We start from the raw sequence: 217,038 nt of genomic DNA, 5'->3' as shown, positions 1-217,038 counted from the left end.
GATTTTTTTTTTCTTGTTTGTTTGTTTTGGGGGTTTTTTTGGATTTTTTCCCTTTTCTTTTTCTCTCTCTCTTTTTTTTTTCGTTATTGTTTTTGTGGTTTTGGTTATTGTTTTTGGTTTTTTGCTGGCAGGAAAGATACTGTAAAACTTACTTTTGTTCTGAAGCAGTTCCCACTCTTGGCTGCAGGAGCAGAAGGTGCATCTTTGACACCCTCATCCCAAACAGCACCCGCTGCTGCAAGGGACAGCAGGGAAAGCCCCATCCCAGGGGACACCCAGGATCTCTCTCCGAGGGCACCACCGCATTCCAGCGCCCGGCAAAAATCGGGATTAGGACCATCAAACACCAACCTGCCTGATGGATGAGCTGCCTCCCCCTCTCTGCTCCCCGCTGGGCACAACAGTGGCATTTTAGGGACAACCAGCCCGTTTCAGCACTCTCAAATGTGGCTTTTACACGTGACCTTGTATCAGTAATGGAAACTTCACTTCTGCCTCTCACTGCGCATCAGCATCTTTAGGATCATCCCAGTCAGCCACACGTGTTTCTCAGGACTTCAGGGAGAGCAACACCCACATAATTTTCCCCATTAAAACAAAAAACAACGGTTTTCTCCATTAAAAAAAAAAAAAAAAAATCAGTTCCCCCCGCCCAATGCCCCCCCCCGCACACACATTTTTCCGCAATTAAAAAAACCATAAATAACTTTCCACCTTTAAAAATAAAGCCAAGCACTTCCAAGGGTCTGGAGACACCAGTGAGGAGATGTGCTTCAGCACCACAACAGGGTCTCCAGATCGAGTGTCTCCAGCACAGCCCTCACCCACCCCAGCTGGTGAGAAATGCCACAGCACCCGGAAAAGGGATGGGATTATTTAACAGATGGTTCCTTTAATCCACACAAGGAGCTCCTGTGACCTGCCTGCACTGCCTGTGCTTCCAGCACAGGGAAGGGTGCCCAGTGCTTTTAGGAATTCCAGTTGTAATCTCAGGGCAAGCAAAAAGCACTGACTGTCACCCTGCTGTCCCCTGAGCCCAACCCCAAAGCTCCCCAAGGAGCCAGGCTGGCACACATGGCAGGATGCCCCAGTGATGAGCACACACCTCCAGTGTCCAAACCCCTCCTGGACACACTAAAATAACTTATCTTCCAAAACTTCATACAGCTGCTGCACAGCAGGGCACAGTCCCTGTATCCCCATCCCTGGAAGTGTCCAAGGCCAGGTTGGATGGGGCTTGGAGCAACCTGGTCTAGTGGAAGTGTTCCTGCCCATGGCAGAGGGTGGAAAAAGAGGAGCTTTAAGGTCCCTTCCAGCCCAAACCAGTCTGGGATTCTATGATCCCACATCCCAGTGGCTCCACTGCCAGCCAGGACAGACCCACAGCTCCACAGCATCACAGCTCCTGTGATGCTCCACAGGGCTGATATTCCTTAACCAAGTAAGAAGAACCAAGATACCCCCCTACAAATGCCCTCCCAGGTTGGACAGTGGGTCAATAAGTTTTTTTTACCAAACTGCCCCACTCAGTGCTGGGTTTGGGCAGGTTTGCCACTGGCACCTGCTGCCTGAGCACAGCTGAGATCCCTCGGCTACTGCTCATCCCAGTGCAGCTCCAGCTTTCCTTGCCTCTGCAGGATGTTCTTGGCCTTATGAGAACCTTCCTGTCATGTGGCAAGACCGAAACTCACCTTCCTCAGGGCAAAATTAACCCCAAACTAAGGACACCACAAACCTGCTCCTGGCACGGGCTCTTCCCAAAGGCAGGTGGCACAGGGAGAGCCAGGTCCCTGGCAGAGCACACCCATGTCCCCAGGGAGGGCAGCATGCCAGCAAGACCCTCTCTGCTCAAGGTAAAACTGATATTTACAGATTTCCAAATTATTTCCAACCCTTCTAACTGACACAAGGACAATTCTCAGCAAAAACACTGGAAATCTCGGGCAGCTCCTGAAGGAGACACGTCAGGAAACTGCCAGCAAACAGCAACAGATGAAGCCAAGGGCCTTAAGATTAAAAAAAAATAAAAAATAAAGAGGCAGCAAGTGAGTCACCGGAGTGTATTACTCATATCCCAGCACAGTCATGCTGGAGGTCCATGTGACAGTGGAGCGGAGGAGCCCGGCTTGGCCCCCGGCCGCAGGGACACGGTGGCCCCGGGGCGGGCGAGCAGCGTGGAGGGGGATTTGCTAAATAAAACCCCAATCCTCCAGCCTCATCCTCACCCAGGATCTGGCCTTGGCAAATCCCCTGGCATTAAGGACAGCCAGGGGGTTGTTTACATCTCCCCATACATGGCCCCACAACCCTTTCGCTAACCCGTAATTAAACCTTTACTAAGAATAAGCTCATCCTTTGTCTGCTCCTGGTGGGAATGCTGGGGACAGACCCCCAGTCCCTCCTTACTGAGAGCTCCCATCACCACAGTGTTGAGGACTGCTCCACTCTCACCTGCAAAATAGGCTTTCCAGAAAAGGTCAGCCATTTGCTTCTTTTCCTATAAAACTGAGTTTATAGGAGCCATGGGCAGGGACACCTTACACTAGACCAGGTTGCTCCAAGCCCCACCTAACCTGACCTTGAACACTTCCAGGCATGGGGCAGCCACAGCTTCTCTGGGAAACCTGTACCAGGGCCTCCCCATCCTCACAAGGAAGAATTTCTTCCCAATATCCCATCTATCCCTGTCCTCTGGCAGTGGGAAGCCATTCCCCCTTGTCCTGTCCCTGCAGGCCCTTGTCCCAAGTCCCTCTCCAGCTCTCTTGGAGCCCCTTTAGGCAGTGGAAGGGGCTTTAAGGTCTCCCTGTAGCCTATTTACAGGATTCCTTACTCAAAACATATCTCCCCACAAAGAAGAAGGCTGTGAGACATAAGGCATCACCAGGAGCACCTCACCCAAGTCTCCAGGAGCTCAGGAGGTCATGGAGGTGGATCATCCCATCGCTCAGGTCCTGAGCACCCAATGCCCCTACACACCCCTCAGATGCCACTGCCTGTGAAGCAGAACCCAAAGAAGCTCCATCTGGAGATGCTCCTGGGACCACCCCACACTTGTTTTGCAGAGCCAGAGCTCTGCATGTGCATCCCATATCTCCTGACAGGAGCAGGGCTGGACCAGTCTGAGGAGCTCATGGGAACAAGCCCTGCCAGCCCCCATCTCATCCTACCCTGCTCATCCCGGGGGGAACAGGAAGGACCATGGGTGCCCAGTGCTGGAAGGAGGAGTGAAGCAGATCCCGTGTTCCCTGCCCAGTCACAAAGCCCTCTCAGGATGCAGCTGCTCCTAGTTCCACTGTTACCTTCTGCTGTAGTAGTTTTTTGCTCTATTCACCCTCAGTTTTCCCACTGAGCCCTTCCCACCTCAGTGAGCTGCTCCGAGGAGGGATGCAAGGGATGAAGGAGCCCTCACCCCTAGGACATATGAGGGAGAGGAGGAGACCTACATGGGGTTCCTGCTTTCCCAACAGCACTGGGAAAAATGTATTTATCACGCATTTGAAGGGAGTGCACCAGGCTGTTCTCTGAATACAGAGAGCACCAAAATTCCATCATGGAATGAGCTCCCCAGGGAAGCAACACAGACCGAGCACAGAATAGGCACATGCCTCCTTCCCCCCAACACCTGCCCCCATGAAACAGCCTCATGGGGCACCCTACAAGGTGCTTTTCACCCCCAAAATGCTCTAGACCTCACCAAGCACCCCTGAAGAGCCCAGCCCACGTTGAGACCCAGCACAGCAGCATCCCACAGGACCCCAAACCATACCTGGCATGAGGAAACCCCTAATGAAGGCCATGGCACAGTCACAACAGGGTTGGAGAAGGGCAGTAGTTCCCCCAAACCCAAGTACAGCATCTTGTGGGACCAACAGTATCCACCATTGGCCAGGCAGGACATGGGGCAGGAAGGGTCACACCCACCCCTGTGCCAACAGCCCTGCTAAGTGCCCCCCAAAACTCACATTTTGGCAAGCAGGGCTCCTCTGCCAGGTGGCAGCCATGTGCCCCCCTGGCACAGAGTTGCTGGTGGAGTGGAGACACAATGGGCACACTCAGGAGGGGTTTAACACCACCAGAGCCAGCTCTACCTTATCTGCCAGCTTTCATGGAAGTGGAGGTAATGGGGCTGTGCCCCAGGGTGCAAAGACAGGGTGGGAACCCTCCACACATGCTGGGAGCTGCTCCTGCCAGCACTACCAAATTCCTGCTCCCCATCACCACAAATCTCATGGCAACAAGGCACCACATCCAGAAACACACATCTACCAGCAGCCACCAAAACCCACCTCCAGCAGCTCAGCAGGACATCCCTCCAGGCTCCACACAAACACCCACCTTCCTCTGCTCTTCCTCACAACAGTGCCTCCTACACCAGGACCTTCTCCTGTCCCTCCCTGGATAACTGGGGGCTAATTAGGTAAATCACCAGCACCTCAGCACCACACCCTGATGGGGACAAGGTGCAGCTGCCCTGGGATGCTCCAGGGTATTGTTAATTGATTACTTTTTTTTTCCACAAAGAAGGAATTCAGGAACAATGACAAAGTCCCCATATGCCCCACAGGCATGGGGGGTTGCAGCCAGCACCCCCCTTTCCACACCACATGTCTCATCCTAAATATTATTTATCCAGTTTGGGATCGGATCGCTGAGGGCATCAATGTTTTCAGGATGGGAATGGCCCCTCCATGTGCTCCCAAGTCCAGGTGGGGGGTCACCACTGCACCCTGGCTCCTGGCACCTCACCTGGCTGTGGGAACCCCACTGTGAATCCAGTGTCCCCATCCCACTGGAGAACAGGGACCCAATATATCCCCTGAGCATTCACGGACAGAGGAACCCCAAAAATGCCATTTCATTCAATTCAGCCCCAAACAGCATTAATTTCATTGGAAAGGCTGCACCCCAAGCAGGAAAGTGGGGGTTGGTGGCACACAAGGGCCAAGCTGGTGCCAGCTTCCGAATGGAAAATAAATTCTGGAGGAACAGTGTTGGCTGTGGGGATTTCAAGGAAAATTCAGTCTTGGGGGGCTTCTCCCTGGAGTGCTGGTGGAGGGGGTGAACCCAGCCCTGGGTGCCCCTGGGTGCCCTTCCCATTATGATGGGAAGCCCTACTGGAAGATAAACTGGGAATTTTTGCCCTGGTCCGAATCCAACCCTATTCCAAATATGTTTTTCCCTCGAGGTGTGATGGCTGATTAACTACAAACAGTTTAAAAACCCGACTGCTCTGACCATGCGGGAGCACATATGTTCCTGTCCTGGAGAGTACCAGGGCTCGGCTGCATCCTCATGGGAATGAAATCAGCCCAATTCAGGTCCAACACAGCCCAGGACAGGCGAGAGCCCCGTTTTGCACATGGGTGGGTGCAGTTTCCCCAGGATTTCGTTGGCACAGGCCCCCTCGAGGTGCACACCCCACTCCCCTCCTCAGCCAGCACCCGTCACGCTGCCTCTTGCTGACAGTTCCCCACCTCAGACTGACTTTTTTTTGGAAAATGGGGAGATTTCAACCCAAATAGCGGAGAATAAAGTTATGGAGAAAAATATATAATTTTAACAGTGAAAATATTCTTCCTACTCTTCTGCTGTCAAAAACTCTCCCACCTCTGTCGCCCCTCCCAACCCTACAAGTAGACTTTGGTGTGGTACAAGGATTTACTTGTATTTTGCTGTGGAAGGGCCATTTCTCAAGCATTCAGGGGCTCTTACGGGTGATCCCCCAGGTGCTCCACTGGCACAATGCCAACCTTGCCCAAAAGCCTGACACAGGGTCTACAGGGGCACAGGTCACCCTGAGGCAGAGGAGGCTTTAGCAAAGACAGGCAGGAGGAAAAGAGTTTGCCCCCAGTGGTCCCCAAACCCCAAGAAGATGCTCTCCAACTCCCTGTGAAGGGCACAGTCCTTGCTGGGGTCTCCTTTGCCCTTCCAGGGTGGGAAGACACTTCGTGGAGAGCTGATTTTCAAGGCAGATGGAAATCAAACCTTTGCTGTAGCTGCAATGTGTGACCTCAAGCCTTGTGACTCCTCACATGTGATGTGGTGGCAACACTACATTTGGTCAAGCACCTTAGATGCCCTTCATGTGTTTGGTCCGCCACCCTGCCCCACATTGCCAGGGAAAACCATTTATCCCTCCTATGTAAATAAAAGGATTTTCTGCAAGTCCCAGATGGTAAAATTCCATAAAAAATGCGTGGGAGCTGGAGGTGGTGTTGGATGTAATGGGGAACAAAGGAGTTGGGCTGAGGCTGAGGGTGGGCCAGGCAGGGCAGGTGGGACCCCACCAGCTGCACATCATCCAGGTGAAGGTGAATCCATGATCTCCCAGGGAGCTGGAGGGAGCGATGCCTGAGTGCGTCGGAGTGGGGAGAGGGCGAGGGGCTGTGCGGGGAAGCATCTACTCAATGAGGCAGTGAAGGCAGAGGGATTCTCAAAGGTGAGCACCCCAACACAGTCCTGGAGCCACTGCCTCCAGCTGCGTAGGGTTCCAGTTGTGCAGGAATCCAGCCATGAATGGTTATAATATGCAAGAATCCAGCTCTGCACGGCTCCAGTTGTGCAGGCACCCACTTATGTGGAGATCCAGCTGTGCACAAGCACCATCTGTGCTCAGCACCCAGCTGTGCAGAAGTCCAGCTGTGCACCATTCCAGCTGTGCACAACCCTGGCTGTGTGGGACTGCAACTGGACACATCTCCAGCTCTTCGGGGCCCCGCCACAAACTGTTCCAGCTGTCTGGGGGCTCCAGTTGTGCATGGCGCCAGGTGAGCCGCACCCCGACTGTGTGCGTGTCCCTGCAGAGCATGTCCCTGCTCTGCGTGTCCTTGCAGGGCATGTCCCTACGGCAGACACTCCCATTCCCGCCATGCATATCCCGGCGGTGGAGTTTCCCGGTGCTCTGCGCTGTGCAGCGGTCGGGAGCTCAGCAGATGGAGCTGTGCAGCTGTGCATGGACAGGATGGGGCCGTACAGATGTGCACGGGCAGGACGGGGCTGTACAGATGTGCGGGCAGTACATACACAGCTGGTCCTGCTGTTCCCCATGTGTCGTCCCTGCCCCAGCACCCCTGCAGCCCCCAAAACAGTGCCAAACCACAGCTGCACCAGCGGTCGGGAGCAAGGAGAGCGTTTGGCCCCTCTTGCATGACTGTGCCACCAAGAAAAGTTCTGCCCAGTTCCCAGCATGTGAATCCCAGTGCTCCCAGCAGTAAATCACAGCATGGGCAACCCCATAAAACCAAGGAGTGTCCCAGGAGACCCCACTCTGGACTGATATGGAGGCTGCAGAGCCCATCCTGCCCCCGCAAGAGGGGGGTCATCCCACAGTCCCTTGTGAGCCAGAGCTCTGTGATCCCAAATGTCCCCAGCACTGCAGTGAGAGAATCGATGACAGCATCAGACAGGGATGACAGAAATACCCCCCCCCGAGCAAAAACCATGCAGCAAGAGCAGGGCTTAGGGTGCCTCTGGGGAAGGGAGCACCTGAGGACAGGAAGCCCTTGGGGACAGGGAGACCCTGGGGACAGGGAGCCCTTGGGAATGGGGAGACCTTGGGATTGGGCTCCTTGTGTCACCCTAAAAGGGATATTTGGGAGAGGTAAAACACCTAAACACATCTCGAACCATATCAGCTGAACCACAACCTGCCCTGTCCTTCGTGGCCAGCCCCGGATCCCACTACTCTCCCCGTACCAGTCCCAGCTCCCAGCTTCACACGAAGGTGCCGGTGCTGGGAGAACTTGGCTCCGTTCCAGCGCCTCAGACCCGATAAAATCTGCTCTTTGTGCACCAGCCTCCAGCTCCTTCCTGTTTTTGACTGCAAAACTGTCAGTGCTTTGCATTTTCATTTCTCTTTTTTCATCTGTAGGACCTTTAGGTGAACTCTGCACCAGTGGTACCCAAATATCCTCCGTGAGCAAACCACTTCCGGCACTTTGCAAATCCTTATGGTTGGATTTATAACCTGGGAAATGCTCTGTCCTGCTGGCTGGCACACAGAGGGACATTGGTCTGTGGACCACGGGCAGAGAATCATAGAATCACTGAATTGTTTAGGTAGGAAAAGCCCTCTGAGCCCATCAAATCCAATCGTTCCCCCCCAGCACTGCCAAGGCCATCACTACCCCATGTCCCGAAGTGCCGCATCCACACGGCTTTTAAAGCTATCCAGGGATGGGGGACTCCATGACTGCTCTGGACGGTCCTTTTCATGGAGAAATTTTCCCTATTATCCAAACTAAACCTCCCCGGTGCAACTTGAGGCCATTTCCTCTTGTCTTGTCACTTGTCCTTTGTTCCAGCTCTGTCTTACATCACTGGGCAGGTGGGAACACCCACACTCATCCCTAATTCCTATGGACTGGGGGGAAAAAGCCCATGGAAATCCAGCCCCACCTCCAGTAGTGCAGCCTGTGCTCCATGGGAAACAGCAACAAGGCTGGTTTATTATTTTATTTCTCTGCATCATGGTTTCCATGAACAACTCTGACCTCCAGGTCAGAAGTTTCCTGGCAGCGGTGGGGGCTCTGCGGGACCCTTGTCCCCGCGCCCTGGGCAGCTGGAAAGGGCCAGCTCTGCTCCCAGTGCTCATCCCCAGGATTGACGCCTGTGGGTGGTGGAAATCCCCCTGAAATCCCAGCTCCATGGCCTCAGCAGGAAACTATGTCCTTGGGGACAAGGACAGCTGCCACTCGGGGGCTGTGGGGAACATCCATCATTGACACTGGCAGCATGGAGGGGACAGGGTATGCATCTGTGTTCCGGGAGGCTGGAGGTCCTGAGCCCCTCCACACCATCTACCCCGCGCACCTCAGCCCCTCCAGGACCTGCTGGGGGACTGCTGGAAGTGACTGGGGGGACCACCAGGGAGGGGGAGCAGGATCCATCAGCCCTGTCTATCCAGGCCACTCTGGAGCAAGGAGGGAGCAGAGCATTGCTGCCTCCACACCGACGTGCTTCCCATGCTGAGCAAAACCATGCAAACCCCACAGGAGCTCTGGATGTGAGGATGGGGAAGCAGAGCCAAGGCATCATCATCATCCCCCCAGGAACTGAGGAAACTGAGCCAGCAAACCACCTCCTACCTGAACTGGGATTTCCCACCCCAAAAATGGAAGGGAAACAGAAGGAATCTGGGTTGGTTTTGCAGCATAAAGGCCACTGGAGCATTTTTCTGCTGCTGCTGGGAAGGAGCAGGGAAAGGCGTCTGCTCACAGCACCAGAACTGCGCTGCTGCGTTCCCCTGTTCACGAGGAAGCTACTGCCTGGCAGAACTAGGTCATGGAAAAAGGACAGGAATAAAGTAAGGGGAGGCTGGAGGGGAGGGGGTGTGGGCAGAGGGGAGTGGGCCAGGGCAGAACCCCCGTGCTGGCCCTGCAGCCATGGACACCACCGGCCACATCATCTCCCCTAACACACCTCTGGATGCGGGGCGGGTGCTTCACCTGCAGCCCCAGCTCTGCTGTCTATCCTGCTTAGGCACCTTCCCCATCCAGAACTGCCAATGTTTTTCCAGCCCAATAACCCGTTTCCCATCTCTGCACATTGCTGGGAGCTGTGGGCACAGTGCTGGCCGCAGCAGGACACAGCCAGCACAGCAAAGGAACGTGGAAAGGATGTGAAGAGGGGAATGGTTTTAAACTAAAAGAGGAGAGATTTGAATTAGAGATTAGGAGGAAATTCTTCCCTGTGAGAGTGGGGAGGCCCTGGCACAGGTTGCCCAGAGAAGCTGTGGGTGCCTCATCCCTGGAAGTGTCCAAGGTCAGGCTGGACAGGGCTTGGAGCAACCTGGGATAGTGGGAGGTGTCCCTGCCCATGGCAGGAGGTGAAACTGATGAGTTTTGAGGTCCCTTCCAACCCAAACCATTCTGGGATTCCATGAATTCATTGAGAGAGAAAGTACTATTAACCTCCTGGCATGGTGCTGGGAGAATCCCCCGAGAGGTGCTGGCATCGGCTGCCAAGCCCAGGGTGAGCTGAGGCTGAAGCCCCTTCCGCTGGGATAGGAGGGATTTGCAGGAAGGTGGGTTGGCAGTTGCTGCTGCCATGGAGTGCTGGGTGGGAAAACAGATGTGGGATGAGGGATCCACACTTGCTTTCACGCGGCTTCACTTTGGAGCCAGTGAATCCAGGACAAGCTTGTGGAGGCTCACACAGTGCCACAGTGGGAGCACCGCTGGCATTGCCACAGCAAGGGCAGCACAGAGTCCCCGTGTCCCCTCAAGCGCCTGTCAGCAGGATGTTTTTTACTGGAAAGTTGGTTGTTTTGGGTCAGGCCGGGACATGAAAGTGGCCTGGGGGCCGTCCCGGTGCGCAGCCATGGCTTCCTGTCTGCGCGCGACTTCCTGTCGCCGCCACACCGGCCCCGCCAGGAAGGCCACGGGCTCCAGCCCACCATGGAGGGTGGCCGTGCCCTCCGGACACAGGAACCCTCCTCTTCCCGTGCGTAAGGCAAGGGCTCCTCCGTGTCCACTGGGTTTGGGCTGTGGGAGGTTCTGGGTTTTGGCCATGTGAGGGTTCTAGCTTTGGCTGTGGGAGGATCCTGTGTTTGAGCCACAGGATGGTTCTGGGTTTTGGCTGTAGGAGGGTTCTGGGTTTTGGGCATAGGACAGTTCTGGGTTTCAGCTGTGGGAAGTTCTGGTTTTAGCTATGGGACAGTTTTGGGTTTGCCTGTGGGAAGGTCCTGAGTTTTGGCTGTAGGAGGTTCTGGGTTTCAGCTGTGGGAGGTCCTGGGTTTTGGCTATGGGATGATTTTGGGTTTTGGCCAAGAAAAGGTTCTGGGTTTCAGACACAGGCATGTTCTGGATTTGGGGCATGGGCATGTTCTGGGCTTGGAGGGTTCCATTTTGCTGTCCCCCAAGTGGTGGTGACACAGCTCGCGCTGACTCGTTGACAAAAGCATCATGAAGAGCCACAGGAAGGGTCATGCTTTCATTTATTCACTTCATATAAAAATCTCTTAAGAATGCATCTGAACACAATATATAATACTATAACATACATTGTGTGAAACTTTTGGAAACAATAAAATAACCACCTGGAACAATGCAGTGTTCAACAGACAAACAAACCCATTGATCATGCACAACTGTGCTATTGTCATTAACTAGTTAGTCACAAGTTGGACCAAAAAGCTTGAAACATATTTTACAAACTGAGATTGACACCGCTCACGATGCCGGACAAGCTTTGTCAGAGGAAGTTTCACAGCACAATTATTACATCAGTTCACATTTTTGTCATAGAAATTCACATTGGGTTGTTCAGAAATTGGAACGTGACATTTAAAAGCCAGCCCGTTCTCGGGGGGTTTCTTTGTTCGCTTCCCCGTCTCTCTGTTCACTCCCAACTGCCCTGGGGTCTGGTGCCACCCCTCCCACGGGCGGCTGCCACCCGAATGCCCTTCCTGGGTTGCGTCTGTCTCTCCAGCTATGTTCAGGTTCTTGTACTTTATGCAATACAAAAGGTTACAAGAAAAAAAGGCAACTCTTATTCCGAGTTTTCTACACCGTTAACATCGCCGCCGACAGGCAATGCTAATTCATATAAATTAATAACTTACAAAACATTACAGTATATACATTACGTAATAAATACACTGTTATAAACAGTAATGGAGGTGTTAGAGCTCGAGGCAGTGCAGGAGGAGGATGGTGGGCCTAAACCTAGGAAACGTGGACGAGAGGCGAAACACAAATATCCGAGCGTGCAAATTCCAAGGAGCTGCCGAGGGGGAACATGTGTCACACACTGCCTTACTCATGTTTGTACTGCACTGTGCCATGGAAACAACCTGTCCTCTGTCCTGCTCACCACAAAACCAAACCCTGTGAGGAAAAAATACTGTTGTTCCAAGCAAGAGAACAGAGACGGTGCATGATGGTATGAAGTGACTTAAAACAGGTCACAAGGGGTATTAAGAAGACGATTAAAGGTGCAGTAATGCAAACCAGAGGGTTTCCCCTTCTGTTTAGTCTGTCAAAGTGATTAACTGCAATAAAGTGACAGGTATTGCCCATGAAAAAAAGGAAGACTGCTTCTTGTAACAGGAAGAATCAAAAAAGTATCCGTCAATTCTGAAACACTTTGTGTTGCTTTTGAATACTAAACTCTGTGTATTTAATTAAGAGACTCTTGAAAAGACATGAAAGTGTTTACAAAGAAGGCACACAGGTCTGCAGACAGGTGGTTGGGTGGACAGGTTTTATATGGAGAGTTATTAATCAGTAGTTTCTATCAGTCTAACTGGTATAAATTCCAAAACTAACAGTATAAAATCTCTCAGTTGTGTGTCATTGACGCCTCAGTCCCGACCCAAGCCAGCTCCAGGACAACATGATGCTCTTGGCTGACAAGGCTCAAACCACAACGTAAATCACCTGGTAATTTCCTGAGCAATCATTCACTACACGATCTTTAACCCTGACTCCAATCTCAAGTAGCTGGGAGGGTCTTTAAGCCACTGTGGGACAGAGGCCTCAGACCCCGCTGCAGGCTGTCCGTGAGACTGCTTGCATGCTCCTTAAGTGTTAAAATCCACTCACATGGGTCCAGGACATTATGTGTCGACAGGAGATGTGTCTTCTGTCACAATCTCTATGTTTGCTTCCCTCTGGGGCTCCTCCTCCCCCGGCTCGGCCACGCAGAGTGTCTGTGTATTGCTGAAGTAGCCGATGCTCTCGCCGTCCTTCTCTGGCCCATCCGAGTCCTCCTCCTCCAGTGTCAGTTCAAACTGGAACTTCTCCATGAGGCCCTGGCAGTCCTGGCCCCGCTCCTCCAGGGGAGGGGATGGGCTCTGAGGTATCATGCTCTGGTACCAGTTCCTGTTGTCCTCCAGCGTGTCCAGGATGTCCTGGGCATCAGGCTGCACCAGGTCAGCCCATGTCTCCCAGAGTGGATGGACGATGTAGTCAATGAATCCCACCTGGGAACACAGGAACACTCACACTTAGGGGAAGGGAATGACTAGGAGAAGGTGGGTGTCTAAAAAGTTCAATTTATGGCAATACCTGATTTTTACAAGCAAAATACCCACCCCAGAGCAAGTCTCCAAACCAGCACAGCATAATCACGGACAAAATCATCTGATACCCAGAACTCCACCTACAACCTTGGGTTAGGTTGCTGTCCAAAATCAAGCCTTAGATTGAAGTTTAACTAAAATCAGGAGCCAACAGGAAATTCAACAGATAGAACTGCCAATTCCATCCCTAGCAGCATGTGGGGTTTTAAACATCCCTGCTCCTCTCAGAATTCCCCAGTAACAAGGCTGGTGCATTTATGGCCACTGTGCCCTTACCCCAGGGTACACACTTGGCTGAGAGCTGGGAATACACCAGTGCTCCCAAGGCAAGCAGCCATCCTAAGACCGAATGTCCCTGCCTTATGGACTGCAGTTCAAGCTTTAGGTGTATTTTACTACAGTGTGTAGTTTGTGCCTATTCTGAACTGTTTAGTGCTCCTGCAGCTTCAAACATTTCAGTTTTTCTCCTCCACTCTGCCAAAGCAGCTACTGTGTTTCTCTGAGGAGCTGGCCCAGCTAGAGACTCTCTTTCCTTTCATTTTGTTTTGGAAAGAACCCAGAAAGCAGGTCAGCTCATCCCAAGAATCCTCCTCCTGCATGAAGAGGACAGGCCACTGCTGTCCGACCCCCCTGGAGTGACGTGTCGGCGATGGAAAGAGTGAGGGCTGTGGCTGAGTCCGTCAGTCCTTCCGCCGGCGTAAGCTCTGAGCTAAATCATCCTTCAATTGTCTGACTAAGAGAGGACGTACGTCCAGGATGGAGAAAACTGAATGGCCATAAAGAGGATTGAAATTCTTCCCTCTTGGCAGAATGTGTCACTTCTCCTCGCTCTGCTGGACAAGGTTTCTGTGCAGCAGGAAAATGGCTCTCCGAGGAGCCAGCCCCAACATGCAGATGTTTGCTTTGGAAATCACACATGGCTCCTTCAGACACAACAGGATGTCAATAGAACCATTAACATTCAATTGTAACATACAGTTGAGGCAGCTCAAACAAAAAGGTGATGAAAATTTCCTGCAGCACATGTTCCGGAGCACTTTTAAAGGGAAAAAAAAAAAGGATTCTCTATGGTTAGCTCATGGCTTTGCTGCCACCCAAAATGCTCAAGGGCTCTACAGCAGCAATGGGTAAAGATCAGCACTCATTAATAGGGTCATTGTTTCTTTATAAACATCCCAGATCATGGAAAAACTGGAATAACATGGCATAACCACACGGCTCAGCATTGATCCTAAAATATTTTGATGTAAAGAGGTGACATCTCAAGCTTTGCAATACTTGCATACTCTTTTCCAATCAACTCCTTCTTTCCCTCCAGCATGGACATGCCACCTCCCTTTCTCCTTTGGGATTCCTATGAGGGCCATTTTGTGCAATTCCTGTCCCTTTTGCATAGCAAAAATGCCATTTTGAAGCCTCTGTCAAGTGCATATGTGAAACAAATAATGAATTGGAGCTCACATGTGGAGCACATGGGCATTTTCTGGCTGAGCCTGGCTGAAGGATTCATTTCTTGTTAGGTTAACAAATAAGACAGATTTTTCCAACAAAATCACCATGCGGGTGAGTGAATAATTTTGAAACCACTTGGCTTAGCCTGAGAGGACATTTGGAAATAATTATCATCAATTTTGTTACTTATTCAAGCTGAAAAACCTCAATGATGACTTGCTCTAGTCATTCAAAAACAACAACCAAGACACCATTATATAAAAGTTGGAATATGTTTAGGCAAACATAAATTACTGGTTTCATTACAGACTATCTGGGTGAAATTTTATGGCCTGTACTACAAAGGTCAGAACAAAATCTGAGCTTGAAACCATTTAATTTATGAATCAGAACAAGGGATGAGCCAGTTCATCTCAAAAAATGGGGTAAATCCAGCTCCTTTTAAGGTTTGTATTGACATAAATGACTATTTCTGTGCCTTCATCCTGCACACAGCAGTTCCAGCAGTCCTCTAACTTCACCAGATGGATCATGCACTACAAAACTGTCCTGAATATTGTCCAGTGTCCTGAAGTGGATCTCAGCCGGGAGAAGCTCCTAACCCTGCAGTTCAATGGGGCTGGTACTGCTATAAATGTCTAACCCAGGGTACAATGTCAGTACGTTTAGGAGGTGCTAATTAACAGAGGCTGTGAAAGCAGGAAAGACCGGGCAGGAGGATGTGGAGAGTAGAATTGCACTTTTCAAGACTGGGGAACAAAAGGAAACCAACTCCTCCTGGAAACTGGGACACGAACAGGGCAAGATGAACACGCGTTTGGAAATGAGGAGACGCCGAGGGGCACAGAGAGGAGCCTGAGCAGCCTCATCAGTCTGTGTGAGCTCCAGGCACAGCTGGATGTCAGGGTCGATCAGAACCAACCCTCTGAACAGTTGGCTCATTGCCTAATTGTGCTGGAGAGAGCAGATGAATTTTGTCTCTGCTTTAAAACTACAAGCTCAGGCAGTAAGAACTGCAGCTTAGGGCCAATCACCTGTGATTTCTCCACCGAAGCGGTGTGTTTGTCACACATCGGGCTGATTTCCATTCCTCTTTCTCTCTCCTTGTCTCCCTGCTGGAAGAACTCCTCCATGATCCTGTCTGTCCACTGCCGGTACAGCTCCAGAGACTTTGTGGGATTACTCAGGTCTGCACAATGTACCATATTTCGGAGAACCTGCAATTACATTAATCAGAAAACGCATAAAATCAAATGGAAAAAGGAGATGGTTTCAAGCTGTATCTGCTCACTTATTGCAGAACATTTGACCACAAGACTCCTTGATTATGAAACAGCCCATAAAAATATTAACATTGTTCCATCATACCATGTTAAAGATGTGGACCTGTTAGAGCAGGTCCAGAGGAGGCCACAGAGGTGCTCCAAGGGCTGGAGCCCCTCTGCTCTGGAGACAGGCTGGGAGAGCTGGGGGTGTTCACCTGGGGAAGAGAAGGCTCCAGGACACCTTAGAGCCCCTTCCAGTGCCCAAAGGGGCTCCAAGAGAGCTGGAGAGGGACTTGGGGCAAAGGCCTGGAGGGACAGGATAAGGGGGAATGGCTTCCCACTGCCAGAGGACAGGGTTAGATGGAACAGTGGGAAGGATTTCTTCCCTGTGAGGGTGGTGAGGCCCTGGCACAGGTTGCCCAGAGAAACTGTGGCTGCCTCATCCTGGGAAGTGTCTAAGGCCAGGTTGGACAGGGCTTGGAGCAACCTGGGATAGTGGAAGGTGTCCCTGCCCATGGCAGGGGTTGGACTAAATAAGCTTTAAAGTCACACCCAACCCAAACCAGACTGTGATTCTCTGATTGTATATATCCACAGATGAGCCCAGCTGCCACAGTCCCTTCAGAGGCAACACATGCTCTCTGGTGTTCAGACAACTCAAGACTTACAGGGGGTGCAGTTGTAACAATGTTAATGACATCACACAGGTTTGTTTTTGAATGCAGGTGCTTCCCACCATTCAAAATTCATTTCCATGCTCTCATGGAAGTAGGTTAAATGCTCCTACTATTAAGTGAGTAATATCCCTTCCAGACACACACAAGATGTGCCTGACTAACTGCCCAGAAGGACTGAGACAGCAGCAAAGTGACCTGTCTTAACATCATCAATCTTAAATAAAAACTGAAGGAGTTTTCCCATGAGCCTGTTCTTAAGAAGTTGGTCATCAAAGTGCAGAGCAGATCGGAATGTATCTTGTCCTGCTCACTATGTAACCCTGTTCCAGCACTGCTTTGTCATTTCTGTAAATCAAGAATTTATATAGGAGACAGACTGCACATCACTAATTTCAGCTCACTGGGAGTTGCTTCTAGGTATGGAGCCATAAATTAAAATTCTTGCAATGCTATAGCAGAAGAAACAAATGGGAGAAAGCAGCACAGAAATTTGAGGGCCCTCATAAACTCAGCCTTATGGACTAACCTCAGAAGGATGTGCATGTTTGAACTTAGATACTCTTAGTGTTACAAAAACCATACTCCTCTTCACCTAAAATATATGGGACCACCTTGCACCCATTCTTATTACAGAAGAAAATGACTGCTGAAAATTTAGGTCAGTAGCTTCTATGTATGTTCAATTTAACAGCCACAATAAAAACAGGAATGTGGTTTCTTCATCCTGAACAAAATACACAAAATCCAGGAAATTTGGCTGCCATACCTGTATTCTGTCTGTGTAGTTGTCCAGAAGGAGAACTCCTGAACTGGTCACCTTCTTAGTTTCCACCATAGTCTTCAGATCAGCTAACAGACTCATATGCTTGGACATATCAGTGGCCAACACCTTGACAGAGGTGGAAAAAACAGGATGTCAGCAGGGGCAGCCACACAAGTAAGCCAGTTTTTGGGTTAGGAAGAGGAGCAGAGTGCGCACAGCTCATACCATGTCAATCACCATCTTCCTGAGCGTCTGACGCTGCTTCTTGGTCAGGTTCTGGAAGATGTCACAGTGCTCCTCCTGAAGCAGTTTGAAACCCACAGCAAGGTGGTGGTTCTCCAGGACGGACTCGTCATTGTACATCAGGGCCAGCTCAGAATCTAGCAAAGGAACACAGATATGTGATTCCAGCATGTGAAATGGGTGACTTCAAACAGCAAACACTTGTCCTAGGCACTGCAATGTTTCATCTGTGTGCAGTAAATCAGGGAGGGTTTCCTTGCCCAGGGAGGTTGTGGATGTCCCACTCCTGGAAGTGTTCAAGGCCAGGTTGGACGGGGGTTGGAGCAACTTGGGGTAGTGGGAGGTGTCCCTGCCCATGGCAGGCAGTGAAAGGAAATAATTCCAGGATTCTGTGATTGTTTTTTGCTCCATGAGTGACAAGAGCCTGTGGTTTGATAATCCCAGAATTTATGTTTATAATACAAACAGCCTTTGCTCAGTCTTAGTGAACAAAATAATACTCAGTTGACTTAGTTACGGCTTCAGAGTCACTGACAACAGAATCCTGCAAACACTCTTTCCAAAACAGAACAATACCCATATTTTGGAATCAAGATACATGCTCAGCCTGTTGCAGAACACAATATGAGCCACAATATTTAGCTTTATGGTTGTCAATAGCAATAGCATTATTTCTCTTATAGTAATGGTAAAATTTGCACTCGGGACTGGAAGAATTATTACATGTTAGCGAGTAGTAATATTCACAAGGCTACTTTACAAATTGTACTACAATAGCTCCCTTTGTTAGGAATTTCATTTTAATTATTGCTTTATTTCCAAATGTCTCCCTCATTTACTGCACAATATTTTGAGAAGGCAATTCAGTCTGCAAGTCATCATTTATGTAATGGAAAAAGCATTTCCACAAGTTTCCAAATTTGTGGATGAAGTTATGATTGTATTCCAAACAAAACTCACTTGTATTAATAAGAAATTGATTGGAGACCCCAGGGTGATCCACATCATGAATTGCAGCTGCAAAAATTGCAGCAAGGATTTCCAAATCCGTGAAGACAGCCTATAAAGGAAAGAAGGAATTTGTCAGAGAGGTCCTTAAGTTTTATCCCTCAACAGTTTGGGAGGTTGATTTAGAGAAACAAATTGTGCTTTTTAAAATTAGTTTTCTGAGGACAAGCCACTGACTCATAAGATAGGTCTGCAAGCAGATTGTGCTCCTGAAGATGAAACAGCGATTTCAGGCAGGGCTGCTGCTGAGATTTCTTAATCACAGAACCATAGCATATACTGAGTTGGAAGGGACCCACAAGGATCATCCAGTCCAACCCTCAGCCCTGCACAGACCCATTCCCAAGAGTCACACCGTGTGCCCCAGAGTATCATCCAAACACTCCTTGAGCTCTGGCAGCCTTGGTGCTGTGACCACTGCCCTGGGGAGCCTGTTCAGTGCCCAACCACCCTCTGGGGGAAGAACCTTTTTCTAAGACCCAACCTAAACCTGCCCTGATACAACTTCAGGCCATTCCCTGGGATCCTGTCACTGGTCCCCACAGAGCAGAGATCAGTGTCTGAAGGAGTGCAAACTGAGCCCCCGGAAGATCAGGAAGTGCCCCTCCCACCTTCAAACACAACCCTGCCCACCACAACTCAGCTGAAACAAGGTAACTCACATCCAGGGCAGGGGTAGAGAGCAGAACATGGGTGGACTGGGCAACATCAGCAGCGTGGAGGCTGTTGTGGTAGGCCACGTCCGAGTGGTAGTGATCTTCCAGTGTCATCATGTACGTCACGAACGTGTCCGAGGAGATCTTGAATGTTTTCAGGAGATCTCGCTCCTGTGTAATAAAAGATACAAACATACAGGCATGTATCAAGTAAGAAGGTCGTGCTGGAGAAGACAACAAATCTGAAAGCAATAAGAAATTAAAGTAGTGCCATAAAAGAATAGCAAATTTGGGCAGGAAGTGACAAACCTGGAATATGGCGTACATGATGCAGGTGAGGGGCCTGTTGTGGGAATATCTGGCCACGTTAAATATGTTCAGACCCCATTTATTCAGATCTTCCAGTTCCTTTTGAGAGGACAAAAAGAGAATAATTACATTATTTTTCCAGACAATTCTGCATTTCTCACTTGCACCACGTCTTCTGGTGTGAAGAAGTTCTATCTTTGAACTTTCCCAAAAGTTCCAAAATATGCAAATTTAATAATTATTGTAATTATGTAAGTGCATGAATATGTGTACTTAATAAACTACAGGAACACAGAGTAACTGTGAAGGGCTGATTTTGTGTTTGATAATTGCTCTCCTCAGCCTTCATCACTTTTCTTCTTATTATTTTAGGGATAATTATAAGCATTTATAAACATAGAATATGCTGTTAGGGCCTGCTACCATTAATTACAACATTTTTAATGGTCACATCACTTCAGGATTACTGATTACAGTTTTACAAGGGGGGCAATCATTCATCCAGTCCTTTCCCAGCTTCCAGCTTTCCCCAGAATGGCAAGAATCTGTCATACCTTGGCCAGATGATCTTCCTTTTCAGTTTTCACGCCAAATCGTGAAATGCTGGTGTTATTTAAGCTTGAACTATGCATTAATTTTTTCACTCCGCTGATCTGTGTCATGAGCTGCTGTTTTTTCTTCTTCTCTCTGTCCTTTTGGGTGGGAGAAGGAATCTCCACATCATTCTGCTTGTCTGTAACAAATCAAGGTGAAATGAGCCAACACCGTTTGCAGCACAAGCACTGGTCACACCTCCAAAATCAACCCTTGGCTTTGCTCACTAAGTGGCTCCACACGCCAGTTCAAACCCAGGTGTTCCTGCCAGGGGTCTTGTATTTTGGGACCCAAAAGCCAAAGCAAAACAGTGACACAACCTCTGGTTCCTCTCTGAAAGACTGAACCTGCCACTGAGCCCTGCTGGGACACTTGGTGTGATTTTTGGGGTGTCCTGTGCCGGGCCAGGAGTTGGGTGCAATGATCCTGATGGGTCCCTTCTATCTCAGCATATTCTATGATTGTTTAAGACCAGGCTGCTTTCCTTGTAGTCATTTTCATGGTGCATGGTGCATGGGACACAGCACATGCCCAGGAATGTGTCTCTATGTGTGGATGTGGCACTTGGGCACATGGGTCAGTGCTGGGGATGGCTGGATTTACTAGTCTAAGAAGGCTTTCCAACCTAAATGCTTCTGTGATTCTCCATGCCTGAAGGGCACCAGGTTCTGTTCGTGGCTAAATCCCAATTAATTTTTATTACCTATTTTAAGGGAAATATACATATCCCAACAACACATTTTTCCTCATTAAAGCTTAAAAAGTTTGTATTTTCCCATTCCCTATGTTGGTAATTATTAGTGTCAACATCCCCTGCTCTTAGAGCACCAACCCAGTAACAAATCTGTGACACTGATTTATTAAAGGTTTGTCCTTTACAAATATGTAGAGAATAACATACAAAGCACAGGCCACATTCTTCTTGCCATTCTCAGAGATAATAACAATATTAGTCCACACGAAATAGGTACAAACTTGGCTGTGGAGATGTGTTTAATAAACAAATAAATCAATAAATATCTCCACATATGTTATTTACTGCCCTTAGAGCTGATTTATTTGCTGAATTAAAGTGGAGATACACTTGCTCATTACTTCCATAGAAATAATTTTTCATGGACTCGTAGAAAAAGCTATAATAATCTCTTTGCACCTTTGCATTCCTGAGGACCTTCAGAGGGACAAGGCCTGTAGGCATTAGTTACTTTTGCCTTGGCTTAATTAAAATCCTCTGAAATCAGAACTACCAGTGTATCTGCAGCACTGCAATTAAGAAAGAAGCCATTATTCACAGCAACAGCCTGGCTGACATCAGTGGGTGTTTCCCTTGCGTGTTTTTGCTGAACCACTGAAGGACTTTCCTCTACATAATCTCCTTAGCAATGACTAACATTAAGGCAGTGTAAAATGGACATTCTTGGACAGAAATCTCTGATTTGTTAAATCAAGTGTCCCTGGTGGTGGCAGCAACACCCCTCAGCCCTTAGACAGAACTTGTCCCAAAAGGGCACCATGATCTTCCCTGTTTATGTGATGGGGCCAATAATAAAACCACTGTTTGTCATCTTTGACCTTCACATGGATCTAAAGGTGTGCCCAGTGACTGCAGGACTGGACCTTCTGCAGAGGACATCACTTCTTGGTGCCTTCTCAGCTCATTTAATCATGGAATCACAGAATGGTTTGAGTTGGGAGGGACCTTCAAGGTCACCCAGATCCATCCCCTGCCATGACAGGCAGGGACACCTTCCACTAGACCAGGTTGCTCCAAATCCCATCCAACCTGGTCTTGGACACTTCCAAGGATGGGGCAGCCACAGCTTCTCTGGGAAACCTGTGCCAGGGCCTCACCACCTTCACAGGGAAGAATTTCTTCCCAATATCCCATCTAACCCTGCCCTCTGGCAGTGGGAAGCCATTCCCCCTTGTCCTGTCACTGCGGGCTCTAATAAAATTAAGAGACTGAACGAGATCACATTATCTGGTTTTAATATCTGTAAATTATCCCAATCTAACAAGTGCTGCTTAGAGATAAATGAATGTCCTACCCACATATTTCTTTTTTTGTTTGTTTGTTCAACCTCCTCAGCTGTAGGCTCCTGTTATTTTGTGTGTTCATTTAATTTTAAACCAAATTTTAGGGGGGAAAAAGTAATTCATAAAAAATGTAACAGCATGACTTCCCAAAATAGCTTGATGATCCTTTTAAAAGCTTTACTCATTTTTTTTTTTTTTAATGGGAGCAATCAGGCTGCAATCTGGCCCAGTCTGGAGAGCCTGCACCACTCAGCACCACCACGGCCCTCACACTGCCACAAAACACAGGCTGAGTGGCTGAGTGGCCTCACACTGCCACAGAACACAGGGACGTCACTGTCACAGAGGATGGGAGGAGCAGCAGAACAGGAATGAACAGACCATTGTCCAGACCTGTAAAGGGAAATGCAGTTGCCTGACCCAGTCTGAGTAAGGGAATAGAAAGAATTGAAAGACATGGACCTGTTAGAGCAGGTCCAGAGGAGGCCATGACGCTGCTCCCGGGGCTGGAGCCCCTCTGCTCTGGAGCCAGGCTGGGAGAGCTGAGGGTGTTCACCTGGAGAAGAAAAGGCTCCAGGGAGACCTTAGAGCCCTTCCAGTGCCCAAAGGGGCTCCAAGAGAGCTGGAGAGGGACTTGGGACAAGGGCCTGGAGGGACAGGACAAGGGGGAATGGCTTCCCACTGCCAGAGGACAGGGATAGATGGGATATTCTTCCTATGAGGGTGGTGAGGCCCTGGCACAGGTTGCCCAGAGAAGCTGTGGCTGCCCCATTCCTGGAAGTGTCCACGGCCAGGCTGGACAGGGCTTGGAGCAACCTGGTCTAGTGGAAGGTGTCCCTGCCCATGGCAGAGGTGGAACTGAATGGTCTTTGAAGTCACCCCCAAGCCAAACCAGTCTGGGATTCCAGGATTCCATGAATAACACAAACCCATTAGTACCAGCAGCAGCTCCAGCTAATCAGCCCCTGCTGAATTACAGACTCCACTGACTTTAGTGTATGTGTGGTTTATTTTTGGTGGCCACATAAGCAATTCCAGCTGAGGCCCATCCTGCTCCACAGACTTGCACCTAATGGGAAGAGCTGATGACCAACCAGCTCCCTGAACATGCCACTGTGGCCGTGCTGTGTATCCCAGGCTCTCCAAGCAGTGGCTGCTGGCTGGCAGCTGGACAGCCTTGCTCCTAATTACTTGTTTTAATTCATATTCTGGATGTCACAGTAAAGCTGAAGACTAAGACAGGGTCATTGGATCCCACAAAGCAGCTCCAGACTTCCATGGATTATTAATGATGTGATGTGTCCTAAATGCAGACAGCAGTTGCAGTTGCAACTGGCCACTGGAATCACTTTAAAATCCCTTAATGGAAATAATTGTGTGTCATGCGGTGAATGCACCCAGGATCATCTTAACCCCAGGGCACAATTCTCCACGAGCTCCAATATCCCATATCTCTCATTGTTTGGAGCTGCTGGACTCAGAGATATGTATGAGGGTACTTTGCTACATATCATTTTATATGCAAATGATCACAAATTCTAAAGCTGCTTCCACAGAAGATTCTATTTCTCATAATAAATATATTTGTTGACACAGAGGATTCATTCATGTCAGTAGTGCTGTGGGCTCCGGCAAAACTAATGAAATGTAAAATATTCTCTTTAGTCTTTATTCTGACTTTTGGTGCAAAATGAGCAAATTCACACAAAGTAATATATAAAATGTCTGGGCTGAGTCTAATCTGAACCCTGTCTCTGAAGGGGAAGATGCAGCTGAATGAGGCAGTAGTTGTAAGTTGAGCTTGTGTGACTTTGTCCTTTACATAAGGTCAACACAAAAATCAAGTACTGCATAAAGCAGCTACCAACTGCCTCATTCAATCTGCACAGCAAAATCCATTGGTTTAGAGAAGGAATTCCTCTGTGCATAGACTTACTCAAACACCATCATTTTCCTCCCCATATCTATTTGAAAGTGAAAACCCCAGCATATTTCAGTAATGCTCTGCCCCAAAGGAAAGCTGGGCACAAGCAGTGATTAGGCTGCCATTAATCTTTCTCTGAGTCACCCGAAAGCTTGGGATGTGATTCCTTACCCAGGAAAGTGTTGGAAATGTACTCAGACACCTGGTTGCCGGAGCGGCTCATCTCGGAGAGGTGTGTCAGCTCCCGGTTCAGCATCCTCTTGAACTGGGAGGGGAAGAGCACAGACAAAGATGGCATTTTTCTGAATCCTTTCCCAAATCAACCCAATGTTAGCACAGGTGAGTCCACAAACAAGATGTTAAAAGAAAAATTCTGGGAATATTTGGAATGGAGTCAGAGCCATGGTTTGGTTTCATTTAGATACTGTTCAGCATCACCATGACTGGATATTTCTTTTCAATCCACTAAACTACACCATTCATTTCCTCCAAAGACGCACATTAGTTGTTACTGTCACAAATGAGGAAATAACGTTTCAGGTAATTGCTCTGAAAGCTCAAATTCTTGTCAGGGTTAGAATTCTCCATCCTATAACCTTCTCCTGTTCTGGATTTTGTAAGTTTTCTCCATTTTGTATTATGCAAGGAAAAGACAACTGCATATCCAGAGGAGAAATATGACATAAATCTGAAGATCTGCTCAGCTCATTACAGTAAAATGTAGGATTCAGACATTATTCCCCCACATATACATGCTATAATCCTCCTGATTTTATAATCAAACATTTTCATCGCTGCATCATTTTATCCTGCAACACTGAATTCCCAAAGGGATAAAAAAATTCCATACATGTACTCTGCATGCACACTACACACATGTCGAGTTCTTGCCAAAATACACATAAATAACCATTTAAAAAGCATTTTTTTCCTGATAGAGGTTTTATCCAAGCAACACAGCACAAAACGAACTAGCCATTAATAGTCCTTTAGGAATTAAACCCACCTTAATATAACCCCAAGATACAGATAACAAATAGTTTGCTTCAGGCATTTTGGAAAACTCCTCGCTACCGTCCACAAATCCTCCTGGAGAAATCACCGGTCAGACAGGAGAGCTCCTTAGGAACACGGACACCCCCTTCCCCAGTCCAGGAAAAAAATCAGCGTTCAGCAAAGCCAGCGATCCCCCAAAGCCCAGCAGCTGCTAATCCCAGACAAAGCCAAGCCTGGCATCGCATCCTTGCCGAGCCTGCCCGTGGGTGGATGTGCTCGCAGGAGAGAGGAATGAAATCAGGGATTGCACAAAGGAGCGAGGACAGATCCGAGTGGATTCAGCCGGATGGCTGGAAGCACTGGGGAATTGGGAATCATCCCGGTTGCTCAGTTGGCTGAAGGGGGTCCCCACTCCACATTAGGCTCGCTCAGCTGAACATCACGCCAGAAAAATGATGCTGCTTTCGGAGGGGCTGCCAGCTTTAGTAACAGCCATCTTTTTAAGGGAGATTAAAATGGAGGAAGCTCGGGGAATATTTAAATAAGGCAAAAGTAGGCAGCAATCTCTTCTCCATTCCTGCTTTGTTTAATCCTCATCCTTACAGAGACTGATTTTCAAAGCAGGTAGTCCTATATGGATTTTTAAAAGCATCATTTTCACATTTTCAGTGGGATCATTTTTTTTCTCCTTTGAGGTAAAGGGTAAAATGTAGCAACATAGCAAAATGTACCCTTACAAACTGGAAATATCTTCCAGGTAAGAGGTATAAACTAATAATAAGCTTAAATCTGTAACAAATGCAATTCATAAATTCTTTCTCACAAGAATATATTCTTGTAAGTGTCCCTGCCCATGGCAGGGGGGTGGAACGAGATGAGCTTTAAAGCCTCCTCCAACCCTAACCATTCTGTGATTCACAATCTAAACTTCAAGATTTAATGATTTCTACAATTTTCATTTCAAACTGAAAAGCAATCCCTTTATTAGGAAGCTGGAGCTGTTCTTTTAGCATGGAATCAAAAGAAAAGCCCATTGTGCTGTGCGTGTGACACAGCCCCCAGCATGGAATCACTTGGGATGTGCAGCTCTCCTGCTGCTCCAGGACGTCCTTGGTGATTGCTGCCTGGAACACCCCGCACAACAGTGCCCAGGATTCCCAAAATAAAAGGGCCATCTTTGCTCTGAGATGTTTTTCTGTCTCTAGCCACCTTCACTGCTACCAGTCTGGCTTGGCAGGATGGCACGAGGCTTCCTCATGTGCTGTGGGACATGTGGGGCATGGGGGCAGCCTGTGCCCCTGCTCCCTGCTCCCTCTTTGCCCAGGCTGGAGAAGGCATGGCTCCAGAACATCCAGATGGGACTCCAGCTCAGCCTTCAGCTACAAGAAGCACATGGAGCAAAGGAAGCTGTGACCCACCTTCTTCTCTCCTTAAATTCATTATTATCAGAAGTGGGAAGCTGATGGTACCTCCCTTTTACCCTGTGGCTGTCTGTGCAGACCAAAGATGGGGTTCTACCTGCTGGGGACACTGCCATCATCATCCCTGCTCTCTCCTCTCAGGAAATTTTAACTGTTTTCCCATCAGGAAAAATTCTTCCCTGTGAGAGTGGGGAGGCCGTAGCACAAGTTGTCTGGAAGAGCTGTGGCTGCCCCATCCCTGGGAGTCTCCAAGGTGAGGTTGGACAGGGCCTGGAGCAACCTGGGATAGTGGAAAGTGTCCCTGCCCACAGCAAGGGGGTTGAAACTGGATGATCTTCAAGGTCTCCTTCCAACCCAAACCATTCTATGATTCCATGATTCTCTTGCAGCATTCTCTGCCTTGCCCTGCCAGTGTCGTAGAATTATGGAATGATTTGGATTGGGAAGGATCTTAAAGCTCATCTCATTCCACCCCCTGCCATGGACAGGGACATCTTCCACTACACCAAGTTGCTCCACGCCCTATCCAACCTGGCCTTGAACTCTCCCAGGGAAGGGGCAGCCACAGCTTCTCTGGGTAACCTGTGCCAGGGCCTCCCCACCCTCACAGCCCAGAATTCCCTCCCAATCTCTAATCCAAACCTATTCTCAATGTCACACAGTGAGGCTTCACTTTCCAGGTTACTCAAACAGCTTAAATATTGTCTCGTGATACAAGAAGGAACAGGATGTCAAGGTGGATATCTCATGGGATACGGGCAGGAGGAGGATGTGAAGGATGCTGGCTGCTCAGGAGGACATTCCAGAGCACTGGGCCATGGGCTTTTGCTCACAGGGTCTCCTCTACACTCCATGCCAACCAAGAGGGACAAAAGCATTTTTGAAACTCCCAAGAGGAGCCTTAGTGTTGGAGGATGAGTGGCAGCAAGGATGAAAACCAAGGCAGAGAAAGGCCGTGGGAGGGGAGGAGGGCTCTGACCCCATCACTCCTCACCGTGACGTATTTTCACTGGTCACAAGCACCAGCCAGTGACACGTGAGCACTCCTACAGCCTGACAGCCAAGCATGTGCTGAAACGCTCTCTGGATCGAGGCCTTTATCTTTACAAGGAAAACACCATCATCAGATGATCACACAAATGACTTTTAAGCACTGCTGAATCAGTCGGGTTTTCTATACAATCGCCCCTTTCAGTTAAATGATCCCAAGTGATGGACAAACATCTGATAAAAATGCCTTTACCTCACAACTGGCTCCATAAAGCACAAAGGGCAGCTGCTCCCTTTTCACAGCAGCACAGAGCAATTAAATGGTCTGCGCAAGGTCACCCAAGCCATCTGCAGCAGAGATGAGGACAGATAAACAACCTCAGGATCCCCATATCCGATCTGTAACAGGGAATCTGTCCCCCACAGCTCCTCCAACAGCCTTAATCTCCTTCACTTTTCCAGACTTTTAATCAGCAACCTTTTATAAACACAGGCAGCAGAATCAAAGCACTGCTAGAAGAACTATCAGGGCCAAACCCAGCTGAGACACCCACGGAGCTGTCGGAATTCTCACAGGATTTGCAAAGTTTATTATGATTTGCCATCTGAACGATGCTGGCACCTAAACAAGATTTACTTAATAACATGATGCCCTTTCAAAAACATACGGTCCAGCATGGACCAAGGCATGCCGGCTGTCTTCACTGCTCATGGGGTGTATTTGGGATTTTTCCTGAGCTACCCTTGATGTCAGGATGCCCTGGCAAGTGCTCTGCCACTTGCCTGCAGGGAGCAAGCAGTTTGCTGCCTCTGCAGGGATCAATGGCTGATGTCACGAGTAAACCTCTGTAATGATCAGGTCCTTAAATCGATGCGACAGCAAAGGGTAAAACAAACAGATTGTGGGTTGTGATGAGAAAATGCCAACTGCTCCATGCCAGGCAAACACAGGGATGGGGCTTCAGAGAGCTTGTGCTCTCCCCTCGTAATTATGGTAATGCCCATCAGCAACATGGGCAATTACGGTAATGCCCATCAGGAGCATGTGGACCTGTGCTGCAATTTTCATTATTAATAATCATCTCAGTGCCTTTTCCAAAGGAATTTAGCACTGATAGCCTTGCTGCACAGATGGGAACTGAGGCACGTGCATGCACAAGGGTGGACACAGGAGGGAATGACTTTTAAGGGTGCTTCCCTTAAAAAGAATTAAAATCAGGAAAAGGGCTCAGTGCTCCCTTCCCTCTACCCGAAACTCCAACCACAGGACCATGCAAGTAACACAATCAGCTGATGAGAAGAGTGCAGATAATGGAAATAAGATGAAGCCCAACTGCAATTTTCCATATCCAAAGACACATGGTGGTACAGCTGACCTTCCCAGCAAGTCACCACACTCTGGAACCATCTGGAGGGTTGTGTGAGAAACAGCCACAGCATTGCTTGGAGCTTTCCTGTTTTGCATGCTCTGAAGTCACTGCAGAAGTCATCTGCACCAAATTAAGTCTACAAGAATTGAATCACTCTTTGATTACCAGCAGTGACCCTATCCCAGGCATCCTCTGGTTGAGGGAATCCGCAGTTTCTTTCCAGCTTTCCAGTCATGCGTGCGGGCGGTAATTTCCTTGATTACCATTGGGAAAGTTCACTCACAGTTCCCCTCTTGCCTGCCCACACCAAACCCTCACTGCTTAGGATTTTTCTCCACCAGAAGTTGCAATATTTGTATTTACTCCTTCACTGGAGTGTGGGGCAGAAGAAGAAACTTTGGCCTAATTTAAGATAGAATTTGCCAGATGTAGGAGCCCAACTGCACTGTGAGGGCTCTGGCTCTGGGCTCACTGTGTGTGATACAGAGTGACCTTCCTGTGGCCTTCCACTGCCTAAAGGGGCTCCAAGAGAGATGGAGAGGGACTCTGGACAAGGGTCTGGAGAGACAGGACAAGGGAGAATGGCTTCCCACTGCCAGAGGGCAGGGTTAGATGGCATATTGGGAAGGAATTGTTGACTGTGAGGGTGGTGAGGCCCTGGCACAGGTTGCCCAGAGAAGCTGTGGCTTGCCCCATCCCTGGAAGTGTCCAAGGCCAGGTTGGATAGGGCTTGGAGCAACCTGGGATAGTGGAAGATGTCCCTGCCCATGGCAGGGGGTGGAACAGGATGAGCTTTAAGGTGCCTTCCAACCCAAACTATTCCATGATTCTATGGTATGACTCAGATGGGAACAGGAAACATCCCCAGTGCTTCAGTATGGAAATTCCCACTCTTCTGGCTCTTTATGGAAGGAGCAACTCTATTTCTCTCTTAGGGAAAGCCATGAAGAAGGACAGACAGTTCTTGGCCTTTTCAGTCCCACACAGGCTCCAGTGATAAATCCTGCTGTTATTCCTGTTCCTATTCCCCTTTGGAGTACAGCAGCAGAGGTGTTCCTGGTGCATCACAGGCAGAATAAAGACAGGAGGATGTATCTGCTGCTGATGTAAATCCTTTGAAGTCAATTTACACCAGCTGGGGTTCCCTGAGGCCAAGAGTCCTTATGCAAAGAGGCTGCTTAAAAAAGTTTTAGTCATTTGCAGGAGCTGAGGGCAATTCCAAGATAAAAGAGCTGCTCAGATGCTGTGGGGCTCCGTCCTGGAGTACCTATGGAGAGAGGGGTCCCACCCCACACTTTGATGGAGGAATCTCGGTGCAGATCTCCAGTGTGTTAAAGTGTTTATAAACTCCCTTCCCGGTGACCCACCCTTCTGACGCAAACGTTACATCCCTCGCTCCTCCACCGCTCCTAGAAATCCCCAGAACAAAAGGATTTGTGGTACAAGGGTTACTTTCGCCTTTGATTCCGCACAGAAGCAGCTGGGCTGAATCCTCCTCACTTAATTACTCAGGTAAATCACTGCAGGTCCAGAGGCGCAATTAAACTTTGGTGCAACTCCATTTAACAGCTCTACTCCTGGGAATAGTTGGATGCCCAGCTCTGGGAGCTGGGAGGAGCTGACGCTCACCTGCCCGTGTGACGGAGCGGGAACGATAGTCCCATCGGAAATTATTTACACACAGGAGGGAAATTACTCATTCGTGTGTACGGCAACCGGGTCAGACAGCCAGTGTGTAATGCTTCTGTCTGGACCTCTGGGTGCTCAGAAAGGATGGATGGGGCAGTCTACTGCAGATTTAAAAAAATATGGGATTAATATTATCCCCGTGCTTGAGAAGCTTGAAGCTTGTTTTACCCAGCCCTCTCATCCTGACAGACCTCATTCCTGTATTGCACAGAGACCGAATCCTTAAGCAGACCAAACTCCTGGATTTTTGAAGTATGGACCACTTCTTTTGTTGTTTCTTGGCAAGTTTGCAAGTCAAGAGTTAAAATTCTTTAATTTGTAGGAGCAGTAACCCTGCTTATCTGTGTTTTCTTGCTCTTACATCACTTACAGAAAGGACTGTGTCAAATGAATTTGCAGCAGTCCTTGTTACTTCATAATTCCTACTGATTTTCCTTTCTAGGCACTCCCATGGAGGGTGATGGGAAGGTGCATTTAAATGCTTAAATAAAAAAAACAAGCCTGTTTCACCCTAATCAGCACTAAAGGAAAAAGTTTTCAGCTGTATTTCAGTGCCTGAAGAAAAGTGGAATGGTTGCAGTCAACTATCAGTCATTAAAAAAATCAAATGTTTTTGCAACTCTCTCTAGTTCTTGTTTCCTAAAACAATATCATGTTTAATGTGTTAGAAACTATTTTTAATGAGATACAAAGTACTATTTGTTTTTTGGGGTTTTTTTGTTTTCCCTTCAGCTTATTTTTTAAACCAAAAAGTAAACACACGGTTATGAAATCTCCAATTTCACATCAAAGCAGAGTTGATTTATATATATGTTCAAAGGAAGACTTTAAAGGAGCAACATCATGACCAACTTGTTGGCCTGATGTTATTAGAATAATTTAAAAATCCACAATGTAAATGTTGATAAATAAATAGCATGTTGCCATAAATCAGCATGTGGCTGCTCATGAAAGCAATAACATATATCTGATGTAGACAGAACAATATTCAGATTTTACCCGTGAAGTTTAGCATTTCTGAGAGCAGCAGAACCTCCCTTGGGTGGGACGGATTTACGCAACACGGGGCTTAAAAAAGTGATGAATTGGAACCTGAAGCGGAGTGTGCCTTTCCAGCTCATTTCCAGCCAAATGAGACTTGAAATATGCAAATTGCATTCGAATGCCGGAAAGAAAAAACTCCCTATAGGATCCTGCCCAAGGAAAGCACTGTGGATTAGCGCTGCTTCGAAACCATACTGAATTTCTTCATTTCAAAGCAGGCTCGGGGCATGTTACTCACTTGCTGGGAACGGGTAAGGCAGAGGAAAAACCCCTCCACCCGCTGCGGGGGAATGGGTAAGGTCATGGAGAAACCACCCCCTTTGCTTTCCTGAAAATGAATGTGTCATGTGTTTATAAGGTGTGCCTGCCTGGGTTTGTGTTGGCACACGGAGAAATGCCTGCAGGGCCAAATCTGCTTGCCGCCTCCTCCGGCGGGCAGTCCTGCAGCAGCTCCGGCCCAGGAATGCCAGCCTCGGTGTATCCAACACCATGGATGCACCTGGGATCCAACAGACCTTGGCTTAGGTTTACATTTGGGATCCAACAGACCCTGGGTTAGTTTTACATTTGGATTGATATGAAATACTAGGACTGGGAGAGTTTAAGATTTCACAGAATCCTAGAATGGTTTGGATTGGCAGGGGACCTCGAAGAATATCTCATTCCAGCCCCCTGCCATGGGTAGGGACACCTTCCACTAGACCAGCTTGCTCTGAGCCCCATCCAACACTTATTTCTCCCCATGTGATGTGACAAAGCACACACTGTGTGTCTCCTTGGGTGGAAAAACCACCAGTCAGTGGGGTTTGGTCCAGCCTGAAGCTTGAACTGAAGCTTTGGGTTTCTTTGGAAGAAGCTTGGGTTGATTTCTGCGTCATCCAAAATGCTCTTCCTACATGAAGACTAGGCCTCTTCTAGCCAATTAATACAGACTTAATTAATATCTGGAGTCTACATCTCATCTTACTGGATTTTCTATGGATTTCCTCCCCATTAATACCAAACTACACAGGGCAAGAACCACCCAGAAGCTCAGCAATGATCTCCATGGAATGGCACTCTCTGTCCATCATTGAAAGGTTCATTTTATAAAATAAATTGCGCTGTTGGGAGGAAGAACCACACAAGTGGCACATCACAGCCAAGGGGTAACTGCTGAGAGCAGTATCACCTTTCCTGAGAAAGGTGGTACCCATCACCAGCTGAATGTAGTGGGGTGAGTGTTCATACCAGTTTCTCATCCTAGCACTGCCTTTATTCTTTACTCAAATAAGAGGTGAGAAAATAAAAGCAGAAACAAGCAAAAACACTCATTCTGCAAAATCGTTTTTAGAGTTTTACCAGGTGGAAAAGTGTTTGTTGTGTTAACTGCAAAAGGAGAATCGGGAAGGAGAGGTGATGAGAACCAGCCCATGCTGAAGGCAAGGAAGCACCAGCAAAATTAAAACCTACAGCAGCTTGTTTGTTGACACAAAGTTGATTAAAGAAAGACCTGATGCAGCTGACAACATCTGTGGCCTGGAGAGCAGATAGTGCTGCAGGAGGCTGCAGATCTCAGACCAAAATCTTGTGTCAGTCACACCCATACAAACCACACTGCTGAGGCCTTCAGTGCCAGAGGAAGCCAAACAACTACGTAAGGAGAGCCCACAAACCACCCAGCCACTTGCAGGGAGCAGGCAGAGCCATCCCTGCTCCTCCGTGGAATCGGGAGATGCTGGACATTTGGATTAAATAACCTGGATTAGAGTCTCAATCTTCAGAAAAAAACCCAACCCAAATCAAACAAACAACAAACAACTGAGAGGGAAGAGCATTTGTCATTTAACAAGAGAGCAATGCAATTAAACACAGGATTTTGTTAATCGTATGAAGTAGCAATTTAAATTTAATTTAAATTTGAATCAAGCTCTGCAGTCATCATTTAGGCAAATTCAGCTGGGGTTTTACCTGAGTAGGAGAACAGGCTCTGGAAAATTCAAATAACTTTGTGCCCTGAGATGACTTTTCAAAGATGCCCACGATGAAAAAAACTCTGGCAATTTTTAATTGACAGAAGTCTGTTTGCTTCAGAAAACACGGGACAAAAGAGTGAGTCCTGGGAAGAAGTCAGTTTAAGTCCTGGCAAGAAGTCAGGATAGCTCTACAATACAGTATCCCCCCCCAAATGTGGTAGCTGGTCCTGCCAAAATGAAAATGAGCCTAATCCAAGCATCAAAACCATACAGAAGGCACTAATTAATGTAAATACATTTAAATGAAAAATCCTTCTCACATAGAGATAGGCAAATGCACTGCAGAATCATTTTTCTGTGCTAAACCAGCAGATCATTTAGCTATGCTAAACCAGCAGCAAGGTGAGGCACTTCTGGTTTGTTGGCTTTAAACACTGAGCAAAGGCTTTAATCGGAGGAATCTCTCCCTCTAAAGAGCTCTGATGATGAGTCTTCAACGCGCTAAATCTCCACAACATGTCCTGCCTTTGATAACACACCATCTTTCAATTAGGTTTCACTTAGTGCAAATATTTGGATCACCAAGTGCCCCAGTGAATGCAGTTGCTCTGCAACTGGGTGAAAAATTAGGACTTGGAGTCAGATTATGGAAACTGGCCTGGTCCACAAAATGAAGATCAAAAGTAGGACTGCTCCAAGTATTAAGCCCTGCTTTGAAACCCTTCATAGCTCACCTTCATTTTAAGTGATGCTTCTCTTCTGGGATGTCACATGTCTCCAGTATCCTTGCTTCACTCCAGAGAGGTCCCTGCTCTGAACAGTTAGTCACTCTCCAGTCCTGCCCTCAGATCATGATTCATTTAGAACCTGCCTTTGAGCTATTATTTATTTAAGCCCCACCCTAATATGTTATAACGTAGAAGTCTGAGAATGCAGAACTCTTAAAACCCATCATGTCCTACTAAAAGCAGGATTGTTTAAAGGACATGCCAGAAGGTCCTGGGCACCGTTGTGTCTGGGAGGAGGGATGACAGGTCCCCACAAAGGCTCCTGGGAAGAGAGATTTGAACCAAATTTCTACCCCCAAAGTCTTCATCTCTGCATCAGCAGCACATATGCTGTGCGTGGCTGTGGGATCTCCCTCAGATGGGCTTTTCCCACACATTTACCACATCAATCCCAGAAGATGAGAAAGCATCCACCACTCAGAGTCCCTCTGCTCTAGGAAGATATCTGAAACAGTGGCACTGACTCCTAATCCTGTACCCACACTTCCCACAGCCAACACTGCAGATTTCCAATATTTCATTTTTTAAATATTTGAATCAGTTTAACTAGGATATCTGACAGCCCAGAGAGCTGGCAAGAGCAAAATATTAGACTGTTAAATGCATATGGCCCCAACTATCCGCACCCCACTTTTATGGCATATTTCATAGAATCATAGAATATGCTGAGTTGGAAGGGACCCATCAGGATCATTGAGTCCAACTCCTGATTTTTATGCACCTATAAGCTAACTGATACAACCAGAATGATATATATTTTAGAGGCCAAAGAGCAAAGGAGGAAGAATATGATGGATACAGAGACGGCTACTCTAGAAGTCCATATATCATGATGATGAGAACTGATACAGAGGAGCTGACTCAGACCAAGCTTTCCTGAACATCCATGAGGAGCTTTGAGGGGTTTCACAGTCTGGGTCAGAGCCAGTTCCCTCCTCACCCAGCAGCCTTCTCTGGAACCTCTTGTTCATCACTCCTGAGTGTCTCAGTGACAAACCCTGGCTTCCGCATCACTGTAGAAACGCAGTCCCCTGTCCTCTAGGACAAGGACATCCTCACCACGAATGAAACCCCATCAAACAGCACAAAGATGGAGATAACATTCCCATCCTCAGCCCTAAAGAGCTCCTACCTCCTGGAGCATCCCGCTGGTGTGGTGTCCCGCTCCGCCGCCCGCAGCTGGACGTGAACGAAACAGTTAACGGAGCGCCGACGTCAAAGCGGCACGACGTGCGCGGGGCTCTGCGGGGACCGGCTCTGCGGGACCGCAGGGAGCAGTGCCAGGGGCTGCTCCGGGAGCACAGCTCTCCCAGCTTTCCAGCCCCCGCTTCCGTACCGCCAGTGTCCCCGGGCGAGGGGAATACCGGCGTGCGGCCGGGGAACCGCGCGCGGAGCTCAGTGATTCATCCCGGCTTGTGAAAACAGGAGACGTGGAAGTCTCTTTGTTTCTCCGGCTGCTGCACCAGCGAACAGACCCCTCTTTGTGCAGCGCTCGGCTATTTTAAAGCTTATTAAACAAAGGAAGTTACAGCGAAAAGCAAGGGAAAGACTAAACAGCTCGGCACCACTTAAGGGAAACATCACGTAGGAAGGGGACGATATTGGGGGCTGACAGACTGGCAGGAGGGAGGAGGACGAGCGGGGACGTTGTGCAGCCCGGCACATACACCGCTGGCACTTGGCCCCGCGCCGCCCTCGACCTCCACCGCGGACCTCAGCAGTTTACATTAGTGCCCAGATGTTTATTTAGCTACTCTCTCCTGAAAGCGAGGTGCGGCCCTTGCTCCTCTTTTCTGACCGAAATGCCCTTAGAAACACAAGCAAAATGAAGTCAGTTCTGTTTATCTTAGTGGCTTCTGGCTCACGAGCTACCAAGATACAAGCATGGAGCCCCGTTGTGATGCTGCTCCGACCTGCTGGCTGGACACAGCCCTCGGTGGCAAGATTTGAGTTGTGCTATCCAGCACTTGGGAGTAACAGAGATGTCTTTAAAGACAAAATAAGATAATTTAAGGATTTACTCTGCAGTGGGTGTAGCTGCACGAACAGCCTGGGAAGAGAAGTGGGTTTTTGAAGTCGGAGAGCACACAGCAGGAACTCTCATTACACCATCTCTGTCCACCTAAACTTTGAATATTCCCACAGACCACAAATGACATTATCTGGACTTGATGGACTGCAAAAAGCTCTAAATGAGACTGATCTAATTTAAGGAGGTGGAAAGGTGCTGCTTAGCACCTTTTGGGTGTATCCTGCACAGACAGGGAGGTAGCTCCTGAGAATCAATATATTTACTTCATCCCTCAATTTTATCACATTATGGCTCCATAAAAATTTGGAGCTGGCAAGACCGGCACTTCATCTGGGAAAGATACTTGTTCCTTCTTATGAATCAGGGGATGCACTGAGCACATCCTCCCTCAGATCCCAAATGCTATATTAGGGAACAGAGCTGACCAGGTCCTGCATTTCTGTCTGCAGGACAAGTGAGGCTGGGGACAGCTGCCCAATGCCAAACACAACGTTACAGGGTGGCCACCAAGAGAGAAAATACCCCCTTCCTCATCATCAGGATCTTGAGTCACAAACCCTTCTGAGAAATAGCAGTTGCTTGAGCTGGGAGCTGGAGAGGGTGATAAATGCAGGAATAAAAGAATATATATGTTACAATAACGTAAATAAGTGTGGTCTGCTTCCTCAGGCAGCACTGAGTGCCTGCAGAGCTTCTTATAGGTAATTTTGTTTCACTGCAAAGCTGCAGGGCCATATCAGCTCACAGTAAACGATCAGTATAGCGTTAGGAAAATAAATTCCCTTCATGTCAGCTGCAACCAGGTAATTTTGGAAGCAATTTTTTTTTCTCTACTTTAGAAAGGTAAGGGCACTGTGCACAGTCAGTCCTGCAGCTGGAGCCACGAGGGCTTGGGCTGGTTTGCAGATCAAGCACTGCTCGGATAATGCGTCAGGACTCAGGAACACTGACAGCACTCCAGGGCACAGAGTTCCCTCTTTGCCAGTTTTCTGTCGGATTCCAGCTCGTGGGACTGCAGGTCCCGCTGTGCAAGCGGCAGTGCTCCCTCTGCTCGCACTGATGTCAGCGCAATCGGCTCGTTAGCTCACTGGAAGATTGGCTGCTCATTTCCTCACTCCTCCTGTCATTAACTCACAGCTTAAAAAAGTATACGCACATGTTTTAACCGCTGCTTTCCGAAACCCATCAGCTCAAAGCCAGGATGCCGTCCTGCATGGCGCTTCCCCCCAGCCACCGATTCCTTTCTTGTGCAGGGCTTCTGAGAATCACCCTGCGAACACGTATGCTGAGATCCTCCCTCTCTCTCTGCTGTTGTTGCAACTCTGGATTTTCTAAACTACGTCTGTCAGGAAGGAGACAGGAAATTCGAGTCACACTTGCAACAGCTGTGCCATGCCTACTATCAGTCTCAAATGACGTAGTTTGGCTTGGGTGGCGCAGGGCCAGGAACTGGTGAGAGCGGAGGTCAGGAAGATAGGTCACTGTTTATACTGCTCCTGCACTTGGGAGCATGCCGAGGCTATTTGCTTTCTTCCTATCTATACTGTTTCTCCTTCCGTTTTTCTTTAATAATGTGGAGCCCAAGCATCCTGTTTTCAAAACATCTGACTGTTTTGCTATTTACCGGTGACAAATTGAAATGCCTTTGAGTGAAGCTGGCAGTGGGATACTTGGCATAGGGAAAGACCCGCCTGATGGAGGACAGTTGCAGCCTTCTCATGAAGATGCAGGTTTCCAACCTTGCACTGTCAGACTGTCAGACTGCAGAGTCTGCCACCAAACCCCAAAAACCACAAACCCCCCAAATTATGGGGGGTTGAAACGAGATGATCTTTGTGGTCCCTTCCAACCCAAACCATACTATGAATTGTGTCAATATTTACTGCTGCTGAGGAAAGGGAAGCAAGGTGTGAGGCCATTTTATGCTTCTCTTTCACAGATGAAAACTGTGAAACTGGAAGTTGACCAAAAAGTGCAAACATTTCAGAAATGGGTTACGAAAGAACAAAGTTTCAGGAACCTTTAGCTTGAACTAGCTGTAAGTCATCTGCACACAGAGAGACCACAACTTTTAATTGCTACATAAGCAATTTAGTTAAATCTTTCACCTTCACAACTCCAGATTTGTCACTCAGCAAAAATAAGTAACCTCAAACTGAAGGGCATCAGTGTCCATACTGGAGGTGCAGCCTAAACCCTTCTCAACTTTCATCCAGCCTTCCTTCAACACAAACTCAAACAAAAAAATAATATTCCTTTCTTGAAAGCTCGACCTATAAAACTTTTACTGCTTCCTTTGCCCCTGTACATCGTGGTGATCACTACCAGAGGAGGAAGCTGAAACAACATGGGATTTATTTGCTTAACTATTTTCCAAAAACTCAGTTTATGATTCAGCATTTCTGATTTCAGTAATTTCCAATTAAGAAAAAAAGTAATAATAACATGGGGTTCGTGCAGAACTGGGTTTAAAATCACGGCAGTTGGGCAAAGACGTGGAGGTGGCTGGCATAAACCGCATCCTGAATCCCGCAGCCAGAGTGGGATCGGGTTGGGAATGTGACCGCTTTAGCGGATAACGCGGGGCTGGAACCGCTGTCTTGGATCCTTGGAAGAGGCAGGCACAGGGCTGGGAGCTGCCAGCCCGTCCCGCGGGTGTGCCGGCTCTGCTGGCAGCCCCGGGCAGCGACGGGGAGGCGGCCGGGCCCCGGGGCAGGGAGAGCAGTCTGCCTGCGGCGGCTGCCCCACGAGGGACAGGCGGGCTCGGGGAGATGCGGGAGCGAAGCTGGGCTGATGTGGGGGAGTCCAGATCCAGCGGGGAGCGGGGCTGGAACACCAGCTCCCAGAAGTTGCACACAGGCGCTCAGACCTTGCGTTTTGCTTTCCTCCCTCTCTGCTGCTTCTCAGGATACTCCTGGGACTCTGCTCTCCTCCTGACTTTAAACACACTTCAGCACTTTACTCCTCACAAAAAAACTCACAACTCCCCTTTCGCTCACATTAGAAACCCCGAAAGAGCTGCTGCCCTCAGAGATCATTCCTTGTGCACCATCCTTCCCTTCGCACCCTCAACATGTCCTGCCAAGTGATGCCGAGCCAGCCCAGCGCATTAAAAACCAAATTAAAACGCTACCGAAAGCCAAAACAGCCATAAAATCCCAGACCACAATGTTGACAGTTCGCCGTTATTACGGACAGACAACAATGAAGTTAATTGACTTTTGGAGTGGTAAGCTGGTTTGCACAGTGTTCCTGGTCATGTCGGCTCCAAGGGACCAGCGATAACTGAAACCTCTTTAATTCTCAGAAATGAGCCTGCGGCAGCGATCACTCTACTCTCTCCACGCCACCCCGTACTGCCCTCCCCATGCCACCCCGGACCGCTCTCCCCTCACCGCCCCGGATCGCTCTCTCCACACCGCCCGCTGCAAGTTTTTCCTGGCCGTGCCTCCACGCGCCCCCTTTCCCAACACTAACTTGGAGTTGCCGTCCTGGACAGACGCGCAGACTGGTTGGGCATCGGGCTGCCGTGCCCCGCATCGCATCCCTGTCCTGCATGCCCACTGCGCATCCCCGTCCCGCATATGGGCTCACCTTGTTGGATGCCATCTCGCTGACGGAGCGGTAGGTCTGGATGGTCTCCAGCTGATCCAGGCACCAGTCGAGCTCCTCCAGCGTCTCCATGGCCAGCTTCTGGTAGGGCTCCTCTGCGAAGAGGCACACGGACATGTATTCGGGTTGGCGCTGCGGCCGCCTGTCCATGGCGGGGCCGCCCGAGCCGCCGCCAGCGCCGCCGGAGGTGCCGCTCCGCTCCCTCATCACGCGGCCGCCGCTGCGCTGTCCCGGCCGCCGGCAGCGAGTCCCCGCCCGCCGCTGGCACCGGCCCGGCCCCGGCCCCGGCCCCCGCCCCGGCCCGCCCCGGCCCTGCCCCCGCGGCACGGGGGGAACCGCGCACCCCCCGGGCAGGGCCGGGCAGGGCTCGGGGAGCGTCAGTCCCGGCCCCCCCGTCCCGGCTGCTACGGGGCTGGGGCCGCCCCCGCCGCTCCGCGCTGCCCGCGCCCGGGATGATGGTTCTGAGCCAGCCCCCCTCCCCGCCCGGCCGGGACCCGCAGCTGCCAGAGCCTGCACCCCAACAGCACTGAGCCTCAACGACAGCACTGCTCCCCAGGAGTCCTGCTCCTGAACAGCCCTGCTCCCCAACAACAGCCCCGAACCCCAACAGTCCTGCTCCTGAACAGCTCTGCTCTCCAACAGTCTTGCTCTCCAATAAGTCCGGCTTCCCAACAGCCCTGCACCTCAATAGTCCTGCTCCCTAACCCTGCCTGATTCTGCTCTCCATCAGCCCTGCTTCCCAATCCCAACTAGTCCCATTCCCCAACCTCTCCAGCCCTGCCTGGTCCCACTCCCCAGTCCCAGCAGCCCTGCTTCCCAACCCTGCCCGGCCCTGTTCCCTGTCAGCGCTGGCTCCCCAGCTCTGCTGGCCTTGTTCCCTCCCAGCTTTGCCCATCAGCCCCACACCCTACTGGTCCCACTTTCTGCTGTGCTCCCCAGCAGGCCCCGCACCCTGACCCTACTCCTGCTCCCTGCTCCCACCGAGCTGTGCTCCCTGACCCTGCCAGCAGGACAACACGCTCCCGAGCGGCTCTCGGCGTAAAAGTTAAGGTTTACATAAGCGGATACAGTGAATCATAAAATCTCCCCATGAATGTAACTGCTTCTCATAATGCTGGTGACATATGCTTACCCCATAAATCTGTCAAAGTTAATGGATTCAGCATTTCTAATGGCACTGGCTGAGCAGGTAACAGTGACATCAGAGGTCAGAATTGTTAAGATACACACTCAGTGAAGGATCTGCTCTATAGCACACACACTGTAGCTCCAGACATGTGCACCCCTGCCTTCCCTACCAAACCCTCGTGTTACTGGGAGAAGGAATCACACTTTGTGCTGGTATCTGCCTTCCTAAGGACACATCCCCTCCATCATTCACCATAAAGCAATGGACATCACTGGGTAGAGACTATATATTAAATATTGAAAATAAATGCTGCCAAAGGATAATTCAGCAATAAACTTGGCACAGACATGTTTTAAAGGTTCTGTAAATCCAAATCTTTTTAGCACTGAAAGTTAATGGGTTTTTTTTCTGTGCTCACAGAGCTCCAAACACGACAAGTCATCTCATTCCTGCATACTTCTGTGCTGCATGTATTAAAAAGCAAGTGGAAATGGCCAAAACACACAGAACTCGGTGTGTTTTCTTTTCTAACAGGTATATTTTCTATCAGCTACTTTATCATGTAAATTAGTTGACCTGGAAGGACTCAAATTCCTTGTTACAGAAAATGTTTAGATCGATAAAACTAAACAGGCTACATCATGAGTTTGGGAATAGGAAAAAAAAACATCTCCTCAGACAAACTATAGACCATATGTTTAAATACTGAACCATACTGTGTTATCTTCCTGTGTTCTCCTGCTCTGAGACTCCTCAGGAAGAAGAACCACAGCATTTGTGCGTTCCTGAGGAGGAGAAGAAACAGGTTCACAGAGACTGTGGCACAAGACCCTAATATTAGTCTTTTGGGGGATTTCCAGCCTTGCCAAGGGCTGTGGTTGCAGTACCCACTGCCCTTGTCACTTTGCTTCAAATCTTCACCTCCAAAAGAACCATCAGGACAAAGCAAGACCAGGAATAATAATTTACACTTGATATTGAAGGATCTGTGCTCCCCAGAGCTGACAAACGGTTCAGAGATTCCCTTACTTTTTAATATGAGTTTTTTGTAATAAAAGAAAAAAAAAACAACCAAGGAAAGCTATTACATACTAAGGAGATCAATATGAATTAGGAAACTTCGAGGCTTAGGTATAGAGCAAGAGGGTTTGACTCTAAACACTTTGTATATGTTTTTGGCTTTCGGAAGATGAAACAAATATAGAGTGAATACTGTATACATTTGCAATGTTTTTCAGAATTTTTAGCAGAGTGTATCAGGACACTTGTGCAGAAGGACCCTCCTTCCTTCTGTTTCTGCCTTTCTGCTTCATTCCAGTGAGGCTCCTGTGAACAGTGGGGGTCCCTTGAGGCTGCAGCCTGGTTTAGTAATGTAAAACATGAGCATTATCATTTGCCTGGGCCTTTTCTTCAAAAACATTTAGAGGCCAATAGATTAACGATTTAAATGCAGACAAAAACTTCCACTTAAAATATCTCATTTCAATAGCAAAGTCACACTAAAGTGAGAACAAACAGTTGTTACGAAATATCATTTTAAGGGGAAAAAAGGGTGAGTTCTGCTGCTGTCCCAGTCTAGAAGTGGATTTCCACATAAAAGCAGAGTGAACATTTTATTTCAGAACTTGCTTTTTTTTCTGACACTGGCCAGCCTGCCCACAGCTCCCTCTGGGTCTTGGGACCCAGCAGAAATGCACCACCTGCATCCCTGGGTAGCCCTTCTTAGGTGTCTTTTGGTTTCGACTTATCCAAATATTTATTTATTTTCACTCATTTTCTTGAGCAAACAAGACCGGTGAAATGGTGCTCTGAAGATGTGCAAGTGCCTTCCAGCCTCTCCTCCCTCCCTGCCCTCCGTGGTCATCAGTCAGTCATTTCTAAACCTGCTGCTGATTTTGGCTCCAGTTGCTTGGTCAGTAAGTACGTCACAGATACCACATTCCCACCCATTTCAAGAAATTAGACAAGCAGGCAGAAGAAGAGACACTATCCTCCTTGACAGCAGGAAGAGAGCCCAAGTTCACTCCTTCTTAGAAACTCTGTAACTGTCCCCCAAAGTCACCAAGTGACGCAGTTTGAGACAATCAACCCGGAAACCCAAACCCCAATTCTTATCAAGCCAGCCCTCCCTGGCTAGTGCAGCTCCACTAACTCTCTGTTAACTTGTTGTGACTGTTTACAAATAAACCGTGAAAGCACACACTAGGATTCCACTCATAAGGCTAAGCAGTAGATGCTTTTTCCAAAACAGGACGTAAAATTAAAATACGTATTCCAAATCCCTGGGAAATGTAGTAAGATACACAGCTACCCAAAAATAACAGGCAGGTATAAGGCTAGTTAGAAGTTGTTCTTCTGCAAATGTAAAAATTTTGTGTGGAAATGATCTTAAAAGGGAATAATGAATATTTTCTAGCTTTCTTAATATTTCATATTCATGGATATCATAAAATTGTTTGGGTTGGAAGGTACTTTAAAGCTCATCTTGTTCCAACTCCCTGCCATGGGCAGGGACACCTTCCAGTAGACCAGGTTGCTCCAAGCCCTGTCCAACCTTGCTAAGAATTCCTTCCCACTATCCCATCTAACACTGCCCTCTGGCAGTGGGAAGCCATTCCCCCTTGTACTGTCCCTCCAGGCCCTTGTCCAAAGTCCCTCTCCAGCTCTCTTGGAGCCCATTTAGGCACTCGAAGGGACTCTAAGGTCTCCCTGGATCCTTCTCTTCTCCAGGCTGAACACTCCCAGCTCTCCCAGCCTGGCTCCAGAGAAGAGGACAAAGATGAAATGCCCTGGGATTCTCTCACCGAGTGGCATCTGTGTTGCTACAGTGATTCACATAAACAGTAAACAGAAGTTTAGATGCTACATGACATGTTCTTTCCCTGAATCCAATGTGAGCATCACACTGACATCAGCAGTGCAACGGCCTCTGCCAGAAACACTCCTAAACCTTCTTCACTCAGACTTTGATAACCTTCCTGGTACAGCTGAGGCACACGGTCACTCACAGAAACAGTCCTGCAATTTCTGGATATGGTCTCCTGGAATCCTACATGATGCCTCTTCAAGTGTATCATGTTTCAGTTTATATTTGGGTGTTGCATAACCAAGCCCTAACCCCTAAAGTTATAACCGTTGTTTTGTCATTTTTTTCTAGGGCCTTACCATGAAATCATTTCTGAGACAGAATAGGGAACTAAGTAATGAAAGGAGGTAGTTTCAGTTTTTAAATGGTGTTTGTGCAGGCCTTTTGATCATGGTGGCAATCTAGCAGGAACTGAGATGACATTTCATCACAAGACCTGACTTTCTGCCAGTCCCTCTGAGGACAGACTGGCTGATCCTTCAGAAGCAGCACACCATTTCATGTTCTCCACTGGCACTTGGAACACTCTGATGTACTGAAATGCGACTCAGTTATGTGCCAGTATTTTGCAACAACTGCATTTTTGGTATTTTTTGCCATCTATTTCTTTTTCAGCTCTGTAAGGTGATGGAAGACACAGTATCTCTCACTAGAGAAGTGACTTAGCAGACCGTTTTTAGAAGCTTTTTCTCATTTACTGACTTGTCCGTTCTCTCATTTTTCTCTCACAATCATTTAGGTTGTAAAAGCCTTTAAGATCATTGAGTCCAACCCTTCTCCCAGCACTCCCAAGGCCATCATTAATCCATGTCCCTAAGTGCCACATACACATGGCTTTTAAATCCCTGAAGGGATGGGGACTCCACCACCTCCCTGGGCAGCTGTGCCAGGGCTGGACAACCCTTTCCATGAAGAAATTCCTCCTGATGTCCAACCTGAACCTCCCCTGGCACAGCTTAAGGCCATTTTCTCTTGTCCTGTCCCTTGTTCCCTGGGAGCAGAGCCCAACCCCTACTTGGTTCCACCCTCCTGTCAGGGAGTTGGAGAGAGCAAGAAGGTCCCCCCTGAGCCTCCTTTTCTCCAGGCTGAGCCCCCCCAGCTCCCTCAGCCACTCGTGGTGCTCCAGACCCTTTCCCAGCTCTGTTCCCTTCTCTGGATATGCTCCAGCCCCCCAGTGTCTTTCTTATTGTGAGGGGCCCAACACTGAGCCCAGGATTTGAGGAGTGGCCTCATCATTGCTCAGTAAAAATAGAAAGAGTGAGAGCTGTTAATAAAAATGAACTTGAGGCTTTTTCTTCTTGAATATTGGGAAAGTGAAAGGAATTGGAGATCATTCTCTTTTCTGGGAGTAGTTCAGTACAAGAGCAAACACACACTTCATCAGGAGGCTCATGAAGTGTTGCAGATGAGAAGGGGGGTTAATATGACAAACTCTTGCCCAACACTCTCCCACCAACCCTGTCTGTGCCATCCTTCTCCCAGCTCAGAGCTGGCCAGGAAATCTCTGAGCACGAGGGCAGTGTTATCTGCAGCTGCAGCCTGGTTCCTCTCTTATCCCACAAACCACCGTCCCCATCCGGTGACCAAATGCCACATGGCCACGTGGCAGCACGGTGAGATGGTGGGGCAGACTCCAGCCCCCAAGCTGTGGGAGGGAATGATGGCTTTGCCCTCAACTGATACAGGAGCTGACCCAAGTTAGGAAATGTTTTGAAACTAGATCCAAATGCCCAAATTTAAAGTGGAGTTTGTTTTCTCTCTCCTGATTCCCTTATGATTGTCTCTTGCCATCCCAGTCCCTTTAAGTAAAGACTTTAAGACGTGCCATGTCTTGCTTCTGGCAGAAAGTATAAAGGCTAAAAAGTTTTAAAAGCTTTAAGAGTTGTCAAAATACCACATCCCAAACAGGTAAGTTAAAAAAACTGGAGAGGAGTTGCAATTCTTTTTGCTCAACAGAATACTGCAAGTGACAAAATATGTAAGCTTTCCATGATCTAGAGGTTATTTTTCCCAAGAGGATTCAATATTGGGGACAGATTGTCCAATTTGGTGGATGAGAAATGTTGAATACAAATATTTGCCAATATCTTTACAAACGCAGCTCTTCTCAATTCTTAAAGATCAAATTATGGACTGACTGTGCTGGTAAAAGACTTAATTTCTAATTCTGCAAAGAAAAGGAACAGTTACTTCTAATGGATCACAACTTTCCTTGTAAACCTTAGGCACGTGGAGTTGAAGACTTAAAAATACCTCTAACAGTCTCTGTCAAAAAGGGCTGATGAAAAATTCCAAGAGAAACTTTTACAAGGAAGACTAAAAGGAAGGCACTGCAGCTTCCAGCAGTGTTCCAAACTTTAGCAGTGTTCCAAACTTTAGCACAGTATATCCATGCTATTCCACATGCACAGCCACTTGTTTAAAACCTGAAGCAGATTAACACTCATAAGAAACAAAAGATGAAAATATAAGTATTACAGGAGAAAATGCTTCCTATCTCTCACTAGTGCCAGGGAATTAGGTCAATAATGAGCAGATTTGGTGACGGAGCTCCATCACCACTCTTAGGAGAGCTGGGGCTTTTGGGGTCCTTATGTCCTTGTATGGGAACATGTAAATGTTTATCCTGATGCATGAAACCACTTATAGGCACTGAAAACTATGCTTTAGGAAATGTCTAGCAAGAAGCTCCCACACTCCCAAGTGGAAAATACATTAAGAGTGCAATTTTAAAATGTACCTAATTCTCAGGTGAAACCAGAAGACTCAGCATTAAGGACTATAGAGGACTAAGCCCAGAATTAGCATTTATCAGAAGACCTGAAGACAACCCATTTCTAATGATAATATATTTATTCTAGATTATCATAACTGTTGTCGTTATTAGAGAAAAAAGATTGAGAAGGCAGATTCTCTAGTTAATCATGGGAATGGCAGATTATTATTTGGTGAGTGGATAGATATTATTAATGTTACTGAAGGCTTCATTTATGTTTCTTACTCCTTGACTACTCCTGACTAGAGCTCCTGTCTAAGGAGGGTGGCAGAAGCCCTCTCTGTGGGAGCCTCACATCCCAGCTTATCCATCAGTTGAACCCACCTGTGCTTCAGCTGAGACTTGAACTTAAATCCTGATGAAGGTTAGAGGACAGAAAAAGAAAGGAGAAAGAAGGAGAAGAGATGGGGAAGGAGAAGGAGAAGAAATGGTGGTCTGCATGATTTAACAAGGCACCCATGTGGTCCTGACTTAGATAAAAGGACCACAGATCCAGATGGCCAAAGGTGCTCCCTGCCTTTCAACAACAGAAAATGGCTATTTTAACCTCAGAAGGCAAGATTCATTATAACTAATATTGCCCTGCAATAATTATCAGCCAGTGTGTAGCATCACTCCAAAACCCAGGAGCATGTTCAGTAAAACAGGTTTATCAACACAGGACATGCCACAACTTGATAGAATAGGGCCTTGTGCAGGCTGTCAGCCATTTACCCTTTGCCTTCCCTAATGGATCTGCGGTTGCTTACAGATCGTGTGGACATGTTTACATATTTATCCTTGACAATGCCAAGGGAATAACTGACACCAAGTGATTTATTTGTTTCATGTATCCTGTTAGTGCATTCATGACTACCCGTGAGCAGAGAGCTACTTCCTTGAGTTAAACCATTGTTCTAACAGATCCAGCAAAGAGATCTGAGAAAATTGTTCTATAGATAGGTTTGAAAATGCACAAGAAACAAAGTCGAAGGCACAGAGCACAACTGCCAGGATTCACTTAAAATCTGTAATGAAAAGGTCTAAGTCTGATAGTACCAACTCACAAACTACAAGCACTGAAAAAACCCTGTATCCTGTAATTACAGGTTTCTTTTATAGATCTCCTGTGAATCTTCCAATATTCAGGGAGTCTATGGAACAGATTTCCAATTTCTTTTTCAAGCACAAAAGCTACACATGCACCTAAAACAAGGTGTTATTTGAAAGCAAGATGTGTGCAGCAGAACCACCCAATGCCACACATGCCGGCAATGCTGCCAGAGCCCGAACATGTTCCCTCTTGTAGGTCTGCGGACACTTGCGCACTCCCAGTCCGCTGGACCGCGGGGCTGGAATTAGGAGTAATCTAAAATCATGGGAACACCAGAGCATTTAGATGCACTTCCCCTCCTCCCCACCACTTCATTGTGTGCAATGAAACTAATTATATCTTTTGCAAAGATAAGTGCAGATGTGCTAAGAAAGGCACAAAGCCCCAGCACCCACAGAACAGGTGGAGCCAGTCCGTTCTTGAGCAATTCCCGAACAAATGGACGAGCCTGCCCTTCTCCCCTTGCCCCATCGTATTTTTGGGACTCTGGTCCAACCAGTAACTCTAGCTGCCCCCTCTCACATTTCTCACACCTGCAGCTTTCATCTGGCCTGCAGGGGAGGTAGGAGTAAGAGCAAAGGGGTCTTGTTGGGTGCCCGGCACAGTGGGCACAGGGAGAGCTGGGGAGCGGGGCTGGCGGGAGCCAGAGCGTGGCAGGAGACAGGCTGGCTGCAGCCGGAATGGGCACGGGCACTGCATGCAAATGAACAGGCAGCTGGCTCAAAGTAACACTTTGAACAAAAAAAATACTTTAGAAACCTAGAGTTTTTTTGTTACCCAGCGCTGATACATGAGATGTGGTCAGAAAGGCCTGCGAATGAAATCCCTGTAGAGGGAGGTGACAGGATTAACTGGCAAAGCCACTGGTAGGGGTACGCTGAGGAGGTGGCACTGGAGAAGATCCAGCTGTGGGGAAACGCGGACAAAATCCTAATAGGGGCTGAAAAGCAGCAGAAACAATGAAGCCTGTATTCAGGCTGCATTCAGAGATGACAGAGGAAGATAGAGACAAAAAACTGAAGTGAAAGCTTTCTACTGCTAATTGCGAAAAATGCCAGGAAATGAGTGAGATGGTGCTGCCAGGAATGTGTGAGACTGAAATCGGTGATGAGAGTGTTTGACAGGCGCTACAGCCTTTGGCAAAATACGGCCAAGATTTGGTGGGCATTTTTAATTTCTGCTTTTATTTTCAAAACAAGGAGCAGGAGAAATAAACTCTTGTGTTGCACCGCTGAGAAGCCTGGCATTCTAAGTTCCCTAATTAAAGACAGGTCCTTTCTGGGACACACCATTTCAGCTGCCCAGAAAGGCTGCTGGGAAAACTTAGTCCCAAGTAAAATGGCTCCAAAACTACTGAAGACGTCAAGGCAGTGATTAAGCCAGCACTTGCCAAGAACACCGAGGACACATCCAGGTTCAAACTGGAAGACTCTGGGGAGAAAGCAGAGATGCCTTACCAAGTGAAGGCACAGGGACTATGGAAAGCAGGATGAAAGGGAGAAAGGAAAACCTCCTGTCTGCAGGGAATGACACAAAACCAAAGGACTTCACGCCGTCCCAAGAAGGAAGAAAGCACAGCTCATGCCTCTGCCGAGGCAGAGGCTGCTTGTGACGGGAGGAATGCCTGCAGCGTGACTCGGCTGCGACGTGAAGAGCGGCAGACGTCTGCGAGTCACCCCACTGCCATAGTAGCAGTGATGTTTCTGAGTCAACACCAACCAGCCCCAAGCCAGCTGCAGTGTAACCTGAGCACCCCCAATTGCAGCCTGGAGAAATGTCACTGCGGTGGGGGGGCCCATTGCAGCTATCTTTAGCCATCTCAAAGTTAATCACCTAAGCTCCCCGCACAGTCAGTGGAAAGTGGCTGGGACCTCCAAGGGGTGATCCTGGTCTATTCTCAGCACACTGCTGTGACGGGCTGAATTACCCCCTGGAGGTGCCTGTCACTCTCCACTAACTGTAGAAGGCACCTCTCTACCCTAGTCACAGGAACTGGCTGGTAGGGACCTCCAGAGGTCACATGCTCTCCCACCCTCTGCAGGATGATCTCCAGCTAATCATCAGCACCACCAGTGCTCAAGTAGCTGTAGGGCACTGTTAGATACCCCACACCCTCCCTGTCATCAGCCACCAACTGGACACGCAACCTTCATCAACATCCTTGGAGCCTGGTGGTCCAGCAATATCCAGCCCTGTCAACAGCCCGTCTGTCTGGCAATGCCACTTCACTGCCATGTGGGAATGCTGAGAGAAATGGTGCCAAAGTGCTCACTGCAGCAGGTACACCCACCCACAGCTGATCATGTCCCCACAGCCAGGCCATCCCCACAGCCCTTGGAGGAGGAGGTCGGAGTTTTCAGGCCCAATTTGCCCTTGGAAAATCTGCGTCTACCATTCCTAATTGACTTTCTTGTCCTCTCTGTGTTTGGAAACAGACTCAAGTGGACACCCCCAGTGACCTCTCCAGTGATGAGAAGAGTCTGAGTAGTCCATAGTTCCCCAGATTCCTTTCACCTTTCTCAAAGATGGACCTTTTTCCTGTTGACACAGATCTTCCCAAGCACCACAATTTTCCTGAATGACACACATTGACCTTACAGTCACATGACGCAGCTCTTCCAGGCTGAATCTTGTCTAGTGCTATAGACTTGAACACATCCACCTCCTCTAGGCTGCCCCTAACCCGCTGCTCTCTCATTGCCCTCCATCCCTCTCCTTCCCAAGCAGGCTGGAGGGTCACCAGGGCCTGGGTGAGGACTCAGTGAAGACTGAGACAAAAAAGACACTGAGTACTTCGGCCTTTCATGTATGACTTGTCACAAGGCTGTTTCATCCACAGATCAACACTTTTACTGATGTTTCTTTCCCTACTCCATACCCATGTTGGAGTCCTCTCACTAGTCACAGCTCCATCAGCCCCTGGTCAGTCCAACTCACTCCACATGCCCAAACACTCTCCCATGCCTCCCTTGCTCCCAGTCTTTCTCACTCTTTGCCTGATCTTTTTTGCACTTCAACTCGCTAAGAAGCTCCTCACTTCACCAAGTTGGCTTCTGCTGAAATTCCTGATCTTCCTGCACAACAGGATAGTTTGCTCCCGAGCTCGCAATTTGTTTTCTTCAAAAAGCAGCCATCACTTAAGATTGGTCTATAATTTTTAGGTGGTTGAAGTGGGGTGAAATTAATCTTATGACAATGACAGAGTCTTGAGACCAAGCAGTAACGGAAGCCCTCAGCAGCAGATGAGTTTGTGCAGAGCCCTGGTGCTGGCCAGTTTGCCCCCTCCCAGTTTGCTTTCATCCCAGTTCCTGTAACACACCCCAAGGTGAGCGGTAGGAGATCAGTCATGGGGGCCCAGCCACTGTTTTGAAGCAAAAATGAAGCATTTCAAGGAAGCTCATACCAAGAGGTCAGCCTGGAGCATGAGCCAAGCCCTGATGAAGCCAGTTAAGGCAGAACTGGACAAACCTGCAGAAGTCCTGATTGTACCCACCAGCACAGGTTGGGGCGAATCACCACCCAGGTCATGAGAATCAGGTCACCAAGGACTGCCATGGGCTGGCAACTCACTGAGCAGCCCACTGACTGTTACCAGGAACCAGGCAATTGCTCAGCAATTAGTGCAGGGCAGGGTGATTGTGGTTGATTACCGCCAGAGCTGGACAAGGCGCTCATTTTTGCCAGGCTTTGTGGGAATGGCTGCGGCTGCCCACAGGCAGCACTTCCCAGCACAGTCAGGCTTCCAAGGGCAGCGGTCAGTGTTCCCTGGTATCAGGAGTGCCAACAGCACAGCTCCTTCTATGAGAGGATAGTGACATGGGATGCTCCATCTAGGAGAGGAGTATGACATGGCAGAGGCAACCAACAGTCAGATGTCCACCTGGGATAACCCCAGCTAAGCACTACCCCCACAGACACCTTAAAAACAGACTGAAAAAGAGCAAAGAAAACAGAGAGATGATGCTACTCAAGTATTGCCTTGCAAAGAACTGGATTTCCCAAATGTTGCTCGGACGAGAGCTTCAGTGGGCATTGCAGTGGAGTACAGATATTGCAGCATGAATCTTTGTTTCCACGGAATAAATAATACTAATATCTCTCTTCAACTGAGATAGAGCATCAAAAACACTTCGAAAGGACTAGCTAATAAAAAGTCAACTAATAAAAACTAAAAAAGCACTCTTACATCTATATTTTGTGAGTTTTCATGTGTCTGATTACATTCTACATCAGCTTTGAAGACTCTACATTACAGAGATGAAAGATGCAGATTCCCAAAGCAAAGTTAACACTGCACCTTTTGCATGACAATGAAGTGCAAAAATGAGGTGTAAACACTAAGAACACCTTAAGGTGGCTGATAGAATCTTATGAAGCTTCCCAGAAAGGTAATTTCTGATCTGGAGATAAGCCTAAAGGTTTAATCTGAAATGCTAACGAGGAGGAAAACTGGAGAAGTTCTGAGGAAGGATTTAGATTGGAGATACCATCTCCTGTAGGGTGGGATGGAGTTTTTTACCACAAGGCAGTCCCTGTTTCCCAGTGTTTCCCAGTGTCCTTCCCCCCACAGCAGCCACGTGCAGGGAACAATGCAGCAGAGCTGCCACAAATCAGAAGGGTAAGTGACAGTGTTTTTATGGTGCCAAATGGAAGTAACAAAATGCAGGAAGCATCCTGTCAGATGTCACTTAGCAGCGATATCACCAGGGAATCTGGGAACGGGATTTGCCTGCATAGTAGGAATTCCTCGGTCCACAAAGAGGGAGAAACAGAAATGGCAAGAAGGGCAGAATCTAATCTTGGCCTGTCAAATGAACGGGAAAGATTCCTCAGTTCCATCGTTCTCTCAGGGAGCAAACATAAGGTTTGGCACATTATTGTTTTACTGACCAGGCTTGATTCCTTGTTGTCCTGTAGGATTCTCGCCTTAATCACAAGACAGGAGGAAAAATACAATGCAAGAGACTTCCTCTCCTACAGAGTCTGACAAAGAGTGTAGAAGATGGACAGTGCACGCAAATGAGAGATCTGCAAGGAGAACACTGAAAATGATTTGTCAGATGATATTTTGTGAGGAAATAAACACATGCTTTGAACACATTTCTGAAGACAGATCACAGTTTTCAAGGTCATGGTGAATTTTTAACTTAAATGAATTCCCATCATGCCTTTACTCAACATGGTCCTCAAAGTGCAGTGAAAGCAGCCCAGAGAGCTGGGACGGTGATGCCCATTCACTTGGACAGGCTGCAGAAGGAAGTAAGAGCTGAGCCTAAGGATTGTAAATCCCAATCCCAATTTCCTGCAAATCACGGGGTGCCTGGACTGTGTTTTTGTTTCTCTAGCTAAACAAGGCCAGGCTGGGTCACAGCAAGAACATTTTATTGTGTGAGTAGAAGTGTTTTCTTCCCGAGCGCATGTGAATGCACGAGTGTGAGAAAGACACAGAAAAAGCAGGATATGATTACGAAATGACCCAGCTATCCACCTAGGATTTACCTGTGCCACGCCACGCATTATCTCCCTTCATACATGGGGCCTGGCTCCGAGAGGGCTGGGGAGCTTCCACGTGCAGGGAAACCAACTTGAATCCTGGAAGCAACATCCTTGTGCTAACAAGGCACTCCACCTAAACTAATTAGCCCTGCCTTTCAACAGGCTTAATTAGGTGGGGCACCATGCTGTGCTGCTGTGGCTAGACAGCTTCCGGTTCTGGAGCTGGCTCATCCACAGCCCATCCAAGGACTCGCTCCTGCACAGTGCTACTGGTGCTAGGCTGCGATGCCAGCGCAGGGGCTCTGCCAGCATCAGCCCCCAGAGCCACTCAGTGCCCATCCCGAGCTCTCTCTGTGGACAAAGCTCTGCAAAACCACGTGCCTGCACCTCTGCTACTGCACAGAAAACTCCTCCTTCCGAAACCGTGAGCTGACTTTCACAACAGGCATGCGACAGGGGAGGAACTCTCCAGACAGACCACAGCAATGATTTTAGTTCAACAAGAGGAAAAAACAACCCCAAAGCATGAAAGGTGCAAAGCACTAACCGTACTCTGTGTTACTGCTTCACAAGAGCTTTGCAAACCAAAAGCAAGAAGGTCTGTGCTTGGATCTGCCCCGGAATCCAGGTGTTACTTTCATCCACACGCCTATCTGGAGCCATGAAATCAGGTTTTTAACAGGGTTACCTTGGAGATAATAAAACTTATGGCCTAAATAGCCAGTCAAGAGTGAAAGTCCCCTGTGGTGAAGCAAATACTGGAGTAGGAAATGGAAGAGGAACCTCAGGGATGAATCCTGGAAGTTCAAAGCATGATGCCGATCTACCTGAAAAGCTCCACTTGGCCACTGGCATTAGATGTAAAGACAAAGTTTATTAACAATCCTTAGCTCTTCATGAGGAAAATTATTCAAAAATGTTAAACAAGGGTAACAACAAGGCCACCCATGTCACCACAGCCATGTAGAACAGGACACTGGTAGAATGTCAGACCTGTTTAAATCAGCTTCCTTGGCTCCTGGGAAGGTTAAAAGGTCACAACTTAACAAAAAATTGTCCTACATTTCCTCTCAATTTAATTTCCTGAAGTTCTTCAAAATGAAAGTTAAAAATGTGGTTCCTGGAAGCATCCCAACCATAATCCATAGGAATTCTTTAAGATACATTATTACCCTCTGTGTCTGCAGACATGGAGAGACAGGACATAGAGTCATCCCTTATGTTTTGAGCCACCATGCCAGCCATTTAAATTATATTAATTATAAAATATAATTAAATGGTGGTTTTTTCATGGCTAAATGTAATTACTTGAAAGCATTATCCTTTAGGATGGAAGCTTAAAAAACTGATTTAGTTTGGAATTTTAATCTGTTTTCCTACAATAGATATTTTACGTACCCAAGGGGTAAATGTCAACCTCACTAATTTACCTCATTTGAACTTTCTGCCCTTATTTTGCCTCTCAAAGAAATGACTGGGACTGTCATCCCACAGCTGAAACCTAGAGACATTTGCACTGAGCAGAGTCACTCAAGAATGCAGCATGTTGCAAAAAATGGCCTGTTTTGACATATTTCATTGTGCAGTGGTACTGTGAGTAAGCCCTATCGACTGATCTGCGATTGCACCGCAGGACACTGTGGGAAGTCAGAGTGTTGCTCACTGCGGATCAGAGAGCAGAACCAGCAGAAAAAGCCTGAATTATCTCAGAGCACAGGCAATTAAAAAAGCTGTTTCTTAATTCATGATCCTCTTTTGAAAATGCAGAATGTTTCACATGTGAAGCCAGTGACCAGAGAGCTCTGTGGTAGCACCTCAAGACACGTGGATTCACTTTTTGTATGTCCACATGCTCTGGGCACTCACAGTGAGCCTCGAGTCACAGAACTCCAACTCCTGAGGCCTGCAGTAGCTGACAGCAGAGCTAAAACATCCCCTGTGCTAATCATCTGTATTAATCTCCCTCAGCACAACTTCAGCTGTTCGCGCTGTGACTCACTGTGCTTTATGTTTACCAAAGTGCACGTACAGCCCTCTAGAATAATCTGTTTAAAATCACACAGTGAGTCCCACGGGGAACAGGGTGGGGAGGAAGAGGGAGATGTCAGGATCCTACAAACCAGCATCATTTGTTTTGACAGCTTTTAATATTCCATATTAATCCTTCCACGTGCTGATCTCCACTGCGTCTCTGTGTCACCTGCAAGCTCAGGCCATCACATCCTGCTTACCAGCTTTTTAAAAGGTGTATTTGGGACATGGGGTAGAACTGGACCATAATTTCCTCAATATTGCCAGAGGGACAACATCAGATTAATTTCCTGATTATCCATAATCAGAAATTGATTATTATAGAACACCAGATAATAATGTATTTGTGGGGTTCTTTTTGTATCCGAATCATTTTAGCCAAAAGGTGATTAAAGCTGGAGGTCTAGGTCATATATGACTTCCTGTACTTTCCTTAACCTGGGCTCTTAGTCCTGAATCAGGCTGTTCACACTGGAGAGGTGTCTTGAAGAGGCAAATGGGGATAAACTTGACCCCAGCAATGATAGGCAGACTTGGAGGTGTAATCACTCCTGAAATGGTTACAGCCAGCAGAGGTAAGAACAGCCTTTCACTCTCAAAATACATTTAATTAAAGCCCTCAAAACACATTTATTTAAGCACCTCAATCCGAGTTCAAGGAAATCAAAATGTCAGCATTAAGGCACCCCTTCTTAACAATCTCAGTTCAAATATCAGATTAAATGGACATGGAAATGGAAATGGAAATGTTCCCCACTGAAGGTCAGCTATGGGTTGGCCTGCAGTGGATTATTCCAGGGGTTGCTTTTTGTGCTCTAAGTTTTACGCTTTGTGGCACCTTTCAGAATTTCTTACATTTAGCAGCACAGCAGAGGCAACTCATGTCAACCTTGGCCAAGGTCTCTGCACTGTCATTCACACTGTCATTCGTTATGTGCAGTCAATTCAATGCAATTCAGACAATTTCTGTGAAACATCTGATTTCAGGCAGCACACGACTTGCCACTTGAGGCAACGTGCTCTAAAAGCCATTCTAGCAGCGAGCTGAGCCGACCACATTTGGAAGGGTTACAAAGGGTGGCTTGGAGGGAGCAGCTGCTGCTGACAAATGTGGTGTGAGCAGCATCTCTGCTTGGGTTCCACTTTCTTCTTCCTGATCTATAGAGTGTGAGTAACAGCTCCTTGGCTTTTACCTGGACAGTATGTTCCCACTGGAAGGGGGTGGAAATATTTCAAAGTTTCACGCAATACAGTGAAACTCAGGAAGCTGCAAACTGTTCGTGACATTTCAGTAACAGGAATTTTGGGAAATACCCTGCCCAAAGAACTGGAATTCAGATGAAGGCCCAGCACACGTATTTGACTAGGAGCTGGATGGAGACCATGTCCCATAAAGTATTACTGCTAAAGCAGAAAACACTCCAGTTACACTGGAAACTTGTATCTGGATTTCTCTTCTTCAAGAGTATCTCTGGGAAGAAAGGGAGGAAAACATTTCACAGCTGTCAGATGCCAGTAAGGCTGATTTCCAGCAAATCCTGCACTTGTGTATGTTTACTTCTTGGAATTTTTTCTGGCAGGACTGACCCCACGCTGTGCTCAGTGCAGTGGGTGACAGTCCCCACAGAGCAGACACATATCTCACATCCTTTCAGGCTGTCCCAGTGTGCATCCAAACGTCCTGTACTTCAGTCAGTAACAGCAGGGCCACGATTTCAGTCAATTCTCTGAAACTCAGAGAGGGAAGGAGGCAGGGAGGGAGGGAAGGGGAGCAGGAAGACAGGCTGGCTTTTTCACTTCTCAGAAAACACCGGTTTTTCAGAGAACACAGTGATTGCTCTGCCCATCTCCTGCTTTTGTCAACCTAATATATGGTATTTAAAGTAAAATACATTGCTTGCAAAATGTGACATTTTAGAGCCATTTTGGTATTAAGTGCTAAGCTTAACACATGCTGGTGGCATGAAAGGTCTAACTGGATCCAACTCACTTTAAATGAAAACATTGGGGTGTCTGGAACATGCTCCAAGGGACCTGGAAAGCTGGATTCAAAGCCTTGCTCCGAACACCTGGAACTTGAAGTCTTTCAGGTAAAAGGCAAAAACGTCTTTTAAGAAAGTTTTTGAAGAGTGTGAAAGTGTGGTAGAGGAGTTTAGTATGCACAGATGATTAATTTCCTCTTGGAAAGGTATATTTATGACAGCAGGATATTTATATTGAAATGTCTACATTAAAAAGCAGGATATTTATATTAGAATATCTACATTAAAATGCATAGTTCCTTCAAAATGAAATTTGACTGTGTAATTCCTTAGTACTGAATAATGGCCACTGATCCTGGTTCACTAGAACCCAGTGTCTGATCCTGCTCCTGGCTGAGGTTTATCACTATTCTTCCACAGGCAGAGAACTGAATATAAAATCAAAAGACATTAATTGTCAAAGCAACATCCTGTGAGATTTTGGAGGGTTTTCCCTTTTGTTTTTAAATTCTGAATTCCTAAAATGATTAAGTGCCTTAAATGCACACCAAAGCCAATCGATGATACCTTTAGATGTGAAAATATATCTCACAGGGACAGGCATATTTAGATGTTTTTTAAAGGCTACTGCTTAAAAAATTTAAATCTTTATAATCATATATATTTCCAGTGAACTGAATGAACTTTAAATAAACTGGTATGTCTGATTAATAATCACCAATAATTAACAGTTGTCTCTCCCTTCTGCCAAAAAAACTATTGCAATTATACCATCCTTAAGGCTGTCACTCACAGCCACTTCTTAGAGAAAACAATATTACAATAAAATGATTCGGTAACTCTTAGTGCAACATTCTCCACCAGTTGCACAGTGACCTGATAGTTGCATTAATTAGCACACCATGCTTGACTACAGAAATCATTTTTAGCTAATCAGGAGATGACAAGATCATGATAATAAAACCAGAGCATTTCTGGGTGATTTGAACATCAAAACAATCAATATTTCACTGTTTAGTATCATTGTTTAGCAATTGGTGAGTCTGAACCACATCAGGATGGATGCAATTCGATATGGAATAGAGGGAAAAGTGCATGAGCCCCTCTTTTAATTCTACCAAATTACATATTGATTTTGAAAGCTCTTAAAGTTTTAATCTTTATAATTGTAGAGTCAAGTTTGGTGGGCAAAATGTCCCTACAGAGGGCAGAGAATTCCAGTTCTGTCTTTCAGGATCAGTGCTTTATCCTCTATATATGACCCTCCAAACTATGACCAAACCCTGCTCCCACCAAGACTCATAAATACAAAAAAAGTATTTGGGAATTCCTGCCCACTTACAAACCAAATGATTTGGCTGCTGAGAACCAAAACACAACCTTATGAATACTTCTTACAACAAGAAAGCAACCTACACTTGGAATCAGATCCTGCAGGAGGACAAAGTTTTGGATATTGGGACTACTCAAGGACAGGCTGATGGCTCTGGGATTTGTGCGGTGCATTACCCTGGGAATGTCTCCGCACGGATACGTGGACGCAGCCTCTCACACTCCCATGGCCAGCTGTGTCTGGGACACAGTGCTGGTGCACTGAGCTCAACCTCGGGGGAGGAAGGAGAAACTTATATATAGCTGCTGTGGGGACAAGCTGGTGGGTGCTTTTGAGAGTCTGTTTCAGCTCCCCCTGGCTGGAAAGTGCTGATGACATGGAAGTTGAAGGGGCTCAAAGCAGTGGGACAATGAAGAACCCTGTTCATCACTAAGGCATGCACAGACCGTGCCCCGCGACCTAAAAAACTAACTCTGCCTGCCAGAAGTTTGGTTTGGGTGGTTTTGTTTGTTTTGGGTTGTTTTTTCGCTCCGATTGAGTACACATTTCTCATTCTCATATGGAACTGATTCAGGGCACTGAAGACTGCGCTGTCAAAATCTCACCCACAGCAATTATTCTCATTCTGTGCAGAAAACAAAGGAAACACAGATTGTATCGACTCTGATATTAGCAAGGGCAAAGCCTCATTGTCTCCGCAGAGGCCTGACGCAATCCAACGGGATGGGAGTGAGCAAAGCAACACAGAGCTGCCAGGGCCTGACCTGTGTTAAAGAGCAGAGTGGATTTGGGGTCACAATGGGATGGTGCCACTCTGAAGGTCTCTTCATTGCCACCTTGGGTCTGCAGCTGCCTGGGTCATTCCAAAGGAACCCACCCATCAGACAGAGCCCTGTTAATAACTAATGACTGTTTTTATGGCTTTATCCTGTGGGATCATCAGTGAAGTGACAACCTCAACAAAAAACCCAGAGGTTTGGCTCCTCGGCTGTTCTTCCAAAACGTGTTGCTGCTGCTGTTACAACATACCCGCTCCTCTTGTCAAAAGAAAGGTGCCCCCTCCACCTGGGTGAGGAAGCCATCTATGTGTGTCCTCAGGTTCTCAGCTCGCAGCTCCTTTGGAACCTCTGTCCAGAGCCGTTCCTGACACCGGGAAACGAGAACTGCACAGCTCAGAGCTGCCTCCAGCACTGGGCAGGCTGGCAGCTCCAGGAGGCAGGTATCTCTCCCGGGGGATGAATGGTTGTCCTGGTCAGCCCAGGAGAGCCCAGCCTGCCTCAGGAATACAGCAGGACAGTGGAAGCACACACAGGGAGTCCCGCTGGCACCCGCTGGCCCCACCACAGATGGCAGCTGGGCCCCAGGGAGTGACAGGCTCTTGATGGCAGCAGCACGTGTAGCATCTTCATGTGACATCCACAGGTGGGGTGGAGGGGAAAACAGTTTTTATCCGTTGCTATGGAGTCATGATTAGCTTGTATGTCTTCAGAGCCTGCCGAGGAGAAATGAAGGCTATTTTCTTATATAGATGTCATGAAATCAATCCTTGCAGAATTTCGGGAGTCAAAGGCTAAGCAGGTTTGCCTGAATACCTTCTGTCACTCAATACACAAATAAATCTAGCCGGGAGACCTAAAACCAGTGTCATTTTTCAGCCACAGCTGATCACAAAAATTACTCTTTAGTCTCATTTGGAGCCGTTTCTGTGCACAGTAACGTACCAAATGTGTGTTCAATAAAACACAGTAATTATCTTCGCAGAAAATGAGCCTTAGAAAATTAAGGAAAAAAACACCCTTATTGCAAAGTACAGTGACTTCAAAAGAAACTTCTCTTATTCTCTCCAAACGCTAAAAGAAAACCTGATGTTCCTCTTTTAAAATGTGTCTGCCTCTAGGTCTTTGGCACAGGTTTGCTGATGGGAGGGCCGGCAATCTATTTAATGACTGCATTGACGTCAATAGCATAACTGAAATACTTACTAAGATGCATGAGTCCAACTTTCAGGGGGTGTGTGTTTGCAGGCAGGCGCAACACGCGAAACGGACTCTCGGCAGGAATGAACTCCCCCTGGAGAGCCGGGAAGGGCCTCGGGACTCCCCCCGCTGGCTCAGCTCCGCTTGCTTTTCCTGCAGGTAACTTGGAAAGTTCACTTGGAAATGCACTTTTAATCTCCCAAGCAGCAAGAATCACTTCATCATTCAACAGCCCTCATTTCACTCAGTCACGTCATTAATCTGATTATCTATCTGATTTCTTTCACAGTTTTGTTTAGTTTGTGAATAATCTGCATCATCCTAGCACTGCATCCTTTAAAAATAATATTTGTGGGTGATAATATTTGTGGGAGGGCTACAGCACCACCAAATTTGTTGCGCACACAACCAGTTACTCTTTAGCTCAGCTGTTTGGTAACATGTGGTTCCTCTGCACTCTTGTAAAAGCGCAAAGCACCACATCTACTTGACTTTTACAATCGCTCTCAAAATCAAAAGGTCAATTCTTCAGCCAAACTCACAGCAGAACAACAGAATTTCAAAATGAATCCTCTATTTTGTGTGCCCAGAGCATTCTCTGCACGCCAAGCAGAGGGAGGATGGTGCAAGAGCACCAGCTCCATACTAATTCCCTGGGATTTATAGATATTTGTAACCTAGAGCTGACTTTGATGCATGGGGCTTGCTAACTCCTACAAAAAGCTGGGGGTCTCATTAGCACAAGCACCAGCATTATCCAGTCTTTGTTTATGCTTTATACAAATGTTCGTGCACGAGTCTGTGTACATCTTACACCCACAGGAAAAATGAAAGAGTACAAGTTTTGAGGTCGTGTAAAGGCATGTGAGAAGTGCAGACAAACGTGCAGATGTACAGGAAAGCAGAGGCTAAGGCACAAGCAAGAAAAACACCAATCCTTTACTCCCATCCCCAGAGAGGAATTTTAACAAAGCTTTAATCCTGTGAGCCCTGGAAAGACCATGTGTGACATATCCCAAAAATGCTACACCCCCCAAGCCTCGGACTGCACAGAGGGTGCAGGGTTTATTATATTGTTGGGTATATAATTAATTGTGAGGACAGACCATAATTACTCTGTGCTGAGAGTGTCCAAGGGGCACTGCCTGCTGCTGAGAAGAGTCTCTGCCAACCCCTCATTTATGTGCCACCTCTCCCTCGTGTGCCTGGTCATCCAAGAGGCTTCTCAGCCCCAGTGGTATCATGACTAGGACAGTGCTTTCTCCACAACCTCTGTGACAGGGAGGAGGGGGCTCAGGTACCTCAGTGGCCAAGGTGAGGTATGAGGAGCATGAGCTCATGATGAGCATGAGGAGCCTGTACTAGTCCAGGTGAAAACCAGCTACACAATCACTGTCAAGCCAAGGAAACAGCACCCTGATCCTGTGCTGAGCTGAGAGAAAGAACAGGGTAAAATATGAAAAAGACCTGGGAATAAAACAAAGGGAAAAAAACAGATGGGGAAAAGTTTGTACCAAAAAGGCTGGAAAAATGGGAGTCTTAGACTGAAGGTGACAGTCAGTGAAAGATGATTTAATTCAGAGGGAAGACTGGTCAGTGACGTAAATAAATGTGGAAGAAAGAACAAAATTAAGTAGGAATGGCCAGACTTGTGCTGGTTAAAGATGTTATTAGTTGAATCCGTTGGATGGGAACTGCAGACCTCTCAGGGAGAGCTGAACCAAGAAGAGAAGGTGCTGATGGATTTGCTGAGCCCAAGGTAGCACAGAATCACAGAATCACAGAATATGCTGAGTTAGAAAGGACACACAAGGATCACGGAGTCCAACCCTCAGCCCTGCACAGGACCATCCCCAAGAGTCACACCGTGTGCTCCAGAGGATCATCCAAACACTGCTTGAGCTCTGGAAGCCTTGGTGCTGTGTCCACTGCCCTGGGGAGCCTGTTCAGTGCCCAACCACCCTCTGGGGGAAGAACCTTTTTCTAAGCTGCCCTGACACAACTTCAGGCTATTCCCTTGGGCTCTGTTACTGGTCCCCACAGAGCAGAGATCAGTGCCTGCCCCTCCTGTTCTCCTCCCAAGGAAGTTGTAAATGCAGTGAGGTCTCCCCTCAAGGTCAATGAACATAACTGTGGCAGAGGTGGCATTTAAAAGAAACAAAGGGGGAATAGGAGAAAGAAATTGTCACAGCCACTTCTGTGACGATGTGTTTGCACGATTGCTTCTGTAGTACTTGAGGGGAGGTGCTGGGCAGCACTCCTTCATGACCCTGGCCCTGCACAGCTACACTCCATGATGTTACACCCCACAGCATTCCCATTATCCTCTTGTGTGGAGTTCACCAGCTAATTAAGGATTTAGCTACAGTTCCATATTTCCGTGTTATGGATTCTCGGTTAATTCATAAAAGCCATTTTGCTCATTCCTGTGATCTGCACTTATAACAAAATAACAGGAAAAATCTGCCAGATTTACTTCAGCTGATACCAAGGACAAAACACAGGATGTTCAATATATATTCCTCTTCCTTCTCTGGCTGTGGTTACAAGGTTAAGAAAGTGCTGAAATTCACAGTGACACCAGTAGTGATTTTCAAGGCACTTTGTCCCATGAAAGACCTGGCCAGAAGTTTTCACACTTTCAAGAAAATGAAAGCATAAAAGAAAAAGAATTTCCTCATTTCTCCACAGCTCATTTATTTCACCAGGGGCCTGGGTCCTCAGTGATGTAACACCAGCAACATATTTGGCTGCTCTTGGTTTGAAACAACGGACAAATCCTGAAATATTCCAGCGGGAGTAAACAGCTGGCATGTATTCCTTGCAGTGCAAATGCTGGATGTAATTTGTCTCCCTCCAGGGTAATTTTATTAATGCAGGCTTGTTCGCTTTAAACCCCAAGTTCTGCTCTTCTCAGAACAGGATATAAATCACTCCACTAATGACAAATAAAAGGAGACATACACGAGGTGCTCATAGTGATGTCAATGCATTGTGGTAAATCCATGAATCAATGGGGGACATGAGAGAGCTAAAATAAAATTCCAAGCTTTGCCGACTAACTGACCTAGTGAATACAAACCCATTTCTTTCCAAAACACATTCTTTTATCTAGAGGGATGTAACGCAGCCTGGTCCCAATCAAAACACGACTGCTTCCTTCTGCAAAACTTTCAGGAAAAACTCTGCATCCTTTCAGCCACAGGAGCCACTGGCACTGAACTGGAAGTGTTCAGATAGGAAAATCTCTTCTTCTGTTCATAATTTCCAAATCAGAAGCCATCAAGGGAAAAAAAAGCTGAAAACACTGAAAAAAAAAATCTCTAAAAATCTCTGTTCTTGCTGCATTTAAATGGAAACTTCCTTCGAAAGTAAAGTGTTATGATTGCTAATAATGTCAATATTGACTGCTTTCATGTAGGAAATAACACAATTTCCCATCAATCTCAAAAATGTTTCTTCTTCCTACCTACGAAGTGCCACAATTTAATTAGTTTGTAATGATACAACTGATCTTTTTTTTTTTCTTTCATGGGAAGACTTCATCTAAAAGCAGCTAAGATTGATGGTTAAGAACCCACTTAATTGAGGGCCCAGGAATCCAGCCTTTGCAGGGTAACAGAAAACTTGCTCTAAAATTATGTGTACCAAACCTTTCAGTCCCAAAGGAACTTTCATGTGTTCTCAGTATTAGAAGCTTGGGTTAGCTAAGAAGTAACAAGTATCATACTCATGTTGGAAATACTGTAGAAAAATGTCCCAAAAGTGTTAAAAAATTTGAAAGCAATTTTTTCCACAGAAAGTGCTAAGAAAATTAACCTAAAAATTCCTGGAAGGGCATTCTCTCCCTTTTATTATATTCTGTAACTTATATAAACAGAGCTGTGGAAAGCTTATGAAATTTTCCATTATTTTTTTTTCACATGTGCACAAAATCAAAGTCTTGCTAAAACCAACTTTAAATAAGGTGATGAATTGCATTCCTGCTAGTTCTGACTCCACACTGTTCACAGACAGGGAGTGAAAGAGAAGTTTAAGATCATGTTGTCCAGTTCTGTTTCTGCATCAGAGGTTTCCACATCCCATTAACAAGTTTGGTGGAACCTAATCTGGAAGTCTCCAGGACTCTACATGTCCCTTGAGAATAAATAATACACAGCATGAGAGGAAATGATAGTTATCCAGGCTTCACGCGCTGTAAAAATTAAGGTTTATTAGTCCCTCCAAGCACATAATTATTGGAAAGGCTGAGATTAAACCTTACAGATGGGCACTGGTCCAAATCTTATCTCCTCCTTTGTGGGAACAACCTTTGAATTAGCACAAGAAGGGCCAGCTCCGATCCTGAGTGGGGTCCCTCAGACCCTCAGCACTGCATGGCTAAACCAGGTGTTAAAATAAAGAAGCCTGTCCTAAGTCATCAGCAGCTACTTCTGCTCCTTGTTCTCAGTACTCCACCCTGCCTGAGCAGCCCTCACACCGCTGCCCACCCCACCCTGCCTTGGTGCTGAGCCCCTTCGGGAGTCCTGTGGTCATCCAGAAGGAAGCAGAGGAAGTTTCCCCTCAGAAAGGTTTTTGGGGATTGCCATTTTTACACAGATCACATGGAAACAAACTGAAATAAACAGGATAAAAAAAAAACCAAACCAAAAACCAGCTGTGTCTGAGCCTGTTCAAGGCTTGTAGGCTGGGGCTTGTCCAGGCTTGTGCACACAGGGACTCAGAACAGCAGTCACTGTGTCCATGACTATCAAACCAAAATCATGTTCATCTCCTAAGCTAATATACAAGGATAAACCCCAAACCAAACTATTAAACTAACAGTATTTTGAACCTGATGGGTCTCTCATATTGGTTTTGCAGGATTAACCCAGAAGAAGCTCTGTGAGCCCAGAATTGCACCAGGGGAGGGGGCAGAGAAGCAGCTGGGAGTAAAACTGTGCAATATGTGTAGTCTGCATTTGGCAGGTGATTTGCAGGTGATTCCTGAAGTCCCACACGTACCTTGCAGGTTAACCCTGGACACAGGTGGCTGACTGGTGGCTGGAGATCTCCTGTGAGGGATAGAGAATACTCTGTCAATAGGTATTATTTTATCGTTCCAAACGCTGCTGGCAGTTCTGTCTACTCCCCCTGTTAAAAATCCTTTTTTCACTCTCACAAAGAAGCCCAAAACACTTTGCAATGACTTGTTGAGCACTATGGGCAGACCTGTTAGGAAAACCCAAAGATGTATGTCCCCTGGCTAGGCACATACACATGCTGGAAACGTGCCATCATCCCATGCTGCCTTTGCCACTTTCTGCTCAAAATACACCTGGAAGTCAGCAAGGGCCTGTCTCTGTGGCTGAAAGGCTCAGTGGCTTCCCCAGGGTCAAGGCCTTCTCCCAGAAAGCTTTTCCCTAGAGACTGTAACGGACCCTGAAGTAATATCAAATTGTTGCAAGGCAATGCCATAGGTAAGGTCAGAAGTGTGTCTTTAAACCCTGCAGGTAACGTTTGAATTGCTCCTGAAGTAAAAGGATGCTGCAGTCACCAGTGTTAAGCTCTGAAACAGCTGAAGGACATTTTTTTCACTGGGAGCAAAAGTGTTATCAGCAAAGCCTGGATTTCAGAAGGACCAAAATCTATTTGAAAAACTGGTTCAAGTCAAGCCAAGAGGGTCTGAGTGGAAAAAGGTGCAGTATCTCTCCAAATGTCAACATAGTTCCCTGTGAGATTTGCCAAATAAAGCTGTTACTTTTTCAAGTTGAAACCATCATCAGAGACTTCTTTCTTAAAGGAGTTAAAAAGAGTTGACACCAAAATCAAGATACTTCAGTTTAGACTGAAGGCAGTACTTCAGGCTGACCAAAAATGAAACTTTGGGCTTCTGCTTCCCTAAGAAGTTTCAGATACATTTTAACTGCAGCCAGATTTCCCCACACTCTCTTTGCCAGCCTCCTAACCCCAATTTTTTGAGTCAGCCACTGAACTGAACATCCATTATTCGCCAGCTCTCCTTTGAAGCTAAAATCAAAGGAGGCAAGCGGCTCAATTCTGCTGCAATTGTAGCTCCGGGGGGTTCTTCAGAAGTGCTCCAGGAAGGCCTTGCTGTCCAGGTGAGATCTCTGGTTCCACCCTTGATCCCAGCCTCTGGACCCACCAGCAGCGTGGGGCTGGCCGGCCTCCACAGCCTGCTCCCACCAGCAGGCTCCCTGGGATTTCAAAGGCTTGGCTGTTCTGGAGGGATGTGCAGGACCTAGATTCTTCGAAGGGTTCAGCACAGGGCACACAATTCTCTGAAAATCTGCCCTGACCTGCCTCTGCTGAGCCTTTGAAAAGGCAAATCTTGAAATCTCTCAAAAACAGAAACTCCCCAATAGGGACACGATGCCGCGGCTGCAGCGCTTCCAGTATCGGGGGAGATGTGCTCCAGGTATCTCCAAACCCTGAGCTGCACAGACATGCCTTTGGGGGGGCGGGGAGGCATGAACTGCTAGTCAGGAGGGTATTCCCCGCTCCAAAGCCTGGAAAGGGAACAACTGCTCCCGGCATCCTCCAATTTATGGCCGTGCCCATCCTGTTTTTGTGGCAACCAGGGCGCAGGCAACGGAGATCCAGAGATGTGGCTTTCGACAGCAACATCTCTTCTTGGCCATCACTCCGCTCAAGTGTTCACAGCTCCCCCTTCCCGCTCCTTCCCTCTTGCCGGTGGGCATGAAGAAGAGCAGGCACTGGATGCTTTCTGACCATGTCCTGGGCCACAACTGCCAAACTCCAGCACTCCAAACCCATTAATCATACTCTCCTCTTTTCCAATCAGGAAACTGCCTTAAGAATCCTGACGTTAAAGTCCAAAAAATACGACTGCTGGTTGTTTTTTTTTCCTCCTGCCCTTAACATTCATATTTTCCAGCAAATATGTGGGACAGCATCCTCTTTTTTCTTTCTCAGGCCAGAATGGGTGGAGGAGGAGGAAAAAAGAGGGGAGAGGAAGGGTTAAAGAAAAGCTGAGATTCTCATGATCCTCAGTGCAGAAGTTTAAGTAAAATATCACATATCATGAGACATATGATAAAATCATGAGCTGGCAGCACGGCTGTGACCCAGCAGAGCTGTTTGGAAACTGTGCGGGAAGCTCCTCAGTGCCTGGAAGCACATTCTGCCACAGATTTGGATGTTTGGCATATAATGGTTTAAACATTTAGCGACTTTTACTTTGGCTGGGCAAACGACTTTATACCTCAATCAAATCTGGGAATGTTTTCAAAAGGACACTGTAAGATGCCTGTGTGTCCTACAGGTTACGCCCTCGCTTCCTTCCGGCCCCGTCCGATTTCAGATTCCTCATTAGGAACTGCTGAAATGCTCGAGCTGTTCAAAAAAGCAAAGCTTAAAAAAAAAAAAAAGGAATCTATTTCAGCCATCTGTTTTTCTATTAACCTCCATCTCGGAATGCGGTGGTTCCTTCCCATCAAAATTTGCAAACAGAAATCAACAGGAGGAAAGCCTGGATAAAATGCTGGGCTTTATAAAAAATACAATACTGAGTTGGAAGGGAGAATGCAAAGCTCGTGGAGGGCATCCAGGTGATGCCACTCACACCTGCAGCAGTGAAGCAAGACTGTGGTGTCCCCCTGGAATGGATTTTTGCACCTCATCCTTTGCTTCTGGAGCCAGCAGGATGCTTGGAGTGAGCAGCGCCTGCCAGTCTCAGGGTGGGATAAATGGGATGGGTGGGTGCGCAGGCAACATCGCCAGGAATGAATGATGTTGGTTTCATGCAAAACAGCTCTCTTGGGGCAAAACAGGCCAGAAGATGATGATGGCTGGCTCAGTATAAATAGGCAAGGGGAAACAGTGGTTCCGGACAAAGGCATAAAAAAGGGTTTGTTTGGTTTCTCCTGTTCAGCAGGTACAAAACCCAACATTCTTCTCTGAGAGCATCACCTTCCCCACTCAGAGCAAAGGAAGTGATGTGGGATCCCTGGCTGTAGGTGGCACAGGCCAGTTCCCTGGGCAGCCCCCGTGGAGCCGAGCTGCAGGACACTGTTGCCTGCCCTGCCAGAAAATTCTTGCTGTCCCCAGAGCCTTATGCATGGGGTCTTCATCCTTGGCATCTGCCATGAACAACTCCCTTGTGAATCAGTGGTGGAAATGCAGGGCAGGACCATGGCTTGACTGAACAGTGATGATGTCTCTGCTCTTAGCTGGGCACCTGTGGAACACTTGGGACAGCCAAGGCGGCAAAGTGAGGAAGATCATGGAATTGTTTAGGTTGGAAGAGACCTCTAAGATCACCAGGTCCCACCCATCACTGCCAAGGCCACCATTAAACCATGTCCCCAAGAGCCACATCCACACGTCTTTTAAATTCCCCGAGGGACAGGGACTCCACCACTGCCGTGGGCAGCTGTGCCAGGGCTGGACAAAAATTTATGTGAAGAAATTCTTCATGATATTAAAATAAACCTCTCCTGGCATACCTTGAGGCCGTTTCCCCCGTCCTGTCCCTTGTTCCCTGGGAGCAGAGCCCAACCCCCACCTGGCTTCACCCTCCTGTCAGGGAGTTGCAGAGAGTGAGAAGGCCTGTGCCTCCTTTCCTCCAGACTGAGCCCCTCCAGCTCTCTCAGCCACTTCTGTTGCTCCAGACCCTTCCTCAGCTCCTTTCCCTTCTCTGGACATACTCCAGCCCCTCATTGTCTTTTTTTGCGGTGAGGAGGGGCCTAAAAATGAACCCAAGATTGGAGGTGCACATCAGACACAGCACACAAGCCGAAACACTTCGCTCCCTGCTCGGGGAGGAGGTGAAGACTGTGAGGGGCTGAGGGACTGACGCCATCAGGGGCTGAGGGGATGGACGCCACCAGGGGAGAGGACATGGCGCCCCCTGGCGTCCCGTGCAAACTGCGGCGGGCGAGCCGGGCGGGGGCGATGGAGGAGCCCTCAGGCACAGCGCTCCCCGGCCTCCGCCGCCCCTGCCCGGCCCCCCCGACTCCTCCTCCGGGCGAACTTAAGGGAACTTAAAAAGGGAACTTAAAAAGCCAGGCTTACTTGTTGGAGGTGCCGTGTAAATTGGTGAGGAGCGTGAAGTTGTTCCTCACGCTTCTTAGGCTGGCCAGCACCTGAGGGAGACAAAACCACAGGAGTCACCTTCTTCACTTTAGTGCTTTAAAAACAGTTTTAGAGGCCAATACGCCACCAACTCACCTGGGCGAAAGGTGTGACAATCAGGTCGTCGCCGTGCCTAATAAAAAATGGAGAAATTGTATAAATTGATGTATAAATTTACCCTTTAAAAGAGCAAAATTCACCTCTGGGAATGAGTGTTTTCCTCATGCCACAAAAACACACGAACCCATGCAGCGTTTATTCAACACCACATAAAACGTTGCTCCTAATGGAAAGGTCACAGTGTATATCCAAAACAACCCAGCTAGAGCGAGTGTTCGGATTGGGAACACCAGGCAATAAAAGCCAGGAAATTCAAAAGTTAAGGCTCTCGCTTGCACTGTGGTGGAAAAAAAAACATAATGGTGCGGGGAAAGGTCACCTTTGAATTTCCTGGCTTTTGTTGATCTCTGTCGCAGTCTTTAATGTTATTCAGACGCCGGGTTTTGTCCGACTGTTTTCATCATGGAAGATTTGAGCAGAAGTTCTGAGCAAAATATATCATCACCATCGATAAGAGGGAATTTTTTTTGGTGATATTACATATAGTAATTGTGTGTGTATGGAAAATCCAGTATGATTTACCTATCTGAGTGATGGTGGGGTATAGAATAACCAAATCATGGAATGGTTTGTGTTGGAAGGGATTTTAAAGCCCATCCAGTCCCACCCCTTGCCATGGGCAGGGACATCTTCCACTAGACCAGGTTACTCCAAGCTGGCCTTAGACACTTCCAGGAATGGGGCATCCAGAGCTTCTCTGGGTAACCTGTGCCAGGGCCTCCCCACCCTCACAGGGAAGAATTCCTTCCCACTGTTCCATCTAACCCTGCCCTCTGGCAGTGGGAAGCCATTCCCCCTTGTCCTGTCACTCCTTGTCAGGCAATGCTGGGTGGGACCTGGTGCCCTTAGAGGTCTCTTCCAACCTAAACAAGGGGCTCTCTTGGAGCCCCTTTAGGCATTGGAAGGGGCTCTGAGGTCTTCCTGAAGCAATGTTGTAACCAATTATGTGATTAATCCCGTAAGGAACAACAGGATCCCCCCCGAACAAGGGCAGAACAGCCTGCAGGCTGCCATGGGCACCTCTGGAGATGTGTCCACCACTGCTTGACTCCTCCAAAGGAGTATTGTCCCTGCCTGTGCTGCCACAGAGCTCATCCCTTGTCAGTATCAGTGCTGCTAAGTCTACATTTTAATTAAAATTGTCTCAACACTGATGTCAAAATCAAGTTGGTGTGGGGGTGCTGGTTTCCCCAAGTGCTGCTGGAGCCTCGATGCCTGCAGGGAATGGACAACTCGACTAAAGGGAGCCATGAGTTTGGGGGAAATGATGGGATTCCCCCACCCCAACACACTGCTGGGAACACGGGGCAATTGTTTAAATCCACCGTTTACACCAAACATGGCATTTGCATAATCTGGAGTGGTTACTTTGGTAAACATTTACTACATGTTAACTCACAGCAGGGATATTCTCTTTCAGGAGAATTCTCATGGATCTTGCTAATATTTAATTCTCCATTTTGTGACAGAACTTGTAGGGCTTTTGCAACAGCTCAACTTTTTTTACGAGCACCTTTTTTATAGCTTAATGGTCACTTTAAAACTTTAAACTGGGCCTTTCAAAATAAAGGGCTGCAAATCCAGGGCACTCATTTAAGCTCCAGGCTCTGTGTGTATTGATCCTCTTGAGCTCAGCCATCTGTCTTGGCTCATTTTGCGCTCAGTTCTAGCAAGCAGCTGCTAACACTAAACAGGATGGGGAAGAGCTATACTGTAAATATAAGTACAGTACAACTTCTCTGTTGTTTCAGGATATGGATTTGAAAGCTCTTCTGCTAAATAATGGAGAAAATGGGAATGTTTTAAGGATGGGATGGGGGGAGGGTGTTGGATCTGCCTTGGCAGACTGTAAAACCACCCGTCTTGGGTGCTCCAGCTGTGAAATATGAGTGTACCACCCATAAGTCCTCTTAACAGAGCTCTGAGGATTATAGCAGCCATGTAAAGTTCTTAGTGAGCCGAATTTCTGCTTACTGTTCACTTGGGAGAGAAGAGTTCCTGGACATGGTCTTTGGTGATAAGTCGTAGTCGCTGTCGGATCTGTACAGGAACGACTCCCGGCGCTGGCTGTGGCCTGGGAATGTCGTGTGCAATACGAGTCCTGACGAGGAGCTGGCCTGCGGGTCCAGTGGGCTGCGACCTGGGGACGGGCCATTTTCCACATCGAAGCTGTGAACAAAGCACATACTGTGTGTCACACGTCTGCCAAAACAGGTGTTTCAGTGCCTGTGTTACATTTGCATTGCTCACACCATGTCATTTGCTCAGTACAGGAGATGCAGGGCTGCATTTACTGCAGCCTCTTGCTGGCATGTTTCTATTGTATCAAGCAGGACTCTGCGTGACAATAAAACATTTACACCGGAGGGCTCTTTCCTGGCTGCATCTGCTCAGGCTTCCTTTGGCCTGAATTTCTCTCGGCTCAGCACAGCTTCTGTGGCTCTCAGCATGAACACACAGCAGCTGAAGAGGGCAGGGTTAGGTTAGAGATTAGGGAGAAATTCCTCCCTGGGAGGGTGGCGAGGCCCTGGGACAGGTTGCCCAGAGAAGCTGTGGCTGCCCCATCCCTGGAAGTGTCCAAGGCCAGGCTGGACGAGGCTTGGAGCAACCTGGTCTAGTGTAAGGTGTTCCTGCCCATGGCAGGGGGGTGTAACGAGATGAGCTTCCAACCAAACCATTCCAGAATTCCATTATTCTAAACAACATCACCAATCTCTGGAGCTCTCCGTACTCCACCCTCATGGATGTTTGCACAAGTCAGGGGGTTCCATCTGCCAAATCTCACTCCAAGCCTTACAAGCATAACAGGCACTAAAGATGCTACAACATGACACCCCCCCCCTCCAGCCCAGCCCTGTCCCCATCCACTCTGGGACAAACTTTTGAAATCTTGCAAAGTTGGCAAGAACTTGGCAGTTATGTGAGATGGATGCCCAAGTCTCTTCCCAGCCACAGCTCACGTTTTAGCCATTCAAGGTATTAGTTCAGTGAATTTTAAACAGCTGGGATTAAAAATAAATTAAAAATAAAAACTCCAAACCTCCCGTCACCGTTTCCATTATACACCCACTTTCTTAAGGTTTCGTAACTTGGCTGCTGTAATCTGTGGCTGAAATCACCCTGGACACTTTAACAAGTGACACCCCTCGTAAACCCTGAAAATAAGCAGGTTGGCCTCCTTTGCTTGGGCATTTGGACCTAATATAAATACCAGATGTGTGACCATGCCCCAGTGAAGCCAAATGAAATAAGGCTGCATTCAGGATGAATTTTCTTGCCTTTGGAACTTTGAGGCTTCACCTCACTTACAGTGAGAGCTCAGTTCTCGCTTCTCAGTGCCACATACCACTCCCCATTCCTAATGTTCTCCCAATTTATTGCTCCTGCTGGGCCCTGGCTATGATACCAAGCTGTGGTCCCTGCCATGAATTTCTCCATCCCTCCCCACTGCTGCCTCCTCCAGTGCTTTAATCCAGAAGATCTCCTCAGCACAGTGGCAGGGAAGGCCCTGGCTCTCCCTCTGCTCTGCAGCTCTGCTTTAACTGCTGCAGGAGGAGCAGATAAAGTATTAGCTTAAAAAAATTATTAGTATTAAAAAATAACAACTGGCGACAGCAATGACAGACCAGCTCTGCTGGAGGTTACTCTGCTCCTTGTGGTTGCAGACAGATGGTGACTACTTTGGTCTCATGCTATTTGGTCCCACATGTGGTTCCTCCAGAATTAAGAAATGCATGAGAACAAGCATTTAAGTAATGCAATTAAAAAATGCATGAGCACGCCTGCAAGGATTTTTAGGTCCTTTGGAAATGCAAAGGTAGGACACCAGTGTAACACAGTACACACTGAAGAGATTCCTACATCCACCACCCCTCACTGGAGTGTTTACTTACCCAGCTGCTGAAGTGCATCTTGAAACTGGTAATGGCTCAATTAATGTTCTTTGCTTTTACTCTTTGTTATCTGCCCTTTTACCAAAGGCAGGCTAAGTACACTTTATTTGTACCCACAGAATACTCAACAGAAGAAACTCAGCCCTGTAACTATGGTATCTACAAACAACAGCCAGATAATAATTATTCCATACCTATTCAGAAAATTAACTCTGATTACTCAAAAGATTGTTGCAAAACCATCAGTTGGGAACATTCAGTTTACTGACACAAATGGAAATTCAGATCTGAACTAAATGTGAGAATTTAGCCAAGCAGAGCTTCTACTGAATGTTTGATACCTGCTGCTCACTGGTGGGCATCAGCAACTGGTTTGGGAGAAAAAGTCCACACTTTAGAGGTTTAAAAAGTGTGTAAGAGGTGAAGACAGGAGGCAGGAGCAAGGCTGATGAGGGATCTTTGGAAAGACAACTACTCTGCAGCAAAGTAAGTTTAGGAAGAGGGGAGCACGGCCTCTGTGCCTTGAGATAGGTGGAAGATACTCAAAACCTCTTCTCTTTCCCTCCATTAACATAAAAACAAGCTCTTTGCTAGTCTAGGCCTATCCTGAGTCACACTTGCAGAAAGTCCCACCTAAGTCATGGGGATTTTCAATATCTTTGGAGGGCATGAACACTTTAGTAGCTGGAGGCATAGGAAGGACCCTGTTGCTCTGTGACCTGGGTCAAAGGCACAGCTCCATCTCCTTTTTCCTTCTGCATTTTTAAATAAACCAGGATGTTAATGAGTTGAAGAGGAAAGGAGGTGACAGCAGGTGGCAGGAGTTAGCTGCAGCTGGCTCCGACAGGCAGCGAGGGGACACTGGCCTTGGACCTGGGGAAAGCTGTGACTGAGACACAGTGACAAACAGTGAACACGGTAATGAACGGTAATGAACAGACACACAATGGCGAGCCAGGAGAAATCACTGCAAAACACAGCGAGGTTTTCCTGAGTCACTCTGCAAAACAAAGGAAATTAATAAAAGCAACCCCCAACTGTCCAAATTCTGCAGTTTTACTGTAACAGTTACAATGTCATAGAATCATGGAATATCCTGAGCTTGAAGGAACCCACGGGGATCATCCAGTCCAACTCCTGGCCCTGCACAGGACACCCCAACAATCCCAGCCTGTCCCTGAGAGTGGTGTCCAAACACTCCTTGAGCTCTGTCAGCCTTGGTGCCACAACCACTGCCCTGGGGAGCCTGTTCAGTGCCCAACCACCCTCTGGGGGAAGAACCTTTTCCTAAGATCCAGCCTAACCCTCTCTTGACTCAACTTCAGGCCATTCCCTCTGGTCCTGTCATTGGTCACTAGAGAGAATAAATCAGTGCTGCCCCTTTACTTCCCCTTGACAGGAACCTGCAGCTCCTCATGAAGTCTCCCCTCACTCTCCTCCAGGATGAACAAGCCAAGTGCCCTCAGCTGTTCCTCTCATGGCTTCCCCTCCAGACCCTTCACCAGCATCGGGAACATACTGTCTTTGGATTACCATTGCCCACGAGTAGTCTTGGAATGTGGCAAAATTTGGCAAAAAGACTGCAAAATAGGATTGTGCTGTGATTTGGATGTAATTCAGAGTCATTTGAATAATCATTGCAAGTCAAATGGTTTCCACGAGAGCTGTGCAGCCCCACAGTTTGCTCTGTAGTATGAAACACAAACACATTTCAGCCCATCAGACAAGGCAGGCTTGTGGTTTTCTTGTTTATGTTGGGAATTGACACTTTTCCTGCAGATGACAGCGCTGACTCTCCAAGAGGGCTCACCATCTGCTTTGCCTTCCCAGACTCATTCCTGAGGACATTACTCCCAATCTTCTAACTACAGTACCACCCTTACGATGGTCTCAAATATGTTTCCAAAATACAGAGGTTTGGACAGACTCTGATAATTATAAAGATCCTCTCACAATCATTGGAGCCTTGTATGTCACCAAGACATCCACCAGGATTCTTATCACCATTAGCAATGAAAAATGCTGTTCCTTACACCTCGGACTTATGCAGGCATGACTGCTTGGCCCTGCTATGTAATGCTGTGCCCCTGTTCCCCATTATGAGAACAGCTTGCTGCTTTTTCTAAATAATCTTCCACGTGGAAAGGCCTTGAAACCATCGGCACTTAATAAAGTAGGGTTGGACACATCATTGGCATGCCAGAGCCTGGCACAGGTAAAAGGGCTCCCCAGGTAGCAGTGACCTGCTTCCCCTCCTGAGCTTCTCACAGCGAGGGGAAAACCTTGTTGCTCTCAAAAGCCACTCTAAAGTGTTCAAATCCCTCTGCTAGGTTTGTCCATCATGTTGTTCCTAACTTTTTTATCCAGGTGAGACCCAACCTGCAGTGCTGCCTCCAGCTCTGAGGAACAACACCAGAAAGATGTGGAGCTGCTGGAGCAAGTCCAGAGGAAGCCACAGAGATGCTCCAAGGGCTGGAGCCCCTCTATTCTGGGGACAGGTTGGGAGAGCTGGGGGTGTTCACCTGGAGAGGAGAAGGCTCCAGGGAGACCTTAGACCCTCTTCCAGTGCCTAAAGGGACTCCAAGAGAGCTGGAGAGGGACTTTATACAAGGGCCTGGAGGGACAGGACAAGGGGGAATGGCTTCCCACTGACAGAGGACAGGGTTAAGTGGGATATTGGGAAGGAATCCTTCCCTGTGAGGGTGGTGAGGCCCTGGCACAGGTTGCCCAGAGAAGCTGTGTCTGCCCCATCCCTGGAGTGTCCAAGGCCAGGTTGGACAGGGTTTGGAGCAACTTGCCCATAGCAGGGGGTGGAATGAGTTGATCTTTAAGGGCCCTTCCAACCCAAACCACTCTGGGATTCTGTGATCTCCAGAGCATGAACCCCTGAGCCGCCCAATGTAGAGCCACCAGCCCCCTGCAGCCCCTCCCCAACACTGTATCACAGCTTCCTGGCACAGAACACAGCAGAGCTTCTGAAGTGTTTGTAACATAAACTGTCATCTGCTGCTAAACATGTAATTAAGCCTCTGCATGTATCAAAAAGCAAAACTATATGTTTACTTGACTTTGTAATCTCCAAATATAAAAGTTCAAGGCCAGGTTGGACAGGGCTTGGAGCAATCCAGTTAGTGGAAGTGTCCCTGCCCATGGCAGGGGGGTGGAACGAGGTGGTTTTTAAGGTCTCTTCCAAATCAAACCATTCTGTGATTCTATGGTCCACTTTTTCTAGCAGCTCCCCTGTTCAGTGCATATAAAGGAGGCAGAATAATCATGGCCACAATCATTACCTTGCCCTTGGCTTTGAATGCCAGTTTGACTGATTTCAACGCTCAGAGCCCAAAACAGACCTGAGAGCTGCTGGTGCTCCCTTCGCAACCCCAGATCCATCCTCAGCATAGCTCAAAGACAACAATGAGTATCCAGAGCCAGAGCCCTCCCAGCTCTCTAGCAGAACTCATCAGCAGCACCCTGGGGAGGCTCACGGTTTGCACAGCAGCAAATGTCAAGGACAGCATCCAGCACTGTGCTGTGCCAGCTGCACCTCGTGCCATGTCGGAACAGCCTCCGGGAGATGGTTGGAAAAGTGCAGAGGGAGGTAAAAATTAGTTGGGATTTTCTTTTAGCATGAAAGGTTCCAACAAATTTAATCCTTTTCATGTTTACTACAGATAAGTAGCTTGACGTTATCCTGCAACAAGCTAACATTGTGGGGTTGTTTAAGTCCCCCAGAGAAGAATTCCTGAATTCTATAAACCAGTTGTTAATTTTCCAAATGTACATCCTGGGCTAGTTTGTCCTCTTCCTATGGTTCACTGCCATTAATCTCTGGAAAATGCAAGGCATAGTCAAACACAGCAGACACCCCACTCTATTTTTTCTTCCAGAGCTTGGGAACACAGATGGGTGTGCGAGTGATCACTCCCAGAACAGAGAGCAATGCCACTTCCTAAGGGCTTTTTCCTTCTGAAAAGATTCCAGCTAACAATTGCTGGAGTAGCTGCTTTCCTTCCTACCACTGCTGCCCCAGCCAAGGTATTAACAAGCTATTACTGGCACAGGTTACCCAGAGAAGCTATGGCTGCCCCATCCCTGGAAGTGTCCAAGGCCAGGTTGGACAGGGCTTGGAGCAACCTGGAATAGTGGAAGGTGTTCCTGCCCATGGCAGCGGGTGGAATGAGTTGAACTTTAAGGTCCCTTCCAATCCAGCCCATTCCAGGATTCCATGATAACCCTCCCTGTGAAGCACTTACGCAGCTCTTCTCCTCACCTTCCAGGTGTTCCTGCCCAGCATCCTCTACCTGCCCACAGCTCACCAGGACCAAACGTCTGGCACATGGGTTGTGGTTCTGCTGTGCTGAAGGGCCCGGCTGGGTCTTGCCAAGGGGAAAACTACCACTTTTTCCCTGCTGAGAAGGTGCTGGCCAGTCACATGCTTGTGGCCAGTGGTAGAGGTGGCACAGGGACAGCACGGTGCTCCAGACAGTCACTGGATTTTGGCATCACCTGCTCTGTGAAACACAGAGCTTTACATTCAAGTTTACATGCAGATGTTTACATTTAAGTTATGGGACAGTGTTTATTCCAGTCTGGCCCAGCTGTTCTGCTCTGTTCAGCATCAGTTCAGCTTTTACAGCTCCATCCAAGCCCCATAACATTCTACAGACTCTCTTTTCCAATGCACAGCACATGGATGTTGCCTCCCATGGAGGAGGCTGCCCTCAGCAGCCTGGCTCAAGTGATGGAGACCCCAATGCAGGGTTGCAGGTGATCCCAGTGCCTCTGGTGGGGGCCCAGGACACCCTACAGCACTTGTGCCTACAGACAAGCCCTGCTCCCTGCCCCAAATCATCTTGGGGTGGGCAATTCCACCCAGCAAGTGGGGACACAGGGTCCAGCCTTGCCCATTCTCCACCAGGATATTACTGGTAACAAAAGGGGAATTACAGTCCTACATTGCATCTTTTATCAATGTGTCTTCAAGTATCTCATATACCTTTTAAGTGTAATTTGCACTTAACTCTCTTCCCAAAGCACACAGTGCCCTGATGGCAAAGGCAGACCATCAGCACGGCTCTCAAGGGTGTGGTCCAGCAAATGACCTCTGCTTCCAGCACGCAGGAAAGCATTTCCGTATCTGTATGGAACCAGAGCATCAGAAACCTGTCAGCCAGAGTCATGCTTTACTTCAGCCTGCCCTTAAAGAGAGGATCTCCTAGCATGATGCCAAGAGGCACTTTTGCCTTTTCAAACAGGCTGGGAAGCTCAGAGTGAGTTGCTTTGCTCTGCCACAGCTCTGCCACAGCTCCATCCAGCACCAAACAGGCACCAGCTGCACATCACAGAGCTGTTCTCACCTGCTGTCACACAAGCTGGGGACAGGGATAAAGTGATAACCATTTTAACCACTTATACAGACCACAGAGTTTTCCATTTTACCTGAGCTGAACGGAGAGCACAGACAGCCTTTGAGTTGGAAGACTCACAGTTTTTCTGCACTAATGTTTTAAACTCCCCTCAGCCCATCCACAGCACCCAACGGTGGGCATGTGGAAAGCTGCTGTGCTCAGAAATGCACCCAGTCTTCCCACTTGAATAATTATTTGACCTGGTTTTTGGATTTATATCCATAATTGAGATCTGTGTGGCCTGTCAGCAAAAAGACAGTGAAATGTCCTAAGATGATACTGAGATCATTAAATCCTTTGGAGACTCAGGCCTCCTAAAATAATTAATCCAGCTGAGTACATTTCAGCAAAATTTTACTTGCTTCACATCTTTCAAATGTCTGCACTCTCCATCTTTTATATCCATAGGAAAGGACACTGCAATAGCAAATGTCAGAGCACACTGATGTGATTCCAAGGGCAATCTTTTTTATAGCTCTTATTGATCATTTGAGGCCCAGCAAAAGCTCAATGCAAAAGTTGCCTCATCCAAATCATGAGCATCTGCCAACTGATACTATTTGAGGGAAAAATATCAAGGATGGAAAAACCTGGCCCTTTGACAGAAAGTCCTGTGTTTGCTCTGTCTGAGAGGTTTGGCACATGGACCAGAAAGGGGATCAGGAACCTGCTGCTCCCCCTGTGGAGGGGTGATGCCCTGCCCACATGTGAGCCAAAAGCAAAGGCCAGAGGAGAAGAAGGGATCTTCAAGCTGGCGTAAGAACAAATGGGCATAAAATGGACATAAATAAACTGAGGCTGGATATCAGAGAAAAATTTTTTGCCTCGAGAGCAGACAGATCACTAAACAGCTTTCCTGTGGGAGTGCTGGGGGGTAAACACTGACTTGATGTTATTGCTGGTGGAACTAATGGAGTAATTCACTAAACATTTCTCTTGGGGAGACCTTAGAGCCCCTTCCAGTGGTCTAGTAGAAGGTTTCCCTGCCCATGGCAGGGGGCAGAACTGGATGACTTTAAGGTCCCTTCCAACCCAAACCAGTCCGGGGTTCTGTGGTCTAAATAAAATCCAAGGAAGGGATTGGTTTTTAAAATCGTGTTGCACCACCCCAGTAGAGAACCCTCCGGCCTGGCCTCTGCCCCCACTGCCATTCCCATAACGTTGATGACCCTGTGGCTCAGCTGAGGCACAGGCAGAGGCAGTGAATACAAAGCCTGCCATCCCTGGGCATGCACTACACAGCGTTTCCATAAATTTGCATTTTTACCAATGACAGTGAGCTGGAAGGGACCCCTGTGCACCTCAGCAGGGACCGGCAGGGACACGCTCTGCCTGCCCACACTCCCTCCCTTCCTCCTCTGGCTGTTTGACAACAGGGGGAAGAAGAGGGTGAAGTTAAGCCACAGATTTATATTTTCTGCCATTAAGTCACATGCTCTGCAATAAGCTTTAATCATTCAGGACAGCAAACTGGATTTAGCAGAAGGGAAACCTTCCACAACATGAAGAGAAGATAGAGATGGTGGGCAGCAAGAATAAAACCTTCTAAAGTGGTGACTACAAGCCTAAAAAGCCAGGCAGGGCAAAAGTCCTGCAGCATCTCACGTAGCTTATGCCAAATGGTGAGGTCATGCAGCAGACACAAGGCTTCAGCTTTTCCAGGTGTGGTGGAGTCCTTGCAGGACTGCCAGCTACTGAGCACAGGATACTTCAGGAAGGAGGGAAACACTATCACTCAGCACATATGATATCCATTATCTGTTTTTATTTCCCCTGAACTTTTCCAGCATCCTTCCAGCTTGCTTCTCCATCCAAAACAAGTCTTCCAAACCCTGGTGTGTCCACACAGGTCATCCCTTGTTGGGAGCCTGGATCAACACCATCCCAGTTTTTCCACTCTCACCAACACAGTGCAGGAATCTCTGCTCCATCCCTGGTTCCCAACGTGCAGCTGAAACACCCAGTTTGCCACTTCCTCTACACACAGTTTCACAACCAGCATGTGACTCCTCTAGAGCGTGTTTGTGCTTGTAACAGTCTGTGTCTTCTCATTGCTAAATTATCTCCCCGCTCAAGCCCTACCTCAGGTGATCATCGCACTGTGAAGCCCTTTGGAAAGGCTCCTGCACCTCAACCAGCTGCTCTGTGCTATGCTTCTAAAAGTCTCTTGGGAATGAATGATTTCTCTGATGTGAAAGCAGATAGTGCACTGTTGGCACCCAAAATATCATTTAATAACTGTTATGTTCCCTAAATCTGCAAATCTTCTCAAGACCTGCTTCAGGGCTCATTTTGATTAAGGATCCCTTAGAAACTGTCTCATGTTGAAAATCACTTGCTGGAAACACTGGAGTCACTACAAACCATAAAGCTGCACTGTTCAAAAGAAATAGAGACATGGGGGCACTGAGCAAACTTCAGCTCAAAACTATCAATATCTGAAATGCAGCTATAAGTCAACAAGTCCAGGAGCATCAAACAACGCAGCCACAGTGACTGGGAGATTTGGAAGAAATACGAGCAGAGCACTTGCCACAATTGATTACCATTTAATAACAGAGAAGGTGAAGTTTTCAGTGTGAATAAGCACAAATGTGTAGGCCTGGCACAAAATCATTACATCTGATAGTAAAGATTTGCGTCATCACAGTAAAAGCTCCATTCTTGAGCTAATAGAATTGAGACATCCTGGGTATTTCAGGGTATTGATAAAGGTTTGGCCTGAGCTAACAAAGTATGAGTGGGCAGAGGTGATCAATGGGCAAAATGGATCCATTTAAAAATATTGACTCATTGTGTGAAAACATTCACTGTGGCAAAACCTGGGAAGAGTATACAGTGATGGGTTACTCCAAGGGGAAGGAAGAAATGTTTGATTTCATGGATGAAACAGGGGAGAGAAAACACCTGAAACTAGAGAGGAGTTGCTGAAAACAACTGAAATTAGTGAGGAGCTGCTGAAAGTACCTGGAACTAGTGAGGAGCTGCTGAGAACACCTGAAGCCAGTAAGGAGCTGCTGAAAGAGATGGTGCCAGGCTCTGTTCAGTGGTGCCCAATGACAGGACAAGAAGCAATGGCCATAAACTAAAACACAAGCAGTATCACCTCAACAGAAGTAAGAACTTCTTTCCATAAAGGGTGGCAGAGCACAGGAACAGCTGCCCAGGTAGGGCGTGGAGCCTCCCTCTCTGGAGACATTCCAATCCCACCTGGACATGTTCCTGTGTCACCTTTTCCAGGTGACTCTGCCTGGGCAGGGAGGCTGGATCGGATGATCTCCAGAGGTCCCTTCCAACCCTAATGATTCTATGTTTCTGTGAAAACACCCACAACTATTGAGGAGCTGCTGAAAGCCCTGATGAGGGGCTGGATGGGGGGACACTGGGGTGGCAGGAGGGGCAGGCAGGGCAGGCAGGGCTGCAGCACCCCAGGCCCCAGCGATGCCAGGGCTCTGAACAAACACCCTGTGCACACCAACACCTCCTGCGGGGCTGAGCCCAGCAGTGTGTGCTCGATACAGCTTTTCAGGTCAATAACTCTACAAGCTGCAGAAGGAAGCCTTTTTCCTGCAACTCAGCACCCAACAAGGTGTTAACCCTTTGTCTGCTTGCAGCAAAGCTTCCCATGCTAAATCGCTGCCAACCATATCATTTCGGTTGGAAAGATGAATTTAAATTAGCCTGTTCGAGCTGAGATTAAATCCCAGCAGGAACCTAGAAGGAGACTTAGGTCCAGTGCACCCCCTCCCACCCCATCTCAGGCCTCTTGTCTTCTCTAGCCCAAGCCAAGATGTGGCTCTTGAAACTTTTCCCCATCTAGGCTTTTACTGAACTCCAGCAGAAATCCGTCTCCTTCCGTCCTTCACGGAAGAGCTCAGGCCAGCCCTGAGTTTTCGGGTTAGGAAAATCTTTCTGCAAATGTGTTGATGTGCTTGGAACTGGATGATGGCCAAGAAACCAATCAGTCCCAGAGCGAGGTCCTGTGTGCCACCCGTCTGCCAGCCTCCGGCAGCGTCTGGGAACGATCAAGATCACAGAGCCAGAGTGGGAGGCAAACAACGGGTATTCTCTGGATATGGCTCAGCCAGGATAAAATGTGACACCCTATAATAGTGCCCTGGCGTCACCCAGCACAACATCTGACCGAGGGGACATCAAATGCCACACAGATATCAAGGGCCTGATGGCCAGTCATGTGAAGAGCAAACAAGATAGCAGGGTGGCAGGGGAGGCAACAGGGAACAAAACCCTAGTGTCAAGCCCTTCTGTGCTGAGCACTCAGCCCTAAATGGTTGGTGATTTTTGCTTTCTGCCAAGGTTCTGCTTTAATTGGGCAAGACTGTGCAGCATGTTCAGTGACACGGAGCAGAGGAGAAAACAGCCTGTGCCAGGCTGTGAGGCCGTGCAGGAGTCACCCTGCTGAGGTGCAAAGAGTTATTATGGGTCAGAACATCTTATCCACGACGGCTTTTTACTTTACTGTTTTAAGAAATGTTCTGTGATTTAAGCTAAAAACATCAACGTTTCTATGCGAGCTGTTAACTCGCCACACACAAATCCCAAATTCTGCCTAAACTTATACTTGTGGGTTCCACTTGTCTCAGTGAGCAAAGCTAGAATGAACTCCCAGCCCTTTTCATTGCCTTGGGTGAGGTGGAAGCAAAAAGTCAGTGACCACCGAGACAGCCTGAGAACTGAGAACACAACTATGGACACGTTGGTGAGCCTCATCCCCCCATGACTCTCCCACACTCTGGCCCAGTGGTGGCTTCACTGCACAGTGCTCTGACCTGCACAGTGAGGGCAGCTCTTTGAGGGTTGATGGAGTAAAATTCTCCCTGGGAGCAGGGGCTGAAACCTCCTGGGTGCCAAGACATCAAGAGTTGGCCTAACTTCTAAATTACAGAGGCCACCCATACAGCTTCTCCAGCAAATCTGTAGTGTAGAAGATGCAAGCACAACCAAGTTCCTTATTGACTTGAGTGTAATAGATCGGTTAACACACCCCAGCACTTCATCAGAGAAGCAGCATCCTGCAGTGCTCCTTCCCTAACTCCTGCACCAGCTCCATAATCATCTGAATAGCGTCTCTGGTACTTGAACCTCTTGCCAGCACAAAGCTGGTTCAATAGTGCCATTCAAGCCCAGAGTAGCTGCACTGGCTGCACTCTGTCTCCAGAAGAGTAGGAGATTCTTGCTGCAGTCTAAGAAAGAAAAATCACTTAGCACAAATAAGGTCTTTTAAAACCACTGATTAAATAGATATTCACAAGACAGAGCACAATGGCTTTGATGGAGCCATTGCAACCTATTACATAAATCCTCATTCATGCCCAGGAGAGCTTTTCCTTTTCTTTTTTTAATATCAGAAGAGAAAATGAAGCCACGGAAAAGATATTAAATTACATAAAAATGTGCGACTGGAAGTTCACAACTTAAACTCAGAGAAGCAAAGACATACAGAATTTGGTGTGGAAATCTTGGCTGCTGTGCAGTCCCCAACTGTGAGCTTGCAGGAGCTGTGCCATGGCCTTGGCTCCCTGGCACGGGAGCTTGCTACCTTGGACTCAGCTCTGCAGCACCAGTCCTGACAAATTACACCTCTTCTGAGGAGGAGGATGGAATTGCAGAGTTATTGATGGATGAATGGGAGTGCTGACAAGGACAGGAAAGTGTTATGTGAGGGGGCTGGTCGATACTCACAAACTCCATCCCGTATTCTATAAAGGGCCATGGAGATGCTCCGAGGGCTGGAGCTCCTCTGCTCTGGAGACAGGCTGGGAGAGCTGGGGGTGTTCACCTGGAGAAGAGAAGGCTTCAGGGACAACTTAGAGCCCCTTCCAGTGCCTAAAAAGGCTCCAGGAGAGCTGGAGAGGGACTTTGGACAAGGGCCTGGAGGAACAGGACAAGGGAGATTGGCTTCCCATTGCCAGGGGGCAGGGTTAGATGGGATATTGGGAAGGAATTCTCATCTGTAAGGGTGGAGATGCCCTGGCACAGATTGCCCAGAGAAGCTGTGGCTGCCCCATCCCTGGAAGTGTCCAAGACCAGGTTGGATGGGGCTTGGAGCAACTTGGTCTAGTGGAAGGGTCCCTGCTCGTGGCACGGTGATGGGACAAGATGGTCTTTTAAGGTCCCTTCCAACCCAAAACCATTCCACAACTCTATGAAACGTTCCCCCTCTGCCTGTGCATCCCTGCAGCCCCAGCACCTTCCAGCCTGCATTAGGAATGTTCTGACATACATTAGCTGCACACTATTCATCCTTCCACACACTGTTGTACTGACAGGTGGAAGGTGATATCTTCGCTAGGGCTTTCACAGTTTTCTGCATTTCCTCATGAAAACAGTCTTTTTCCTAGAATCTAGTTCCTAATACTTTTCATATGAAATAAATGTATAATATTGCATGAGTTATTAGATTTACTGGAGCTAAAAGTGGGCTGGGAGAGCAGCTGTGAGTGTAGAGTTTAATAGAATAGTTCTTAAAACACTGTATAATTTTAATGTAGTAAAGCAAAAGAGGGTCAGCTTGTTCTTCCAGATTCCACTCCAAACAATTTACTATCTTTATGGATGAAAAAATGTAGGGAGCCTTTTGTGATGTGAGTGAAACTAGGACATTCAATATAGACCCACTTCAAACCTTCACTCACAGATGTCTATTCCTTCAGCCAATATTTATTCTCTTCCCAGAAAGTCCTTTTATGCACTTTACATGGTGAGCTACAGCATCTCCTTCACTGCTGTTTTCCCCAGTAAATCTCTGTTCTCATAAGTGTCTCTAACTGCAAACAGATGGAATCAAGCTGCTCTCCCCAGTTATGGTCTTGTATAACACTGGGAGCTCGATGGCCCTATCAAGGTGATCACAGGGGACTGGACAACTTGGCCCAACACCAAGACTGGTGTGGACAGTGCACAAAACCAGCACCTTCCCTTCTGCTCTTCATCCTCAGAAAGGGTTAACAGGAAACATTTGTTTAGGACACCAGGAAGCTCTTGGCCCCAAAACAGGACTCAGATCACAACTAAGACACTTATCAAACCTCTCCTGGTGCTCTGCCTTTCCCTGCTCCGCTTTGCCAGGCACAACTCAGCTGGCAAACCCAGGAATTTAGTTCCCTGGCGTCACCCTCCGTGTGAATTCATTCCTTCTCCTTGTGATGTCACCCAGCTCCAACGCCCCCGGGGCTCTCGCCAGAGTCGGGAACAGCTGACGTGTGCGGGAATTCTCCTTTTAGCAGACACAAAGATGATTTATAAGAAATCCCTGCCTGCACTTCCTCCAGCTGCTTCAGTATCTTTCCCTGGGTGTTTTTACGGTAAAGTTTTTCCAGGGCTCAGCCCTCCCGTGGATGGGCCCTCTCCCCCTCCCTGCTCTCACCCAGCACAATGTTCATCCGAGGCCAAGCAAGGCAGGTTTTCCAGGGATTTATGGAGCTGAGCTGGCCCCACTGCAGGGACATAGGTGGGCAGGGGACACTGAGCCATTGATCCCAAGGCCAGACTCTGCATGCTGCATAAGGGGCTTGTGGATGGAACGGTTCCCGAAAGAACAAGAGCCAGGATCAGGGATTCTGAGACCATCAGGACTGGGAGAGCTCATTCCTTATTCACCCTATAGATACTGCTGCAATCCAGACCTTCAGCTTACACCTTACTGTGGCACCACACTGAAGGCTTTGATCCAGAAATCTGCTGCATTAACTTTCCAGAGAAGGGAATGGAGCTGGGGAAGGGTCTGGAGCACCAGGAGTGGCTGAGGGAGCTGGGGAGGCTCAGCCTGGAGGAAAGGAGGCTCAGGGGGGACCTTCTCACTCTCTGCAACTCCTTGACAGGAGGGTAGAGCCAGGTGGCGGTCGGGCTCTGCTCCCAGGGAACAAGGGACAGGACAAGAGGAAACAGCCTTATGTCATGCCAGGGGAGGTTCAGGTTGGACATCAGGAGGAATTTCTTCAGAGAAAGGGTGGTCAGGCATTGGAAGAGGTTGCCCAGGGAGGTGGTGGAGTCCCCATCCCTGGAGGGATTTAAAAGCCATGTGGATGTGGCACTTGAGAACATAGGGCAGTGGAGGCCTTGGCAGTGCTGGGGAGTGGCTGGACTTGATGGTCTCACAGGGCTTTTCCAATCTTAATGATTTCGTGATTCTTCTTGATCTTGGGAAAAAAAAATGTTGTCTAATTTCTAATATCCAATAGGAGCTTGAATGATGTACCTAAGAAACAGACCTGTTTCACCACCACCTTTGTATTTTAATTAATCTCTCCTTTCAAACTTACTGCTAAATCATCTTTAAATGTCTATTCCTAAAGGAGAGCTAAAAACTGAACAGAAATTTCATATAATTAAAATTAAAACAAAATTATATAAGATCAGTGTAAATACAATAGACTTACATAAGATAACTGGACAGTAAAGTGTGGTTTAGAATTTTTTAAGAGCCTTGCTAGCTCACCTTCTGTATAACTTTTGAAATGTTCAGGCTATGATGAGTTTATGGTACAGTTCTAAGGAAAAGATTATAAATAGAAGGGCATGGCTTTTTTCTCTTTTAAATAGTGATTAAATCTAAGACATATTTATCTAACCCCTCAGAAAACCAAGAGTGTGGAGCCTCTGATTAGCAGAGTGCTGCACCATTGCTCCTTCCTCCAATCTCAGGAGAATTTTGGGGCCAAATTCTCCAGCCTCATTGACTAGGTGCCCTGTTTGCACCCAGCTGCCTCTGCCTCCCCTCAGCATCTGTGCAAGACATAACAGGTTTATTTCTTTAGTTTTCTTTTTAATCTACAGCCTTTGAATCACTGCAAAATATATTCTGTACTAAAGACACTAATCTACAGGGAAACTACTTCCTGCTCCACCTTGTATGCAGTCAGATTACGCCAAAACACCCCAGACCTGCTCCCTGTGGATGACAAAACTGCCAATAAAATTTTAGTTGGGAAGGTCCCTGTCTACACCTCAAAATGTACTTCTTGGATATGCTGTGGCTCAGCTCACAGGGGGATTTCAGGTGGGGCAGCATGAAAGCATCTCCTGTTCCCAGAGGTACCAACAGGAACATGGGCTGCTTTGAAGTCTAGTGTGAGGCTTTTTTTTTCACTTTTCAGCTCTAGGCAAAGACAAAAAAATCCATCTCAGTGCTATGGCAGCTTTGCATGGACAAGGCTGTCTCTCAGCTACCAATTAACAAGTGCACCTCAACATTTCAGGCGGGCAGAGACAGTGGGGGGAATATGACCAGGCTGGATGGGGCTTAGAGCAACCTGGTCTAGTGGAAGGTGACCCTGACCACGGCAGGGGGTTGGAATGACATGAGCTTGAAGTCCCTCCCAACCCACACCAGTCTGTGATTCTGAGATAGACTGTGCAGGGATCAAGACCTTTTGCCTTTGTGTACCCAATGTATGACAATGTCAAAACAAATTCCCTGGTGTTCCAAAGACACACAGAAAGCACAAGGATTGAGTCTTAGAAACGTGGCAGGGAATCAAACCATTACCCAAGTGAATTCGGATGCCTTGTTCTCCTTTCACCTGAAGTCATCACTAACAAGCTCTGGCTGATGTGACCAGAAACAAGCCAGGTACTACAAGGAAATAAGTCCTGCTCCAGGATATGGCACATGGCTTGCTCATTCAGAAAGTGAAGAAAGCTGTTCTCTCCAGGTTTGTAAAAAATTCCAGATATCACTGAATCACAGAATCCCAGAATGATCTGGGTTGGAAGGGACCTTAAAGCCCATCTTGATCCAGCTGTTCTCCCACCCAAGAAACAATCTGTGAAACTCCTACATGGAATTCCCCTCCTGCCAGTTTCCAAGACCAGATGATTTTACCCCAAACACTTGTTTATAAATGTACAAACCAGTAAATGATGCACTAAACAGTTTCACAAAGAAAAGTGAACTTAGTGCAACAACAGTAGAAAACTGTATCACTGATAAGTCAAATAAAACAAACATAAACAAGGTGAGATATAATCTCTCAGTTCTTCTCTCATTAAGTCATTCTGAGGACTTAATTTTAAAATACAAAAGTGTTCTGAGAATATATTGTAATTACAAACCAATAAGAGAAATCATCCAGGAGGAATAATTACATAATTTCTACATGAACTCACTGCTTAGAAGACTTCACAGCTTAGAGAGGCCGTAATAAATAGCTCCTCATATCATTGCTGCTGCTGCAGCTGATGACTCACCACTGTTACTGGGATCATATCCCAGAATAGTCATGCTCCTCTGTGTACTGCATGCAAAATTAGCCATCAGGGGCTTACTATTAAACAAAACAGATTTGGGGGGTCAGGGTTTATGTGGTCATATCATAAAAACAAAAGCTGCTCAGTGTTTTACTGGAATGCAATGAATGTGACACACCCAACCTGAAGGCCTCTGATCCCCATCCCACAGAATCAGAATTAGAATCAGCATATTCCAAACCTGGGGTTTTTCAGTTAACAATTCCCTATCACACACTTCTGGTCCTGACAGCACAGAACAGTCCTCCTGCAGACAGCAGCTAAAATCACTGAGAGAGAGAAATACAGCTGGAATCACAGAAACATAAGGGAACAAGTCCAGGGATCAGATACAGGTAACCAAAAAGAAAGAGATTGTTTAGGCTAGGAGAGCTGAGGGTGTTCACCTGGAGAAGAGAAGGCTCCAGGGACAACTTAGAGCCCCTTCCACTGCCTGAAGAGGCTCCAGAAGAGGTGGACAAGGACTTTGGACAAGAGCCTGGATAGAACACAGGGAATGGCTTCCCACTGCCAGAGGTCAGTGTTAGGTGGGATACTGGAAAAGAATTCTTCCCTGTGAAGGTAGAGAGGCCCTGGCACAGATTGCCCAGAGAAGCTGTGGCTGCCCCATCCCTGGAAGTGTCCAAGGTCAGGTTGGATGGGGCTTCGAGCAACCTGGTCTAGTGTAAGGTGTCCCTGCCCATGGCAGGGAGTGGAATGGGGTGGGCTTTAAAGTCCTTTTCAAGCCAAATCAGTCTGTGATTCTATGAGTTAATTAAAATATACATCCCTTACCAGCTGGAGCAGAATGGTGCATAAGTTTGATAGAATTTAATCCAAAAAGCACAAAAAAGTAGTATGAAACAATAGAAATGCCCTGCTATTACTCCATTAGCTTCCAAGAAACACCAACAGTTTCCTCCAAAAAATAGTGAATCACTATAGGTGTTGTCTGTGCTTATGTGTCACACCAAAGTGGTGTTTGCCATTTTCAGTGAATACCCAAAATCTTTGGAATTGTAGGGCAGAGCCCCACGTAAGACATGGAGGTGACTGACAGAATGACAAGACTAAGAAAGGACTTTCCCCATCTGACTTCACAACCTCATTTCCAAAAGTGTTCTGTTCTTTCATCTTCTGGTATTTATGCACATCTCAAAGTACATCTGCAGCCTTTACCTTCACAACATTTTCACTGAAAGAATATTAACAACATCAAAAGTTTACTTTTTGGCTGAATAAAAACCGTCTCCTTATGCATTATCATAGAATCCCAGAATGGTTTGGGTTGGAAGAGACCTTTAAAAGTCATCCAGTCCCACCTCCTGCCATGGACAGGGACACCTTCCACTATCCCAGGTTGTTCCAAGCCCCGTCCAACCTGGCCTTGGACACTTCCAGGGATGGGGCAGACACAGCTTCTCTGGGTAACCTGTGCCAGGGCCTCACCACCCTCACAGGGGAGAATTCCTTCCCAATGTCCCATGTAACCCTGTGCTCTGGCAGTGGGAAAACATTCCCTGTGTCCTGCCTTTCCAGGCCCTTGCCCAAAGTCCCTCTCCAACTCTCTTGGAGCCCCTTTAGGCACTGGAAGGGGGTCTAAGGTCTCCCTGGAGCCTTCTCTTCTTCAGGCTGAACATCCCCAGCTCTCCCAGCCTGTCTCCAGAGCAGAGAGGCTCCAGCCCTCAGAGCATCTCCATGATCTCCTCTGGACTCGCTCCAGAAGCTCCATGTCCTTCTACTGTTGTTCTCCAGGGCTGGAGGCAGCTCTGCAGGTGGGGTCTCACCTGAGTGGGGCAGTGGAACAGAATTCCCCCCATGCCTGCCACCCATGCTGGGGGTCAGCCCAGGGCACAAGGTGTTTCTGGGTGCCAGTAGACAGGGCCAGGGCATGTTGAGCTCATGAGCAATTCCCTCCCCAGTCAGGATGTGTCCCGGGGCTCCCCTCTGACTCCCCCAAGGCTCTGCCTGCTCCATGTCCAGCACTTCCACACTCATCTCACAGCACAATCTCCTTCCCAAAAACTCACAGGTAAAGCCATGTGCTCGAGTCCCTGGAGCTGGGCTGGAAATCACAATCACTGAATATACATGTATGGAATTTCAGACTTGGTTCCAGGTTCTCTGAGGCCAAGAACTGGTGGAATCTGTGGGCAGTTAACAGGGAGCACTGTGTCCATCCTGCTCCTGCAGGTCCCCCCCAGCCCTCTCCACTGTGTCAAGCTGAATCTGCCTTGTCTGCTGCTTCAGACCCTGAACTCCTGAAAACTGCTGTGACTTCCTTGGAAATACGTCAGTGCTGCCCTAGATACCGAGGCTGCTCCACCAAACAGTCCTTTCCACACTGCACAGTGACTACCAGACTATTTCTCCTGTTATTCTCAGCATCTCTGGGTTCATCCTCATTCCCCCTTTCCTGCCAGCCCACCCAGAGCACCTCCACGCTCTGTCTGCCCTTCCCAGCTCCCTCTCCTTCTCTGAGAATAACATGCAGGAAACCAAGGATTTATTTGTCATTTTTCCAGCCTTTAGACATCAAGAGTTGTGCTCATCTCTCTGCAGATATTAATTCCTCCAGGCTAAGTAATAATAGGCTCCCTGGAGCAGCCTGTCCTTGTCGGATTCTACGGATGCTTCTGGACCGCCCACTCTCCTCCTCAGCTCCCAGCCAGTTTGTGGCCACATTAGAGTTCCCCCATCATGAGAGTCAACTGGAATACTCCAAGTTGTATTTCTCCTAAAAGCCAAATATATACTGTCTATCAAATCCAGTTCCTCTCCTAATTCTCTGACTCCTATAAACAAACCCACCAATCACATCTGCTGTGTTTTGCTCATGCTGGTGCTTTTGAGAGTGGGCCAAACCTCTGAAATCCAAATGCTCCCGAGCCAGGAGAGAGAACATGGAATCTGCTGCTTTAAATGGGACAAATCTGCTTTTAATTGGCTGCTGTCCATGACAGATTTTAATCCTGTGGAGGCAATAGTCCACACTACTATCTGAGCATTTTTACCAGCACATATCGATTGGCTTTTTCCAGTCCTCTGCTTTGTCTATATTCCTACCTCAAAACCGCATTACTTAAACCATCAAACGATACATTAATTCCAGGAGTTTTTATTATTGAGCTACTATGCTTTATCTATGGTTTCAAAAAACATTTTCTAAAGAAATCAAGCCTTTTGGATCAATTCACACTTATTCCACCAACAGCCCTACACCTATTGCTTTCATCTAAGAAAACATATGGACAAATGTGAGGTTGGAATATCCTTGAGCCTTCAGGGATTAGGGAACACCTGAGTATCACTTTTTCACAGCAAACATGGGGGCACAGCATGGGGCATTAAACAGAGCCCCCCCAACCCCTGTTGGAGATGCTGTGAGTGGTCCAGCAGCTCCCTGGAAAGCTAAGTGAGAGGTGGAAGGGAATCATCTCAATACCAAAGTCCACATCTGATGCTTGCATTACAAACACAAGTTTCATGCTCATGTTTAATCCAGGCAAACACATAAATAGACAGAGAAAGGAAATATAGGGAGTCTTCAATTATAAAAGAGAAATTGTGGGAGTTTTTATAAAGTTTCAGAATTATGTTAAACATTACAGAATTAGCCAAGTTAAATTTTGTTGTTGTAAATACTTGCATTAATTGCTAAAGTTTATTTGGGGTTAACACAGAGGTATAAACACCTTGGAGGGAGACACACAGCAAAAATTCGTTAAAATTTCCCATTGAAAAACCAGGGACCAGATTTGGCTGCAGCTGGGCCAAGCTCACCTTGCTCAGGATGGAATCTGTTCTTGCAAAAACTACTGAGCTGATTTCAAGAATAAAACTGTGGAAAAGCTGTTGTGCCCACAGTAACACCTGCTCTGTCTCTGGCTGCAGGGGGCTGTGTTTGATTTTCACTTTTGTTTTCTGTTTCAGGCTCTTGCTTTAAAGGTTTCATTTTAAACTTGGCAGGAGTGCCTAGGCAGTGTTAGTCAGGGATCAGCCTTTTCCCGAGACAAACACTCACAATTGACTCACTGATGGTCTTTTGAAAGCAAATCCAAGCACATGGGGCACTAACTGGAGCCTTTTTAGTGCTGGGCTGTTCCCAGTCCCAGAGGAATCCAACAAGGAGCCCCAGGGGAAAGCCAGGAGCAACCTGGTCTAGTGGAAGGTGTTCCTGCCCATGGAAGAGGGGGGAATGAGATGGCCTTTGAGGTCATTCACAACCCAAACCATTCCAGGATTCCATGATTCCCCTTGAATGCTTTCAGAGGGGAAGGCAGTGGTGTCCATCCTAAGGAGGGGGAATCCACTGGGTACTCCCCTGGCTTGCAGAGGTCTCCTGATGCTGTTCCCTGCACTCCGACCTCTGAGCACAGTTCTGTGTCTCTGCTTTTTGTACTTCCCCCATCACCAATGTGTAGAAGCTTGAGAGTTTAGTTTTTAATAGTGCTACAGAGAGTTAAGATTATTTTATTTTTTCCTACATAAATCCTCCCCTTCCCTGCCATGCCCTGAGACCTCACCCTGGCCATCACCACATTTCCACCCCGATTCCTGTTTCTCCCAGTGTCTGCCCCTCCTGTGCTCCACGGGGGCTGAGGAGATGCTGTCCTGTGCTCTCACAGCCAGATTTAACATCTGGAACAAGAAGGGCTGGATGAACTGGGACAATCCCTGTAAACCAAAGGTGCTGTGGCATGAGGACATGTGGCTTCCCAGCACACAGCAGGAATTCGTCGGCTCAGTGTCATGAGTTGATTTCCTACTGTTTTCAGCTTTAACAGTTGGACTGATACAATTAACACGTTTTCGTATGCTTTCCTTAAAAAAAAAAAAAGCTAAAAAAAGATAAACTGCTATTAAAGCTCGCAGGCATTTTATGTCCTAGAATTTATACTGAGAGCTACATAAAAAAAGCAACAAAACCATACAAGTAATCGGGGGGGGGGGGGGAACAGACCCTGTAAAATGATTGATAAATCCCTTTATAAGCCAAACAACAATCGTGTTACTTTGCAATTTGATTTTGAAACTTCCAGAATTTAGCGAAGAGCTTCAGCTCTTTAATACATTTGCCAGCTGCAGGTTTTAATCTCACTATTTGTTAATTGTAACGAAGGAAAATAATTATTCCCCGAGTCCTGAGGAGGTGCTGGCACTGGAAGTGGCGGGGTTGGAGCGGTGCCAGGGTGGGGATGGATGGCTGTGCCGGAGCTGTCGCCCTGTGCCGGGTGCTGCTCTCATTTCACTGCTCCATTGACGTCACTGTGAGCTTTCAAACCAGCCCCGCACGTCTGGTGAACTCCACAGAACTGGGAGAATGAAAAACCCGCAGCTCATTCACCAGAATGAAAATGAGGGTTGGTTTTTTTTTCTCTCTCTCATAAAACCTTTGCTGTTTTATTCCTTTTTTCGTGCCCTTTATCGAGTTTGTGTTTAAATCAATAAACTGTGATTATAATATGTATCAGGGATCAGCCCTGCCCATGGCAGGGGGGGGAATGAGGAGATCTTTAAGGTCCTTTCCAACCCAAACCAGTCTGTGATTCTATGATCTGTGATAAATTGAAAAAAGACAATAAAAATACTGAGGAAGGACACTCTTTTTGCTTCCAAAGGTAACAGAATGGCTCGTTTTGCTCTAATTCAGACAGTTTAGGGCTTAATTTTCCAATCTTTATAAAAACCCCCATGTTATCAACATTGTCATATTCCGTGGAATGGGATGTTCTGTGTTACAAGCTGGACTTAGTGATCCTGTGGGTCACTTCCAACTCAGGATATTCTGTGATTTCATGACTCTATGATTCTATTATTCCGTGATTCTGTGATTCTATTATACCATGGCTCTATGACTGTGATTCTGTTATTCCATGATTCTATGATTCCACAATTCTGTGATTCTATTATTCCATGATTCTATGATGGAAGGCTTCAGAATCTTTCTTTTTTACGTGGCTGTCCTGAAAATGAGCAGCAAAGATGCTCCCTGAGCAGTGTCTGGTTTGAGACAGCTCTGCTCTGGTGGCAGCCAAGCACTGACATCCATCTGCCATAATCCAGAGCTCCCAGGACAGAGCCACTGGGAACAGGAGGTGGATAATGGTTATAGATTTGTTTCTGCAGTTTGTGGAGAAAGATTTTTAATCTTTGAAAAGTCCTTCTGAGGAGTCTTGTCTACATAAGGAGTAAACACCACGGCTGCTGGTGACAATCCTGTGTCACCCAGGGCTGAGCAGGATGTCAGCAAGGACAGGGAAACCTACAGGAAAAGCCTTTGTTTAGTTCTCAGGGTTAAATTCCAGCTGAGCTTTGGACCTGGGGAGCAGAGGACAGTGCTCAACATTCATCTGTCCTCCTCTGTGTTGGGAAGGGAGCTCCAACACAAGGTGCACCTGGGTTTATTCTGTGCAGAAGCAACTTGGGCAGAGTAACTCAATGGGAATGTTGCATGGCCCCTGTAATAGCTCTTTCATTGTTCTCATCAGCAAAGGGGATAAATTGTGGGGGACTGGCTCAGGGGAATGGGGAGCTGTTCTCAGGATGGCAGAACTGTAAATCACAAGCTGTGGAGGCTGTAAAAAAAAAAAAATCACTCAACTTTTGGAATTCTTTGTCTGTAACAAATTCCAGGTCACTAGGAACCCGAAATTTCACTTATTAAATTTCACTTATTTCTTCTGTAGAGAAGAAACCCCTTTTCCACTGTGTTGTTCCCTGTACCAGCTGACTGTCTGAGATTGCCTAATCTGCCAGTGAGTTTGGAGCTAAACGAAATCTGTATCCCAGTTATTAGCCTCTGGAGAAGAGGTTTATGAAGGAAATCCTGATAAAGCTTTAGAAACAGGAATCTGCATTTCTAAGCCTGCTAAGATGCAAGAGTGGAAAAAGCCCCAGAACTTCTTAGAAAATGCTGAGACCTCTTTTTGCATTCAGAGAATCTCAGAATGGTTTAGGCTGGAAAGGACCTCAAAGCTCATCTACTTCCAACTGCCTGCCCTGGGCACAGACACCTCTCACTAGACCAGGTTGCTCCAAGCCCCGTCCAACCTGACCTTGGGACAGTTCCAGGGATGGGGCAGACACAGCTGCTCTGGGTAACCTGTGCCAGGGCCTCACCACCCTCACAGCCAAGAATTCCTTCCCAATATCCCATGTAAGCCTGACCTCTGGCAGTGGGAAGCCATTCCCTGTGTCCTGTCCCTCCAGGCCCTTGTCCAAAGTCCCTCTCCAGCTCTTGGAGCTCCTTTAGGCACTGGAGGGGGCTCTAGGCTGTCCCTGGAGCCTCCTTTTCTCCAGGTGAACATCCCCAGCTCTCCCAGCCTGCCTTCAGAGCGGAGGGCTCAGGCCCTTGGAGCATCTCCGTGGCCCCTCTGGACTCGCTCCAGCAACTCCACATCCTTCTGGACTCATATGAACTCAGAGAAAGTCAGCACATGGCTTCCTGGTTATCCCTGGATGACCTACCCCAAAGGGTGTTCACAGACACCACCAAAGCCAGACTGGGAAGCATTAGCTTCTGACCCACCAGGGCAGCTCCTCCACCCGGGCTCATCCCGACGGGACCGGCACATGGAGGGGTGTCTGCAGCCAGGAAGGACTCAGACTGCTGGGACTTGGACAAGCTAGGGAGGAGGAGGACAAGTAATAGACTGGAAAAACAACTTCATGTGTGTGACAGATAGAGATGCACGTGAACTTGGCTAAAAAGAGTCTCCTATCCAAGTGAAGTTACACAGATTATTTCCCTGGAAGTTAAGATAATGAATGGAAATATGGTAATGTAAATACGTCAAGAGCGGCCTCAAACACTCTAACTCTTATCTTCTGCCTTGCAAGACCAGCATGAAAATCCAGCCAGGAACAACTTGAAAAGATACAGCATGAAGAGAAGGGAAAGGTCACTAAATACCAACCCCATTCCTCCACCAGAATCCCTCTGTAACCAGTTTTCCAAACAGCCAAAGTAAACACTGCACTGCTCAGAGCCAATTAAATTCCCATTATTTTATTGTTAAAAATGCTGTTTCAGCCAGGCATTGTCTCTGCTGCAGACACATCTCAACAGTGGGTTCTTTGTGCTTCCTACAGGCATTTGTGAGCACAGAAGAAATATTTGGCCTTCTCTTTCTGAATTGTGCCTACAGATTTCTGAGTTACGTCTCTCAAATCTACCTTCTGCATATAAATCATTTCTTTGTTGGAAATTCTGCCTATTTATAGAAGGCTATGAAATTAATACATGAAGACAACCAAAATGTTTGAAGTACATCTGAAGTTACAACTAAAACCCAGGAAAATCAGGTAACTTGAAGGTAGAGCGGATTTTAACCCACGTCATTGGAGAGTGTTAAATAATTGCAGACCAAACCTTGAGTATTTTGAAACTCAGTATCAAAATCAAAGTCAGTTCATGTCAGTGAAGTGAGGTGAGGGTCAGTCTCTTCTTGCAGGTAACAAGGGACAGGACAAGAGGAAACAGCTTCAAGTTGCACCAGGGGAGGTTTAGCTTGGATATTTGGGAATATTTCGCCCTGGACAGGGCTGTCCAGCCCTGGCACAGCCCCCCAGGGAGGTGGTGGAGTCTCCATCCCTGGAGGGATTTAAAAGCCGTGTGTATGTGGCACTTGGGGACATGGGGCAGTCATGGCCTTGGCAGTGCTGGGGGAACAGTCTCAGTGGGCTTTTCCAACCTAAATGATTCCATGATTCTGTATGATACCACACTATGAAAAACACCTCCAGCCTCACATCCAACTACAAACATCTCAGCTTGAATCAAGTGAGCTGAAAGAATTAAGGTCAGGGTGGCTGTTCTGCGTCCTGTGATTATCACCCCTCTGATAAACATGTTTCTATTCCAGCACAAAGATATGCCAAGAGGACCTGTCACTCTGGCTGCACTTAGCTGGGGGCTGTGGAGCACCTCTGAGATCCCCCTGTTGGCAGCTGGAAGCAGAGTCCTGGGTTTTTGTTCCACCACTTTCATACCATGACAGTTTCTGCTCCCCCACCAACACAACGTTCAGTCTGTATTCAAGAGTTTGAAATCATCCCTACAAACAAGTACCAACCATGAATTCCTGTATTTCCCCACCAGGCATTTACAGGAACTGATCTGCTGGTGCAATCCCAACTGCACATAACCATTTTCCATTGCCCCAAAACACGTTCCATACCAGGCAGAGCACAAGCACAGAGCTCTCCTCTCTGCCCCCAAAAATCAACAGTGATCAAAGTCCCACATTGTCCAGGTGTGGATAGGAACCAACAGCTCCTCTGTTGAACTTGGAGGAGAACATGGTGCTCTGAAGCAAAAGGCCATCCACGGAATCATGGAATGGTTTGATCTGGAAGGGACCCTTCATGGGGTTCATCATGTCTCTCCATCCCCTGTCATGGGCAGGGACACCTTCCACTAGATCAGGGTGAAGCTCTAGTTAAAAGAGTTTGCTTATGCATGATGGGACAGCAGAAGGAGAAGCTCAGAGGAAGCCCAAAAGTTTATCCGAGAGGAAAAAAATGCCTGAAGATGCAGTGCAAATGTGTAACAGTAACTAATGAGCCTCAGCCACGGTGTGTGCTCTGAACAAGCAATCAAGAGGTTACACAGGTCAGGATTAGCAAGACTCAGTCTAACACTAGCTAGGCCAGCACGGGGTGAGAAATATGCTTTATTTCCACCTGTGCACAGGTGAAGTGAATTTTACAGGATAATCCCTATCCCCTCCTTCATAAATCCATATTCTGACAAGGCTCCCTTTGAGCTGTCCGCTTTTAATGACCTAAAACTTCACTGATTGGTCAGATGGCACTGACCTGTCCCCAGGGCCCATCCCTAATAACCCTCCCTCTTAGGATTAGGGTGCAGTTCAGTTCATTTCAGTTCATTTCTAGAGTTGAAATTATTTATATTGCTCTTGTAACCACAGAATGTATTTCTCCTTTCTCCAAACGAAACACATATTTCCATAACTCCCTCTGCTCTGCACAGACGTTCACACTGTCCATACCAAATGTGCACAGTCTCTCCTCTTCCTTTCATTTGTAAGTCTGGCAAATCGATTAACACTTCCCACCCCTTCCCTCCTGGTCCCCTATTCCTCTGTCTCAGCTTACTAGAGCTTCTCCTCAAGATGAACTTTCTAAATCAAACCAACTCCCCCTGCAAAACATTAAGGGAAAGCCATGGTGAAAATTCCAAGACAGGTTGGTTTAGATTAGAGATTAGGGAGAAATTCTTCCCTGTGAGGGTGGTGAGGCCCTGGCACAGGTTACCCAGAGAAGTTGTGGCTGCCCCATCCCTAGAAGTGTCCAAGGCCATGTTGGACAGGGCTTGGAGTAACCTGGTCTAGTGGAAGGTGTCCCTGCCCATGGCAGAGGGTGGAACGAGATGAGCTTTGAGGTCCCTTCAACACAAACCATCCCAGGATTCCATGATTCTGATACAGGCTCTGCTAAAGTGCAGCAACACCTGCTGCTGTGTCAGGCACAGCCATGTGCGTCCTCATTTATCTCTGTCCTTCAGACCTGGCACGTGTGGGACCTCTTTGGCTGGGGAGGAACCGGTGCTGTCAACACTCTGCCAAGCACAGAGCAGCCACACGAGCCAGTGAGGGGGCACATGCCACCAGGTCTGTCCTGCAGAAGGACAGGGGGTGTCTGGGCAGTGGCACTGCCGTGGCTCCATGGGCTGGCACCACCAGCAGAAGGAAGAAGGACCCTGCCGTCCACCCCAGCCCACGGCACGGCGGAGGAAGAGCGATCCTTCACCACAGCTATCCAACCATCCATCAGCAAGACACAGCCCTCATTTTATGCAGGGTAATGACAGACACTGTTAGGGTTTCAACCAAGAAAAGCTCACACCACCGCGAAGGGCCCTTGGGAAGGGAGGACACCCAGCACCACGCACAGAGAACTCAAGCAACCAGTGGGACCTTCCATCCTTCCTCTTCCTGCCGCCTCCTTGTCTCCAGGGGCCTCCCGTGGCTTCCTTTCTGAACATTTGCTGTCACCAGAGGTCTTCCAACAATATCATAAGGCATTTTTGCTCTTCTCTAAATATTTACCTTTCCATTCTCCTGTCCCTGAAACACCACAGAAGGCTCTCCTCAAGGAGCAGGCTGTGCTCTGGAGAAGGGAATCTCACCCTGTCACTCCACAGCGCCTTTAAAGGCTCAGAGCCTCGATATTTTCATTAATATATACAAATACTCAGCTATAGGTTCATCCTAGAGCCTAAAGCAGAGGTTAAATGATTATAAGCAATAATGAGATTACGAAGAATAAATTCTATGTAAGAGCAGAATATTTCTGTGTATAGGTACGATTACAGAATCAGCATTTGAATATCTAGGATATAAAGTTATCTCTATATTCTGTATCCTTAAGGACAACATAGATTATCCACACTAGAAGACCATGTATATCACACTACCCAATGGCTTCACCCCTGAACTCAAACAGCAGGTCTTTACCTATAAAATTAAACCCGTTTTGGTGTCATCTATCAAAGCCAATCCTGTGCCATCCGTGGTGGGACATGACTCTGGAGTTTCCCTCTCCCCTCCCTCTGCCCTACCATGGCCAGATCAGAGCAGAGGCAGCAGCAGCTCCATCTGCTTATTAAAATGCAACAGTAGTTGACAACAGACTGGAGAAGGTGCAGAGGTAGCACCATGAAATCACTCAAGCGAAAGAACGTTTTAGGGACTCATCAATTTTTAAATGAAAATTTCAGTTCATGCACACCTTAGAATGAAAACAATCAAGCACAATACCAAATTTTCCATTCTTTCCCCTCCCTTTCCCCAGAGCCCCAATTACCAAGTGTCGTGAGGGTGCGTTGTCAGATCGAAATCTGACCAGGAAAGATCAGAAAAGAAAATATTCACTAAACAACCTGACAATGCCACAGCTCCAGGAACATGCATCCCCTTAATGCTCCCATTCAGCAGCTGCTTTTGACCAAGGTAAAATCACCACTTTCAAGCTCTTCTGCCCACCAGAACTGCTCTGATCCAGACAAACCCATGGAATACTCACCAAATCCACGAATGACGGCGATTAGGTAAAATATTAATATTTAACATCTTCCAAGATGAGACTTCTCTTCTACTTGTCCGAAAATATTCAGTACATTTCCTGCTTATTCCAAACTTGTATCTTTCTGAAGTTGTATCAGTGGCACGGAGATGTTTCCAGGAGTTTTTATTCTTTGTGATTACATGTCAACTCCCATTGCAGGGTGGATGTCACTTTATATACGAATGCAAATGACTTGGCAATCAAAATGTGAGGGTGCATGTGGAACAGCCTCTACGGACTCCCATATTTCTTCATTTCTAGCAGAAGAAAGAAAAAATAAATCTATTTCTGGCAAAACCCTGACTGCAGTTTCCTGCTCTCATTTGTATAATCCCTTCCAGTGATCCTGAGACGGGGAGGGAGGGGGGAAAGGCAAGGCTTTTCAAAGCTGGAGAAACATCCTCTTTTTCCTGTTTATCCTTTCCAGGTCATATCCCTCGTTCATTCAGCACCTTCACAGCTGAATCAAAGTTTTCTGATGCTGCAGAAACTCCGCTCCCGGGTCCCTCCTGTGTAACCCAGGGATGGTATTCCTGGGGTGACAGGGGTGCAGGCAGCTACGTGGGGACGCAGGTCCCCATCCAGCTGAGGGGTTACAGGCAGGAGGGAACAGGTCACTGTGGAAAAAGGCCTGGTTTATCCATCCCACCAAACCAGAAGCAGCAGCAAAGCTCTCCGAGGGTTTCCAGCTCCCTGCCAGGGGTCATTCTGCACGGAGAGGGGAGTGCTCTGCGCTACTCCCGCCACTCCAGACTGGGGCTGTGTCCCTGGGTGGAATCCCTACTGCCTATCCAGCCCTCCCTAGCCCGGCTCGAGGTGCTGTGCCTGCAGGAGAATCCTCGGAGCAGGTACCTCCGCAGCTGCGACCTCGCCCCGATGAGCGACAGCAGATTTGTGAATCTCTGCATAAAATGGAATTTTACAAGATTTACATCTAAATCCCGCCGCTAAACATCAAACCCGGCACAGCTCCCTGGTGCATCCCGACGTCAGGGGGTGGGTGGTGGGAAGACGGGGAGCAGCTCCCAAAATCCTGCCCCCACCACGCACCTCCGCCGGAGCCTGAGCTGGGGACGCGCAGCCGGGGAGGGGATCCAGGGATAAAGGGAGGGCTGGAGAAACAGAGGAGAATGAAAGCGCTTCCAGCGGCGACAGTGCCATGGATTGGGAAGGCTGGAAGGGATCTGCCCACGCGTCCCTGCCCAGGCTGCACCTCCGCCCACCCGCACCTTGCGGGGGCGAGGGAGGGGGACGCTAATGGGGCCGGGCTGGATGCGGCACTTCCTTCTGCTTGGGAAACAAAAAGTTCAATGTCAAGGAATGCGCAGGAGGGACCGGCAAATTTTGCCTTCACTGGATTTTTTTTCCTGCCGCTGAAGTCTCCAGACATTTCACCTTGACAACCAAGGGAAGGGATTTTATCATCAGCTGAAATCAAAGGCATCGGCAAACCTACAAATGGGATTTCTATAGGTGAGGTATAAGTGGGATTTCTATAGGTGTAAAATGGGCTTTACATTTCATCAGAGCCATAAGTGATGCATAACATTCCCTACCCACGGGGAGAGGGTGCCCAAAGCAGCAGGAGGGGCCAGCACAGGACCAGCAGCCCAGGGCACAGAGCAGGGAATTGCATCCCACAGCTCTCTGAGGATCCACAGACCTGAAACCTGCCAGCCCACCCCGCCCTGCAGTTAACCCCCAACTGGAAAGGGGAATGAGGAACTGTTTTAGTAATTAAGATGTCAAATCCAATTTCAAAATACATGGAAAGGGGGAGACTGGCAGCATCATTCCATCCGAACTCAAACTCCTGTCGCCTGCACCAACACAGTCAGAGCTGAGAAAAGTCTTCCAGACTGAAAGAACTATGAGCTTCTCTTCTGTAATTGTAGATGAAACATGAAACCATATTTGTATTCTACTGACATAAATTAAAAAAAAAAGAATAAAAAAAGGGGCAACTTAGAAGTATAAGAACAAAGTGAAGCCAGAGTACAGATAACCAATACACTGACAGTTTGCACCTCTCATTTGCTTTGCTGCACCTCCACTTGTGGTAATTTGGTTTGAAAGGACCCAGTTTTATACAGAGTGGCAAATGATTTTGTGTAGACCATAGAATGATGCATCTTATATAAGAAAAAGGTCCCCAAACATACATGGATGGACATAAATATATACATACACAGACATGCAAATCATAGAAACCCAAACTGGTTTGGGTTGGAAGGGACCCTAAAGCTCATCTCGTTCCACCCCCTGCCACAGGCAGGGACACCTTCCACTATCCCAAGTTGCTCCAAGCCCCGTCCAACCTGGCCTTGGACACTTCCAGAGATGGGGCAGCCACAGCTTCTCTGGGTAACCTGTGCGAGGGCCTCACCACCCTCACAGGGAAGAATCTCTTCCCAATATCCCATCTAACCCTGCCCTCTGGCAGTGGGAAGCCATTCCCCGTTGTCCTGGCACTCCCCTCTCCATGACTGGGATAAAAAAAACCCCAGGATGTCCCTCTGGAATGAATATCTGCCATGTTGGCCACAAACATTATCTGCATTCTTCTTGGTGAAAAAATCAAAATTAATTCCCTGCTAATTTGGTAACAGACAGTTCTGGGCACTGTTGCTTCTTTTCTATCCCACCACACTGAGACTGTGCATTTTCCCTCCCCGTTCCCATTTTTATGGCATCTCCCTTCACGAGTGTGACCTTTCCCTTCATCCAGCATCCTGAACTTGATGTGGTTAATTGCAGGGAACAAGGTAGTAATCAAACAGTGGCTGGGTGGGAAGGATAATAACTCATTCTCTTGGTTTTTTCTCCTAGAGCTTCTCAGACAGTTGAATAATTATCCTCCACTAAAGACCCAACTGAAAAACCAGCAATTGCAGTATCAACATGACATAAATGAATGTAACTCTCAGGGCTGTGATCAGAACCCACTGCTCACTCACTTCTGGGCCTGTGCACCACTGAGCACCCTCCCTCCTACTCCCACACACTTCAAAAAACCATCAAATTGTTCATTTTGATCTTCAGCCACATCTACATATTTAATGTATTTATTAATTAGCGGCTAAAATGGCTTTGCAAGCCCTAGTAATGATTAGCCCTACTCCCACCGGGCCCTCCTGGCAGCCCCAGTACTAATGCTCCTCCAGGGAAACTTCAACTGTTTTGTGAAAGATTGCACAGACTCTTCAAAAAACTGGAAAACCAGCCCAGAACATTTATTTTTTTCCACATCTTTCAGCAAAGTTACATAATGCAGCTCCTGCGCAGCCGACCCTGCTCTCCTGCTGCCTTGAAACACTCCAGGCCCTTCAGCACCTCGGTACCTTTATTCCCTCAATCAACAGCAGGTTGCTGTGAAGGCTCAGGAATGTTCCCTGCCCTTGGAAGGCACAGCCTGAAAAATATCAGCTGATATTTTGGATATTTTGAGACAAACCAGAAGTGTGGTGTATAAAAATAATCATGCTGGATGCTCCCTCTTTCCAGTTTTAAGAATCTACACTTATGCAAGAGTATTTTGGGGGTTTCACCCCAAATAAATAAGCACTAAGTGTTTAGAGGCATAATTTGTCTCTCTCCTCCTTGCTACTAGTGAAATAATCAGGATAACCTGCAAACATCCCAGCTGATAATCAAAAAGCATGAAAACCACCCCAAAAAGGACTTCCCCCATGCTGCTCATGGGATCTTATTGTCTGTTTCGTAGAGCAGCATCGACCCTTTCCCCAGTATTTAAATTGTTGGGTTTTTTGTCACATGCCACAGCCACAGGCTGCTCTGCGGAGCACAAAGGTATTTATTGATTTGGGAAGGATGCATTGCTTATGCTCCAAAGCAGCTCCTCAGCCATGCAGCAGCTTTTCATTCATTCCTTCTCTCTGGCCACACTGATTCAGAATGATCAAATACTAATTTGCAATTCTAATTTCCTTCCCCCTCCCAAACAAGCTGCCCAAGAGCTCCAGGAGCATTAAATTGCCAACCTTTACATTAAACAACACTATTTTCCATCTAATACTGAAAAATGTACTTAATTAAGAAATGAGATCATAAAACATAGACCCACTCGACATAATTAGCTCTTCAAACATAATTTTCAGATAATCTATTTTTCCTGAATTCTGGAATTCTATTCAGCAAATAATAAGTTGTCCTTGCTCTAAGGTGACTTGAAACCTGCAGGTAATTTGGGGTGCCAGGAAATTACCAGCTCCAAAACCTGGGTCTCCTGCAGGCTCTTCTGCAAAATGTATGTGCCAGAGACCTCTCAGGGATACCGGGATAGGATGAGCCAGGTGTTGGACTGCAGAAGGTACATGTTCATTTGGGACAGGATCACAGAACCTCCTGCCAATGCAGATGAGGCTGTTTCATTGTCAACTCAACTATTTGGGCCTCATTTTCCCCCTGGTGCAGTCTCTGCCCCTCTGCCAGGGGTGTTTTAGAGATGCTGAAAGTGAGTCATTGAATCATTGAATCCCAGAAGGGTTTGGGTTGGAAAGGACCCTAAAGCTCATCTCGTTCCACCCCTTGCCATGGACAGGGACACCTTCCACTATCCCAGGTTGCTCCAAGCCCCGTCCAACCTGGCCTTGGACACTTCCAGGGATGGGGCAGACACAGCTTCTCTGGGTAACCTGTGCCAGGGCCTCACCACCCTCACAGGGAAGAATTTCTTCCCAATATCCCACCTAACTCTGCCCTCTGGCAGTGGGAAGCCTTTCCCTGTGTCCTGTCCCTCCAGGCACTTGTCAAAGTCCCTCTCCAGCTCTCCTGGAGCCTCTTTAGGCACTGGAAGGGCTCTAAATTGTCCCTGGAGCCTTCTCCAGGTGAACACCCGCAGCTCTCCCAGCCTATCTCCAGAGCAGAGGGGCTCCAGCCCTCAGAGCATCCCCGTGGCCCCTCTGGACTCGCTCCAGAACGATGGGCTTCCTTGTGTTGTCTTACAGTCACACTGGTCTCAGTTTACAGAGCTCTGGGTAAGTACTGCATGGAGATGGCACAAACACTTGATGTTTTCCAAAAATGGCATCACTAAAAGTCATTTGGCAGCAGGAAACTGCAGTTTCTGGAGCGATGCTCTCAATTTACCCTCAGTCTGTCCTCCACGAACACAAACCTGAAGCGCTCCCCAGGACGATTCATCTTTTCAAAGTAGACACTTCACCTCCATCTTTCTCACCAACACTTTCCTTATCCTCTTCCCATAAATAAAACCATGTTTTCAGACGTGTACCACTCAAGCCAAAGAACTTAATGTGGAAGAGGAGGCGTTTCAAAGCAAACAGTTCACACAAAGGGGCTAAATCCGAGAGACAGAGCCCAGAGAGCCACCAGCGATGTGCCAGACTGGGGTGGGTAAGTGGGAGAGAGTCAGAGAGAGCCTGTACAAGAAGCAGAGGAAACTAAAACAAGGAAAAAAAAAGAAGGAAAATCATCTTGCTGGTCCTTCATCCACCCTGCAACTTTCCAGCGAACGCTCCTGACAAGTTTCCAACAGAACACAGAACATAACAAAATGAATCAACAACAGCAGCTGGTTTGAGCAAACCGAGCGCCGCCTTCTCCACAACCATCTCCAAGGGATCTCAGCACTCACTTAGTTGGCAATTAATTAGTGGGAGAGTTTTTATCTATTTTATATCAACAGCATATATATGATGACATCTTTACAATACACATTTATGGGGAGCACACCAAAACCTCAGCGCTGGAAAGGAGCCGCACACAGAAGTGCCTGCACTGAGCAGGTTTCCATCTGGATTAGATTTTGATCTCCCATTTTATTGCATCTTTAGGGAGGTTTAATTTTATGTTCCACTTTGGCTACTTCCAACCTCTAAAGCTTTTGCAAAGCAATTTGTGCAGAAGCTGCTGCAGGGGATGTGAGTTCCCACAGCAAGTGACTACAGCAAACCTCAGTACCATTTATCTGATGGAAACACAAACTACCAGAAACTTTATCCCTGAAAGGAAATTTATTTACTCTTGATGCTCCACATTTTTGGAAAGCAGCTGCTGTATTACCTCAGTTAGGGAAGGAGCACTGATGGCTCCTCTCTGGATGAAACTAAATGAAGTAACAGGGGAAAAGTGCTGTAATTCATAGAATCACAGAATCATTCAGGTTGGAAAAGGCTTCCAAGATCATCAACCTGTGCCTGATCCCCACCTTGTCACCCAGCCCAGAGCACTGAGTGCCACGTCCAGTCGTTCCTTGGACACCTCCAGGGATGGAGAGTCCACCATCTCCCTGGGCGGCCCCTTCCAATGTCTAACCACCCCTTCTGTGAAGAAATTCCTCCTGATGTCCAACCTGAACCTCCCTTGGCACCGCCTGAGGCTACTTCCACTTGTCCTGTCCCTTTTTCCCTGGGAGCAGAGCCTGACCCCCACCTGGATCCACCCTCCTGTCAGAGAGTTGGAGAGAGCAAGAAGGTCCCCCCTGAGCCTCCTATTCCCCGGGTTACAAATTCCTTGTGGATCAGAATACCATCACCTGTAAGCAGACTAATTATTAGGGATGAGACATCTCAGAGTAACACATGGAGCATCGTGAGGCTTCTCAAGCTTTCCAAGCTGTGACTCTGGGTCCCCCCTCCATCAGTGCAGCCATCTGGAAAAGCAGATGTCGAACAAACGCCCAACGCCGGCACGCTCTTCCATCTTCCCACTCCCTGCTGCAGGCCAGGAGAAAATCTGAGCCCCACACCAGGCTTGGTGTTTCCTGGATGACTAATAAACCCCCACAAACACAGCCCTGGGCTCTGACGTGGTGCTTTTAGCTGTCAGCATCTAAAGCTGGACTCAAATCCATAAAGAAACGGATCTCCAGACGTGATCCAAGGATCAGAGTGATGGGTGGGAAGGCACTCAACAGCCATGAGCCTTCCTGCTTCCCTAGACTTCATCCACAGCACTGGTTTATAAGGAATGAAATAACTGCCTCTGTGACATAGGTTATAATATCCCGACTCAACATTTTTTCCGTGTCTCCAACCCTTGAAACCGTAGTTCTCAAGAGCTTTCACATCTCCTTGAGTGAAGAAGGGGTATTTTTACATGATGGTATTTTGTGTTAAAACAAGCAGATGACAATTTCAGCACAGTACTTAAGGAGCTATTTCCTGACAGGAGACAGGGGAAGCAGCAGTTTCCTCAGGCACTCAGATTGCTCCTTTCTGCTCTCTCCCCTAATGTTAACTCCCATCATGCTCTCAAGTTCCTTTGAGTACAAATCCATCTGCATGAAAATATTTTAAAATATTTCCTATTACATCTGATTTCGTGACAGGGAGGAAGACCCAGAACAAGCAGGAAAATTTAATCACATTCTCCACAGGCTTCCTCACTTAAGCAAGTGCTCTACATCCACCATGACCGTGACAATCCCAAGTGAACCCCATCAGGAGAAGCTTCCAAATCTTTGCAAATGTACCACTGAGCACTTGTTTGGAGGTGAAATGGCCACTGTCAGCTCCTGAAAGCTGGCTGGTCCCAGCACAACCTCTCACCCGTCTCCAGGTGTCACATTCTTGGAGCAGCCAAACAGAGGGAACACAAGGACACAACCACCTGGGGCAGGACAGAGGGAAGGGTCTACAAATCTAAGGACAAAGCTCTTCATCTACCCAGCAAATACTACAATCCCTGATTTTCACTCTAAAGATGATAATACAATGTCTTGAACCATGAAAGGTTGAGAATCTTCAGTTTCTCCAACCCCTTCTGAAAACTAAGACATCTAAAACAATACTGAAAACTGACCAATGTTGAGATTTTGTTTAATACATCATTTGGATGATGAGATTAGATGAGGCTTGGAGCAACTTGTCTAGTGGGAGGTGTCTCTGCCCATGGCATGGGGTAGGACAAGATGAGCTGTAAGGTCATTCCCAACCCAAACCAGTCTGTGATTCTATTTCTTTGGAATACTGAAACTCCCCTCTCAATTATGTATTACATTTCTGTAACAAAAAGTAACTTATATTGACAGTAGTTATTTTTTCATATTGATATAACTCTCATTTCAACTTCCAGCAGTAGACTAACACACATCTCTATGCACCCATGCAAGCCAGGAGATGTTGGCCTGCTCAAAATTGTGAATTCAGAACTGCAAAAATTCAGAACTGCTCTAATTTTTAAATAATTTGAAAACAGCAAATGTGCCAGAATGTTTCCCAAAGTCAGCTGTCCACAGTAAGCCCGGCTTTGCCATTAAAAGCCTGTGACAGAGAACAGCTCACAGAAATACAGGTAGCAGCACAGGGCAATAGTTTGCTCTGAGCCAGGACCAGGGCAAGCTCCAGGAGGGCTCAGGTGTGCTGTGGGTACTTCTTCCTCTTCTCAGGACGGACATGGACGTGTTGGAGTGAGTCCAGAGGAAGCAATAAGATGATCAGAGGGATGGAGAAGCTCTGCTCTGAGGAAAGGATGTGAGAGTTGGAATTGTTCAGCCTGGAGAAGAGAAGCTTTGGGTCACCTAATTGTGGCCTTCCAGGACCTGAAGGGGCCAACAAGAAAGATGGAGAGAGACTATTTACAAGGTCCTGGAGAGACAGAACAAGGGAGAATGGCTTCCCACTGCCAGAGGGCAGGGTTAGGTGGGATATTGGGAAGGAATTCTTCCCTGTGACGATGGTGAAGCCCTGGCACAGGTTTCCCAGAGAAGCTGTGGCTGCCCCATCCCTGGAAGTGTCCAAAGCCAGGTTGGACAGGGCTGTGGTGCAACCTGGTCTAGTGGAAGGTGTCCCTGCCCATGGCAGGGGGTGGAATTAGAGGATTTTGAAGGTCCCTTCCAATCCCACTATGGGATTCTATGCGTCTATGAAATGGATATGTATATATTAAACTATGTGCAATGTCATTTTTTTCAAAGTGTTGTCATAATGCCAAATTTCAGTAGCATAAATGCATGTTTTCTGTGGGGCTTTGGCAGAGCTCACACTCTTGGATAGCGAGATTCCCTGGTTGTCTGCAAAGCCTTTACTGGAAAAACTCACAAATTTCACCTTGTTCAGAGAGAGTGATGCTTTGGGGATTGTTAAATCCTGAGCCCAACCCCCTGGGAGAAGCAGCGAGGTGGGTGAGGTGTGTTGGTGCTGTAACACACACTGGCATCCCCCAAGGCTGGCCTACCCTGGGAATTCAGTGCTTTTCCACTGCTGGAAATAATGGCAGGGAAATGAGCATTACCTGGGCAAACACCTTGTGTACTGTACATGATGGAAAAGCCTTCAGGGCTCCTCTAAATGGCAGGTGGGGGCACCTGCTCACCTGAAGCTGATCCTCATTTTGTCTTTGAAACTGCTCTGTTGGGAATAAAAGTAGATATTCCTTCAAATACTGTCGGGTTATACCTGTTTTCCAAGTAGGTTCAATCCAGACAATAAACTTAAAAAATCAAAAATAATAATGACTTTACAAAGTCCCTCTCCAGGTCTTATGGAGCCCCTTCAGGGCTTCCTGGATGACCTGTGGTATATGATGAAAAAGAACAGTTTGAAGTCCTTTGAGAGACTTACTCATGTATCTCAGAATAGTCCCCATCACAGCTCGGCATCGTGAGTGGATATATTTAACTGTTACTCCTTATCACTTACGTTCCCTACCCTCTAAATATCATCTCAGGAACAGGGAGAAGACAAGCTCTTTCTAAAGGTTTCCAAAACCCCCTCCAGTCACACAAAAAACTTTTGGACTTTGGCATCTGGACTCTTTCCAATTTTCTTGCCCATTAGTACAGTTTTCAAGCCAACTTTTATTGTTCCCATTTCTCTGACAAAACTAATTTTCAGAGAAATGGGCAAGGAATTAGGAAACATTTCCGTTGGCACGGCTCTGCCCTTCTTCATATCTCATCTGCTAAAGGTAGACTTGTTACACCTGACAGCAGAGACCCATAAAAATATGTCTACCCAAAATCATGAAATCCTGGACTGGTTTGGCTTCGAAGGGACCCTAAAGCTCATCTTTTTCCACCCTTTGTCATGGGCAGGAACACTTTCCATTAGACCAGTTTGCTCCAAGCCCCATCCAACCTGGCTTTGGACACTTCCAGGGATGGGGCAGCCACAGCTTCTCTGGGCAACCTGTGCCAGGGCCTCACCACCCTCACAGCCAAGAATTCCCAATATCCCATCTAAACCTTCTCTCTTTCAGTTTAAAATCACTACCCTTGCCGTCTCATCATCTGCCCATTTAAAAAGTGTAAAACCACACTGACTTTCTTTATCTAACTTGGAAACAAAAGCTCCATGTAAAAGTAGAGCTGCAATATGAATTAGCAGGTGTATGATTATACCTGCAGATGCTGCTGCTGCAGCACCACATCTTCTTCCAGGAGCACTTGTGACACCTGCACCAAAGTGTCCCCACTGAGCCAGGGTGATAACACCTGAGACACCACAACTGGTACACTGACACTACAAATTCCATGAACCCCAACAACAATTTGAGAAAAACACAAGTTTTTCCCAGTTTCAGGAATATGCAAACCCAGGTGCTGTTAGAAAAAGGTTCCACCTCCCAACACTTCTCTCTCCCAGGAGCCTGGTGATGGCATTCTCTCACAGAAAACATTGGATGCAAGAGAAGTGCAGTGCATTTGTTTCCTTGGAAACAAACCCTTTCAACCTCCATCGTGCACACAATCTTAAGCAAAAGAAAACTCTGTAATTAGGTCCAAGGTCTGGTTATTTTTAGCCAGTAAGATGTTAAATCACAACTATTTTATTAGTAATAGAACCCAATGAAAACACATTTGTCTCAATTATCGGAGCAGTAAGTCTTTGTATCAACCCAAACAATAAACCCACTGAATTGTGCTAAGATATGTAATTGCTTGCCCATTTAAAAAGAATATAAATTGGTAGATTTGGATGCAGTTATGCTCTGCATCAGGGTTAAAAGAAAACCTCTAAGTGTCAAACAAATCTGAAACAATCAGGAGGTAACATTTATTCATTCACTGATGGTTGGACTTGATCTTGGAGGTCTTTCCTAACCTTAATGATTCTATAATTTAGGAGAGTTTAAAGCCTTGAATAACCATTAACATACTGTTGGCACCTCTTGTAAACAACATTTGGCTTCAGAGGCTGAAGCACCTGCAAGACTTTACTCCAGCTCCATAATTAGCACCAACTTTTGGCCAAATACCATTTGCTCTTCAATAAATCCTTGCATTAAACTCCACATAACATTTCTTGATTGATATACCTTTCCCTGGAGGGATTTTAAAGTCATGTGGATGTGGCACGTGTGGACATGGGTCAGTGGTGGCCTTGGCAGTGCTGGGGAATGGTTGGATTCCATGGTCCCAGAGGGATTTTCCAACCTAAGTGATTCCATGATTCCATCCACAATGTGAAAAGTTTGAGAATCAAAACCCCACAGTCAGAGAAAGTAGCTAGATTCTTTCACCAGAAATATAAATATGGCCTGAGGAACTGAGATAAAAGAAATTGGATAGTTTCACTGAAAACACATTGGCCAGATCTATTCTTCTTATGATTCCTTGGTGGTTTTAACTATAGAAAATCTCTATATCCTTTCAGTTAAAAAGAAGCCAATTGAATTCTACAGAAAAAAAATTTGAAAATATAAATGGAAAATAGTTATTGATTAAATCTTACTGTAAAACCGCAATTTTTTTTCCTAAGAAATATTTTAAAGAATTATGGAATTATTTCTTCCATAAATCTGTAATTTTACATCATTCTCTAACTCTATTGCTAAGTTTTATACTTTTATAAATTATGGGGTATTTTTGCTGTGCACTCAACATAAAAATATTATTTCTGTAAATTCTACTACTGGGCTATTGGGGAAATAAATCTTTAAAAACAAGATTTCCAAAATAAAAAACAAGATTGAAAACAAAATTAAAAAGAAGATTAAAAAAATCCTTAAAAACAAGACTTACAAAATCCTAACCTCGCGTTTCAAACAGCAAAACTGAACCCAGGAGTGAAACTGCTTCACAGCCCTTAACTCATATTTGTTCTCTGGATATTCTCTCACTGGCTTAGGATAGATTTTCCTTTTCCTTGTATAAATGTTTCCAAATGAGAAAGATTTATTCTCTGACCACCACATCTTTTGGATTAAACATTACAATGCAGGGGTTTTTTTTCCACCATAAATAGAGTGATTTTCAAGAAAAGGAAGTGTGACAACACTTGTGAGTTGAACCAGTTGAGCAAACAGAAGTATATCACAGAAAAGGGAATGTTAAGGCTTTTATGGATAAAGATAATTGTGTTTAATGTTGAATATGCACTTAAACTTCTTGCTGAAACAGAGTTTTAATCTCTTCATGACCAATGCACTGCTTTGAGAAGAATCATAGCTATGGAGAGGAGTCAGTGGATAAATCTGGAATGACCATTTGAGAATGCAAAGTTCTGTACTGAAACATTACATTTTCTTATGTGTCCAGACTGTACTTTAAAAGGAAGTAACTGTGCTGTAATTGGAACATGTGCTCTTGAATTATTCACATAAAATAAGAAGCAGATCATCTATTAGACTGGAGTGGGCAACCACCCTCTGGGGGAAGAACCTTTTCCTAAGATGCAACCTAAACCTGCCCTGACACAACTTCAGGCCATTCCCTGGGGTCCTGTCCCTGGTCCCCACAGAGCAGAGATCAGTGCCTGTCCCTCCTTTTCCCCTCCCAAGGAAGCTGTAAGTGCAATGAGGTCTCCCCTCAACCTCCTCCAGCTGAACAGACCAAGTGCCCTCAGCTGCGCTTCACACGGCTTCCCCTCAGAGCCATCCCCATCTTCATCTTACAGTCCTGCTTTAAGTACACTGTGCTGGGATCCCACTGCTTGAAGCAAGAAGTGGCAGGTAACCCAAAGTGATGACCTTCCCAAATGCCCAGATGTCACATACAGGTGTCACCCACACACACGCAGCCCAGCTGAAACCCCAATTATTGCTGCACTGTGGGATATATCACTACTTTCCCCCAAAGACAAGCTTTGATATTAAATTCTCTTTCCATTCTGAAAGCAACTGGCACAACAACAGAAAATTCAGAGATGGTTCTAGTCCCCTAAAGGAGACAATTCAGGGCTGATAGATGACACTCCTTTGGCTGCCTAAGGAATGCTTCATTAGATGTGCAGCTCAGCTCCCACTGTTCACAGAGAAAAGATCCTCTTATTTAGAGTGGAGTTGGATCCTAATATCCTGTCTCCTCTCTCCATCTCCTCCTAAACAACGGCTGTACACAGCTCTGCACACTGCACAGGCACAATCTACCTGCTGAGACAGAAAATTGCCCCAGTTGTCACCGAATTACATAGGCTGGGAAGCAGCTGGTGTGAAAACCATCTTGTTGTGAATGATGGGATGCTGAGCTGCTTAATATTTGTCATTCCTCCAGTCTCTAGGGAATATCTGATTCTTTGCTGCCACAGCTGATTTCACATTACGGATGAAAAAGAAGGGAGGTCATGTTGGAAGTCAAAGTCATGTATTTGTAGTGGAGGGCAATGTGGACCATAGAACCATTCGTTGTGGGAGCACAAGGAGCAAAACCAGTCTGTCTCACAATGATTTAGCAACTGGAGTTGCCTCTCTTCCAGATATCAGGAAAAGGTTCTTCCCCCAGAGGGTGGTTGGGCACTGAACAGGCTCCCCAGGGCAGTGGTCACACCATCAAGGCTGCCAGAGCTCAGGGAGCGTTTGGACAACATTCTCAGAGACATGGTGGCATTGCTGGGGTGTCCTGGGCAGGGACAGGAGTTGGACTCCATAATCCTTGTGGGTCCCTTCCAACTTAGCATATTACATGACTCTTGCACATATGGATACTGGCCAATTTTTCTGTGGAGATCCAAAAGCTCCACTAAAATCTCAAACATGAAGATCTGAAAATTTGGAGGTTTCTCTACTCAAAAGAGCATTTCCAGGGGTGACAAGACTCAGTTGCAAGATTGTCCCTGAACCTGGCAGAACAGAAACTTGGACTGAACGTGATTTTCTCTGAGCCTCCCACATAAGAAGCACATCTGGAAGAATGTTCTTCCAATTCTGGAAGAATTGGACAAAATGGTTTCTAGGCCAGTGAACGTACATTTTTTTTAATTTAAAGAGCAACCAGCAATGTTCTGTCTGCTATTAGCTGGAAATTGTATCGCGTTAATAGAATCAGCAACAAACAAGTTGAATGTCATTTCTGCTCAAGAAAACAGTAACATATAGATTAATGTTCAGCTAATTGTACATGACAGTAATTCTACTGAGGGGGCTTCGAGTGACATTAGCAAGGCTGAGTGGGTTATTAATCTCACAGTAGCCCCTCCATGGGATTTCAGCTTCCCATGAATAATTCGGCTTTTTTTAAAAAAAAAAAGCTTAATATGGATTTTATTCCAATTTTTTATTATGAATTTTCTCCTCCCTGAGTTCAAAACTGAGCCAGGTAATTTATTGTGCTTCCAATTATATTATTCTCATGGCACACTAATTTTTAAATCTTCCTTTATCTGAGGGAAGCTAGTGCATCAAGTTGCCTTTGACTTCAATGAGATCTTGTTAGAATATCAAGGAATCCTGGAATGGTTTGAGTTGGAAGGGACCTCAAAGCCCATCTCATTCCACCCCACAGCTTCTCTGGGCAACCTGTGCCAAGGCTTCACCACCTTCACAGGGAAGGATTTCTTCTCAATATCCTATCTAACCCTACCGTCTTTTAGTGTAAGTATCTGGAAATCTATTCCAGAAAAACTGATCCATCAGCAATAGCTGAAGATCTGGCTGAAGGCAATTCCTGGGATAAACTCATATTTTTCTAAAATATAATGAAACTGAACTGGATCCTTGTCTCCAGCACCCCAGCCAGCAGAAGTAGGACACACTGGAGCATTGAAACACTTGGTAATAAAAGCCTAGTTCTACTTTTGAAAATTTAACTCACCAAGACCAACTTTCCCACCCACACACATGAAATCCATCTTCCCAGAGACACAAATCATTTTAAAGCCCTGTTTTTGTTAATTGCCCTGGTAGCTCATTAAGAAGTTCATTAGGAATTTCACGAAGCTAAAAATTTAGCATCCATAAAATGTTACTGTTCTTTAATACATAAAACGAGATATGAATATTAAAATTGTTACTAAGAACAGGTCCTAAAAAGGATGTAAATTCAGAAGACTCAACTCCAAGCAACTGATCCACACAAATCTGCCAGTTTGCAATTTCTCTTTCACTGGGAATGTTTTCATCTGCCTCTTGTTCTATTTTTGCATCCATCCAAGAACACTGGACATAGTTCCCACCCTGCTGGGGTCCACAAATTGGGCTTCCCCAGTCTGGCAGCTCCTCTCAAGAAAGCTGAACACATGGATCCCACTGAATGTGACAGTCACCCACACCTAACAAGGAAACCCCAGCCTGGAGCTGGAGACCCACTGTGTGGGCCAGTGTGTCCAAACTGTCCCCCCTATGGAAGGAGGTCCATAAAGAACTGGAAGCCTGGAGGGACAGGACAAGGGGGAATGGCTTCCAACTGCCAGAGGGCAGAGTTAGATGGGATATTAGAGAGAAATTGTTCCCTGTGAGGGTGGTGAGGCCCTGGCACAGGTTGCCCAGAGAAGCTGTGGCTGCCCCATCCCTGGAAGTATCCAAGGCCAGGTTGGGTGGGGTTTGGAGCAACCTGGGATAGTGTAAGGTGTCCCTGACCATGGCAGGGATGGAATAAGATGGTCCTTAAGGTCCCTCCCAGCCCAAACTAATCTTGGATTCCATGATTCCAAGATGTATTTTCCTCGTGGAATTCCTGCACCTCTCCCCTCCACATGGGGGAACCACAGAGATCAACTTGCCCAAAGCCACAAGACCCATGAACAGGGATCAGCTCCCTGCATCCTAATAAGATAATCCTTGAAAACTAGAAAGCAATTTGCTATAGCTACACTTTAACAACATTAACAGGTATTTTCAGTAAAATCTTGAATAAAATCTTCAATCAAACAAACATGATAATGAACCATAACCTCTTCTATTTTTTGTTTGTGGCAATTTACTGGTATTAACATTCATTATTTCAAACATGAGTAATACACGAATATTAGAATCACATTAGGAAAGCATCAAAATGACAGCAGCAGCAAAGGCATAACTCCTAAAACTAGACCCTGTTCTTTTATCATGAAGCAAAGCTTTTACTCTTTTCCATTGCAGCAAATGATATGTAAACTAGCATTTAATGTGAACTGGAAGGTGTGAGGTAAAACAAGAATTAAACAACACTTTAATCCTTAAAATAAACTCTATATGTTATGGGAAAGCATAAATATTAATAAAACAGCTGGAAATGCACAAAGATGTGAGTTGATGTAAGGTGAGGAATTGGTTTATTGCAACAAAAATTAACTATCCTAATGTGTGCTGCATTTAAAATTCATTAATACCTATGAATGAACACAGCCAGAACTTCAGGCAATCCTATTTAATAAGTGCCAAGCAATATTGAAGAGTTCCTAAAATGTTGGTGTGAGTTAAGGCAGTTGAATAACAAGTGGTGGGAATTCATTTGACGTGTCACAAAAGTGCTCCTCAAGTTGACAGAGTACAAAGCTGCCTTTTCTCTGTTGAGTAGTTTCCCCTATAGTAACAAAATATTTTCCAAATCAGCACCTAATCAGAGTTATGAAATGAAAAACTAAAGACTTCATCAGTGTATGGTGAAACCAGGCAATCCAGTGATTTTCTGGAGAAACCTGAACACCCAACTTCAGTGGGAATGAACAGCCATTTCCTGCATATTAAAGGAAGATGCATCAACTTCCTTAAACTTTTCCAAGCATCCCTGCTGCTCTTGAATTCATGGCACTACACTGTTATTCCAAGCAAGACAAACTTTGTAAGATAAACATTCAGATTCTTTTACAGTTCATATTTACTTTCCATGAGCACAGGTCATGGAAGAAGAAAGAGTGGACTTGACTTGAGCAAGGATTCAGCACATTGAGCCAGCTCAAAAGTGAATCAAATTAAAGCTTCCAGACCTCTGAAATGATTTCTTCAAGGTTTGACTGCTTTCTCTGATGCCTAAACAGTAAATTCTGAGGTTGGAACATTGTGGGGTTGTACAAAAGAAAGATTTTCTCTGCAGAACAACATATTTTCATCTCTGTTACCGCAGCAAAAATAAGGCAGTAGGAAATAACGTTAAGGATTGTGAGGACAGAGCGGTGCCTGGACATCCCCAGGTTGAGGAAAATGCAAACTTTTATTTATATACTCCACTGCTCTTTGAAAGGAAACAGGGATCAGTGACCTTTGAAGCTTTAATTTTAAAGAGAGTAATACTGCTGAGAATGTTAAGCAATGTCTGGTGGTGGTTTGGCATTAAAAAAATACCAACCCTGGTCTTCAACTTGGCCTTCAACAGAGATAAATCAAAGAAAGCTTTTGGGAAGAGCCTGGGGGACATAGGCAGTTGTCACATACGGTGCTCCAAGGGAACACCAGCAGTGCCTGGGAGAAGCAAGAGGCAAAGCAGTTTTTGGAAAATCTATCCCTCCCAAGTGACAGGAGACCCAGCAGTCAGTTTTCCAAGAAGAGAGGTTAGAATGAGGTGGGGGTCAGTCTCCTTTGCCAGGTACAAGTGACAGGACAAGAGAAAAGGGCTTCAAGTTGCACCAGGAGGGGTTTACGTTGGATATTACGGAAAATTTCTTCATAGAAAGGGTTGCTCAGCCCACAGGTTGCCCAGGGCAGTGGTGGAGTCCCCACCCCTGGAGGGATTTAAAAGCTGTGCAGACATGGCACTTGGGGACATGGGTCAGTGGTGGCTTTGGTAGTGCTGGGGGAACAGTTGGAATTAATGATCATAAACATCTTTTCCAATCTGAACAGTTCTGTGATTCCATGAATACCCACAGCTTTCTTCTCCCTTTTGTCACACACCTCCAAGAACTTCATTTGCTTAGGAAAACATATCTGACATTACCAGTCTCAAGTCCAGAAAGAAGAGTATGTTCAAGAGGGGGGAAGTGTCTTAGGAGGGGAGTTTTGCTGAGGAAGTCCAGCCTGTGGGTGAGTTAACATTCCCTTTCAAAAGAAATTTTATTTTATCAATTAGTGCAATTTGAAGTAGATTCATAATTACTCATCGTTAAGGCCCAGCACTAGGCCCATTCCATTCAGAACATCTGATAGCACCAGGCACTGGTTCATCCCAACCCCAACACAGCCACCCAGCAGAGAGGGCAGGTCCATCCTATGGAAACCATTCCATAAAATCTTTGTATCTTTGTTTACTGCCTCTAAAGCTTTAAAAGAGTGACTGGTACAGTCTAAGCAGCAGCAACAATGGCTGAAAATGAGCCATTTGCGCCCAGGCAGCCAAGTAACACCCAGTCTGAACATTCTAAATATGGCGTTCACTGAGAAACCCGCAGTGACATCTGTGTGGGTGTCCTCACACACTTGGTAAATAAAATCCCTTCCAAAGATCTCTCCACATGCCTTCAACAGAGACTGTTGAACAGGGAATTTGCTGTTGGGAAGTGAGTTCTGAGATTTGGTGGGATTCCACCAGGAAGCCATAAAACCTGTATTACTGCGCCTACCCCCCACAGGTACCTGCAGAGACAGAGCTCTCGGATAAAAATACACTGTTGAGCAGCAGTGGTGGTTAGATTTACCCAGTGAAAATCTAAATTGGGGTTTTATGGGTTATTTTTAAAGAAATTCTTTAGAGCTGGTGCCTGGCTTCCCCTCGTTCAAATCAAAAAAAATGCAAAACAAAACAAGCAACTGGGATGTATTGGAATTAACACCATGGTGATAAAACCACAAGAAACTCAACTGCCAAAATGAGGCTTCAAAGCACAACAAGGAGCTTCCAGAAGAGATGGAAAAATACATCTTAATTTTTGTACATAGGTGCTGTAATTATTTTTCCATGGAATTACTGCATTGGCCATAGGATTGCATTAGACAATCAGAATTCTCAACACAATCAAGGTATAGTCATGGAACTTTCTGCTGGCCCAAAGCTCAATGTGCACAACAGATACCAAAACTGTAATTAAAACAAAATATGAAAATGAAAAAGAAACTCCACTTTCTGCAGTTTCCTGCTATGTGCAGCTCAGAAACATATTCCCATGGATAACAGGAATGAAATATTTCAAAAACTGGAATTCTACTACATTTCCATTGATTGAAAGAAAATGTAAGACCCAAGGAGAGAGGAAGAAGATAAATCCCTGGTTTGATCCAGGGCTGAGCTTGTGGGACCTTTTTCGTCCTGGGATTGGGGAACTTGACAGAACTTTTCCTTACATCCATGACAACAACTCCAGGTGAGGAAGACTCTGGAATTTCCATCTATTGCTGCACAGACAAGGGGTCCCTCCTTTGCTAGATTTGCATATTTTATTCACAACTGTCCAGGTCTCCTCTGCACAAATGCAATGGGTGCCATCACAAAACTGTCCTCTTTGGGTACAAAAATGCAGAGGGTTTCAGCTCTCTCCCTCCGCTGTTCTCTGAGCTTTTCACCTTGTGGCGCTGCACAGAAACAGGGATTTTTGTTTGTTTTGCCAGTTAATTTTCTCCTGGATCCGCTGTGGTGTGGCTGACCATGAGGTGGCACTGGGAACACGTGACTGTCCCCTCTGGTGAGAACTCGGTCCAGCTCATCATGACCACAAACCTGCATCATCACTGACATGGAGCACCCCACAGCTGTGAAAGGAGATGTGATACACTCTGTTCCTTTTATTCAAAGAGGAACAACACCCAGGCCGGACTTGTGACACTTTTAGACCCTCAAACATCCTCACTCAAGCCCTTTTTCTGGGGAAGAGGTGTGAACTAGACTGAAACAATTCTGTCCACGGTCATAGCTGTGACATTTATTAAATAGATGGAGAGCTTTTACAAACAGCAGGGTGATGGAATATTCCACAGCAATACTCCCTCATTTTTTGTATGCAGCAGGATTTGACAGCAGCCATTTAATACTCCCTCTAGGATTTTATTTTTTCTACTTGACTGCAAATTTTCCAAACCAAGAATTAAATGCATTCAGGGTTCCCCCTCCCCCCCAAATGCATGATAATGTCATGCTAAAAATCTATGAGTTCTTGTATTTAATTTTTAAACCGCATTTCAGGAAGAATTTCTTCCTGGAAAGGGTAGTCAGGCATTGAAAGGGGCTGCCCAGGGAGGTGGTGGAGTCCCCATCCCTGGAGGTGTCCAAGGAACGACTGGATGTGGCACTCAGTGCTCTGGGCTGGGTGACAAGCTGGGGATTGGGTACAGGCTGGACTCGATGGTCTGGGAGGGCTTTTTCAACCTCAAGGATTCTGTGATGGCAGGGGAGTGGAACAAGATGAGCTTTGAGATCCCTCCCAAACCAGTCTGTGATTCCATGAAAATACAGATGCCACTTCTGCCCTTTACAGCACATTATGTTTGTTAAAGGGAGCTGAAGATGGGTTTGGGCACTTTTGGACAGTCTGTGCAAAGCACTGAATCTGATGGTTCTTCTTGCTGTCCTACATTAGCCAAGGTCATGGCTGGGATGGGATTCCTACTTGGCTCTTTGCTCCAGTGGATAATGGAAGAAGGAAAACTACTTCCTTCCAACTACTCCATCATGTCCTCCTTGATGCAGCTCCAGCTTGAGGTCACTGAAGGACACCCTCAGAACACTGAGTCACTCTCCCCACCCTGATTGCCAAACATGCTCAAGAGCAAGAGTTGCCACCAGCCAAACAAAAAGTCAACCCTGAATTCTAAGTTGTTGGGCAAACTCCAGGCTGGGAACCATTAGAATGCTGTTGCTATGAGCTACACAAGTTATTTTCACATCAACTGCAGCCCAGGTGGCAGAAAGAGGCTTTAAAAGATATATTAATTTCTAGGAACCAACATATAAAATTTATTTATATCCTCTTACTGGAGGTAAATCTAATCCAAAAGTCAAAAGACAGTGGAAGACATTCTGATACCCTCGCTGGCAACTCAGATAACAGCATTAGGTCCCAAGCAAAACAAAATGTCTCATTTTTTTTATTACAGTCTGATTTGCTCCAGGTTACACATTAACCTGCTGCATTTGGGAGGCAATAGCATTGTGCTATGTGTGGGAGGCAGCAAATTAAATTGTAAAGCTCCTCTGAAAACAGTCTTCTCACAAAGAACACAAAGAAATTAAAATAACATCAAGATTAAAGTGGATGAGATTTTTTTCTGGCTTCTGTATTTTTCCAAGGAGGTATCAGTTACTATCTGAATAAAGGTCTCTTTGATGGCATTTTTCATTTGGAAAGATCCTCTAAATAATTACATATTCTTACAATAGATGGTAATTTTATATAACATTTAGTTTCATGTAGAATAGTATGAGTATATTATTTATCTTGCTTTTTATGTGTAAATTAAAACGATTGGGATCTACTGTGCTTTTCCTCCCGGATTGAAGGTGGAAACCAGAGTAGGGATGAGCTATCCCATAGCCAGGGATTCTCCAGGACACCATGAAATACCTGGGATAAAGGAAACCCCAATACTAATGTGGAAATTAATCAACTTTTTGCCTAGTTTTTACCAAGATTCCCTCCTTCATCACCTGCTGAAAATCTTGCATTTGACACATACCCAACTGAAACCTTTGCTAAACAGAATTATGTTGGTTACAGCAGAGCTACAGAGTATTTAACACATGTTCACCATTTCCACCTGCTTTCTGCTTCATCCCAGTTCTTTTCCCTTTTCTCCTCTATTTTCTCCTCCTTTTTCCATGGTGGTGCCCTAAGAAGATCTTCCCCTGCAGCAATAGGCAGGAACCTGCAAGTGTTCCAGCTGGTGTTGAGCGAGAAATCAGGTTATTCCACAGCTGCAAGGTCTCTACATTTTTTCCTGAGATATCTGAGCTGTCTAATATGCAGGAAAGTGCTCAAATCCTTCTGGACCACAGAAATTACTTAGTTTGGATTAGAAGGGACCTCTGGAAGAGTCTCATCTAAAGCGATTCCAAGTAGACCAGATTGCTCAAGGTTTTGGCCAGTTCTGTGCATCCCTAAGGATGGTGATCCCACAGATCTTCTGGCCCCTGTCCTAGGCTTTGACACCCTCCCAGTCAAATCTTATCTTCCTTATAGCAAATCAGAATTTCCACATTCTAAGAAGGACAAACCCAGTTTTCTCAGTCTCTGCTGATGCACCATGTCAACCTGATGACAACATTAGTTCATTCCAGAAATCATTGCTGTTTTAAAAGTATTCTCATCATTCCCATCAGCTGTTTATGGACAAACAACAGACTTTTTAAATATTCACTGCATCATCAGAACTGATTTTCATTCCAACTGAAGCTTAAGGATAATTTATGCTATCAAAACACATGCATTTTTCATAAGGTAAATGTGCATCTGGAGAAACACTGACTTTCAAAAATACCAATGGCTTAGTGACCATTCACATTAGTCTTATTAAAATTCCATACCCTTCAAAAACACAATATGGAGATTTGGTTTTCAAAAAGAAATTGATTCTTCCAGTGTTGCCACCAGGTAATTCCAAGAAGGATCTATGAATAATGGATTGGTATACAGGGAAGAGGTTATTTGCCCCTTGAATGTATTAAATAATCAGTTTTAGCTGAAACATTAAATTTCCAAGGCTCAGCATGAATAACATCACTGAGAGACCTACACTCTGTGGGAATCTCCTACAAACAGGCAATACTTGCCCTTTGCTCCACACCCTCCATAGGAGGAATTTCTTCCTGGAAAGGGTGGTCAGGCATTGGAAGGGGCTGCCCAGGGAGGTGGTGGAGTCCCCATCCCTGGAGGTGTCTAAGGAATGACTGGACATGGCACTCAGTGCTCTGGGCTGGATGACAAAGTGGGCATCGGGCACACATTGGACTTAATGGTCTGGGAGGGCTTTTCCAGCCTCAATGATTCCATGACTCTGTGACAGTCTTTGTTCCCTCACTTTCTGACTATCAGATTAGATCCTGAAATGGCAAAATCCAAGGAATGAACGTGTCTCAGTGCCCTGACTTGGCCCATGACCCATGGTCAATAATGTCAGATTTGGGCAAGAGGCATTTGTGTAGCCTTCATTTATTTTTGTAAAGGATCCTGGAATCCCACACTGGTTTGGGTTGGGAGGGATCTTAAAGCCCATCTCGTTCCATCCTCTGCCATGGGCAGGGACACCTTCCACTAGATCAGGTTGCTCCAACCTGGCCTTGCACATTTCTAGGGATGGGGCAGCCACAGCTGCCACAAACACAACAGGTTGCTCAGGGCAACCTGTGCCAGGGCCTCACCACTCTCACAGGGAGGAATTTCTTCCCAATATCCTGTCTAAATCTTCCCTCTTTTAGTGTAAAACCATCCCCCTTTGTCCTATCACTCCATGTCCCTTTTTTCTTTAGATAAAAGTTCCATTTTTAAAACTACGTTGTATTTAAACCCCACTGCATTTAAACTCCAGCTGAAAGAGATGGATGGAAAAATCAGGAAGTATTTCACAGGAATAAACTCTCATTTTATGAAATTTATTCCCTGTAGCCGCAATAAAACAAATTAAAACCTGAAATTCACCGCTCTAATATTACTTCTAAAAGGATGCCATGCATTTCTTCAGGAAAGAGGTATTTTGCTTGGAATAATAAATTAGAATAATACTTTTATAACTCAAAGTTAATGTGTTTTTATTTATAAGAACTGAACTAAGCAGGGCAGGAGAAAATAAAACCTTCAAAGAGGTATTACTGAAACACAACCCTGATTTATATGATAACAAGTATCAGGCACAAACACTTGTCAATATGATTTCTCCCTCACACTTCAAGGCTCAATAATTCTTATTCCTGGGTCCTGGTGTTTCCACCTACAAATCTGCCCCATCCACCTCTCACTTCTTGACAAGACCCTCAGAATGCAGCACATCCAAAAAGAACAGGAATTTCTGCATAAATAGGTTTTTTCTGCTGAACATTCTATGGAACAGATTATGAAGTGTCCCCTGAAAAACTCTGGAAAATTAACATCAGACTTATCCCTGAGGAACATCATCCATTTTTTTTGTCACATAACCCACGTCATTCTCCACTTGCTGCAAGATCTTACCGCTGCCTGTTGGTACTGTGGATGTACCAATGGTTTCCTCTGGGCCATTTATTCAACCAGATTTATAAATTTCTTTAAAACTCATGTAAACTATCCAATGTTAACAATAATTTATACAATAACTGAAAAGTTTGGAGAGATTTACAGGTTATGATGTTTTGGGGGGGGTTATATTCTTTTAAATTTGGGGGCTTCAGAGGTGAATATAAAATTGGAAGGAGGAAATATATAATGGGAAAGAGGAGAAGTTCTTTACTCTAAGGGTGCTGAGGCCCTGGCACAGGTTGCCCAGAGCAGCTGTGGCTGCCCCATCTCTGGAAGTGTCCAAGGCCAGGCTGGATGGAGCTTGGGGCAACCTGGGATAATGGAGGGGGTTGGGACTGGATGAGCTTTAAGGTCTCTCCCAAGCAGAGATGGCAAGCCTGAGGTTTGCTCTGCAGCTTTGAATATATTCAGATATAAAAAACATATTTAATAAAATCTTTTTCATAAAAGATGAAACTGTTTCAGCAGGAGATTAAAGACCTCACTGAAGGCCTCAATTGAAAAAAAAAAAGGGCATCTTTTTCTCCAAACATTTCTAATTGCAGAATTCTGCTGAACCTCATAATGGATGAATTTTCCTTTCAAATATAAAGTGGGTTGAATATTGCAATATTCAACCCAGAGCTTTTTTGTAATGGACAACAAGAATGTTTTAACATTGTAAAAACTGATTTACCAGGGCAGTGCAGTTGCCATGAGAAATCCAGTTCTGCTGTACCTTGATTTGATTTAGATAGAACCAAAATTATGTTTATAACAGAGAAAGCCCAGAAATGACAACTCAGCTGCAATGCATTGACTTGCTCCTGTGGTAAAGCTGGTCCACACCTGCCAAGGGCAGGACATGGGGAAAGCAGCCTCCTCCCACCAGGAGCAGTGGTCCCACAGGGGCTGTTCAAGGCATCCCAGCCTTCTGGAACCTCCCAGTGCCTAAAGGGGCTCCCAGAGAGCTGGAGAGGGACTTGGGACAAGGGCCTGGAGGGACAGGACAAGGGGGAATGGCTTCCCACTGCCAGAGGGCAGGGTTAGATGGCATAGTGGGTAAGAAATTCTTCCCTGTGCCCAGAATAGCTGTAGCTGCTCCATTCCTGGAAGTGTCCAAGGCCAGGTTGGATGGGGCTTGGAGCAACCTGGTCTAGTGAAAGGTGTCCCTGCCCATGGCAGGGGGTGGGAGAAGATGAGCTTTAAGGTCCCTCCAAACCCAAACCACTGTGTGATAGAAAGGCTCTGACTGTACCAAGTGCCAGAGGGGAGTCAGAGAAGATACTTCCCAAGGCCACCAAGAATTGCATAAAAATTAGAAAGCATTGGGCAGAAAACTCACCCTAAATTAGGGGTACAATTCATGGTATTGAACAGGTTCCCATCAAAAATAACAACATAATCAATTCTTTATGCTTCTTTCACTTTCAAGGGGCAGATTATTTCAGGACCTAATTTTTCTGATATCCACTTCAGACTTCTTTTAGAATAAATGTGAGGGAGAAACAAGACGGGAGTCCCCGGTGTTACTAACAGGTCCTTCCCAACCACCACCAGCCTCAACAGACCGTATTGAACAGGGTAAGGTCAGCAAAAAAATTATAAATATGAAGTTTTTCTAGTGCTCTTCCTCTTCTTGGGGTGGGCAGAGGTTCAGCTCTCACTGTCCTTGTTTGCATACCAGAAGGAAACAAACTCTCAATATGGGCAGAAGTGGCAGTGTGGGCTGAGCTCATTACCTACAGCACAAACAAGCAGCAGGAACATCCCGATTTCCAAGGCTGGTGCCTTCACTGACTCAACATCAGGGAACTCATCAGCCTGAAGCAACCCCATACCCCACTACAGAAAACCTTCTGTGTGCTCCCCAGGCCTGACTGATTTGCTTTCTTCTAGGAAGAAGAACATGAAGCTGAACTGTTGGACTCACTGTGACATCTCCAAGTCCTTCACTTCATGTTCTCTGTCCCCATCACAAACTTCCTGATATTTCCTGCAGATCTGCAGGGACAAGCTCTCCTTCCAGCTACACGTAAGCAGCTCTACTCTTTCTGATGCCAACAGTGCACTAAAACAAGAATCTGGGAGGAAAATCTTTCCACGAGTCTCATCTTTCAGCTTTAAATACCTGCCTTGTCATCCTGCCACCCCTGCCCCAGACACAGGATTCTGTCTCCTACTGAGATACATTTACTGGCAGCCCACACACCAACGTAGCTTCTGCACACCCCTCCTGGCTTTCATCTGCTCCTCATATTCAGCTTTTTCCTGGATCATATCACTCCCCCCTTCCTCTTTGCTCCATCAGATCACTCTGCTGTGTAATTTCTGCTTCTTCCCTCATTTCCAAAATTAAACACACAGACAGAATACTACTGGTTATATACATTGGTGTTCAAGGCTTGGAGCACCCTGGTCTAGTGGAACGTGTCCCTGGTGGAACTGGATCATTTTTAATGTCCCTTCCAACCCGAACCAGTCTGGAATTCTATGGTTCTAAAGCAGGGATTGACCACACAAACTCAAGCCCAAGTAGAACCAACTCCAGTCAAATGACTCTTAGTTACAAAAACCAGACAACTGATGATATCAGAGTCTAAAAGGCAAAAAAGACACCCTGGAATGAAAATATATATATATATATATATATATATAAATCTTTCTTTTGTCTCAATAGCCTGATTGTTTCATGCTGAAAAGGAGGAGGTTTGCACATTCCTCTTGGATGCTGGTAGGGGAATCCTCAGGAAGAAATCATCCTCAATTTGTATGGAGATGAGCTTAAAAAGAGTATAAAATAATTACATCCAGTTGGAAACCTGAAACTGTTTTGTAGCTGACAAAACAATCACATTCATTCTTAAAAATGCCACTTTTCCTACCTTAATGGACTTATTTCCCTTCAGACTGACAAGTTTTTTTGTAAGCTCTCTTCAATTAGTATGAAATTTAATTGATGGAATGTTTAACGTAGTATCAAGGTACTTATTTATATCACACCAAATATTTATCATCTCTTGTGATAGTGAAGGGAACCACACCACAAAGGCACGGTACAGAAAGCAAATGTTTTTGTGAGAGTGCAAACAAGAATAATATTGTATTTGCTTGAAATAATTGGGATATAAACATAATGAATGCTGCAGAGCACAATGGGAAGCATCATCTGTTAGTGAGGAGAGCTCTGGACTATGTTACCTTTGATTTTAAAAAGGGATATATGAAAGAATCACTTGAGTCTTCAGTATGAAAAATAGAGAAAACAACATAAAAGTCAAAATAACCTTTTAAGAGTATTTAGCTAAATATAAAAATCAATTTCCAGGCAATATTTTCAGGGAGAGTTTCTGGTTTTCCAATTAAGAGGCACTCATTTAATCAGAGGTGAGTAGCATTCCTTTAGAAGGATACATCTGTCTCAGCCTGATACGCTGAAAGCCCTGGAACAGATTAAAGTGAGGAATTTGAGCCCAGCTTACAGTTGGCTTCTAAAACAATTATTATTAATGTGGGGAAGGGTAGTGATGGGGTCACTGCAGGTCACTGGGAAAGAAAGCTGAGGGGTTTATGGCTGGTTTTTGTATCAGAGGGCTTTGCCTGTGTACCCTCAGCTCCAGAGAATGGGAACAGAATCAGTGTGAGTCCCCACCCAACAGGAGCCTGGAGTAATCAAGTGTCACCCTTCCTGCTGTGGGCCTTTGTCATGCCACAGAAACTCCTCTTGGAAACTCAAAAGAAATATAAAAGGTAAATTCTGCTGGAATCCAGGCTTCTGGAATGAGAAACTGGCCACTAAGACACATTCAAAGCCATGTCCCACATCAGGATTATTTGGCAGCCAAACCTATCCCAGAATCCATATGAAGTCGGCTTTGGCAACCCAATGGGTGATGAAGAGTCAGGAGGACAGTGCCCACCAGGCCAGGGCAGGAGGTCTGTTCCCTATATCCTCATGCCTGGGCAATCCCAGTACCCACTTCCCATCCCACAACACCAGCTAAGCCCTTTCCAACTGTAATGAGACCTTTCTACGTTTCTCACTCCCCTGAACCTCATTAGAGAACACAAGCCTGGGTATTTCACTTTTTTTTCCCACTTGCCCCTTCTCTGAGTTTTATATTTAGATTGTCATGAAATTCCAGTAATTCACATCTTTGTGACACGTGGAATTTATCAGGAAGAAAGATGTTAGGGAACCATTTTCATTTTTGACATAAACCTTAAAATCTCCACTTCCCCCAAGAGGGCATAAATATTTTATATGTCCCTTGAATTTGTAAACCTGCACAAACAGCTGGGAAAAGAAATTCAAGCTGAAATTATGGCAAGAAACATTATAAACCACTTGCACTACTGAAACCAGCTATTTGTAAAGAATCTGACACAGAAATAAATACTGTGTTAGCTCTGGGTCCCTCAGCATAGGAAGGATGTGGAGCTGCTAGAGTAAGTCCAGAAGAGGCTACGGAGCTGCTTCCAGGGCTGGAGCCCCTCTGCTCTGGAGACAGGCTGGGAGGGTGTTCAGCCTAGAGAAGACAAGGCTCCAAGGAGACCCTAGGGCCCCTTCCAGTGCCTAAAGGGGCTCCAGGAGAGCTGGAGAGGGATTTGGGACAAGGGCCTGGAGGGACAGGACAAGGGGGAATGGCTTCCCACTGCCAGAGGGCAGGGTTAGGTGAGATACTGGGGAGAAATCCTTCCCTGTGAGGGTGGTGAGGCCTTGGCACAGGTTGCCCAGAGCAGCTGCGGCTGCCCCATCCCTGGAAGTGTCCAAGGCCAGGTTGGACAGGGCTTGGAGCAATCTGGGATAGTGGAAAGTGTCTGGGATTCTCTGATTCTGTGTTTAGAGGTCTGTGCATCAAAACCATTTCTGAAACAATGACAGACCCCAAAGTCAGTTCATTTCATTAGAAGAATTTAAGAATTGACTAAATACATCTCCAGCAACTGAAGTGTTGCATGTTCCCAGGATGAATAACTAAATATTTTATATCAGAAGTTCAACTGCAGCTTTTACTAAACATGATCGTACTTGACAGGAGTGATCACCTGGCAAAACTGTTTGGGCTCACTTTGGTGCCAAACCCTAAACTCAAGGAGTGAGAGTCATTGCAGCCATGGGAAGGGTACAGTCAACATCCGCTGGAGAAAGAGGAGGATGTGCTTCTGATGAGTATTTGAGTTCCATTTCTTAGTGAAGTGGATACAAATGCTCACCTGGATCCAATAGCAGGTGCTGGAATGACCAACAGCCAACACTCCAAAGCACTACTGAAATCTGAACTCCCTGTGCCACTCAAAGCAGGAACAGGTTAATGATTCCTTTGTCAACCCATTAACACAAAACCCCACTAAACACTAAATTTCAGAAGCCAATGGCTTATTCTGTTCACCTGTTTTTCACTGACAATTAATGATACAGTTCAGCTACTTTTTAATATGAAAAAATGCCGTGCAAATGATGCAAGTCCTTTCTTTTTTTTTAAAAGGCCATTTCAGAGATTTTCTTGTGATATAAAGAAAATGAATGATATTAAAATGCACTATAGATTATATAAACCATTTCAATTAAAACTACAAAGCGATTGTAAACCGGACTAGAAACTTGTTCAAGGAGAGAAACAATAGTTCATTTTCTTAAGGAAAAAAAAAAAAGCTCTAAATGTCCATGTTTCCATAGAGACAACCTGTATCCTTTCATGCTTCCTAATCTATCTTGGTCGATCAATACTTTATGGTAATTGTTTCCATGGTAATTGCAACTATAACAATCCCCTTTTTCAGTGGAAAAGCAACGTATAAAAGCAACAACAAACCAACTTGGAAAGGCAGCCTGAGTCTGCAGCAGTGACAGCAGAATATGCTCCTTTATCTTGAAAATCTGGGCTTAATTAAGCCAGATGGAGTTCACTGGGAATTTGAAGGTGAGATGCAAAGCCGGGCTCAATCTTGCGCAACCAAGGTCAGCAGGAAAAATCAACCAGAGCCTTCAGAGCTGAATTCCCACAGTGTGAAGGAATAGCCACAGGGTCTGGCTGCCTTTCAGCATTCCTTCCTTATCTTGGCACCACGTGGAGGAGGAGAGGGACAAGAACAAGGTGGTGCCAAACATCACGGACAAAAGAAAGGGCAAGAAGGAATCATTAGTGACAAAATAAACAGAATCACAGACTATCCTGAGTTGGAACAGACCAGAGAAAAGAGGACTTAGAGAAAAATCAGGTTCAGTCCAAGTTGCTGCTCTCCCAAGTTCAGGAATAATCTTTCAACTGAGCCAACTCACCCCTAGAGAAGCTCTTCTGAGTTGTGAAGCCTCTGAGGTTTTCAGATTTTCACGTTTGAGATTTTGGTGGAGCTTTTGGATCACCACAGAAAAATTGGCCAGTATCCATATGTGCAATATGTGCAAGAAAAATGGAATATGCTGAGTTGGAAGGGACTCACATCCAGTTCAACTCCTGGCCTTGCCCAAGACACACAAACAATCCCACCTTATCCCTGAGAGTATCATCCAAACACTCCTTGAGCTCTGGCAGCCTTGGTGCTGCACCCACTGCCCCTGGAGCCTGTTCAGTGCCCAACCACCCTCTGGGGGAAGAACCTTTTCCTGAGATCCAACCTAAACCTGCCCTGGCACAGCTCCAGCCATTCTCTTGGGTCCTGTCACCGGTCACAGAGAGAAAAGATCAGTGGCTGCCCCTCTGCTGCCCCTCAGATAATCAGAGTTGGGGGGAAGGAGGGTTTTATTTCCACACTGGAGCTGCATCCAACCCCATCACCCAGAGGACATGCAGAAATGCTGGGTATCACCCTTGGGGCACTGCAGAGAACAGCCCCAAGCCCATTATCTTAGCCATTAACTCTCAAAAATGATAATTAAGCGTTCATTACCATTCAACTAAAATAAATCATAAAATAAAGTGAGAATGCAAACTTCAGGCTTCACATGAGTTGGTATTTCAGCCTTAGTTGACAGTGGAAAATCCTCCAACACAGTCATGTAAAGCTGTACCTTCAGTAGGATCCTTTTCTGGTTTTAAATTTATGCAAAGAAAGAGACATCACTCCCAATGCACTATTTCCACACAGTTAAATCTCAAAGCAGCAGGGAAAAGGTAACAACAGGTACAACAAATGTCATCAATATAGAGACTAGCAATTAGCACCCAGCTAAAAAGGAAATTACCTGGAATACTTAAGGAAAATACTCCCCCTGAATTAGGACCAATTTAGCAATTTGGGATGGCTTTCCATGTGAACCAAGGAGAGCAACAGTATAGAAATTAATTATGTTGATTATGTACTTGATTACAGTAGATTAAAAAGCATTATCTGAGTGCTGTTCCCATGGCAGTGTGATGGTGTCGGCGCTCGCTTCCAATAAACCTCTGCCAGGAAAATGCAGCAGCTCCAAAACTCCACATTGGCTGAATCTGGATCCTTCTCCACCTGTTTTAAACACTAACATTTATTTTCTGGTTAAAATATCGAGAAAAATGGAATGTGGCACTCATCTTAGCTGTGCATCCCAGAATCCCAGACTGGTTTGGCTTGGAAGGAACCTTAAGGCCCATCTCATTCCATTCCCTGCCATGGGCAGGGACACTTTCCACTATCCCAGGTTGCTCCAAGCCCCGTCCAACCTGGTCTTGAACACTTCTAGGGATGGGGCAGCCGCAGCTTCTCTGGGTAACCTGTGCCAGGGCCCCACCACCCTCACAGGCAAGGATTTCTTCCCACCATCCCATCTAACTCTGCCCTCTGCCAGTGGGAAGCGATTCCCCCTTTGTCCTGTCACTCCATGTCCAAAGTCCCTCTCCAGCTCTCTTGGAGCAAATTCAGGCACTGGAAAGGACTTTAGGGTCTCTCTGGAGCCTTCTCTTCTCCAATCCAGAGGTTTAAACCCTACGGCAGCCCGTGTTCAGGCCAGGGATTACCTGGTGGCATTACCAGAGAGCAGAGGGACAGGAGGGAGCCCTCAGACAACATTAATGTCCCCTCAGAACCACAAACTGTGACAACTCCCAGACTAGTGCTCCCTGCCCAAAGAACATCATAATAAAGCCAATTATAGACCTGTATGAGCCCAAGGAACCCCCAGTGCCACCTCCCCTGGTGTTGGCGGGGACATCCAAGGACATGTTTGACCTGGTGCATCAAGCAGGGCACCAGCTGCTCTGCATTTTACATCACTTGAGAATGATGATGAATGTTTTAAACCACCAGATAATCCAGAAAAATGCAAAGGCAGGGGAAACTTCCGGGGGAAAACTCCAGGAGGCACACAAAAGGCTAATTCTGCTTTAACAACAGGTCACCTGCTCCTCCAGTGAAGTCACCAAGGCACCCCTGAAGACAGGGAGCTGCCAAGTCCAATCCATCAGCTGGTGGAGCTGCCGGAAGGGCTGACCCTCCTGAACTCTGCCTGAGATGTGCAGAACACAACATTCCAACCAAAAACAACGCGGGCAGGACGAAAATCAGGAGCCATTTTTGTGACTAAATTCATGCACATTTTATGAGCCTTTCTCTGGAGACAACAGACTAAAAATGGCACAGAATTTGCTTCCTCAATTACTTCTGTGATTGAGAGGTGCTTTTCTGAAACAGTTGCAACCTGGCTGTGGGGCTGAGTAGAAATGCTCGTGTTGTTTGTCAGTTCAGTATTTTATATCTTATATAAAAATATATTTATACGCATATTTCTGTATTTTATATATATGTATACACATACTTAAATAAAAAAGTACCTATCTTCTTATTAGACTCCAATTTTACTGACTTCTTTGGGAAAGAACTTTTCATCACACAAGCCCATAGCTGGCAATTAGAAACTTCTCCACAAATGTAGGAAATTTGGAAAAATACCAAACATATAAAATCAATGAAAACATTTATTTCACATTTATCATGAAAAGACAAAATCTGTATTCCACAGAGTAGTTTCGGTTGGGAGGGACCTTAAAACTCATCCAGTTCCACTCCTCTGCTGTGAGCAGGGTCACCTTCCACCATCCCAGGTTGCTCCAAGCCCCATCCAACCTGGCCTTGGACACTTCCCAAGTATATTGGGAATAATTTATGGCAAAGCTCTTTTCCAAAACCATTTAAAAACTTTTGGAAGTAAAATAAAACATTGAAGTTTAGTTCTTTTTGTGCCTATGAGTCAGAGGGAATCCTTAAAATTACAGGTTTGAAGAGGTTAAATATATAAAAAGCACCACTGAGATACCGTGGCAACACCGCTGTGGTTCTCCTATACTGGGAATGGATAGCACATGAATTCTTAAAATCTGCATTAAAATTAACTCTCCTGCATTATTTACATTTAATTAAAAGTTTGGTTTAAAATCTTTGAAGAAACTCAGAAATTTCTGCACGAAATCCAGAAAAGGGAAGCAAAACCCTGGAAACTTTGAGGTGGGAAGTATGATTTGTTTGAGTAGAAGAATCAAGAGGTTCTCCCCAGAAAGGAGAGGAGATGCCGTGTGTGACCTGCTATCCAAAGAGACTTTTTTTTTGGAAAGGTGGAAGTCTGGGAAAATCTACAGCTATGAGCAGGAAATAAATCTACCCAATGGGTCTGTTCTGGATCAAAACCCCCTCAGTGTAGCTGTACTTCATTTCCACATGCAATAAAAATAGCACAGTGTGGTAGTTTTCTAACCACGCTGAAAGCCCCCAGTTGTTTCATTTTTTTCCCAAATTTATACAATCATGTTACACTTAAAAAGCCAGCCAAGAAATTGCCTGGGTTTTTATCTTAAATTGTGTATTTAAGAGGGAAGAACTCCTGTAAAACTCCGTTGATGGAGAATCTACCACACAAAGCTATTTCAGTACACCCTGTTTTATATTAACATCATCTTGTTCAGGTCCAATTAGGGAGATGTTCCCAGTGTCTTTTTCCTGGGAACCATAATGCTTTCAGCCCCACTCTGATAGCTCAAAACCATTAAAAAGAAATCAATCAAATTCTGAAGTACATATGCTTGTCTTCTTAAAGTTCTTGTTATTAAAGTGCATTTCTCTTCCTCCTCCTCAGGTAGCAGATGGGAGTAGCACAAATCACACTTCAACATATCCTTGGGAAAGGATTTCAGTGAATAAAGCTCATTTTAAAGCTGCAGATATCAGAAACATGAAGAGAAATGTACATACTGACAGCCAGGCAGCAGTGAGAGTAGGTTTTGGAACTGATGACATGCAGGTGTACACACATATTTAACAGGAATAAATACTAATCAGGATGTGAATTCTGTATGAAAATGGTCAGCAGGATGATAGTGCATCACGTAGAGCAAGGTGACGATTATTGACTTTGCTGCCATGCCACAAGTCATGGGAAATGCTCAACATCCTAAAATATATGTTGTATTTTAGTCAAGAGTTTGTCCAAGCTGAAGACCAAGACTGGAAATATTCAACACTGATAGAAAATAAGAGAAACTTCCAACCCAGGATGTTCAGCCAAAAGCTAAAGCTGAAGAACTGCTGTCTTTATTAAATATTGTACTAATGTAGACACGGCTAGAAAATCTGGCAGCTCAGAAAACTCTGTGCAGTTTGGGACTTGCTTCCCGTGCTGATGACCAAGGAGCCATCAAGGCATTTCTGCTCTTGTACATCCTGCTGCTCAACACAAAGACCTCAAACATGTGGCCAGTAGGTTGAGGGAGGTGATTTTAAACCTCTGCCCTCATGAGACCCCACCTGCAGTGCTGTCTTCAGCTCTGGGGTCCCCAGCACAGGAAGGATATGGAGCTGCTGGAGCGAGTCCAGAGGAGGCCATGGAGATGCTTCCAGGGCTGCAGCCCCTCTGCTCTGGAGACAGGCTGGGAGAGCTGGGGGTGTTCACCAGGAGAAGAGAAGGCTCCAGGGAGACCTTAGAGCCCTTCCAGTGCCTAAAGGGGCTCCAAGAGAGCTGGAGAGGGACTTGGGACAAGGGCCTGGAGGGACAGGACAAAGGGGAATGGCTTCCCACTGCCAGAGGGCAGGGTTAGGTGGGATAGTGGGAAGAAATCCTTGCCTGTGAGGGTGGTGGGGCCCTGGCACAGGTTACCCAGAGAAGCTGTGGCTGCCCCATCCCTGGAGTGTCCAAGGCCAGGTTGGATGGGGCAACCTGGTCTAGTGGAAGGTGTCCCTGCCCATGGGAGAGGTGGAATGATGAGCTTTAGGGTCCCTCCCAACCCAAATCATTCCATGACTGTGTGATTCTGTGTTCAAGCTGCACTGAGGATGTTCCTCACTCTAACAGCCCCCTCCAGGCAGCCTTATCCTTTGGATAAGGATATACAATACAAATGCCAGGCTGCACCAGACCAACCCATGGAAGGGAATCACTGCAACAGCCACTTATTTCACTTTTAAAGGTCTTGGGTGAGCTCATTCCTCCCATCTTCTCTTCCTGCTTCCTCCCTGTGGTTCATTCCAAACATCACCTTCAGGATTTTGCGGAGTGTTGCGGAAGAAGTTGATGGAAAACTCATCAATGATTTCCAGCGAAGATAAATTATAGGAAGAGTAAACTTTGATCTGAGAACATGGCACCAGGTAAAGTGCCTTTGATGCAGGCGATCGATGGGTTTGGGGAAGGCTGTCCTGGTTGTGCTGTCACTGGTGGGAGGCACTTTTCTTCTCAGGTCAAAACTTCTTTTGCCAAACAAAATTTTGAATCCTTTTATGTCAATTATTTTGTGTTGAATATATTGACTCAAGCCTTTGTTGTGGGTGTTGCCAGGAGTGAAAAGTTTTTCCAGATCTCCTTCCTTTGAAGAATGTTTCATTATTAAGAATGACTAAGTTGAAGCTGAAGATGAGTCAGACCTATCACTCCAGGAAGAGGCAGCAAGAGGGACTTTGAAGTATTGGAGATGATATGGAAGCCCTCAAGTACACAGGGAAAAACTACCTAAATGCCTCTTTCATCTGGGAAAATCACAACAGCAGCAGCCTCCTGGAATATGGTACGAAATATAACTACTTTATGAACTAGTGGATTTTCCCAACATATATTCACTGGGAAAAAATGCACCTTTTGCTTAAAAGATTGCACAACCCTGAATGCAGGAATGTCTCTGAATAGGAAAGTGATATCCAGCGTCTAGGCTGGAAAAGCCACAGGAATTAAAAGAAATCTTAATTTCTCTAGCATTTCTGCTGAATTTATTCCCTGAAGTAAATTTTTCCTCAGCTTCTCCGAGTTGTAAAAAAAAAGTCTGAAAATGACTCAAAACTTGCAGCTCATTTTTCTCTCACTTCATAGTAGAGATGAAAATATTTGACATCAAGTTTATTACTTGACAATTAATTGTAAGCAGGAAAAAACTCTATGAACAATAGTTAGCTACAAACATGAATAACTCAAGTCTTTTTGAAAAGGTCAAATGTCCACAATTACAATTAATCTTCCTATTCATTGATTTCGATAATTATCCATAAATTTTCAATTTTCACGGGGGGAAAAAAACCCTGCTCCTTGCAAGTGGCTTGCAGATCCTGCAAATCTCCAGGGAGGCCTGGAAGCACACCTGGGATTCCCTTGGGATGATTTGCCTTCCTCATGCCTTGTTGCTATGACCTCCTGCCAAACAACTCTGTTACAAACAATGAAGGATTTCTTTTTCTAGCATTACAAATGTGATGATTCCTGTATAATCCCATTATTGTTTTCATGCCACTCCAGGGGAAACTCAAGCAGAACTGACAGGTCTTGGTATAAACCAGAAGAGCCAAAAACCCCTCAGGTGCAAGTGTTTTTGTGACAAACCCTGATGCAGCAGCACAGGCCTGACATGCACGACAGCCCTTAGGTGCAATCCCTGTACTTTGTTACTCTCCCAGGTAGAAAATACCAAAACTATGGAATGGAAGTGGCCAGGAAGGGGAGGGGGAACATTACTTCAGCTCTGCCCAGGTGAGGATGATGCCCCACTTTCCCAGGAGCAGAGGGATTCACACGGATAACTCAGAGAGGACCATGCCTTTGGATGCTCTTTGGAGCTATGTCCCTACTCAATTCGCAGCTTTTAGACTGAAATCCAGACAGCAGAGATGCTGCAGAAAGAACCACTGATGGGAAGGGGGGAGAGGAAGCAGGTCAGGCAGTGGTGGCTGAGCTCGGTGACGTCAGCCCTGCTGACCCCCTGCCCCGCTTTGTCTCCCTCCTTCCTCGCTCCTCCTCCAGCCTCCATCCCTTTTGTCCTTCCCCTCCATGCATTTCCCTCTCCGATGGCATTACTTCATCCCTTTCTTTTACCTTTAGGCTGTTTTTCCATCTTCTGCCCTCCCTCTCCCGTGTTTTTATTTACAGGGTCGCTTGGGGTTCAACACAGCCATAAAAATTACTTTACCAGCATTCCCAGGGCACTAATCCTTCCCCACCACAGCACAGCGGGCTCTGACTTCCATCAGTTTTATTCAGGGGAGGGTAGAACCAAATAAGTTCAAGGCTGTTGAATCAGCAGAGTTGCCACTCAAAGCAAAGCCGAGAAGGAATCCGCCCTCTCCCCATCCCAACACCCCTCTGGAAGCACCAGCAGCACTCGGAGGTGACTCCTGGGGATGGTCCTGTGCGGGTATAAGGGTTGGACTCCATGATCCTCGTGAGTCCTTCCAATTCTGTGATTCCGTGAGGCTGCTCATCCCTTTCTGAAAACTGCAATGATTCCTAGAGCCCGTGGCTCACTTTGCAATTCCAACCCTAATTCCTCGCCTGCTTTTTAAAGCCCAGCAAGTGGATGCGAGCGGAGTTAATCTATATGCAAATGAACGGCGTGCATATGGCTCCGCTCTGCCGAGGACCCTCGTGCGGGGAAGCGGAGCCGCTCCAGCTTTGTTCCACAAATGTTCCCACTGCTATTTTCACGAGATGACGTCCTTAGTGTCATGGTTACAACAATGCTGCAGGAAAGCATCGCTCTCCCTCTCCCCGCTGATGAACAGCTGAGCCATCGCCAGCTCCCTTCCCCCTCCAAGGCTCCCCCCCTTCCCAAGGGATGAATCCCACATCCCGGTGGGTTGGAGGGGAGCTACAAGAAGTGTGAGGGGTCTGGAGTTGCTTTTTTAACATCAAGGGAAGAATGGAAGGCAAATTTGCCCCAGGCACTCGGTGCAGCAGCAGTTAACAGGATGTACCGAACACAACCCTCATCTCCTCATTATAATTTAATGGTCTTTGATTATTAAAAAAGTTACTCAGCACTTGTGAAGGCTCCTGAGCCGACTCTGAGCTGTGCTTATTACCCTGTCATTTGTCAGAACCCCGATTTCATGCAACAAAGAACAATATTCCCAGCAATATTCCCAACTCAGTAATCCCTGGGAGCTCCAGGAGAGAGGCCTTTGACCCTTTTTCCCTGAGAGGTGGAATTTCAGCCTATTTTCTCCCATTTACAAACACAAAGTAACTAATTTTTCATCTCACCAAAACATTACCAACCTTAATAACCAAATAACATACCGGGAGTGCAAATAAGAAAACCTTATTCAGGAATAAATCTCCACAGCTGGGCTTTGCAGTGCTTTTTTTCCCCCAATATTTTGTATCTCGAGCCTTGTATGGATGTTCAAATCTTCATTTGAATTTCAAAAGATACCCCATTTTCTATTACCTGTTGGTCCTTCCTGAGAAGAAGATTACTCTTGTCAATCTTTTCCTTATTATGCAATTTTCTCATTTTTAACATTACTGAATACTCCTGTAATTTCACTATTATCTGTTTTCAAATCAGACTTGAAGGAGAGGTTGCTTTGGGGTCTGTTGTTTTTTTGGGGGGTTATTTTTGAGTTAATGACTCCCACCTGTGTCTTTCATGGAAGAAGGCAATAATTAAGCTCCAGAATTTCAAACATTTTCTTGACACAACCATTGCTTTCCCATTATCAGACTCCCATTTTCCCCTCCACCACTGTTTTTAAAGTGACAAGCAAGTGACAACCACTAAATGTCAGCACAGAGAACTGGCAACAATGGCAAATGACTTGTGACTGAACCTATTTCAGCAAGTCTGGCCACCCTCTCTGCCACAGCATCCCCAGAGTTCAAACCAATTAAAATAAGTTTGAAAAGGCCAAACACAACACTGTTTTCAGCTGGTTTTGCCCTTTCCCCCCTTTATTTTTCTTTTGATCCATCAGCTGGGCACATGTTTGCAGTCAAAGATGCTACTTCTTTGGCATGATCACCCAAATTAAACCAGCCCAAAGAAAAAACCCCAATTCCTGGTAAAATCTGCTTGAATTCCAAAGTTTCAAGTAGCCAATAGAACATGAAATACTTGAAGTATGTCATGAGCTCCTTTGAATTTCAATCATGGACAGTCTGGAGAGAGCAGGATCCTGTACCAGCAAGATCAGCTCACCTGAGCACTGCTGTAGAGCTTTGCTCTTCCCTCCAAATATGACTGATGGAATAGCCAGGTATTTATGTAGAGAATGTGTTTACTTGACTCCAAATTTTTTTACTAACTTTTTGCTTCCTTGACTTTCTCTCATGATTTCTTCATCAGTAAATCAGTGCATGCAGTGAGGAAGGCAAGACTGCCTAAAATAAAAGCAAGGACAATCAGATTCCTTGAAGACAAAACATCCCAAGGTAGCTACAGCATCCACATTCCTCACTTTAAACCTGAACAGTTACTACAAAACATGTTTTAAGATTCCAGCAGAATCATAGAATCGTTTAGGCTGGAAGAGACCTCTAAGATCAAGTCCAAGCATGAGATCTTATGCAAGAAAAATACCTGCCAGAAATGAATGTTGTTGGACTTTTAAGTCTTGCCACAAGGTACAACATACTGATTTCTGATGAGTTTTAAGTGTTTTCAGTGTTTGAATAATTTCTGGCATTTCACAAAGTCACCTGAAAGTCTGAGAGTGCAAACACATCAAATTGCAGGACAGGATGGAAATTTCCACCCTCCAAAATACTTAGGAAAAAAGGAATTATTTTATTGGTAGGCATTTATTTTCATTTATTAGGCTCTGCTGATTCCATTCCCCAACAAGGATGTTTTCTCTGCGTGCAAAACCCTCCTTGGAATAACTCAACAGAAAAACCAGTACTTCTTTCTTACTGCATCTACAACTTAACAGGAGCTGGGTGCTGGCACCTTATTTAGTGTGTGTGTAACACTGAGCCCTGAAAAGGAAGAACGTGGTTTCAATTTAAATATCAAAAAGACTCAAAATGTATATATTTAAAGGCCAAAACTCCCAATGCTCGCTCTTCTAAAGCACTACAAATAACACTAAAAATCCTGTTCTGTGTGTCTCTGGGTTTAGGTGTTTTCCCTAAGCCTGTGATAAGAATTGTTGCTTAATGAAGAAGGGGACACTCAGAAATTGCTCTTTGTAGAGAATCCACTTCAATGAAATGGAACAAGTCATAATTCAATCTCCAAAACAAATAACCACCCTGCATTAGTTCTCGTTATTGCTAAGCCAGAGAAATATGCAATCATTTCCTATTGTCCTTGATTTGTTTGCACTAAACTTTGCTACATATACAAACAACAAGGTCCTGCCAATCTGAGAATTATATAATTTGTTTAAAAATAAGGATCTGCATCCACAAGCAGCAAACACATAAAGGTAGACCCCACAGAAAGGATTCCCATCACTGGGACAGCAAATTCACAGCACTCAGTGACTCCGTCCAACCTAGCCTTGGACACTCCAGGGATGGGGCAGCCACAGTTTCTCTGGGCAATCTGTGCTAGGGCCCCACCACCCTCACAGGGAAGGATTGCTTCCCAATATCCCATCTAACCCTGCCCTCTGTCAGTGGGAAGCCATTCCCCCTTGTCCTGTCCCTCCAGGCCCTTGTCCTGTGGCTGCCCCATCCCTATAAGTGTCCAAGGCCAGGTTGGACGCGGCTTGGAGCAATCTGGGATAGTGGAAAGTGTCCCTGCCCATGGCAGGGGTTGGAACAAGATGGGTTTTAAGATCCCTCCCAACCCAAACCATTCCATGGTTCTAGGACTACACTACTGTGAAATCCCATGGTGATACTGTGAAATTACATCCTCACAACTTTCCATAATATAAATGACATTAAGAGGTTTCTAAGAAGTGATGCCAACAGCTAAAAGAAATAATCTTTGTTTTAATCCTTGAAAATGTTTGGTAACTTGCACAACATAATTAACAGAATTTTTTTTTTTTAATTGAAAATTGCATGACTTCATCTCACTGAACAAACTTGTAGGTGAAGGGACATACAATGTGTCCCATGAAGCACAGCAGCTGTTAAGAGTGAGGGACAGAAAGTAATGTCCTGCTAAATTAAAAATAAAACAATCAAGAAATACACTGCCGAGGCTGGTACCTAAGTGGGTACATTCATCCAGGCTGCCAATTGCCACTCAAATGCTTCATAAACAAAATAAAAGCTTATTAAGGATGTAATTCAAATTCTGGGTAGGTATATCCAATTCTGTCCAGAACAGCTGGAATCAGAGTGAGGGATTATCCACAAAATTATAATTAACCTTGTAGACAGGGTTCCTGGCTACCATAAAGGGCTGCCTTTATTCTATTGTGTAAGACAAGAAGAGACCAAAGAATTAGATTAACAATACAAAGATTTATACTTCAGTAAGAAAGAACTACAAAATTAAATCCTACCCATGAAAATCCCGGTGGGTTTTGGCATCAGAGAGTTTGGAGATACAGACAGAGTTTAGGGATACAGACATTAACTGAAATTATTTCCCAGCAGTGAATCCAGGTGAAAACTCCTGTGGGAGAGTTGCACCATTTGCCAGTTCCTCAATTCAATCAAAACAATGTAATTAAATAATTACCTGGATCTCACAGACCATCATTTAAATAATTCGAGTAAAGCAATGTCATTCTCACTCAAGTGCTAGACAAGACAATGGATTTTTTAAAAATTTCATTCTTGTTACATAAAAATCATGAATATAATTTAGGGGGACAAGACTATTAGGAAGATTTCACTGTTGGGGGTTCTCCCCACTCCAGGTAAAGGTGACAACTACACAACCAACCACAAAATACTGACTGTATTGTTTCCATGGTCCCTTGATTAACTGTCATAGTAACGAGGTAGTAGGGGATTTGTAGCCAAGTAACTCATCTTATTATATTATTATTCTTGAGGCAATTCACAGAATCCCAGGATCTCTGAGGTTGGAAAAGCCCTCCCAGACCATCGAGTCCAACCTGTGCCCGATCCCCACTGTGTCACCCAGCCCAGAGCACTGAGTGCCACGTCCAGTCGTTCTTTGGACACCTCCAGGGATGGGGACTCCACCACCTCCCCGGGCAGCCCCTTCCAATGCCTGAACACCCTTTCCAGGAAGAAATTCCTCCTGATGTCCAACCTGAACCTCCCAATTCATGACATGGGTTTTCACACTGTTTATCACAAAACCCCTTGAATTTAATTGTGAGGAAGAATAAATACAGATGATGGACTCGACCCTGCAAGGCACTCAGATCCCCACTGATCCACCTGGACAAACTCTGGTTCGTACCCCTACTGCTTCCCCTACTGCTTGAAGTGATCACAATCAAAAAACTTTAAAGCCCACCCAGTCCCACCATCTGCCAAGGGCAGGGACACCTTCCACTAGACCGGTTTGCTCCAAGTCCCATCCAGCCTGGTCTTGGACACTTCCAGGGATGGGGCAGCCACACCTTCTCTGGGTAACCTGTGCCAGGGCCTCACCCCGTCACAGGGAAGAATTCCTTCCCACTATCCCATCTAACCCTCTCCTCTGACAGTGGGAAGCTATTCCCCCTTTTCCCACCCTTCCAGGCCCTTGTAAATAGTCTCTCCATCTTTCCTGTTGGCCCCTTAGGGTACTGGATGGCCACAATTAGGTCACCCCAAAGCTTCTCTTCCCCAGGACGAACAATCCTAATTCTTTCAGCGTTTCCTCACAGGCAGAGCTGCTCCATCCCTCTGATCATCCTGGTGCCTCTGGACTCGCTCCAGCAGCTCCATGTCCTTCCTGTGCTGGGATCCCAGAGCTGGAGGCAGCACTGCAGGTGGGGTCTCACCTGAGCAGGTAGAGGGGTAGAATCCCCCTCACCTGCTGCTTTACCCTGGTACCATCTCCAACACATTTAACACCCCCAGAGTGTGACTGCAGCGACGACTAAAATGAGATCTGTGACCTGTGCTGTCTTACGTAAGTGCAGTCATCAATCTTCCCAGCAATTATTTCCCTCTCTGACCCGTGGTTCAAAACAACAGACACAGATGGGAGGTGACTTATTCCTTCCCAGGGAGGGCCATACTTTAATTACAATGACTAAGGAGCCCTGTACTTTGCACTGTAAGACCAACAGTGCATCGAACACAGAGGTTTTTAAAGAAAAGCCTCAACTAAAAGCAGTGATGTGGCTGCTACAATACTCCCTTTCCACTGCACTACACACCCTCTGCTGCTTCTTTTCCGTGTAGATCCAGCCTTTATCCCTCACAGTCATGTGTACCAACACACAGAGGAAGGCAAAGGGTGGGAGGTGTAGTACGACGACTCACAGCAGAGAATGCCGTGGCAGTGTTAGCAGAGGCCTCCTTCCTCCCGGTTTGATGCAGCAGAACCAGGTTTGTACTCATCTACCTGCCTGCATTAAAAAAGAGGCTTTAAATAGGTAAATGAGTAATGTTTTTTAAAATACATGTTCTTTTATGTTCAGACCTGTTATTTTACTACACATTCTACATTGTCACGGGGCCCCTTTTAGCGCCTAAAGAGGCTCCAAGAGAGCTGGAGAGGGATTTTGGACAAGGGCCTGGAGGGACATGGGGGATTGGCTTCCCACTGCCAGAGGGCAAGGTTAGATGGGATATCGGGAAGAATTTCTTCCCTGGGAGGGGTTGAGGGGCTGGGATGTAATTCCCAGAGAAGATGTGGCTGCCCCATCCCTGGAAATGTCCAAGGCCATGCTAGACAGAGCTTGGAGCAACCTGGACTAGTGGAAGGTGTCCCCACCCACAGAGCAAGTGGTGGAATGAGACAAGCTTTAAGGTCCCTCCCAACCCAAACCATTCCAGGATTCTGTGACCTCTTTCAGTGTTGTCTCAGAAGTTCCCTTGAATATCCACACACCTCTGTCATGAACAGAAAGACACCACTGTGAGGGATTTCTAGAAGTCATCTGGTCTCTTCCCATAGTCCAAAGTACATTCAACTAAATCCAAAACTTTCCAGCCTCACTCAACAAACAATTCAGGCTGAAGATCTCCCAGCCTGCCCAAGCAATAGAGTTCAGTTCCTCATCATTCTTCACCAAACTTTTCTGAATGTTGAGAGCCTGGTTGTCTCCCTTGCTGCAGGCATTGCTAATTATTTCTTGCCCTATTGCAGCAGATGTGGAAAGAAGGTTCCTTCTCCTGAAATTCTCATAGAACTTCAAGAAAGCACACGCCTCAAGAGTAAATAACACCAATTTTTAAATCTTCCCTGATGGGCACTGTTTGCCATTTTCTTTTCTGGTGAATATCCTACTATGGTTCTTTCTGTCTACCACAGTCTTTCACACCAAAATTCTGTAGCATCTCCTAAAATTAACCTGTGAAAATGCAAGTGATTTGCTCTGAGGATGTTTCCTCAGGCTTCTCTAATGTTACACCTGCCTTTCTGGACACAGAGCTTACAAGCAAGAAATTGCTCAGCCATCCAAATACAGATATGTATTGCAAGAGCAAGAAAATTGTTATTGTAACAGATTACAAAGCACAAAACAATTCGTTTCTAGTGCTGGAGGCAAAAGTATCCATCCACTCTGTTGGCCTAATATCAAAATTTCAATATTAAAGCAGCTTTTCAGCGCAAGTACAGGCAGTATTCTTCAAGTGTGATGTGAACACACAGACCTGACACGCAGCTCATCACCATGAAATTGGTTAAAACCACTCTAAAATTAATTTAACAATTATAGTTGGGAAGATGCCCCCAGATTAATGAATTACAATTTGTGTTCTGGATATTTTCTCAAGTAAACAAGCTGCAACATGAGTCTATTCTATTGTGTTTGCTTGCTGAAATGCCTACGAGAAGGCAACCGTGAATCATCTGAACAGTCATGCTTCTCGAAGGGAAAATCACTCAGTAATACATTTAAGTAACGAAAAAAAATCTCTCGTGACTCTTCGCTTCCCAAATGCTCCACAGCTTCCAGGTGGGTGATGGAGGGTCACCGGGATTTATCAGGTGACACATAATCAGCTTCATCTGACAGGTATCTGCAAATAGTCCCAGAACCCTGAGGTAGCCATGAAAAATAACAAAGGGATGGTCACTCCTCCAAGAAGAGGAAATCCGCTTCCCTGGGTATCACTCAGCAGCCAAACCAAGACAGAAGTCTCCAATATCCATATCCTCTCCCTCTCTTTTCTCATCATATATGGTGAATTAATGGTGGAAATTGCTAATTGTGGTTTGGTCAAGGAGAGCCTTCATCAAACCTTTTTTCCATGGTCTCGACTAGAGGTCAACATTTGATGGCCATAAATCCTGAGCAGAACATTCACTAACCCAAGCCACAGAGATACAAACAATTTGTATCTTCAGTATAACTAATTATGTGAAAATCTGCTGAATTTCTATTTGGTGAAAATCTACTAAAATTCAGAAAAGAATTTATGAGATGACTATGAACCTCTAAAATAAAAGCCCTACAGATGAAATACATGGTGGAAACTGCAGGTTCCTCTCATGCTGTGCTGAGTTAAAAGCTCACCTATAGGCACCAAAATCAGTCCAAGTGAAACGAGGTAGCAGCTTGGCCAATTTGTGTTGGAAGCAGAAGAAAGAAATGGGATATATGTTGCAACCTTCTGTTTTCCAGCCTTGTTTTTATCAGAGATCAACTGTCCACAATGGCACAGAATCTCAAATTTTGGACTGGTCTAATTTCCAATTCTTACTTCAACAAGAAAACTGAAATTAAAACTTCATCAGGACACTCCATGGATATTTTCAGCTGCTAATGTATTAACTGAGGGTCTACTTGTACTGAAAGCAAATTGTTTTCCAAAACTCATAAAACCCAGCTCCTCAAAATCCAACACACTGTCAGGGACTGTGGGTTTAACTGTGGTGGGTTTATATACAGACATTTTGAGAACGGAGGAATGAAGTATTCACACTGCACTCCTTCCCAGCACAATCCACAGGACACCAGATAGCTTATTAAGAGACCGAAACCCAATTAAAACTAGTAGATGAACCTAAACAGCAATTGGGCTAGCTAGCAGATTGGGTTTACTACTGTTTCAATCCCAGCATGTTGTCCTATAGTATTTTAAAAGGGAAAAAGTAAAAAGCAAAAGAAAACCCAAACCAAACACCACAATCAAAACCTGGGATAAGGTCAGCTCCTAAATAAATAAATAAATAGACAAAGTAAATGTAATCTCTTCTTGCAGATCTAATTTGCACTTTGGGATAATCTCTTGGTGACTCAAATGAAACCTTCAGTGCAGAGAAGGGGATGGGTGAGGAGACAACATGTATTGTCCAGGTACTCCCTGGAGGATGGTTTCCTGCTCTTCATTAGAGACCTTCCCAAACCTCCTGTCAACACACTGCAGGTTAAACATTCCTGGAAAACATATGTGGTTCTGGTGTATGTTGAAGAGTAGAGACCTCAACCCCGTAAATGCCCCCCCAGAACCCAGAGCTGCCGTGACGGATCTGGAAAGCGGGAGCAGGTTGGGGAAGGTTGGTCAGCAGTGACGCGCCTCCCGAAACATTCCCATTATCGCCGAGGAAGGATTAAGGCTGATCAGGCAGAAATCACATTTCCTTGTGTAGGTGGGAACATATGGGAGTTGTCACAACACAAGCTCCCGCAGATGCACATCCCGGAGCCTCTCGCATTCCGGGACTCGCCCCGGCCACAGGAGAATTTGTACGTTCATTACTCCAAGCCTGAAAATGGTGTTGCAGGAGGGTACCTGGGGTCTCTCCCCGTGCCTCACACAGCCAGCTCAGAGCTTCCAGCAGAGAAAGGAAAGTTGTGCAGAGCCTACACCAATTATTCCATTCTACATCTACCAGTTTCACAGATGTTTCGTTGGCTGAAGGCTGCTTCAGTCCCAGGCAGACTTTTTGGAAGCCAGAGGTGGAGGAATTCCTCTGCATAAGTAATAACCCAGGGGCCCAGACATTCAGTTCTGATACAGGAAAATCCTCTTTCTGGTGTTTGAAAGTCTGTTCAGCTGGAGGAGAGCAGACTGAGGGGAGACCTCACTGCAGTTACAGCTTCCTTGGGAGGGGAAGAGAAGGGGCAGGCACTGATTTCTGCTCTGTGGGGACCAGGGACAGGACCCCAGGGAATGGCCTAAAGTTGTGTCAGGGCAGGTTTAAGTTGGATCTCAGAAAAAGGTTCTTCCCCCAGAGGGTGGTTGGGCACTGAACAGGCTCCCCAGGGCAGTGGTCACAGCATCAAGGCTGCCAGAGCTCAAGGAGCATTTGGATGATCCTCTGGGGTGTGACTCTTGGGGATGGGCCTGTGCGGGGCTGAGGGTTGGACTCCATGATCCTTGCGGGTCCCTTCCAACTCAGTGCTCCAGGAGCCACACATGTGGCTGATGCCAGGCTGCTTCCTGAGACAGACAGACAGACAGGACAGTGAGGGGCTCCTCTGGAAAACAGGACACACACACTGCCCAGAAGGGGCTCTCTTGGACTAAAGAAGCAGAAGCAGAGGTGCTCCCAAACCAAAGAAGGTGACTTCTTTCATATATAACTTCTGGCTCCGCCCGTGTGCCATCAGCCTGCCTCCTCTCACAATGGCCCTCTGGACACAAGCTCATCCACACCTGCTCTTCACCAAGCATCCAGAGTGACTAATGGTCTTGCTTCCAGACTTCAAGGCCCTGAAATCATCCAAGCCCCCCAAATATCACAACACAAGCCTGAGTGATAAGTCCACTCCTCACACCTGGCCATGGTGTTCACTGACCACCTTTCAAGCTGTGAGATGAAGGTCCACAGGAGAAAAGAGCCACTTCCAATCCACTCTAATTCCACTTCCAATACTGCTGCTCTCCATTGTTAGTGCAGACCACTGTCACCACTTCCCACTGGGGCACTAGGGACACACGAGCACAGCCTTGTCCAGGTGGGAATTCACTACCATGACTTTGCCTATTGTAAATTGAAAGAACAAGTGAAGAGCAAGGAGAGGCTCTACCTGGACGCTCTACAAACAGTAACTCAGAAACATCCAGCACAGAAAATTCCTTCTGCTCTGTCCTCAGAAGACTTAAACTTGATGACCTGGAGATTAATCTTCCGCATAAAACGTAAATCCAAGTATAGCAGCAGGAGGCCCACACATGTCACACCAATCAAAACAGCTCAACCCAACCAGTTCAGTGAAGGATTACTGCAGTACAATGAGGAAAAATGCTTTAAAAGCTAAAGCCAGTATCTTAAAAATATTGAAAGATATGAAGATGTGCCCTGTGCTTCTAAAAATTAAATGTAAGATTAGAAATGTAAAGTCAATATATTTCCCCTGAGTTGGAATGTGGATTCATACGCTCCCTACGAGGCAGGGATTGGGAAAAGCGGGAACAAAAATAGATGCTACAGCTGATTAAATCCTCAGCTAAACAAATTGTCTACAGGAAAATGCATTAGCCTGAGAGATGCAAGAACAGCAGGACACTCAGATGAAATTGGATTCTTTAGATCATATGTCGAAAGCATTAGAAATTCTCTTGTTTATCAGAAAAATTAGCACAACAGGGATACTCCAGGCAGAGAAAACCAAACCCAGGGCTCACACCTGGAATGAGAGTGTGTATGTAAGAAACCAGATAGGTTTGAGAGAAAATAGAAAACAAGACTAAAAAGCCCCATGGGATTAGGATAAAGAAAGATTAAAATACGAAAACAGTCATCTTTTAGCTAAAATAGTTGTGCTGGTTGTCAACATTTGTTTTCAGGTATTAATACAAAAAGAAAAAACCCAGAGTGTTAAAAGATAAAAGTATTATGAGGAATAATGGGATGAAATGCAGAATAGAAGTGTAGGTTATTAGAAGAACCACAATATTTACTAAATATGAATAGTTCTGATCACTTGGTATATAAAAATACAATTAAACACAAGGTATTCAAAAATACAATAAATCATATTATTATGGTAAATCCTTCAATATTTATTCTGCTCCTGTGCTGTCAACTAAAAGAACTCCTCATTAATTAGGAGTCACAGACTTTGGGGGTGAGGGGAAGGAAAACCTTGTGGATAAACAATTAAGTCTGAGTTCCTTCCTAGTTTATCAATTCTTTATTTGTACTGTATCTATACATCCTATTTAACATAAATACCAAGCTGTAGAGAAGGCCAGTGGATTCTTTCCAAAATCACTTTGTGGTGCTGAAAGGATGACTAAAAAGGATGACAAATAAAGCAGCCTTAAAATGAAAACAGGATCTCGTTCCTGCGAGACCTGTGACAGTTTTTCAATACAGAAATTATCTCCTGGAAAATATATTTGCAATGATTCTTAAACAGGAATGGTTCCCTATCAGGTACCTATAATTCTGTATGTGATCAGCCCTTCTTCTGGTCTGCACTGACTTGTCCTCACCAAAGTGAATGACATTTCCAGTAGCACAAAAGACATATAAATAATACTGATGAAATCTTTAAAAATGCATAAATCACAGAATCATATAATCTCAGACTGGTTTGGGTTGGAAGGGACCTTAACACCCATCTTGTTCCAACCCCTGCCATGGGCAGGGACACCTTCCACTAGACCAGGTTGCTCCAAGCCCTCTCCAACCTGGCCTTGGACACTTCCAGGGATGAGGCAGCCACAGTTTCTCTGGGCAACCCGTGCCAGGGCCTCATCACCCTCCCAAGGAAGGATTTCTTCCCGATATCCCACCTAACCCTGCCCTCTGTCAGTTGGAAGCCATTCCCCCTTGTCCTGTCCCTCCAGGCCCTTGTCCAAAGTCCCTCTCCAGCTCTCTGGGAGCCCCTTCAGGCACTGGAAGTGGCTCTAAGGTCTCCCTGGAGCCTTCTCTTCTCCATCCCAGAGGTTTAAACCTTCTGGTAACCTGAGCTCAGGCTATTCCCCCTTGTCCTGTCACTCCAGACCCTTGTAAAAAGCAAAGTTTGATCCCATTTTGGGGTACTCAGATGGACAATGAGAAGAGTCTCAATACACAGAAGTTTCCCACTTTATTCACAGTGGAGTCACTGGGAGCTCTGCAGCACTGCAGAACCAAACTTAACCACAAATACCTCCTACAGCAAACCCCTCTGACATCTGAGGCATCCAAAATCTAACCCATCATCAATCTCCAATTTTTTAATTGCAGCAGAAAGCCGAAAACCCTAAAACCAAATAACGCTCTCCCCAAAAAAGCTATATTCTTCAGCTATACCACATGCTTAGTGAACCCTTTGTCACAGGGTTGATAAAATGAATTAATCAAGATCACACTTATACTTATTAAGCACTAAGAAGCTTTTAATCCTGGTTATTCCCTTCAGTTGAGTCATTATTAGCATCTTTTCTTGCCTTCCTGAAATGATTAACAGTGGTGACCTTTTCAAAATTTGGAAGGATCTTTCCTGCATGCAAAGTAAAACCGCAACTGCTTAATTTAAAGTACAGCACAAACCCATTCTACCTAAATAATCTCTGTCAACAATTAATTTAACATTAAGGAAGTCAAATAAAAATGTGTAGTCAGTAGTGGGTCTGTTTTTAATTCATTTGTCCTCTTTAATATCCTGCTCAAGGCAGGAATTATTGGTGACAAAACCAGTCACGGTTATCACATCAATTTAACTTCAGTGTTTGAAGCTGCAGAGATCGATTTTCCAACATCACAAAATTTCCCCATCACAGTTTCCTGGTTCCTGGATCCAAAGAGACTCAGTAAAGCCCTGTGAAATACCAAATCAACATCAAAAAACACCTCAACACCTCTCTCTTATAAATAAACAAATAAACAAAATTCTACCCCAAAACCACTACTGGAGCAGCACTTATCAAGCAAAAAGTAGTTGCTTGAAGAAGACATCTGCCGCAAGAAAAGGGTGACTAAAGGGGACAGCTCTAAAGCTCCACGTGATCCTGCTATTTCTTCTGACTCAGGTAAAATTACCTGTATTTTTTGGGAGCAGTTCTCCCTTGGAGTGGGCAAATCTACTCAATTGTTACAAGCTACAAGATTCCCAACCCAGGCCCTTTATGTCAAATTGAAGCATCAGATAATTCCCTACACCAGGGTCACACTGAAATGAAAAATAAAGGGTTATTTCTGATTGCAACAAACTGCTGTTTCCAGAGATTTCTGCTTTACTCTAAACCCCAAATGCCTTCAAAAGGCATCTACTTGGAAAGGTGACATATGTTATAATACAGTGTTCTTTAAGTCTCTGAAATTCTTCCTTTGGCTTTGAAATCCAGCATTTAAATTTCTGAAAATGCAGATCAAGAGATCCAGGAGGAAAATAGGCCATTTGCAGCTCTGAAAAGCATCTGTATTAGTGTCTGCTGTTCTCAGTGGAGGCAAAGGATTCTTGAACACTAATATATCTGCTTTAATTCTTGTCCCTGTTTGAGATTTGCTTTTATCTCTCCTATCTCTTTTTAACCTTTATCTGTGGTAATTGTATTTGTTAAGTCTTGTTAATTAAGACTGCAAGCTCACCAGGGAAACATCCTCCCCTTTGTTTTCCCGTTCCATATCACGCCTGGCAGAAGTACAGCATCAAAAATGCATCAGATATTTGCTTCAACAAAACCATTTCATAGAGTCTAGACATAAAGGTCTTGAAGTTCCCCTGTGTGCTTGTATCAGAACTGTTCTGCTTATACAACTTAGTGTTTTAATAATATAATATTATTCAATTAGAATTACTGCTTCTGGTGAGAGATTTTAATATTGACTATTAAAAAAATCGATCAGAATTAAATCATTCCCTTTTCCAGCCAAGAGCTGGTGCCCTTCAAAGGTTCACAGGCTTGTCCCAACATCCCTCCCTCCACACTGACCTCTCAGTTTGGTTGCTGTGTAGTTAAAGGCTGTGTTTTTATTCTCTTTGTCTACGGTCAGGAATGTTTTTTAGTCTATACGACAAATTAGTGACCCTAAATTATTCATTCGATACTTAAACAAATTCTCTACCAAACCCCCAGTAAATTGAACAAAAATACATTATAAATTCTACTTTTCTCTACATAGCATAAATACGACATTTTTCCAAAGATTTCTTAAGGCATCGCTCGCTTTTGCCTGAAGTGACACCACACTAAAAGGCAGCTTTAATAATCTGTTTCATTTTCTTGTCCTCCCTTTCCTTGAACCATTAATGGAAGCGAAAGCAAAGATGTAACCCAGCTTGTTATCTTTGCAAAATCAAATACATTAGACAGGGTATTATTTGCCTGAGGCAATGCCATTTCCAGTTTGGATCACTGCTCCCCAGGACCATTCCGGTCACAAAGGAAGGAACTGGGATTTGACAATAATTGTGCCACTCACTCACAACAAGCAATTGCTCTTTCACCAAGAAATCACTTTCCACCCCAGTACATTTGAATGAATAAACCTGTGGTGTGTATTACACAGGAAATATTTGCCTTAAAGTCTCGGAATAATTCTAATTTATTTCTCTTTACCTTCATTACACATTAACAAGAGAAATCAGAAATTAATCAAGACTGTCTTATGAGAGCAATTTATCCTTAACCACTTGGAAATTGGATTTGTAACATTAAAATACAGTGTTTGTTTGGATGAGAATCACTAAATAAATCAAAAAACCTTAAGAACTAAATGTCTGGGACTTGGACCTCTGGGTTGACTTCTCCAGTTGTTCCCAGTTTGAGGGGCCAGTTGTTCTCCTCTTGACACCATTTTCCAATGTCTAGTCGTTGGTTCTGCAAATTTTGGCCAACGTGATGCATAAATGGCATCACTTGAAGATCTGGGGATATTTGTGTTATATTATCCTCTAAACAACTCAAAATGAGTGTTTAAAACATCAACCCTGTATTTTTGAGCTCACTTCCACACTTGTTATTTACACCATTAATAACAAAACTCTCATTATTGTGTTTGACTATGCCCTGCCATGTTCTGTTGCTTCTCAAAATCACAGAATCATAAAGGTTGGAAAAGACCTCTAAGATTACCTAGTTCCAGCTGCTCTTCTCCCATCCCTTCAGCACTGAAGCAAGATCATGGTTTCTCATTTTATTGCTCTTGATATTTAAATAACAAGTGAGAACAAGTCAACTAACAGCAAGACTGAGTAAAAAGCCAGGTCTCATATTTGAGGCTGAATGACGTTTGAGGCTGAATGATGCCCAGTGACAGAGGTGATGGTGAGTGAGTGATTCAGATCAGGATGGACAGAAATACTCTGACAAATCCAATTGTCATCTCAGGCCACAGGGAGAATTTTTAAATTTTCCCACATCTGTTGTTACAGAAGAGATCCCTGACCTTAATTCATAATATTTTTCCAATTTCACTTTGTGAATTAACATCAATTTAAGTCCTTTTAATGAATTCTAAATTCTTTTAACCCACCGTTAAAACCAAACCACTTTCCCAAGTCCACCTCGAGGCTCTTCCAAGTGAGTACCCTGCAAAGGGAGCTCACTGTCAAATGTTGTTAGGGGTGAATGTTCTGTGAATCCTCAAGAATACAAATACGCTCTGAACACAATAAACAACCTATCAGAAGGCATTTCTATCTTACAGAGCAGAGTCCTGACATTTTTTACTTAGTCTTCTGTGGATGCCTCATCATTGTGGAGCAGAATCCTACAGGCTGTGGACTCCCCAGCCCTGGAAGTGTTCAAGGCCAGGTTGCACTGGGCAACCTGGTGCAGTGGAAGGTGTCCCTGTCCATGGCACAGAGGTTGGAACAAGATGAGTTTTAAGATCCCTTCCAACCCAAACTATTCCATGATTCACACAATTTGAATACATGAAATCCCAACCCAAAGTACGAAGACTATTCGCAAAACCCTCAATGCTTTCCAAGCACGGCTGAAGAAGATTCCCATTCAGTTCACGACAGGCTGACCAACTGGAAGCATTTACAACTTGCTACAGGAGTTTTTTTCATTGTAAAATAACAACTGACAAGTACAAGACAAACAGCAATAATTGGCCGTGCCAAGCACGCCGTGTATTGCAACCATGGATGCAGACGGCAAGGCAGGAGCTGCTTTCTGGGATAGGCTGCAAAAATAGCAAAGCCTGACATTTAAAGATTTTTCTCCTTCCTTCTGGAGGCAGGTTTCAAGCACAGTAGTGCAGATTTTCGTCAGTCTCTTCTTGGAAACAGAGCAAAGCCTCAGGTCATGGTGATTCAGGAAGATGTTTTAGTTGTGGGCAGAGTGGGAGAAGACAACCTGATGTCTACGGGGATGGTAAAGATTCACACTTCAGAAGGTAGAAGAAAAGGCAGCAGCTCAGTAAGGATTGAGACTTATACAGATTGCCAACATATTGTACTCCAGAGAAGCTCATTTCAGATCATGTTTGTACAAACTGTGGGCTTCTCATCACACCAACTCCTCTTTCCATGTGCATCTTCCAGTGTCACCTTCTCCATCCAGGTCCATCTTCTCTCTCTTTTTACCTCTTTGCCATTACACCAATGTAATCACCTGTACTTCAGCACCAACATGATGACAGTAGGATTGTTCCTCATACATTCATCTGAACATTTAAGAATATTTGTCTTACAAACATCAGTTACATGACAATGGAGTTGTCTGATTTTTTTGGGAAGGGGTTGGGAAGTGGGGTTTTTTGTGGTAAGGACATTGTTTGTCATATGTTACCATCTGCCTTTGAGAGCAAAACCAAATAAATAAATGATGTCTCTGGCTAAGACTCAGAAATGCATTTGCAGCTTCCATCAGTTTCCTCTGGAACTGAAAGAGCTCCAGCTGAAATTGATACCAAATGGCATCAAACAAAAAGGGCTGCCTGGCCAGAATTTATGAATACACGGTGACCTCTTGATGAGGGTGTTTACTGAATGGATACACTGGTCTAATCTATCAGCAAACTGTTGGAAAAGCAAATCAGCAATTCCAACACCAGCTGGAGGCAGCCAAATCCATAAACACTGAGGGACATCACATTTGTTCTCATGTCTCACCCCTGACCTCCAGCAGCTCAACAGAATAGTTTGTTAAGGGGCAATACAGACTTTGGCTAATTTAAAAGGACACATTCCCTAAGGAGAAAGAGAAAGCTTTTGGAAAACAGTCATACTCAGATCTCAAAAGTTTAGAGTGGCTGTGGCTTGCCATCATTAATTTATAGTAATCACAGTTAAGAGATGCCTGTAATTACCACTTTGAAAACTTTTCTCCTTAAGTCAACCACTAAAAATACGGAACCACTCAAATACAGAGTGCTGTCCACTTACTCTAATATCCACCAAGCAATTTCCAGGATAAAATGCCAGTTTTAGAAGCTAAGCTAGGACTAGGAACAGAGGTGTCTCATGCTGTGTAGTTTGGTTATTTTCCCAGAAGTTTCACGATGTATGAGCAGCATCACGATGGATTTACTTGATTTGACTTCCTCCACCAGGTAAATGCGTTGAACAGTGATAGTCTGCAGAGATGTTTGTAAGTCTGGGAAAAACCCATTCAAATCTCTTAGGGATGGTTTTATGAAGATTGGAAAGCTGGCCCAGGAGTCTAACTGCAGAGCAGACCCTGGAGGCACTGAGTGTGTGGGTTACTAACCTCAGTTCCTCACCTGAGAGGAACAGACCAAATCTCCCCCAAAGCCTGATCCAAAGGGAGTTTCAGAGGTGATGGTCAGAATTGGAAGGCTGAGAAGAAACTCTGCCTGAGGTCTTCAAAGACTTGCCTCTTCCAAGAGGTTTAATTCCAGCTACTGGCTCTCGGAGCTGCCCAAGGACAGCCTGACACGCGAGTGACAAACAGTGATTGTATCAATCAGAATCCACGCTGGGTCATCCAGGAACTGTTTCCTGCACGATTCATGTGCTGCTCAGCTCACCCTGCCCACCTCTTCTTTTCCCTTTCTTTGTCTTGGCTTTATGTTCCTTGCCAACCTCTTCTTGAGCTTCCACATATTTGATACTTTCTCATTCTTTCCCCATCCCCCTTAGAAAAAGTCCAAAATAAAATAATCCATAGCTAAGTAAGAGGATTGTTTATTTAAGCAAGATGGAATCATAGAATATCCTGAGCTGGACAGAACCCACAACAATCCAGTCCAACTCCTGGCCCTGCCCAGGACAAATCCCAGAATCCCACCCTGTGGCTGGGAGCGATGTCCATGTTCCTGGGCCTTGGTCCATTAACTGTAACCCTAAAAGTAATACGTGGATAGAGCCTTCCTAAATCTTCGTTCGCGAGGCCTAGCCATGATTTGAAAAGTAATAAATAATTCTACTTACTCTACTGTTTTAAGGAACTGAGATCTGAAAACACCCTTGAACCTACAAGGACTGGGTGTCTTCTGAATGTTGCTGAGTTCCCTCAGACCTCATTTCTGTGGAATAAGCTCCACAAAGCACCAGGTTCAGTACAGGTTCTCCAATTAGCTCAGTAATAACGAAACTAATAAAATGGAAAAGCTAATTTTGCATTATTGTTATGAAAGAAAACTTTCCCTCTCACCTAATGAAGTTGTCCATCATTCTGCAATTCCTACCTGCATATGCACGGTGTCAGTAGGGGGCATTAAAGCTTTTGGAAACCAAGTAGCAGCACAAAATGTTTCTAATTTTCAAGTAGGGCTTCATATGGTTCTTTATATATTGAAAAGGGAGCAAGGAACTGCTCATTTACAAACTATATTCTGCACAATTTAAGAACATGCAAAAAATACTGTGATACCATGGAGAAAAGGAGGCTCGGGGGGACCTTGTTGCTCTCCACAACTCCCTGGAGGGTGGAGGCAGGTGGGGGTCAGGCTCTGCTCCCAGGGAACAAGGGAGAGGACAGGAGGAAACAGCCTCAAGTTGTGCAAGGGGAGGGTCAGGTTGGATATTGGGAAAACTGCTTCATGGAAAGGGTTGTCAGCCCTGGCACAGCTGCCCAGGACAGGGGTGGAGTCCCTATCCCTGGAAGTGTTCAAAAAACTTGTGGATGTGGCCTTGAGGACATAGTTTAATGGTGGTGCTGGATGATGGCTGCACTGGACCCTTAAAGGCTTTTCCAGCCTTAACAATTCTATGATTCTATGTTTAGAACTACAAGCTAAAATAATAAAAGGAGGTAATTTCTTAAACATTTTTGTTGCACTTGTTAATCTGTATCTGTAAAGCTCTGCCTGAGCCTGGAGGAAAATCAATTGATTTCTGGTTGGTTTTTTTTAACTGATAAAATGAGATGAATGTCTCCTCTTGTCTCAGCATTCAGAGGGTACCAATGTGCTCCCTTTTCCATGACCTATCTCAGAAATCAGTACAGCGGGAACCCAAGGAGTTACTGTACCAAGACAAATATGGAATGAGAGGAAAATTATTCAGTATATGCAGATGGAAGAAACTACTTGTAGGACATTTTTATTCAGAACAAGATTCCTTTTTGACATTCGCATCACAGACTGTACACAACCATGCAATGAAAAGCATCATCCCAGCAATAGCTGGGCACATGGAGCTACTGGAAGTGCAACAAACCCTCTTCCTCCATGTGAGTACAGATTGATTAAGGGCAAATTGAGAAAATAGTTCCTATTTAATTCCACTAAGTGTCATGCAGATGTTTGGCCCTCATAGCATTTAAATCTGCTGTGGAAAAAGCTGCAATAAATTGCTCTACCACGAGAAAATGCAACTTGCTGGTTGTGAAAAAAAGCAGAAAGTCTTTGCACAGTTATATGTCAATTAGTTTTGTTGGAAATAGCCAAAACTCAAAGTAATCTAATCAAACCTGATTCCAATTTGAGTGCACCATCCTGGAGACATGGACAATGTGAGTATGCCATAATGTACCACACCACAAGGAGTTTATCAGGAGATACTAGGAAATCGGTGAGGCGCTTAGTCCAATACACACCAAAAAAAAATGGGCTTTTTTACCATAAGAAGAAAAGAAATAATCTCATATATTGTTATTTCTCCAAAGTCTTATTCTTACATTACTTAATCTCTGCTCTGCCCCTCAGCCACATCTATTTGTAGCCCCGAGAGAACAAAACAATGTGAGAAACTTAAAAACTGAATATTTACTTTACTTCCCGTGTTTCCCAGGTCTATCCAAAAGAAAAGACTGAATCTATGCATGTATGTCTTGGAAAATAAAACCTAGTTTATAGTAATAACCCTTTCCATGGGCTGTTGTGGCAATATTTTACCCACTCAAATAATCAGCTGCTGTTGCATCAGTCTAGCGTTGTGCTGTGTGTCACTGTTTCAGTGCATTACAGAAATGTCTATGATTTATCAGCAGTTATAGCCTCACACAGCACTGAGACAGGAACTCACATGTGTCAACAGCACTGCCTATTGATTCATAAACTTGGTAAAAGTCACAGCCTCCCATGGGCAGAGTTCAGGTTTATTTACACCTTGTCTCTCAGACCCGGTCAGGCAGTCGCATAGGAAACTGGGAGGAAATGTAATTTTCCTGTTTTAGCTTCCCAAATCTGCTCTCTCCTTCCTACTTCTCCAAATCCACCCATCATAGAATGAGCAGAGCATGTTCTGTGGCACTTGCACATCATGTTGTAACCTCAACTAGTTTGTGGCTATTGTAGAATGTCCATACCATGATCATCGTGGAAGAACCTACAAACCCAACGTGCCAAACAACCCTCGAACTTGTTCCAAGAGACAAACACACACCAGTGGTGCTGGAAAAATGATTGGACTCGATTATCTTAGAGGTCTTTTCCAGTCTGAATGATTCTTGGCTGTGAGGGTAGAGAGGCCCTGGCACAGGTTGCCCAGAGAAGCTGTGGCTGCCCCATCCCTGGAAGTGTACAAGGCCAGGATGGACAGGACTGGAAGCAACCTGGTCTAGTGGAAGGTGTCCCTGCCCATGGCAGATGAGCTTTAAGGTCCCTTCCAACCCAAGCCACTCTATGATTCTACAATCCTATGATCCCTGTGGAACCCACATGATGTTCTCATAAGGTAACACCAGGCAATAGAAGTAAAACACATTGGCTATTCAGAAACAAAAAAGCTGAAAAAGATAAAAAAAATAGCAAGAATGGAACAGAGAATGTATAGATCTGCAGTGAAGCCAAGCTACACTGCATAAATTAGGATAAACCACAAATGTGTCTGCCACAGTCTGTCCTGGCAACCAACTTGAGCCCGTAAGAAGCCAACTGTACCTCCTGGAAACACACAGCCCGAATTTGTAGATGCTATCACAATGGCAAGCTTCACACATCAACAGAGCTCTCAACAAAGCTAAATTCAACAGGAGAGCTTCCTTGAGAAACCATTTTGGCACAGAAAATTTAACTTAATAGTTAAGCCTGGGTATGAGGGTTGGAGGTCATGGATTCTTTAGGAAAGTCTCAGCCACCACAGCAAGTCATGAAACCTCTGGGACTCTCTGTTTCTCATAGACTGGCACACTGTAAACATTAAAAACTTATTAAAAGGTATTAAAAACTCCAGAAATAGCTTATTTCTCTGAGAAGGAATCCACTGTCTTTCACAGAATCAATCAGATTCTTCCTCCCCCTGTCAGAAAAATGGCTGAATCTATCAAAATCAAATTACCATTAATATAATGATCTGTTGTACTTCACTTGAATCTTTAACAGCTGGTGAGTATTTTAACACCATCTTTTCCCACATATGTGGCCGGGGGATGAAAGAAGTTGCTCCTTTCTGTTTTCCACAGTTGTAGACAGGGTTTGGAGGGGATATATGGACAGAATAGATGTAGGGATGATACAGCTGGTTCTGTGTTTGTTGTGTATGGGCCTATTTCTATTTCCTCCTCACCTTCACATCCTTTGCAATCCTTCCTGCCACTCGCTGCAAATGCTCAGGAATTCTCCTTGGGAGATGGAGACAGATGGGAGAACATACTCAGAAGAGAAAAAGAGAGGAACCTTCTGGTTCTTCCCCATCCTTTTCCCTCCTCACTTCAGTTTGTTTCGCCTAGGACTTTCAGGAGATAATTGAGCAACACAGGGTGTCCAATATCAGTCCCAGGTCAAAAGAGAAGCTGCAGAAAGCAGGAGAATCATCCTATTTCTCCAAAACAGAACAAGAAGCTGGAAATCACATCAACAACCGGTGAGAAGCACAAACAGATCAGCTCATCAAAGTAAAGACAAGGGTGTTTTCAACAGTGGAACTATGGAAAAGCATCCTGCTGTACACAGAGCAAAGTGGAACCAGGTCCAAAAGCACATCATAAAAAAATCACAGAATCATTTAGTTTGGAAAAGACCTCCAAGGTCATGGAGTCATCACCATACAGCACATTCAGGGGGCAGGCTGTTGTGACAGATACTTGTTTTATCTCACAAGCAGAAGTCAGTTCCCCCAGCCCAAGTACTGGGTGAAGGTGGCCAGGAGAGCTCAGATCTGGGATCCTGGTTCATGGGGTGCCAGCACAGGGCAGGAGCCACCTAACCACAAGCTGGACACGCAGCTGGTGCTGAGAGGGACTCCAACAGGGACATGTCCCACTGGGAGCTCCACTCTACCTTCTGAGTTCCTCCACCGTGATCAAACCACTGGAGAAATTTATGGCTCTTATAAATTACTGTTCTCCTCAGCGATTTCAAGCACATAGTTTCCAAAAACTGAGCTTTCTGAAGCACCACTCCAAATGGGGGCTGCCACTTAAGTCTTTCTTATTTGGTTCCACAATCAGAAAGCAAAATCAAACCTGACATCTTTTGATAATTTTCCTCTGCCTATAGTACATTTTACAGCTTCAAGTAATTAAGCAGATCAGTTGTTATTCACCAGGCTTGGAAACAACTCAAACGCTCCCCCCGTGACTGGATTGTGCCATATTATTTAACTTACTCAATCCCACCACGGAAGATTGTTGTGTAATGAAAACAGATCATGTTTTCAAAAAAATTAAGGCTAGCATATGATTTGCATTTTACATTATATATCAAAAAGCAAATGCATGAATGTATTTCAGCTGAAGGATAACCAAGAGAAAATCCAGAGCAAAATTTCCTAGTATTTCATTTCTGTTCTGCCCTATATTTTCTCCATAAACGAGATAACAGGTAGTCACTAAAACGATGAAAGCTAAATGTGAATTAAATTGGAAGAAAAAAACCCCATGAAAATCTTAATTAAGAAAAGACAATAAACATCCTACTCTGGAAATCCCTTCATTAAAAAGCTCATGCTCCTCACACAGCATAGCCAGTGACTGCCTGTATATTAAGAAATTGAATAAGTGATGTAAATGGTATAAATATTCATAGAATCACAAGGACCTTAAAGCTCATCTCATGCCATAAGCAGGGACACCTTCCACTAGACCAGGCTGCTCCAAGCCTTGTCCAACCTGGCCTTGAAGAAATATTTATAATCTTGAGGATAAATATTGCAAGACAAAGAAAACTGTGTTATAAGCAGCAGAGTTAATTTATAAAATATTGACTTTCGTTGATAAAACATTTGGGATCTTGCTGAGAAGGTCCTTGCTATGGGTGTAAACCTGATGATACTAGGAGTTATTATTTGATAAAAATAAGATGGCGGACCTGTGGAAAATAAAAGCTGTCTTTAAAGCTATTGCTTTGGAAATCCTCAAGGTAAGGATAGGGTGAGGGAGAACAGACTGTGGACCACAGAGAGGGAATGTGCTGTTTTCTGGCTGACAGGAGAAAGTGCTGAGGACTATCTTCAGGAGATGTCTTCCTCTCTCCAGTGACTCCAAAGGAAACTTTACACCCACTGCATGTCCAAAACTTAGATGCCTCTGAAGGGATACCAAATCATGTCATCTTCTGCCTGCTCTGTTCCTCACAAAACCCCCCAAAACACACATGATACCAGGGGAACTTTAAGAAAGGAAGCAGCAGCATATGGGCTTCCAGAATCTCTGAGGCAAAAATGACAGATGCAAGAGAGGAATGAGACTTGTGGATTCTGGTGGAGGAAAAAGCCTGGAGGCTATCAAGGTTTTGTGCTGTTATTTGATATGAATGAGGCATTTTGAAGACTGGATAGAGCGACAGCAGCTGTGGGAAACTGTTTAAGGGGTTTGGAGCAGGCAGGGATCAGACTGACAGATGTTTGGAGAGAACTGTGATGACATGTTGGCCATGTCCAGTGAGAACTCAACCCTGAGGAAAAGAACAAATTGCAGCACAGAAGCATTTGAGTCATGGCCTTTAAAAAAAAAAAAAAAAGGTCTGAAAAAATTTGCTTTCCCTTTTCTTTCTGGGTAAGGTCTGCTGACTGGATATCAGAGCAGACGGGTGACGACACAGATTTCATCAGCATAATCAGGAGAAAGAAGTTGCAATGCATTCAGCCACAAAAGAAGGAAAATGCCTGGGAAAGGCAATTAGTGAAAAAGGAAAGGAGAGCAAGGGAAGACAGAAACTTGAAAATAAGGGGCATAGAAGAAGAACCACCAAGTAAAGACAACAATGATGACAGAGGTGGTGAAAGATGATGATTTACCACACCACCAACCCCAAACTGAGGAAGTTCCCTGTTTATGAGGCTCTGAAAGTTATAGATTCTATGAAATCCAACAGCATGAATTCATTTCCTTGCTACTATTACTGTGTAGTTGGTATTTCTTGGACATTTACTCCTGAGGTAATTTTCTACCCAGCTACTACTTCCCAGCTCCCCACAAAAGAGCACCTTATGTAAGTGGCATTTTGCTTAGCACAGGTGAGGGTGTTTCCATGCACTGCACAACAAATTCACAACTGAGAAGGAAATTCAGGTACGCAGCTGAAATAACTGCCTGCAACACACACAAACAGCCCTCCAGACATTCTACTGAAATGTTGTATCACACTCTAATAATTCAAATTGTGTTTTAGCATGTGTACAACATGAAAAGATGTCTGGTTTTGTTGTATGGTTTGACATGTTAAGCATGTGCTCACACACAAACAGCCTTGAAACCTTTCTTTCTAAGGGAGATTGTTTCTACAATAGTTTCCTTCTTATCTCAGGTTAAAACACAGATGTGCAGTTCAAAATCACCTGATACTAAAAATTTTTAAAAATTGAGTTGAGAACATTCTCTCTTGCCATTAAAAATGAACCCAGAGGGATCCCACCTCTTTTGTGAGTTGATTCAAGAAGAGATTATTAGTTACTTCTATAAATACATATTTTTATGGTTTTTCTCCAAACAATCCAGATACCCTGTGCCAAGTCTGGCCACACTCTACTCGCCTAATTCCCAGCAGGACCATTTTTCCACAGCACCCATTTCTCCAAACAGACTAGTGGGGGTAAGACAAGCAGCCTCCTGTCATTTCAACGCTGGCAGATACGACAGATGTTCCAGGGAATTAATGTGTATAAACCTAAACACGAGTGACTACAACCAATTAAAATGCTGAAGAACATACTGAAGCCTTTACAGCTTGTAACCAGTTTGAGGTTTTTACTTCTGCTTGGATTAAAAACAACAACAAAAAAAAAAAAGAAGCAGAAAGTCTGCATGATTCTAGAATTCTAATTTGAATTGAATTGCTACACCCTAAATGCATTTCAAACTGTGTTTAAAGCAAAATTAAAACAGCAGTTATCTCAGTTCTACCCAGTACAATTCCCTGGTATCCAAGTTTGCAGTTTTCTCTCATATTTTTCTTACTGTTTAACGAGACAAAACAACTATAAGAGCTACAAATTCACTCTCAGATATTAGTAATTCACTTCAAAAGTAAATACAGCTTTCTATTTTAGCATAACTCACATAAACCATTTTAACACAATGTTCTGTGTTAAAAAGTAGCAGACAAGGATGGGTGTTTCAGATACCCCGAAACACCCAGCCCATATAGAGAGTTTCATCCCCTCTCCTCTGATTCAATCTATGGAATGGGAAAGTAATGGACACGGCACTGTGTGAGCAGAGTTTAAAAAATTCACATTCCTGAAAGTTTTCTGGTTTAATTCCCACAGACAACTAGTGAATATTAATGGAGACTCCTGGAATTTAAAAGGTGGATCCTGAAAGACACATACAAACTAAATTTAGAAAGTGAGATTCTCAGGGATTTTCCTGAATTATATATTTTGATTCCTGTTTATGGCATGGATTAACCAGATAACTGAGTCAGAGGCAACTCCAATCGACTGTAATAGCACACAAATTGACTATTTGGGGTTAGTTATTTGTAGGGAGGGAAAAGAAGACTCTCAGACAGAGTTTCCTTGCAAAAAATGGCTGAAAGGAGGGATATTTGTAGCCAGGAAAAACTGTTTAAAAGCCCCTCAGAGTGAAGTTAAAGCCCTTTGCAGCGTTTATCTCCAAGAGTGCCCTGTCTGAACCACCTGGTCTGTGCTGTGCTGTGAGACCGAGCTGAGAGGGCAAAGAAAACACATTTTGAAGGTTCTGAAATGAATTCGTGTATTCAACCCACAACAACACAACGGCTGGGAAAGTTACCGGCTGCTGCCTTTGTTCCTAGAGATTAACCCGGCACACACGAATAATGGGCTGGATTTATCCTGGACAACAGACACTGAATGACAATTGTCGAGGCACTGCATTAAACATCCTTTGGCTGCCTCCTGCTCGATTCATTTAACACTGGTGAATACATCTCAGCTCGTTTTCCCCTGTTCAAAGCACAGCTACACACACTGGTTTTAAACCCGCACCGGTACCCAGAGCTTACCATGTATGTGCCACCGTGAAGCGACGACGCTGGCGGATGCTTTTATTCACCAGCAACTTTCTGAAAAAGCAGGGAGAGTTCCTGGGAGAGCTGCGAGGAGAAATCTTTGGAGACGTGGGTCTGTTCCCGGGCAGCTTGGGGGGCTCGAGTTCTAAATGCATTTGTTCTTTGAAAGTCCTGATGTAAATCTCGGACTCGGGAGTAGCAAGTTCCCTAGAAGCCTCTTTTGCTGTCATAGCTCAGATGATGTGGGAGCCCTCACCATTCAGAAAACGCAACAAAAACGCAGCGGAGTCAAAGCGCTGTTAAACCCCGCTCATTCACAAGGCTGGGCTCCACAGGAAAGGCTGCCTGAAGCAGCAGCAGCACGAATCGAAGGATGGTAAGCCAGGGCTGTCAGAAAAGCCCTTCTGAGCCCACCTCTCCCCCTGAAAATGCGCCGGGGTGGTGTTGGTGTGTCAGCTCCGTGGTCGCCACCGACGCGCCGGAGCCATTCAAGCCCCGCACAGCAGCTCATGAAAAATTCATCACCACCAGCTCCACATCAGTCCTTTCCCTCCAGCATTTTGCCTTCACCTACCGAACTGAAAACTGGTGGATTTTTCGCGTGCGCGAATAAAATCAAGGAATTCCCCAGCCTGCGCAACCGGCTTCATTCCGGGGGTTTAATAAAAGGTCTTCATTGAGAATTAGTTTTCCCCAAGCCGCAGGAGCTCCACCCAGGACGTGCTTATTGGCTCGGGATTATTTTGACAACTGGACTCTGTTCTGCCCTGTCTTGCGTGAGGAGTGTGTGGGATTCTCAGGACATTTTAATACCCTGACATTGTTCCTGGGCATCACCTGGCACATCCCGGAAGAGACCCCCGGGATGGCAGCACTGGCTCTGGCAGAGGTGTGAGCAGCACTAAAAGGGGACAGGAAAAAAGGTCTAGTAGGGAAAAAAAAAGGCAAGGATGGTATTCTGTAGGAACAAAGCATGCAAGAATCCATGAACGCTGCTGGAGCAGCATGTTCCACTGTCCTAGGATCTGCACGCAGTCAAAGGGCAAAATCCCTGCCAAAACCCCAAAAGATGGGAGACTTGACCCCTTCCTACAAAGACAATGTAAGTTAATTCAAATTAATTTAAGCATTATATCTACTTAAATTAAAAAAAAAAACAAACAACCCACACTATTTTTTTTCTGGATATAAACACCACGAAAGCAACTTCTGCACTTGCAAGGCTAAAAAAACCAACATCAAGGAAAGGAAGTTAAAAGACAAGATTTGATATTGATGGTAAGAACATAATAAATACTGCAGGGAGGGGTAGAGCATCTTTTTAACTGGTCAAAAGTATGTCACTTTAAATGTAAATACAATAAATCTTTTTAAAGGAGGAGGAGACAGGGAAGAGCTAACCCAGCTGGCCTGTGGCCAAAGACCTGATTGCACAGTACAGGCATCAATTACACAACAAATCCCCACCAGTCTCTGTCCATTCCAGTCGTTTTTCACCCCAGTATCCCAAAACACTTTACAAAATCATCAGCATGCCTTCCTCAACCTCAGAGGCTTGCAAGAGAGAGCTTGCCTATAGCAGAGCCTATAGAGGAGTTTCCACACATTCTCCCTAACCTGCCCTATAATATTCACCATTCACATTTATTAAAAACCAAAATAAACAAACAAACACAGAGCCTGAGCCTAACCTGAGGACACTGGAAATGCAGTGTGATTTATTACTGAGAGGTTCAGGCAGTAGCACAACAGGAATATTTAATGCTTTAGGAATTATGACGTGTTAGACTGTGAGCTGTTACTCGACTGCACTGACAGGCAGTGAGAGACAAAGGGACGCTTGAGAGCTTTGCTGAATGAGAAACAAAATCCACACAAATGCTTTCAATCTGGAATTTCACAGAGAAAGAAAAAATTAACTTCCTAACTCACCAGGAAGCAAATGGGATATTGGAGGGGTTTTTTGAGAATATATCTGATATTAGAGAACCAGTATATCCATGCCTTTTCCTAAAGCTATTCAAAGGGCAAGGAAAACAGAAGGAAATCACCTTTTGAAAGCAATAAAAGATGCTGTACAAGGACATACTGCTTATGCTGAGTGGGTGCTGTCCTTCCCTGAATTCAGAGATGGTGCAGAACAGTGTCCATTAAGGGAGTACTTCCCATCATTTGGACATCCATAAATTAGCAATGAGCTCTCAGCCCCACAGCCTGCGGTAACATGGGCAAAGAAATGTAAGACTAAGCTAATGAGAAGGGAAAAGGAGACTGTGGAGGGAAGCAGAGCTCCATTCCCTTGGGAAAGCATAAAGAATGGAAATACAAAGTGCCACCCATTGCTTCAGGTGCTTCTCTAAGCTGAGAGCACTTTGAAGGCTCACCATGAACACAGGATATTTCTTCTTCAAGGTTCGGATACCTTCCAGATCTTGTGACAGTGGGAGCCACAGTGACCTGACAAAGGTTGTGGAGCAGCTCTCTTGGTGTTCCAACTACCACCCTTTATGCTGCCAACTTGTGGTGTTTCACACACAGAGGATCCTGCAGCCAACGTCTGTAAAGTCTCCACTGATTTGTAGCACTGGAATTCTGGCAAGACACGCTGCTTTACTCCAGGATAAGCCAAGAAAAGGTGAGAACAAGAACATCTCAAGAGACTTGAGCTAACTGGCATGAAAGCTTGATACCTGGAAAAACCTGGCAATAATTCTGAAAAATTAATTTTGCTGTATTTGCTGAGCAACAGGAGAAATGGCAGACAGAGCATATAGGGCACCAGAGCCTTGGAAAGGTTCACAGAATCCCAGACTGGTTTGGGTTGGAAGGGACCTTAAAGCCCAGCCTGTTCCACCCCCTGCCATGGGCAGGGACACCTTCCACTAGCCCAGGTTGCTCCAAGCCCCATCCAACCTGGCCTTGGACACTCCCAGAGAAGGGGCAGCCACAGCTTCTCTGGGCAACCTGTGCCAGGGCCTCCCCACCCTCACAGTCAACAATTCCTTCCCAATATCCAATCTAACCCTGCCTTCTGGCAGTTTGAAGCCATTCCCCCTTGTCCTGTCCCTCCAGGTCCTTGTAAATAGCCTCTCACCCACCAGCACCCCCAAGTCCTTCTCCAGGGCTGCTTCATCTGTCCATCTCCAAGCCTGGATTGATCCCCGGGGTGCAAGGACAGAGTTACTGATGTTGCCCTGATACGCAGACAAAATGGTCAACAGGCATCTCGCTCTTTCCTGAACTCTGTTATACCCCAGTAACCCACTGCAATGCAATAATTTGTTTATCAATACAGATTATTGTCTGCAATAGATCAGCAGTTCAAGAGTAACAATTTCATCACATCAACAAAGGGATCAGCAATACAAAGAAAAAGTTGAGGAGGGAGAAAAGATGATTGAAAGGAAGTGCCTGCCAGCACTGGCAGGAAAATGAGACCACCTGGAAGAACAAGGACAATTAAGGAAACTTTCAAAAGTTAAAGTTTACTTGGGTGAGGTTTAACACACACTTCCTACCTCCCTGAAGTGTCTAGAACTGCAGAAGGTTTTAATATATTTTATTAAAATAACCGATGGAGGTGGTAAACAACATTTTCAAGTGTGCAACCCCTCATCAAAAGCTGATCTTCAGTGTGTTGGGAGCAATTGCTAAGCAACGAGAATCCATACCTTTTCTTTACAGTAGCACCATTAGTTACGTGTTTTTAAGTGGTAATAGCCAGGAGAAAATAGAACGCCAGGGAAGAGGGAACTCTGAGTGTCCTGCATGCTTCAATAGGAAAGGAAAAGCTCTTAGAGGACTTTTCACAGCACTTTCAGTTGGTGGCAGAGTAATTGGACAATTGTTCCTCACAGCACACTCTCTAGAAGCACATTTAGATAAGAGCAGTTAGGAAGCTCCCCTCTGTTATTTAGGCAATTGTTCCATCCATCTACATTAGCAAGGCATCCCAAAAAGATAACACTAAATTGACAGTAAATTAATTAGGAAAATTATTTCAAGGGACTGCCATTTGCTGGTGCTACTTGTATTTCTTTTTCCAAGGAAGGAAACCCAAGGGAAAGATATTTTTAATCAAGTACAGAGTCTCCTTTTCAGGAATCCTGGCTTTCAGTATTTCCTCTTCAAAGGCAAAAATAAAGATCTTCATCAAACTTTCAAACAATATGAAAATAAGGATTATTACACTTGCTAATTATTATAAAATATAGCACATAGATCCCCTCTGCATATTTTTAATTTTTCAAGCAATTTGCTGTCATCTAACAAGTGGCCCTGAAGAAACAGGGTCTGTTGCTTTGTACTTGTTAGTCCCAGAAGGACTTTGATGGTCCCTCATCCATGTCAGTGTTTGTTTGGCTTAAGTCAGGCACAGGATTGTAAAAGTCACTTGGGAGAGATGGACATCTTTAATTATAGTTGAAGATGCACAAGGGAAGAATTCAGTCTCTTAGAAGCCAATATTTTTCTTTTAGACTATAATTTAAACACATTTGATGTGAAAAAACCCCACTATTAGGCCAGCAACATTATGGAATTTCACAGCACTGTCCCTACTTAACATGGATTTCTGCCAAATGTACCAGACAGACGTATTGGGAAAGGATCTATGATGGACATCCAGGAGAGAAACTCTAGAAGCCAATTAGCTCCATTAGCTCAGAGAGAGATGAACATGATCCTAAAGAAGAGGCAGTGAAATCACTGTTCCTCTCCAATGGGTCACCTAAAGCTCATTTCCATTAGGAAATAAAAGGGTTGGTCAGAGTAGGTGTGGCCATGCAGGAGACCAGAAATTGGAACTGGGTCACTGAAGCAAGTGATGAGTTTAGAGGAAAAGAGGAGTTGAGGAATGCCTGGTTTTGTGAAAGGGCAGAAGAACATGATTTTGAGGAAAAGGGAAAAGTAAACCAAGTAAGGGAGAAAAAAGCTATGATTTGACAATTTTCTCTTGGACTTAACCAATGTGACTGAACAAAGCAAAGGAAATGAGAAAGTAGAACAGAGAGAGATTCAAGAACATAGGAAAAGTCATTTGTACTGGAAAAGAACTCGGTTACAAAGACAGCAGTAGAGGAGGGAATAAATTTGCAGTGGAAATGTCACAGGACTGACATAGATGTGATCTCTGGTTCAATGCCTAAGGCAGAAGATGTAATTGCCAAGATGAGCCAGCACTGGGAATAAATAAGAGCAACCCAGGGAATGGGAGACAGGCAAAGATGTGAGGGGGGAGCAGGGAATCAAACAACACAGAAATGTCTAGAGCAACACAAAAAAATACATCAGTGAACTGGAAGCTGTAGAAAGGGAAGCAGCCAGGAAAACAGATGCCAAGGAATGGTGCTTTAATATGAAAACAGAAGTCATGGTGGATTAAAATGTAAGGATAGGGAATGACAGGCAAGGCTTTCAGTCAGAGCAATGGCTGGTAAGAAAGAGCTGAGAAGGTGACAGTGATAAGAAAAGGAGAGTTGGATGCAGCATTGTTAAAACATGGAGGAGATTCCAAGAAAATAAAAAGCAGCTGTACAGGCAGTCCTATACAGAAGGATGTGTTTGTGGCAGAGAACTTAAATCTTTGCAGTGATGGAGTAGCTTTCTAGACACAACAGAAGCAGAGGAAAAGGGAAAAGAAGGGTAAGGAGCACAAGCTGAAGAACAGACACAAGAGAAAACAATACAAAACATACTTCCTGCCTTCTTGATTTCCTTTCCATCACAACCAAGAGACACATTATGTCCATCCCACCAGTGAGTGCTACTAATTCCATGAGGGGCAAAGTCAGTGTTAGTTAATTCTACCCCATGCTAGTCCCCATTTTCACTTTTAGCTCCCTCAGAGTAGCAGTAAATTTGCTTAAAGCATTGACTTAAATACAGAACTATGATTGGCATTTTAAACCATCATCCCAAACTGTGAGGCATTAAAATAGTAATTTAACCTGAATAATAAGAATTCACCATTGTAATTGGAGATGCTTTTGATCAATCACATCTTTCTACAAGGCAGTAAAGGAAAGCCACAACACAGCATGCAGATCAACCTTCCAAAACATACAATACAAACCCAGGGCTTAAATGGAACAGCAAAGAAAGACTATCTGAAGCTGTGAAGAGATGCTGATGTTGTTGCCCGGGGAAGCTGTAGCTGCCCCATCCCTGGAAGAGTCCAAGGCAGGTTGGACGGGGCTTGGAGCAACCCGGGATAGTGGAAGGTGTCCCTGCCTATGGCAGGGGGTGGAATGAGATGAGCTTTAAGGTCCCTCCCAACCCAAACCAATCTGTGATTCTATGACATTACCCACCCCATGAGCTCAGCAGAGGTTGGACAGGACTCACTCTAAATAAAAGGCCACCTTTTGAGCTCTTCCCATTCCATAGCATCCAGTTGCCCTTAAACAGACTATTCCTCATTCAATAGGCAGCTTGTATATTAATTTCTGGTTTAACAACCAGTACTTGCAGCCTCTGTATATGATTCTGTAAGGTTTTAGCCCTTTAAAACATTCCCTACCTCTAACAAGGTCAAGAAACTCCAGAATACTTTTAAGATTAGTCACAAAAACTGAATTCCATCTTTAGGAAAGACACCTTGAGAGTTTTGAGTGGTTGGATGCTCATCTGTTCACACTGACTTTGTCATCTACGTCAACCAGATCACTGTACTGTTTGAGCAGAGCTCTACAAGGTGTTCTCTGTCACAGGAAAATTATTTGCATTCAGAACACGCATGAAAGAGTCAGTAATAACAGTAAACCTGGTGCCTTTCACGTGCTGTTTAGTCCTAAACTGGATTTGGTACAGTTTTTCCTTAGTAAATCACACCGCACACAAGACAAGATTGATCTGGCTTCCTTGTACTTTTTAGTATTTAAACAAAAAAAGTACAAATTCTTACCAGGCTACTTTTTCTTATAGGTATTTATACTGTTACCTCTTAGTAGACACATCTGAGAAAATAAAATATCTCACTTATACTTTTTATTTTATATTTAAACTATATTTCTATCATTTATATATTTACAAATTTATATATTTTTACACTTATTATAAAATTATATAAGCCAAAGAGGCATGATGTAAGATGGGAATTTGTTTAGCAACTTTAATTGTGCTTGATTTATTCTCAGAGAACATTTAAATGCCTTCTATATTATCCATAGTGAGTAATCACATATGTCAGACCAATCTGTATTACTTATGATTATTTTCTCATTTCCCAGCTATAGATTAATATTTTACAAATTAATTCAATAAGCCAATTTATTCCTCACAGGCAGAGACCTTCGGGGTGACTCCTGAGAAAAGAGAAGCCAATGGAAAAAAGTGTTAAAATTTCACCCATCCTGCTGAGAAGAGGCTTTGTGTTCCTACAGAGATGCAGTATGAAGGAATCTCTAAAAATATATTGGCCTGGACAGGCTGGCTCAAGCTCTCCCCAGGCTGTTCTTTGATTTGTCAGTGTGTTATTTATTCATTTTACTCACTTCTGTGACTGTGATCAGCAGCAGGTGCACCTGCCTCTGCCAGGAATTTGCCTGTGACTAAACACCTCATCTCCCATGAGTCACCTGCATTTGACAGCCAGGATTAGGGCTTTGCTCACCAGATCACAGAATCACAGAATATGCTGAGTTGGAAGGGACCCACAAGGATCATCCAGTCCAACACTCAGCCCTGCACAGGACCATCCCCAAGAGTCACACCAGGTGCCCCAGAGGATCATCCAAACACTCCTGGAGCTCTGGCAGCCTTGGTGCTGTGACCACTGCCCTGGGGAGCCTGTTCAGTGCCCAACCACTCTCTGGGGGAAGAACCTTTTCCTGAGATCCAACCTAAACCTGCCCTGACACAACTTCAGGCCATTCCCTGGGGTCCTGTCCCTGGTCCCCACAGAGCAGAGATCAGGATTAGGGCTCTGCTCACTAAGTCAGGGCCTGAGATAAGCTCAGTTGGTTATAGCCTGGTGCTAATAACACCTATGAGCCCACATATTTCTCTGATATTGGTCTCACCTGCGGTGGCTAAGCAGGAACAGAAAACTCCACATTAATCCAAGACTGTTTAGGTTTTGTATTTTACTCTTGCTCTTCCAGCCTCTTAGTTCTGCAGCAGTTGACTCACAAAACAGTTTATAGGCAGTTATTTGGATTTCTTTGTGTTTCAGACCAACTACACCTTATCATCTCTCTCAGGTTAAACAGTACCATGTTTACAAGGTTCATTTATTTATAGTTATTTTTCCCTAAGGAACCCCTGACAAAGACAGGTAGAGCTCACTCCATCTCCTGTTCAACAGCAGGGTTGGAACCTCCAGCTTTGCCAGGTGACTCAGGTTTTGGTGCTGGGAAAGAACAGAAAATGCAGTTGCTCAATTGTCAGGATTCCCACATAGCTTTGTCCATTACGGCTTAATTAAAGGAATAAAATCCCAGCCAAAAATCCTAGAAAGCAGCTCACTGCCAGTGCCAATAAAAACAGGGTCAGAGAGGAGGTGGCTGCGGCCAAGTTTATAACAAGTCTCATGTTTTTATTCATGGTAAGAGTGTCCAACAATGGGTAACGAGCCCATGGAGCAGCAGTCAGGGCAAGAACATGACCAAGGCCAACAGCAGAGGACAACACCATGTTCTTGTTCCCCTAATTCATCCCAGTGACACTCTCAGTGTTAGCAGGGTCTGTGCTCAAAGGACCCAGGAGGGAATTGCTACAAAATGGAAGTTTAAAAATATTCCAGGAAGTCTTGACATAGCTACTGAAAACATGTAAGAGAAGGTCTAAAGGCATCTGACCCCCCCCAGTGCCTAGTGGATACAGATCATGAGTAATTTGGTAAACTGAGTCAGTAGTTTGATTACAAGTATTTAGAAATGTGATTTATAAGTGGATTTGGTTGAATTTTTTCCAGGAAAATCACAGAATCACAGAATTGTTAGAGTCAGAAAAGACCTCTAAGATCATTAAGTCTAACCATCAACCAGCACCACCACCACGTTCACCACTAAATCCTGTCCTCAGGTGCCACATCTACATGGTTTTAACATCTCCAGGGATAAGGACTCCACCACTGTCCTGGGCAGCCTATGTCAGGGCTGAACAACCCCTTCCATAAAAAAATTTCCCTAATATCCAATTTAAAACTCCCCTGGTACAACCTGAAGCCTTTTCCTCTTATCCTGTCACTTGTTATTCTGGAGGAATGAGTCCAAATACTAAACAAAAACTTATCTAATCATAGAATGGTTTGGGTTGGGAGGGACCTTAAAGCTCTTGCAGTTCCATCCCCTGCCATGGGCAGGGACACCTTCCACTATCCCAGGTTGCTCCAAGCCCCGTCCAACCTGGCCTTGGACACTTCCAGGGATGGAATGTCATGGATCAGCTGAGAACCACCTGGAGTTCTCCAGGTAACACAACAAACTGTGTCAGATCTTGCCTTTCAAATGAAGTTATCATTAGTCAGAAGCTTAAAAGAAAATCATGTCAAATTATTGTCTGATTCAGCTTTTCTATCAACGGTATTTCCATAATCTTCATTTATTTTATATTCTTAGGAGGATGAAGTTTGAACATAATATTTCAGAAGCTTCTTTGTCTTTTGCTGATTAAGAGTGATTCATTTTTTTCCATTCCACATACATTTCAAGCTGTCTTGTCGCATTCTGGATTGAGGTATATAATTATAATTTAATCATGAAAAGCCTTTTTTGTGTGCCTACAGCTACCTCTGTTTTGAAGACTTGCATCTCCAGGCAAACCTGGCAGCACCAAACTTCAGAATCATCCTCAATAAAACTACTGGGCTCACCTTGCAATTCACACCAAAGGGGGATGTTATAATTTTGACTAAAATAAGTGGAAATGAATTCAAGGATAATAGTGCAGCAATAAAATATAAATTGTGTACAAAAAGACATTTATCAAATAATTATAATTTTAATTCAAAACCTGTGACAAGTCCAACATTAACAAAATTCCTCCATACTAACTACATCCCATACAAATAATAGTTATTCTATTTAGGCTTTCAAGAAAACAGGAAAATAAAAAAATGTGCCAACAGAGAAGAAGATCCGAGAGCTTCAAAAACTGATGGCAACAGACAATGTCTAAATACAGGCAGACAAAACACTTATCTGGGTATTTTTAGCTGAGAAAATAACTCCAGGGCTAAGTCAGAGATGCACAAATTATCTCTGCAGCAGCCCCTTTTTGGACAGGTTGGCATTTGTACTGCCCACCCACACAATGGGCGAGCACTGACCTCTGGATATTTGGGTTGCCCACTATTTTTTCCCAATAGAAAGGATTCCCGGGATTTATTTTAATAAACAGATTTCCAGGATTTGTTGCATAATATTAGATGGGGTTGGGGGTCCAGTAGTGACCCCCCCAAACCAGAGCCAGGGGAGCAGCTCCCCATGGGTGCCAACCCCACCACGGTTTAGTTGGATTTCTTTGACTGATCCTCATCAGGAAGAACCACCAATCCAAAAAGTCAGCAAGGATGAGATATTCTCTAGAGGCTTACGTCTTACTAAGGGAAAAAATAGCAATATTTTAGAAAAGATATTTCTCTAAATTATCTATTGGCATTTCCTCTGTCACATCTTTGGGAAGTATTAAAATGACTGACAATAAAGTCAAGGAATTTTCCTTTCCCACCTTGGTGGGCTCAAACAGATTTAAGCCTCTTTATGCAACTTCTTTCATCCACCTGCAGACAACGTAGGAACAACCTACAAACAGAATATTTTCAGCTTTCAGGGATTATCTTGAGGGATCCCCAGCACTCCAAGCTCCCACCAAATCCCAGCACCAGGAGTAAGCCATACCTAAATGGACCAGGTAATATTTTCACCATCCCTAAACGGATCAAGTAATATTTTTACCTACTAAAACCATAAAAAAGTCACTGAGCAAGCAAAATCCTTTAGGGCTCTTTCCAGATCTTTTCAAAGACACCTTTTATATCGCTAGGACAAATCACAGTAAGTCTTTTTCAAAACAAAGGTTTCATATGCATTTGCCATCATAATGTATATTATTTTAATTATGCACAGCATAATTAAAACCTTTTTTCCCCACAGAATAAATGAGATGTTCTGAGGAGCAGAGTCGACCTCCTTTTCCAAGGTAAGGAAATGCCCCACAGAAATGTGGTGCAGGCTTTTGAAATCCATGAAGTGTTTTCAATCAGAATAATTGATCCTGCTTCATTATCATGAAAACTGATGGGATTTATGGAAATAATTAACATTTTGAAGCAGGTGATGTCCAGAAGTCCCTTCCAACTTCAACCATTCTGTGTTTTAAATAATTTCAAATATCGGTATAAAAACTAAAAATGTGGGTTTAAGTATTTTTTCCTCTAGTTTTTATTTTTCACATTGTATGGGAAGCCAGCTCATCTATTTTTTTTTTCTATTCCAAGCTTGCGGGATATTCCTTCAGTTCTTTTCTAGTTGAATTTGCAATTATCTAAGAAATAAGACTTTAACCTATTTCACAGGGTGCTATCCCAGGGTCTGAAACAACATCTAAAACACAAAACAAAATTAAAAAAAAAAGCCCCATACTTCTCCAAAGCATCATCTCCTTCTGAACTCCTGGGATTCATCCCGCCATTCCTGTCAAAGCTTCCTATTATCCCAAATATTTCCTTTCATCCTATGGGATTTACAGGTTTCAAATATGTAAAGGAATATTTGGGCAAATTACCTTCTGCTTGGTTTACCAGCAATAATAATTTTGTCATCCTTTTAATTCTCCATGCAAATCTCCACCAATTTATCATTCTAACTTTCCTTATCTACCCTTAATTAATTCCCACCTTATCTATCCCTCAATTAATTACCAACAGTTTCCCAGGGACTACGAGCCAGCTCTGGCTGAACTCAGCATTTTTGCTGAAGGTTTCAGTTGCCCAAAATGACACTGAATTTCTGTTTTATTTAGTTTCTGACGTTGCATTTAATTTGCTGCCCACGATCACCATCTGGAGAACAAGGAGCAGTACTACAGGAGCAGATACAAGAGTAGATCTGCCACTCAATACATCAGCCCTCGTCATAATTCACTTGTACACCTGAAAAACGCACTCCAGGAAGGTTTTGAGGTGGATGTGGAGAGTAGGATCAATCCTGTAGTATTTTCCTCTTAAATTCTGACCTGCCCAGTAAAATACTTTCAGAAGAGACAAGCCATAGATCTGCTCACAGACAAATGGCAAATTCACAGTCACACAAACATGTATTTAATAAAGCACTTAATACCAGAGTCTAAATATTTAACAGAACCTCTAAGTTTTGAAAAATTCCAATATTTAATATTAACCATATCAACTCTTCATATAACTCTTAAAGCCTTTATTTCCTTATGCTTTGGGACACATCACAGAACATATTTTTGTTTCAACAGAGAAACTTGCAGTAAAACTGTCAAAATATCCCCACACACCTGAACAAAATGTGTGGAAAGAGTGGAAATGAGCCTCCAGCTCTCAGACCCATCTCAGGAGCTGGAAAGTATCAAAAAAATAGGGAAGAGAACTATTTTGGATGCTCTAAGTGTAGCTACAAATATATTCTTCACACCCTCTCCTCTCTCTTCACTCTTGCCCAGATTTCTTATCACAAAGCTTTAGTTATAAAATATGGAGCAGGATGGTGGAAAACATTTTAACAAGTTTTATGAAAATATGAACAAAATTTGGGCAAAAGAAGCTTATAAATCTTCTCCATTCAGATTGTCAAACTGCACATCTATTGGACTTCTATCCCACATCCAGGATCTTGTTCCTGCAGGGCAACATTGGTTTTCAGCTCCAATTCTTTCCTGCTCAGAGATATCACTTTATATTTATCCACACTGAAATTTTCCTTTATTGCCCACTCACTCAGTCTCTTAATGCTCATCTCATTCCAAAGCTGTTCCAAGGCAACCACAAATACTGGAATTATACAAATTTAACCTGTGTCTAGGGTGTATTTCACACAGAACTGAGCCATGATGTAGAAACCCAAAGAGTTTGGGGACCAGATCCTGCTCCAAAAACATCTCAGTCATGAGAGGGGGACCTTCTCACTCTCTCCAACTCCCTAACAGGAGAGCAGAGCCAGGTGGGGGTCAGGCTCTGCTCCCAGGGAACAAGGGAGAGGATGAGAGGCAACGGCTTCAAACTGTGCCAGGGGAGGTTTAAGTTGGTTATTAGGGAAAATTTGTTCATGAGAACTGTTGTCCAGCCTTGGCACAGCTGCTCAGGGCAGTGGTGGAGTCACCATCCCTGGAGGGGTCAAAAAACATGTGGATGTGGCACTTGGGGATATGGGTTAATGGTGATGCTGGTTAAAGGTTGGACTTGATGATACTAAAGGTCTTTTCCAACTTTAACAATTCTGTGGTTCTATGACTGTGCTCCCTGAGAGTCTGGTCAGGCCCCCAATAACTGGGAATTGCATAGGGAAGGAACTGCCTGGCATGGGTAGGGATCACCGCTAAACTAGGGAAAAGCCCTCAATAACTAGAACTTAAACAGAAAATGGGAAAGTTCAGACCAGTCTTCTGCCCAGCTGTAAGAGCAGCCAATCTCACTGGTCAGAATGGTGAGGGCGATGCAAAAACAGAACCACAGAATCCCAGAATATGTGAGTTGGAAGGGACCCACAAGGATCATCCAGTCCAACACTCAGCCCTGCACAGGACCATCCCCAAGAGTCACACCAGGTGTCCCAGAGGATCATCCAAACACTCCTGGAGCTCTGGCAGCCTTGGTGCTGTGACCACTGCCCTGGGGAGCCTGTCCAGTGCCCAAACACCCTCTGGGGGAAGAATCTTTTTCTAAGATGCAACCTAAACCTGCCCTGACACAACTTCAGGCCACTCCCTGGGGTCCTGTTCCTAGTCCCCACAGAGCCGAGATCAGTGCCTGCCCCTCCTCTTCCCCTTCCAAGGAAGCTGTAACTGCAATGAGGTCTCCCCTCAGTCTCCTCCAGCTGAACAGACCAAGTGCCCTCAACTGCTCTTCACATGGCTTCCCCTCAGGGCCCTTCCCCATCTCCATTGGCCTCCTTTGGACACTCTCTAATGGCTTCGTATCTTCCTTATACTGTGGTGCCGCAAACTGCCCCAATATTCCAGGTGAGGTCCTGTTGGAACAGCTCTGCATCACCAGTCACACTGACTAGCAACTCCCAGTCCCTCCAGTAAACTGGGATTTTTACAGTGAAGAAATAGCAATAACCTGAGAACGTGTTATTAGGGGTTTCTCTGGGACTGGAGCACACGCAGCTCAAGAAAAGATTCTCATCCATCGATTCTGCTGTACTGAAAAAGAGGAGCAGCGATGCCCCCTTGTGTTCCAAGGAAATTAATGATAAATCCATTGCAATTCCTTGCACTTCTCCTAAATCAGGGACTAATGTGTATTCAAAGATCTTATTCTTCCAATCCCACCTTGTGAAGAGGCTCTCAATGGCCTCACTGCCAGGATTGCAAATTGTTGCACACACACAAGGGAACACTTGGACAATGCTCCCAAAGGTAAACCAATCCTTTTATCATCAAAATTCACAATCCATCTAAAATTAGATAACTCATTTTGTTAAATTTATCACAGCAATTAGGCACAAAACCTGAACAAAAGCTCCTGATAATTCCTCCCTGATTTCTGTATCTCAGCTATTCATTCAAGTGTAGAGCTTATAAATCCTCTTTTCAACAGGAACATTCTTTTTAAAGCACTCTAACAAATGAATTTGGGATGTCCTCTGTAATTGTTCAAACACAAACTGAAAAGTGCTGAGCTTAACAGAAGCTAAAACCAGATTCCAAGTTGGAAATAATGATGTGAACATGTCTTGCAATCAGAAAACAAAACTGACAGTGGAAAATTTATAAACTAGAATCTAAAGCTTACTTGAAACCTGAAGATGAAACTACACGTTGTAAGGCTGCAATAATGTCATTTCAAGATTTGTATGACAAGCAGGACAGCCAACCTTATTTTGCCATTAAATCCATCCTTGCAACTCCAAAACATGGACACTCAGGGCTTTGCCTCCTCTCCTGACTCCAGATTATTTTCCTTTTTTTTGGCACTTAACACCAGTTCCTATTTAAGAACTCACCTCTTAGCAAGTCCCTTGTAATCAGCTCTCTGATGGTTTCTTTGGGACTTATCTTGAGCTTAACATTAGATTCAAATGGGCTTTTTTCAAGTATTTTTTCGAACACATGGACAGGAAATAGCCAGAATTAAAGCCTTTTTCCTCAATCTGTTGTCTTTCACCATCCTGAACTCTTGTGTGGGTGGAAAATTAGTAACACAATCCTCTGGCCAAGATCAGAATTTATGACGCAAAAGTTTCACGAGGGATTTTAACAGAAGTAGAATTTCAAAGAAAAGGCAATAACTTTGTAAAGTTATATGGATGACAAACCAACTGATAGAGTTCAACAGTACTGATTAACATAGATAATTATCTATCTTAAAAAAAATAAGGAAAGAAGCCAACTCCAAGGAAAAAAAAAACCCTAAAAAAAACCTAAAAAAAGGTAATAAAACCACAATTACATGAGATTTACAACAAGGGAAAATAACTTACCAGTCTTGGTAAGTGGTGATTGCAATACTTGGAGGTGTCAGCAGAGGCAGAGTTGTCGGTCTACAGACAATGTCTCTGTCAGGTGTCCTGGCCTTCTCTGTCTGTCTCTGGGACAATGGTGGTAACTGCAAATTACCAGAGCAGCATCTTCTCCCTCTCCACAGGTCAATGCCCAGAGCGTGGGTGGAAGTGCTGTAGGACTTACTCAGCCCACACTCCAGGTAATCCAGAGAGTTCTGTAGAGACAAGAAGTCGTTGAAGTTCTGCAAAAAAATGTTTTCCTCCATGAAGATAAAACACATCCAATTTTTCTCCAATTGTTCTTCTGAAGGCTTGGCAGAGTCTGAGAGCCCTGTGTTATTTTATCAAGTTGTGAGTGCACTTGAAAATTCATTCAGAACTTGTCTCAACTAAATTCAACATTTCATTCTAATGTAATTAAACACTTTCCCTTCAGAGAAAAGCACTCTGCCCTGTGTCTGACATTGCTGGTAGAAATAGTCTCCAAAAAAGGTTTTGATCAACTGAAGCAGTTTTTCCTCTTCTAGTTTCTACAGGTTTTTATTTAAAAGCATCCCCATGATCACAGAGCTAGCTGTCAGTCTCCTCAAACACAGCCAGAAGTTGCAGCAGAACAGAGCTGCAGGAGGGTTGGTTGTCAGTTTTGGTCTCACCCAGAGAATTTAGCTACTCAAATATAGCTGTCCAATATAAACGAGGCTATTTCTGTATTCCATGTGATGAGCTATCAATAGAAGCTGGAGGGTTATTTTGATCGGTGTATATGTGTGTATATATATATATACATATATTTATATATTTATGGCCACATTTATCCTCTTTTTCTACCTCCCTCTGAATTTTGATCTCCACCCTGCTCTTTCCACCCTCTACAGACCTTTCCAAACCCACTTTACCGTCTCCCCAAATCCCTTGGTTCATTTTCCCTACAAACTGTGCTCTTCCAGCCAGCACTGGGGGACTACAGAGAAAATGAGTGAGGTTTAATTTTCCAGGAACAGCTTGTTGGACTTGATCTTGGCAGTCTTTTCCAACCTAAATGATTCTGTGGTTCTACGAACTGCAAAGGCCTCTGTTGCCTCACAGGTTCTTCCACTGCACAAAATCAGGTCAAAAACACTCCTAGGAATTCCAGAAAGAAAAGCCTTGCCTTCTGTATGAGGATCTGACTCAACCTGCCCTTATTAATAGTCGTCATAGGACTATTTAATTATTTGTTATTATTCAAGAAGTGTCCAGAAGAGTTTTTCAGCTTCCCATTAGATTTCAGATGCCTGTTTTCATTAAAGTCAGTGAGGACCGAGCAAACAGCCTCATGCTCAGGCAAACTGACTATGAGCAGTGCAACACGTGCTCTAAGAGTGCAAAATAAACACTTATTTACTGGAGGAGTGCTACAGGTTACTCTAACTCTTAGGTTCAACTCCTCCAACTGTGTTTTCCTTTACATTCCACGTGATTTCCTGGTTTTTGAGAGCCTCAGCTGTGACAAACAGGCCAATTAAGACTGTGTTTATCAGGCCATCATTACAAAGTGATACATCTCTCCAGAGAATGGGAGCTGGAGTTTAATTAATAGGGGATTACCATGACGATTAGAAAGCGTAGAGATGGAATAACACATTTATCATCACATTAAGTGTTCAGCAACTGCAGTGGGGAGAGACAGTGGAACACTCATAAGCATGTAAGTGCAGCAGATGAGCAAAGGTGGGATCCAGAACAGATATTCCGCAAGTCACACCAACATTCCCAGCTGGCTGCCCACACTACACTGACCAAAGACAGAGTATATGGTATCTGTAAGACTCCTCTAAACCTGTCATGGGGGTTGGTTTGTTCATTTTTAAATATGCTATGCTTATTTTCTGCTTATTAAATAATAATCTTCCAGGATTATCAAAGAGCACTCAAAGCAGAATCAGCTCATATTTCTGAAATAAGACAAAACCAGCTTTTTTATTGTTTTCATGAAGTACTGGGGGAAATAAAACATGTTTTCAGAAGAAACTCACCTCATCTGCAGTTACTGTCATGACACTTCTGCTTTTCTTCATTATCGAGACTGAAGTGCACCCCGTTATAAAAAGCTCGTGTTGTTAAATCCAATTTCTTCAGACGGGCAATCTGAAAGAAAAAACATATTTCTGAATAACAAACTGGCTTTGATGACAAACTAACCATCACCATCGCAGCTGATTTATAACTTGCTGCCCATTTTCACAGAATCATGGAATTGTTAAGGTTGGAAAAGACCTTTAAGATCATCAAGTCCAACCCTCAACCCAGCACCACCATGTTCATCACTAAACCATGTCCTCAAGTGCCACATCCACATGTTTTGAACACGTCCAGCAACGGTGACTCCACAGTTTCCCTGGGCATCCTGTTCCGGTGCTTTACAACCCTTTCCATGAAAAAACTTTCCTTAATATTTAATCTAAACTTCTGCTGGTGCAAGTTCAGGCTGTTTCCTCTTATCTGTCTGGTTTTCCATAAAACACAGGCAGCAGATGTTCCGCAAGTGCAGCTCTGTAACTGTGAAAGGCCAATTCAATATTTAGCAAAATCATGTTGAGAGCAACCAGCATTCCCAAGGCTCTGCAATCTAAGCCAGCCTTGAGACCAGCCCAGTAATCTGGGACCAAAGCTAACAGGTTTTTCTCTAAAATGTCTTTAATTGAGCCCTTTTCAGAGGCACAGAACAGAAGGTCTCCAAGAACAACTCAAGGTGGCTCTCACAGAAGAAATTTGCATTTGTAATGTGATTCTAAAATTCAATGACAACTCCCAAACATTATTTATTATTACACTACCACACACACTTCAGCCACTAAATCACAGCCTTCTGCAGAGGTGACACTGCAGCCACCTTGAACAAAGCAGGAATGAGAAGGGGAATAAAACTCAGCCGAGCAGCTGAAGCAGCAGGAGAAAGCAGCACATGGGAATAACCTCCCTTGGAGTGTTCCCAGGCCCTTTCTTTTTATTGCTGTGGTTTAGTGCTAAGAAAAAAGCAGCATTCAAGATTATATAGAGAGAACACAGAGTTGTGGTGTTTTCCTTTTTTCCCCGAAGAACAGGTAGAGCTGGAGTGCCACTTTTTGTGTGCTGGTATATGTTCTCTCCTGTTTGGAAGGGGAAAAACCTCTTGGAAATCTCTTATTTGAGGTTGAAGACAGATGAAGGGCCCCTGTTCATAAACATTATTGCTGAAGTCACCACAAAAAGTTGTGCAACAGTTTCAGGCTTGGTGATGTCAGATTTCTAACACGCTGTTCACTTTGAGAAATCAAGGGGTTTTGTAGAATCATGGAATGGTTTGGGCTGGGAGGGACCTTAAAGGCCATTCCATTCCAGCCCCTGCCATGGGCAGAGACACCTCCCACCAGACCAGGTCACTCAGAGATCCATCCAGCCTGACCTTGAACACTTCCAGGGATGGGGAGTCCACAACCTCCCTCTACAGAGGTTTAACTCTTTTTCTGTATTCCATTCACCTCTCCATGCAGTGCAATTTCAGGAGAGCAACAAGCAATTCAGACCTCCTGCAAAACAGGGTTGCCAGACCCTGGCCACCATCAGCCGATGAGGAGCAGACATGGCATGAACATTAGGCACTTAATCTTCTTCCCTGCCACTGCCAGCAGCCAGAGTCCTGGAAAGCAGGGAACCTGCATCACCTGCTTTTCCTATGAGGTTCAAAGCCCCGGCAGCAGGTACTGAAAGCTTCTTACACAGCAAATGCTGGTTGCACAAAACCTTCCCACCCCACAATGAACTCAGGAGTCTGAACACTCAAACATGGCAGCTTGGTTTGGCTTCCAGGACAACACAACTGTGCCACCAAGGGTACAAATTCTGCCTGTGTCCAGGGTAAACACCATCTATTTTACACCTCTACCTCTTCAAATCAAAAAAAAAGCATCAGGACAAAGCTCACTATAATTCTCAGTCACAGCCCCCAAGTACAGAGGTCTGAGGACACCGCAGTCTCAAGGAGCCAACTGCTCATCTGCTCTTCCATGTGCCACAACAAACCTGATTCCCTTGAAAGCAGAGGGGAAAAAAAAGGGAGAAAACATAGGAAACAAAAACTCAAAGGAAACTCTAACACAAAGCTCTAACACTGCTTAGCTGTCTTCCTGTAGTTCTGGCTGCAGCACAGGCACCTCCAGTTGTTTTCATTTCCTTAGGGTTCATCCATCCAACACACACATATCCCAGCCAAAGCATTCCCAGTGCTCAGATCCATGCCAGACAAAACTCACTGCCATTTCAGCAGTGCCAGCACATAGAACTGGAGGATTCAAAGGAAAAGAGCTGAGAGATTTGTCTTCTAAAGCACTCCAACAGCTTCCCTCCACAAAAGGATCAGCTTCCCTCCACAAAAAGATCCACAAAAGGGAGCAAAGGACAGGTAACAAGGACCCTGCAACACTTCTCCTCAGGGCTATCTCCCCCCAGCATCCATCCCTGACTCACCAGAGCCAGAGTTGGAAAAACAGATTTATGGTCTGACAGAGCCCACTCCTTCCAACAACAGCCTCCACACATCTCACAGAATACCATATTTGCTGAGTTGGAAAGGACCCACAAGGATCATCCAGTCCAACACTCAACCTGCACATCCCCAAGAGTCACACCAGGTGTCCCAGAGGATCATTCAAACGCTCCTGGAGCTCTGGCAGCCTTGGTGCTGTGACCACTGCCCTGGGGAGCCTGTCCAGTGCCCAAACACCCTCTGGGGGAAGAACCTTTTCCTGAGATCCAATCTAAACCCGCCCTGACACAACTTCAGGCCATTCCCTGGGGTCCTGTCCCTGGTCCCCACAGAGCAGAGATCAGTGCCTGTCCCTCCTCTTCCCCTCCCAAGGAAGCTGTAACTGCGATGAGGTCTCCTCCAGCTGAACACATCAAGTGCCCTCAGCATCTCCTCACAAGGCTTCCCCTCAGAGCCCTTCCCCATCTCCACTGCCCTCCTCTGGACACTCTCTAAGCACTCAGGGTAGGTTTAGATCTTGCAGCAGTGGAAGGGTTGTTAAAATCCTGACATGTGGCAGCACAGAGCATGGCAGTGTTACATCTCTGCAAACCTCCCATGGTTTAGATCGATAGTACAATGAGATGACCTCACAGGCATGAGAAAAGGCATGGAATTACAGAATGCCAAGTTGGATGGGACCTCAAGGATCACCTGGTCCAATCTCTTTTGGCAAAAGCATTGTCTAGACAAGATGGCCCAGCACCCTCTCCAGTTGAACCTTAAAAGTGTCCAGTGTTGGGAATTCATTGCTTCCCTGAGAAAATTATTCCAGTGGTTGATTGTTCTCATTGTGAAACATTTGCCTTCTGCCTCCAAGAGTCACTGTCCTATTAGCAGCATAAAAGTCATGCTACATCAGCAGAATAAAATTCTAGAATAAGTTTAATGATTTTATCAATCTTCAACAGCTAGGAGAAACTAAAAAGCCCTGCTATAAAAAGAATTGGGTGATACTGTCCCAGATATCGTGCAGGTAAAGATGACAATGACAGTGGTATGTATGCACAGACAACATGGCATGAATAAATACATATTCCCCTGTAATATGTGGAGAAAATTCATAGAAAGAACAAAGGCAGTTACATCAACAGCAGAATGAAGCACACAACTGATTTGTGTTTAATAAAGCACAGATTTGTGCTTAATAAAGCACGAGTTTAAGTGTTCAACTGTGCAGACACTGGGATTTCAACACAAACCAGCTCTGCCTCCTGAATAGATGTCAGTTCACAAAGTAACATCAATAAATCAATACATACATAATGAAGTGAAAAAACACACTCATAAGTATTCAAGAAAACTTCTTAGGATCACAGATTCGTTAGGGTGGGAAAAAACTTTTAAGACCATTGAGTCCAACCATCAATCCACCACCATGTTCACCACTAAACCATGTCCTCAAGTGCCACATCCACATATTCTCTGGGAAAACAAATCTGAAAGAATAAGAGTCTAAGAATGTCTCCTAAATTTTGCTGAACTTTAGTATTAGAACCAACACCAGGACGTGAGAGATGGAGAGATGGACCAGAGTGACTTGCAGATAATTTCTGTGAAAGCCTGAGTCCTCTCATACCACAACTTCCTTCCCTTTATAAATATTTATCAATTTGCCAAAGCAAATTTAACCAGAATATGAATAATTCCAAGCCATCTTTTGTTTTGTTCTGTAGATTGCACTTCTGAAGAGCCCACCAAGAAAATTGAACACTTCCTTTAGTCATGACTAAGTTACTATTAAAATCTGACTCACTCTTTCTTGTGCCTTTACATAAAAGATCTGACACCTGGGACAAGTATTTAGGGGGAAAATAAACCAAATAAAAACACTCCAGAGAGCCTTACTCGGAGTTGTTTTTCTCCTGTACATTTTGTAATTCATGTAATCTTTCATGACAAACAGAGTTGCTCTCCACCACCCAAATCCTCCAAAAATAAACTGTATCCCAGTGGCTGGTTATACGTGGGTAACAGGGAATGCTGAGAAGCAGCAAAGCTTTGAATTTGTTAATAAATTGCAAAGAAAAATATTCTTTCGGTGCTGCACTTGAGTCTAATCCATTTTGCTGGAATATAGGCAGGGTATGAGGTTTCTTCTTACACCAAGTTCTTCCACCTCAAGTTTTTTGTGTTCTATGACTGTGTGTTTCAAAACTGCTGGTAAATACTCCAGCAGTTCCAGAGTGATAAAGCCTGATAGTCAAGGTATGAATTAACAGGGTTATAAATGGGCAGTGGACAGGGGTGAGGATAAAGACACAGAGATGCATGGCACAGAGCTTGCTTTTCCTACACACTGGTTAAAAAACAGCTATTTAGCTCATCCAGTGTGAAATCCACTATTTAAAGAAATTCCTAAAAGGCATCTTAATGTGCAAGTTCTGGTATGGTTTGGAATGGGAGACACACATTTCACCACGTCACTGTTTTCCCACACATTTGGGCTTCTGCATGGGCAGGTTTAAAGCCACAGGGTGGTACAAGGAGCTGATTGACCCTCTCACCCCTAGAGATCCTCCTCTCCCATGAAACACAGGCAAGGCACGGCCAGGTTTACATTTTGCTGCTCCTGTGGTGCCGGGTCTTCAGATTAACAGAAGGTTTTGGCAAGCAGAGCTGTTTATCTGTCTCCTTTCAGACTCCAAATTCATTTCCTCCCACTTTTCAAGAAGGCAAGGCACAAAGATTGAAAGATAGTGAAAAACAAAACAAACCCCAGTGAAATTCAGATGACACAGCACTTCCTGCAGTCCCACACCTGCTTCTTCCTCACTGCCAGGGCCACAACACACATTCTTGGGGCAGGACTTTTTTCCTACCAACAAAATGCTGATTCTTACAGGTTCTGCAGAACCTGAGGATGATCAGAAATAAACCCAGACACCTGAATGGTGAAAGATCAGAGAAGCTTTGCTAAGGGAAGGGCTGGGATGAAGGAGATTATCTGATCACACAGAGAATTACATAATTTGTGAGCTGGGATTCAAACAACTGGATTCTCCTTAAAGGTCATCAAAACTTCACAGGGTCAAGCACATACTCAGACAGGGTGACAGTCATCAAAAAAAATTACAATCTCAGGTTAGCTCTCCCAGACAAACATATGGGCTCCTACTTAACACAGAAACATGGAATGGTCTGGTTGGAAGGGACCTTAAAGCTCATCCAGTCCCACCCCCTGCCATGGACAGGGACACCTTCCACTATCCCATGTTGCTCCCAGCCCTGTCCAGCCTGGTCTTGAACGTTTCCAGGGACTGGGCAGCCACAGCTTCCCTGGGCAACAAGAAAGGAAGGAAAAGCTTGGAAATTTCATATAGTTCCTTGAAAGAAAAATAAACCCTACATGGATTTGACACTTGGTCAAAGGCAAGTCGAGGTATAAAGAGCAACTGGTACCTGAACAGTTTGTATTTTACCTTAAACAAAACCAGCAAATACAAAATAGGAATGGAGGTCATGGCCAGTGTGGCATGGGCACAGCAGGGACAGACAGGCAGCACCTTCACAAGCTGCACATCCAACAAATAAAACTTCAAAGAAATCCCAGGCAAATGTTCCTGCAGAAGTTACATCCCCCTGAAAAACTAGTTCTAGGAATTTCACCCTATTCTTTTTGCACCACAGGCACACACATCTTAAGCCACAGAAGAATTATCTGCATCTTTTTTCCTTTCACCAATTTTGTTATTAAGCCCTAAATGTTTAGCTCTGTGACCACAGAACTACAGAATCATGGTTTGAAGAGACCTCCAAGACCATCCAGTCCAACCATCAACCCAGCATCACCATAATCATCCCTGAACCACGTCCCCAAGGGTCAAATCCAGATGTCCCCTGAATGCTTCCAGAGATGGTGACTCCACCACCTCCCTGGGCAACTTATTTAAAAGCCTGACCACTCTTGCAGTGAAATTGTTTTTTGAATTATCTAAACCTCCCCTGGTACAGCTTGACATCCTGTCCCTTGTTCCCTGGGAGCAGAGCCCAACCCTCACCTGGCTCTACCCTCCTGTCAGGGAGTTGCAGAGAGTGAGAAGGTCCCTCTTGAGCCTCCTTTTCTCCAGAAGGAGCCCCCCCACCTGCTCAAACACCCTTATTCTGTCCAATTTCTTGGACACAGCCTCCCAAAAATACATACCTAAGAATTTCTTAAACAGTCTCTTTTTACTACTTATTTCATGAAGAAAAAGTTGGGTTTTTTTCAGTGACCTTTCCCCATTTCTTGTGAACAGGAACAACTAAACTGGTCTGCAGAGCTTATGGCAGCTCCGAGAAAATCACTCCTCCTCAGCAAACCCAATCTGTTCTAATTTTCATAAAAAGCTGAGAAGAATTCACAGCACTACGCAAAACAAAAGCAAGGGCATCTATTAGCACAAGTGCTTGTAACCCAGGAAAACTGACTCAGAAAATAAGGATTTCATAGAATCATGGAATGCTCTGGGTTGGGAGGGACCCTTCCACCCCCTGCCATGGGCAGGGACACCTTCCACTATCCCAGGTTGCTCCAAGCCCTGTCCAACCTGGCCGTGGACACTTCCAGGGATGGGGCAGCCACAGCTTCTCTGGGCAACCTGTGCCAGGGCCTCAACACCATCACAGCCAAGAATTCCTTCCCAATATCCCATCTAACCCTGTCCTCTGGCAGTGGGAAGCCATTCTCCTTGTTCTGTCACTCTAGGCCCTTGGAAATAGTCTCTCTCCATCTTCAGGCTCTCTTCAGGTACTGGAAGGCCATAATTAGGTAACCCCAAAGCTTCTCTTCCCCAGGTTGACCAATCCCAATTCTCTCAGCCTTTCCTCGCAGCAGAGGGGCTCCAACCCTTTGAACATCTTGGTGCCTCCCCTGGACTCACTCCAACAGTTCCATGTCTTTCCTGTGCTGGGACCAGAGCTGGAGGCAGATTTGCCCTGAGAGGTGTAATGAGCTTTATTTCTTATCACTGCAATTCTCCTATAAAAAAACTTTGCTAACTCAGACCTACCAACATTATCCAGCTGGAGAACTGATTCCTCCAATATGTCTTCTTCCAAGGCTGTTCTGAGCTTTGTCCTAATTGCCAACCTGTGAATTACAGGCTGACCATGCAAACCAAGTCTCAATTAGTTTGCTGGTTTAAGCCATCAGGCATCTGTGCCATGGGATAAAGTTGCAAATTTACCTACAATATTAAATTAAACCAATTCTTTTATTATAAAGGTGAATGTAATAGGCAGGAGACTCTTTGTAGATACTTCACAAAGCTCTGTCAAAGTTGTGCAGGACCAAAAAAAATCACCTTTAAAACTCCAATGTTACCACTGGGTAAATTATCCTTATTAAAACAGTGCCTTAACTTTCATTAGGAGGTTCCTTACCGAGATATCACCAAGGTTAAGAGGATTGCAAAGACTCATCTTTTCTCTGGCAACCTAATCAGTAAAGCTGAGAATAACTAAGTCAATCTGTTCCAGAAATTGCAGTAACTCTTCGATTTCCAGTAAAGGGTTATCCAGGTTGTCATTGCTCTTCATTTATTTCAGTTACAAGAGGAAAATCAATATTTTGCTTTTGTTAGGCCTCTGCAGAACCCACGTGAGATACAAGCAGTATTTTTCCCTGGAAAATATGATCATATTTTTTTAGGAAGCTTCTAGGCAAATATTAATAGAAGAAAGGATTTCAGGAAACATTATTCTGATTTCCTGACTATATTAGTAATTTTTAAATTTTATATATCTAAAACAGTTCTACTACTGTGGTCAAATGAAATTAAACTAAAAATCAGTTCTGACAGCACCAAAGGGCTCATTTAATAGTGTTACCTATCACAGAAGGATTTTCAAGGTAATTACTGAGAAAAGTGAAGCAGACTATTAAAGGATGCAATTTATATCTTCCTTGTTCCCTGTGCAAACGACTGGCAGAGCCTCCCACTCCTCGGAAAGCAGCTGAACAGCACTCAGAGAGCAAAGAACAATTATTATGATGCTTAAAAAAAAAAATCAGTTTAAAAATAAATCCCCAGAAAATGCACGCCAGGCAAATTTTCCCCCTTTAGATTTTTAAGCTGATTTTTTAAAAAATAGACTTCATGTTCCCTCTGTGTTTTTATTGGGAAAGGAGTATAATGTACTAAGCCTTGCTGGGCTACACAGATAAGGGAAATGCTACAGGTCCCTTGGGATTAGCTGGATCAACAGTGTGGGGAAACTTAGCGTGCCACCACCAGCTAATGCAGTCCTCGATTTACTTGATTTCCTGCCCCTTATTTACTTCTTCCCTTCCTAAACTCACCCAGAGGTTGCTCTGCTCTAAGAGGAAATGTTCTCAGATCCTCAGATCTCTCTTTCCCCTGTGGTTTTTATGGGAAGAGGAAAGTTCAAATAGGCAGCAAGAAGGATTCTTTTCCTTTAATTTTTCTTTCTAATATTAGAGCCGTGCAGCGAAAACACATAATGACCCCAAGCTCAGAAGAGCAGAATCAAGCCTACAAATAGAGAGCATCCTTGGAAGAACACATCCTCCAGAAGCCTTATAACACAGGAATATTCCCAACCTTGCCTTTGATTTTGAAAAAACACTAAAGAATAGTGGGGAAAGATGAAATGAAGAATCAGGACAGCAAGAGGTCCCTGGAGAACCAAATTAAAGCTGAGATCTGCAAAAGAGTGACCTGGTCTAGTGGAAGTTGTCCCTGCCCATGGCAGGGGGTGGAGCGAGATGGGCTTTAAGGTCCCTTCCAAACCATTCCATGATTTCCAGACGACTTATAAAACGGGATATGAGGGGCTGAACAAGCAGGACACAGCAGCATCTTCAAACAGCACCTGGGAAAGGAGCTCTCCATGAAGCAGCCCCATGGTTTTCTGTCCAAGACAGTGATGCCCAGGTAGGTCCTGCATGTCCTCAGAAACACAGCCCTGTGGGCCAGGAAACATCACCCAACAAACAATTTCATTGCCAGGGGCCAAACCTATCCCACGGCCAATTAGAGTAAATGCTTTCACAGAGACCAGGTAACCAGCTCTTCTGACCACAGGCACACACGAAAACCAAATAAATGGGAAAAATGGGGCTCTGTGCCAGGGCAAACAGGTGCTGGTGGTTTTCACCTGCCCCCATGTCCCCCTTTCCCCAGGAATGAGGATTCTGCAGCTGATAAACTGCATTTCCATAAATCCTTCATCCTAGGTTGCTCATAAAAGACAGCCCTCTAAGGAGTCCAAGGAAGGGGAAATTGGAATCAGGGAGAGACCTCTGTGTGCTGCTAAATGAGGACAAAATGAGGTTACTTGTAGAGCAACAGCATCCAGCCACACACAATTTATTGTTTCTAACACTGCCTGTCTGCAGCATCATTTTTCTTAATGAAATACAAAGGATTTCTTTTCTTAGATCACAGATTTTGTGCAGCAATAGCTCTGTTATTAAGTACAGGAATAATCATTCCCTGCTCTGGTGCATTGGCTCAAAAATTTTATAAATTTTATAAAATACCCTGGAACATGCACATCATCCCTTTACAGAAAGTTCCCTTTTCCTCCAGGAGCAGAGAATAATTCCAATTCAACTCCACATCTCACCTGCAAAGGCAAAGCCATTGGGAGTATTAAAGGCATGATGATCAACTACAAACTTGATTTATCCTGGGTTTTTTTCCATGCTTGCAATTTCCAGAATGAAATTTCCGTCTGCCCATCCAATAAAAAAAAGAAAATGAAGACTAAAAGGAAAAAAGCATTTGGTCTTCTGCAAACACACACATTTTCTACCAGCCACTGGCTAAGACCACATCTGTTACAATATATCACTTCATATATTTTAAGAGGCATCTATGACAACACTAATTTATAACAGGAGGTTTACGGAAAAAAATTGATTTAGAGGAATATTTAAGCTTTCTTATTCCAGGATTTTACTTGTAGCCAAAGCAGATGTTACTGTTTCCTTACATTACTGCTGTTTTCTTTTCTTCAGTATCTGATATTTTGCTTGTTGGGAAAATATTTGCATTATCTTAGATTCCAGGCTGAAATTATCAGCATTTTTTTTAAGAAATGAAAAAATACTTCAGCTCACTCTGCAATTTGCTCCAAAATCAAGTGCTGTTAACTGAGGTCAAAGTGAACATTTGCTTCAAACTTCTCATTGTAATTTTTCCCTGGTTATTAAAAACTCTTCAAACCTTTAATTATGGGGGGCTGATACTTCCAGCACCCAGTGTCTGCCTCTTGCTGAACACTTTAGAAAGTTTTTATCCAATTCAATCACTTCAAAGACTGCAATTAATGAAGAGAGCCCTGTTCAGTAACCCCTTCTTGCAGTATCTCAGTGCTCTGGAGCAAGGAATTATCATTTCACAGGGATGAGCTCCATGTCTCAGTCCTTTTGTGTGCCCCCACAAAAAGTCTGGCTCTTTTTTTTTTTTTCCCAAATTATTGTCAAAATTCAAATATATGTCCAAATTATTCAATGGTAAAGGTGCAAAGGGAACTGCAGAACTGGAAAGTCCAAAATACAGGGATGTATGACAGTCCCAGGTTGTTCGAAGCGTGGTCAGAGGAATCTCAACCTGGTCACATCCAGGAAATTCCTATTTCTCTGCAAGCAGGGGGCAATTTTCAGCAATTACAGCAACTGAAAAGGGAGTCTTGATGTCAAAATTACTTTAAGCTGAAAGAGGATAGATTTGGATTGAATATTGGGAAGGAATCCTTGGCTGTGAGGGTGGTGAGGCCCTGGCACAGGTTGCCCAGAGAAGCTGTGGCTGCCCCATCCCTGGAAGTGTCCAAGGCCAGGTTGGATGGGGCTTGGAGTAACCTGGGATAGTGGAAGGTGTCCCTGCCCATGGTAGGGGGTGGAACTAGATGGGCTTTAGGGTCCCTTCCAACCCAAACCATGATTCTGTGCAAAGTCAACACTGGTATCTGTAGATGCAATAATTGTCTTTGGCCTATAAAGCAAGAGAGGCTCAACTACTGCTGAAGAGGAGGCTGGAAACTCCAATTAATATTCCTCTTCTAAAAAGATTTGAAAATTTGGTGGTAAAAGGTAGTTCCTCACCTCTACTGCCACAAAGTAAAAGAATGTATTTGAATTATTTCAGTTCTTTTCAAAACAGGCAATTCTCTTGGCCATAGATGCTCATGTATTCCCTCATGTATCTTCTTTCCAGAAATAAAATACTTGGGTATTATCAGTACATTATTTTTTTTAAAGTAGCCTTTGTTTAGAGTAGAAAAATATGATAGTTTAACCTGTTCCAGTGTAAAACAACAGCATGATGTGGACATGAAACGATCTTTTTATGTCACAAGACAAACAATGTACAAAATTATACAATCTCAGACTGGTTTGGGATGGAAATGACCTTAATGCCCATCTGGTTCCACCACCTGCCCTGGGTAGAGACACCTTCCACTAGACCAGGTTTACAGCAGGGATTATTCTCTCTACCAAATTTAAAGCAAAATATCATCATCTTTCTTACAGTTGGAGAATATAATTATTAAGGGAAAAAAAAAGTATCAGCTTTTCACCTTGGCCTTGTCACTCCTGTGAGGAGCAGATCAAAAAATATCATACAAGGAACAAGAGTATTTTTTTGAACTCTTTACTACAACCAAATACTCACCTGCAATTTTGGCACAGTTAAATATATATGCATTTATCTTGTATGAATACAGAATCATAGAATGGTTTGGGCAGGAAGGGACCTTAAGATAATCCAGTGATAACAGACCTTTCTATTGAGTAAATGGAACCTGATTACTTTTCATCTTAATTGCTAGTAGATAAAACGTTAAGTTTGGATCAAAATTAAGTAGCTGGACATCCTTAAATTTCACCAGAAATGAACATCTACCTACAGCACATAAATCCTACATAAACCTGAAGTAACTGAAGCTGAGAAATCAGACCAAACACATACAGAGAAATCTCCACAGGTTGTTCAACAGTCAGCTTCTTACCTCTGTATTTTTTTTTTAATAACTCTAAATTCTTACCCTTTTTAATATTAATTTTTAACTGAACAGATGCAATAAACCACTAGTCATTCCCTAATGATTTTCAGATCAACATAGAGCATAACGTTAGCAAATTACTTCCAGCTTTAGAGATGCCATTAGGCAATTAATTGCTCAACAAAACCTTGGTTGTTCCTAAGGCAGAGGCTACACACAATCATGAAAATTATAAAAAGACAAGCCTTTGCTATTGCAAAGGTTTATTATTAATTCTGGATGCAGAACTAAATATTGAGAACCAGATATACTGGGAAAAGCAGAATCACGGAATGGTTTGAGATGGTCCTTAAAGATCATCTCCTCCCAAGCCCCATGGGCTGGGGGAGACATCTTACACTAGAGACATCTTCCCACCAAGCTAAAATAAACATCCCAGATTTCTGTACTGCTCTCCATTCACCCACGTCATTCCCTGACATAAACACCTGGAGGGAAGCAGGTAAATGTTTACGAACTATTGGGGAAGCAGCTGCATCCTGAGAAAACACGGGTTGCAAATAATGAAAATACACAGATACACAAATAAAATCAACCCTTTCCCATATTCTACATGAGCAGTTTTTAATAAGGTCAACCAAATCAACGTACTTTTTTGTGTAAGGTCCCACATAAATTATAGGGAATACATTCAGTAGATATCCTCCTTCCAAGGGATCTCCAGAAATGAGGTGGTGCTACTCTGCAGGACACAAGAACCCACAGATTCCTTATTCCCCACTAGGAAGAGCCTCTTGGAAAGACCTGCTCCCACTATCACTTCTTTTGGGTGAGTTTTGCCAACTTTCTTCAAGGATCACCAGAGAGGCAGATAAACAAGAGGTATAGGGTGCAGCAGGGAGAATAAGCTTGTCTTAAGGGTTTGGGAAGAACATTGACCATGCAAGGTGCCTCCACAGGAGCTTCCTGGGGCATGGACAGAGAGGAGCCCCAGGAAAGGGAAGCTGCCAGCTCTGTGTGGGCTTTCAGATCCCTTCCCCCACAGCTGAGTCACTCAGATCATACATTTTCAACCTTAGCTCCCCAGTTACTATAACAACTTAATGGATTTCTTCTCTTATTAATTACATTCAGTTTAATCTGTTCATACAGGACTTGGGGGAAGGCTCTATATCACTGCTTCTCTTCTCCTTTCCAAAGGCTCTTTCATTCCTAACCAGCTCCAACATTCAGGTGCTCCCCTCATAAATCTGCTTCCACTGAGATAAGGAAATGCTCATATTCCTTCCTTTGAGAACTCAGAATAGAAGGAAATGGGTTTTTTTCCTCAAAACAAACAAGATGCCCTAAATAAAACTGCGAAATATGTCCCCTCAGCTGTTTTCCTACAGTAAACACAGAGCACAGAACAGCTCAGAACCTGGCTGGGAGCAGCATTTCTAACACATCCCATAAGAGACTGAGCCCTTTGCAAGCAAAGCCACTGAGAGCCTGAGCAAAGGAGAATCAGAATCTAATTTATTAGGTCTGCATTTCACAGCCTCAGGGTATGACCAGACCTCTGCAGCAGGAAAATGCAAGGAACTCAAGGATAATCCCAAGGTCCTGAGGTGTTGCAGCAAGTAGAACGAGCCCCTTTCATTTTCTGTTGTATTGGCTTTGGAGCTGGAGATCACAAGTGCCACCTCTACCCAAGAGAGGAGAAAAGAAGAGACTTCACTTCCCCTGGGGGCACCGTGGGATGGGGAGGATGGAAAAGCTTCCTCAGCCTGGATGACAGGGAAGGAGGGTACTTGCCTGTTCCATTCACACAGGGATTAAACAGCACTGGTCTCACAGAATTCCAGAATACTTTGGGTAGGAAGGGGCCTTAAAGCTTATCTCATCCCCATGGGCAGGGACACCTTTCACTATCCCAGGTTGCTCCAAGCCCCATCCAACCCGGCCTTGGACACTTCCAGGGATGGGGCAGCCACAGCTTCTCTGGGCAACCTGAATTTTACCCTCATAGTAAGGAATTTCTCCCAAATTTATTGCTGTATGTCCATCCAGGAGCAGGTATTAGGTGTGGGCTATTTTCCTTCCTCCACAGTTTGAGGCAAGAGGAGCCAACACATCTTTTCCCTCTCACAGGCTTGAAAGACAGTCTGTGAATCCTTACAAATGACTGCAGGTCTCTGACAGAAGTTTTGGCAGATACCCAGAGAGTCAATAAATGAAAATTACAATATCACTTTAAACACTTATTTTTAGAAACTGTCTCCTGCTCACTGAAAGAAAAAAGTCCCATTTCAAAGGGCCAGACCGTAAGTATGAAGACAACAGGGTGCAACGGAGAACCTGAACTTCCTACAGCTTGAACCACTCAGGAATGAAACATTCCTGCTGCTTTCTCCATTTAGATTTCCCAATTTTAGGTGTGGATTGCAGAACTGAGCTCATCTGCAGAACCATCACCACACAGCACTCGGGATAATTTTAACCCCCCAGACATATGGAGAACACTCCTTTCACCCTCCTCTGCAGAAAAAGGAGAGATGATCAGAGCCCACAGACTTCCAACAGGGAAAGAAATCTTCTCCAGCTATTTTATATAAAAAAAAAAATCGTGGAAATTATAACTTTGATTATATTTACAGTGTAAAAACATGCCCTGTGCTTTAGTCACCAAGGATGCACAGATAAATACAAGAACACAGGGGGAACGATTTTATGCTGCCTGCATTTTTTTAATCTCAAATGACTAATTTTTATGAATTTAATTACTCTGATTAAGAAGTGCAGTTGTTAGACACCTACAAGTACCCTTTAAGAACCAATCATTGTAACCACACTTACAAAAAATTCATATGTCTGATGTCAAAACCAGTATAAAGTAGCTGTGGGTGCCACAGGACTGCATTTCACTTAATCCAGGTACAACTTGTTCACTCCCAAAGGCACAACATCAATAATGAAACTCAAAATAGGCTTTGTTTCCTGAAAAGTATAAGATTTCTCAAAGAAAATCTGGTTTATGTAACCACAAAGTAGCTGGAACTAATGTAGAGAGAGACTGAATGCGCTCTGGATTAAAAGTGATGGGAATAATCAATAAAACATGGATGTATTTATCCTGAAGTATTAGAGATGGGAGTGCCATGGATCTGGGATGGGGCAGGTAGAGCTAAGATGGTTTTATAATGGAATCATAGACCTTAAGATGGTTTTATGATAGAGTCCCAGACTGGTTTGGGTTGGAAGGGCCCTTAAAGACCATCTCATTCCATCCCCTGCCATGAGCAGGGAACCTTCCACTAGAGATTCTAATTATCACTAGTTTTATAACTATCACTTGTGTTTTCCCAAACCCACAGCCAATCTGCAGACCAGGAAAATCCCCTGCACTGTGTCAGTACCAAACACCAGCTCGGCAGAGCTACAGCATTGAAAACCCAAATTCAAAGCTTTGCCCAGCCTAACCCATGCAAAAAAAGCTGAGCCCAGACTCAAGAGCTGAACTCTGACCCAAACACTCCCATTTCAGTTCACTTACTGGTTTTACAGTGCTAACTGGGAAGCAAGTGCTGGTGTCCACCAACACCAGCAGGTCTTGGATCCATTAAACAGTCGCAAGACCTATCAAATAAAGAAATGATTACAGATCTCTGTAGAGTAAAATGGAAAAAGCAAGAGCAAAAATTACTCCAGGGGTTGCATCTCATTGCAGCCTAAATATAGAGTGAATTATAGGAAGGAAGAAGGGAATTTGTTGGGGGGGCTGACTGCAAATGCCTTTTCTAATGTATCAATCCCAGCATGGAAAATTAGTTTCCTTAAGGATAAGAAGGTACCTCATCTTTATGAGGCATCATTTCCACTGCCCTAAGGTGAAGCAGAAGAGGAACATCTGCTTCCTTCTGGTAAAGAGAGAGGTGGAAGCATGAGCCATTCCATGGGAGGAGTTTGGAAGGTGTCTCCTGCTTGGTCCTTGTTTTATAAATAACCCATGATGCTCACAGTCAGCATCAATTCCTCCTGATAGTGAGAGAAACAAGCAAAATCCAGCATAGGAACACCTCAGGGCATGAAAGAACAGCAATATTTAATTTAGGAAAATTCACCAGTATATTCTATTGATGTGCACAAAGTCAGTAAGAGTCTACTCAGAGCTAAGTTACTATTTTTTAATCATAAAGCTTCTCTATTTTATATGAGTATAAACAAATACCTTATCTTTTGCTTACCAAATTCTTCCTAAATTTTATTACACATAACTGAACTGAGGAATTAATTTCATTCCAACTATTCCATGACAGGAGTCCCACACCAGGACAGTATAAAATAGTTCTACACTAATAGTGGATGATTAAGAAACAAGGAAAGATGCTAAAGAATGTGTCTTTTTACTTCCTTCTAGCCATTTTTCCTTTTTTAAAAATATCTGGTTTTCTGTGAATATGCCAATTGGCTCCAGAAGGAAACCAAGCATTAAGTAAACAATGATTTATTTTTACAGTTCTTGTGCCTGACTTTATTTGAACACTGCCTTGTTCTTGCCTTTCTGAGAAAAGGCAGTTAAAATCTTCCATTTAGAATTTAATTGATTCATCAGTGACCCACAAGCAGCTTGAAAAAAACCACAATGGTCCCGTGGCTCTGCCAGAAATAAGAAAAATGGAAAAAATACACGGGCACAATTCACCTACAGAACAGGGGGAACACTGGACACACACAAATAACACCTCAAACTCTACCAATAGCAGCAGGGGATTTCAGGATCCCAAAATATCCTGTATATGCTGAAAGCAAAGGACAAGCTCAGAATGAGAAAATAGGAGCTATAGAAGTGCCAGGCTTCTAATCATCCTGCTTTTCCGAGTATTTCCCTTTAGTAAATGCTTTTCACCCAAAGGTCTGTAAGTTCCATACATACATAATTCATTAGGAAGGTGCAGAGAAGAGGTCTTAGAATAGAAATTCTGGGATGAATTCCAGAAAGGGAATGCAGAACTGAGGCAGACAAAGGAATGAAGGGAAGAAGAAAAGTGACACAAAACCAGCTGAGGCACATTGACTTCTCCCAGCCCGGCCCACCTGGGAAGAACCAGTGGGGAAGGGAATCCTAACAACTATTATATTCATTGTAATGATAGCAATAAATCCTTGGTCTAGAGCTTCCTATGATGTACCTGGTTTGGAGTTACCTCAGCTAAGAACCTGCCATGAAATCTTCAGGATCAGCAGCCAAGGACGAGATCCCCCAGCTCTGCTCTTCTTACTTGGCACCTCATCATTAAGGCTCCTGGAGAAGCTGCTAAAACTATCAAGGATGACAACCTGGGATAAGTTTCCTGCTCTCCTTTGAGAATCCCAAAAGATGTAACGAGAGAGTTTTCCTCAGTGGGAAGATGAGAACTTCTGGAAGAATTACAGAATCCCAGAATATGCTGAGGTGGGAGGGACCCATAAGGATCATCCAGTCCAACACTCAGCCCTGCACAGGACCATCCCCAAGAGTCACACCATGTACCCCAGAGGATCATCCAAACACTCCTGGAGCTCTGGCAGCCTTGGTGCTGTGACCACTGCTCTGGGGAGCCTGTTCAGTGCCCAACCACCCTCTGGGGGAAGAACCTTTTCCTGAGATCCAACTTAAACCTGCCCTGACACAATTCCAGGCCATTCCCTGGGGTCCTGTCCCTGTTCCCCACAGAGCAGAGATCAGTGCCTGTCCCTTCTCTTCCCCTCCCAAGGAAGTTGTAACTGCAACGAGGTCTCCCCTCAGTCTGCTCTTCTCCAGCTGAACACACTAAGTGCCCTCAGCTGCTCCAAATGACACTTAACATCCCCCTTCCAAATGTGCTTTACTCCTGCCCAAGCACAGCTGGTGAACTCAGATCATGACCACCTATTCCCAGATGAAAAATGGGAGAATCCTGTACTATTTCAGTGACAATTTTCCAAGCTGATGCAAGGGAAGTTGAAGCTGAAGCTGATTCCAAAGGATTAAAAATGTTCTCCATGGACACCTTTTCTTCCAGTGGCATGACCAAAATAGGCAGCAATGAGTTCAGCTCCTGCACCGCACTCAGGCACTGGGAGATTTGTGATTAGTATTCCTGAGCACAGTGTGCATCCTGAGAATATGATTTGCTTTGAACAGAATCCCATCAAACAGAGCAGCTTCACCCTGAAGGTTTCCATATGTCTTATACTTATTTTCTTCTCAAGAGCTCTTGTGCTGTTGGATTATTTTCTGCTTCTTATTTGGGCTTGGAGTTTCAGCAGTGGTTACTCCCGAGGATTAATCATTTTGGATTCCTCTCCTCCTGAAGTTCCTGTTCTCACTATTTATAAGCACTCTTGAAAGTATCCCCCTTGCAAGGAGCTCCACTCCAGATTTATCTTTCACATTTAACAAGTGCTCTGGCAATTTCAGAAGATTTTTTGGTGCTGTTTATTCAAGTGGGATGTAGCCTATTGCTTCCTTGAGCAATTACTGAATTACAAAATCATGAATGAAACAAAAATCAATTGCAAGAATTTATTTTCTGAGCTGAGCATGGTACTAATCCTTCCCCCAATGCTCAGGAGTAATTTGTTCCTGAGTGCCCATCTTACAGGCAGAAAACATTCAATCCAGATCAATCTGTGTGCCTCAGAGGGTGAGCTTTGTTTAGCAACAAGAAGGTTCCTCCATCAAGGGAAATTTCTCCTCATTTTTCTTGACGTGCCATAGTATAGGTACCAAACCTGATTTTTGCCCATCAGTGAGAAAACACCACAGCTCCCAACAACTCCCAGATTTCTTCTGTGCTGCAGGCAGCCACTTTATTTGACTTGGTTCCCAGGAAAAACACTGTTGGTTGTATGTGTCAGTGGCACCTGAGTTCACCAGGACTCCAGGGAAAAATCAAAACTGAAAATATGATGGTTATCTATTCTAGGAAAGGAAAGGGTCAGCTTCTTGTTTACAAGTTTAGAAACACTGTAATGAAAGAAAAGCATCTGAAAGAATACTGAGGAGAAAATCCTCTGTGAGCTCTCTGTGGCTGCCTTGTGCACCTGCCCTGAGGTACCTTTGTCAAAAACACACAACTACCTCATTAATATTGTCTCTACAACAGGTTAAGCTTAGTCCTGGGTTTAGGAGAGCAGAGCTGACTTCTCTTGTAGACATGACTTACAAACCAATGCCATGGCATCACCTTATGTGCTGCTCCCAATTTTGCTGTTTTGCCTGGCTCTGTGTAGGCCTCCAGACCATATCATTTCCTTGGATTTATTTTATTTGACCTTTCTTTCCCCTTTTCTCTATTCCTACTTCTTCACTTGTAGAACAGGGTGTTGTTTCACAAGCTCCACATTTAATACCTTGTGAAAACCATTCTTTCATTGCAAACATCACACGAACAATCCCTGTCCTAGTTCTTGAGAGCTGAAAATTATTTGATAAAGCAGGTATTAGTACCTGCTGTGTGGTTACTCTTCTGGTCAGCCTTTTATTACCTGTTCTGTGTCATTCTAGTCCTGTGCTGCTCCCCAACCCTGTGGCAAAGATCGTGCCACAAACAGCCACCACTCCCTGCAAAATCTGCTGCTTAAATCAGGTCAAACATAGGGTATTATCAGAGAGCAAATTAATTAGAGAGCAAATGGGTACATATTAACCATTTAGCAGCTGGAGCAGGTCAGCTGAACGTTCTCAACAGGCAGCTGTTGGCAAATGAGGTGCATTGCAGCAAACAACATTCAAAGTATTCCTCAAAAATGTCATCTCACGTCCTCGTGCTCCCATTGGAACATGGCCCAGACCTTCCACAGAAGGTTTTCCATCCTCTTCCAGGCAACACTCCTGACATTCCGAGGAACAAAGAGGACACCAGTTACCTCAACTTCTCCGATGCAAAAGATCCTGGTGACCTCCACTGCTTTTCTGCTACCAGAAACTAATGTAATATATGAGAGAGTACATTATACACTGGAATACTGGCACTTCATCCAATCACCTGAAGCCCACAGGAAAACAGAAATGCTACAAGATTTCTTGGTCAAGCCACAGTGAAATCTCAGAGGCTTTAAGCACCTGAGAAGGAAAATTCCTTTGAGTTAACTGGTGTTTCAATCATAAAAAGAAACTTCAAAAACCTCAGTCAGCTTAGTACTTTCATTTTCAGAGCATGGAATGCAAACAGTGAGGAAAATACCTCAGAAGGGCAATAATAAGGATTTAGAGCCTTCAGCGATACAAAAATTCAAGCCTGCAGCTCTTTTTGATCAAGTTCATCTTTCCTGTAAGCACCCAGACAGGATATTCCTTGGGCTCTGGCTACCCCAGGATGGCCTCCACAGCTTGGTTTGAAGGAATTTCTGGAGTAGGGCACTAAAGGGGCTGACACACAATTATTACAAAAGGTAACACCAGAAAGACAAGGGACAAATGGCTCAGTTTACTGTCAAGAAAGGGTCAGTATGGGATGGAATCTTTCCTGGAATGAAGGCTCTTAAAACCTTTCGTGCTGGCAGGAAAGCAGCCTCTACCTCACTGCTCACAAAGGTGAGTGTCTAGCGGGGAATCACAGAACCATAGCAAGTTTTAAAGGAAACCTGGATCTTAACTCCAGCTCAGCAAGGCTGCTCATCCTCAGAGCCCATCAAAAGGCATTTTGCCTGCTTGGTTTCAGCCACAGTTTAAAGACCATAACTCAGCCCACTTCTGGTGTGATTGGTGCTCTCATTTCCAAATCCATGCTGAGAAACTCAGCCTGAGTGGGTTGTGGCTTTAACTACCATCTAGTCAAGACTTCTCCTTCAAGGCACTCCCCTGTTAGTATCAGCCCTTACCGGTGTTACAGAAATGAACAGTCATCAACCCATAGCTTGCCAGCCCTAATTTTAGCCACACTACTACATGTAGCACTTCCACACATGGGGAGAAACACCTAAACTTGTGACAGATCCCATCCCTTTCCCAGTGGCTTTTTATGCCATATTGCACCTCTGAGCTCCTTCCACCCCACCAGAACCTACTGTAACTTCACAGGAGTCAAAGGTAACTCTGTATCACCCACTCACATCCTCCTGAGCTCCAACACCAAACCCAACCCAGCCTCACCCACTATCCCACAGCCCATCACAAGCCATTTGTTTGTGCTGGCACAACTTTTACCCGTCTCTCAACTCTTTAACAACTTAACAGTAAAGATGTTCAGCCCATAAGGTACCAAGTTTTATAATTCTACCCCAAATAAGCTACTTTTTTACTACATAACTCACTCTAAACAATACCTTTGCTCTACACTGTCCCAATTCCCAACCTACATTTTCAGTACCACCAAAACTGTCCTTACTTCTTCCAGGCCTTGGTTCCTCATTGGTAAAAATATCCATAACCTTCTTTGCTTGGCCTCCAAAGAGGAGAGAACTTTCAGGAAAGAGATGGATGGAGGGGAGTAAAAAAATCCCTCAATCCACACACACAAAACCTCCACATGGACAGAAAAAAAAAAAGGGGAGAACAAAGACAGCTGTAGGGGGATTTTCTGGCTCTTTCTCCCCTGATTTATGAATAAACAAAGTGTACCCTTAAGTGGCCAAACACGAGGAAGTGCCAAACTCAGAGTGCACATGTGCACTTCCAGAATTACACTCTGTAAGCACCTGAAGAGGCACAGATCTAATCCCTCCCCATCCACTCATCTATTCCCTCATCACTCACACTAACACCAGATGCTGCAACACAAAGTGCAAGAAATCCCACTGTAGGCAGACATGGAATAATCTGCTCTCCCAGAAAGTTTCGTCCAAGTCTTATTTCTCAGACAGTGGCTTAAGCTATGAGGGATTAGCAGTTATATCTTTTTTATTATTATTATTGTTCTCCAAAATTTTCTTTTTAATATTTGCAAAGTTTCTCAGACTTCTGGACACCTCTGTGATTCACAGTAATTATTTTGGATTTAAGTTCTGCGCTTGAAGAGCTCTCTGGGAAGTACTCCCTTGGTCTAATTGGACATCTAATGCAAAATTAAATTAAATTAAGTTAAAAAATTAAATTAAAAGTCTTGAATGCTGCATGCCTACTTGTTTTTCTATTGCATGATCAGGGAAAAGGTTCTTAACTTACTTTCTCTGTATCATTCATGATATTCTCTCTAACTTGTTAACCTGAATAAGGGCTATATCCTTAAACTATGTGGGATGTACTGGCATGAAGGCCTCCTAGATTAATGGAACCAATTGCATTTTTCACTCAGAGAACTAAGAGGAAAGAGAAACTGGCCTTTCCTGGATGTTTTTAGCAAGGAACATGATCCTATCAATTTGTTCTTCTCTTGTAAAAACAAGCTTTTCAAGCTGAAAGCTGTTTTCATAATTAAAGAAATCCAGCTAAAATGTTTTACCTACACCACTTAAACCATTCCTCTGCATTGCCTGAAACCAAAACATTGCAGCAGCAAGAAGCTCAGAGTGAAGCTGACAAATTATTTTAATTCTCTCAACTAAGGGAAATACAGGGGCAAAAAGAACATCCAGAGCATGAGTAATAACAGCAGATTAATATCCCTTTGCTTTAGAAGTAATATTTAAAGTAGACATACATCTGTCATCAAGTTTATGGGAGTGCTTTCCCATCATTATTTGCCCTACACCTTTCTAATACTTTTTTTTCCACCTACTAAGGTTGGATTTATCCTACTGCCCTAATTATACTATTTTATTTACTGATGGAACCAGTGTAAAGTCTTACATGCTTTATTTGCATAAGAGGCATTTAATATAAACGACTAAAGGTACTTCTAAGCATTGTTTTCTCACCGTTTTCCTCACTTTGTAAGGACTTCCCACATCTATACAAGGGCAGATCACCCCAAGGAAGGGGTGTTTGGGTAAAAAAAAAAAAACTTATCAGCACTTAAAATCGCCATTTTAGGAAGGATTTCACAAATCTATCCATGGTTATTCATTTCAAATATGGGAATTCAAGAGAGTTGATTGTAATGACTTTTTAAACGAGACTGGTGTTCCCAGAGACGATTAGTCAGCTAATCTGGTCTAAGCTTCCTGCTGGATAAGTCAGGCTCTGGAGCAAGGATTTGAATGCTGAATAAGGAGAGGTTTCCATGTGACGTGAAAAGAGCTGGGGAGTAAATACAGGGTTGGTTGAGGAAAAACCTGAACATGATTTTGGAAGAAGCAGCAAACAAGGCTGAATCTGACATTTTACTTCAGGTTCCCATTAAAGCATTACATTGAAAATTATTTACTGGAATCTAAAATGTCTAAAGATGAGGATAAAGGGTGATGTAGCTGTACGTGGAGTACCTGAGCAGGCACATGGAAAATTATTAAAACAGATTAGATGACAAGAGAAACATAATTACAATTAATAATTTGCTATATTCAGCCTAAAAAGTGCACTAGAAAAGCACTCGTATGAAAGAGCTTTAGATTCCAGATGATTTATGTATCACAGATTTACTTATAACCCGGCCACCCTCTCTGCATCAGTGAGGGACACAGCAAAGGAACATCTCTCTCAAATTGGTCTAAAAAGTTCTGTGTTTCATTGGCTTTACAACACGCAAATGCAATTATTCACCTTATTGGCTGCTGACATCAGAATTTCAGAAGAAAAAGATTAAAAGCATTGTATGAATTCTGCTAAAAATGTATAAATCTCTCAGGAATTCTCTCCTCAGTGTAGGTGATCTCTTGGGACGTTTCCTATTGCAACACATGCTGAGCACCACACAAAGCAACCCAACACCTTCACGGCTACATGGTACCCCGAGAGATCTACAGTGAATAGCTTGTTGCACATCAGAACTGATTTATCACTCCTCAACCTCCACCCCAAGGGGGGAAAGGAGCAGCTCTCCTTGCTCCATGGGCTTGCAGGCAGCTGCTGCCGCGGAGCTGATGTGGAGTTACACCAAGGAAACACTCAACTTCCACATCCTCCCTAAACTCACAACTCCCACCAGGCACCGAACTGAGAAAAGGAGAAGCAGAAAAAACAAACTGACTCAAAGCACATGTCAGAGAACATGATGCAGAGCTGGAGAGCCTGGGAGGGGAAATGTCTCCGGGAGATGAACATCGGGAGGGCTGATCCCACCAGGATTCAGGAGGACCCAAGGCTGCAGATCGTTCGGGAGCTTTGGGCGAGGGCTGACCTGTTTTGGAGGTGGAACGTGGCCATGGCAGCCCCCAGCCCATGTGCTGGAGGACACAAATCCTGGGCACACGATTCAATGGACCTTAACAGGTTCAGGATAAAATGAGCAATTCCAACAGAAATTTGGAATAGAAAGCTTATAGAAAGGAACAGAAGGAATACAGATATACAGATAGAATATCCATAAAATGTAGAAAGACTAGAAATAAAATAATTTAAAATCAACAAATAAGTACATCTTCGCTCTCTGGAAAACCACAAGCCCCCACCCCCGGCCCCCCTTTTTTCTCCCCCTCAAACTATCAGTTCTTAACGCCATGTGATTCTATAGGACCAAACTTACTGGAATCACCCAAACACCCCACAAGTGACTCAGTCCTTTTCCTCCATCGGCCCCGCACCGGGCGCGCTCCCCAACCCCGGGCACGTAACAGGTACCGGGACCCGCGGGACCCCCGGGCAGGGCCGGGCAGGGCCCCCCAGCCCCGGCAGCGCTTACCTCGGCCCGGCGGCGTGTCCGTGGCTCGGCCGCAGGTTCTGCAGCCCCTCAGCGCTCCATGGTGCGGGAATGGCAGCGGAGCGGCGGCTCCAAGGCGCGATCGGGGCCGGCACCGCGGGGCTGCGCCGGCGGCTCGGTTGAGCCACGATCCGCTCCTTCTCGCACCGCTCTGCTCCTTCCCTTCCCTCCTCGCTCCTTTCCTTTCCTTCCCGCTCCTTCCTTCCCTGCTCCGCTCTGTCCGTCCCTCCCTGCACCGCTCCGTCTCTCGCGGCTCCGCTCCTCCCCGCTCTGCTCCTTCTCTTCCCTTCCCGCTCCTTCCCTCGCTGCTCCTCTCCTTCCCACCCCACACCGCTCCTTCCCTTCCCTCCCCGCTCTCTCCGTCCCTCCCCCGCCGCAGCCTCTGGCCCTGCCCCGGGTGGGGTCCAGCCCCGGCCCCGCCCGCCCCGTGTCCTCCCCTCAGCCCAGGGACCCCCTTCCGGCCGCCGGCCGAGTTTGGCCCGCAGCCCGCTGGGCCGAGGTGAGTTCTGTCACACGGGCTGCAGCAAATCCAGCACAATTCCGGACTGGATGGCGCTTGGAGCAACCTGGTCTAGTGGGTGGCATCGCTGCCCGTGGCAGAGGGGGAACGACGTCCACATTAAGGTCCCTTCCAAACTAAATCAGTCTGTGGTGCTATGGAATCGCTCAGGAATAAAGCACAAATTTATCAGTGTATGTGCATCCGTAGGGGCAGAGCAGGGGAGGGAGCAGCTCTGAGGGCTCTCCTTAGGCAACACTCAAAGGCAGGGACAGAGGACACCCCACACACAGAGGGACCACCAGCCCCCTGCAAGGTACAAATGACAGGACACTCGTGATGGCACAGCTGGGCCAGGCTGGCAAACAAGAGCTGCTTCTACCTTAAAGATGCAATGGCAGAGTGTGTCATGTCTGTATGTGATGGTCACACCACCCCCAAACACCCCTGATGTGGGAGATAAGGAGAACTCATATGGTTTCGTTATGGCAGGAACTCCTGTTTGATCCTCACTGTCATGCGAGATCTTTGGGTGTTTGATGTCTTCATCAAAGGGCAAGTTTCTGGAGTAATAATGTAAAGAACTTGGTTCACATGTTAAAAGAGGAAGTTTCCAGTCTTCGTGGCTGAGGAGCAGCATTTAAAAGGCTTAAAGAACCCACCCCAGCTCCCAAAACCTCAGAGTCCAGAACAGAAAAATAAAATCCATTCATTATAAAACCTTTTAAATTAAGAGTTAAACTGGTTATTTGTGGATGACACACAGCCCCTTGATTTTTTCCAGGGATTAATGACTGCAGGCTCTGAAAACTGAACAGAAGGGCTGCTGTGTTGTAATTCCTGCTCAAGTACCATCCTATGGCCTTGTATCCCACAGACCCACAGTCCAGACCATACCAGACCCTGATAAACCAGTCTTTATGCAGTAAAAAGACAATATTGAATGAAAGTTTTGTATAACATAATCACAAAGAGGAGAAAAGATTGTCTGTCCTGCTGTCCAGCTCAATAAAACTAACAGCTAATAACTGCTTGATAGATCTCTATAATATACAGGAGTTTCTTTTTGCACACACAAAATATAAAAGTAATTATCAATCAAATTTCAATTCCCCCTCCCAAAGGCAAATTTATTTCTGTACATGTGTAAAAAAATGTGTAAGACTGCCTACAATTCTAATTCAAATGATTATTTCAGGTATATACTGAATTTCTTTTATTACTTCATATTACAAACGAGGGTACAGAAGAAGGACAACCTCCATGAGCACACGATGCTGAAGTGCTGGAATCTTTACAGCCATGAAAAGTATTTCTCCTGAATGTTTTGCATCATTATAACTTAATCACCTCATCCTTTCCTTTGCCAATAAAATATTACTCCCAACATTTCCCTCCATTTGTAGCATTTCAGTGACTTGAAGGAGCAGCGGTGATATTTTCCCCTGTTCTGTTTGCTGCCTTGGACAGAGTCAGGTGTGAGAAATGTGGTTGAGAGTCTGGTGTGCAACAGTGTCAAACTTTGTGAAACTCCATAGAGAAGTCGGTTCAGCAATCATTCCCTAGATTCCAGGTTTAACCTTTGGGGTTTAGATTCAGGCAGGTCCTTGGTTGTTGGGTATGGAATATTTAGGAGAGTTGTCTCTTAACTGTAAGCACCAAACAATACAAGTTATGGGACAGAATTTTCAAATGGTTAAAAGAAATTCTTCCAGACTACAAAGCCAGGAAAATGAAAAGCTTGCTTTTCATCCTGCACAGCCTCCAGGTAGCACATCCCAGATTTTAACTCCCTGGACAGAGACATCAGTAATCCTGGTTTAGACAACGATTTATGGTCATGGATGAAATTCCAAAGCCTGAGAACAGACAGCAGAGCTTCACCCTGGTGGGGAGGACCTGCTTGTTACTGCTGCCTGTGAGCTGGCAGCAGCAGCCCCGAGTGTTCCTCCTCTCTTTCCAGCCCTCTGGCTGCCTGACATCCTCTTGGAAACTTGGTAGCGAGGGCTGATACCAGGAGGATGAAATTAAAAAACTCCTCAGAGCTCATGCTGTGATTGTATCACAGGCTCGTGTTATTCTTATATCCCTCCACTGATCTGCCAAGTCAACTCCAAGAAGTCATCCCTGGCATTAAGACATTCCAGAGGCCCTGAGCACTCATAATCCACACTAGAACTGAACACTGAAATCTGCAGCGCTCACAGTTCTGACACTGCTGTGCTACAATTATCAAATGCCACTCAGGAGCACAAATTTTTCATTGTCAAGAAGCTCTAAACATTCTAAAGGACTTAATGCCCATAAATCTGCCTGAGATCCTGCCAGCCTTGGGAAAAGGTCACTTCTCAGTGCCTTACACTGACCGATGCTGTGCAATCAGTGCCTTTGTCATTCCCCATAGACATCTACTGAGCTCTCAAACACACAATAGTCAGGCAAATGGTCTTTAAGATCATGGTTTAGATGAGCTTTAAGATCCCTTTCAACCCAAACCATTCTTTAAGTGCCAACACCATAGAGGTGATGCCCAAGGGGTAACTCGGGAGTATTTTTGGATGCACTGTTGATGTGGAGTTCTCACTTACCAACCCAAGTGGTGCTTTTCATCATTTCCAGGTTACCATTTCCATCATTACCATTTCTGCCCCGTTATTGTGCAGGATTCTCAATCTTCTGTGTTGCAACCCAAAAAGCTGCCCAGTAGGATGAAGAATATTGGTGATACCTTCCTTCCTACTCCTCAGTGGAGGGATAGTACAGCTTTGTGTCCAGAAAGTAGAACTACCTCTGGACCAAACCAGAGGATGTAGAGTGAGCCAAGAAGTAAATATTAGTAATAACTGTGTCACCAATTATTGCTCCGTGGGAAGTGTACATCCCTTGGGCTTTGCTTTCTCTGTTATAAAAAAATAAAGAAATGCATATGTAAAAGAGGACGGGGTAAAAGTCCAACTTACTAAAATAGGACACTATTGCATTCATTTTATTTTCTTCCTGAGGAGACTGAGAGAAAAAAAATAACCTGGCAGATGTCTGTCATTTTGCTTAATGCACTGAGATCCTTTGGAGAAATATGTGGTAGGAGAGCTTGTACAGAATAGAATAAATGGCTTCAGTGAGGCCCTGTCAAAACAGTACAAAGATACATTTGCCATTAAAATAGAAAGGAAGCAAAAGCAAATGTGTTTGGAATGATAATGGCTGATTTTAGGCAGAAGGAAGTTCCTGTACCCTCCACCACCACCCTCCCCCCAACAGGCAGTGCAACCCCAGAACCTCCACTGACACCATTTTGTGGTTTTTTGCAAAATTTTCTGGCTTTTCTCTTCAATTGGTGTCCTCCTCTCTCCAAAATCCCTCTTTTCAGAGAGGATCAGGAGATTTCTTGGTGCTGCCAACACCAAGCAAAGACAGCAAATACTCCCCCCAACTTCCCTCTGTGTCCTCAGTTCAGCAAACCCAATTGGTTTTGTCATTTTCTCTCCTCTTCTGTTAAAGTTTTGGTACCAGAAAAGGGGATTCAGGTGAAAACTGGTGGGAGGCTGCAGAGTGTTAAGGGATTAATAGGACAGTATGGAAATGGAGAAAGGAAACAAAGACCTTGGATACTGTAAGAGATCAATGAATTAATTCATTGGGCAGAATTAAGGAATGTTTGTGCTCCCCTCTCTGTCCTTCCACTGCAGCCGAAGTGGCTGAAGAAGCTCACATATATCAAATAGAAGAGAATTGAATTAAAATAATTTTATTAAATTAATAACAGATGCTGTGATCAGGCAAGGAGATTTACCCTCCACATTTCATACCAGAAGTAGAAGAATTGTTGCTTCTGCTTTCAAGAGAGAGAGAAGAGCTGAGCAAGGAGGGATGAGGTGCAGGGCAGGCACTCCAGCCCTCCTTAGCTTCCTGAAGCATTATTAGGGACTTATTTGGGAGAAATGCATGGAGCAGCCAGCTGTGCTGGGAAGGATGCACTTCCTACCCTTTCAAAAGTTCATTTGGGAGGCTGCTAATAAGGCTGTTCACTCTCACCTCTCCTCAGGATGAGGAGGTTGCTGTGGATTCCCAAATCATGCATGTAAATGGATAAATACAGCAATCCAGGCAGCCTCCAGACTGGCTTCCCTAACAAAGACCAACCAGCTTTCCCTGGGAAAAGGGAAAGCTTAGGAAACCACTGAAGCTCAATTTATTAATTTTAATATCTTCTAAAATGCTGTGCAGCTTTTAAATACAGGCACTCCCCTGCAGCCCTAAAGTAATGCCAAGGACAGGATGCAACCACCAGAATTCCTCATTCCTAAACCAGCACGGAGGTGCAGCTTGCAGCTGTCAGGATGACCGGAGATGGGAAGCAGTGGTGGCATGAAAGGTTTTATCATAGTCCCAAACCAATAAGGATAACTACATGGATGACTAGTCCTTCTGAAATAAGTTTGGAAGCCAGAATATTTTGGTTAAAGACAACCGTGCAGAAATACAGCACTTCTTGAGATCTCAGATTCCCAGTTTTCTCTACAGGCTGGGTTCTAAGAGGGAGGAAGGGCATTAGGAGAATCCTTAGCCATGGGCATCATCACGGACATAGCTGGGAAGTGCTGGATGTCCTGGAAAATACATGCAACAGAGCAGAAAAAATACCACCAGGAAGGTGGATTGTTTTGTGCCCTACTCTGGAAAAGGTGGATGTTCCACCCTGATTCAGCTCAGGATTCCACAGCTTTCACGGCAGGCCCAAAAGTTGCCCAGAAAGGATCAGGTGTTGATTTTATCATGGAAGACAAGATAAGTGGGTTTTTCCAGGCAAAGAATTGAGGAAGGAAAAAGCTTATGTCAATTTGCAGCTTCCCCACAGCCTTGGATCAGTACATGCACTTCACTCCTCTTCCTCCTCCTCAGCCACAAGACTGGCAGACACTGAGCTGATTCATTCCCCTGAGCTCTTTGGGAGGATCCCAATCCCTGAGAGGATTAAGGTGGTGCTGGGGGTCCCAGCTGACACTTGCAGAGGGAGCTGCTGGTGAATATTCTCCTGCTGGCAGTGAGGACTCTCTGGCTGCCAGCCCGGAACTCGAGTGTTGTACCCAGCCCAGTTTATAAAACCGTAGGAGGGTCTGTGTCTAGATGTTGATGAATTCTGTGAAAAAACAGCCACTAACAATATTTTCCAGTTCTTGTCTTGCATAACAGCAAAGGTCCTGGTATTTTATGAAGGAATCAGCCGAAGTTTCATCTAATAAAGTGACCTAAACTCAAGTAATACACGTAACAGACAAAAGGAATTGAGTCATGACATTAAAGCTTGAATTCTGCATGGAATAGAATCCCGGAATGGTTTGGGCTGTCTGGGATCTTAAAGCTCATCATGTTCCACCCCCTCCTAATTCAATGTCTATTTTCATATCCAGCTGATGAGGAAAAGAGAATAAAGGACCCACAGTTACAACATTACAGATCATGGAATCATTAAGCTCAGAAAAACCCTCTGAGACCATCGAGTCCAACCATTTCCAAGCACTGCCAAGGCCACCATTAAACTATGTCCCCAAGAGACACATCCACATAGTTTTTAAATCCCTCCAGGGATGGGGACTCTCTGCCCTGGGTGGCTGTGCTAGGGCTGGACAACACTTTATGGGAAGGAATTTTCCCAATATCCAACCTGAACCTCCCCTGGTATGACTTGAGGCAGTTTCCCCTTGTCCCTTGTTCCCTGGGAGCAGAGCCCGCCCCCCACTTGGCTTCACCCTCCTGTCAAGGAGTTGTAGAGAGCCAGAAGGTGCCCCCTGAGCCTCCTTTTCTCCAGACTGAGCTCCCCCAGCTCCCTCAGCCACTCTTGGTGCCCCAGAATCTTCCCCAGCACCATTACAAGACAAAGCAGCAAATAAAACATTGTCCGTACTTTCAGAGTGCATTTCAAAATCCTGTGGATTGAAAATAAAAAGAAACCCAACAAAGAAACCCAAGGAAGACCCAAAAAGAAACCCAACAGGAAGAGCTGTTGGAAGAAACCTCTCTGCAGCTATCTCTGCCCCTGCTCCAGGCCAGAAAGAATTTCCAGGGTATGTGGGAAGGTACCTGGTGCAGAAACAGGGATCAGGGCTGAGCCCCCACAGGTCCCTCAGGGTCCCGGTGCTGAGGAGTAGGTTGGTCCCCACTGAGGCAGCAGCCCCTCAGCTGGTGTTTTCATGCCCACCCAGCTGGAGCAGAGGGATGACAAGCTGTTCATGCAAACAGCAGCAGGTCTCTTTTGACATTAGGCAGCCACAAGACTAAATAATCCTTTCAGTGCCAGGCTCTTCCAGCCCAGCTCTTTAGTCATCAGCTGAAGCTTGAAATAAGTCTCTGAGTGCTTTCTTACAGTCTGCACTGGGTCTCCTGCCCACCTGTGTATGTGCCTTGCCAGCTTGGATTTGAGAGAACTAACAGGGACTCTAGTCCTTGGTTTTCCAACCCTGTCCATTCATTGGATTATAGAATCCCAGACTGGTTTGGGTTGGAAAAGACCTTAAAGCCCATCAGTTCCACCCCCGTTCCCTGGGCAGGGACACCTTCCACCAGCCCAGGTCGCTCCTTCTCCTTTGCCAAGTGACACAGCTGGTGCCATATGGAAATTAGTTTCTCTGCTGAGAAACAGCTTTGTAGAAGTAGCACAAGGCAGTTCTGTGCTTGTTACCTGTTCTTAATGCTCCTCTCAGCTTTGAAGGCACAAATGGATGCTTTTGAAGTAATTTTCAGTGATAGCAAATGAGCTTCATTTGCATCCAGAAAGGGCCCATCCAGGACTCTGGAAAGAGGGGGGCTGCACTTCACTGGCGGTGAGAAAGGCCAGACAAGACCCTCTAATTAGGTCTGAACTGCAGAGGTGGGCACTGTCATGACCTTTATCACACACAGGCCCCACACAGCCCAGAGACCTCGCTGGCCACGTCTTTCCATCCACATTCAAAGCCCCCCCAGGATCTCCTTTCCTCCATCTCTCTTCATCATTTGTTTTTCCATTCATTCCCTCCCAGCAGGATGCTGCATTATTTCAGAAGCCATCAAGACTGATTTTCAGCTCTCCTAGGGAGAGTCTCTCAGTGCCTGGCCCTGCTTTGCTGATGACAGCTCTTGCATAAGCAGCTCCTGATGGGTAGTAATTAATTAGAGTCTCACACAGACAATTCCCTTTTCTTTTGTTTGGGATCATTAGTGAACAGAATGGCACCTGCCAAAACCTCCCAGTTTTCCATCCACAAGGATTCTGTGTCTTTCCAGTTTGGCTCTTCTTGAAAGGCAGCTATTTTTTGGTCCTTTTGGTGTTGCTAGGGCTGGGTGCCAGCACTGCAGAGCTCTGCTGTGAGAGCCA

General features: G+C 45.2%; 1 protein-coding gene and 3 long non-coding RNA genes across 9 annotated transcripts; 2 read left to right on the top strand and 2 right to left on the bottom strand.

Moving 5' to 3' along the window:
* Window positions 1–10,920: 10,920 nt before the first annotated feature.
* PDE4B (phosphodiesterase 4B) lies at window positions 10,921–209,442 on the bottom strand. Of its 6 annotated transcripts, XM_032697262.1 has the most exons (17): window positions 209,168–209,442; window positions 184,024–184,135; window positions 181,988–182,223; window positions 71,722–71,916; window positions 69,724–69,760; window positions 69,568–69,638; window positions 65,536–65,585; window positions 39,832–39,944; window positions 24,124–24,217; window positions 19,952–20,130; window positions 19,398–19,496; window positions 19,095–19,259; window positions 18,385–18,484; window positions 17,407–17,561; window positions 17,185–17,307; window positions 15,511–15,693; window positions 10,921–12,925 (listed from the first exon to the last, which is right to left on the bottom strand). In XM_032697262.1, the coding sequence occupies exons 2-17, from the start codon at window positions 184,063–184,065 to the stop codon at window positions 12,560–12,562; spliced, it is 2,208 nt and encodes a 735-aa protein (XP_032553153.1). In that variant the 5' UTR covers window positions 184,066–184,135; window positions 209,168–209,442; the 3' UTR covers window positions 10,921–12,559. The 6 variants fall into 6 exon arrangements, with proteins under 6 accessions (XP_032553153.1, XP_032553154.1, XP_032553155.1 ...); XM_032697263.1 differs by lacking the exons at window positions 181,988–182,223; window positions 184,024–184,135; window positions 209,168–209,442 and adding an exon at window positions 166,371–166,940 and having other exon boundaries at window positions 11,002–12,925; XM_032697264.1 differs by lacking the exons at window positions 181,988–182,223; window positions 184,024–184,135; window positions 209,168–209,442 and adding an exon at window positions 101,348–101,470 and having other exon boundaries at window positions 11,002–12,925.
* LOC116791350 lies at window positions 28,332–34,345 on the bottom strand. Its single transcript, XR_004358703.1, has 3 exons — window positions 34,334–34,345; window positions 30,383–32,522; window positions 28,332–28,341 (listed from the first exon to the last, which is right to left on the bottom strand). It is a non-coding gene; the product is annotated as an uncharacterized LOC116791350 (long non-coding RNA).
* LOC116791349 lies at window positions 76,406–93,528 on the top strand. The gene is made up of 3 exons (XR_004358702.1): window positions 76,406–76,422; window positions 82,085–82,089; window positions 93,446–93,528. It is a non-coding gene; the product is annotated as an uncharacterized LOC116791349 (long non-coding RNA).
* On the top strand, window positions 86,211–91,731 carry LOC116791348. The gene is made up of 3 exons (XR_004358701.1): window positions 86,211–86,373; window positions 89,550–89,652; window positions 91,490–91,731. It is a non-coding gene; the product is annotated as an uncharacterized LOC116791348 (long non-coding RNA).
* Window positions 209,443–217,038: the final 7,596 nt, after the last annotated feature.

Source organism: Chiroxiphia lanceolata, chromosome 9, assembly GCF_009829145.1.
Source record: "Chiroxiphia lanceolata isolate bChiLan1 chromosome 9, bChiLan1.pri, whole genome shotgun sequence".
Taxonomy (NCBI): Eukaryota; Metazoa; Chordata; class Aves; order Passeriformes; family Pipridae; genus Chiroxiphia; species Chiroxiphia lanceolata.
This window is presented reverse-complemented; position numbering and strand designations above follow the sequence as displayed.

What these genes read in the sequence shown, in the direction of transcription:
- PDE4B (XM_032697262.1), bottom strand. Translation starts at nt 184,065, where the DNA reads ATGAAGAAAAGCAGAAGTGTCATGACAGTAACTGCAGATGAG. An exon ending in CATTTCCAACACTTTCCTGG is followed by an intron (nt 20,131 to 24,123) that starts GTAAGGAATCAC and finishes GATTTGTTACAG; the next exon opens with ACAAGCAGAATGATGTGGAG. An exon ending in GGAAGATGGTGATTGACATG is followed by an intron (nt 17,308 to 17,406) that starts GTATGAGCTGTG and finishes ACCTCTGTCAAG; the next exon opens with GTGTTGGCCACTGATATGTC.